The sequence below is a fragment of the Martes martes genome (assembly GCF_963455335.1).
Source record: "Martes martes genome assembly, chromosome: 8".
NCBI classification, from domain to species: Eukaryota; Metazoa; Chordata; class Mammalia; order Carnivora; family Mustelidae; genus Martes; species Martes martes.
Window position 1 is genome coordinate 4,272,853 of NC_137895.1, and position 283,614 is coordinate 4,556,466.

General features: G+C 51.0%; 6 protein-coding genes and 1 pseudogene across 16 annotated transcripts; 2 read left to right on the forward strand and 5 right to left on the reverse strand.

The window, feature by feature from the left end:
- Nucleotides 1–21,969: 21,969 nt before the first annotated feature.
- On the reverse strand, nucleotides 21,970–37,199 carry RIBC2 (RIB43A domain with coiled-coils 2; the record flags this gene model as incomplete). The annotated part of the gene is made up of 7 exons (XM_080811362.1): nucleotides 21,970–22,048; nucleotides 23,232–23,398; nucleotides 27,696–27,923; nucleotides 28,830–28,948; nucleotides 32,558–32,902; nucleotides 36,187–36,268; nucleotides 37,086–37,199. The coding sequence occupies 7 exons, from the start codon at nucleotides 37,197–37,199 to the stop codon at nucleotides 21,970–21,972; spliced, it is 1,134 nt and encodes a 377-aa protein (XP_080667488.1).
- A 326-nt stretch (nucleotides 37,200–37,525) lies between these two features.
- Nucleotides 37,526–113,610, forward strand: SMC1B (structural maintenance of chromosomes 1B; the record flags this gene model as incomplete). Its single annotated transcript, XM_080811769.1, has 25 exons — nucleotides 37,526–37,634; nucleotides 50,542–50,730; nucleotides 52,793–52,905; nucleotides 52,996–53,199; nucleotides 56,501–56,739; nucleotides 58,722–58,980; nucleotides 59,922–60,062; nucleotides 65,661–65,743; nucleotides 66,313–66,520; nucleotides 69,188–69,373; nucleotides 71,143–71,322; nucleotides 79,065–79,211; nucleotides 85,442–85,579; nucleotides 86,064–86,180; nucleotides 87,567–87,673; nucleotides 98,609–98,750; nucleotides 99,580–99,725; nucleotides 101,271–101,424; nucleotides 103,735–103,833; nucleotides 105,606–105,762; nucleotides 106,602–106,756; nucleotides 107,772–107,923; nucleotides 109,750–109,819; nucleotides 112,221–112,331; nucleotides 113,509–113,610. The coding sequence occupies 25 exons, from the start codon at nucleotides 37,526–37,528 to the stop codon at nucleotides 113,608–113,610; spliced, it is 3,708 nt and encodes a 1,235-aa protein (XP_080667895.1).
- Nucleotides 113,611–115,400: 1,790 nt separating this feature from the next.
- On the reverse strand, nucleotides 115,401–139,032 carry FAM118A (family with sequence similarity 118 member A). Of its 8 annotated transcripts, none has more exons than XM_080810413.1 (9): nucleotides 138,999–139,032; nucleotides 129,018–129,073; nucleotides 128,023–128,275; nucleotides 125,400–125,621; nucleotides 123,501–123,629; nucleotides 121,872–122,157; nucleotides 120,145–120,177; nucleotides 119,301–119,384; nucleotides 115,401–116,566 (listed from the first exon to the last, which is right to left on the reverse strand). In XM_080810413.1, exons 2-9 carry the CDS (start codon nucleotides 129,062–129,064, stop codon nucleotides 116,547–116,549), a joined length of 1,074 nt encoding a protein of 357 aa, XP_080666539.1. In that variant the 5' UTR covers nucleotides 129,065–129,073; nucleotides 138,999–139,032; the 3' UTR covers nucleotides 115,401–116,546. The 8 variants fall into 8 exon arrangements, with proteins under 8 accessions (XP_080666539.1, XP_080666541.1, XP_080666537.1 ...); XM_080810415.1 differs by having other exon boundaries at nucleotides 125,400–125,588; nucleotides 138,947–139,031; XM_080810411.1 differs by having other exon boundaries at nucleotides 138,947–139,031.
- A 9,335-nt stretch (nucleotides 139,033–148,367) lies between these two features.
- Nucleotides 148,368–155,458, reverse strand: UPK3A (uroplakin 3A; the record flags this gene model as incomplete). Of its 2 annotated transcripts, XM_080812425.1 has the most annotated exons (6): nucleotides 148,368–148,527; nucleotides 149,983–150,115; nucleotides 151,720–151,802; nucleotides 153,345–153,624; nucleotides 154,527–154,682; nucleotides 155,407–155,458. In XM_080812425.1, the coding sequence occupies 6 exons, from the start codon at nucleotides 155,456–155,458 to the stop codon at nucleotides 148,368–148,370; spliced, it is 864 nt and encodes a 287-aa protein (XP_080668551.1). The 2 variants fall into 2 exon arrangements, with proteins under 2 accessions (XP_080668551.1, XP_080668552.1); XM_080812426.1 differs by lacking the exons at nucleotides 151,720–151,802; nucleotides 153,345–153,624.
- Nucleotides 155,459–186,841: 31,383 nt separating this feature from the next.
- Nucleotides 186,842–219,502, forward strand: KIAA0930. Its single transcript, XM_080811968.1, has 10 exons — nucleotides 186,842–186,993; nucleotides 207,175–207,326; nucleotides 211,172–211,297; nucleotides 211,400–211,477; nucleotides 211,791–211,892; nucleotides 212,760–212,900; nucleotides 213,443–213,637; nucleotides 216,328–216,490; nucleotides 217,697–217,855; nucleotides 218,116–219,502. The coding sequence occupies exons 1-10, from the start codon at nucleotides 186,930–186,932 to the stop codon at nucleotides 218,154–218,156; spliced, it is 1,221 nt and encodes a 406-aa protein (XP_080668094.1). The 5' UTR covers nucleotides 186,842–186,929; the 3' UTR covers nucleotides 218,157–219,502.
- Nucleotides 219,503–225,206: 5,704 nt separating this feature from the next.
- On the reverse strand, nucleotides 225,207–244,538 carry NUP50 (nucleoporin 50). Of its 2 annotated transcripts, XM_080812284.1 has the most exons (9): nucleotides 244,200–244,538; nucleotides 239,879–239,957; nucleotides 237,722–237,805; nucleotides 234,834–235,020; nucleotides 232,982–233,623; nucleotides 231,149–231,230; nucleotides 229,283–229,401; nucleotides 228,899–229,004; nucleotides 225,213–228,601 (listed from the first exon to the last, which is right to left on the reverse strand). In XM_080812284.1, the coding sequence occupies exons 2-9, from the start codon at nucleotides 239,945–239,947 to the stop codon at nucleotides 228,499–228,501; spliced, it is 1,392 nt and encodes a 463-aa protein (XP_080668410.1). In that variant the 5' UTR covers nucleotides 239,948–239,957; nucleotides 244,200–244,538; the 3' UTR covers nucleotides 225,213–228,498. The 2 variants fall into 2 exon arrangements, with proteins under 2 accessions (XP_080668411.1, XP_080668410.1); XM_080812285.1 differs by lacking the exon at nucleotides 228,899–229,004 and having other exon boundaries at nucleotides 225,207–228,601.
- A 14,982-nt stretch (nucleotides 244,539–259,520) lies between these two features.
- LOC308348032 (MICOS complex subunit MIC19-like) lies at nucleotides 259,521–260,151 on the reverse strand (annotated as a pseudogene). The gene has a single exon. The product of its transcript is annotated as an MICOS complex subunit MIC19-like (transcript).
- Nucleotides 260,152–283,614: the final 23,463 nt, after the last annotated feature.

The window sequence follows — 283,614 nt, forward strand, 5'->3', positions numbered from 1 at the left end:
GATATTTGATCCTTCGATGTAATCCCATGGATCACTGGGGCTTTTTAATACCCCCTCCCAGTCTGTTCTCCCTCGCTGTCCAAATCAGATGATTTCTGCTCACAGATTCTTTCCTTTGTCTATTTCTGCTCACATGTCTTCCTCTTGTTTCTCCGCTGAGACTTTCTATTTTTCATTAGCTTTGAGCACGTTCATAATTGCTTTGCTGAAGCATTTTTATCATGGGTGCTTTGCAATCGTCACCAGATAACCTAACACCTAACTATCTCAGTGTTGGTTTCTATTTATTGTCCTTTTTCATTCTGTTTGGGACCTTTCTGGTTCTGAGGGATTTTTCAACTGAAACCTGGATATTCTCCTATTACGTATGCAGTTCTGGATCTTATTTAAACCTTCTGTTTCAGCTGGCTTTCTCTCATACCATTCTGACAGGGGAGGCGGGGGCCCTGCCTCGTTACTGCCAGGTGGGGATAGAAGCCCTGGTTTTCCACTCGGCCTTCATTGACCTCCAAGGTGGATGCTTCCTGTTCCCTCTGGGGGGTGGGCGGTTGGGTAGGAGTTCTGGCTCCCCACTGAGGCTCCACTGAAATCTCCCCAGCTGGGAGAGATAGAGATGCTTTGTTACGTCTTTCCACCTTGAGCCCTGGGTTGAGGGAGGGAGGAGGGTTGTGACTTTGTTACCGCTGGGCCACAGTGAAGGTCCTGGCTCTATCTGGCCTCCTCCGACAAAACCCCCATGGGGAAGGAGGAAGATGTCTTTGTCCCTGCTGGGTTGGGGGAGAAGTCAAGACTCCCCATGTGTCTGTACTGACACCACAGAGCGAGACCTCATCACCAGCTGGCTGGGATGACCACCCTGGCCCCCCACTCAGCCATCTCTGACACCAGCCCTGTGGGGAAGTTGGGGCCCCTCATTACAGCCTGGTTAGGGGTGTGTGGGTAAGGCTTTTTTTTTTTTTTTTCCTGTGTGTTTAGCTAAAGTAGGGCAGTTTTTGTCTAAAAGTTTTCTGTCTTGCTGGGCTGCCCTTTCTCCGTCCTTTGGCTGGAGAGAACAGGCTTTTGTTGGGCTTCTGGTTGTCTGCGCCTGCTGGCATTCCCAGATGGCAGCTGCCTTGGCTCCAAGTCCAGGTTACGTAGAGCAAAAGAGAACGGAACTCACCACCGTGTTGTTTCTTGGGTCTTGAGGCCCCTTCTCGGCCTTTCTCCTCTCCATCTTTCAGAATCTTCTTTTTTTTTTTTTTTTTTTTTTAAAGATTTTATTTATTTATTTGACAGAGATCACAAGTAGGCAGAGAGGCAGGCAGAGAGAGGAGGAAGCAGGCTCCCTGCAGAGCAGAGAGCCCGATGCGGGGCTCGATCCCAGGACCCTGAGATCATGACCTGAGCTGAAGGCAGAGGCTTTAACCCACTGAGCCACCCAGGCGCCCCAGAATCTTCTTATATTTATAATAAAATGCTCATTTTTGAGGTGTACTTGGTGAAAGGAATAAGGAAAAATGCATCTTCCCCGTCTTCCCAGAAGCAGAAAAGTCTCTGTGCTGTTTTTGCAACTTCCTATGAGTTTATGATTATTTCAAAATGAGAGGTTAAAGAGAAATTTTAACATAGGCGTCTCGCCAATTTTTTCATGGGTCAGAATCTAAGAAAGCTTCCTTACTCAAAAAGAGTAAAACAATCCATCGATTGAAGTCAGTGTGTGATAAAATCCAAAGGACGGCCGCTCAGAGGCAGGAGCAAGTGTGGGGCTGACTTCGGCAGGAGTGGGTTTACCAAGGCAATGGGACCGTGAACAGCACCGGCAGTGCCCAGGGAGAGGGGGTTGGGCCGGCAGCTCAGGACACACTTGTGGGGTGGTGTCTCTGAAGATTATGAAACACTTTTTGGGGCACCTGGGTGACTCAGTCGGTTGAGTGTCTGCCTTCGGCTCAGGTCATGATCCCAGGGTCCTGGGATCGAGCCCCACATTGGGCTCCCTGCTCAGCGAGGAGCCTGCTTCTCCCTCCCCCTGCTCTTGTGCTCTCTCTCTCTCTCTCTCTCAAAAATAATAAAATAATAATCTTTTAAAAAGAAAAGATTATGAAGCACTTTTCAAATAAAAGGTACCACTCCTACGAACCCTGTAGGGGTCCTTGAACGCCTGACTTTGATTCTGCGGTTGGTACCTGCCCAGGAGGGACACGACTGTAGAATGGGAGCTGGAGGGGCCGGCGGGTGCCACCTGCCTGACCTTCCTCTACAGCAGGGAGCGAGGTCACAGCCACAGCCACAGCGAGACGGATGGAAGAGGGGCCCAAGGGAGGCCGCCTGACTGCCCACGATGGGGGACTGAAGGAGAGGCCCACCGCGGGGGCCAGCTGGCCAGCCGGCCTCCAGGCTGGAGGAGATGGGAGCATCTGGAAAACATCACTCACTTTGACCAATCAGTGGTTAAAAGCCAAACAAAGCCACAGCGCGCGCAGCCGGGTCCCCCCCTCCCGAGTGGGACAGCACATCTGGGTGTCTCGTTTGCCCTCGCCGTTGTTTGCTGCCACGGCTTCCCTGGGGACGGCGGGAGCGTCTCGTGATCAAAGGACTCACCTACCCATCTTTAACTCCCACAAAGTGGCCTGATCACCCGAAAACCAATCCACGCCTGCTCAAGGAAAACCGGAAACGGTATCGTTCCCATTGTTACTCTATTCCCGCGGCAGCCCCTGGAGTGAGAGCTGGGAATGCGGATAAAGCAAAACTAAGCCCCAGCCCCAAGCTGTCCTCCGTCTTGTGGAAGACACAGAAGGACACAAGGGCGGGTAGAAGAAAGTGCCGCCTCTTCCTCGAGGCCGTTCGCGATGGCGGCCACTCGCTCTCCCTGGAAGCAGCCCCCTCCTGCTCCACCGTCACCTGGGTCTTCTCCTGTCCCCCCGGCCACAGCCTCTACCTGCTCTTCCCATGCTGGGTCCTGGATGTCCTCTCTCCTCTCCCCACTGTCTTTTTGTCCCGAGCCCATTCTCTTTCTCCCGCAGATCCAGTTACCGTCTTTGTCCCTCACCCCCAAATCCACAGCCCGGCCGAGCCTTTCCCTCTGAACCTAAACACACACAACCCGCATCGCCTCCGGGATGCCTCCGGGATCTCAGGACGCACCACTGGCTGCAGGGGGTGGACGGTGAAACCGGAGAAAGCACAGGATATTCCTTGAGGGCTGTGTGCGGCTGGAGCAGCAGAGCCCAGAGGAAGCAGGGAGAGAGCTGCTCTCGGAAGGAGATCAAACCCGCTGCGGCTCACGTGGGTACTGAAAGCCGAAGAAGAGGAATTTGCCAGGCGGACCAGGTGGGGAGGGGACGTCCGCGGGACAGACGGCCTGTGCAAAGGTCCAGAGGCATGACAGGGTTTTCTGAGGGCCGCTGCAGCAGAGTGGGCTGCGGGGCCCCCAGGAGACTCGGCTGCGCTGGTGCTCAGCAGGAGGGAGCAGACCGATGGAGTCAAGATTTGCGTTTTTGATAGAAGCTTGGCCGTGTGGTCCCCGTACTCTCACATGACAGCCTCAGTGCCCCCATCTGTTAAATGGGGATAATAATAGAACCTACCTCCTAGAGTGACGGTACAGATTAAACGAGAAAATGTGCCTGGTGCGTTGTAAGTGTAGAACAATATGGCCTATTTCTTTGTGTCTCTGTCGTTGTCATTTGTCAGGCCCTAAAGCTAAAGGGACGGTTCTGGAAAATGCGGCTGAGCTCTTGCGAGTGATAGCGTCCTTGCTGCGGGAAGTCAGTGTCGCAACGTGCGAAGCTGCCTACCCCACACAGACGCCAGGCCAAGGGCTGCATGGTGGCCCAGAGGCCACCTGACACAGGCTAGCAAGAGACGACGCCCATCCAGGAGGCAGGGGTTTTTCCAAACTCACCAAGCTCTGAGTTGGGAGAGGGACCTGAGGGCTTCTTCGAATTCAGACCTGCAGTCCCGGGGCTCCTGGGAACAGTGAAGGGGACTTCACTGTCGCTTCCATTCGGGGTGAGGGCTGGAAGCCAGGCAGACTTCTCACTGTGGTGTTGGGGGGGGGTACGGGACCCTTGGGAGGGCGGTCTCCTCCCCTGGAGCCCCAGGTCAGGGCCCCTTCCCCGGAGGACACCTTCCAGGAGCAGTTAGATGCCACGTGAAAATAAAGCCCACAGAATTTCGGAAGCATCTGTCACTCCTTGCTCTACCTGAGCGCGTGTTCAACACAGAAACTAGAGACAAATCAGCCTGGAGTCAGATCTCAGGGTCCCCACACCCCTGGAGCTGAGCCGTGACCCCCTAGGGCTTGGTTTTGTCATCTAGAACATGGTATGGGGACGACAGCTCCCACGACGCACAGCAGACGGGATCCCAGGGGACCAGAAGCGCAGACGGGAACCACCACAGTTCCTGGCACACAGCAGACGCCCCAGAAACTCGAGCGACACCTCTCCACCCGGGGCGGGGAAAACATACACCAGTTCTTTCCACTGACACCGCTAGGAGGTGGTGAACCGGCCAGAGGTTTATTTTAATTAGCGAACAGCAGGAAAAGTTGATTCAGGAATGTGAGCCCTTGATGATTTCCCCAGGTGGTAGCAGAAAATATCAAATGACAAAAACAAACTGACAAACATTCTTGAGGGGAAGAAAAGAGAGAGAGAGAGAGAGAGAGAGAGTCCAGTTCATGGCACTGCCTAAATATAGCAAAGTATATTTTTGTAGAAGGCAAAAGTGGTGCCCAAGCCGTGGAAGGAAATACAGCTCCTTCCCAAATTTTCCGCCCAGCTCTTTCTTGAATCGAGGCGGCGGCCGCTTCTGGAAGCGTCCAGCCGAGCTGCGACAGCCCCGTGAGCCTGGGTGCTTGGCGCCGGCCGGCAGGGGGACAGGGCTCGGCAAGCTGCCGTCCCCGCTCGTAAAATCCGACGGAGCGGCCCGGCTGCGAGCTCGCTCTCGCCTCCACGGGGCTTTTCTCCGTCTGCGGGTTAGAAAGGGGCCCGTGAACCCAGCTCCACAAAGGGCCTGCAAAGGCAGGTTTGGCCAAAGAGCTGCAAACGGCCGGGAGGCCCCGAGCACCCCCCCCACCCCCCTCCCCAGCCCCTAATTGGGACCAGGTGAGTGGAGGCGCCCACGGGGAGTCGGCCACGCCGTCTCTGACAGCAGCGTTCCCACCGAATTCCTTCGTCCTGATTTCGACATACACCAGCGCAGCCGCATGCAGAACCAATTACGCCGGCCCCGCAGGGGAGGCCGCGGCTCCGGGCGAGGTGGCCGGACACGGGCGCCTGCGGAGGCCGCCCTCCACCCCCCACCCACCCCGGTCAGCTCTGTGATCCGTCTGTGCCCAGAGCCCACGCCTGCCTTCCCGGAGGAAAACCACACATCGTCGATCATGAGTTTGCTGAGATGGGGGGACGTTTCCGTGGATGTTCGACAAATTGCCGACCGCAGAGCTGACTGCCCCCGGGAGCTGCCGTGGGGGCAGCCCTTGGGAAAGGGCGGCTGGGGCTGTTAGAGCAAGTGAGTGGAGAGGGAGGACTTCCTCTCACGGATATCAGTTTGCAGCTGTCCTCCGGCCTTTAGGACTGAATTCAGAAGAGGTGCTGGGTGGAGAGGGCGGCTTCGGGGCGGCTTCGGGGCCGTGGGAGCTGCAGGTAGGGGAGGCTGTTCAGCGTGGGATCAAAGGATGCATCCATACGCATTTCCTAGTGAACCTCCTTTGAGGGCCAGCGGTGACCCCACTTTGCTCCAGTCTCCACACCTGCGGCTCCCTTGGTCCCCGAGCTGTGGATGTTCACCAGCGCTGGCGGGGGGGGGGGGCGGCCAGCCAGGCTTTGCCAAGGGAGAGGGGACAGAGAGAGAGAAAGTTCCATGCACTGTGCTCTGCTAGATGGGCACAAAGGCCACGCCACCCTCACGTTGTTCACGACCCTCTGCGGGGTGACACGGCCTGGAGGCAGGTCCCGACTCCACTGCCAAGTGTGCGACCTTGGGCCAGTGACTCAGCCCCCCAGAGCCTCGGTTTCTCCTCCGCAAATGGGCGCACTCGTAGCAGACAGCGCACAAGGTTGTCGTCGGGATTACATGGAATGACCCAGGCCTAGGTCAGGGGAGGGACTCCGCGAGCACTAACCCTTCTCCGGTCCCGCTGGGGATACCACCAACCGGGCGAAATCCGCCCTGAACTCCTACTGGCTTTGCCTTCTGGGTCTCCGGGGGCAGAGCGGTAGGGGAGCTGTTTCAGGGAAAGAGGGTCCACGCATTCAGGGTCTCGCAGCAAATATTATTCCCTGGCTGCCTTCTAGGAACGAAGCAAAACAAAGCGAGTGATAGAAATCTGTTCTACATCAGAGCTCCTTGAGGGAGCAACGAGCGGGTCCCGCAGCACCGTGGACGTGCTGGCCCAGGCCCAGGAAGCCAGGCCCAGGGGAGAGGAGATGGGGCCCAGGGTTGTCTCTGTCCCCGCTCACGATTTGCAAGCGCAAAGCCCAAGGGAAATGTCTCTAATGTTTGGAAAGGGGGCGTGGGGGAGTTTGTGGTCGCCTTATGTGCCCAACGCCCAGCGCTGACCACCCACTGCCTTGCTAACACGCTCCCAGCTTCCGCAGCCCACGGGCACTGGTCCAATCTTTGGGCCTTCTCCAGGCTCAAGGTCCTTCTCAAGCTGGCTCTGCCTGTCTCGGGCCCCTCCTTCTAGAAACATTCCTTTCCGTCATTCCGAACTCCACATCCTTCAAGCCCCACCCAGCAGAGACTGCGTCTGAGTCACCTCCGCGTCCGGGGTCCTGCTCCGAGCAGGTGCCTGATTCCCACACCGGGCCGCTCCGTTCCATCATGTAGGACACAGCGAACGGGAGGAAGCGCATAGTCTCACCCGGGGTGTCCTGGTCTCAGGGCCGTTTCTGGAAGCTTCCCCCACCACACACTCCATCCTACGTAAGACTTCACGCTGTCCTTACTGACACCGTTCTCAGAAGGTGGAATTCAAGTGGAGACGCCCAAGGTTCGGATTTCAGCTCAGGTCTGGGAAAGAGCCACAGCCAAGTGGGATCTGAATTTTTCCAAAGATCACCTTGGCTGGAGGGGTGGGGAGCAGGCTGTCGGTCAGAGGCTGACTGCAGTGGTCCAGACTCTGGAGGAGGTCCCCAGACCAGGACAGGGGCCAGGCGGATGGAGAAGGGGCAACCAGAGCTTGATAGACGTGGGTGTGGCACGGGGGGTGGAGGGATAGTCCCCGATTTCCTGCCCGGGACCAGGACAAGGTGGAGCCTTTCGTCCCCGTGGGCTTTGCAGATAGACGAGCAGTTCTGGACACGCTGAGTCGAGATGCCCGTGGGACAGCCGGGTAGAGATTTCTAGTAGCAGAAAAAGAAGCTCAGAGAAGAGGTGGGGGCCAGAGGTTTTGTTTGCACTCTGGGACATTTCCTTCCAGATGGGGGACTCCTTCACCCAAAACACTTCACCCCAGCCTTCCTGATGCCCGGAGACGGGAGGGGGCGGGCGACCCGAGTGTTGCAACACCCCGAGGTGATTTATAGGGAAAACGTCTCTGTGTTTGTTTCTCGGTGCTGCCTTCCAAGAGGGAATCTAAAACCCCACATTCTGATCCTCAAGTGTAATTTCCAGTCATTCCCACCGACAACATTTGGTTCTTATTACCAAAAGATACTCACACAGATGTAGCATTAGAAACTTGGCTCTGGTGGGTAAAGAAAACAAGATAGCCAAGAGCATTGCAGCAACCCTCAGACATTTACGATTCCAAGAAACGGTTGTTGGATCACGCCCCCAGAATGGCCGTTTTCCGTGAGGTTCTGCGCGGAAGACAGCCAGCCCTCGGTCAATTTCAGCCGGTCCGTCTGAACTTGCACCCAGAGGCCCCTAGACCACAGTGAGCGCCTTAGGGACAAAGGCCTGGGCATTGTCTCCTGGCATCCCCACCCAGGCACACGGACCGTGCTCCCTAAGGGTTTGCTGACCGAAAAAAGGAATACCACAGGTCAGGACAAGCTAGTTTTTCTCTTTTGACATTTCCTTCCAAAGGTTTCAAGGGCTTATTACAGGGAGAGGTGGCTTCTCTGAGACGGAAATGGGAGAGGATTTATAGAGAAGTAATGTTTTGAAATTAGATGGAGAACTTTACCCTTGCCTCTGTCAGTCTAGGTCATGGTTTGGGTCTGTTCAGTGACATTACCGGTAGAGTGCTCACTTACGAACCCTGGGTGTCCCCAAGTGTCTGTTTAAATATTTGTGTATTTTTATTTTATTTTAAAGATTTTATTTATTTATTTGACACAAGTAGGCAGAGAGGCAGGCAGAGATAGAGAGAGGAGGAAGCAGGCTCCCTACCAAGCAGAGAGCCCGATATGGGGCTTGATCCCAGGACCCTGAGATCGTGACCTGAGCCGAAGGCAGAGGCTTAACCCACTGAGCCACCCAGGTGCCCTGTGTATTTTTATTTTAGACAGAGAGAGCAAGAGCGAACACCTGAGCTGGGGGAGGGGCAGCAGAAGAGAATCTTCAAGCAGACTCTCTCCTGAGCAAGGAGCCCAGTGCAGGGCTGGATCTCACGTCCCGGAGATCAAGATCCTTGAGCACAAATCAAGAGTCTGATATTTAACCAACTGAGCCACACAAGTACCAACCAAAGATTTATTTATATTTGAGAGAGAGAGAGAAAGATCCCGCCCACTTGAGTCAGTGTATTTTTACATAATAATAGCTAACATTAGGGTGCCTGGGTGGCTCAGTGTGTTGAAGCCTCTGCCTTCGGCTCAGGTCATGATCCCAGGGTCTTGGGATCGAGCCCTGCATCAGGCGCTCTGCTCAGGGGGGAGCCTGCTTCCCCCTCCCTCTCTGCCTACTTGTGATCTCTGTCTGTCAAATAAATAAATAAAATCTTAAAAAAAAATAGCTAACATTAATGACATCTATCCTATACAGTGAGCACTTTAGCGAGCCATGTCCTTTAATCCCCGTCATTCTGGGACGATGGTATGCTTCTTATCTCTGTTTTATAGATGCGGGAACGGGGCTTGGAAGGTCATTTTCCCTGGGGCACACAGCCTGTGAGAGGCAGAGCTGCTGCATAAGACCCGGGAATGGGGCTCCGCGGCCTACTTCCCCCCGGGTTCCGACTCCTCCTGCACACCAACAGGAGGCCACGGCGGCGGGATGCCTTTCACGGACTTTTTCATCCACTTACTCCTCTGGGTAACGCTGAGAGATAGGCCAGCGTTATGATCCCATTTTACAGCTGGGGAAACTGAACCTCATGGAGGGAAAGCTCCTTTGTCTTCCCAGAGCCCCCAGGACTCCACTCTTCCCTCTTCAGCACCTGTGTCCCGTCGCTGTGTGGGAACTACGAGGGTCCCATCAGACAACATGTCTCCGTCCGTCTCCCCCAGTGCGCACAGGCTGACAGGGGAGGGCCTCAGCCCCAGGAACTCCCAGGACCCTCCGGGTCTTAGGGCGATTGTGGATGAGCCAGGCATGGCTCGGGGAGCCCTGGAAGGAAGCAAAAGAAAACAGACTACTTGTAGCTATTTCTGCATGGAGGAAGCCCATTTCCGAACACCAGTGCCTTCCTGTAGACGCCTCCCCACCCCCGTCTTGTGCACACGGCCATATGGAAGGAATCAGGAGACCGGCGGACTTCTGGCCCTCTTCTGGGGCTTGCTTGCCTGGAGGGTCTGAGTCAAGGTCAGGAAAGCCTCTCTCTTCCTCCCTGCGTGGTGCTCCAGCGACCAGACAGCTCCCCGGCCCACCCACCCAGACCTACCATTCAACTTGCCACCTTGCAGCCCGCGAGAGAGAACTGGGCTGCCCCCCAAAGAGCCTCGAGTCATCCCGGAGGCGGCCCACTGGGAGGCAAGCCCCTCGAGCCCATCCTTGCCTGGTGCTCGACGGGCCCAGGAGCGGCACATGATGGAGACCCTGCCTGGACCGGGTCTCTGCGCATACGGCATGCTGGGTCTTCCCATCGGCCCGGCCAAGCAAGCAGGCTTACCTCCAGTTCAGGATGGAGAGCAGATCCAAAGTGGGCCGTGGGGCCACACAGCCCGGGTCCCCAGCCAGGCTCCGTGCTGTGTGGTTTCGATCCCTTTAGCTCTCTGAGCCTCGGGTGATGCATCCCAATAGCAAAATGGGCGCCACACGGGGCTTCTTCACCTGGCACCGTTGAATCCTGAGAGATCCGTGGAGAAGATTGAGGGAGGCATGAAAGAGGTTGGGGGAAATTGCCTCCTTATTTCAAACAACATAACTGAAATGCAGCGCTGCCTTCCATTACGAAGGTAGAGAGCCTTCCGGGGGAGTCATAGCAGCGCCTGGGACCCGGCATCAGTGGCCCTCGCTACTTCAGAGTTATAGCAGTCACTAGATCGCTCGCCTGGTCTCGCTACCCAGCGCACTAATTTCTCGATGCCCTTCCGACAGGTGTCCCAGGGGAGGAGAGGAGACTCGGCCGGACGGCAGGGGCTCTCTGAACTCGGCAACGGTGTGAGGTCTCTCCGTGCGCACAGCCCTCTCACCTCGCTGGCTAAGCCACTGGTCGCTCAGCATCTCCCACTCAGAGGAAAGGAACCAGAGGGTTTGAAAAAAGGCTGACTTTTTTTTTTTTTTTAAGAGACAGAGAGGTGGGGGGGAGTGGCAGAGGCAGAGGGAGAGAATCTTAAGCAGGTTCCACACACTCAGCACATAGCCTGACGCAGGGCTCGATCTCACCACCCTGAGATCATGACCTGAGATCAAGAGTCAGGTGCTTAACCGACTGAGCCCTCCAGGAGCCCCCTGGAGAAAGGCTGACGCTTCAATGCCCAGGGCAGGCCCTGTGGGACAGGCTCAGTGCAATGCATCATTCTGGGAGAAGATGTCAATTTTTGTAACAGAAATTCCTTTCGAACAGTTGCTAGGTCTCCAAATCTTGGGTCATCCTGGGCCCCTTCACATGGCGCCCCCCCCCCCACTGTATCGGCATGTCTGTTTGCTCCTTCTTAACATTTAACTGGAAACAGATCACCTCCCCCACTACTGCGGCTTCATCCGGCCCCAAGCCACCATCCCCCCTACTTGGATAACTCCTGTGGGGTACCCTTGGGTCCCCTGTTTCATCTCTGTTTCCATCCCACACACCAGTGTTGCCACAGCAGCCAGAGGAGTTGTCCCAAGTGCAAGTCAATTGTCCCTTGGCCAAAACCCTCCAAAGGCACCCATCTGACTGCCAGGGAACATTAAAACTTGCAAAGGCCGGTATAGCCCTCCCTGCTCCCCTTGCCCCGCTCTCACACTCAGCTCCAGCCACACCAGCCTCCTTGGACATGCAGGCATTGCCCCTCCCCAGGACCTTTGCACTTGCTGTTTGCTCTGTCTGGAAAGGCTTTTGCTTCAGCTGAGGAAGGCCACACCTCCTGCCAGGGGCAGCCTTATCCAACCGCTGACCAACACAGCACAGAAAGGCCTGATGTTAGATGTTTCTGAAAGCTCATCCATTTGCAGAGTTCCATGTGGGGCTGGCCGACGTCTTTGTCGGACCTTGTGACAGCTCAACTTCTCCCTCTGCCCAATTCCTGCCTTCCCCCCTCCCCCACACATGCTGATCCCAGCTGCCCTCCCTAATAAATGTCCCGTGCACTAATCTAACCAGTCTGCTTCCCAGGGAACTCAGTGACATCAGGCACCCTACCTGAAAGTGCAGAACACCTGCTCAAACGCATGCTCACTCGCCCCTTCCTTTCCTGCTCATTAGTGCCCATCCCTATCTTCACTCACAGATTGACCTGCTTATCTTGTTCATTGTCCTCCCACTGGAATGTGAGCCCTATAGGGACAGGAGTATGTTTTGTTTTGGTTTAACTTCATTGTGCAGAACAATACCTATCACTATCAGTACCCACTCAAAGTTTGTTGAATGAGTGACAGAACAGGCATGCTGTCCTTGATTTGTGGTCCAAATCCATTCTAGATGCCCTGTGCACTCTGACATCATGAGTTAGCGTAATTGGTTTGGGGAAACTGATTCCGGATCTTGACAACTTGCCACCCATGAATCCCATTTTGCCGTGCTCCATACTGCATAGGTCCTGATTCTGGCTCTACTCACCTGACCACATGAGGAATGGTTTTGGTTTTTTTGGTGTTTTTTAAGAGCTTCATCCACATTGCCATTAAAAATGTTGGATAGAACAAAGTAGCTCTCATGGCCATTTTCTTGGTGGTATTCAAGTTCGTTTGAGTTGATTTCGTCCACGTATCTGTTTGCTTGTGTCCTTCTGCCCCTCTTAGCTGCATGTCTTGTTAATTGCTGCAGCCCAGGACCTACCGCTGCTCCCGGCATGTTGTGGTGCTCTCATGGTTGGCTTCATCACCCCAGTAGGTGGGTGCCATGCTCTCCCCACTAAAGCTACCTGGTCATGCTGATGCCTTGTGACACCTCTCCAGTACCACTCAAGGTCATGCTGCCTGGTGTTCCCCATGCCCACAGGAACACCGGTCCTTGGACTCCTGGCACTCTCCCCTGTATCTCTAACAGGAGTCCCACGGAGTTCAGCCACAGCTCTCTCTATTGTCCGCCAAGCCATTATAATTAGGACACGCTGTGTGCCAGGATTATCCTCTCCCCCCTGGGTGAGTGTTTCCCCGGCAGCTCCTCGATCATCAGACATGTGGGTCCCCCAGTGGATTCATCCCCCTTGTTCTCTGAACACACCCTGAGCATGCCTGAATGCTGAGTGAACCGGCTTACGCTGTGAAACTCACACCGCGCAGTCCATCAATCCATGCAACAAATAAATATCAGATAGTATTCAGGGCTCTGGGCAGGGCAGTGATGAAAGCGAAGTCTCTTCCCTCAGGAAACTTACCTTCTAGGGGCAGGTGAAGGCCAACGACAAGCATGCATAGCAGGGATGGATGCCACGGAGAAAAACAGAGCAGGGCAGCCAGCGTGTTCTGGAGGAGGGGTGTTGTCATCGTACGTGGGGGTCAGGAAAGAGCCTCACCGAGAAGGTAACATTGACAATGAGTCCGTAAGGAGAGGCTAGAGTTGGCCACGTGGATATCCAGGGAAAGAACATTTTAAGGTAGGAGAACACCAAGCACCAAGCACCTGCGGCGGGAATGAGGCCGGCGTGCTCGGGGAACGGCAAGGAAGCAAGTGTGGCCAGAGCGGAACGAGCAAGGAGGGGGCAGTAGGAGAGGAGGTCAGGGAGACGCACGGCGGGGAACGAGGTCACGTGGCCTTGAAGGCAACTGGCCCTCCTCTGAGCGAGTTGGGAGCCACTGGAGGGTTTGAGCAGAGCGACCGCCTGACTTGCATTTTAACTTTGTCTCTGTGGCTTCTCTATTGAGAAAGAATGTGTGTGGACAAAGGGAGAGGCAGCGACAGCAGTGAGGACACTAATGCAATCAGCCCGCCGGGAGAGAAGAGGTTGGATGAAGAGCTGAGAAGGCAGTAAGAAGCGGTCAGATTTTTAAAATATTTGGAAGTCTAGCCAATAGAATCTGCTGATGAGGTGGATGTGGGATGTGAGAGAGAGAAAACCCAGGAATGAATCCAAACTCTCTGTCTTGAGCAATTGGGAAAGTGGGATTGCCATCGACGGAGACGGTGAAGGCTTGGAGGGTTTGGGCACAGTTCTGTCCGGACGCACTGACTCTGACTGTTGGACACCCAAATGGGGGGCTATCAGGTGGGTGTTTGATGCTGAGCCTGGAATCCAGGGCGAAGATCAAGCTAGAGACACACATGGGAGAGCGGTCACCCATCCTCTTGACCTGGGGCTCGGCCGACCGTGCCTTCTGGGTCCTCTGGGAGTCAGAGTCCGGCTCCCTCTTGGGAAAGTTAATGCTACGCTTTAAAATCTCTGTTCCTCACCTGGAAAATAGAAGTGGCCATAACGCATCAGATTCATGAAGGTTCGAGTCACGTGTTGGGTCTGTGCCATGCCGGTGTTGTGCTAGACGCCATGAGCATCAGCCGCAGACGGATTTAACGTTGCTGCAAGCCCACCACCACCCCCTTTGACCTCTGCTTACGCTCTGAGCGTCTCCCTCCCGGCCACAGAGAAGGGAGCGTCTTAACCTTCACCTATGGACTCCCCCTATTAAAGGACGACCAGGTCTTATTAGACTCCCCAGTCTTGAGTTTGAGCTGGGCATGAGAAGACTGGCCCCGTCTGTGGTGGCCCTGGAGCTGAAAGGCCAATCAGGGCCACTTTCCACGTGAGCACGACAAGGGCAGGGTCACGCTGCCGAGGGGCTTAATGGCGGTCGGCTGGTCCCCGTGCTCATCCTGGGGAGGCATCAGTCCTGTCCTCAGGCTCTGCGAGTCCCCACTGGACATCCGGTCAACAAAGGCACATTTGTTGAGCCCAAGAGCCCCAATGGGAACCTTATGGGGTGACGAGTTCAAGCCACATCTTTCTCCAATGGATTTTGGAATGTTCCATCCCCAACAACTGTGGACCATAGGGCTGAAGTCTCTTCTGGCACTCCATTGAGTGTGTTTGGAAACACTCTGGTAAGAAGAAAAGACCCGCTAAATCACAGGCATTCCATTTCCCCACATTCCCACCCGCGTCCACATTGGGACCATAACCAGCGCCAGCTAGGGATTGGCCCTGGGGCTTTGGACTCACTTCTTTGGCAAAAGAAGAAAAGGAGGGTGGACCTCCCAGACACAGAGTGGGCAAAACTGCCGGGGCTTGGCAGATGGGTGGCTAGGTTCCAGGATGGGGCAGCACGAATTTGGGGTGGTTGGGCAAGGATGTAGGGTGACATCCGGGCCTTCGCCGATTGGGAGGTGAGCACAGAGGAAGGCCACGTGGGTCCACACACCTCACGTCCTGCACTCACTTGGCTTCCTCGGGCTTCTTTCCATCATTGTTTTAGCATCATGTGGACCCATCAGAGGTCAAGAAGGTGCCTCTTTTGGAAAAGGTGCTCAGAAGGCCGTCTCACCAGACTCTCCCTGCCATGTGACCAGGCAAGAGGTGTGGGGCCCGGTCCCCCCTGCAGCACCACTCCAAGGTGGCTGTCACAGTGGGCTATACCCACAGCCCCCACACCAGCCTTGTCTGTCTGCCTAGAGAGACCAGAAGCCGGCCTAGAAACAAGATGGCCCTGCAAAGGGCAGTGACGTGCAAGACACGATGCCACCTGCTGGTGGAAATCAGCACGGCAGGCAGCCACCAAGCTCCTTCCACGGGAATCTGGTAGCAGGTGTGTTAGGGCCCCTGCCTTTGCTTCTTGATGGTGGGGCATAAAGTCTTGTTTTCTTTTTTTTTTTTTTTCTTTTTCTGTACATTTCCTTCACTCCAAAAATGTTGCCTCATGTGCTTTTCTGGCCATCTCCATCGCCTTGTCCCAGGCAAACACTGATAGAGTAGTTTTGCTGATTCTAGAACTTCACACATACAGAACTGGATTTATGCCCTTTTTTGGATCTGGTACGATGTTTCTGGTTATGGTTCCCGATTCGCCCATTTTGGGGGGCATGCTAGTTTTAATCGGGGAGTGGTAGAGGTGGCCTATATGTTTACCAGATCACTGTTTGGCAGGTATCCCGGGGGTTGATTCCAGGTGGAGGTTACCATGGATAAAGATGCTACAGACATTTCCGTAAAAGTCTTTTTGTGGATATGTGCTTTCTTTTCTCCAGGAATAGCTAGGTCACAGGGTAAATGCGTGGTCCATTTTGTTTCACGTTAAGTGCATAGTTAAATGTATAGTTAAGTACATGGTTAACTGTGTGAAAACTGCTTGTTTCCCACCAATGATGGATTAAGCCTCCGGTCGCCCTGTATCTCGGTCATTGCTGCGTATGGTCTGTCCTCTTAATATTAGCCATTCTAGTGGCCGTGTAGTGCCGTATCTTGTGGGCTTTTGAAAAATTGAGTTATAATTCATGTACTATAATAGTCACTCTTAAAACTATATAGTGGTTTTTATCATAGTCACAGAGTTGGGTGACGATCACTACCATATAATTTCAGAAAATTTTCACCACTCCAGAGCGAAACCCTGAATCTTTTAGTCCTTGGAAAAGACTAATGTACTCTCTGTTTCTATGGATTTGCCTATTCTGAACATTTCATACAGATGGAATCGTGGTATGTGGCCTTTCATATCTGGCTTCTTTCACTTCGCATCATTTTTTCCCAGGTTCATCTGGGTCGTAGCATTTATCAGAACTCCATTCACACGAGTCCACTGTGGGTATACACACACACACACTTCGGTTATCCATTCATCCGTTAATGGGTGTTTGGGTCATTTGCACCTTTTGGCTGTTGTGAATAATGTTGCTCTGAATCATGCTGTCACATAGTTTTGTGTGGACAGACGTCTTTAACTCCCATGGGCGGATAACCAGGAATTCCGTGGCGGGTCACGTGGTAACTCTGCTACAGAGGTTCCTGCCACCTCAGCTTCTCCGACTCTGAGTTCCTCCTCAGCCCAGTGAGACCAGCGTGCTCTGCTCGGACTCCCCCATCCTGCTGAGTCCAGTGATGCCTGCAGGAGGAAGTGCTGGGTGACGGTACAGCTCCCCTCCTTCCCCTTCTCTCGGAGATCACAGTCCTGCACCATCTCTGGTCCAGCGTCTGAAAACGGTCGTTCTATTTATTTTGTCCAGTGTTCTGCTGTCTGTAGCAGGAGAGGTAGCCCCGTACTAGTTACTCCATCAGGGCTTGATGCAGAAGACCAACATACTTAAAATAAAACATATTCCATAACTTCGTTATCTAAAGTTCTAGGGAGATCCGAATCTGAATGGTGGTCTCTACTGAGGTTTACTCATGGTGGCTTGTTTGCTGGCAAGTTTTGTATGTTTGTGTGAGTTTGTCTTCGGTTGAATTTAATCTGGGGGAATCCTGAGGGTCTAAATTAGGACTGCTTTTGTCCAGTGATTGTTTATGTTAGCCTCTAGTAGGTTCCGTGAAGGCAAAATTAATCTGAGAACACTGAGATTTAATTTTTCTGCTGGGGATTTCTCTCCCCTCTTTGAAAATCATGGAAACTCTGAGACTATATAAAAGTGAGCATCTGGGTGTGGATTCTCAAAGACCTCTATCATCAGCATCACCACCGTCCATCGACATCATCATCACCACCATCATCACCACCATCATCACCACTAACATAACCATCACCATCACCACCATCATCATCACCACCATCATCACCACCATCATCACCACTAACATAACCATCACCATCACCACCATCATCATCACCACCACCATCACCATCATCACCATCATCATGATCATCACCATCATCACCATCACCATCACCACCAACATAACCATCATCATCATAATCACCATCATCATCACCAACATAACCATCACCATCACCACCATTACCATCACCACCACCATCATCACTGCCATCACCATCACCACCAACATTACCATCATCACCACCACCATCACCATCACCATCATTACTATCCCACAGCCACAGTTAAGACTCATTGTTTTCCAGCAGTCTCTGCCCATCCCTCCCTTTCACTAAGGGTGTATTCACCTTCCAAGGTCCCAGATTAATGTAGAAATCTCAATTTTTGATACCCCCCCTTTATGAGGCCTCTTATTTTTCTCCTAATTATTAATCCCCCAAATTCTGGATTCCTGTTATCAACCTGGGCCACCAGGGCAACCCCAGCCTCTGTTTCTTATTAATGTTCACTATTTTGGTTTCAGTTCACTGTTGTTTCATGTGTATAAATAATATAACTTCCATGGTTTCATTTACTCCCTTGTGAGCTCGGCAATGCATATAAATTGCTTATTGTAATTAATCTGGGATCTGGTTGAGTGGTAGTGGATAAACTTTTTAGGATATTCATTCTGCCATATAGACCTTTCTCTTGGAAGCAGAAATCCTCCAACTCTGTGACTTCATCTGTGGAAAATGGGGACAGTGATTCTGGTTTGTGAGGATTCTTGCAAAGAATGTGTGGGAGGAATGCACTTAGCATAGCGCTTCACACGGGTAGAGGGTGCACGCAGCACCCTTAATGATACAGGAGGTGTGGCAAAAGCACTAACTAGAACACAATGAGCTATTTGCTCCTTCAGCAAACAAATATTGCTTGTGTAGGTCATCGTTGTACATTGTATGGGTTTGGACAAATGTATGATGACCTACATCCAACATTAGAGCATGATACCAAGTAGTTTCACTGCCCTAAAAGTCCTTGGTGTTCCCCCTGTTCGTTCCTGCCTCCCCCCAACTCCCTGGCAACCACTGATCATTTTACCATCTCCGGCAGTTTCGTGTTTTCCAGAAGGACGTAGAGTTAGAAGCACTCATTATGTAGCCTTTTCTGATTGGTTTCTTTTACCTAGTAATACACGTTGAAGTTTCCCCTGTGTCTTTTTGAGGCTGATAGCTCATTTCTGTTTATCGCTGATAATAGTATTCCCTTGTCTGGACATCTTGACTACGTGCAAGTATGAAGAAAGCTGCTGTAAACATTGGTGGACAGGTTTTTGGGTGGACATCAGTTTTCACTTATTTGGGTAAGTTCGAATAACTTCAGAATCCTATTATTTTTAGCTTTTCTATGCTGTTTTGGTTAAACGTGTCTTTGTTTCTTTAAAGATTTATTTATTTATTTGTTTATTTTAAAGAGAGAGAGCATGAGCAGGGGGAGGGGCAGAGGGGATCCGAGATAGGGAATCCTCAAGCAGACTCCCCAGTCATCGAAGAGCCTGACATGGGGCTCGATCTCAGGACCCTGAGATCACGACCCAAGTCGAAACCAGGAGTTGGTTGCTCAACCGACGGAGCCACCCAGGCGCCCCTTAACGTGTCTTTTGTAAGCGGCGTGTAAGCGGAATTTTTAAAGCTGGTCTGTGAAGGGATCAGCGAGGAAGCAAATACAGCAAAATATTAACTGAGGAATCTAGGTAGGAGTGCGTGCATCTATGTGGTACAATTCTTTCTGCTTGAAAATTTTCATAGTAAAATGTCGAGACAAAACGAAACAAAACAAACTCAGCCCCTCTGGAGAGAGAGAGAGAGAGAGAGAGAGAGAGAGAGAGAGAGAGAGAGAGTGTGTGTGTGTGTGTGTGTGTGTGTGTCTACCTGAGAACGAGCGGGATGTGTTGTGCTTCTGATCACCAGCAGAGGGCGCGCACGCGCCCAGTTTCCAAGCCAGCCCTTCTTGGAACATTTATTATAACGACGCGAAACTCAAGGGTTAGACCATGTCTCTCCACACGGCGCCCGGGGGGTTCCAGGCATATAAAGCATTATTGGCGGCCGCAGCGGCCTCCGAGCGCTATCTCCCTTCGGCCTGTGGCCACCAGCCCATGTGGCCACCACCCTGCCGTCCTTCACCAGGCAGGTGAAGTCCCCTTCATCTCCCGCCGGCCGCACGGTCTCCCCTCCGTCATCAGTGCCCTCCTCGTGGTGTGGCCTGCTCTGCCTGGCCACCAATGTTCTTAATGGGATTGTCCTGGGAGCTAATGGGACCAGATGTCCGCTGCATTCCGCCCGTTATGGGTTGAATTGTGTCCCCCCAGAAAGACATGTTGGAGTCCTGACCTCCAGTACCTCAGACGTGACCTTATTTGGAAATAAGGTCATTGTAGATGTAATCAGTTAGGATAGGGTCACGGGGGAGGGCCCTAATCCGGTATGGCCGGTTTCCTTATAAAAGGGGAATTTGGACAACGGCTCATCGGGAGAGAGCCATATAGAGACAAAGGCATAGGTCCACGAACAAGCCAAGGAACCCTAAAAGTCGCCAGTGAACGCCAGGGAGCTGCGGAGCCCTCCGAGGGAACCAGCCCTGCCAGCGCCTTGGTCTCTGGTGTCCGGACTGTGACGGAGTAGATGTCTGCCGCGTAAGCCCCCCAGTCTGCTGTACTTTGGTGTGGCAGCCCCAGGAAAGGAACACAGCCCAACCTGCGCCCCCAGAGCAGGGGGACCGTCATGTCAATCACTCGGGAGTACTCGCTCCATTCGGGTGGCCAGCCGCGGAGGCGAGGGGTGAATCACGGGGGGCGCATGGGATTTGGATGGATCTGGAGGTCTCCTCCCCCTGCGGGAGGCGCACAGTCAACGTGGGTCTGGTGGAACTGTCCCCCTGCCTAACGGGGACGTCCTAGGGGCGAGCTGAGCCTGCAGACCCGTCATTCCTTTGCCTGCCAAGGAGGTGAACACCTCGGCTCCAAGGACTTGTGAACAAGCCCATCCCCAGGAGCTGCTAGTGAGATCGGCATCCATGAGGCGCCAATAAATGGACTTTCGTGTTCCCCACTCCCTGGCGTAAGATGGCATCTCGTAGTTCCGCGGTGGCACCTGCAGCAGCCCCGCCCCCGCCTCGTCCCACCTCCCCCAGGGGTGGCAGCATTACCAGGCTAACTCTGGGCTTGAACTACGTCCCCGTGGGGCCATTCGCTCAAATGCTTTGCCATTCTGGGAGCCCATGTGAGCCTGGAGTGGCCGGGAGACGGTGACACGTGTCTTCAAAGTCAGCCTCTTTCTGGCGGCCCCGCCAGCTGCTGGAGCCCTCGGAAGCAGGCTCCCTAGACACGATTACTCTGTGGCCCACAGCGCCTCAGGAGCTCTCCCGGTTCAAGTCCACGGGATTCTCCCCTTCTGCCTCACCCCGTGCGCCCCCCAGTCTGTCGGCAAGCTGCGCTCCGCAGATAACGTGGCTGTGTGCGCGCCCGGCTAGGGAATTCTGCCACGGGGACCCAGCCAACGCTCAGGCTCGGTGCCCATCCGCCGCTGAAGGGCTTGGAGACGGGGCGGGACAAGTCGCCTTTAGGCAAGAGGGGGGATGAGCAAAGCATCAGCTGCCATGGGCGTACCTCGCTCTATCTCAGCTAATGGTGAAGTGCCGCCAAGAGCTTCCCCGTGTCACCGGTCCTGTGCACATGCCCCCTCCCCCCAAGAAACCTACATGGAGAAGGAAGAGGAACTCGGTAGGATCCTCTCATGCTGGGCCTGGGAGCTAGAGACCCCATTACGGCTAGACACAGTTCCCCTGCGCAGTATACAAGGCCTCCCTTCACCTCCCCTCTGGCAAGTTCCAAGTCACCCTTCAAGTCGGGGCCAGATGGCTGGTTGTCCCCCCACAATTCTTCTTCCACTCTTTACACCATTCTAGAAGCCCTGCCTGGTCACACGGTTAGCCAGCTCAGTGTCCCAGCCTCCTGTGCGGCTGGACGTGGTTACATGACCAGTTTCTGGCCAACAGGGGGTGAATGGAGGTGAAACGTCCCCTTTCTGCAGCTCGTCCTTGAGGGCGAGGAGCATGCATGGCCCCCTCTGTTCCCCTTCTCTCCTCCCTGCCGGCCCAGTGACAGGGTGATGGGGCCCGGAGCAGCGTCTCTGGACCACGAGATGGGAGACGGCAGAGCAGCTCGGCTTGGACGTCTCCGGAAGCAGGAGGTAAACGGCTTTGCTGAAGCCACTCTTGCTTCGGGGCCCTGCTACCAGAGCCAGGAGAGCGAGGCGTTTGAGAGCCGGACTCCTGGGGCTCAACCCCAGGCCCGTCGCTGCCTGTCAGCGTGACCTTGGGCAAGTCACTTAACGTGTCTGTGTCTCAGGCTCCTCTCCGGGACCAAGTGAGTCATAACAATACCCACCGCTGGCTGCCCTGAGGGTCAGATCGTTCTAAACGCCTTGCACATAGTGAGCGCTTGTGTTAACCTTTACAGCAGCAGGACCCGGGGGCTCAGGCAGACGCAGGCCCCTCAAACGCCACTCTCTCTGGGATGCTCCTTTGCAGGCCCACGTCTGCTCCATCCGTGCGCCCACGGCACCCACGGCCACTCCAGGAGCACTTTCCGGCGGGGCTGGACGGAAACTAACGCTCCTCGTGTGCGTACAAGGGAGGGGGCTTCCGTGCGTGTTTGTCCGCGGGACAAAAGTGAGAGGGGACTTCTGAAACACAGAGTGGATTTCTTTGTTTAATAAATGTGACTCTTCACAGCTACTGCATTTTAGGCATAAAGGGTGTCTCTCCTATTACCGACTTCTTGTATTAAATTGCGTGAAGTAATCTTTAGTGGGTTGATTTGTACAGACTTCCTCCATATATTTTTTCCTGATAATGAAGCAGGAGAAAAGACAATCAGCAAATGCCTGGTTTCCTAAATATCCTACTTTAGGATATCCTAAATATCCTGGTTTCCTAAATATCCTACTTTTTAAATATACACACATACACACACACACACACATATATACGTGTATATATACACGTATATATATACACATATATATACACACGGATATATATATCCGTATATATATACACACGCATATATATATACACGTATATATATGTGTGTGTGTATATACATACATACATATATACACGTGTATATATATATATGTATATGTGTGTGTATATGTGTATATACACACATATATACACACACATATATATACATGTATATGTGTGTGTGTGTGTGTGTATTTGTTCACCCCATCTGACTCCCCTCAGATCATCTCTAGTGCTCTTTTGGGGCCCCCAGTAAGCTGTGACTGGCCAACAGTGGATCCACCAGGAAACAGATGCCTGATTGCAGAATGTACCGGTGGGTCTCTGCCAAATTCAAGCCCAAAGCTTGATGAACAAGACAAGACAGATAAATAAGTAAATAATGTGTTTTTTAAACAAGTTCATCTATGGATCCGCATTTGGCATTTTCTGTAGGCAGAACTCGGAACGACTCTTGGGGTCTATTAGTGTGACAGAGAGACTCCAGCTCGCCCTTGGCAGCCTGGGAGGCTGCCACCGTCCTCCCACCATGTCTGAGCCAAATAGCCTCCTGGGAAAAGCCTTCTGACTCCCCCAGGCCCACCCAGTGCCCTCCCCTGGGGCTCCCAGTGCCCTCTGTGTTCTCCACCACCAGCCCCCACGTCTGAGCCGCTGGGGGTCGCTAGTGTCTCCATGAGCACCTCCCAGGGTGGGTCACCTGGTCATGTGAGGACCAGTGGTTTCTAAGCACTTAATTACTGGCCTGTGGCTCTCACACCTTCTCCCCTTCCTGTTTGAACTCTATAGCAGGAGTCCGTGCTGCCCAAGCCGCTGCTGCCAGGGGGCCTCCCGGAGTATCCACAGCCCCGGTGCTGGGCCTCCGGGTGGGAAAGACTCGGAGAGGGTGGGCCCGCGAGGCTGGCCCCGACCCTCCCCATGACTCAGCCGGGTCTCCGCTCCGACGCCGCACCTGCCCCCCCAACCCCAGACTCCCCTCCCCCCTCCCCTTCATCCCGGCCCTCACTGCACGCGCTGCTCCTTGGCCAGGCTGAGGTTGCTGCAGTCCAGAGCCCTGCGCAGGTCGCGCCGTTGGCGCTGCTGCTGGCGCTCCGAGAGCAGAGCGGCACGCGCCATCTGTACCCTCCGACGGTCCCAGTCCATGTCCCGCTGCCGCTCTTCCTCCTGAAGCCTCTGGAGGGAGGAGAGGTGACTCACCACCACCCGTCCCCAGACCCAGAAGAGATCCAGGGGATTATCTAGGAGACTCTTGGCCTCTCGCTTTACAGCTGGGGAAACTGAGGCTCGGGGGGACAGGTGGGTGAGCAACATCGTGCAGGAAATCAGAGCAGACCACCCCCACCCGCCGTCATTGCAGGTGGCCCAGCGGCTTCCCACACTTGGAAGGTGTTAGGTGGCCCTCTGAGGCCTGCAGGGACAGCAGAGACGGTCCCGACAGCAGCTGCCAGGACAGGGCTCCGAACGCAGGGCCTCTCACCCGGGACACTACTACTGGGACGTGCTTTCGAGCACTGGGATCACCTGGTCGCCTCTAGAACACACCGAAGGGATGGCCCTGCCCGACAATGGTCTCATGATCTTGGGGGTGAATTTCTGCATCTCAGCTCATCCCCATGGCCTTCCAGATCCCCTACAAAAACCACAGAGCCTTAGGAGGGGAAACCGGATTAATGCAGAGGGAACGGGTCACTTCCCGAACCCTGAGTAGTTTTATCAGCCGTCCTGAGTGAAAAGAAGCAAAAGCGGGTGGGGGCGGGGTCTGGGGACGAGCACGTGTCCTTCTGCCCACAGGTTTTAGGGCAGGGCTCCCAGCCACCCAGTGAACAGGGCTGGAGTGTCCAGTGGCCCCGCAGTCCCGGGTCCGCAGGCCACCAGGCACAGATAGGCTGGCAGAGGCCCCGCTCCCCCACCCAGGGACTGAGCCGAGACTGATGCCTGGTTTTGTCACCTACAGGACGAGTCATTTTACCTGTCTATACCTCCGTTTCCCTTCCTGTAAAATGAGGCTGCTCGCAGTTGCCCTGCGGCACAACACAAGATGCTTTCGGGAAGAACACAGGAGGCCACGGGGACGCACTTGCCTCGGACTTGGAGACACGCAACCTAACCACCCTGTGCGCATCTCAGTTTTCCAAACCGGCTCCCTCCGTGGAAGAGGGGATGGGGGGGGGAGGCTCCCAGTGGGGGGGCGACAAGGGTGGGGGCAGGGGAGTATTCATGAGGGGTGGGACCTATTGTACGCGTTTTCCCCCTTTGTGTTTCTCTGTCTTAATTTCCTACAAAATTGAAAATCAGATAAAAATGCTGCCCTCGGGACAGATGGTCGACCTTCCCTGCCCGACAGCCGGGCGGAATCGCAGGAGTGAAGGACAGAGCAGGGTTGCGAGGGGGACCAACACTCCCGCATCTGATGCCAACCTCGGGGCTCTTCCCACGTTGGGCTGCTCTCCTGCCTCAGCCTGGCTGCCCCCACTCTCGCTCCCACGGCCCGGCTGCCTCTCCCACGCACTTGACCTTCTGGGCCTGCAGGACAGCAGGCAGGGGAGCCATCCCACCCGCTCCTCATGCCCTGAGCCAGGCTGCTGTCCCTCCCTCTGTACTCACCTGACATGGCACCCGTCACCCCACCACAGGTGGTCGTCTGCTGCCCTGCCCATCCTGCAGGCCTGAGAACTTGCCTTTCCCTGGCTTCTCAGCCATTCCCCCTCCTAAAGACCAGGTGCTGACCTATCCGTTGTCACCCCGGGAACAGTTTACCATTGACCCTTGGACCTCAACGGGCATCAGAACCCCCGGGGGGGTTTTCTCAGCCGCAGACTCTGGCCCCCGCTCCAGGAGGTCTGGGGTGGGGCCCGAGAATCTGCATTTCTCCCAAGTTCCCGGGCCATGCTGATGCTGCTGGTCCAGAGACCCCACTCTGAGGACTTCTGCCTCCCTCATCATTACCAAGAATGCCAGCCTCCCTACTGTCCCCACCTCCAAGTGTCCTGATCCCCACCACTCTGACCTGCCTCTTCTGCCCTCTCTCCAGTTCCCTGATTGCAACAGTCATTCCGCCCCTCACCCCACGCCAGGCCCTCCCACCCATGGACCACACACTTTCCACTGTCCTGGTGTTCTTTGTGTCTTCACGTCCCTCCTTGCTCAGCCCAGTGTCCACGGCTGACGTCCCCTGGCAGACGCCCTCAGTGCCCTTGAAACTCTCGCTTAGTCAGACTTGGCAGGTAGGCCCTGAGCTTGGTCCCCTTACAGCTGGCCGTGGCCAGGAACAGCACTGACTGCACTCACTGGGGATACCTCAAGTTCATGACCTCCAGCCTCCAGGGGGGCCCCTGGCTCTGCCTGGCCATCCTGCCCTCTTACCATAGGCCGTTCCTTTCCGGCTTTCCTAAAGGACCATTAGCACTTGGTTCTCTGTCCTCAAAATCCCCAACTGGACCCCCCTCACCCTCCACTGCTGACCTCCCTTCCTGTTCCCCAGGAAAGAGGGTCTCCACAAGCTGCCCTGCCCCCACAGTCAAGGATGGTTGGCCTGGACTCCCACCCACCCCAAGCCTCAACTCGTGCTCCCACAGCCTTCCGCTCCTGCCACCCAGGACACAGGTTCCAGCAAGTTCGTGCTAGCATCAATTTCCCTCTCTCTACTGCGTCGTCCTCATGGAATGACAAGTATGTTGTTATTTCTATAATCAGAAAAACCAAACAGTCTTCTCTTGACCCAGTGTCCCCACCAGCTACCACTTTGAAAACACTTTGAAAGTGTTGTCTGCACCTGTGGTCTCCGCTTCCTTCCTGCCTGTGACCTTCGGTCACCCACACCCCTCCTCCAAGGATGCTCCCGATAGAGGCTCCAGGGACTGGCACGTGGGGATGGCATTCAGCCACAGCAGTCTAGTGGCAGTGTCTGACTCAGGGGCTCCCCTTCTGGACCCCTCCTCCCTCTCTGACTTTCCCTTCTCCAGCCCCTTCACTCTTCATAAACCATGGCAGGGGTGTGGCCTGTCCCATGACTCCTTAGGTCCCTTCTCTCTGCCTTCGCTCACTCCCTGCGTGACCTTAGCCGGGTTCACTGCTTTAAATGCTGTCTGTGTGGCCGCATCTCTATGCCTTTGCCTCCAGCTGGGACCTTGTTCTGAACTCCAGCTGCTGGCTTTTCTTGGAGGTTGTGGCAGACAGTAGTACTTGCCTCCCTGTAGCTTCTTTTTCTTTACTTGTTTAGTAAAACAACTGCCAGCACCTTACTGCCTAGAATAAACTCCACCTTTCCTGGTCTTCTTTACACTTTGGGGCAACCCTGTGACTAACTGTTATCTAAGGGAATTTGAGTGGAAGTGTCCCGTGAAATTTTGAGAAGTGTCCTTAGAGTGTTCTCCCTCACTCCTTCTTCCTGCTAGATGGGATATGCATGTGATGGCTGGAGCTCAAGCAGCCATCTTGTACCAGGAAATGGAAGTCAGTTGCCAAGGATGGCAAAACATTAGTCAGTGACCATGGGGCTGCCATACCAGCCCTGGACTATCTTCCTAAGGATTTGGTCTACATGCAAGAGGTAAGTTCTATTTTATTTAAGATGCTGTCAGGGTTTTCTGCCACGATCAGGCACAGAATTCTAACAGATACAGATAATCTAATCATTGCACATATAACATATCCAAAGTTGCACTTGTGACTTCGACTCCACCTGCCCCCCTGCTCCTCCCATCATCATCCTATCTCAGTAAATGTCAACTCCATCCTTCTCACTGCTCAGGCCTTCTGAGTAATCTTCCTCCTCTGGGTCTCAGATGCCACACCCAACCCTTCAGCCAATCCTGTTCGCTCGACTTTCAGAATAAATCCAGGGTCCAACCACTTCTCAGCACCCTTGCTGCCAGTGCCCTGGCCCCAGCCAGCACCATCACCTTGACCACTGCAACATCCTCCCCAATGATCTCTCTCCTCCCCCCACCCCAATCCAGTCCTTCCTCAACATTGCTGCGGGAGAGAACCTGCTAAGTGTAAGTCGGAGCATGTCACTCCTCTGCTCAAAACCCTACAGAGCTTCCCATCACAGTCACAGGAAAAGCCAAGTCTTCCCCGAGGACGGCCAAGACCTGGACCTTCCACCTCCCCGACGTCCTCCTGCCCCCGTCCTCACTCCACTCCAGCCACCCGGCTCCTCGCTCTTCCCGGAACAGGTCAAGCTGGTCCTGCCTCAAGGCCTTTGCCCTTGAATCTCACCCTGCCTCGTGGTCCCGCCCCAGATATTTGCATCCTCCGTTCCCTTGGCCGAGCCTTACTTCCCAAGCACATCGCCCATGGGTGGGGTTATTTGGCTGTCGTCTCCTCCCACCCACCCAGAACAGAAACTCCCCAAAGGGTTCTTCTAGGGACAAGTAGAGCCACAGCTACGACTAGATGCTGGAGGAAGGCGGCAGGGGGCCCAGGGCTATGTCTGCGGGCTCTGTGAGAAGGGGAGGGGGGCGCGCACCAGCTTCTCCTGGACTTGCTGCTTCTGGACCAGGCGGATCTGCTCCAGCTGCTGCTGGGTCATGCCCTTCCAGCGGTCGGGGACCACACGGTGGGGCCCGAAGGAGCTGGCTGCCTGCTGCGGGTTCTCCGAGAGCAGGTCTCCGCGCAGCAAGCTGGAGATCTCAGCCAGGTTGTCTTCTTGTTCCTGTTTCTTCTCTCGGATTTTCCTTTCCAGTGACTCGGTGGCCTGCATAGGGGAAGACAATAAGGAAGATGCCTTGAGTGACCCCGTGGGGATTGAGGTACAGGTGGGCACATCTCCCTGCAAGCCCTTGATGGAAGAAGAGTTTGCTACAGTGCACGTGGGACAGGCAGGGGCGGAGACTCCTCAGGCAGGGATGCAGGGGGGCCCTCGGACCCCAGAGGCCTGGATGCCAGCGGGCGCGTAGTCTAGGCTGAGGGACTCCCCACCTGTTGGTTGTGAATGTGAGAACCGCAGGTGTTTGCACTGATTTGCCAAAGCAGGGAGCTGCCTCCCGGGTTAGGCCCTCATCTCCCATCGTCTTGGCTTCACTCACCTCGGGGCAGGGCTCTGTGCCCCTCCCAGTGGCTGGTCACCCAGACAGAGTGATTCACAACAGTGGTGACTTTTTTTTTTTTTTTAAGATTTATTTATTTATTTTAGAGAGCGCGCACAGGCATAAGCAGGAAGCAGAGGGAGAGAGAATTTCAAGCAGACTCCCCGCTGAGCAGGGAGCCCCATGTGGAGCTCGATTCCAGGACCCTGAGGTCATGACCTGAGCGAAAACCAAAAGCTGGACACTCAACCGACCGAGCTACCAGGCTCCCCCAGACTGAGATTTGGGAAGTGTTTCCCACCCACCCTAGCGTGAGTTAGCCCACTCTGACCTGACATAGGTGGGTGTCATCATAACCCCCCCTCTACAGATGACAAGACTGAGACTTGGGTGGCTTTTCCCAGGCGGCAGACAAGAGTCTGGTCTTGTCCCCACACAGCTGGGCTCTAGGCCCTGCCCCCCGACGCTGAAACCACAACACCGGTGTAACAAAGGCCCACCCTCACCTCCCAGAGGGAAACTCCCCAGGGTGCTCTGGGCGTGTCCTCAGTCCCCAGTCGGAGCCTGGGACGTACCTGGCTCTTGTTGAATTCTTTCACCGCTGCGCAAACTGCCTTTCTGGTGGCGCTTTCCAGATTCTGCAAATGCTTGGCTGTTTCATCAAACTGCAGCCTTGTCTTCAAGCAGAGATCCTCTGCAAAGGAAGCAAAATGCGACCAAACCTTGATGCGCAGCCTGGCTCCTTCCCAGGTGTGCAGAGCAGAGCGTCTCTTCTCCTGTGCTTATGCACAGAGCAGGGGATTCAGGTAAAGCTCTTGGGTGCAGGCACGGGGTGTTAGCGTTCCTACCGGGGATCCCTGATGTCGGCTGTGGTCCATCACCCTCACAACGGGCAAGGGAGCTCTGCCGGGGCACCCAAGGGGGCTCCCCGGAGGAGGGGTGTCGGAGGTGGGGGAAATAGCCATGCAATCACAGGACTAAAGATGTAGTGTCAGACAGGAGCAGGCTGCCATCCCCGCCCAGACGCTTTCTAGCTCTGTGAACCTGAACCATGACCGGGCCTTTCGGAGCCTCCAGCCCTCTTTGGGGAGGCAGGACAACTCCTACACTGCACGCTGGTTACATCTTTTTAAGAAGTCACTGATCACAAGTTTCTTCACATGGTGTTGGTGGCCCGTGGTGTCCTCATTATCTCCAAAAACAAAGACCAAACTCTAGTGGCAAGTTAGTGGCCTCTGCTCCCCTTGAGCTTCGGCTGCCCCACGTCCTGGGTTTATGTGGCTTGGTTGGCCCAGGAGGCACATACGGACTGTGCGCTCTGCCGAGCACGTAGTGCACAGTGGTGGGTGAGACGTCCAAGGGCTCTTCCTGCCTTCTTGGAACTTACTGTCAGGAGACGGGCAAGGTCATAAACAAGTGGACCCCGAAATATACCTATGAAAGCACATTGCATCAGTGCAAAGGAGGGAAAGGGCGGAGAGCAGGTGCAAAGGGTCTGATGGGATTTGCCAGGATCCAGAAGGAAAAGGAAGCCAAGAGGCCGGAATGGAGGGAGTGAGGTAGGGGCCGTAAGGTGACACGGGGTGGGGCTGGGGGGATGCTGAGCAGGAGTCCAGCATGCAGGGCCCTGTAGGCTACAGAGGATTTTGCATTTTGTTCCATATGCGATGGGAAGCCACCGGAGGGTTTTAAGCTGGGATGGAGGGAGTGGCGGTGACATTGTCCAACTTGACATTGTTTAGAAAGTAGCACTCTGACTACTATGTCGAGAATAGACTGGAAAGGACAAGAAAGAAAATGAAGAATTAGAAAGCCCTTGGCATGGTCCCTCCAGGTGAAAAAAGGCGGTGGCTTGGGTCACCGTGGTGACAGCAGGGATGGGAGAAATGGACAATTCCAGATACACACATGAGGTAGAACCTGAGCGCGGCCTGGAGACAGGGGTGCTTCAAGGACGACTCCCAGGTTTGTGGCTTGACTAGGACAGAGGTGTCATGCAGTGAGGGGAGGAGAGTGGAGGAAGAACAGAGCCAGAGAGAAATTAGGATTACTTTCCTGAATGTTCTGAGGTGCCTGGGGCGATGTCCAGGGGTCAGTTCAAGGAGCAAGACCAAGGCTGAGACAGAAGCTCTCAGTCAGAGATGGAAAAGTGGGGCACCTGGGAAGGGGGTGAGATTCTTTTTAAAGGCCGATAAATGCATGTTTCAGTAGGTATCTATGTGCCAAGAACTAAAGAGAGAGCAGTGAATTAAACAGACAAAATCTCCTGCCTTCGCTGAGTTGGGGATAGGATCCTGGGGAGGGACAACAAATACGTAACCGTATAGTATGTCAGTAATGAGAGTTGTGGAGATGTGGATACAAGAGTGCGGCAATGGGGGAAGGTAGAGGGTTGACATTTAAAATGGTGGTCGGGGAGACTTATCTGGTAAGATGACATTTTGGCAAAGACCTGAAGGAGGATATGGGGCAGAATATGCAGGTATATAGGGAAATGTTTCCAGGCGGACAAAACAGTTGGTACAAAGGCCTTGAGGCAGAAATGAACCTGACACCCTTAACATTCTAAGCCAGGCAGCCAGTGTGGCAAGGGTGGGATGAATGAAAGGCAGTGTGTTGGGGGTTCAGTCCAGACTGGGAAAACTTTACTGGTCCTTGAAATGAATCTGGCTTTTATTCTGAGTGAAATGAGAAGCTATTGGAAGGTTTTGAGCCAAAGATCTGGCTTAATTTTTAGCAGGACCATTCTGTTCGCTGGATTGAGGAGAGATTACAGAGGGACAAGGGCAGAAGCAGGGGGACCTCTTCAAGGCTACTGATGTTGACAGCTTGGTCCAGAATGGTCATCGTGGGGGTGGAGGGCGGTAGTTGCCATATGAGATGATTTGCTGCTGGAGGTGGGTGTGACATTTGAGAGAAAGGAAGCAATCAAGATGCCTTGGGGTTGGGGCCTGACCAGCTAGAACCGTGAAGTTCCCATCGACAGAGGTGGACGGTCAGCTTTGGGGGGCAGGTGAGCGCATCTTGTACTGACATCGATAAGTTTATCAGACACCCGAGAGCAGACAGCTGCTGGGAGGTGCCTGGATGTGTGTGTCTGGATTCCGGGAAGAGTCCAGGCTGGAGATGTAAATTTGGGGAATGGTGGCCTATGGTGGGATTTAAACCCATGAGACGAGCTACGATCACCAAGGGGATAAGTGTGATTGGGAGAGGAGAGGTGCAGAGGGGCCCGGTGAGCAATGGCATGGGAGGTTTGGAAGGAGAGGAGAAACCAGCGAAGGGCCTGGGGAGGAGCCCCCCCAAGCCCGGGGCAGAGGGTGTGTCCTGGAAGCCAGTCAGAAGGGAGCCTTCCCAGGAGGAGGAAGCGATCCAGGACGGCACGGGCTACGGATGAAGGAGATGAAGGAGAGGTCCGAAAGCCCAGCTGGGGTGGGGCAGCATGGAGGTCCTGGTGACGGTTTGGGACAGGCCAGGCAGGTTCGGGCCAGGACGAGGGCAGAAGTGTGTGTGGGGGGGTGGGCCATCTGGGGAGACATCGCTCCTGGAGAGCAGAGCGGGAAGAGAAGGGGGTGTGGCTGGGAGGAGGGCGAGCTGCCCAGGAAGCCTGCAGGGAAACCACCAGCCAGGCAAGGCGGGGGCCTCGCTCCCTGTCACAGCTCCTGTTCGGTCTTCACCAAAGCACTTCTTAGTCCTGTCCACTCGCCGGCACGTGCACGAGAACAGTGACATTCTCCTCTGGGTTACCGCCTCTTCCTGGCACGAGAAGTCACCAGAGATCGGAAGCTGCTGGGAGCCACGCGCAGAGACTGGTAAAGCAGAAACCACCGGAGTGCTGGCAGGATGTCCTGGACCTACAGCGCCCTCCAGGAGAGAGGCTGTTTCCGGCCTTGGGGGCTCTTCCAGAGAGGATACCTGGGCCTGGAGGGTCCTGGGGAGGGCATGTGACCACGGCGCCCTTGGCTGCACCCCTCAGACCCTGTAGGGACGTCTAGAGCAGCCCTCATTAGTCCCAGCTGCATCGGTGTCTTCCCAGCAGACTATAAGCACGCCGAGGGTAGGGTGCATGGCACTCCGAGTTACTGGGACCCCAGCACCCAGCTGGAGCCCGGGCTCGGGGTCCAAGCTCAGAGCCACTTTTCTACATGACTGACATATGACCGAAGACATTTAAGTCCTGGAATGCCGGCTGACACTGGTCAACACAGCACAATGGTAGGACTTAAGAGACAAAGCGAAGCTGGGGAAAAGACCAGGGGTCTGGGAGGAAAGTTTTGAGAGCAATTTGTCCTCGTTGCATTACCTGCACTTCTGTGCTGGGCGCGGGCATCCTCCCACTCCCTCTGCTGCTGCAAGGACCATTCTCGGTTTTGTTCCTCCTGGAATTTCTTCCTCTCGAGGAAGTTTAAATCCTCTCCCATGAATCTCTGCATTCCTGATACCGTATTCCGGATATCGTTATCCGACTGCCTAGCCGGAAGATCTTTCCTAAGGGCTAGGGGGTCTGATAGGTCAAATTCACGGCGCATTTCTGGCCTCTGGAAGCGCTGCTGGAACTCACTGATGGCTTTACAGAGGCTTTTCTTATCCCTCCTTTCCCGGCCTTCTAATATGCATGTGATTTTGTCATTGTGCCTCATTTCAGCAGCTAGAGGAAATAGAACATATCCGTAAAATTAAGGTTTGGAGAAAAAAAAATTGAATCTGCTTTAAAAAATAATTTTTGGTGATTCTAAAAGTAATATAAGCCTCTGAAAAGGTAACACAAGCATCAAAGAATTAGTATTCTGAATATATAAAGGATACCTACAAATCAGTTTAAAAAAACAAACAGGGACGCCTGGGTGGCACAGTTGTTTAAGCAACCGACTCTTGATTTGGGCTCAGGTCATGACTGATCACGTCACGAGTTAGGATCTGTTCTCCATGAGAACCTGTTTAAGATTCTCCCCCTCCCTCTGCCCCTCCCCCTCCACGCCTGCACACACACTCTCTCTCTCAAAACAAACAAACACACCAAAAAATCAAAGCAAAAAGTTGGCCAAGAATAAGATCAGGCAAATCACTATAAAGAAACCCAAATGATCACTATGCTTCTGAAAAGATGGCTGGCCTTACAAGATGGGAACCATCTGATAAATTGGCAAAATATTTAAAATGCGAATAATAGTATATACTAGTAAGGACATTAGTAAGGATAGTAAGGAGACAAGATTTCTCATTCACGGCTTGGGAGAGTGCAACTTGGTACACTTATAACTTTGGAAAGCAATTTGTCGATATCCCATAAAACTGAAAACACGCACACCCAATGAGAGTTCTACTCCTGGGTATCTCTCGCCTATGTACATACTAGGGACACAATGCATGCATGGTCATTGCAGCATTGTTTGGAAAAAGTCTTAATCAGTCAGAAATAGTGGCTAATTCATACAACAAAATACCAAAGATAATTAAAATAAAATGAACATTTTACATGCGGATCACTGATTAATTTAAAAAAAATTTTTTTTTAAAGATTTTATGTATTTGTCAGAGAGAGAGAGAGAGAGAGAGAGAGAGCACGAGCACAAGCAGGCTCCCCATCGAGCAAGGAGCCCAACTCAGGGCTCGATCCCAGAACCTGGGGATCATGACCTGAGCTAAAGGCAGATGCTTAACCAACAGAGTCACCCAGGTGTCCCTAATTTTATTATTTTTTTAAGATTTTATTTATTTGAGAGAGGGAGAGACGGACTATGCAAGTGAGCAGGAGGGGCAAGTGAGAGGAAGAGAAGAAGATACACCGCTGAGCGAGGGGCCCGACGACAGGGGCTGATCTCAGGAACCTGAGATCTTGACCTGAGCCAAAATCAAGGGTCGGTCACTGAACTGACTGAGACACCCAGGCACCCCATGACTGATTAATTTAAAAAATATGTTGAATAAAAAAAATTCCAAAGGATCCATTCAATGTATTTGTTTAAGATTTAGGTGAAATTTTAAAACACCCACACAAAATTTTATATCTTAAAACACCCACAAAAAAATTTTTGTCATCATGAATATGTACATAAATAGTACAATATTACAAGAAACATGCATGGAAATTATATACCTGTCTGAGTAGGGAGGAAGAGGAAAGAGGAGGTGAGGGAGAGCTCTATCTATCTATCTACCTATAATTACACATACACATATGTAGGGCTTATACATATTTATGTATACATTTAAACATTTATACATTTTTATACACACATTATAGCATTTATTTATCTATAGCTATATACACACAGACATACATATATAACATTTAATTCTCAAAAAGAATTTTTTTTTAAGATTTTATTTATTTATTTGACAGAGAGAGATCACAAGTAGGCAGAGAGACAGGCAGAGCGAGAGAGGGGGAAGCAGGCTCCCTGCCAAGCAGAGAGCCCGATACAGGGCTCGATCCCAGGACCCTGAGATCATGACCTGAGCTGAAGGCAGAAGCTTAACCCACTGAGCCACCCATGCGCCCTCAAAAAGAATTCTTTTTTTTTTTAATATTTTATTTATTTATTTGACAGACAGAGATCACAAGCAGGCAGAGAGGCAGGCAGAGAGAGAGGGGGAAGCAGGCTCCCGCTGAGCAGAGAGCCCGATGTGGGGCTCGATTCCAGGACCCTGGGATCATGACCCGAGCTGAAGGCAGAGGCTTAACCCACTGAGCCACCCAGGCGCCCCTCAAAAAGAATTCTTAAAAATAAGATATCTAAAGCCAGTTTGGCAAAATATTAACATCTAATCTGGTAGGCGGGTATGTATGTGCCTGTCTTATTGTTCATGTAAGTCTGAATTATTTTTAAACATAACACAGAAAAGGTGAACTGTTCAGAAACTAGAGAAGAAAATAAACTTCACTCATATTCTATCACTCCAACATCACCACTGCTTACATTTTGGTGTATTTCCTTCTGTCTTTTTCTAAGCTTATTTTTAAAAATATATTCTAACATTTAGTTGATAGCCCATGGTATATACAATTTTGCATACTGCTTTTTTCTATTTAAAAAATCCTTATGGGGGCGCCTGGGTGGCTCAGTCAGTTGAGTGTCTCTTGATTTGGGCTTAGGTCATGATCTCATGGTCATGAGATCGAGCCCCATGTTGGGCTCCACAATGTGTGCGGAGTCTGCTTGAGATTCTCTCCCTCTGCCCCTCCCCCTGCCCTTGCTCTTACTCTCTGTCAGATAAGTGAAGAAATATTTTTTTTCTTCTCAAAGATTTTATTTATTTATTTGACAGAGATCACAAGTAGGCAGAGAGGCAGGCAGAGAGAGGGGGAAGCAGGCTCCCTGCCGAGCAGAGAGCCCGATGTGGGCCTCGATCCCAGGACCCTGAGACCATGACCAGAGCCGAAGGCAGTGGCTTAACCCACTGAGCCACCCAGGCGCCCCTGAAAAAATATTTAAAAAAAAAATAAAAAATCTTTATGGTACTTAAAAAAAAATAAGCTGGCATTGTTGCACCTGATGTGGGAAATGAATTCTATTTGAAATTTTTATCTCTGCTAGCACGCTCTCATATCCAGCTCTTAGTAGGTGCAAGGGCGTGAACTGAGAGTGTGCGCGTGTCATTTAGTGCAAGCAGCTGTCCCCAGGAGGAGGTCTGGAACTTTTGTGCAGAGAATGGTGTGTGTTTAGGGTTTTTCATATCCAGTTTTTAAAGAAAACCAATAAAAACGTACATTTGCCCTCAAAGTATATTTCCTACAGTCACATAGAATTCAATAGCTGTTTTCCTTTTAAGACAGAAAGAATCAGCACATTAATTGAGCACCGGCAACTGTGAAGTTTTAAGAGGAGAAGGAGTGTGAAAATGACAAGTTTTACGTATTTGAAGACATGAGGACTGGATTCTAGAGGTTCACGGCCCTAACCTGCTGGGGAGGCTCCAGGAAATGCTCACCAAAAGTTTCATGTTTAGCTTTTTCAGTTGCTTCTTTTATCTTCTGGTCACGAACCTGAACATCCCAGGCTTCTGTGTCTCCCTGGAAATGGAAAACAAGGGGAGACGAGTTACAGCCAGATCATTTTAGTCCGACGATGACCATCCTACTTACCTCTTAAAGCCTTGTTCCACTGTTAACTGGTCGTCTTAGGTACCCATCAGGTCTTTTCATACCTGGATGTCTTTGCTTATAGCTGGATCTTCAGCCTGTCCCCAGAGCTTCTTTCTCCCCTTGTCCTAGTTAATAGGTATCTTCAGAATACAGCTTAGGCAACACCTCCTCTGGGGAGCCCTCTCTGACTTCCTCTCCCAGCCCCAGTCTGGGCTCCCCTGTCACCCTCTGCGCCCCTCCCTCACAGCCCTGAGGCCCCGGCATAGTCATGTGACAAGGCCTGCCTCTCCTCCCCTCCGGGGGCCATGAACTCTGCAAGGCCAGGCAGGGATTGCCCTGTTCCCCGTTTCCTGGGACCGGCGTAGGCTTGCCACAAAGCAGGAAGGCCACCGGCATTTGCCCGATGGATAGACTGGAAGGAGCCCCCGACCACGTAGAAAATCTGGCCCAGAGAAAGGAGACCCGCGCGCTCCGGCCTCTGCGGAGCCGCCCCGGCCGGCAAGCCCTTCCCTGCTGCAGGGCTCCGGGCGCCTCTCCGGCCCGTGGGAGCGAGCGGCATCGGGTCTGCGAAGGCCCTTCCCGCCCTCGGCGGCCGGCACCACGAGCCAGTCTCCCCCAGCACCGGCGGCGCGGTTCGCGGCTGCGCCCGGATCAGCGGCCCCGCGGCGCGGGTTCGCCTCCGCCGTCCCGCCGCCCGCCTCCCTCGCCACCCCCCGCACGCGCCGCCCCGGCCCGGGGGCCTCACCCCGATGATCCTGCTCCTGGCGTCGAAGATCCGCTTCTGCCGGCACAGCTCGTTGTGCCTCCTCCTGCCCAGAGCCAAGGACTGCTCCAGGTCGCGGGGCTGCGCCAGCGCCATGACTGGAAGCGGCGAAGAGCCCCTAAGGGGCTGCTAAGGCGCGCGAGATGAAAAAGGGCCACAAATAAAACTAGCCGTAGCCCAAGCGAGGCTGGTCGGCGGCGACCCGCGCGGGCTTCCTCAGCTCTCCGCGCGGCTTTGCGCTACCTGGCGGGGCGCGCGGGCCGGTTTCCTCGGAGACGCCAACAACCCGGTTGCTTAGGAACTGCGCGGCGCGGCGCCCGCTGGGTTCTCGCCCTCCTCTCGCGAGACTCCGCGAAGCCCTTCCCGCGCTTTTCCTGCCGGCGGCGTGAGGGGAAGCCGCTTGAGGCGCGGAGGGCGCAGCCATGGGCCACCTGGAGGTGCTGCTCGTGGAGAACTTTAAGTCGTGGCGGGGCCGCCAGCTCATCGGCCCTTTCAGGAGGTTCACCTGCATCATCGGCCCCAACGGCTCCGGTAACTGGGACCCTGAACGCGTCCGCCCGCCCCGCCCGTCCAGGCCCCATTTTGCCCAAGGGGACGTGAGGGTGACCTCGCGTGTGGGACTCAGGCCGTTGCTGCCCACGGGCCTCGGCCAGCCTCACCCCTTCACCCCCACCCGCCCTCCGCCGCCGGACCGAGACCCTTCCCCTCCTCGGGACCGCGACCATGACCCTCCGCCCTCGCCGCCCGGGCCCTGCCTCGGCCCTCGGCCCCCGGGCCCACTCTCTCCTGGGCCACAGACCCCTCCTCTCTCCGCCGCTTGGACCCAACCTCCTCTCTCCAGCCCCCGGCCCTCCGCAGCCCGTACCCCAGACCCCGACCCTCCCCCTCTAGCCCCGACTCCAGCCTCTGCCTCGGCCGCCAGCTGCCCATCCTCGGCCGCCGCCCCCCGCGCCCCGGTCCCCATTCCTCTACCGCCCGACCCTCACCCTCGGCCACCGGCCCTCCCTCGCCGGCAGGTGCCTGCCCTCACCCTCTGCCCAGCTCCCAGAAGCCCACCTTCGCCTACTGACCCTCGACCTTCCCCCGCCCCCCCCCCTGCGCCGGCCCTCCGGGGCCCAGACCGAGACCCCGACCCTCACCCTCCAGCGCCCAGTGTTCGCCCCCAGGTGCCTGCCCTTGCCCTCTGCTCCCCGCCCCTCACCTTCAGCTGCCCGGCCCTTCGCCGCCAGGTGCCCACCCATGCCCTCTGCCCGACCCCCGGCCCTCTGGCACCTGGACCCTGGCCCTCGCCCTCCAACCCCCGTACTCAGCCCTCCCCCGCCAGGTGCCCACCCTTGCCCTCTGCGGCTGGGCCCGACCCTCCTCCCCACCCAACCCCAGGTCTGCCCAGGACCCTCCTCTCCTTTGCCCTGGTTCCCCGGGCTTTGCCGGTTTCTCCTCCCGCGCCGAGCCCTAGTCCCCTCTCGTCAGGGGCACGGTTGTCCTTATAAAGCAGGCTTAGGATTCCGAACCCAGTGACATTAGACCGCTTGTTTCCCTTGGCTTCTTACGCGGCACCAGGCAAAGCGCAAGCCACAAAGAACACGATCGAGCAGGAGGTAGGAAGTGACCCTGCCCATCCTGAAGCCAGGCTGCGAGTCCCCAGTTGAGATAAGGCCCCAGTGTGGGTCAGCGCCGGGCGCTTCCGGCTCACTACGTGCAGGCAGCGAGGGATCTCTGTTCCTTTGGAAGATCAGTCCCGCAGAGCCTTCCCGGCTTCCTCTTTGAAGTGGTCAGACACAGAGGGGCCGGTGTCTTAGGAGGCCGGCACTGCGGCAGAAATCCTCTTTGTAAAGGGATTTCATCAGTCTTGGGTCTTTGCAGACCTCCCGTGTTTCTGCCCACCATCGGTTCTGAGTGTGTCATGAGCTGGGGCAGGTCTAGGTGACATCTGGTCTCTGCGGGGATGCTCTTACGGGCTACCTCATTGCTTGACACAGGAGTGACTCCGTCTTGACGGCCGCACCTCTCATCTCCATCCCCTTCCTTTTCTCATCCAAAGATTGAGAGAGAGCTAAAGGAAATAATTGGTTTTAACGAGCCCGAACAACCGTTTGGAGTCAAGGAGACTTCTACATGGGAATACTGTAATAATAACAGCATTCGTGGAGCTTTTACCAAGCTCCTGGCACCCCTGTTTCAGTGCTCATAGTGCCTATTAGCTCACATTACAGTGTAGGAAACTGAGCTTCAGAGGGCCCAGATGACTCCCCACAGTCACCCAGGAAGGGCAGAGCCTGCACTTGAGTTCAGGCCAGGCCAGGCTCCCTACTGCACTGTGGTGAGAATCCACAGAGGTAATGACCCCAGCAGGCAGAGGGCCTAAAATGAGAGTTACTCTGAGATTTTTCCTAACTCAAATCTTTGTGGCTCTCTCAAGCCAGATTTCCTTGATTCTGTTATCAAAAATACATTGAGAAGATAAAGGTAAGAATACAGGAGTATTTATAATAATAATCACTCATTTCTCAGGTTAGTAGGCCCGCCGTCAGTAGATTTTCACCTTTGAACTGGTGGTTATGTGACATTATATTTTGTTCTTCCAACTGTGTGGTATTTTGAATGAGTATTTGAGTAAAGTCTTACACTGCAGTAAGCGTTATATTTTGTTCTTCCAACTGTGTGGTATTTTGAATGAGTATCTGAGTAAAGTCTTACACTGCAGTAAGCCTAGATTACTTGCTCACTGCTGTTTAAGATCCAGATAAAGTGGTGTTTTGAACTTTTTAAAACTAGTGCCAAACAGAAGTTTCAATCTTATTTCTTTTCTTAATTCAAGAATACATATTGTTCTTAACAATATATCTTAAGGTTATCGTGAAAATGCCTTTACAACTTCTTATCCCACATGCCCTGGAAGCTCCATTCCCCTCCTGAGAGTCACTGGTAACCCGGAGACTTTGCCTAGAACCATATAAAGCCAGTCATGGATTATTTCAACACTACCTTTAATATCTCTCCACAACAAAAATTTCTGGTTTACTTGTTGCTGAATTTTGCATGGGCTATTCACATTCTCCTATACGATAGCCAAAACTCAGTATAATACTAATCCATGACTAATTTAATATATTCATTTGAATACTTGCTAATAAATCTTTTTAAAAGACTTACAGAATTACTGGCACATTTAAGTAGATTTTATTAAACCAATTGATAATTTTCTGTTATACCCATTTTCTCTTAAACTTCAATTTAGCTAGTCATGGTCATTCTTTTTGTAGTAATTTCCTGTTGCTAACACCTGTTAAAATTTTATATGTTCTCTTGTTTTTAGGAAATCTAATGTTGGGGTTTTTTGTGGGTAGTGGAAAAATTTCATCTTTTAATCTTAACCTTGATGTTTTTCCACTCAAATTTAGCAAACTGTTTTTGTGTATATATAGTATTAGAAGCAGAAGAAAGATGTATACAGTGAGACAGCTTCTGCTCCCCAGACATTGGGAGTATAAGAAAATGACACACTTGTTGAAAGAGAAGGCCCGGGAACACTGTTTATGGAACTTTAAGCAAGGAAAATACTAGATCTGATATAGGGAGGTATGGACAGAAAGAGGTAAAGATAAGGAAAAATATTCTAGAGGAATTAGCATTTGAGCTTGCCCAAAGAATAAAGAGTTCTTTTCTAGAGATTTGTGAGTCTATTATGGGACAGTTATAGCCCAAATTGTCAAGAATGTAGTGCATGTGTAGAGGAGCAATGGTGTGTAGTGTTGGAATCCTACTGGGTAAGTCCTGGCCAGAGCGATATATTTAGCTTTATGAAAAAAATAGTAGACTTTTGAGCAGGAAAGTTCCACAAGTGCACCTGAGTCTAAGGCTGTCCTCTCCACTTGTGATTTATACCCTGCCCCCTACTCGGTTCTTCGCTTCTGTGATTTTCTTTCTCTTTTGGACTGTATCTTCCTCCCTTATTGGATAATTTTCATTGGCAATAATGCATGCCTTATTAACACTCTCATGACATAGAGGAGAGATAGCTATATGAAAAGAAAATACAGTACGAAGTTAATTGTAGAATTTAGTGGTAAACGTATGGATATTTACAGTGAAATTCTTTCAACTTTCTTGTGTGTTTGGAAGTTTTATAATGAAATGTTTGGGGGAACGCCCTTGAACTTCACTGTCTCTTTAGGCTGTTGCCCCATTTTATCAGTACAGGGAAACTCTCTGAACCATCCTCGGTGCTCTTGATTCAGTGTTCAGTCGCAAGCTCCACTGAAATGACACTTATCTAGGTCCCCGTTGACCTACACCTTGTAAGAGTCAGTAGCCAGTCTCCTTCCTCATCCTGTTTGACTTATCAGTGTTGTTTCATTCGTGTAAAAATAATGGCATGCCTGCTAAGTCCCATGCACTGTTCTCACCAGTGAACAGATAAAAATCCCTTCCCATGTAGAACTTGAATTCAAGTGCAGAGAGATAGACAACAAAATATGAGAAGTGTATAGAATGTTAATGTCAAGTATTAAGTAGAAAAATAGAAACAGGGGGGGAATTAGAAATGCTGGGGTTGTTTTTTAAAAAGTTGGTCAAGGGAAGGTCTTGCTCTCTTGGTGGCATGGCAGGTCACATTTCCTCTCTCCCTTGAGCCTCTGCTCTTCTGACTTTGTATACCAAGTAGGTTTTCTCCTGTGTCACTGGCAAGCCCTCAGTTATTGGCGGCTTCTCCCTTAGGTTTCTTAAGCACTGGAGTCCTCCCACCCCCTGGAAATACGTCCTCTGTCTGTGTATACCTTATGTTCTTTGCCCAGTTCCGTAGCTTCAAACACCATCCTTATGCTGCTGACTTTCAAAATTATATACCTAGGCTATAATATTCAGCTTTTTTTTTTTTTTTTTACTATTTCTAGTAGACATGTGAAATACTATAATCAGGGGTGCCTGGCTGACTCAGTCGAGTTCAAGTCCCACATTGAGCATAGAGATTACATAAGAACAAAATCTTTAAAAAATACTATAATGAGAAAGAGTAGCAGATTTCCTCTCCCCTACTTCCTCCAGACAAACTTGTTCCTTCTGAGGTCTTAGCTTCTCAGTAAGGGGCACCATTTACTCACTCAGACCAGATACCCAGAGTAATTCTTTATTCCTCCTTCTACACCCCACTTCCCTCGTCTAATCTTCTATAAATCCTAATAACTCCACCTCTGGAATGCATCCTGAATCCAGTTGTTTCTTGCCACGTTTCACTGCTGTTACTCAGCCAAAGCTGCTAGAACTCTCATTTGGACTATTTCTGTAACTTCCTAACATGTCCCTCTGCTTTCTTTTTGTCTCTCTGCAATTCATTCTCACAGCAGAGTGAGCGGTTAAAAAAAAACAGGCTAAAAAAATAAATCTATAAATCCGAGCACTGCCCAACTAAAACTCTCCAATGGCTTTCCCCCACACTTGGAATAAAATCCAGTATTTCTGGGGCGCCTGGGTGGCTCAGTGGGTTAAGCCTCTGCCTTCGGCTCAGGTCATGATCTCAGGGTCCTGGGATCGAGCCCTGCATTGGGCTCTCTGCTCAGTGGGGAGCCTGCTTCCCCCTCTCTCTACCTACTTGTGATCTCTCTCTCTCTCTCTCTGTCAAATAAATAAATAAAATCTTTTAAAAAAATAATAAAAGCCAGTATTTCCTACCATGATCCACAAAGCCTTTATGATCGGGCTCCTGTGTATTTCTCTTCTCTAATAGTCTCTTCCCCCATGTTTACTGTGCTCCAGGCAGAAGTGCTTTTCTTTTCCCCCTTCCTTACATAGACCAACCTTATTTCCATTTCAGGGTCTTAGCATTTGCTGTTCCTTGGACTTTAGAATGCTTTTCTCCCAGAGTTCCAAGTTCCGTATGGCTACCACCCAAATGAATTCTCTTTCATCCTTGTAAGTTCTCCCTGCCACACCCAGAACATTACCAGTCTGGGCCAATTCTACCATCTTAATAATCTTGTCCACTTACCTCTTCCCACTTCTATCACTGTTTCAGACTCTTACCATTTCTTCCTTGGATTAATATAGTAATCCTTTAGCTGAGCTCCCAAACTTTAGTCTTACCCTGCTTTAATCCATGTGCCACATTGTTACCTCAATAATCTTCATCTGTTCCCACGAGAAAGAAGATCCATTTTATTTCTTGATAGATGAAGAAAAGGCACTTGAAAAAAATTCAGTACCTAAAAGGTTGATAGGCTCAAATGAAACATTTTTGGTTAGACTCCATCATGGGTGGTGATGTTGTGTACTTCACGTTGTATTACATCACAATACCTCTTTGTTTTACCACCAGTGCTAAAATTGACCCCTGGATTAGGGTAGTGACAGTGATTACTCTGTTGTACAATTAGTTTTTCCCTTCTAACTAGTTAGTGTTCTAGTGTTACTAGTGTTAATTTGACATTAGAAAAATGTTCCGTATCCACCAATTACCCAAATTTTTTTTAATTTTAAGTTTTTAATTGTAATCCCAGTATAGTTAACACATTGTTATATTAGTTTCATGTGTACAGTATATCGATTCTGTTAGGGTCCATAATCAAAGGAGCGAGACTGATACAAAGCGAAGGTCAAGCAAAGCTTTATTTTGCGCCAAGCATCGAGAATCAAACTGACCGGTCAGGGCCATCTCTTGCAAAGAGGCGACCCCTCCTAGTCTCACAGACTAACTTTTATAGAGGTAGTTTAGCCTGGCTATACACAGGTGGCCAGTGAGATTGCAATACACAGAGAAAACTGCACAGTCACGTTAGGTCACATACGGCGGCCAGTTGAATTACAATTCACCCTAGTAGATATATGCGTGCCCCACTGATTGGCTGCCTCTACCTGGCCTGACCCGCCCTTGTATCTGGTCTTTGCAAGTAAGTTCCTCTGGGAGGGGCAGGGTCAATCTAAGTTTACTGCGTAAACAACAAAATGGCTCCCTCTGATTAAGTAGGCCCTTACAGATTCAACAATTCTGTACATTACTCAGTGTTCATCATGTTACGTGTATTCTTTAATCCCCATCACGTATTTCCTCCTTCCCCCACCCACCATCTTCCCTCTGGTAACCATTAATTTGTTCTCTATTCTTAAGAATCTCTTTCTTTTTCTTTTTCACTTTTTGAACTGTTTCTTGCTTTGCCTCTTTTTCCCCTCTGTGTTGTTTCTTAAATTCCACATGAGTGAAATCACAGTATTTGTTTTTCTCTGATTGATTTTGCTTAGCATTATACTCTCTAGTTCCACCCATGTTGTTGCAAATGGCAGGATTGCATTCTTTTTTTATGACAATACCCCACTGTATATACATACTCCGTCTTTTTTATCAGTTCATCGGTTCATGGACACTTGGGCTGCTTCCATATCTTGGCTATTATAAATAAGGTTACTATAAACATTGGGGTGCCTGTATCCTTTTGAATTAGTGTTTTTGTATCCTTTGGGTGAATACCCAGTAGTCTGATTACTGGATCACAGGCTAGTTCTATTTTTAACTTTTGGAGGAACCTCCATACTGTTTTCCACAGTGACTGTACCAGTTTGCATTCCCGCCAGCAGTGCTCGAGGGTTCCTTTTTCTCCACATCCTCACCAACACTGTTACTTCTTGTGTTTTTGATCTCAGCCATTGCGGCATGGGTGAGGTGATAGTTCATTATAGTTTGATTTGCATGTCCCTGATGATCAGTGATGTGGAGCATCTTTTCATGTGTCTGTTGACCATCTGTGTATCTTCTTTGGAGAAATATCTGTTCATGATGTCTGCTCATTTTTTAGTTGGATTATTTGTTTTTTGGGTGTTGGATTGTATAACTTCATTATGTATTTTAGATATTAATCCTTTATTGCATATGTCATTTACAAATATCTTCTATTTGGCAAGTTGTCTTTTAGTTTTGTTGATTATTTTCTTTGCCATGCAGAAACTTTTTATTTTGATGTAGTCCCAATGGTTTATTTTTGCTCTCGTTTCCCTTGCTTCAGGGAACCTATCTAGAAAAATATTGTTGCAGCCAATGTAGAAGTTACTGGATTTGCTGCCCAAATGTTTTTAATGCCAATTAATAATCCTGACTGAATTGGCATTTCATTAAGGTTTGCAAAATTGAGTTTATGTCATGCTTTTTCTACATTCACTGAGTGATAGTCCCCTGTTTTTGTTTTTGTTTTTTAAGAAATTGGTTATTTTATTTTATTTTATTTTTTTAAAGAATTTATTTATTTATTTGACAGACAGAGATCACAAGTAGGCAGAGAGGTAGGCACAGAGAGAGGAGGAAGCAGGCTCTCCGCTGAGCAGAGAGCCCGATGCGGGGCTCGATCCCAGGACCCTGAAATCATGACCTAAGCCGAAGGCAGAGACTTAACTCACTCAGCCACCCAGGTGCCCCGGTAGTCCCCCTGTTTTAAGAAAAGTTTTTTTTTTCATTGACTGGGATTATTAGAAACCTAAAATACATTTCACACTGGAAAAACATAATACATGCTTGTCTTATTTTTTTAAAGATTTTATTTATTTATTTGAGAGAGAGCAAGCAAAAGAGGGCACTTGTCACGGGGAGGGGCACAGGGAGCCTAACGCTCCCTGCCACGGGGCTCCATCCCAGGATCCGAGCTGAAGGCAGTTGCTTAATCAACTGAGCCATGCAGGCATCCCAAATTCTTGTCCTTTTTAATTAGTATTTTCAAAAATGAAAGTTAATAGTGTAAATGGTGAAAATGAGTTTTTCTCTTTTTTTGTTACTATCGTTATGGACCCATAGATTTTCATTGATGTGGTGTGTTTTAATCCACCAAAGCCATTACTTGTTTTTTTTTTTAAGATTTTATTTATTTAGTTGAGAGAAAGAGAAAGAGAGAGAGAGCGTAAGTGGGCTAGAGGGGCAGAGGAAGAAGGAGAAGCAGACTCCCCACTGAGCAGAGAGCCTTACACGGTGCTTGATACCAGGATCCCGGGATCATGACCTGAGCACAAGGCAGACGCCCATCTGACTGAACCACCCAGGTACCCCATAAACCATTATTGTTTTTGATGCTCACCCTGTTATACCTTTAGTCAGTAGGAACTCTTTCAAGCTTCCTCCTGTGTCCTTTGGTCATGACCTCATTAATATTTGAAATCTTCCTTACTTTCTGACATAAGATGCTCCAGTTCCCAGGCTATTCTTCAATTTTCCCAGCCTCAGACTTGGAAATAGCCAGTGCTCCAATTATTTCTGGTTTCTTTTTGAAGGAAAGTTACTAAAGACCACGATCTGAGAACAAGAGATACTCAGTGCATTTGACCAGTACATTTGGGTAATAATGGGTCTAGGCCTTTTCAGTGACTGGAGCTAGGAAATACACGAAGCACTTGTTCAGACTTGTTCTTTTGTTTATAGAAGCTTTATTGAGATATAATTTACATACTATCAAGTTTGTCCTCTTTAAGTGAACAATTCAGTGATGTTCACTGTATTCACAGGGTTGTATAACTGTCATCGCTAATTCCAAAACATTTTCATCAGCCCAGAAAGAAACCTTGTACCCATTAGCATCCCTCTCCATTATCTCTTTTCTATCCAGCCTCTGGCAACCACTAATCCACTTTCTGTCTCTATGGATTTACCTATTCTGGACACTTTATGTAAATGGAACCATGTAATATGTGGCCTTTTGTGTCTGGCTTCTTTCACTTAACCTAAGAGGTTCCTCTGTGTTATACTATGTATTAGTCCTTAATTCCTATTTATTGCTGAATAATATTTCATTGCAAGGTACACCACATTGTATTTATTCACCGGTTGAAGGACTTTTGGGTTGTTGCCATTTTATGGTTGTTTTGAATAATGCTGATCTCAACATTTGTGTACAAGTCTTTGTGTGGACATGTTTTCATATCTCTTGGGTGTATACCTAGGAGTGGAGTTGCTGAGTCATATGGTAACTGTCTCTAACATTCGAGGAACTGCCAGACTGTTTTCTGAAGGAAGCGCTCTATTTTGACATTCCTGTTGGCAATGAATGTTCAGATTTCTCCACATCTTCAACACTTGTTATTGTCTTCTCTCTTTTAGACATCCTAGTTAATGTGAATTTTATCTCATTGTGGTTTTGATATGCCTTTCCATGTTACAGTAATTTTTAAAAATCAAATTCATGGGGCGCCTGGGTGGCACAGTCTGTTAAGCCACCAGCTCTTGGTTTCTTGCCCAGGTCATGAACTCAGAGTCATGTGATCAAGCCCCCAGTCGGGCTATGTACTCAATGTGGAGTCAGCTTGAGATCCCCTCTCCCTCTCCCCTCCTACTTGTACTCTCTCTAAAATAAATAAATAAATCCTAATAAAATAAAAAATAAAAATTGAATTCATGTTGATATTTTCCATTCAGTATTTTTTAAAGATTTATTTATTTTCTTACTTATTTGAGAGACAGAGCAGGGGTAGGGGCAGAGGGAGAGGGAGGGAGAGTCTCAAATAGACTCCCCACTGAGCATAGAGCCCCATGCAGAGCTTGATCTCACAACCCCGAGAGCATGACCTGAGCCAAAATCAAGAGTTGGTCCTTTGGGGTGCCTGGGTGGCTCAGTGGGTTAAGGCCGCTGCCTTCGGCTTAGGTCATGATCCCAGCATCCTGGGATTGAGCCCCGCATCGGGCTCTCTGCTCAGCAGGGAGCCTGCTTCCTCCCTTCTCTCTCTGCCTGCCTCTCTGCCTACTTGTGATCTGTCAAATAAATAAATGAAATCTTTAAAAAAAAAAAAAAAAAGAGTTGGTCCTTTAACCAACTGAACCAGGCACCCCTGCATTGTTTTAATATAACTGTGTTTTCACTGTTTCCTGATTCTTGTCATTGCAAATATTTTTTATTACGCTGAAAATCATAGTTCCTAACATCACTCATATAATTATGTATTTGCTTTAATGTACAATATAAAGAAAACAATCTTAAAATTATCAATATCAGTAATATTTCAAACAATGAAGAAAATAAAGGAAATTTAGAATTCTTTTGTACTTCTTTTTGGTCCTTAAAACACATCCCATGAAGAATTTACATTCAGAATTTTGTAATCTGAAGTCCCTTGAAATAAAATATTTCTCAATATGACTATATTTAATATTCAGTCAAGTTTACTTGTTTCTGATTATTGTCATTTATAGAATTTTAAAATTTTAGGTTTTTTTTAAATGGGTAATAAATATATGTATTTCAAAGGTTAAAATTATAGAAAGGGATACACTGAGAAATCTTGCTTCTGCCCTTTACCCTCTATCAGTCAGGGTCCCAACAGGAGACAGGTGGCACATTCAAATGAGGACAATTTATTGAAGGTTTATTTACAAAGGGACTAATTACAAAGGTGTGGGAGGCTATAAAGGAATTCCAAGGACTAGAGGAATTATAGGGTTAGCACGGTGGATCTGTTACCACCCCAGGCAGAGAGAAGGAAATTTAAGTGCTGGAACCTATCAAAGAACACAGCTAGTTGGAAGCCACTTCACAGAGAGAGAAGTAGAGGAATAAATACCCTGACCCCATTTTTTTCCTTCCCTCCTGCCAGAGCTCCCCATTGACCAAATCCAGCTAGAAGCCAAAAGGCATGGGAGCCTATTGATACAGGGCAAAAAGCAGGGTGGAAAATGGACCAGGAGAGGCTAACATGTGTCCAACTCAGTTTCTGTGTCCTCCTCTCCACTTTGTATAAATGACCATTTCTTGATTATCTGTCAGTATCCCTTTTTGCAAATGCAAGTAAATAGATTTGTATTGCTATTTCTAACCCCTTAGTTCTCTTTATGCCAAAGTTTGTATTTAGTTTTTTACTATATATGCTGTTATAAACTTTTTTTTTCATTGACTACATCCTTTTCTCTTTCTGCTGTGTAATTCTCCTTGTGTGGCTGTTATACGGTTATTTCAGGTATTCCTTTAATTTTTAAACATTTGAGTTATTTCTGATATTTTTCTCTTAGAAAAAACCTATAATGAATTGCATAGCTGTGTATTTTCCATTGTATAGTTGTACCCATGTATGAGGGAGATAGATTTCTAGAAGTGGAATTGCTGGCTCAAAAGATGAATGGGTTTAGAAAAGGGTTAGTATCCAAAATATATAAAGAAGTTATACAGCTCAACACCCAAAAAACAATAATCCAGCTAAAAAATGAGCAGACAACATGAACAGATATTTCTCCAAAGAAGACACACAGATGGTCAACAGACACATGAAAAGATGCTCCACATCACTGATCATCAGGGACATGCAAATCAAACTATAATGAGCTATCACCTCACACATGCCGCAATGGCTGAGATCAAAAACACAAGAAGTAACAGTGTTGGTGAGGATGTGGAGAAAAAGGAACCCTCGAGCACTGTTGGTGGGAATGCAAACTGGTACAGCCACTGTGGAAAACAGTATGGAGGTTCCTCAAAAAGTTAAAAATAGAGGGGTACCTGGGTGGCTCAGTGGGTTAAAGCCTCTGCCTTTGGCTCAGGTCATGATCCCAGGGTCCTGGGATTGAGCCCCGCATCAGGCTCTCTGCTCAGTGGGGAGTCTGCTCCCCCCGCCGCCTGCCTCTCTGCCTACTTGTAATCTCTGTCAAATTAAAAAAAAAAAAAGTTAAAAATAGAACTAGCCTGTGACCCAGTAATTCTTTGGGTATTTACCCAAAGAATACAAAAACACTAATTCAAAAGGATACAGGCGCTCCCTCTGTCTTCTCCCACATTCCCTCCCTCACTGTGCATGCGCTCTCTCTCAAATAAATAAATAAAAATTTTAAAAAAAAGTAGGTTCAGGCTGCTGTACCACCAACTCCTACCAATCATAAGTATTTTAGCTAATGTAATACTTTAGCTAAGTATTTAGGACTTATTCTTGTCCATGGGACTATCTTGTATATATAGTTAGCCATTTTTAAAAGTATCTGATTGTTAATAGTCATAAAATGAAATAACTAAAATTCAGAGATGAGGGGCGCCTGGGTGGCTCAGTGGATTAAGCCTCTGTCTTCAGCTCAGGTCATGATCTCAGGGTCTTGGGATCGAGCCCCGCATCGGGCTCTCTGCTCAGCGGGGAGCCTGCTTCCCTCTCTCTCTCTGCCTCTTTGCCTACTTGTAATCTCTCTCTCTCTGTCAAATTTAAAAAAAATCTTTAAAATTCAGATATGATTTGCCATAGTATAGTATTTAATAATGGAAGAGAGTTGAGGTTTAGATCCCCTTATTTAGATCCTTAAATTTAGGCCACTTAATGCTGTACCATAGCTGCATAGAAGAAACCAGTGATCTACATAAAATTGTTCGGTCACATCCTAAATATAGACAAGACAGTATTACTGAGATGTGTATTGGCTCTATTTCTTTTCCAAGGGTGGCCTGGTTTGACTCTGGGAAGGTTTTTTATTAATAAGAAGGAATAACTTTTTCCTCTCTCTTTTCTTTCCCAGGAAAATCTAATGTAATGGATGCACTTAGTTTCGTAATGGGAGAGAAAATAGCTAATTTAAGAGTGAAAAATATTCAAGAACTCATTCACGGAGCACATATTGGAAGACCTGTCTCCTCTTCTGCAAGTGTGAAAATTGTGTATGTGGAGGAAAGTGGAGAAGAGAAAACATTTACAAGGATTATCCGAGGTACTTTTTTGGTAGATAATTGCTTATGAGTCATTTGATTTTTCAAAAGTTAAGTCAGATCATCTGTGTTTTCTTCTCTTTTTTTGAAGGGTGTGATTTGTTATTCCACTGGCATAGTAAACTAGAGATTTGGGGGGTTCTTCCTCTTAGATGGCAAATCTCAGAAGCAAGTAATAGAACCTGTTTGATTCTCCACTAAGAGTCTTCTTCAGATGGATTCATTCACATTTTCCTGGGATCAAATAGCATTTTTCTACCTGATTATTAGGTTAAAATGAAGGAGGTTCTCTACGTATGTGGTTTATGGTTTCCTTTGTGATAAACTGATTATTATGTATGTTTTTGGTTTGTATTGGAAGTTTTTCTATCACCAAATAACAACCCAAGTGAAATATTTGAATTTGTATTTTTGTCACTTATTCAGGAAACAGGGGTTTCATAAATAAACCCTTATTTCCTGAGTAAACAAGACTGAGAGTTGCTTATGTGTATCTTTTCTGTATGCTAAGAGTTTACAAAGTCTCTGTAACATAGGCATGTCTTGGTTTTGGTCTTTTTGCTTTTGGTATTTTGTTCTTGTGCACTAGAACATGGTCTTAATGTTCTAGTGTATAAATACTGTCTTACTAACTTTCCCCAGATTCAGCCACTGATAATTGTGGAAATACTTATACCTTAGTGTGTAACTTAAGTATTTCACCACATTACCACATAGATATCTTTATGGGTGAGTTTTCTCACTTCCTTTGGGTTTTTATTCAAAAGTCTCTGTTGCAGCAAAGATTACCTAGCCTGCTTTATTTATCTAAATATTCATCATAAATTTATATTTTCCCATCTTTATTGAGGTATAATTGACAGGTAAAAATTGCATATAACTGTCTAGGGTCTCCTGCTGGCCCAGTCAGAAGAGCATGTGACTCTTGATCTTGGGATCATGGTTCTAGCCCCACGTTGGGCCTAGAACTTACTTAAAAGAAAAAAAGAAAGAAAAAAATGCTAATTTTAAAAATTGCATGTATTTAAGGTGTACATCTATGTTTTTATATACATTGTGAAATGAATAACACAATCACAAATTAGAAGTATATAATATAGTATTGTTAGCTGTAGTCACATTGCTATACATTAGATCTCCAGAACTTACTGCCTTGCATAACTGAAACTTAGTAACCCTTGACCAACCTCTCCTCATTTTTTTCTCCCCTGGTGGCTAGCATGCACCATTCTATCTCTGTTTCTGTGAGTTTAACTATTTTAGATTCTGCATGTAGGTGAGATCATGCAGTATTTCTGGACTCTCTGTTCTGTTCCATTGGTCTCCATGCCTGTTTTTTTTTGCCAGTGCCATACTGTTTTGATTACAGCGGCCTTGTAACAAATAGCTTATAAACAATAAAAATGTATTTCTCACTGTTCTGGAGGCAGGAAGTCCAAGATAAGGTTGCCAGCATGGTCCAATGAAGCGCTTTCTTCTGGGTTGCAGACATCTCATTATGCTCTCACGTTGGTGGAAGGAACTAGGGAGCTCTGTGGCATCTCTTTTGTCCGTCCATTAATCCTGTCCCCGAGGGCACCACAGTCACAACTTAATCACCTCCCAAAGGCCCCACCTCCTAATACTATCACATTTCTACATATGAATTTAGAGGGACACAGACATTCAGACCGTAACATCCTATTCAAAACCGTAATGCCTGTTCCCCATACACAGAGACTTCCATGTCCCCTTCCCAGTTCTCTTCCTCCTTAGCACTTAACATTTTCTCCTGTGGTATTTGTTGTACTTACATAGCTCATTTTTTTGTCCGTCCGCATTGCAAGGTTTAAACTCCTTGAGATCCAGACTTTCGTTCGTTGTGTTCACTGCTGTAGAATACTCCTTGGCATATAGTGGTCATTCAATATTTGTTGACTGATTAAATGTATTTATTAACAACATGTATGTTATTGCATAACTGACCATTTCAATAAGAGAAATAATTTTACTAAACCTTGAATGGTTGTTGTTACATGTCTGGTGTCTATACTTCCAATAATAGCTTTTTTTCTTTTATTTTAGGGGGATGCTCAGAATTTCACTTTGATGATAATCCAGTGAGTCGTTCTGTGTACATAGCTGAGTTGGAAAAGATAGGCATAATAGTCAAAGCACGGAACTGTCTAGTGTTTCAGGTAAGGAGCTGTACTAGTTTGTTTTGTTCATGATTTTGAAAATACAGCCATATATTTTATATGTTGATGTGCTTTTACTGTTTTTAAAAGGGAACTGTAGAGTCGATTTCAATGAAAAAACCCAAAGAAAGAACCCAGTTTTTTGAGGAAATCAGCACTTCAGGAGAGCTTATAGGAGAATATGAGGAGAAGAAAAGAAAGTTACAGAAAGCTGAAGAGGATGCACAGTTTAATTTTAATAAGAAAAAAAATGTAGCCGCAGAACGCAAACATGCAAAGTTAGAGAAAGAAGAGGTAAGGTTGTGATGGTGGAACCAGTAAGTGTCAGACACAAAGACTTTCTGTTAGCATTGGCTTGGGGTTACTAACAACATATTAAAAATAATCTTAAGACAAAGAAAGTCCACTATTCGTTAAAAATAAACTTTTTGATGTAGTTTCTACTTTTTTTTGTTTTTTTTCTTAATAGGCCATACAACCTTAACCACAAAAATGTCTGATTTTACCTACTAAAGATAAGCTTGAGGGGTTTGTATCTCAGATGAAGCTTTCAACTTTTGGATCTTGTCCCCTTGCACTCTTAAAAATGTATAAGGTCCCCAAAGAGTTTGTGTTAATGTGGATTATATCTACCAATATTTATTATATTTGCAATTGAAACTGAGAAATTTTAAAAATATATTTTAACAAACTGAGGGTTTTGGAGGGGAGAGGGTGGGGGGTTGGGTGAGCCTGGTGGTGGGTATTAAGGAGGGCACGTATTGCATGGAGCACTGGGTGTGGTGCATAAACAATGAATCTTGGAACACTGAAAAAATTAAATTAAATTAAATTTTAAAAAATATATTTTTTTAATAGTCAATGTTAAAACAGTAGTAAACATTATACATTAACATAAATGACATATTTCTATGAAAAATAACTGCATTTTTGAAACTAGGAGGATGGCATTGTTTTACATGTTTATAATCTCCTTAATACATGGCTTAATAGAAGAATCTCTTATCTCCTGCATCAAATCTAATTTATGTGAAGGCCTAGCAGCTTTACCCACCATCGGTGCAGCTGTCAACACAATGAAAAAAGCAAATGAGGTCTCACTGTTGTTATAAGAAGAGTTTTGATCTCAGGAGCTCCCTCAAAGCGTACTGGAAACCTCTAGGAGGCCACAGACCCAATTTGCAGATGCCGTTCTGTGGTATTTCTTGTTGCCTTTCACAATGCCTAGTATAGTGTCTTATTTATGGTTGATAATTGTTTGCACTTAGAATGATCTTTGTCCAGTGGAAATCAGTCTGTCTTTCTCTTGCATAAATCCTCTATCAGTAGGCACCTGGGTGGCTCAGTTGGTTAAGCGACTGCCTTCAGCTCAGGTCATGATCCCGGGGTCCTGGGATCAAGTCCCACATCGGGCTCCCAGCTCCAAGGGGAGTCTGCTTCTCCCTCTGACCTTCTCCCCTCTCATGCTTTCTCCCTCTCTCAAATAAATAAAGAAAATCTTTAAAAACAACAACAAAACAAAACAAAACCTCTATCAGTGCAGTGCTTCCCTCTACTCTCCCTCCCCAGTATAATTATATGGCCCCTTACCCACCTCTCAAGCTTTAATTTCCTCTTCTCTCCCACCACACTGACCTTTACTGTTTATCAAACATGATGTGCTCAATTCTAGCTCTGAGCTTTTGCTGTTTCCCCTGCCAGACAACTGTGCGCCTGACAGTTTGCATGGCCAATACTCTCTCATTCAAGTTGTCATTAAAAAGCTATTTTCGGGGCACCTGGGTGGCTCAGTGGGTTAAAGCCTCTGCCTTCGGCTCAGGTCACAATCCCAGGGTCCTGGGGTTGAGCCCCGCATCAGGGCTCTCTGCGAAGCAGCGAGCCTGCTTCCCTTCCTCTTTAAAAAGGAAAAAAAAAAAGCTGTTTTCTCAGGCAAGCACTTGCTGTCCACTCGCCAGTCCAAGTTGGTGCCCCTCCCTAGTGCTATTGCATTACCTTTTTTCTTTTGCTGTATGAACTTTCCTTGTTTATTATGTTTGCTTGTTTACACTCTCATTTCTCCTCCCCCACCATTAGAACAACTAACTTATAAGTTGATATGAGCAGGGACTATTTTTTTTAAAGATTTTATTTATTTATTTGACAGACAGAGATCGCAAGTAGCCAGAGAGGTAGGCAGAAAGAGAGAGGGGGAAGCAGGCTCCCTGCCAAGCAGATAGCCTGACTCGGGGCTCGATCCCAGGACCCTGAGATCATGACCTGAACCAAAGGCAGAGGCTTAACCCACTGAGCCACCCAGGCGCCCCGCAGGGACTATTTCTATCTTCTTCTCTACTACATTCCCATCAACAAGGTCCAGGCACATAGTAGGCAGTCATTAATATTTGAAGAAATAAATGAAAGGTGGATATGTTTCTCATTGTGATGTTTCTCTGTTTCTTCATATTTTTACATATGTGTATTTGTCCTTGGTTTTGTTAGTGGAGAGGGGTGGTGTCAGTGAAAGACTCTGATATTCATAATATACTGAAACAGTTTATAGAAATGTAGAGTTGAAACTTCAAACTTTGTGACAGTTAGAATCATTGATTTGCCTAACTATTTATTACAATGTCATGGCAAATGGCTGTTTACATGTTACTTGGAATAAATTATTGATTAGGAGCTTTCCCTTCAAGGCAGTGCTTTATTCCTTTTTTTTTTTTTTAAGGTTTTATTTATTTATTTGACAGAGATCACAAGCAGGCAGAGAGGCAGGCAGAGAGAGAGAGAGAGAGGGAAGCATGCTCTCTGCTGAGCCGAGAGCCCAATGCGGGGCTCGATCCCAGGACCCTGAGATCATGACCTGAGCTGAAGGCAGAGGCTTTAACCCACTGAGCCACCCAGGCACCCCATTCCTTTATTAATAGTACAAATGCTAAGGAAATTCTTCCATTTTACTATCTTTTAGAATTTTATTATTGCTGCTAACAGAAAAAATTACATTTTATAGCAGGAATTTTACCTGGAATCCTTGAAGTTATCATGATCTCAGGGTTGAGAGACTGAGCCCCTCCTCAGGCTTGTATTCAGCTCGGCGTCTGCTTCTCTCCCTCTGCCCCTTCCCTTGCTTGTGTGCATGTGCGTGTGCACATGCACTCTCTCTCTCAAATGTCTTTAAAGAAAAAAAGAAGTTACCAGGGACCTTACAAGTCCTGTAACTTCCTTCAGTTTACATATTAGGAAGCTGATGTCAGAAGTGTTAATGGACTTGCCATACTCTGAGGTCAAGACAGAAATGGGACAAAGACCCAGGTTAGCAGGTGCCACTTCTTTGTTCTTATCACTGAGTAGATGAAAATAAAATCATTTACTGATGTATTATATAACTGTATCCAGAAACCTTCTCCAAATAATGCTACTTTTGAAAACAGTACTATTTCTTAGTGACATAAGTTAATTATTTCATAAATTTAATAACTTGTGAATAATAGATAATAGATAAATAATAAATAATTTGATTTCTTAGAGATCGTTTGTTGGTACTAATGCTGAGTGTACGAAAAGTCACCTTAAATATACTCCCTTTTAAAGGTTGTTGAATTGTACTGCTTTATAGGCAGAACGTTATCAGAGTCTCCTTGAAGAACTGAAAATGAACAAGATACAATTACAGCTTTTCCAGCTATATCATAATGAGAAGAAAATTCATTTCCTGAACACTGAGTTAGAGCACGTGAGTAGGGACTTGAGTGTCACAAAGGAGTCTCTTTCCCATCATGAAAACATAGTGAAAGCCAAGAAGAAGGAACATGGAATGTTAACCAGACAACTACAACAAACAGAAAAAGAATTAAAGTGAGTTTTAAAAAATAGTTATTAACAACTGGATTTTATGTACATTGATAGAAAAAATATAAGTGACACTTTTAAAGTAGGTTTTTTTTAAAAAATGTTTTACTTTGAAATACTTTTAGATGCACAGAAAAATTACAAAGATAGCAAGAGTTCCCCTATTCCCCACACTCAATTTCTCCTACTTCTCACATTATTAATTTGATAGATTATTTCTATTAATTTATTTTATTAATTTTATTAATATTAATATCATTAATTAACAGCCAGTGGTCATTATTTATTTGTCAGAATTCATGAACCATTGTTGAGACACTACTATTAACTAAAGTCCATACTTTACTCATATTTTCTGATTTTTCCCCAGTGTCCTATTTCTGATTGAGAATGCAACATTACATTTAGTCATTGTGTCTCCTTAGGCTCCTTGTGGCTATGACAGTTCCTCAGTCTTTCCTTGTTTTTGGTGACCTTGAGAGTTTTGAGGTGATTGGTCAGGTTTTTTTTGTAGAATGTCTGTCAATTTGTATTTGTCTGATAGTTTTCTCATAATTAGTGAAGGTTTATGGATTTTGAGGAGGAAGGCCACAGAAGTAAAATGGCATTCTCATCACATCACATCAGGAATGTCAACATACAATCTGTATGACATACCATCTGTCTAATACATGATAATATGAAACTGACGTCACTGTTGATGTTGGCCTTCTCCTGCCTATCTATAACCTCCATTCCAGCAGCGAGAAACCTGGCTTCCACAGTCTGCTTTTCATTTTATTTTTTATTTTTAACTTTTATTTTATTTTAATTCAATTAATTAACATATAGTGTATCATTAGTTTCAGATATAAAGTTCAGTTATTCATCAATTACGTATAACAGCCAATGCTCATTACATCACATGCTCTCCTTAATGCCCATCACGCAGTTACCCCATTTCCCCCCACCCATCTCCCCTCGTTTTGTTCCCATGATTAAGAGTCTCTTATGATTTGTCTCCCTCTCTGATTTTTGTCTTATTTTATTTTTCCCTCCTTTCCCCTATGATCCTTAGTTTTGTTTCTTAAATTCCACATATGAGTGAAACCATATGATAATTGTCTTTCTCTGACCAACTTATTTTGTTTAGCACGATACCCTCCAGTTCCATCCAGGCCAAGCTACCCTATGACCTAGCAATTGCACTACTAGGTATTTACCCGAAGGATACAAATGTAGTGAGCCAAAGGGGCACCTGCACCCCAGTGTTTGTAGCAGCAATGTCTGCAATAGCCAAACTATGGAAAGAAGCCCGGGTGTCCTTCAACAGATGAATGGATAAAGAAGATGTGGGCTGTATATACAATGGAATATTATTCAGCCATCAAAAGGGATGAAATCTTACCATTTGCTGTTCATTTTCAACTCCAGTAGTCACACATAGCAATCCCAGAATTGTTAACCCATGCACTCATGGGGAGCAGCCTTAGCAACTACAGTATAACGCTTATCTACAATTCCTTTTGTTTTAGTTTTTAGGCTTGAGTCATTTTCAAAGTTATTTAGGTTAACACCTTTCCCCTCACCCCCTTCCGTAAAGTAGTTTCATACCAAGATTGGTAATATAATAGATGTTTCGGTTATATCCCATCTAGGATCCCCTGACCTCCTAAGTGATCTTTTTTAATTTGCATACATTACATTAAGGTTCACTCTTGGTGCTATAAAGTTCTATAGATTTTGACAAATGCATGATGTCCTATGCTCACCATTATAGTATCATACGGAGTAGCTTACCGCCCAGAAAATTCCCCTGTGCTTCACCTATGCCCTAACGACCCCCACGCGGCCCCACCACCAGCCCTGGTGGGAAACCACTGATCTGCTTACAGTCTCTGAAAGTTAATTTTTAGAATTTATTTTTAAATGTATGGTTTGATCAAAAGATCTTCCTTAATATAGTATAGATTTAATTTACTTTAAAGCAAACTTTATTTTCTTTTTAGATCTCTTGAAGCACTTTTAAATCAGAAAAGGCCTCAATACATTAAAGCCAAAGAAAACACTTCTCACCACCTCAAGAAATTAGACGTGGCTAAGAAATCAATAAAGGACAGTGAGAAACAGTGTTCTAAACAGGAAGATGACATAAAAGCCCTGGAGACAGAGCTGGTTGATTTAGATGGTGCATGGAGGAGTTTTGAAAAGCAGGTTGAGGAAGAAATCTTACAAAAGGGACGAGACATTGAACTAGAAGCCAGTCAGGTGAACAAGTCAACAAATGAGAAAATTTTCATTTCTATTATCTCAGCTTCTTAGAAACAATTTAAAGAATATTCTCTGATATTTTAAGAGATTATCCTCAGACAATCCTCATCTAAATTAACGGGGGTTGAAAATTTTCAGCCTATATCCAGAGTCTAAACTTAATCTTTAGACTAGGCTATTTTTACTTTATAAGATTAGATGGCATAACCTTTGTGAGTTAATTACAGTTATAGAAAATACTTCAAAAAGACTATCTGGTATCATTTTGTAAAAAAATTAGGTAATTAAACTATGTTCTTATGTTTTTAAGGTAATCATTTTCTCCTTATAAATATTATAAAAACTTAAAAATAAGATATATGTGGGTTTAAAGAAACATGACCACTTAATTGGCAGGAGAAAAGTTCATTATTTGAGTTGGTTTAAATGTGGTGGTGAATTAATATCCAATTTGGTATGTAAGACTTAATTATAATAAATTGATAGTAGAGACCCCAAAATTTGTAATTCAGAGTTTTCAAAATTCTCTTAATTGAATTTTTTATCGTTTATCTTTCATTAATTTTATAATAATCTTACATCATAACATACAGACTAACTATAACTGTATAAATAAATAGAATTTTATCTGAATATCTGTAATTTTATCTGAACTCTTGCTTTTGGACCATTAATGAGTTTTAATCCCTTTTCTCTTCTAAAAATTTCTTACAGAAACATTATAAAGTTGGTTTTGAATACCTTATGTATTGTCTAAGCAGGTTTAAGTAAGAAGAAGTTCATTTTGTGTTCACATTATCTTACCTGGAGAACATGGCAAACTATCAACTCATTTTTATAAAACTTTTGATAGGATTATCTGCTAGTAAATGATATCTTAAAAATTTCCTCTCATGCCTCTTATGTGAATTAGTAATATTTATCTGTCCCTTCTGTAGCTGGATCGTTACAAAGAACTGAAGGAACAAGTAAGAAAGAAAGTGGCGATAATGACCCAACAGCTGGAAAAGCTGCAGTGGGAACAGAAGGCAGACAAAGAAAGACGGGCGTTTGAGAAGAGGAGGCATGGAGAAGTTCAGGTACCTTGGTTTGTGCAGTCATGACTGGGAATTATTTTCAATGAAATTGTATTCTGTTTTTGTATCCGCTTTTCAATATATAAATGGATTTGCCCAAGACATAAACAATTAATTTAAAAAACTCTGGATTCCCAGTTTTGCTGCTTAGTACCATGCAGGAGCTCTTTCCTTGTGGTCTAAGGTAGAAGTAGACCATGCCTTCGTTCATGTAATCAGTAAGTATTTTCCACACTTCTGTGTAGTGATGGGCCAGGGCAGACCATAGTTTTTGTTCTTACATGTATTTTAGTCCAGTAAGACAAGAGGAGGATAGATGAAGGGAAAAAACAAACAAGTATCATAATAGAGGTGAATGCAAAGTCCTGTGGGGACATTAAGGACACAGCCCAAGAGGAGCCTGATGCCCTACACAGGAAGTGACCGAGACAGCATGATCGTGTCCGCCCCCGCCCTGAGTAAGGCAGACCTGGCTTCCTGCCAGTCTTGTTCTGTCGCTGACCTCTTTAATCTTGAGAAATAACTAAATTATTCAACTTCTCTGAGCTTTGATTTCTTCATGTGTATGATGAGGACAGACTGTGTCTACCTCATAGAGAAGGGTAGGGTGAACGAGATGAAAGGGAGTGTGATGACATATGAAGTAGTTGGTCTTTCCCTCTATGCCTCCTGACCTCCTTTTCCAAAGACTGAGAATTGGCCTATAAAATTATTACTGCAGCATTCAACAGTAATAACAACTTGTGATACTTTATGGAGTCGGTGGGCCATCCTGAAAACAGGACCTTTTTTTTTCTTTAAGATTAAGATTTTTTTTTAAGAGCATGAGAGGTGGGGGGTGCCTGGGTGGCTCAGTTAATTACAGCCTCTGCCTTTGGCTCAGGTCATGATCCCAGGGTCTTGGGATTGAGCCCCACATTGGGCTCTCTGCTCAGCAGGTAGCCTGCTTCCCCCTCTCTCTCTGCCTGCCTCTCTGCCTACTTGTGATCTCTGTCTGTCAAATAAATAAATAAAATCTTTAAAAAAAAAAAAAGAGCATGAGAGGTGGGAGGGTTAGAGGGAGAAGCAGGCTCCCCACTGAGCAGGGACTCCATCCCTGGACTCTAGCATCATGGCCAGAGCTGAAAGCAGTCTCTTAAGCAGTTGAGCCACCCAGGCGCCCAAGCAGGACCATTTCTGATAAGAACTGTAAAGGGAAATGGTTCTGAATTATATATACACTTGATTTATATGCGGATATTTGGAATTTAGAGGAACAATGTTTATTGATTACTTTGCTAGGCACTTTGCGCTCATTAGCTCTTGTGTGTCTCACAATACTATAGAGCAGGTGTTTGCTCTAAGGTAGAGACGGGGAAGCTAATGATTGGGATTTCAAAGTGAAATATGTCTCTGGAAACAGGTCTGACATTCTCCAGACACAACAGCAGTAATATTGTAATATAGTGTGTATTTGTACGGGCTGTGTGTATACATGTTTACAGCCCTGCTATGAACCCAATTTATTTAATCCTCAAACAATTTCATGAGGTAGATATTAGTATTAGTATGTTCTCATCCTGGTTTTTCCTCCTTTGTGCATTCTCTGCCTTGGTGACCTATATTCTCATAGTTTACACACCATCTGCTGATGACTCCCAAATTGGTATTTCTTGCTCACAGCCTCATGTATCTGGCTGCTTTGTCAGCATCTCCATTCTGGATGTGGACTAGATATCTCGAATTTAAATCCCAAGCTGCCCTTTTGATCTTCGCACCCAAATGCTTCCTGCACGTGATCTGTCTCATTTTACGTGATGATAGTTCACTCTTACTCGTTGTTCAGAGAAGAAAACTTGGAGTTCATTTTTTACTCTTTTAGGAAATTCTGCTGGCTCCACCTTGAAAGTATACCAAAAATCATTTCCCTTCTCTCCACTGCTGTTGTTCCAAGTCACATCTTTTTGTTTGTTTGTTTAGACCACTGTGGTAGCCTGCTACGTTTCCCTGTTTCCACTCTTTTCTCCTCCACAACAGTCTCAGCATAGTACCAAAGAGAGGGTTTTAGTATCTAAGTCAGATCATGAAGCTTGCCTTTTTTAAGTCCTCCAGTGGCTCACCATCACACACAAAGTTTAAGTCAAGGTTCTTGAGTACACAGCCCTACCTGATTTGTTCACCTCTCCCACCCAAATTAGCCTTTCAAATCTCCTCTTTTTCTGTTCTCCCTCTTATTCCCTGTAATCTAGCTCTCCTGGCCTCTGGAACAGATCAGATATATTTCTGCCTTTGAGCCTTTGCACTGGTTATTCCTCTGCTTGGAACAAGCTTTTCCTGCATTTCATTTTTAACTCCCTCATGTCCTGCAAGTCTTTGCTCAAATGTTGCCTTCCATGGGCCTATTCTGATTTCCCTGTTTAAAATTATAGTCCCCATTACACTTCTGCTCCCCGTGCCCCAGCTCTATTTCTCCCACAGCAATTATCCTAGCACATGATTTAACTTATATTTGTCTGCCTTCCCCTCTAGAATGTAAACTCCACAAAGCAGGAATCTTTGTCTGTTTTGTTCACTGATGCATCCCAAGTGCCCGGAATAGTTCCTTATCTAGAGCAGATAATCAATAAATATTTGTTGACCTAATGAAATTCCAGATGAAGGAATCGAGACACCAGGTGGTTAACTTGACTACACTAGTAAGTGAGGAGCTGAGGTGTGGTTCCAAACACTTGTCTCATTTTCTCAGCCTCTCATTGTAGTCTTGCTGTGTGTTGGCAGATGAAAATGAGAACAAGTAGGAAAGGTGAAGTACTTGTTAATTGTGAGTAGAAGAGAGGACATTTTGTGGAGGGACAAAAACAGATATAGTACCAGAGCAGTAACTACTTTAAAAACACTTGTGTAATTAATGTCACATGATAAAATTTTATATGGATTTCAGCAAATACTCATTGTACATTTTTGCCTTTGTACATGTTAGTTTTGGAAAAACTCATTTTACCTGGTAAATTCTGTAGCTGCCCATATCACAAAGCCTTTTCTGGCCTGCTTTTTCTCCCCACCAAGAACCTGAATATAATTTCTTCCTCATCTAATCACCCATTGTGCTTAACCTATACCTAAGGGCTCTTATCAGATTGAAGAAAAAGCAGGTAATTGGTACAGTTCTAATAGACCAGAAGTATCTTGAAAGCAGGATTTATAACTGTCCATTGTGAACCTTGTACTTAGATGTCAGCAAGTGGTGGTTGAGTTGCAGTTGTCTTTTGAATATAAAAACATTCATAGAAGAAAAACAACACATCAGGCTGGAGAGAGATGGAGAAATCTGTTACCTGTACTCAGTTTCTCACAGGACTAGTGGCTCCCTTCCGTGACAGGAGGAGCTTAACTTTCCACAGAACCCGAGGTCACTAGGTTCTGGGCAGTGTTGGGTTTTCCCAGACAGCTGGCATCTCAAATCCAGAATGCCTGGTACCATGACAGTCTGATTGTCCCCCATTACGTGTCAAGCCAGACACGCAGGCCTTGACACACTTCTCTGTATCATGATGACCCTGGCCTTTTACATTTTCTTCAGCAAAGCCCATTTATTTATTTTATTTTGTTTTTTGAGAGAGAGAGAGAGCACGAGGGAGCCAGAATGCACACGTGTATGAGCAGGGGCGAGGGGCAGAGGGAGAAAGGGAATATTAAGGAGGCGGGCTCCACACCCAGCATAGAGCCCGACACCGGGCTCAACCTTACCATCTTGAGATCATGACCTGAGCGGAAATCAAGAGTCAGACTCTTAATCAACTGAGCCACGCAGGCGCCCCAGCAAAGCCCATTGTTTAACCTAAGCCATATCCAGAGTTTGTTCTGAGCTTATTGTGTAACAGATGGTGACCCCAAAGAGACCATCTGACCTAAGTAATGACCATGAAGGAACTCAACTGGCAGGATACAAACCCTAAGAGCGGCTGGAGTAAAGACAGAGGTCGGTGTTTCCAGTTGACTTAACTTGGTATTCCTCATTAATCTTGTTTTTGCTGCTTTGAATGGAATTCTTAAGGAAGATAGTAGAATTTCAATATGGAACTTTTGTTTCAAAATATGTGAGTCCTAGAGCAAAGGAACTGTGTGTTGCTTATTATAACTCTGGCATCTGGCAGAGGAAGTGTTCATTCAGTGAATTTTTATTACACATGAGTAAAATGACATAATTATCTTTATAGAATATGTTTGTCCTTTTCCACATGAAAATTGGCATTTCTTCTCTTTCCTGGTATTATACACTGAAAAAGAATTGTGTTTTTTACTTTGGTACACTCCTGGTTTTAGATCACTTAGTAACAGAGTAAGAAAGGTTCATCTTACTGTAGTACACAGGGTGAACAGGGGAAGGTTTGAGATGAAGGCAGCTGAAGGCTAGCACAGCACTTGTATTTAGTGATGAAGTGAATGGAGCAAGACTTTTGCGAAGTCTCAGTCCCACAGGCCCATTGTTGTGTTGCAGGTTCCTATGCTATTGTAACACCAAGTCACTGTCCTGGAATCATTGTATGATTGTCTGCCTCCCACCAGCCCTCAGTCTTTGAGAGCAAAGACTCTGTCCTGTTCATTATTATTTTTTTTTAATTTTTTATTTCTTTTCAGCATAACAGTATTCATTGTTTTTGCACCACACCCAGTGCTCCATGCAATCCGTGCCCTCCCTAATACCCACCACCTGGTTCCCCCGACCTCCCACCCCCCGCCCCTTCAAAACCCTCAGGTTGCTTTTCAGAGTCCATAGTCTCTCCTGGTTCACCTCCCGTTCCAATTTCCCTCAACTCCCTTCTCCTCTCCATCTCCCCGTGTCCTCCATGTTATTTGTTATGCTCCACAAATAAGTGAAACCATATGATAATTGACTCTCTCTGCTTGACTTATTTCACTCAGCATAATCTCTTCCAGTCCCGTCCATGTTGCTACAAAAGTTGGGTGTTCGTCCTTTCTGATGGAGGCGTAATACTCCATAGTGTATATGGACCACATCTTCCTTATCATTATTATTTTTTAACATTGATTTATTTATTTGAGAGAGAGAGAGCATACACACACAAGTGGGGGGAGGGGCAGAGTAAGAGGGACAGACGGCATCCCAAGCAAACTTCCCAACGAGCAGCTCTGTCCAAGACCTATTAGATCGTGACCTGAGCTGAAATCACGAGGCAGATGCTCAACCAACTGAGCCACCCAGGTGCCCCTTCTGTTTATTATTATATCTCTCATACCTAGTACAAGATAGCCAGAGAATAAATATTCATTGAATGAATTAGTTTGAGGAACACATATGAGATATGTGAGGTCTTTGAAAATCAACCCTTAGAAGTTACCAGAGTAAGCTTACTGGAGGTCAGCTATCTAGTAAATGGTGAAGCCAGGATTTGAACCTGGACTCTTAAAATCACAAAGCTCTATCCCTTACTGCCTTTTCAGAGTTAAACATTGCTCTTACGAGTGTTTTCATAAGGTTATATTTGATATGCTTCAAATTTGGAATACCTTACAATTCTACTGTAATTTCTAGCAATATAGTGAAAAATAATTTTGTTTGGAGTTGCCGATACTGATTTTAGGTTTTTTTCCCTATTTTAGGAAAATCTAAAACAAATAAAAGAACAGATAGAAGACCATAAAAAAAGAATAGAAAAGTTGGAGGAATATACAAAAACATGCATGTGGGTACAGTTCCTATGGCTTTCTCGTGTCTCAGGGGTCTCGTTTATTTATGGGATAGTCATGAAATGGAAGCTTCCACCGACTGTATCCTAAAGTTCTCACTTCTTTTTTTTTATTTCATTGTAGATAATTAAAAATTATACTTAACCATATAAGTAAATACAGTAAGTTTTAAAAATATAAACTTTCAAGTGGTGTAATTATGGTATTGATATTTTATAATAAAAGTTAGGTCATGAAAGCTAATTTAACCTAAGTATCCTACCACCAGAACTTTTATTTTTCGTTGGTGTTTACTTATTACTAAGCCCACAACGACTGTTCTGGTTATAGCAATCGATCCTTACTTCCTCAGTATTCAGAACTATGCATCTTCCGAATCAACAAAGAATGATCAAAATCTCTTTGACCATGTCTCGTGCTAGCCTTATTTTATTGTATTTTTCATCACTTAAAATTGATAAGCACTATTCTGTTCCCCTGCGATGCCAGACCACAGTGGAATGTATCTTGTAATTAAATTTTGTTTTTTCTTTTTGCTATGTAATTTACTGTTATTATTATGCAGGGATTGCTTGAAAGAGAAAAAACAGCAAGAGGAAACGCTAGTGGGTGAAATTGAAAACACGAAATCAAGAATGTCTGAAGTTAATGAGGAACTGAATCTTATTAGAAATGAACTGCAGAATGCTGGGATTGACAACCATGAGGGGAACCGTCAGCAAAAGAGAGCAGAGGTTCTGGAGCACCTTAAAAGACTTTACCCAGATTCTGTGGTAATTAGAGATGAGTAGTTAATTTTTTAAAAAGCCTAAGCTTTCTTATTTGGGATTAGGAATGTTATTAGAAAGCAGAATTATTTCTAATTATTATTAGAAATTATTAGCTTTTAGAAAGCAGAATTGTTTCAGAAATCTTTTAGTTTTGTGTTTGTTTATATTTAAAACATAATAGTAAATAATTGCAACAAAATTTAGATAACTTTCAGCAGTGTCTATAGATAAGTAATTATTGGAGAGAAACATTAGTGTGAACATATTACCCGGAAAATTTCTGAGTTATGACCAGTATCCTCAAAGGACATAGGTGCCATAAGATAGTCTGGCCCTCCCACCTCAGGCAGATAGCGTCAAACTGCATATTCTTCACGGTTTCAATTTTTAAAGAGTATTTTTTCAGTAGGCATCATTGGCATACTTTTGAAACAATGAATTTTTATTCTGTAAAGCTGATACGTGAATACACATACCCACTTTTGCTAATGAATTTCATTGCCCCAAATACAGCAAAAATACACTGTTGCTTGGTGTCAACTTCACAGAATTATTTCCTCTGGCATTAGGGTTGTGGCATCTGACTCTCATATCATTAACTCCGGTGTACACTGTGTAGTCCTTAGTTTATGAGGGCCTCCTTTTAGCTTTCAATACTGTTAGCCGCTTGAACTATTTTGAAACTGGTCTTGACTTCTGGATCATGATGAAGGAGTAAGGCTAGGTCACAGAATCCTTTCCCAATACCAAAGAAAATGGCAAAACTAGTTTTGAAAATGAGTTTAACAACCAAAAGAAATGACTGTTACATCTAATGCCAGAACTTCAGAAAATGGTGATAGTCCATGATTAAAAAGAAAAGATTGAACAATAACGTTTCTTGTTCCTAACTCTGCAGAAGGATAACTAACAAACTGATTACTTCCTGAGAATTCTCATCTAATATCCCTTAATCTAGCAAGAAGCAAACACACGTATTTGTTTCCTTTGGTTAAAAAACTGGTGAATCAAAGAACATGAACCTCTAATGTTCTTAGATGGAAGTGAAGGCCAATTCAAAGCCCTTTGGCAAAAATGGGATTTCCCTCTCCACCCCATGGTAGAGGCAGTAGGCATTTCCTTGGTAAGGGAAAACTCAAGAAAGAGTAAAACAGGTATTCAAACAAAAGACACATACAGCCTCAACTCAACTCTCACTTGTCCCTGTCTTCCAAGCCCTAAGATGCTAGGAAATCAGAAAATACTGAGGGGCTAGAACAGAAACTGCTTGGTCCATCACCTCAGAGGAGATTACCGTCTCAGCTCTAGATGAGGCAAGCAAAACAGTTAGCACAGCAACTTCAGGCTCTGCACAGAGCTGCCCACCTTAAATGTAAGCAAGGTGAAAACAGTCAATATGGTAGATACAGGTCCTTAGAACAATGAAGAGAAATGGTAATTTAAAAAGCACTTGGAAGTATAAGAGCGTAGTCTGGGAGAAGTTTACAGAACAAAATCCCCCATAAGAGCTTGAATTCACAAAACCAGATTCACATATGAGCTAAAGCAAAGAAAAGTAAAATGTAGAACCATGAGAACAAACCAAGAACAAACAGTATTACTGAACTAATAAATTGTCAAGTAGCAAGGAGAATGGGTTACACAGCTGGAAGTCAGATTACTGACCTAGCAGTAAGGTTTGAGTTAATCACAGGTGAATGGACAAGGAAAAATCAAAGAGCAGGATGATAAATATTAAAGTCAGTGATGGTCTATCAGAAAGAAATTGGTATTCCTGAAGTAGAACCTAACAAATGAAGAAAGAGTAGAAAGATGTAAAATTGAATTTTCAGGTATTCCCAGGACGATACAGGATGGTTGACATTCTGACATTTTCTAGTAAAGGGTTGATGTTCAGTCTAATTCTTGACCCGTCTTCAGACCTCAGATGACACTTCTTCATAGGAAGAGTCCCCCTGACTCTTCAAGGTGGCCTGGTCCCTATTATGTGTACTCTCAGAGCACACTGTGCTGGATCACAGTGTGGATTACTGCTGCATTTTGTATGTGCTCATAATTGCTATTTGTATCTTTCTTCCCTACTAGACAGAAAGCTTGGTGAGGCCAGAGTGTCTGTTTTATTCAGTAATGCTCACACAGTGTCTAGCTGAGTATCTGCATGTACTAGGTGCCTCACTGGTTCTTATTTAATGACTAAGAGAGTGGATGAATACTATTATCATAGCCTTGTAAAATATTCTAATACCTTTGTAAGGCTAATCTCTCCTCACTATTTTTTTTTTGAGATTTTATTTATTTGACAGAGAGAGACACAGCGAGAGAGGGAACACTGGTGGAGGGAATGGGAGAGGGAGAAGCAGACTCCCTGCTAAGCAGAGAGCCCGATGCGGGGCTCCATCCTGGGACCCTGGCATCATGACCTGAGCTGAAGGCAGACGCTTAACCACTGAGCCACCCAGTACTCACTACTCTTTTTTTTTCGTGAAGTGCTACATCCAAATGGATACTTCCTGATGAAATCTATGTCCATTTGAATAAGACTCTGTTCAAATATGTTTATAATTTTATAAAATTAATTTTGGGGCTCTTATGCTTTGTTACATAAGAAACAATGAATTATATGTTCCTCAATAATATGTTTGTTTTTCTCCTCTTTTGAAACCTGCTAAGTTTGGAAGACTACTTGACCTCTGTCATCCTATTCATAAGAAATACCAGTTGGCTGTTACTAAACTTTTTGGCCGGTACATGGTTGCCATTGTTGTAGCCTCTGAAAAGGTAGCAAAAGATTGTATTCGATTTCTGAAGGAAGAAAGAGCTGAACCGGAGACATTCCTTGCTCTAGATTACCTTGATGTAAGAAATTTGTAATGTTTATTAGCGCTTAGTAGTGATAAAATCTTATCTTTTGAAGTGTGTCTTTATTCCTTTAAACTATGGTAGTCATTCAAAAATATCATAGCTTGGATGTCAGTTAGTCATTCAAATGGCTGGTGTTAATATATTGGTAGGCGAAGAATCATTTTTTTGAAGATTTGTATTTATTTGAGAGAGAGAGCAAGAGCGCGTGAGCCGGGGGAGAGGCAGAGGAGAGGGAGAAGCAAGCTCCCTGCTGAGCAAGGAGCCCAGTGTGGAACTCATCCCAGGATCATGACCTAAGCCGAAGGGGCATGCTTAACTGACTGAGCCACCCAGGCGCCCCAAGAATAATAATTCTTTTTTTTTTTAAGATTTTATTTATTTATTTGACAGAGATCACAAGTAGGCAGAGAAGCAGGCAGAGAAGGGGGGGGGGTAGCAGGCTCCCCGCTGAGCAGAGAGCCCAACGTGGGGCTCGATCCCAGGACCCTGAGACCATGACCTGAGCCGAAGGCAGAGGCTTAACCCACTGAGCCACCCAGGTGCCCCAAGAATAATAATTCTTGATTTAATATCATTTCTTCCTAAATTAGTTTTGCTGTAATTCTACCTTGGTGATTTTGAGGACATTACTTTAGCCTACTTGCCAGCAATTTCTTTTGTTCCATAGCGAACTGTGGGAACAGTTAAGACATACAGTCTGTCCATGAAATGCCAAACCTGGGTCTCAGCTGTTAAATACGCAGTCCCAGAGTTACAGACATCGCAGTAAACACTCATCAGCCCTTGGTGGGACAGACTAAATTTTGGGCCCTTAAGTATGTATTGAGAGGCATTAGGGGATCCAGAGTAAATTCCTGGGGCAGTAACTTTGCTATCACCGTAGCTGACGTCCTTTCCTGGTTTTTTTATTGCTCACTGAGGAAAATGCCTACTTGTTCCAACTCTGAAGACGCTGAGCAGCAGGCGCTGTGCGCAGTGGTTAGAGCTCATGCCCTAGCCTGGGCTGCCCTGCCGCTCACTCCCAGCCCTGCTGCCATTACTTCTCAGTGGCTTCTCATAAAAACGAGGCCATTCTTGCTGTTCTTCAGTAATCATTGCAGACGCTTTTTTTTTTAAGATTTTATTTATTTATTTGACAGACAGAGATCACAAGTAGGCAGAGAGGCAGGCAGAGAGAGAGGAGGAAGCAGGCTCCCTGCTGAGCAGAGAGCCCGATTTGGGGCTCCATCCCAGGACCCTGAGATCATGACCCGAGCCAAAGGCGGAGGCTTTAACCCACTGAGCCACCCAGGCACCCCTGCAGACGCTTTTTTAAAAAATCTATTTACACACCCAGCTTAGAAGTCGTATCAAAGAAGGTCTGGAGGCTTTCCTGGTCATTTAAGCCTAAAATGGTTTTCTGAGTTCCATGATATGCCAGTCTTTTGACACCTATGTAAATGGGTATTATCTCCCACTAGACCCTAATTTTGAGAGTATGGAACATTTCTCATGCATTGTTTTGTCCTAACCGGTCAGTGGCAGAGTTGAATCTGGAAATGATGTCTTCTGGCTTTTGCTGAAGTGTATTTTCTTTAAATGTTACATGCCACTGTTGGAATATATAGTTCCTCAGGTTCTTGTCAAAATTTTATTACATGTAAGTATGTACTGTTATTTATTTTTTGTTGTTGTTGTTGTTGTTAGGCTTATTTATACCTTTTGAGGATGTAGTATTTGGCTTTTAGTGTATCTAATATATCAAATATTTTTTAACCTTTTAGATCAAGCCAATCAATGAAAGATTAAGGGAGATTAAAGGCTGTAAAATGGTGATTGATGTCATAAAGACTCAGTTTCCTCAGCTGAAGAAAGTAATTCAGTTTGTGTGTGGAAATGGCCTTGTCTGTGAGACTGTGGAAGAAGCAAGGCATATCGCATTTGGAGGACCTGAGAGACGGAAAGTAAGAGGCTTACATCATACTTTGGGATAACTTGAAGTAGTATTTATAAGACTAACATACTATATCCACATAAATATCTATGTATGTTTTCACAGGCTCTCTTTTAGGAGGAAAAGCAGTGTAAAACCGAAGACAGTTATGGCTTTAGTGGTTGTTATAATGCTCGGTTGAGTTTTCAAAAAATTAATTTCTATAGTATTCCCCATTATTATAAATTATATTTTGGAAATTAGATTTATCGTAATCATAGCCTAAATAAATGTCCTTGGTGAATCTCTGATTTTTCCTGGCATTCACACATGTAATGCATGTGTTTCTGAATACCAGGGGAAAGATTTTAGGTACTTATTTTATTCTTCCATAGCGTAATGCAGAAACTATCCTTTTACACGTTCAAGGTTTTAACACATTTAAAGTTATAGAAATAGCACAATTGAAATGAAGTTACTGAATCCTAATCTCAATGGAATGATTTTGATTTTGATTTAAAAATATTGTTTTACTCAGTTGAATCATTTGTATTTAGTTAAGTGATGTTAAATTCCTCAAATTACCTGTTTTTTTTAAACTATATTTGTGAAGTATGACCCCGTATCCAAGAGCCTAAGTTATGAATTAAGACCGGTGATGCTACTTAGTAATTAATTACGTGACTTCAGGCTAATCTCTGCACCTCTAATTTTCTCATCTAAAACTGGGGAAATAATAGCACTCATTTTGTAGGGCCAGAGGGTTAAATTCAGTAATAATGTGCACAGTTTCATTTGAGTGCCCAGCAAATAGCTCTCACAAAGTGCTAATCGTTGTTTTTAAACTTGGTAGTTAATTTACACATTAGATCTAGAATGTCCACAGTTGCAAATTAATGCAAAACAGGCTTTTCTTATTTTTTTCTTTTTTTTAGGCTATTGTTATTAAAACTAGGAATTTTCAGTATTAAACTTACTTATCTAACATGATTAATTTTTCAGACATTTTAGTACTTCTATCAGTAATCTTTCTGAGAATTCAATCACTGTTTTAGTAATCACTGTCATTGATTTCTACATACTAAATTTAAGGAGGCAAACTAAGTGAGCTACTAAGGGATCTTATTTGGCTATCTAATTATGCTATAATTGATTTCTTTATCTTTGTAAAATATGTTTTTAAAATTGACTTTTGAAGATGTGTGTGGTCAATTTAAAGAAGTTACATGAAGGCAAGACTGTTTAATCCTCTCCTCCATTCAACAAGTGTTTATGGCTTACTGCTTGTTCGCGGTAACTAATGCCTCAGTCCTCTAGACTGTATCTTGTTTTCTTTTCATTATTTCAGAATTTTAATCTGCTTCATTTGTCTTATTTGTATCTTAAATATAGTCTAGAGACTTTTATCTTCTTCCTATCATCATTATTCCATTTATAGAATTTTCTCTGTTTTAGGATGTGTAAAATGTTTAGATAGATGTCACATTTTCACAGGAATCATCTGATGTCTTCATTGTGCTTTTGGTTTTCCATGGACTTGATTATCTTTCTATAGACTTGATATCATGTTTTAGAATTTTTTTAATTCAAATACTGCAGGTGAAATCACAAAATGATATTTTATATATAAACTACATACAGTGTATACAAACTACATAATATAAGTCCAGCAGTTCTGCTAGCTGTAGTTTGGGCATCAGGATTTTTATGATAACTCAATTTTTAAATATTTTAAAAATTTACATGACAAAATTTTAAAATCTGGAACCTATTTAAACACGTGATTAGTCCACTTATTTGCTTCCTTTCCCATAGACTAGATGATTGTTACTCAAAAAAGTATATGGAAAGGTTTATGCTTTGCCTTCTTAATATGGTGGGGCAAAAAACAGACCCAGAAAAATGTCATTAACTAGTTAATAATTCACGAAAAGTCATTTTTCCAAAAATTACAACACTGAACAAAAGAATAAAATGCAGGGTACAGTAATTTGAAAAAAATGGTGCCATCTGGAACAGAATATGGCTGAATCTAAACTTCACACTTGATATCAGAATACATTTTGGATGGATTTGAAGTAATAAATGTAAGAAATGAAATTGTAGGTATGCTTGGAGAAAGCATAGAGAATTTATTCTTAATGTCAGAAAAAACAAGATCTTTTCAATATGACAAAAAAACCCAAGTCTATAAAGGTGAGCACATTTACATAAATCTAAAGAAATTCTGCATGGCAAAAAGCACCATAAACAAAATCAAAAGGCATGGCAAACCAGGGACAACATTTACAGCTCACGGGAAAGAGCAAATTTTCCTACAAATCAATGAGGAAAAGAACGCAAGGTAGAAAAATGGACAAAGGATATGAATAAACTTATTTTATAAAAGGAAATAAAATTTTCTTAAATATTTCTTAAATATGAAAACTCATCCTCCCTTAAAATAGGGAAATGCCCATTAAAATTACACCAAAATACTCTTTTCACCTGTCAGATTGATCAGTTTTAAAAAAGTTTGATTAACACTTCATGAGGAAAGAGGTCCTCCCACTTACTGTGTGGGAGTATAAATTTGTATCAGTTCCATGAACGGCAGTTCTGCCAGTTGTGGTTTTTAGGAACTTCACTTACAGATAAACTCACATGTATATGAAATGGTACATATACAAGATTTATTTATTAAACACTGTTACGTAACAGGAAAAATTGGAAACAATCCAGATAAGACTAGTTCAATAAATTATAGTGCTTTCATAGAAAGGAATATTATGCAACCTTAAATAAGAATAAAGTTCTCTATATACAAGTATGAGACAGTCTCCAAGATCTATTCAGTTTTTTTAAAAGTAATATGTAGACTAGTGTATAGTATGTGACCATCTGTGTAAAATAGTGAGGAAATAAGAGATATGCATATATCTGTTTATGAAAAGCATTTCTGGGAGAATCCATAAGAAATTCACAGCATTGATTATTTTTTGGGAGGAAGGCACATGGGTGGCAAGGGCCAGGGGAGTTTTTCACTCTACAGTCTCCTATCTTTTGAACTTTGAAATATGTGACTCTCTTGTCTGTTCAGAAATAAAATGTTAAAGTATATCATTTTTCATACCAATGAAAGGCAACTTTAAAAATATGTATAATCCAGGGTGCCTGGGTGGCTCAGTGGGTTAAAGCCTCTGCCTTTGGCTCAGGTCATGGTCCCGGGGTCCTGGAATCGAGCCCCGCATTGGGCTCTCTGCTCAGCGGGGAGCCTGCTTCCTCCTCTCTCTCTGCCTGCTGCTCTGCCTACTTGTGATCTCTGTCAAATAAATAAATAATTTAAAAATCTTTAAAAAAATAAAAAATAAAAATATGTATAATCCACATAACATAAAAATTATAGAATCTACCTTAGCTGTTTATAACACTGAAATTTTACTTCTTGAAACAGTTGAAGTTGATGCAGTAGAATGGTTGGTAATCCTGCCGAGAATACACTTTAATGCCAAAGAATTTTTTTTTCTACCCCATACCTCTTAAACGTTAATGTTATTTAAAAATTCCTCTAACTCCTTATTTTAAATGAAATCCCAGTTGTGTTAGCGAGGTTATTTTTCAGGAATGTAACCCCCCACGTAGGCATAGGACTACTGCTCAGGCCACCTAATATAAGCTATAAGTCAAGGAAATTACAGGCTGGAGATAAAAATTATAGTCCTTCTGGGATAGGAATTTGACTGTAAATCAAATGAAAATAGGTTATTGAGATTACACTTACCTTTAGAAGAAATGAATTGTTTTAATAAACCCAGGAACTATTAAAACCCCTAAGATCCATAAATACTATGAGTTGTTGCTCACTACGTTTTTGGAATTGAAGGAGGTATATAACGTGGTGGTTGAGAACATGGGCATAGATGTTTGGCCAACTTGGACTTGAGTCCCCACGTATGGCCTTAGGCAAGTTACCCGGTATCTGTTAGCCCCTATCTATAAAACGGAAATACTGTCTACCTCATGGGCTTGTGACCATGGAAGCAAATAGCATTCGTGCGCTCCATCGAGCACAGTGGAGGCATATAAATGGCTGCAGTAACAACAGCAACAGCCAACCGAGCAGTAAAGGAAGAACCTCCAAAAACCATTGTTTGTACCCCCAGCTCACAGCGGAGAGGTTGACTTGCCTGAGTTCGGCGACGGGGAAGAGGGTGCTGGCACTGTCGTCCCACACGCGGTGTGGCAGGTTCTTAGTCGTGCCGAGTTCTCGATACAGCTCTTTCTAAGCCAGCCCCCATGGAGCTCCTCTGTCAGTATTAGGTTTGGTTTTTATATATCAGAAATAGAAATTAATAAATGTGCAGTTTAGAAATTTTGGAAAAGAGAGCTCAAAAAGGAAAATGAAAACCATCCCTAACTTGTTTCCTAGAATACAGTTGCCAAAGAAGACATTCGGGCATACTTACATTCAAAAACTATTCATTGTTTATCTGAAATTCACATTTAACTGGGCATGCTGATTTCTGTTTGCTAAATCTGGCATCTGACTCTAGAAGGATCTAGTGTGGACTGTGGTATCTATGCTATATACTTAGAAACCAGTTTTATCCCTTAACTTTTATAAGCTTTGTTTTTACATGTATAATTGGGTCTTTACTATGAGATCAAGTATATATTTACTTAACTTTTCTTCACTTTTTTTGGTGGTATGACTTCTATATTTTAATTTTAATCCGGTATTTATTTTGATATGTTTTGTTTTGTTAGATGTAGGTATTAGCTATCCCCCCAACCTTTAGATGACACATTTCCCCCAACCATTAAATGATTAATTGCCTGCCCCAACATCATATATTGAAAATCTTTCTTTTTCTACCTGCTTAATTGAATTCAGTGATTTTTCATTGTAATAATATGGATTATTATACTTGGTTCTTTTTTCACATTCTGTAATTTATCTCTAGTATTTGTAGATATTTTATTGCGTATTTATATTTATTATAATCTTTATTTTAATTTATAAAATCTAATTTCTTTCAGAAAATAATCAGAATATACCTTTTGAATAAATAAGTAAAATATTAGCCTACAAGCATTGTAAAATCAGCATGTCTAAATTTATGTTCTTTCTGAATCTTGATCTCCTGCATTTAATTTTACTCTTCTAGCCAAATGAAGTTCTGGTTTTGCCTCAAGGATTTCCTTATAACTTCTATAATCCCCAGGCTTTTCTGATCATACCTCCTAAACATTTCTCAAATCTTTTTTTATTCATCCTATCTATTATTGGCTGATTTCTTACCATCGCCTCTAGTTCACTTGGACCAATCCATTTTCCAAATAGTTGGCAGAGTGGTCTATTTAAAGCTCCTGTCTGATCGTTTCTCTCTCCTGTGTGCTGTATCACCCCAGTCGGTGCTAATCCGACTCCATGCCCTCCGTAAACCCCATCAGTCCTCAACTGTAGTCAATCCCAAGTCTTCCTATGACAGTGCACAAAGAGCTCCACCATCTGCCCTGCCTGCTAGCCTCACCTCTAAGCTTTCCTCAACTCTCGCTTTACCTTCTAGGAATTCTAAACTCTTCATGTTCCCGCTTTCCCCACCCAACCCCATCACACATGCGCACACACTGTCTGCTCATGTGTCTGTGCTCTGTTGCCAGAGTTCCGCCACCACCCCGCTCCTGTCTGTGTCAGCGACAGCAGCTGCCTGCATGGAGTCTCTCTCTGTTCTATCCTTGCTAACAGAAACCTGATCTCAGTCTAGAAGGGGCCAGTGGAAGGAAATGGCACTTCATCAGTAGGCCTGCTGGAAACTTTCTTAGTAGAACACTCTCCCTTCTTTCTTGAAACACAGACCCAATAGCTAGAGCTGTAGGGTTCTCCTGGACTGCAAAATGGCTTGGAAAATTATGTGAGGGATACATGTCACTACTGACACATCATCACACAGTACAGTAAGCTTTATGGAGAACTTGAAAGCAGAGGAGCCTATGTGGGTCTTCACCTTTCATTCAAGAGAGGGTGGTTTGGCCCAGCAAAACCAGCACGAGCTAACAGTGTTCCAGGAGAGCGATGCTGCCTCCATACCGCTTTAGGTTTGTCTGGAGAAGCTAGAGGAGCCAGTGGAGTGTGTGGCAGTGGGCTTCCTGGTCAGGGGACTAACTGCTTCCCGTGAGGAGCTCGCTTTCCACGCCTCTGCTCTGGCCATCCAGTAAGATCTAGTGTTTTCCAAAGAGCCATTTCAGACCCAATGAGCAGACTCATCCAGGCTAACAGCTGGGAAGGAAGGGAGACCCTGAAGCCTTCCAGAAAAATCACAAGGCTACTACCTCCCTTGAAGAGTCGTCCAAATATTAAAGGTGACAGAGCAATATTCTATCAGGAGACCGGAGCCACCATACAAGCCTACAGTGCGCACCTCTGACTGCGAGAGAGAGAAACGGGGTTTCCTTGTGACTAACTTATAACTAGTTCCTCTGACATAATGAAAACCTTCCCTCTCCATGAAGCCTTCTGTGGAGAGGCTGGGTGGGACCCCCAGTTTTATGCTTCTGTATTACTCTGAGTATGATTCTAGCCTCTCCTCACTGTCTGTTGTAATGATCTGTTTCTTTCCCTACTAGCATGATTCCCCGGGGTCAGTGCCGTATGTCACTCCCTTCGGTCACTCCGGTGTCAGTACAGAATGTCTCAAACACATGGCACGAGGGGACAGTTTGAATGAAGGAATGAATGAGACTCCTGTTTGTTGGCTTTTTTTCCTAAGTTCACGTTGCTGGTTCCAGTCCTCCACCAGTGGTCCCCTCCTGCTTTCACTAAATAATCAGAAACATTGGCAAAACACTGAGAATCATTTATTCCATAAAGCATATACTTAATCACAGGGCTATAAACTTGAAGCTGTTTTATGCCTTTGACTCCATTTAAATTTTTTTCTTGGTCCTGGTTTCATATGTACCTTGGAGAATGTGCTCTGTTTAGATCCTAATGTTGCTAAGGCTAAGTCACATGCCACCGACATGTGATAACAAGTTCTTCAAAATATAGGATTATTCAATGCAAACTATTTGATATAAAATACAAATATCTTTGGTGCTTGCTTTTCAATATTGAATATGTTTGCAACTAATATACAATATATTTTTTTTAAGATTCTTTTTTTAAAAAAGATTTTATTTATTTATTTGACAGAGATCACAAGTAGGCAGAAAGGCAGGCAGAGAGAGAGGAAGGGAATCAGGCTCCCCGCTGAGCAGAGAGCCCGATGCGGGGCTCGATCCCAGGACCCTGGGATGATGACCTGAGCCGAAGGCAGAGGCTTTAACCCACTGAACCACCCAGGCGCTCCAAGAGTCTTCTTTTCTTTTTAAGATTTTATTCACTCATGACAGAGAAAGAGGAAGAGGGAGAAGCAGGCTCCCCACCGAGCAGGGAGCCCGATGCGGGACCCGATCCCAGGACCCTGGGATCACGACCTGAGCTGAAGGCAGGGTTAAGTTGGCTTAACAGACTGAGCCACCCAGGCACTCTAATAATACAATTTATTTTGAACCTTTTTAACTGCTACTAATTTGTTGTCTAGAATTGCTTTGGGCCTGAGCAAAACAGAATGTTGTGTTTGTGATTTGTATGTTGGCTAGTGTCATTCATAAACTAGGTATTTTATTAGTAAATTTCAGTAAGTGGTTTTCTCATCTACAAATTCTCAGCTGTAAAAATTGCCATATTATATCCTATTTTTATCTTCCTTATGTGCATTTCTCCAGGATAAAATATTTTTAATTTTACAGACAGTGGCTCTTGATGGAACATTATTTTTAAAATCTGGGGTGATCTCTGGAGGTTCTAGTGACTTAAGATACAAGGCTAGATGCTGGGATGAGAAGGAGATAAAGACCTTAAGAGACAGAAGAACCCAGCTGATCCAGGAATTAAAGGTAAGCCCACGCTGTAAAAGTTGTGGCATACTAAATTGTAGAATAATTGTGTTTTAAATTAATCTGTTGGTAATAAATGTTATCATGCCTATACTTTAAAAAAATTCAAGTAAAAAAATTTTCAAGTAAAGCAAAACAGAATAAAGTTATAGACAATATTTCTCTAACCTGTCCTTACATTTCAGTGATATTTGCTGAACACAGTTTGATATAGAGCCTCTGGAAATTTCCTCTGTATACGAAGTATATGTATTATTTTTCCTATTTGTTTTATGATGTGCTTTTGCTACAAATAGTTTTTGCAACAAGCTTTTTCATTTAACACTATAACATGGACATGCTTTTATCTTTTTTTACTATTTTTTTATTATTTTATTTTATTTATTTATTATTTTATTATTACTATTATTTTATTTTTTCAGTGTTCCTAGATTCATCATTTATGCACCACACCCAGTGCTCCATGCAATACGTGCCCTCCTTAATACCCACCACCAGGCTCACCTATCTTAACATACAGAAAACCATTTATTTTTAGTGAATCCTGCCTGGTATTTCATTGTATAGGTTGTGTTTACTTAACCAGTCTCCAATAATGGATATTTTGGATTTTGCTATTACAAACGAGGTGGCATTAAACATTCTTTAGAAAAGGAGAATAGCACAGTACCTAGGAGTATCAATTCTGTGGCTGCACTGCCCGAATTTGAATCGTGGCTCCGCCACTTGCTAGTGGTAGGATCTTGGGCAAGTTACCCAACCTCTTTGTACCCTAGTTTTCCCACCTGCAAAATGGGTATAATAACCCTTTTAGGGTTATTTTAAGGATCAAATCACATAATCCAGTTAAAATACTTAAGAACAGTGCCTGGCATGTGTGAGTGTTATATAAACTTTTGCTATTATTATGTAAAATATCTTTATTTGTATAAATATGTTTCTAAGATGAATTCCTGTATGTGGAATTTCTGGGTCTAAGGATATGTGCGTTTATACTACTGATGGGTGTTGCTAAGTTCCCATCAAAAGAACACTGGTAGTATTGTAAGACCCTGGATTGCAACATGAAATATTAGCAAATATTTCCATCTTTGCCAGTCTGGTTAAGAAAATATATGTATGATCCAATTGTTTTAGTATATATTTCTTAAATTATACCTGAGATTGAACATTTCCTCTTGTTTTATTGGTTCTTTGTAAATTTTTCTTCAAACTGCTTATTTCCTGTGCACATTTTTCTATAAGTTTGCCTATTATTTTATTGCCCACCCTAAGAATTATTTGTATAATGAATAAATAAGTTCTTAGTCATATATGTTGTAAATATAAATTGATTTTTCTTTGGGTTAATTGAGGTATAATTTATATGCAATAACTGCCACCCATTTTAAGCGTGTGATTCAGTAAGTTTGGACAAATGTATATAGTCCTGTAATTGCCCCCACAACCACAGAGCATTTCCATCATGCCCCCGTTTCTTACTGTAGTCAGCCTCCTCCCTGGACCCTGGACTGAGAGTGGAAAAAACAATAGCACCTCCTTCATCGCTGTTGAAAGGATTAAGTATTTTAATGAATGTAGACTTGATAGAACACTGGTAAGGGCTCAATAAATGTGAGATATTATTTAGAATATCTATGAAACACTTTAAAAAATGGATTATATGCTTGTCCATAATGGAAACTTCAGTAGCTTTCTAAAAGGTCATCTTGATTATAATTTAATGAAGTTAGAAGTAGTGACTAAAAAATTTTTGTTTGAATAGAAATTAAGAAAGGCACTTGTAGATAGTTTGGGGATCAAAGAAGTAATCAAAAGGCAAATTACAAAGTGTCTCAAAAGTGATAAATGGGAAGTCTTTGAGACACATATAAGTTACATCAAGAAGAAATACCTTCATTATTAAAGAAGAAAGATGAGACATCAGGACATTTATTACTTTAAGAAACTAGAACAACAACCACAATAAACAACAGAAACTTAACAATGGAATTTTTAAAGCTGAGATTAGAAAACAAACCAAGTAGAAAAGGGACCAGTGAATCTAAAAGCTGTTCTTTTGAAAGACTAATAATAATAAACTCATTGCAATTCTAATAAAGGAGGAAAAGTGAGAAGCAAAAATAGACTAGGAATGAAAAGGCTAAAATAATTTAAAGAGAATCTTATGAGCAAATAATTATATAATAAAAAAATTAAAAACCTGAAAGGGAAGATTTTCAAAAATATATAATTAAAAATAAACATATAAAAACAAATATATAAATAAAGATTGACCAAAAGATGTGGGACATTTGAAAAGTTAAGCAATGGCAGGCCGTGGTGTAGTCAGTCTGCTGGCCCAGTCCCTAACCACAATGTCTTCCTTTCTTTCTGGGCTCTATTAAAGAGTCCTAAAAACAAAACAAAACAACTTGATTTCCCAAGTTTCGTTGCAGCTGCCAGTGGCCATGTGACAGTTTTAGAGGTATAAATGAAAGTGTTGGTATTATCTCCTGCATTTTCTTCTTCCTTACTGGAATGCAGTCAGGCGGCCTGGAGATGCAGTAGCCATCTTGTACCAAGAGATGGCAAGCATGAGGATAAGACCATTGATCTAAGAAGTTAAAAGTTACATGCCGTTGTTGAGGAACTGCATTGCCCTAGACAGCTGTTGCATGAGAATCATAAACCCACATTTTTTTTTAAAGCCACAGTTAGTTGAGTGACCCACCATTGAAAAAACACACCAGGAAAATAAAATAGCAGCTATGGAAAATAGTAGAAAACTCAAAATAAAATTATCAAGTGATCCAGTAATTCCACTTCTGGATATATACTCCAAGGAATTTAAAGCAGGGTCTAGAAGATATAGGTGTACACCTATGGTCATAAGAGCATTATTCACAATAGACAAAACGTAGAAGCAACCCAAAGGGTGCATCAGATGAGTGGACAAATAAATGTGTTCTGTACATAAAATGAAATATTCAGCCTTAAGAAGGGAGGACATCCTAACTCATGCTCCACAATGGACGAACATTATGCTACATGAAAACAGCCAGTCACAAAAAGACAGGTATGGTGGATTCTATTTATATGAGGTCTTTAGAGTCATCAGATTCATGGAGACAGAGAGTAGAATGGTGGGTGCCAGGGACTGAGGGGAGAGGAGAATGAAGGCTTGTTCTGTGGGCACAGGGCTTCAGTTGTGCAAGACGAAAAGACTTCTGGCGATGGGCTGCACAACATCAATGATGCACAGCACATGTTGTGCATGTACTGTACTCTTAAAAATGGTAAAGATGGTAAATTTTATGTTGTGTATATTTTGCCACAGTTTAAACAAAGATTCTTGGTGTTTCCTGTGTTTACAGCTGAGTTCTAATATAATTCTAATCTTAAGCCACAAACTTGACAGTTTATTTTATAAAGTTAGTATAAATTTAATTATAAATATTATAAAGATACTACAAAAAATAAAACTGGAGAATGATTTCCCTTGTGCGTATAAGTGCATAATTCCTAAATTAAATATCAGTCTAGAGAATTCAGCAATGTAGTGAAAGGAAAATATATCTGCCTAAACACGATATGTTCCAAGAAAATAAGGATGCTCTAATATTAACTGATCATCAACATAGTCCATTACAATAACAAGTTGAAGACAGGAGAAAATTCATATGATTATATGTAAAAATGTATTTGATAAAGTTTAGGAGGTAGTCCTAATTAAAGTGCTAAGAATAGAGTAAATGTCGGGAATTATTTAAATAAATCACTTTTACCAAAGGCCAACAGATGTAATTGCTTAAATGGTGAAACATTAAAACCATTTTATTTATTTATTTACTTTATTTCAAAGATTTATTTGAGAGAGAGAGCATGGGAGTTGGGGGAGGGACTGAGAGAGAAGCTCAAGCAGACTCCCCGCTGAGCACAGCCTGACGGAGGGCTCCATCCCGTGACCCCGAGACCATGACCTGAGCCAGACTCATGAGTGGGCACTTAACCGACAGAGCTACCCAGGTGCCCCAACATTAAAACCACTTCATGTAAAATCAAGAAGTAGACAGAGATATCTGCTGTCACCATTATTAAATAATGTGGTCTTGAAAGTTATACTAAATACAGTTAGACACAAATAATTTGTATAAATCTTTGAAAGGAGAAATACTAACTTTTTGCTGATAAGATTATAGTTTTAAAACTACTAGATTAATAAGCTAATGTGAGGGCTACATAAATAAAACTCTGTGGTTTTTCTCCTTCAAGCATCTAAAAGTAGAAAATATTCTTTTTTTTTTTTTAGATTTTATTTATTTATTTGACAGAGATCACAAGCAGGCAGAGAGGCAGGGTGGGGGGGAGCAGGTTGCCCGCCTAGCAAAGTGCCCGATGAAGGGCTTAATCCCAGGACCCTGGGATCGTGACCCAAGCTGAAGGCAGAGGCTTTAACCCACTGAGCCACCCAGGCGCCCCTAAAAAATATTCTCATAGGAATAAATGTAAATCTAAAGGCACAGTAACTATTTTTAGAAAACTAAATCTTAATGAGAAACAAAACAACAAAGAGGAAAGACATACTATATTCTTGAGTTAGAAGTCCCCCAATTCATATAATACTAAATAAAATTTTAATTAAAATATTATTGAGGATTTTTTAGTTTGAGAAAATGATATTCTAGTTCTTACAAATGAAGAGTTCCCTGAGACTAGGAAAAAAATGTGATGAAAGAGGGTGGTAGAACATGTCTTACCAGCATACAGAATTCTATTAGAAGCTATTGCAATCAAGCTGCTGTAGTTTTGGAGTAAGAATGGACAGATTAATGAAACAGAATAGGACTTCCAGAAACAGAGCCCACTATATCTGACAATTTAGTATACAAAAAAGACAATGTTTTAATCTGGTAGGGAAAGGATGGATTATTTAGTAAAAGGTATTTGCATATCTAGAGATAGTAATGTTATGCCCCATATTGTAACACAAGTAAATTCCAGATGGATTAAAAACCTGAATGCAAAAAAAAATTTAAGTGAGGAAAAAAGCCATTATATATACATTTTTGAAGTTTAAAATGAAGACTAGTTTCTATACCATCGAAGATTTCTAAGTTGACATGAAAAAGGCCGTATGAGAGAACATCTGGGGAAAGAAGATCAGACCGTTTGCAGAAAAGTCCGTTGTCTAATCAACACGAAGAAGTGCTCAGTGGAATGTCAAGGGAATACAAATTAAATTCAGATTACTCCACACCTATCCGTAAATCTTGGGAAAAATATAAATGCTGGAGGCGATGTAAAGAAACAGTCATACATTATTTATAGAAACGTGACTTGTTAAAGCTTTTGAGAAAGCAGTGGAAAGCGGCTCTTAGACACATGAATACCTTTGACCCATCGATCTCACCCTGAGGAATCTACTGCATGGAAATAAACAGTATGTTGCTGACCCCTTGTTTGTCATGGCAGAAACCTGCAAACAAAGTGAAGGCCCTTCATTAAGAAAACCGTTGAATAATGGTACAGTCACACCCTGGAATAATATACAGTTGTGAGCAACTGAATGAGAAAAACAGGAGACAGAAAAGCACACTCGGGGCGCCTGGGTGACTCAGTGGGTTAAAGCCTCTGTCTTCGGCTCAGGTCCTGATCCCAGGGTCCAGGGATCGAGCCCCGCATCGGGCTCTCTGCTCAGTGGAGAGCCTGCTTCCCCCCCTCTCTCTGCCTGCCTCTCTGCCTACTTGTGATCTCTGTCTGTCAAATAAATAAATAAAATCTTAAAAAAAAAAAAACACATTCCATAGGACTCTAAATTTGTAAAACACAAGTGAAAACCATATATAGGTGACTGTGTACACATGTATTCATGTAAAGACTGGGAGTAAAAATACAGAAGAGCATACATACACTAGAGTTAATTTGGTTGAGTAATGGGGTGGGTGAGGGAGGAAGGGAATGCACTAAAAGCAAGGCTGATCCCATTTAGGTCATTCGTGTGCCTTGGGTGGAGCACACACTTCCCATTCCTCATTTCTCACTCCTGTTTCCTCCTAGAAAGTGTGTTAGTCTCGAGGGTGCTGTAGGGCATTGTGGTCCCCCCAGATAGCTTGTAGTACTTAATTGCCCATCTCTTATCAGAAGGGGGAGGATCCCCAGGGTGTGGGTGACTTATGACACATGGAAGCTCTTAAAAAAGTGAAAGTGCCTTTCTATTGTAAAATGTTCTATTTCTCTCTCTTTTTAAGGATTTAATGAAGATACTTCGCAAGGAAGCAGATTTGAAACAAATACAGACTCTAGTACAAGGAACTCATACACGACTGAAATATTCCCAAAGTGAACTAGAGATGATTAAAAAGAAGCACCTTGCTGCTTTTTTCCGGGTAATATGGGCTTACAGAAAACTGGGTGGAGATGAGAGCCAAAACAGAGAACTTCAGGAATTACATTTCTATAGCATCATGTAATTTTACACTTTACGCCATGATTGAGATTATATTCTAGTTTATTTTTATGGTTGTTAATCTTGACATTCAGCTGTGCCTCCATTTAACTTATCTCAGGGATTCCCTTTTTTAAAAAAAAGATTTTATTTATTCATTTGAGAAAGAGAAAGTGTAAGTAGAGGGGAGCAGCAGAGGGAGAGGGAGAAGCAGACTCCCCGCTGAGCAGGGAGCCCCACGCGGGGCTCAGTCTCAAGACTGTGGGATCATGACCTGAGCCAAAGGCAGACACTTAACCATCTGAGCCACCCACGTGTCCCATAGGATTCCCTTTTTATTCTAAAAGATATCTTCACATTTGTTTGCTTCATTGTATAAAGGTAAAATAGTTACGTTGAAAAGAATCTTTCTCTTTCCTCATTAGGAACAGTCTCAGCTACAAAGTGAACTACTGAATATTGAGTCTCAGTGTACTATGTTGAGTGAAGGAATCAAAGAGCGCCAACAAAGAATTGAAGAATTTCAAGGAAAAATAGACAAGGTCCTGAATGCTGTATTTATTACTGATGGACGTGTAAAATACAGTTCTAGACCAGATGCCAGACTTAGGGCTTCTTGAGTATACTCTAAAGCAGTTTGATAAGTCCTGAGTTTTACTGGTTTGCCAAAAGAGTTTCTCTGTGTCTTTGGAGAACCACTGTTGCCCCCCTCGAGAGATAATGACCAGTGCGTAGTTACTCTCTGCTCTCCAGCATCTCTTTGCCCATTGTAAGAATTACAGCCGCTTTCTTCTCCCACTGTCCTTAACAGCAGAAAGGAAGACCCTTTCTTTCAGATTATCTTTTAAAGTTACTCATTCCCTCAGTAGTTATTTCTTGAACATTTGTTACGTATACGGGGCTCAGTGCTTAGCTCTGAGGCAACAAAGATTTGGTCATCTAGCCTCTGCTTATAAAATGACAGGACCTTTCAGACTTAATTCATTCTGCTCTTGATCCTCTCTAATCCTTAGAAAGTTGTCTGTCCCACTGTCACTTAATAACTTCCACCCATTGCTTTGTTCTGCCTTGTATCACAAGATTTGAAACCACACTTCTCTTGCTCCTTAATTACCTCTTTTCCAGGTTAAATACTCCTAATGCTTTAATCATGGATTTAAAACCAGCTCCGGCAACCATCCTCTGGGTGCTCTGTTGTTTGTCAATGCCCAGAACAAAGCTTAATGTCAGAATACTGTCTGACCTGCACAGAGTACCATGGACTCAGCACATGGAACTGACACTTTCCATAGGTTTGATTACCAAGTTATGTACATTATAACTTGCCACTGCATCAATCATGTCCCATTCATATTTAATTTATATTCTGAAAGTTATTTTAACATGTCCTGCTATTTAAAACAGGTCTCTCTTATCCTATAATTGTATATAAATGCAAGGCTTTAAAACCATCGAGGTTAAATGTTTTGTTGGATTTGGCTCATTCTAGATCTTCCAAATCTTTCTGTCTTAATTCTATGCTCCAGTCCTTTTGGCTTCTATTGCCTGAGACTCTATAGTCATAAACACTCATATCTAAAGAATATTTTATTTATTTATGTAGAATGTTATACTGTGGTGTGGCTAATGTAAAGGAAATAGTTCTGATTTGGTTCCAACACTTCATAAAGCCAAAAGGGTTAATAAAGCCAATTATGAGCTTTTTAATTTAGTTTTTAGAGTAAGAAATTGGAAAATAGAGGGTGTAGTTTGAGGAGTTAAAGAAAAAAAAAAACACTGGTTCCTCAGAGTACAATAATGCTTTTCGGATTAGTTTTTGGCCTAATATAGGAAATTCTTGGTGGGAAGAATTTAGGTTTAAGTATTGTCTATATGTATACTTTCTTAAAATTAATTATTAAACCAGTTATTTTGAAATAATTTAAAAGGTGGAAGATGAGATTTTCAAACACTTCTGTGAAGAAATTGGTGTGGAAAATATTCGTGAATTTGAGAAGAAACATGTTAAACAGCAACAAGAAATTGATCAGAAAAGGTATTTTTATTAGAAAATGTTAGTAAGCAACTCACATATATATAAGTGTAACTGTTATTTTTGTTTTTAGAGATTTATTTATCCATTTTAGAGAGAGAGAGTGGGGTGGGGACAAGCAGACTCCCTACTGAGTGTGGAACCCAGTGTGGGGCTCGGTCTCATGATCCATGAGATCGTGATCTGAGCCAAAACTGAGCCATCCAGGCTCCCCTGTAACCATAATTTCTTAATTTAAGGGAATTATGACTGAGGGAGTCTTTATTTCAGTTCATCAAGAAATAGCTAGCAAACATTCATATTCTTATGAAGAGCTATAATTCTTTTATTCCATAATTTTTTAAAGATAAAAAACAGAAATATACAAAGTAAGAGAATGGGGACATAATTATACACATAGCAGTTATTTTTAAAATAGTAAGATAATTTAATTATTTTTCTGTAAATATCCATGTATATGGATAAAATTGATAATCTTCAAGAAATAACATTCCCAAGATAGAAAAATATAAGATCAGTTGCCGTAAGAAAAGAACATAAAAAGCCTCCTACCCAGCACCCTTTTCCCCAGATTCACCAGGCACATAAGGTTTCACAAAAGAATCATCCCAGTAAACTTTAAAGGCACAAGTAACTTGAACATTTAACATTTAAACAAATGTTTAGTATTTTAACTGCTTTATACTATAGAAGAGGAAGAAACATCCTTTTATGAAACGAACATAAAAATCCAAAAATTGTCATGTACACATCCCATAAGAAACTCTAAATCATTCTTACCTATAAATAATGAAATAAAATAAGGTTACCTAGAAACAAACAGTGCAACAACACAGCAAAACAATACACCATTATCTAGTGTAGACTTCATTCCAGAAATAAAAGGGTGGTTCAATATCAGAAATTATCGCTACAGTTTTTACCATATTAATGATCAAAGAAGAAAAATCACACAATCAACTCTAGAGAAGATGAAGTCACTTGACAGAATTTAGCATCCATTCTTGATTTAAAAATCTTAAATATACCTTAATCTTTTTAAAAAATTTTATCTAAATTCATTTAGCCAACATATAGTACATCATTAATTTCAGATGGAATACACCTTCTTCTAAATCAGCATCATGTTTTCATGGAGGAACACTAGGAGTGTTCCTAGTAAAGTGAGAAATGAGCAGAGTATTTGGTATCACCACCATCACCTAATGCTCTTCTAGAAATCCCAGTCCATAGAGTTAGACAAGAAATAAGGTATAAACATTTGCAAAGGAGGAAATAAAACTTCCACTATTTGCAGGTTATATGATATATATCTGGAAATTCCTGGAAAACAGAAACTTTTTTGTTAGAAACAAAAAAGAATTCAGTAATATGGCTGGATGTGAATATTAACATGAAACTTTAAATTGAAAATTAATACAAAAGTTAATTTTAAAAGTTTTAGACTTTCTATATAGAAACTACCAGGGAGACAATATGTAGGGAGAAAATACCTCAAATATTAAGAGATGAGAAAGGTAAAATACTTAGTACTTAGGAGTAAACTTACTAAATGCGAAAGTACATAAAGAAACTTTCAGGAGCGCCCAGCTGACTTGGTTGAGCATGCAATGCTTGATTTCGGGGTTGTGAGTTCAAGCCCCAAATTGGGGATAGACTTTACTTAATAAAAGAAATCTAATATTTTAAACAAGACAGAGAAATAATCTTGAATAAAAAGAAAAAACATACTAGTTTTTTTTTTTATAGGGAGACCCAATATTATAAAGAAGTTGGTTCTCCCTAACTTAATCTCTAATTTACGTATTCTCTCAATACATGTGTGGACAAGGGTTTTTTTAACCGGATAAGATGATTCTAGAGTTCACATTTCAGAACTAGCTAAGAAAAATCTGGGAAAGATAATGAGAAAAGACTAGAACTCCCAGACTTTGAAACATGTGTAAAGTTGGATTAATTAAAATATTGATGTGCTTGCTCACAAATGGAATCTAGAAATACACTCAGATCTCTAAGGGAAATTTGAGTTAATATAAAGCTGGCATTTCATATCAGTGGAGAAAAATATATATTTTTCAGCAATCATGTTGGGATACATGTGTTTGTAACCTGGAAAAAAACCTACTTGGATCCCTGTCTCATTCCTTAAACTCAGATTAATGCCAGCTGGATCAAAGATTTCAGTAAATAAATGAAAACATAGGAATCCTAGAATGTCATAAGAAAGTTTTTAAAAATAATCTCAGATCAAGGAAGGTCTTTCAGTATGACATAAATGCTGGAAGCTGTAAAAGAAAAGATAAAATGCAAATGGGTAGAAATAACATGTTCTGCATGGCAATAGCACCATGAAGAGAACTGAGACAAATGACATTCTGGGGGGAAAATATATATACACATGTGTTTAGAGATCGTTAAGAGTGGTTGCCTCTGAGGAGACTGAGAGTGTGGGCTTGAGATACTTAATTTTTGTGTATTCTTAAATCTTTCTAACTTCATACCACATCCATGTATTATGTTTTTGAATATAATTGCGTTGGCACTATGACTATAAATTCTGAATATAAGGGTACAATAGTGACAATGACTAGGTTGTATTGTAGGTTAGAGGACAGTCCCTTTGCTGGAGATATAGTCATCTTATATTTAAAAGGAGTCAAAATCATGCAGAAATAGGAAACAAAGCATTTATGACTGCAGGTTATTTAAGGTCTCTATACTGTACTTATCTAGGTGATTGGTTTCTTTTGTATTAGGTGCTTCTTTTTTTCAGTTTTATTGAGATGTAATTGACATACATCACTTTTTAAGGCATATAGCATAATGGTTTGACTTATATGTATTGTAAAATGATTACTGCCTAAGTTTTGTTAATATCTATCATCTCCTATAGATATAAAAATCAAATATAATTTTTATTTTTACTTATGTTTTTACTTTTTATTTTAGTTCCAATATAGTTAGCATACAGTGTTATATTAATTTCAGGTGTACAATATAGTGATTCTATATATATATATATTCAATATATTCAGTTTAAGTTCCATATATTACACCATGCTCATCAAGGTAACTATACTCTTAATCCCCTTTATCGATTTCATACATCCTCCACCCTCCTCCCCTTGTGATAACAATTTGTTCTCTATGGTTAAGAGTCTGTTTTTTGGTTTGTCTCTTTTTTTTCCTTTGTTCATTTGCTTTGTTTCTAAAATTCCACAGTGGAGTGAAATCATATGGTGTTTGTCTTTCTCTGCCTGGCTTATGTCACTCAGCATAATATTCCAGCTCCATCGGTGGTGTTGCGAATGGCCAGATTTCATTCTCTTTTATGGCTGAATGATATTCCATTCTGTATATATATCCCACATCTTCTTTATCCACTCATCAGTTGATGGACACTTGGGCTGCTTCCATAGTTTGGCTATTGTAAATAATGCTGCTATAAACGTAGGGATGCATGTATCCCTTTGAATTAGTGTTTTCCTGTTCTTTGGGTAAATACCCAGGAGTGTGGTTACTGAATTATACGATAGTTCTATTTTTAACTTTTTAAAGAGCCTCTATTCTGTTTTCCACAGTGGCCGCACCACCAAAGGTGCATAAGGGTTCCCTTTGTCCTACATCCTTGCCAATACCTGTTGTTTCTTACGTTTTGATTTTCACCATTCTGACAAGTGTGAGATAATATTTCACTGTTATTTATATTTTCCTGATGATGAGTGATGCCGAGCATCTTTTCATGTGTCTGTTAGCCATCTTTATGTCTTCTTTGGAAAAATGTCTGTTCATGTCTTCTGCCCTTTTATTTTGTTGTATTGTTTTAAGATTTTTTTTATTTATTTGAGAGAGAGTGAGCATGAGCAAGGGGGAGGGTCAGAGGGAGAGGGAGAAGCAGACTCCCCACTGAGCAGAGAGCCCGATACAGGGCTCAGTTCCAGGACCCTGAGATCATGACCTGAGCTGAAGGCAGAGGCTCAACCCACTGAACCACCCAGGCACCCCGGCCCATTTTTTAATTAGATTATTTGATTTGGGGGGCATTGAGTTGTATGAGTTCTTTATGTATTTTAGATATCTATCTATCTATATATATATGTATTTATATATATATATCTTTATTGGATAGATCATTTGCAAATATCCTCTCCCATTCAGTAGGTTGTCCTTTAGTTTTGCTGACCATTTCCTTTGCTGTACAGAAGGTTTTTTATTTTGATGTCCCAATAGTTTATTTTTGCCTTTGTTTCCCTTGCCTCAAGGGGCCTATCCAGAAGAAAAGTTGCTGTGAGCAGTGTCAGAGACATTACTGTCTGTGCTCTGGTCTAGGATTTTTATGGTTTCATGCCTAACATTTAGGTCCCTAATTCACTTTGAGTTTCTTCTTTGTATATGGAATAAGAAAATGGCCCTGTTTCATTCGTCTGCATGTAGTCGTCCAGTTTTCCCAACACCATTTGTTGAAGAGACTGTCTTTTTCCTACTGCATATTCATGCCTCCTTTGTTGAAGATTAATCGACAGTACAGTTGTGAGTTTATTTCTGGGCTTTCTGTCCTGTTCTATTGAACTGTGGGTCTGTTTTTATGCCAGTTATGTACTGTTTTAAGTACTATAACTTTGTAGTAATATAACCTGAAATCTGGAATTGTGATACCTCCAGTTTTGTTTTGCTTTCTCAAGATTTCTTTGGCTTTTAGGGGTCTTTTGTGGTTCCATACAAATTTTAGGATTGTTTGTTCTAGTTCTGTGAAAAATGCTATTGATATTTTGGTAAGATGCATTAAATCTGTAGACTGCTTTGGGTAGTATAAACATTTTGACAGTATTTGTTCTTCTAATCCATGAGCATGGAATATTTTTCCATTTCTTGGTGTCTTCTTCAATTTCTTTCATCAGTGTTTTATAATTTTCAGGGTACAGGTTTTTGAGCTCTTTGGTTAAGCTTACTCCTGGGTATTTTATTATTTTTGGTGTAATTATAAATGGGATTGTTTTCTTAATTTCTCTTTCTGCTGCTTCATTATTAGTGTATAGAAATGCAATGCATTTCTGTAGATTGATTTTGTATCCTGCAACTTTACTGAATTCATTTATCTGTCACTTCTAGTAGTTTTTTTTTTTGGAGTCCTCAGGGTTTTCTATATATAGTATCATGTCCTCTGCAAATAAAGCTTTACTCCTTCATTACCAATTTGGATGTATCTTATGTCTTTTTCTTATCTGGTTGCTATAGCTAGGACTTCCAGTACTATGTTGAATAAAAGTGGTGAGAGTAGACATCCTCGTCTTATTCCTGACCTTAGAGGATAAGCTCTCAGGTTTCCCCCCATTGAGTATAATCTTAACTATGGGCTTTTCTTTTTATTTATTTATAGAAAGGGGGGCTGTGGGTAGAGGGCCAGAGGGAGAGGGAGACAGAGAATCTCAAGCAGGCTCCATGCCCAGCATAGAGCCCAATGCGAGGCTGGATCTCTGACCCCGAGATCCTGATCTAAGCCGAAATTAAGAGTTGGATCCTTAACTGACTGAGCCACCCAGGAGCCCCACCTGTGGTTTTCATATAATCAAGTATAATTTTTTATTTTTTTAAGAATTTGAGAGAGAGAGCGCAAGGGGAGGGGCAGAGGGAGAGGGAGAAGCAGACTCCCTGCTGAGCAGGAAGCCTGAAGTGGGGCTCAATTTTGGGACTTTTGACCTGAGCCGGAGGCAGATGCTTAACCAACTGAGTTACCCAGGCGCCCTCAAGTAGAATTTTTAAATACAAAAGTAGTATGTGCCTCTTGGTGAACATAGAGAAGACTTTTTAAAAGATCAGTCATTATCCCATTGTCCAGAAATAAAAACCATCAATATTTTGGCCCATTTCCTTTAATTCTAATTCTCTCATGGTCCGTTCATTCATTCAACACCTATTTGCTGTAAGCATCCCATGAGCCAGGAACCATTCTAGGCACTTGAGAATATAGCAGTGAACAAGGAGGGTCAAGCCCTTGCCTCTTCTATGTCCTTTGCATTTCCATGTACATTTTAGGATCAGCTTTTCAATTGTTCTTAAAAGTCTGCTGGGATTTTGATTGGGACTGTGTTAAATCCATAAATCAATTTGGGAAGAATTGACATTTTAACAGTATTCATGAACACGGTGTCTGTCTTCACTTAATGTGGATCTTCCTTAATTTCTCTCATTAATGTTCTTTGGTGTTCAGTGTACAGGTCTTATGTTTTGTTCAGTTTATTGTAAGTACCTCATATCTTTACGCTATTATTTATAGAATTGTTTGTGATTATCAGTCACAAATAGATGTTGGTAGTATATTGAAATAAGATTGGTGTAAGTTTTTTTAGGATTTTATTTACTTTATGTATTTATTTATTTAGAGAGAACAGGGTGAGGGACAAGAGGAAGAGAGAGAATCTTGGACGCTGCGCTGAGCGCAGAACCCAACATGGGGCTTGATCTCAAGACCTTGAGATCATGACCTGAATTGAAATCAATCATCTAATGCTCAGCTGAGCCACCTGGGCTCCCCTAAACAGGATTAGTTGTTATAAATTGACTTTGTATCCTGTAATTTTACTGCACTTGTTAATTCTAGGAGCTCTTTTGTAGATTCCTTAGGATTTTTTACATAGGTGATCATATTTCATTGACGAAAAATTTTATTTCTTCCTTTCCAGTTAGTGTGCCTTTTATTTCTTTTTCTTGCCTTATTGCACTAACTAGGACTTCCAGTACGATGTTGAACAAATAGACGTGGTAGGAGCACATCCTGCCTTTCTTCCAGTCTTAGGGCCATAGCATTCACTTGTTCATGGTTAAGTGTGGTTTTAACATTAGGGTGCCCTTTAGCAGGTTGAGATAGTTCCTTTTTATTTCTAGTTTGCTGAAATGTTTTATGAATGAATATTGAATTCTGTCGAATACTTTTTCTGCCATTTTTTGAGTGAGTGCTTGGTTAGGGTTTCTGTTGTTACTTATTAATATGGTAAATTATATTGATTGATGTTAAACCAACTTTATATACATAGGAATAAGCACACTCAATCATATTTGTATTTTTGATTTTGATTTGCTAAAATCAAATATTTCTGGATTTGATTTGCTAAAATTTCAGTAAGATTTTTGCATCTACATTCATGAGCATACTAATATATAATTTTCTTTTCTTGTAATCTTTTTTTTTAATCTCTTTTCATCGTAACAGTATTCATTGTTTTTGCACCACACCCAGTGCTCCATGCAATCCGTGCCCTCCCTAATACCCACCACCTGGCTCCCCCAACCTCCCACCCCCCGCCCCTTCAAAACCCTCAGGTTGTTTTTCAGAGTCCATAGTCTCTCATGGTTCACCTCCCCTTCCGATTTCCCTCAACTCCCTTCTCCTCTCCATCTCCCCGTGTCCTCCATGTTATTTGTTATGCTCCACAAATAAGTGAAACCATATGATAATTGACTCTCTCTGCTTGACTTATTTCACTCAGCATAATCTCTTCCAGTCCCGTCCATGTTGCTACAAAAGTTGGGTGTTCATCCTTTCTGATGGAGGCATCATACTCCATAGTGTATATGGACCACATCTTCCTTATCCATTCGTCCATTGAAGGGCATCTTGGTTCTTTCCACAGTTTGGCGACCATGGCCTTTGCTGCTATAAACATTGGGGTACAGATGGCCCTTCTTTTCACTCCATCTGTATCTTTGGGGTAAATACCCAGTAGTGCAATTGCAGGGTCATAGGGAAGCTCTATTTTTAATTTCTTGAGGAATCTCCCCACTGTTCTCCAAAGTGGCTGCACCAACTTGCATTCCCACCAAGAGTGTAAGAGGGTTCCCCTTTCTCCACATCCTCTCCAACACACGTTGTTTCCTGTTTTTGTATCAGGGTAATGCCAGACCCATAAAATAAGTCAAGAATTGTTGTCTCCTCTTGTGTTTTCTGGAAGGGTTTTTGTAGAAGTTTCTATTATTTCTCTCATAGAAGTTTGGTAAAATTTTCCAGTAAAGCAACTGGGGCCACCCATCTTTCTTTATGGGAAGGTTTTTAGTTACAAATTCAGTTCTCTTAGTAGATATAGAGCTAGGGGCGCCTGGGTGGCTCAGTCGATTAAGCTTCTGCCTTTGGCTCAGGTCACGATCCCAGGGTCCTGGGATCGAGCCCCTCATCAGGCTCCCTGCTCAGTGGGGAGCCCACTTCTCCCTCTCCCCCTGACTCCACTCATGCTTTCTCTTGCTCTCTCTGTCTCAAATAAATAAATAAAATCTTTTCAAAAAATAGATATAGGGTTATTCATATCCTTTTTCTTTTCTTTTTTTTTTTAAGGATCTTATTTATTTATTTGACAGAGACAGGGAGAGAGGAAACACAAGCAGGGGGAATAGAAAAGGGAGAAGCAGGCTTCCCACCAAGCAGAGAGCCCAGGGCAGGGCTCAGTCCCAGGCATGACCTAAGCTGAAGGCAGGTGCTTAATGACGGAGCCACCCAGGTGCCCCCAGGATATCTTTTTTCTTGAGTGAGTTTCGGTAGTTTGTGTCTTTTGAGAGACTTTTGTGTTTCATCCAAGTTGTCAACTTTATTAACATAGTTATTAATAATATTTGCTTTTTAGCCTTTTTAATGTCTGTAGGATCTGTACTGGTGTCCTTTCTTTCATTTCTGATATTGGTGGTTTGTCTTCTTTTCTTCTTAATGCCTAGCTGGAAATGTATTAATTTATTTTTAATCCTTTCTAAGAGCAGCTCTTGGTTTCATTGATTTTCTGTGTAGTTTGTCTGTTTCTGTGTGGTTGATTTCTGCTCTTACCTTTATTTTTTCTTTCTTCTACTGATTTTGGATTAATTATTTTCTATTATAAGCATTCTATTTACTGATTTATTTTAAAGATTTTATTTATGTATTTGAGAGAGAGAGAGAACATAAGCAGGGAGAGGGGCAAAAGAAGAGAGAGAAGCAATTTTCCCACTAAGCAGGGAGCCCAATGTGGGGCTCAGTCTCAGGACTGTGGGATCACAACCTGAGCTGAAGGCAGATGCTTAACCAATTGAGCCACACAGGCGCCCCTCTGATATAAGCATTTTAAACTGTATTTCTTTGTAAATATTGCTTAAGCTACATCCCACTACTTCTGGTATGTTATATTTTCATTCCATTCAGAATATTTTCTAATATCTCTTATAATTTCTTTCAGTGACCCATGGGGCATTTAGCAGTGTGTTGTTTAATAGGTACCTGCTGGCGGGTGGAGTGTTCTTTGTGTGTCAGTTAAACCAAGTTGGTTGGTCTCACTCAAGTACTCTCTATACTTACTGGTCCTCTGGCTAGTTCAGCAAACACTGAGAGGAGTGTTGACATTTCCAAGTATACTTTTGGATCTGTCAGTTTCTTCCAGTTCTGTCAGTTTTTACTTCATGTGTTCTACAGCGTTGTGGTTAGGTCCGTACGTAATTTGGGAACATTATGTCTTTTTGGTGAATTCATCTCTTTATCACTGTGAAATGCCCCTTTTTAGTCCCTATCATATTCTTTTTTCTGAAGTCTACTTGAACTTTGGTAGATTTTCTTTAAAGAACTATGCCTATTTATGTTCATTGGGTTTCTCATAAAAATCCTACTGGAATTCTGATTGAGATTGCATCAGATTTATAGATTTATTTGGGGAGAAAATCTTCAAAATATCAAATCCTCTCACCTAAGAACATAATATGTCTGTTCATTTATTCTAATCATCCATACTCTATATTAGAATTTTAAAGGTTTTTTTTTCATACAGATCTTGTGTGATCTTAAGTTACTTCCCAGATATTTTATAGGTTTTTTTTTCCCTCTTATGAGTAGTATTTATTTTTATAATATTTTTCTAATTGGCTCCTACTGGTGTAGAAAAATGCTATCAAATTTTCGATTGTAACATGATTTTGCTAAAACCTCTTACTACTTTAGTAGCTTATCCATTATGTGTCCTGGGATGCCTTTGACATCTGACTGGAGATGCGGAGTAGGCAGTTGAGTATACAAGTTAGGAGTTCATGGGAGAGGTCCTGGCTGGAGGTGTAAATTCTGGGATTGTTTGTATGCGGGTGGTACTTAAAGCCACGTGCCTGGGTAAGATCACCAGAAACCATCAAAGGAGCAGCCAGTGAGGGAGCAGGAAAGCCAGAGCGGTATGGTGTTCCAGAGCCAAGTGAAGAAGTGTTTCCCATCGTCTGCCTGTCTGCCTCCTGCAGCAGGAAGAAATCCTTCAGGGATTTGTTCTGAGCCCCTCCTGCGGGCACTGTGCTCAGTTAAGGGCAGGGACTCGGAGTGTGTCACAGGCCGGGGCTCCCTCACTTCCTCATGGGGTAGCCTGGGGCAAGAAACTCAGTTCTGTGCCGTGTCTGCTCAGCTTCCTCATCAACAGTGAGAGTGGTATTAGCCACTCAGAGTCCTACAACTAGAGGGAGTTAATCCATGTAAAGGCAGTCTGGCACCCGGTGACCTCTCACTGAATATCACTCTGTATTTACCATTACTGTTCTTGTTGTGGTTCCTGATAACAGTTAGTGCTTGACAATCTGTCCGGATTGAATGATCCTGTTAACAGGGTATGTGAGGGAGAGAGGATGGGAAGGATGAGCTGCAGCTGGTCTTGGAGTTCTTCATGAGGAGTTCGTGAGGCTGTATCTACAGTAGCTTGTGGTTTTGTGTTAATGGTCACTTCACTTCCAGAGATGCAAACTAAAATATTTACTGATGAAGTTACATGATGTCTGATATGTGCCAGGGTTGGAGCAGTCACAAATCAGCCGTAGATAGAACAGGTTTGACCTTGACCTTGGGCTAAATACCTTATAATATTCCTTCTGCTTCTGTATTTTCTTAAAACTTTCCATAATAATAACTAAAAAATAAAGAATTAAGAGACTCCTTACCACGGGTAACGCTTGGCTCTATTACACTAGATTAGAATTTGAGAAACAAAAAACTCGGCTTAACGTTCAACTCGAGTACAGTCGCAATCAGCTGAAGAAGAGGCTGAGTAGGGTCAGCACGTTAAAAGAGACCGTCCAGAAAGGCAGAGAAGACATCGATAACCTAAAGCAGGTAACTAAGAACAGGTGGCTGAGGCGCCTGTCACTGAGACGACGACTTCCTCCACTGAGTAAACACGGGTCAAGCTCCTGAAGTGTCCTCTTGGGCACAGAAAGTGTGGAGGGCAGATTTGGGAGATACTGGAAGTCAAATCAGCAGTTTCATGAATTACTAGATGTTGAAGTGGGAGCCTAAGCCTAGGAGGGATGCCAGTGATGACTCCTGAGTCCTAGTTTGGGTGATGGGTGGATAGAGGAGCGAGTAAGAGGGAGAACATACCGGATGCTCGGAGCTTGAGTTGCCTGTGTGACACCTAGGCAGCGATCTCTGGCAAGTGAGGCACGCACAGATGGTGGGAGGAGCCCAGGCCGGTTTCTGGAAGTGAACTGAAACTGTAAGTGGTTGAGACCCCCGGGCAGAGCGGAGGACTGTGCGGAGCAGTGAGGCAAGGGTGGGACTCTGAAAGGAGTGGTCGCACGGCTCATGGAGGTAGAGCCAGAAACCCCACCACGCCGGGAGGAGGACGTGGGGACGGTTGTCAAGTTACCAATTAAGAGGTCCCAGCAGCAGGAACGTCTTCACTGGACAATGGGAACAGAAGTCAGATGGCATTAAGCTGAGGAATGAATCCAAAGTGAAGGACAAAGACAGGTAGTAATCGCCAATTTCCAAGAAGCGTAGAGCCAGAGTGGGTCACACAGAGTGGGATAGAGGTTTGTGCACCACACAGAACGGGGGTTTATCCCAGAATCACTGGGTTGGTTTCTTGACACTAAGGTGATCTGTTGGCCTTATTAACGTAAAAGACGGTGAGCCTACAGTGTAAATTGTCTTCATTCAGGCTGAAGAAAATTGTCTGCAGATTGTGGAAGATCTCATGGCAAAGCGGCAGCAACTTAAGGACGTATTTCTCACTCAGAACGCCAGCGCCGAGAAGGTCCAAGCTCAGCTGGAAGAAGAGCGGAAGAGATTTCTGGCTATTGATAGGTAATTAGTTTGAAGGACCACAACCAGGATTTTGATGACGTTTACTACGAATTTGAAATTTATCGTAGGAAGTTTTGTTATTTGAATATGTACCCTTGGTGCCTTTGGTCCCACATCACACCTTTCAGGTGTTCTCATCTGGGGGAAAACCAAAGAGGTGGTTAGTTGTTTAGAGTGAATAGTTCTCTTTGGCAGATGACAACGTGGGCCTGTGCCAAGAGCCCCTTGCCCTAAATCCCTGTGACACTGTTGTACTGGGCCCCTCTCTGGTCCGCTTGTGGGACAAAGCCTGCAGGGGGGCGTCTGGAGCCGATCTGCATGGTCACGTACCCCAGCCCTGCCACTTACACACTATGCCTTCGTTTCCTCCTCTAGTAAATAGTAACCTGGGGTTGCTCACCGCATAAATGAGGGACTGTTCATATGACACTTAGAACAGTACCTGGCACATGCTAAGCATATGTGTCTGTCATGAAAGGGATGATGACACTTGGAACCAGGCAGCCTGCTGCTCCACAGTGACCTCTGCTTGCCTGTATGATTGGCATGACTGTAAGCGATTAGATGAAATGTGCTCTGGTTTGGTCAACTCTTGGCATTTCATGATTTTGCTCACTGGTTAAAGACTTGCAGCATTTCAAGATAGAGCCAAGAAGTTCTTTGTCTATGATTTTTGAGTGGACTTAAAGTTCATTTACGCTTGCGTTTTTTTCACTCTTATAGTTAGTTTAAACAGAACTACATCTCTGTTCATCATATTTTTGAAAAGCACATATTTCTTATTTTATTTTTTGGTCCTGTTTCTAGATCCTCTTTAAAATCCCACATTGTTTTAACTAGTAAAATCCCCAAGCCCTCATTTAAAATAGAGAGCATTATACTAATAGTGGCTATAATAAAAAGAAAAGTTCAGATCATTAGATATGTAATGACTTAACTACTAAGACACTTTTCTTATTAAAAGGTTGTTTCTCGGGGCACCTGGGTGGCTCAGTGGGTTAAGCCTCTGCCTTCGGCTCAGGTCATGACCTCAGGGTCCTGGGATCGAGTCCCGCATCGGGCTCTCTGCTCGGCAGGGAGCCTGCTTCCTCCTCTCTCTCTCTCTCTGCTTGCCTCTCTGCCTACTTGTGTTCTCTCTCTGTCAAATAAATAAAAAATCTTAAAAAAAAAAATAAAAGGTTGTTTCTCTTGTTTTGAGGTTCTAAAGTGTGGAGCTTATATTGAAGAAATATAAGAAATATTGAAATTATATTGAGAAATTATACAGATTTTAAAACAAAGTAGGAAACAAAGCTAGTCTGATTAAAGTAATTATGTTTATTATTTTTTAAAATGCTCTCTTGGATTAACTAATTACAGTCGTGGCCTTTCTCAAGAGTGTTAAAGTTTTATTAGAAGCATCAGTGAGGTGACTCTCGAACTTATAGCACTCCGGAAAAGAATCTTTTTTCCATGTGAATTCATTTACAACACATTCATTTTTCTTCTTTGGTGCAACTTTACATAAGGAGTAAAATATCACTTTTCATGTCTGTGTATTTACAGGGAAGTGGGAAAATGGCAAAAAGAAGTTGTAATCATTCAAACTTCTTTGGAACAGAAACGGCTAGAGAAGCATAACCTGCTGCTTGATTGCAAAGTCCAAGACATTGAAATCATCCTCTTGCTGGGGTCACTGGATGACATCATTGAAGTGGAGGTATTCGCCCGCAGGACTGCAGAGTAACGTGGCCACGGGCAGCTGCACGCGATGCTCTTTGGCTGCTTCTCGAGGTCCCAGCCCCGCAGATCCTCCCTCGGCTGCTAAGGCTCCGTCGGGTGGAGAAGGCGTCCTCCTACCACCTCCTACCACGGTCCTCATTGCAGAGGACTGGGCATGTCACGCAGTTCTCTTGTGTCTCTCGCTGATCCATGTCCTTCTAGCCCCACAGGATGGGCCGCAGTTTCTTTCCTACACGTTAGATCCCGAGAGGAATCCGAGATCGAGAGCTGTTGGCAATCAGTGGCCTTTGGTGGGGTATTCGGGAAGCTGCTGCTGTGTTCGGAACGCACATGTTCCCATTACCCCCTCCACAGCCAGTGACAAGATGGGTTTGTCCTGCCTCACAGGTCATCTCTGAGCTCTGCCCTGGGGTCTCCCTTCCACATCCCCCTCCCCTCTCTGCTCTGCCGCACAGCCGGCCAGCTACTCCCTCCATCCACCCTCCGCCCCAGAAGAGGCCCTGAGTCCTTTGGAGTCGTCAGAGGGAAGCATCTTTCATATCAACACGTCTTCTCTTGCCAACATTGACCAGATCTCATAACCTTATACTCAAAAAGTCTTTGTCTTTTTTTCTCAATAGTAGCAGAGGTCACATTCCAGACAGGAGTTAAGGAAAGGAGAAAACCCTTTCCTGGCCACAAACTACAGAAACCCAGCTCAGGTGGCTTTAAAGGGTGGGTAGGGGGGCAGGATAGGGGGCGGTCTCATGCCTGACCCAGTCCAGGAATTTGAACACTGTCAAGAACTCTTTCTGGCTCAGTATATATATTGGCTTTGTTCTCCCAAATCGGCTTTCACCACATGGCTGCAGCTGTAACCACCAGCTCTGACCAGAGGGAAAGAGAACTCTCCCCTGTGCTGTTAGGAAAACCCTGGAGAAGAACTATGGATCGTGGGTCCACTTTTGTAGGTCCAGAGAGAGAAGGGATGGGCCTGTGAACAGCAGAAATAGATGGGGCAGGAAAACAGTAGTTACTATACTGCAGAAAGAAACAGAACATCTGTTGAAAAGGCAATGGAATTGTAGAAGAGGTTACAGAGAGGAGGAAGCAACTTTAACGGCTCACATCAAAGTGAGTGTTACTGGTCAAGGGTTCGTGCCACTGCTTTGTTCCTATTGCTTTCAGCTACTGAACCTTCAGCGTGGTTCTCCAGCCCACCTGAACGGAAAATGACTTCTTTATTGGCTTGAAAGAATTTCACACTCGTGGTGGGGTATTTCAGAGCAGGTATTAAAGGCCTTACGCTGGAATAATACTGAATCATTATCTAAAAAGAAAAAGTGATAGGGTTGCATTCACTTTTTAAGGTATGATGCTTCTTAAGAGTAAAGCGTTCAGGATAGTGAAAAGGCCCAGACCGTGTTGTGTTGGGAAGAGAAGGCTCAGGAACATGATCATTCTCCTCTATTAGAAGACGGTCTATCACAGGAGGAGGATCGTATTTGTTCTTTCTGGCCCCAAGGGCGATACAGGGTTGGGGAGTAGAGGCCATAGAGACAGATTTCCTCTCCTAGGGAACACTTTCTACCGGAAATACAGAGGGCCTTTTGTGGTGAGCTCCCTGATCGGAATTTTGTAGGCACATCTAGAAGTGGCTATGTAGCGGGGATGCTGTACAAGCTGTTCTCTGTAAAGCCTGAAATAGAAAATGCAGGAGGGCTAAAGTCTCTCTCTCCAGTGGGCTGAACGAGGATCACTGGGTAGAAGTGATTATAATAATTGTTACAGGGGTAATTGTCTTCCCATAATTGGGAGGTGGGACCTGAGATTTCCCTTCCACTGGAGGTGTTCAGATAGAGGGTGTGTGGGCACCTGGGGGGCTCAGTCAGTTAAGCGTCTGTCTTCGACTCAGGTCATGATCCCAGCTCCTGGGATCATGTCCCACATTGGGCTCCCTGCTCAGAGGGGAGCCTGCTTCTCCCTCTCCCTCTGCCTGCTGCTGTTCATGTGCTCTCTCTTTCTCTCTCTCTCTTTCACAAATAAATAAAATCTTAAAAAAAAAAGAGGGTACGTTACCTAGACCTACCAGGGCTCTTGCAGAAGATCCTTCTGTTGTGGGGGAGACCGCACTAGATCACTAGTTCGGAACTCCTACCGTGCAGGCAGAAGCACCTGGAGATCTTGTTGCCAGATCGGCATGGCCTTGGAGGCCCCAGTAAGGAGTGAGGTGGGCATCAACCGGAGGCCTTGGGCGGTTGGATGAGATCACCATTTCATATAACAAAGGGCCGCCTCTGTGTTTCAGTTGGGAACTGAAGCAGAAAGTACCCAGGCAACGGTCGACATCTATGAGAAAGAAGAAGCCCTCGAGATAGACTACAGCTCTCTGACGGATGATCTGAAGGTAATCAAAAGATTCCCATTAGGACTGACTCACTGTGACAATGAATGTTTAAATATGCTACAGGATACGCTTTGGACCATAGAGCCTGCATTCAGGGAAAAAAGTAGATTTCCTAACGGCTTCTGAAGAAATGGTGTTAAGTAGGTAGCTTTTTAAGAATGTGTAGATGAGCACTTCTCACTGTGTGTTCAGCAGAACATGAGTACTATGAAATTTTTTCCCAAAGAAGAAAACTTCTATGGTCTGCCAGTTTTTTGAAGGGCTGTCTCCTTGGAGATTCACAATGATTATTAGTCTCCAAGCAATTGTGCAAGAGACAGCAGTAGCCACTGTACTCTGGCATCCCACTCTAGTGGCCCCTGCAGTAGGGGACACCACCTTCACGGCTGTAGGGCACACACCTGGGATCCGGTTTCAAGGGCTTTTTAATTGGGCAGCTCTGGCTCTGTCACAGGCATCCCTATAAGCCATACTACAATGCTATGTTTCTTTCTGTTTTGACTCCATCCCGAGGCTGCCTTTCGTGGTGAGGGCAAAATGACGAGCCATTCTTGGCTTTCCAGCCAGAAAGTCATAACCTTCAGGGAAGAGACAGGCTGCCTTTATAGTGACATGTTCTTAAAAGCAGAGGAGGGCTTGTCCGACAGACCTCTAGGAACTGTGTCCGCATCTCAGTGTCCTGAACTGGACCACATGTTCATTCCCGACCAAAAGCTCTGGGCACGGGGTGGTCTAGGCTTACATCAAGCAGGGCCCCCCACCCCCAGCTACAGTGGGAGCCTGAGGGAGAAATGGTCAAACACAGGCTCCGTGAGAAAGGAGGGAGTAGAGTGTGGATAGCAAGTAGCAATACCCACATCTTTTAATTTCACGTTCTTAATATATGTTGTGCTCTTGGGTTAATATTGGTTATTCACTGGGCTCTTGGACTGTGTTTATGTTATTTTTAGGCAATCAGAAAAAAGCTTTGTCTTTTCTATATCTATTTTGTGCTTTCACTTTAGAAAATCCTTCCCCACATTATTACTGAGTAAATATTTATAAATATTCTTCCTGTTCATGGTTTTGCTCTTATTACCTATTTAATTCATCTGAAATTTATTTTGGCATATGGTAAAAGGTAAGAGTCTGCTTTTAAGAAGTTACCTACAGAGCCAGTTTATGCAACATTTTTCAAGGAATTCTCTTCTCAATGACTTAAAACATCACCTTTATCATATATAAATTAAAGATCCTGGGAGGGCAAGAAGGCTTTCCTGGAAAATCAGGCCAGCACTACTTTTCCCCTTCCCTCCTTACTCAGGCTCTATCCATTGTTCTGGTTTAGCTTCCTCGACCCGTCCTCGTGGGCTAGATCCCTTCTCCCTGCCTCGTGGTACCTGTGCTTTTGCCGGTCAGAACATCTCACGCGCTTGTCAATGCCCGTGTGTATGTCTGACCTCCCTGTGAGCTCTCTAAGGGCAAGGCCAGAGCAGTTTTCATCACTGAATGTCTCAGACATAGTAAATGGTCAGTATTTTGTAATGAGTGAGTAAGCGAAGGTACTATGTGAATTGTTGCCCTTTAGCCAGACCAGGAAGTGCGGAAGGGAAGCGTGGTCCGGGCGAGGGGCACCTTGAACTGCGAGCGCTAGTGCGGTTCAGACCCCGAGGGCTTCCAGCGAGGGAAGGCGTGGGTGTAGCGGGAGGGAGGCAGGGGCTGGATCCTGAAGGGCCCTAATTACTCAGCAGTTTGGAAGGGCAAGCTAATCCCTGTTCCTTGCCCGGTAACAGGCCTTACAAACTGATAAGGAGGTGGAGGCCCGCCTGAGGCTCCTGCTGCAGCAGGTGGCGTCCCAGGAAGACATCCTGCTGAAGACGGCGGCCCCAAACCTGCGAGCCCTGGAGAACCTGAAGACTGTCCGAGACAAGTTTCAGGAATCCACAGACGGTGAGCCTGAGCTATAGCTGGGTGTGATGGGTTTGGATCTCAGTAACACTTATAGCAACTGTAGCTTTATTTTTATCTAGCTTTATTTATTTGTATTGTATATCTTCCTCTGTTGTCTTATAGTAATGTACACTTGTAATATGCACTGCTTCCTTCTTGAAAGTGTTCTGCTTTAACTTAAAAACAAGTGTATTAGTTATTTTTTTAAAGATTTATTTATTCGAGATAGAGAATGCCCCCCCACCCCCATGCGGGCTCAAGCTCATGACCCTGAAATTAACCTGAGCCGAAACCAAGAGTCAGACGCTTAGCCAGCTGAGCTACCCAGGCACCTCAGGTGTATTGGTTATTTTAGAACAGGTATTTTTTTTTTATATGAGCAGGATGGTCATATTAGATACTGTTTCAGAATTTGTCATTATTATCTTAAAATTAGCCCTACCAGGAAAAGGGCTCATCAATTTTAAGAGCCATGTTCTTGGAATTAATAACAATTAGGGTATTTTAAAGGTAGATTTTACTCAAGACAACCAAATTCAAAATCCAGTTTTTAAAAATATTCTGTGCTTTCGGGATGCCTGGGTGGCTCAGTCTGTTAAGCACCTGCCTTCGGCTCAGGTCATGATCCCGGGGTCCTGGGATCAAGCCCCGCATCGGGCTCTCTGCTCAGCAAGGAGCCTGCTTCACCCTCTCCCCACTGTTCCCCCTGCTTGTGTGCTTTCTCTCAAAATCTTAAAAGAAAATTAACAATAATAGAATATTTTATGCTTTAAAATTGAACTAAGAGGAGCCAGCCCCTCAGTGGTCTTCAAAATAAAGAACATTGATTTTTCTCTTAGCTTTTGAGGCCAGCAGAAAGGAAGCCAGAATGTGTAGGCAAGAGTTTGAACAGGTGAAAAAAAGGAGATACGACCTTTTCAGCCAGTGTTTTGAGCACGTCTCGATCTCAATCGATCAAATCTACAAGAAGCTCTGCAGAAACGTCAGTGCCCAAGTATGTATTTTTCACCCACCGATGTTACTGGGAACTTTGTGTTGCTGGTGGTTTTTTTCTGGCGGGAAATAAATGTCTGTCACATCATCTGAGTGACCCACTTCCGGAGCAAAGTCAGCTCCAGAAGATCGGTTACCATAGTAACTGTGTGTGTTCTAGATCCCATTCGTTCTACCGCTGGCTAGCCTGGACAAGGCAGAATCTCTCCGGGCCCATCTCTGCATCTAAAAGAGGGCTTAGGTCGTTTAGTTTCCAGATTCTCTGCAGTTCTGCTGTCTGGTAACTTGATTTTATGGAACGGTCAGCGGTCTCTATAGTGAAGGGACATATAACATAGAGTGTCTTGGGAGACGGCTGACCTGCGGCCAGGAGAAGGAAAGAACCAAATGCAGGATTGTATCCATAGTCTCTTTGCTAGAACCCTTGCCCATTCCACGGTTGGTCCCGGGGCAGAGCCTGTGGCACTGAATGTGGACTCAGAGTGTCTACTGGGTCTGCCACACCTGCTTTTACCTTTCTCGGGGTGTTCTTCTATGGCTGAAAATTGATTCTGGATCATATATTTAGAATTTTAGCCAAAAATAGTTACTTATTTTCAGTAAAGCAAGACTGAAATAAACCCAATAACTCCTGGGTTCATCTCTGTAGCCACAGTACCTGGCCCACAGTAGGTGTTCAGTAAGTGGCTGGTGAACGGGCCCCAAGTGCACTGAATGAGACTGTTTTTGTCACATCGTGGCGCGTGCTGCTGAGGTCTGCGTGGCAGGCCTGTGGGGAGGCCTGATCCTTCATGTGTGTGAGCATGTTTTCCCTCTGCTCCCCACCCAGCAGCCCTGTTCCCTGTGACTACACTGTAGAGCCAGCTCCGTACACGAGCCGCAGGCACCGGGGTTTTGCCATCACAATGGAGGAAAACCGAACCAGCAGGATATTTTACAAACTCTGTTGCAGTTTCTGAAGTTGAAATTTACTAATGCCTTTTCTGATTTTGCTCAATAAATAACCTGTCTTTCAGGCATTTCTTAGCCCAGAGAACCCAGAAGAGCCTTACCTAGAGGGAATTAGCTATAACTGCGTGGCTCCGGGCAAACGGTTCATGCCAATGGACAATCTGTCAGGGGGAGAAAAGTGCGTGGCCGCGTTAGCCCTCCTGTTTGCCGTGCACAGGTAAGGTCCCAGTGACCTGATTCTGCATCAGGGCAGAAACAAAACGGACCCTTCTACGGAAGGTGTTTTAGCATATGTGATACAAAGCTGCTTCACTGAGCCAGACAACATTCAGGCTTGTTTTAGGCCTATAATAATTTAGACTGCAAATCAAACACACAATTCAGTCTTCGACAGAGTTTCATTAAATCTCTGTAATTACCAGTAGCTACTTATATTCCAGCTTTACAGAAAAGAAAGAAAAAAATACTGACAGCCAGATGTGACATCAGGATTGCCAACAGTTGACAACAAACCGAAAGGGAACAAAAACTCCCGACCTGTATATTGTTTTCCTAGCGCCTATTCAGAGACCTGTGTTTATGTGGAGCATGTTAAGTGAAGCATTTCCTCTGAAAACAATGTTTAACCTCCTCATTTCCACTAGTCGTGGTGGCAGTTGGTGAAGTAAATCAAAAGATTAGCTAAAATTAGGGCAACTGACTTGCAACATGCAAATCCTTAGATGAAGATCTAGGTGCCCGTGATGCCGCCTCTCTGCTTCCGTGACCAGGAAGATTAACCTAAGTTCTCCAGCTGCTCGTTACTGCTCCCAAGGATAAAGAAGAGGCCATTACAGGACGGGCACAGACAATAGCATTAAAGCCAGCAGACCCTGGGGAGAGCAGGCAGCAGGAATCAAACCATGAGCCTGTTCTGAGCAAGTCTCAGCAGAACAGAGCTAGTACCAGCTGTCACTGCCCTCTGTTTATTCAACAGATACTACATATCTACTGTGTGTCAAGTGCTGGTGTAGGCTTTGGAGAGACAGCAGTGAACAGAACAAAATCTTTGCCTCGCAGAGACTCCATTTTTATTGGGGAAGACAAATGAGGAGATAGATCAGTAAACTAATTCTCTAACACAGAGACTATTGGGAAGTAACAGATGCTACAGAGAAGAAACAAAGTAGGGAATGGAGGCCCTGAGTAGCAGTAGCAATGTAGGGTTTGCAGTATTAAAGAGTCACCTGGGAAGGCCGGTTTGAGAAGGCAATGCTGGTACAAAGACTTGAAGGAATGAAGGGAGCAAGTCTTGCAGATAGCTATGAGAAGAATGTTCTAGACATGAAGAACAGCAAGTGCAAATGTCCTGAGGCCAGAGAGAACCTGGCATCGGTAGCGAATAGACTGTGTACAGCAGTGGCAGGCACGGGGCTCGGAAGCTGCTGTAGCAGTCCAGGTGGAAGATGAGGGTAGGCCGCACCAGGGTGAGAGCAGAGGCGAGCAGACAAGGTGTGGGGTGTGAAGGACGCAGCAAGGATGACCCCTCATCAACTAGAGTGGGAAGACCCCGGGAGGAAGTAGGTCTGAAGGGCCAGGTGAGGAGCGGGGTTTGGGATGAGCTTGAGCTGTTTATTAGACATCCACACGGAGCTGTGGAGTAGGCCGCGGGCCGTGGGAGGCAGGCGTGGGAGCCGTCATACGTGGATGGTATCGATACCCTGAGAGGAGAGGAAGTCACCAGGGAAGCTAACCAGCAGGTAAACAGCCCAAGGGCACCGCACGGAGAGGAGTTGGCGGAAGAGATGGAAGGAGCAAGGGGTCATGTCAGGGGAGTAGACAGTCATCCTTGACGCCAGAGCCACGGACCGGGGGGGCAGCCCCAGATGCCACCGCGACAGTCACGGGAAAAGCGGACCGGGTGTTGCACATTCGATTTAGCATCGTCGGGGTCCTTGGTGACTGAGGCTAAAGCATCCAAGACAATGTTATCTTATTTTCTCTGAATACCACTAACCCTCATAGTAGGAAGCCATAGCTTACTGGGCGGTTCTCTCGTTGCAGTTTCCGGCCCGCTCCATTCTTTGTGTTAGACGAAGTAGATGCGGCTCTGGACAACACGAACATTGGCAAGGTCAGTTTCTTTCTGCTTTTAACTTCCAGTAGGTCATGTACCACTCGAGGATCACGGTCTGGTCAGAAAGACGGTTTACCCTGAACACACATGGTTTGTTGGATAATTGCTGATTAAAAATCAAATCTAAGTATCTAAAAATTGGGGGCAGTAGTTTTCATTCGAGGTTTAGGGGACCCTCAATGAATTATTGGGGAATCAAAATAGGGAGTCAGAGGAGGATTGTTATACTGAATCCACAGCATTGCAGTGGGTAACTTGTCCCCACATAGATATTGAGACCTAGAGGATCACCCAGAGGCCCTGTGACAAATAGGACCAAATCAGTTGTTTAACGAAGCCCAAAATTCTGTCCCCCCCTTGAATTTATTAAAACTTATCCAACTGTTGTACTCAGGATCCTGTTCTCAGTATTTGAGATGAGGGAACTAAGGAAACAGTTTAACTCTTCGGGGTTCAAGTGAAGGTCAGCCATCTTGAAGATGACCGCGTAGATCTAGAAAGACCCCCGAAAGAGGGCAACACCGAAGCCACCTGCCTCCACTGTGACTGACACGCGAACGGAGTCAGTCATGGAAGCCCAACCAAAGGCCAGAGTCGGTCGCTGGAAAGTGCCCAGTCCGTGGCTATCGAGTGACAGGATAGCTCCGGCCCGCAGACTCTGGTCTCATGGTCCTGCCTGGGCCGTCATTTTGGGGATGCGTCAGTTGGACTCTGGTTCTGAGTCCAGGCCCGGTGAAAGCTGGCGTCCTGCTGTATACCTTAGTCTTGTGAGCTTGGCTAAGGAGTCCTTCTCAGAACAGTGTCGAAGTGCCCGGGGCCACCCCGGGCACCCACGTGCTCTCTCCGTCTGCGGAGTCTGCCGGGAGGGGCCTGCCTTCCCCGGCGCCGCTCGGGCTGTCCTCCTCCGACCCGGATTTCTCCTGGCCCCTGCTTCCCACACGGGGCACTGAGCACCTGAGGATAGCCTGTCAGCTCCACAGTCACAAAATTTAGAAAACTGATCCCCAGTCCCTTGAACCTTGTAGAGGACACTACAGAGCCACCTTCTGGGACCCACGAGGCTTCAGGGTGACCAGGGAAGGGAGACATGGGGCAAGAGAAAATCTGTTTCTCTTGAATGCCAGCCAGTGTGCATAAGCTAATTGGAGTCAATGGCCTGACTCCTGTGGGAGAAATCTGCAAGAGGGCGCTCCAGGCACTTCGTACCCACACTGTGTGTGCTGGGGTGGGGATCTGTTTTTGTGGACTGCTTCTTTTAAGGTAGCTGCGTCTTCTAGCAAAATGGAGATGTTTGTATCACCGCCATCTCCAGGGACTCTTAAGGCTTTTCGGTTGGCAGCCATCCTCTGTATTAAAAACCTTTTAACTTTCAGTCTTCCCTTGAGGTTTACCCTCCTGGCCACTCTACTGCCCTGAGTATGAGCAGACGTAGGACGGGCAGACCGGAAGTAGCTCCCCCTCCTTCCCAGGGTCCGGGTGCCCCCGTTTACCGCAGGTAACTCTCCAGGCCAAACGTGTGCCTTCTGCCTCAACTTCCACTCGCGTCAGCATCCCGGGACGTCGCAGTCCCGCATCCTAGTTGCTCCCCTCGCCTCAAATGCCGGATGGAGTTCCTTCTGCCTTGTGGACCCAGCCTCTTAGCCAAGGGCGGTCTCCCCTCCCTCACTCACCTGGGCTAGTGACTCATTCCCTGCCCGGGGCTGCCGTGCCTGCTTCCAGGGCCGCGTCCTTACCGCCTTGGTGCAGTCAGGACTGACACAGACGGAGAAGAGCCCTTGTGGCCCTGCAGACACCTGCTGGAAGTTGGCAGACATCTGTGAAACTGTGGCCAAGTTCTTCCCCATCTTTCTCGGGGTTCTGAGTAGTTTGTTCAACAAGACATTTCCGTCCAGAGCCCGCTTTGTTCTTATTCTCGTGACTTGGATTCGAGCTTCCTGAAGGAGCCACTGAGTTCAACTCTAACCAAACAATTAGATTATGGTCATGAATACATATATAATTGCCATTTTTCCCACTCCTGGCTTTCCCGCCACAGGAAATTGGAAGTTTAAATACCAGTCCGTCCGCACCCACACAGAGCGTCTGGGCGGCAGTTTTAGTTAGGAACGCTAACTGCATTTTCACCGGATGGTCTCTTAAATTAGAGCTCTGTTCTTAAAAAATATTCTTGGTGTTTTAGATGATAGATTTAATAAGTTTTTAACTAACAAGATTTTTACTAACCTCTTACTTTAGAATCTGAATTATTTCCATAGTGGATTTTACTGAGTACCGGAAGGGCAAGTAGGTGCCTTGTCACCCCCCACGGGCCAAGCTGGAGATAGGCACAGTGACCGTCCGGGGGCCCAGCAACGAGGCCTTTCCCTGCTGGTGCAGTGTGGGCTTTTTGTTCCCTCAGGTCTCAAGTTACATCAAAGAGCAGAGTCAAGAACAGTTTCAGATGATCGTCATTTCCCTAAAGGAGGAGTTCTACTCCCAAGCCGATGCGCTCATCGGCGTCTATCCAGAGGTAAAGACCAGCAATGGGGAGAGGAGAGGCATCCCTCGGTGACTTCCCGACACCTCACCACGCATACCAGTGCAGTCTGGAGATACGGTTTGATTTCCACATTGCCACGGCTGATAAATAGCCTGGCTTAAGTGATTTTTTTAAACCAAATAAGATTTTTAAAACTCGGTTTTTTCTATGGCAGTACACAGATATTTTTAAGATAGGCTTCAAGTGAAAAGGCACATCCAAACTTGCAGAATAGTAGGATAGCTTTGTTAAGGTGCCCGCTAACATACCCAGCAAATACTAATACTCTGTTTCATGTTTCCCAATGTTTGAATGTTTCAGGCAAAACAAATGCATTGTGGGCAGCACTAAAGGACCCGTTTAGCTTTTAAAAGGACCAGAGGAAAGAACAAATTGATCAGACATTCCAGGTTGTCTAGTGACTCAGAATTCACCTTTCTTCACCTCCTCCCCGAACTGAGCTGCTCCGTCAGCTCGGGAAATTCAGATCGTTCGGTCTGGGGACACTTGACTTCCTGAGTTTTCATTTAAACGAAGATAAAAATTAACCTCCAAGACGTTAGGGGCGGCTGGAAATTCTCATACCAGCGCAGGAGAGCAAAAAGGGTCTTTTTCCTCTGCCCATCGTCGGTTCTCTGGGGCTGGGGCTCTGTAAATCAGACCGGCAAAGGCAGCTGAGCGAGGCCAAGCGCTTACTCCCATGGGCGCCGCGCGTGCACACGGCAGACGCTCCTGGTGAGGAGTCAGCCCCGGGCCGCTGGCTGGGACTGGGGCTTCCACACCATTCCAGGCTCAGAGAAGGGGTCTGGGGCATCTGGGTCAGGGAGGCAGGTGAGGGCAAGGTGTGCGGAAGTGTGGTGAGGTGGAGCGAGCGCCCGCCCCTGCAGCGGCGCGTGTCCTTAGCCAGTGGGACGCCTGTGCCCGCTGCCGGCGTCCCTCCTGAGCCGCTGTTTGTCCGCAGCCCCTCACTCACAGCACTCCGTGAGCCAGGGGCGTACCCTGGGCTGGCATGTGCACAGGCATGAAGCTCACGTAACTGGAGACCAGTGGCTCTAAAAGGGCCCCTCTTTAAGTGCAAATCCAGGCTCCCTAGTGGCCCTTCCTTGATGTTTGATGACACTTTGTCCCTGAGCAGAGAGCTGACTCTCCCCTGTCCTCTCTCATTCAGCACGATGACTGCATGTTCAGCAGAGTTTTGACCCTGGATCTTTCTCAGTATCCAGACACCGAAGGCCGGGAAAGCAGCAAAAGAAACCGAGAGTTGCTTTAAGACCGCAAGTGACCCTGAGCCAACAGGACAGTCTGGCAGGTCAGGGTCACCAGTGCTTCGTCCATGTGGGAGCAGTCGAGTGGCCTGTGTGCCACTGCAGCCTACGAGATGCCGGAGCTTGCTTCCATCCAAGTTCAGGGCCCTTCCCCGTGGGTCAAGTTTTTTAGGAGTTAGCATTGCATAGGTTTTAAAAAAAAGGTACAATTTTGTGCCATAATTTCAACTGCCATTTTGAAAGCCAGTCAGAAAAATGTTGAATTCTGCATTATTTTCGCTCAGGTCTTGCCTTGTATATTTAAGTAATCTTTAAGGCAAACTCTTGGTTCTCAAGTATACTAATTCTAGGGCATCGAGCCTGTGTTTTATAGAAGTTATTTCAGAGGATGTTATCAATATTGAAAATACCAATAAAGAATATTCTAATTTTAAACGTTTCCAATCTACAATTTCAGAAACAAAACTATTTTTTTAAAGATTTTTTATTTATTTATTTGACAGAGAGATCACAAGTAGGCAGAGTAGCAGGCAGGGGGTGGAGGGGGAAGAAGGCTCCCCGCTGAGCAGAGAGCCCGATGCGGGGCTTGATCCCAGGACCCTGAGATCATGACCTGAGCCAAAGGCAGAGGCTTTAACCCACTGAGACACCCAGGCGCCCCGAAACAAAACTATTTCAAGGTGAAACTAAATTATGTCTGCTTTAGTGAAATCTAAATTTCTCTGATTTCTCTTAACAAAATACTGAAGAACACAGGCTTTCCCCAGTAACTAACAACTGACTACTTACGTACGTTGTTATGGGGAGGAAACGAAGTTGCTGCATTTTCAATAACATTTCCATTTCAAAATGGAATAAAACTTAGTATCTAGCAGAGTAGCTCCCTCACTGCCATTTACTGAAAGTCACCCCTCGACACAAGAGTTTGTAAATATGTAAACATAAAAAGCAACACAAAATGGAATTAAAAAGAAATTCTGAGGTGCTGACAGGAGGCACCTGAAGAAATAAGGCCCTCACGTGGGAACACCACTCACTGCTTCACGCCAGCGAAGGGCACTCTGTGCCCAGCAAGCGGACCGAAGCCACAGAGATGCTTCCTGCCCTCCCCCTGCCCAGCTCTATCAGCTGCAGATAGCAGAAGCCGCTCCAGCTATCTTCTGTTCCTTTCTTAAGAAAACATCGGCAGCACCCTCGAAATCACGGACTTCCTCTGCCTTGGAAACATCAGCTTCGTGTTGAAATGTCCCTGTAGGGCCCCATGAGCTCAGGGCGGTCCCTTATCGCTGCCTGGGCCGTTCTCACGCTCAGTGATCCCTCTAGGTGCGGTCTGTTTTGTGGGAGGACCACGCACCCCCGTTCCTGCCAACCACTGGACGGCGGGGGCGGCGTGCGGCCGGGGCGCGGCTGTGACAGGGCCATCCTGTCATCACCCCCGACCCAGTGTTTCTCCCCAGCAAGATCACACACAAGCAAATGAGTGACACTCAAGCTGTTTCTAACAGATCGGTCATGCTGGAAGACACTGGCATTTTCACACGCGTGTCAGCAGACCTGCCCACGCAGCTCTTCCATGCTCGTCTACCCTGTGTCCAGCCGACTTTCAGATTCATTCATCCCTGGTTGCACTCTGTAGACGTGTATTTAAAAAGCCAACAACTTAAATATTTGCCTTTTAAAAAATTTAAACACATTCAAGTAGTCACTTGACTTCACAACCGGTAACTCAGGATAAACCTTCTCATCAACTACATCACGTCCCGCCTTGTCACAACTAAAATCGAGCACACAAAGTTGAAGTTAAAATTTTATTTATGACCAGAGTAACATAAGATTTTTCATGCTTCAAAAAGAAAAAAAAGTCTTAAGCGGGTCTCTGGCTTCTCTCCCACTCATGACACATCCCAACCTTGTGTTTCCTGTTCTTAACCTTCCCTCTACCTGGGGGAGCTCCAGCACCATCGATGAGAGTGTCGTGGGATCTGGCAAGAAACCACATCAAAAACAGCAGCCTCTGAAAGGGAAAGCAAGCAGGGTCCCCGCCAGGGTCAGAGTGGGAGCAGCGCCCAGCACGGCGCTTCGTGCCCAGCGGATCCCGACTGCCCGCACGGCCGCAGGCTCTGCCTGCCTCGCTGACAACTGGGCTGGAGGAGGAGACTCAGAAGAGACGGACAGAAAGGTTGGACCTTACCCCACAGAATAAAAACTCGGAAAACTCGGACTTGACCCTCTAACTAAAAGCTTCGATCTTGGTCTCGTGCTGCACTCGCCGGTTCTCAGCCGGCGGCTGGCAAGTGGACTCGGCCGGGAGGGAGCTGCCGTGCGGGGCCTCCGCCGAGCCCGGGCCTGCCGTTCTCGGGAGCCGAAGTCACCAAAATTAGGGAATTCCGGAGAAGCCCACCGAGCTGGTCTTTTTCAAACACAGCGTTCTCGGCAGCAGGTGCCGTGCCTCTGAGCACCGGCTCCGCTTCACTAGCCAACGACAAACACGTGGACGTTTCTCTACAGTAACAGACGTTTCCACAGGAAGATTAGAAAATGTAAGTGTCTAGTTTGTTGTGTTTTTTTTTTCTCTTTGGCAACTCCTGTTGCTTGGACAGTCCTCACCCTCCCCTTTTTTTTAGAAAAACCACCTTGACGATGGGGGCGTGTGGAGCGGGAGCCAGGAGGCCGGGCAGGCTGCCCGCCGCGCACGGTCCCTGAGGTAGGCGGCTGCACGACCGGCCCGCCGCGGCGCCTCACCTCCCGAGCAGCCGAAGCCCACGGTGGGATCGCACCGGCCTCCGAGGCCGCGAGGCCACACGGCTCGTCGGGGGGTAGGGTGGGTTCGGGGAAGAGAGCCCCCGCGGAGTTCTCCGAACATTCCTCATCGTTTGGGTTACGGCACTGCGGTTACAGAAGGCTGGTTTTCAAGTTGCAGGTTTTATTGGTTTTAAAGATTTCAAGACCCTCCAGCATCATCTGTTTCAACGAAAAAAAAAAAGGGATACGGAAATGTTAAACGGCTTAAAGGAGTACTTCCAAGAGGATCTAGTTCTGGAACAATCTACAGCTTTTCTTCCAGCTAAACGCTTTCAAAGTGACTCCGGACAGCAGCAGCAGCCGCTGCCTAGACGCGGCTCTGACTTGTACACGCCATCAGGGAATCCCGACCACGGGTGGGGTGCCCCTTCCCTTCCTAGAAGACTGCGGGGGTCAGCCCACGGTGGGGGCCATGTCACCATGCCGATGGCAGGAGCCCACCAAAGGGCAGGGAGGAGCGCACTGTGGTACAGCCGAGCAGATGACAGCCGGCCACACTCCTCCTTGCGCTCCGGCCCACGGGGACCCGGAAGGCTTTCTAGAAGGCGACGTGCCTGCCCGGGGAGAAGTGGCGGTGGCGGGGGGTGCTGGCACCGGGGGCTGCCCTGGAGCCCCACCGGCTCTCCGGCCACAGCGCCACACGCCCCGGGGACGGCCAGAGGACAGGCGCGGAGACACAGCAGCAGCACCGCGGGCTGAGAACAGACACGTCTGCCTGCTTCGCTCAGTGGCCGAGCGGTCCCATGCGGGACGAAAGCAAGGAGCAGGAGAGAGGCTGCCAGAAAAAGCCACCTGTCCTGGAGGAAGCCAACGCAAAGCTCATTTCACACAGACGTCCCTACTAGCTGAATTCCCACGCCAAATATCTGCCGAAGACTGGAAAGAACTTTACTTGAACTGCTGCTCCCACAGCATCCTCCCCCTACAGGGGTGTGTGCGGGAGGGTCTGCTGCAGGGGTGCCTCAGTGGCCTCCTGCCACCAGGCCTACCCGGGGGTGACACCGTGTGCAGCCGCTCCTAGAGCTGGCTCTCGGCGTCCCCCGCCCTCCTCGGTGATCTCTGTAGCCACAACAGACCATCTCAACAGCACAAGCTCCTTGTGCTGCCGCAGGAAAACGCTGTGTCCCAGGCGCTCAAACACGCCCCCGAGCATTCACTTAAACGGTGAGTGACAGGTCCCGACAGGTGCCATGCTTCACAGCCCTAGATGTTCTCAAGGCGCTATCAGAGAGCTGTTGGAGAGCGCTGTGCTGAGATTTTCTTAAAGGAATTAAAAATTAACTGTTATCTGAAAATTCTCAGTCCCAGTGTCTTCCGGAATGAAGTCAAGTCAGATACCCCGGGAAGCCCCTAGTGTCTCTACAGGTTTGAAAAGCTGTCACAGTCGCGGGGGCAGAAGATGCTATGACAGAAAATAAATGAAAACCCAGAGCTCCCGGAAACAGATGGAAACGCTCTCAAAATGGAAATTTAACCCAAAGCCTCTATAGAACAGAATTCTGAGCACCTCCCAGAAAGTTTTTGAAAAGATGAAGACGGAAAACGAACACACGGACATGAGAGAAAACGAGAGGCTGCAGGAATCACTCCGGGAGCTCCAAGCAGGACGAAATCAAGGAGGAAAGAGCAGAGGCCAAAGAACCAAGGAGACCACAGTTAACCCGGGGCCGGAGAAGCAGGCGGCGGAACTGAGCCAGGTGCAGAAGAAAGATGGCCGCCTAAACACGCCTTCGTGAAAGTTCCGAACATGAGAAAAGATGATCCTAAAAGCTTCCAGAACAGAAAACGGCAGGTCACCTACAGGTCACGAGACCTGGGTACGCAACAGACCCTCTCCCAGCAGGAACCCTGGACCCGGAGACCGCGGAGTCCCTCGGAAAGCAGGAAGCAGAACCCGCACCCCAACCGCGTGCGGAGGGGCAGGACCACAAGACGACGCCCGCAGGCCTCCCGGGCCCCGGGGAGCTGGCGCCCCGCACATGGGGCTGTGACAGCCCCCGAGGGGGGGGTCGGCGCAGGGGAGGAAGAGCCGGGCAGTGGCGCGGGAGGCCAGGAGGGCACTGGGACCCGGCTTCGCGCCCAGCCCCCAGCGGAGCAGAAGGTCAGGGTCTCAGGAAAGCGGGGCGGGCGGTGTGACCGAGAGAATGACACGTTAAAAACACTGTGAAACGTGAGTTTTGGGACAAGGCAAACAGAAATCTAGAAACTCCTCAAAAAGTAAAGAGCAACAGCAGCGACGCCAGCATACAGCGAGCAGAAAGACAGCCCGCCCGACGCTGGGGATGCCCCGCCAGCGACCCCAGCCCCGCCAGCGACCCCAGCCCCGCCACGCGCCGCGCACGTCGCTGAAGCAGGACGGGAAGGCGGGCGCCGTTACTAAGGTAAGCGCTTCTGTTCTCCAACCTGGCGACAACCCACAGGCAGGCCAGGAGGCTTGCTCCGGCCCGGGCTGTGACCACGTGCCCAGCGCTGCCCCCAGAGAAGAGGCTCGGGGCTGAGGTGCTGGGGGGGCCGGGGCAGAGCTGGGAGTCCCACCCGCGACGTGGCAGCGAGAGATGAGGCGCATGAGATGAGGCCAGGCCGGGTGAGCGCCACCAGAGCCCGTCCCGGAGGCCCCGGGCCTGATCCTCTCGGGTAACGGGTTTATGAACAGCTCAGTCCGGACGGAGGGAACAAGAAATAGTGACTCAAAGTGGCTTATTCTGGAGACTGAGGGGACGTGAGTCGGGACAGTGGGCAAGCCCTAGGTGCCCGACGACACTGCTCAGTGCACTGGCCGTGGTCGCATGGGCGACGCGCTCTGCGAAATCTGCGGGCCGACCTGAGACCGTGCCCGCCACCCCGTCACCCTGCCAGACCTCCCGACGACGTGGGGGCACCGACAGCACCATACCCGCGTCCGACTGCCGAGGCCGTTTGGAGACTTCCGTTCCGTTCTCCTCCAGCTTCCTCTTGGCGCAGTCCTGACACGCGTTCCCTGAAAGACCAAACCCTTTACTTGCAAGCCGATCTCTTCCAGAAGCCACCCCCCAAGTACCCACTTATAAATCTGACTGCACTGAGGCACCGGCCCGCGACCCTGCCGGACGCCCAGGGTGCGCTTTGTCCCAAAGGATGGACATGGGAGTCACGGGTGATGGGGTGACTCGACTACAGGCGTCCTTACGCAGGGCAACGAGCCAGAGATGGGAGGCGGAGCGCGACGCTTACAGGGTCCCTGCCACCCCCACCCCGCTGAGCTGAGAAGACAGCTAGGCACCAAGGCCCCCACAAGAGGCCACCGCGGCCACCAAGCGCGGTCCTAGCCTGTGGCTGTCACCAGCCAGAGCCAAGCAGCAGCACGCAGAAGACGCGTACGGACACTCAGAACCTTTGCGACGAAGGCTTCCGAGGGGGCCGGGAGGGTCTACTCCAATGCAGACCCGGGGCTAAAACACGACTTGAACCTGGTTCCGACTGCCCTGTGGCTCTTGCTTGCGGGACGGGAAAGGACTTCCAGGTGCCAGCACAGAAGCCGGGTTTATGCTGCGCCTCCCCGCTGGGGGGACACATCTGTAATCCCTGCACTGCCGCAGGGACCATCGTTAAGGCCCCACTGGCCCCCGTCTCCAACTGAATGCGGGTCACTACAGCCTAGGGATTTACTGCGAGAAACACTTTCATGGTTCTACGGTGGCAGGAAGACAACGGAACATGGAGGCAAAAACCCGGCTGGTAAAAATCAAAATCTGCTTTACCCAACAGTGTGGTGCTGTCCACCCGGTCGGCATCTGGAGAGAAAGGAAAACAGTCAGCGGAGCCAACACTCAGCGGCCTCCTCCTCCTCGGCCGGCGTCAGGGACGGCAGCCAGGCCTGCTCAGAAAGGCACGGCGACAGTGACTGGGACCCCGAATGCCAGCTCGAGCGTCCCGGGGGGGCGGGGGGGAATAGGGGAGCGAGCGCTTCTCCTCTCCTCCACCCAGTGTCGGCGTGAGGACCAAGGGGTGGGCATGTGGTTCCTGGCGCACACGGAGAAAGGGCATGGTACCCGCTGCCACTGTCAGGACTGCCAGTGCTGGGATACCATCCTCTCCAGTCAGGAGAGATCCTTCGTGAACGTGAAGTACAACATCCTTAAGGACCCGGTCATGGATTGTAAATCCAAAGATCTCTCGGCCCCGACAGCTCGTTAGACCCACGTAGCTGCCAGGGTCCGGGAATGTGGCCTCCACGGAGCAGAAAGGCACCCAGAAGCCCACGCTCCGTGGGTGTCTGTGAGGTCCTGGTCCCCCGGGGAGCCATGCACGCGGAGGCAGGAGAGGCCATGGGTCGGGGCAGGACGGGGAGCACCTCCGCCCCTCTCCAGAGCCGGGCCTGTGGGCCTGTTCGGGACACACTGGATTCCAGGCCCAGCTCCAAAATGTCTGGGCACGAGCTGGGCAAGTGACTCCCCTCTCTGAGCTGCTCTTACCGTCTGTCAGATCACCTTAGTGGCCACGGACACTGGGACCGGAAAGGAAGGTCGAGGAGGTGAAACACAGAGCAGAGTGTGGCCCAGCAAGCGTCCGCCTGGCTCCTTCTCTGCCTCAGAGACAGACCAGTGGCCTGACTCTGCTTTCCCCCGTGGACGGGCACCCGAAGCCACTGGCTAACCCTTGCGATTCTGACTGGCACTAGCGGGGACAGACAACGCTGCTGGACCCTGTGTGCGTCCAGTTACCCATGACCTTGGCACCCTCTAGTCTTTGAGGTCACAGCGGGCACAGGCAGTGGCTCAGCGGCTGACCCAATTCCCCCTGCCTGGGGCAGCGGGCCTGGCTTCTTGCTGTAATTAGATCCAGCCAGTCCAGACCTTTCCGAGTCTGCGTCATCCATGTTTAGTGCCCCAAACTCAAAGCCGTGAACTGCCCTAAGTTGGGACGACCAATTTAAAACCTGCTCTGTCATCTTGGTCATTCCTGGCAGTTCCCCAAGAGCTGGCCCGGGAGAATCACTTGAAAAGGTGTGTGGCTCGCAGGGGAACAGGGTCAAGCCGTTACGGTAAGAGCATTCTGTGCCTCTGCAGCCTGAACTTGGCAAACGCAGCAAGGGGATAAGGGTGCATGAGGGCTCTGCACCTTCCGGGCTTCCGCTCCCCCCCACCCCCCACCCCCGCAGCCGCTGGCGGGCGCCCTCTCCTGGTTGAGGTGACCAGGTGCGTAGCGAGTCCTCCGACAGACACCGGAAGAGCCGAGGACTGCGGTCGGCACAGCGCGATGCGCTCCCGTCCCATGCACAGATGTCACCATCGCGCCGACTACCCGACCTTCTATTTGACACACTCGCCTTTTTAAGGGTCACCGGAGGGCCCAGGAACTTAGTGGTATAAGAATCACGTCTCCGCTGCATTTTATGGCGTATAAAGTGTATCTCGAAACAAAAGGAAGAACCAGAAAGAACTCTCTCGGCCTCGCACCTGGAGAAGTCGAGAAGGAAAACCCCTACCTGGGCTGCGCTGCCTACAGATCTGCGTGGCGAGGTCCTGCACGTAGCCAGGAAAGTTGTCAAAACAGTCCCCGTAGGACACGACTTTAATCCCATGCAAGAGCATGTCCGCCTGGTGCTTGAAGAAGTGGTCTTCGTTCTCCTTGAGCACCACCATGTAGTGCTCCAGCTCCACCTTGTTGGGCACCGAGTACAGGAACAGGGCCTGGAAGATCTGGTCCCGGAGCGTCTCTCCGCAGCCCACGAACAGGAAGGACTTGGTGCGGTACAAGTTCTGGAGGACCTCCTAGAAGACCAGCGGGGAGACTGCAGTGCTCGCCCACAAGACCGCGGGACCCTCGGCCCGACCGCCAGCGACACGCCCACGCGTCAGAAGGGGCCCAGCGACGGGCCCTCCCCACCAGCCTCGCCGGGGACGCGGCGAGAGGGGCGCGCGCTCCAGACGTGCTGGTCACGTCCACCCAGCGCCGCGGGCAAGCCCACGGGCCCACGCTGAGCGCAGTCCCTGCTCGGCGCTCGTGGGAGCCCCCTCCTCCCCCAGGCGGGGTCACGGGCGCAGATCCCAGGCGTGACCACTCTAGATGTGCCTCAGAGTGCGGACAGCCTAGCGCCCGCCGCAGCCGCCAGCCATCTGGTGCTGCAGCCCTCAACCCAGCTCTCAGGGACTGGGCACAGTTTTAAATTCTCAAAACACAAAACAAGGACCTTCCATTTGTTTCTGTTCAGAACTGCACACATGCTCGGGAACTGATGTGTCTCCACGGATCACAGAGGGGAGCCAGGGGGCTGCTATAGGAGAAGGGGGTTTTCGGGAGTGAGGGCAGAAGAGCTGAGGAGGGAGGGGACCCGTGACAGTGACCCCAGGGAGCAGGGCAGAGAGAGTGGCAAAGGTTCAGGGGGTCGCTCAGGCAGGCAACGGGGAGTCACCGCTTCAGACACTCGACACCTTAGCGAGAGGCCTGTGTCCGCCTCGGCCTCTCACAGCCCCCAATGGTGACCAGTCACCCGTCGGGCCACACCTGTGCCATGGGCCACGGGCTGGCATCAGCATGAGGACCAGAGCGCCTGACCCCTGGATAACCAGGAACTCAGCGAAGACACCGTGGTTTCTAAGTGCGCTAATAAAAGACTTTACGGAAGCTGAAAAGCAGCTTTCCGCTCTTCATTTTTTCCAGGGTATCAAAAAGCTTCACAGAGAATGAAGCTATAAAATGAGGTTTTGAAAGCTCGCTTGCCAAGCAGAGACAGGAAAGGAGGTGCCTGAAAGTGTGTGCGCGCGCCCACACAAGCACACACGCACGTACGTGCACACACAAGAGCACGCGCACACACATAACCGCGTGCACACACAAGCACGCGCACACGCACACACAGAGGACACGGCAGGAGTGACCCGAGTGAGCGCACACAGAGGGCACAGGGCCCCGCAGGCCGCCCACAACATCGGGGCTCACCGCGTGAGCGCCAGCATCCGAGGCACCTGGAGAGACAGCTGAGAACGGGGCCAGGCGTGGGCACCATGGGGCAGGCAGGCCTGGAGGCCAAGAGACGACCCAGACGGCCACCAAGGAACTAGGGGCCACCACGGCCCAAGGGACGCAGCCAATGCCTAACGAGAGTGGGCCGTACCATTACTTCTGGGTCTTGCGTGACGTCTTTGTAGCCCGACGGATCCAGGACCATGCCGCAGGGGTCCGTGTACAAGCCGTGGATGTGGAGCACGCCGTACTTGATGTGCCCCCTCGCCCACTGAAGGACCTGCCGGAAGCGAGCCGAGACAAAGCGGGAAAGCGGGCATTACTTGACGCAGGCAGACGAGGAAAACCTCTCACGTGGACGCGTGCTCCTCCAGCCTACCCTGGAGAGAACGAGGGTCCCATCTCACTTTACGCTGCCACCCGCAAAGCCCAAGGGCGACCGGGCTGCTGGTGCTCCCACCCCGTCCCAAGAGGACGGCGGGATAGACAGACAGACAGCCATGCAGAAACCACCTCCAGCCCGAGACCGCAACACACTCTGAGACACATGACGCTTGGGAATTAAGAGGACGCTCCCTTCTAAGTGACACGTTGTATTTCAATTCCTGCCGTGTCTATGTGGTGTTTACACCCAGAAAAGATAGATATGAAAAAACATCAAATAGTTCTACACTGATTTCACCTCAAGACCTAAAACAAAAGTCCTTAAAAAGAGGCACATTCTGCAAACTGCTCGTTATCCTTGTGCTGGTGGCCCCTTCACAGCGGCAGGTGGTCCCGAGGGCGGAGGGCGCCAGACAAGTGGACAAACCCCCGTGGCTTGGCGGGTTGGACCCAGACAGAGGAGCCCGCCGGCAGCTCGGCCACAGCCCTCGGCAGTGTATTTCCACAGACGCTCTTCCCAACAGCAAGCAGGCCTCACAGTGGGGACAGGTGGCTCAGGCACGGAGAGTAGGTGTCCCCTCACGTGTCCCTAACAGCTGAGGAGAGGGTGTGACCCGTCCTCTTGGGCTGTCCCACAGGCACATGGCCGCCTGCCAGGCTTTTGCTGAGCTCTAGGGAAGGAACTGCAGAAGAGAAGCCCGGGGTCTGAGCGGGCCGCGGTCACACGCTTACTCAGGGCCTCACAAGGGCACCATCTCTAGGTCTTTGGTTCCTGCGCGGAGGGCCTGCAAGACCACCCTCAGGGCGGCCAGACGAGGAGGGGGGAGCCCAGTATCAGCAAGGACATCAAATCTTGAACAAATACACAACAGACACAAACACGTTGCTAAAGAAACACAAGCAATAACGTGAAACCGTGATCAATGTCAGCAAGGAGAGAAACAAAAATGTAAAATTTTCACCTCAGTGGGGGAAATGTGTTTTGTTTTCTGGTGACACCATGTGTTCGCAAGATGCAGGAAGCGGATACTCTCCTATGTGGCTGGGAGTATAAACTGGCTACTTTCTGGAAAGCAATTTGCTAATTCGTATCATCTGCCTAAAATACTCACGCCCTCTGACCTCACAACTCTTCTAGGAATTTACCCTAAAGAAGTAAACAGAAAGACACGCAAGCGTAAGGATTTTCACCAAAGCCTTCCTCATAATCACGGGAATTTGCTAATGAGAAGAGGACAACTGTGCTTTAACCGTGACGCTGCGGCTTACACTCGTGCTTTTGAACACAGCTGCGTGACAGACAAAGTCTCAAAGGCGAACAGTAAGGAACAAGGCCGAGATGAAAACGCTACATGTGGCATAACCCCGATGCGTGAGCAAGGGCGGGAGCACCCGCGCTCCGCAGCACGAGGACCGGGGGCGGTCGTGGCCCTTCCCGCCCCCGCTCCCCGTCCCCCACCCCCTGGCCTGTAAGGTGTCCATGCACGTGGGAAGCCTGCCAGACGGAAGGCACGAGAAAGACAAGGGCGGGTGGTGAGCAAAGTCCGGAAACAGGAAAGGCATCACCCATCAGCCTCACGGTCACTAACGCGCTGGAAAATGGAAGCTCGGGCCGCGCGCCCCGCAGCGCAGATCCCCCCAGCCCGCTCCCGCCCCCAGCCCGCACCTTGGTCTTGTCCTTCAGGTCCAGAGACTCCATGGGCTTGCTCTGCTGCTGCCCGAAGATCTCCAGCAGGTTGTCGTAGTTGGTGGTCAGCACCTTGGTGCCCCGCTCCATCAGGCTCAGGATGGACTGCAGCACCAGCGGGTTCTGGATGTGCTGCTCCAGGTTGTCGAAAATCTCCATCAGGCAGTCCTGGAAGAAGTTGGGCTTGGTGTCACCTGTACGCTACGAAGAGGCGGAACAGGAGTTACAAGGCATCCTCTCTCAAGCGCCGAGCCCCTGAGCAGCAGTACGCCGGGCGCTGGCTCAAAAGAAAAGAAACCCGGACTCGCCGAGTTTCCCGAAACCCTAGAGGAGGGACACTGACCACGGACAAACAGCCCGTGCCACGGGGAAGTAAAGCCACGTGCTGCTGGGGGCAGGGGCTGGTGGGCCAAAGGGCGCCAGCGAAGGCCTCTGATAAGGGGCGCTGGGGCAGAGAACTAAGGAAATAAAGGGCCTCTGAGAGCGCGTCCCACACAGAGGAAAGAGCAAGTGCAAAGGCACTGAGGTAGCGGCAGCACGGCTGGGTCCGGGGCGAGCAAGGGGCCCCCGTCCCAGGACAGGAGCAGGGGAAGGCCAGCAGGTGAGGTGACCCGGGGGCAGATGGTGGGAGGCTCTGAAGACCACAGGAGAGACTACAGATTCCCCAGAGAGTGCCGCACAAGCACGGCTGTACTTGTCACAGTCCCTGCTGCCTTCTCAGTCACTGAAATGACCGTCCCGTATCATGGCTTCTCCTCCACAGACCTTGTCCCATCTCAGTCATCCAGCCTCTGGTCACATCCCAAACCTATCGCTACCAAGAGCGGGACCCTTCCAGAACTCCTGGCCCGGGCTGCCGCCCTCTGACCCTGCAGCACCTTGGCTCCCAGGGCCGTCCCACCCCCATGAAGACCAGCACACCGCTGGCTCGGTGGCCACAGACCCGGGTCTCCACCCCGCCGGCCTAACTTGTCCCATTCAGCAGCTGACACCCCGTAATCCGTCACTGCAACCGCCGCCCCAGCCCCGCAAGCTTCCTAGCTCACCGCCCCCCTGCGCTTTGCTGGATTCCTCAGGAGCATGGATACAGCGCCCCCAGCCCGCCCAGTTCTCAGCCTGCTCAGCGGGGTGCGGGGAACCCGCCGTCCGGACAAGCCTCATGTAACTCGCGTTAGGAAGTTTCACAAAATACACAAAGTAAAGCGTAGTTATGCTCCACGCGGGCAGGAGCGCTAACCAGGCCAGACAAGTGTTGGCCTCACCGGCCTCTTCTCCAAGCGAACCTCACCCGAACGTGCCCCCCGCGCCACCCAGCACCCCCACACTTCTCTGTCCACGCCCGGCCTCTCCCCTCCGGGGACAGGCCTCAGGACCCCGTCTCTGAAGGACCAGGGAGCCACTGCTGGAGGCTGTGTGGGACCCCCGGGCGCAGTCACAGCTGCTCAACTCTGCGCCATGGCTGGAAAGCAGCACCAGATGCTGTGTGCACCTGTGTCCCCGGAGCCGTATTTACCAGATGGGCGGCCCTAGGTCGCAGGAGCCCCGTATTAACAGAATAGCCCCATGGGGGAGAGCTGTCTGGCTGAAAACCCTTTCCAGGCTCCAGAAAGCCAGGTATGGCCACGTGTAAAGTGGCCACGCGGCCGATATGCCTCCCGCATCGGGCCCTGGAGGGGAGGAGGCAGGAGCTGCCCCCGCGTCCCCCTGGCCGGACAGGCACACCGTCCCAGCTCCTGCGACCTCACAGCACGAGGCGGAGGCCACACCGGGAAGAGGGCAGAGCAGCAAGATGGGGCCCAGGGTCCCAACACTGGCAAGACACCTGCTCTCCCGCGGCTGCTGGCCCAGATGTTTACATGGAAGCCAACAGCTGGGTGTCGTTACAGCAGCTAAACCCTCCCAGGCTCCCCAGCGGCTCTACAGACTCCTTTTCCTGCTTTCTGTGCAGCGTCTCCAACACCGACCCCCCCCTGGACTCTCAGAGGATGGTTGTGCTTTAACGAGTCTGGAAGGAGCGAGCGGAAACCCGCCACGAGCCTCTACCACGTCCTGTGGCTTCCTGGCGGCTGACCGGGCCGAGCAGTTGCCCGAGGCGGACCCCCACAGCTGCACCAGCGCCCCTGCCTCGAGGGTACCCCTTGGCGACGTTCTCCCATCCGTCCTCTCTACTACATCTCCTCCACCTGCAGACAAGGCCGCTCTAACCTCTCCCATCCTCCAAAGTCTGCGGAGCCGCCGTCGTCATCTGAAGACCCGTGGCTGGCCTGCTTCCACCCAAAATGCACCTCGAGAACACCCCCTGCTCACAGCAGGAAACCCCACGGCGCGGCGACGTGGCAGACGCTGTCGCGGACGCCCCGCCCGGACTCAGGCTCCGGCTGGCAGAGGCCACTCGAGGAGCCCCCATGCGCCCGGCACGGCCACGGCCGTCGCAGGGACTGGTCTCCCGGACGTGAGACCCCCTGGCTCATCGGCCACCCTCTACAGAACGCGGGGCCCTACCAAGGCCTGTGGACGCGTCCGTGGTGGTCACGGGTCCACCGACCGGGTCCAGAAGCGCGTCCCCCGGGGAAGCTGGAAGCGCCTGTGTGGAAAGACTTACAGGCGACATCTTCCGGATCAGGTCGTGCGCCACCACCAGCAGGTCCCGGTCCTTCGTCACCTTGCGGCGGAACTCCGCCACGTCCCCGGGGTGCAGCACCTCCAGCTGCTCGGCCGCCTCAATGACCGCCTCGATGCAGCTCCTCCAGGAGCACAGGGCGGGGATCCCGGGGGCCACGGCGGCACTGACGCCCGTCCCGATGACCAGCAGCAGCTCCTGCGGCTGCTTCCGGATGAGGCTTTTCAGGAACTTTCTACTTGAAACAACGGAAGGGGAGAACAGAAGTCACCGTGGCGAGTATCGCCACCTCAAGGGAAGACGGCGTCCGGGAACACGTGCGAAGTGTGCAGACAGACACGGCCACGCACGCCCTCCGCTCCTGCACGCCCCCGGAGGATAAAGCCTGTGCTGTTCCCTTCCGCGTATCTCTTGTCCGCGCTCTGCCCTCGCCCCACAGAGACCTGGAGACAGGCGCGTCCTGCTCATCTTGAGGCCCCCGGGGTGTTAAGCATCCACTGAAGTGACATACACGGGAACAAAAAGCTAGCTTTTTAATTCCTCTAAAGCTGCCAAGAGCCTGTAAATACCAGGCATGATGACAAAATGATCCCTGCTTGCAGGGACAGGTAAGGAAATTCCTGGCGAAGCTGGTTTTCTGCCTCTTATGCCTGGAGCCCCGCTCGAGCTAATGCCTCCTTATCTAGCATCACTTTTATCAAGAACCACCCGCGGTTCCGGACGGTCACAGTGCTCTCCGGTGGCGCTGGCATGCCTCGTCTCAGACGGGGCCCCGGGACCACGTGTCACTTGGAGACCAGGTGACCGTCACTTCCCTGGGCAAAGAGAAGACTGCCTTCTGGCGGCAGAAGGCGCGAGCTTCCCTCCTGACACAAGTTCTCATCCCACACTCACCTCTGCAGGCGCTAAACGTAACGCCCGAGCAGAAGGCGACAGGGGCCATCTACCTGTGTGAAGGTGTAGCTGACTTTATTTACCTGGATTTTTGTTCACTTCTGTTTGTTGTCTTTTCCGCTGGATCCATCTGTAAATCCTAAAGAGAGAGAAATTAGTCAGAAGTGACTCCCATTTCCCAGACACGTTTTTTATTAGTACCACAAGGAGAGTTCAAGCTGGAATTAAAATCAAAGGTCCTGGATCTTTATTTAAATTACAAAACCTACAAAAATGTCAGCGACCAAACACACGCTTCCAGAATGCTTCCCAAGCCACGGCTCCCACCAACCAGGCCAGCCAAAGCCTCAGATGCAGGCGGTCAGGAGCTCTGCCCCAGAGGGGAGACGAGCGGAAGGGAAGGCACACCCCGCCCAGACGGTACAGGGGGCTCAGTGGTGGCTGTCCCCTCGCCGCCCCCTTTATGTCTCCACTCCAAAAGGGGTTCCAGTGGACATGAACACAAACAACTTTTCACAGAAGGAAAAGGAGCAGGTGGCCGGATGGAGCAGAGCCAGGAAGCAGCTTCTCAGGGGCGTCCGCGTGCCCCACGGGGTGCAGTGTCTGGCGGGGGCGGAGCCCGGCCCCACTCAGCAAGCCTTCCGGGGTGCCAGCCCCTTCGGCCGCGCAGAAATCCGGTCAGAAGAAACAGTCTAAGTAAAAGTTGATTCTTAGCTTATGTAAAACAAGAACTGTAAACCAGTTAGGTCTCTATTGCCAAGCTATCTCCACAGTCTACAAATTTTGCAGAATCACTTTCACCCAATTCCAGAATATTTACTGTAAACAAGGAAATACACAGAAAAATCAAGTTGGAAAAGCCCAGAACCCTACTGCCTATGAGCAAGGACTGTTACCAACATTTGTATATGGCCTCTAGATGCTTTACATTTTCCCCATCATTTGCATCCAAAGGTCACAGCCCACTTTTTTCCATGTGTTATATTAAAAGCATTTCCTGGGGCGCCTGGGTGGCTCAGTCAGTTGAGCGTCTGCCTTCAGCTTGGGTCGTGATTCCGGGGTCCTGGGATCGAGCCCCACATCAGGCTCCTTGCTCAGCGGGGAGTCTGCTTCTCCCTCTCCTGCATGCTGCTCCCCCTGCTTATGCAGTCTCTCGTGTGTGCACACACACACTCACTCTCTCTCTCTTTCTCTCTGCCAAATGAATAAATAAAATTTCTCTCTAAAAAAAAAATCTACATCTCTATCTATCTATCTATCTATACATATATATAAAGCATCTCCTGACAACCATCGTTGGGCACAAAGATTTTTCTCCATTTTGGAACTATTTTTTAAGGAGAGATTTCTGAGAAGTAGAACTGCTGAGTTCAGGAACCCCGTAAAATCCCTCAGCACATACCGGCAAACCCCCCGGAAGAGTACTCAGCAGAAGGTGTGGGCGCCCTGACGGAAAACCACCCTCCTGCACGTGAAGTCTGGTTGGTTTTTTTAAATCTCAGAATCAGGTCACCAGAAATAATTTCCTAGTAAGTAAACAACGCTTAATCACCCTATGGCATCATTAGATTTTAGAGCTACATGGAATCCTAAGAGTATCCCCTGACAATGTGCACACGACGGCATAGACGCCTAGATGCCTCCTCCCGCCCCGTCCCTGCCCCGTCCCACCCCTGCCCCGGGGAAGGGTTCAGAGCTTCCTTCAAACTCCCAATGGTGTCCCTGACCTTTCCCCACATGTTAAGCAGTCTCAGTCCAGAGGCAAGGAGAACACTGCTCCCAGAGGCCTGTCATCTGCCCAAAGGGAAAGGCCCGTGAAGTGAGGGCCGCTTCTGCGCCTTCACTCCATCCTCCTTCCTGCAGGGTAAAACCTCTCGTGTAACCTACTAGGTATTTTCTAAGGACAGTAACAAATACGGGGGCTTTCCAGGGGGCTTTCCACTGCGTTAAGGAGCCCTGGCTGCCAGCCCTGAGACTTCAGTGGCTGCCCTAACCATTCACCCAGTCCCGGTTCTAACAACTACAGAACACACGTTCTCGCCGACGGCTGGGTTCTGGAAGCCCGGCGGCTCCCACCGGTCTGGCGCCGGGGGGGCTCGCCGTGCTGAGGCGAACAGCTCCAGCGCTGAGCTGCCGGCGAGGCCGAGTTCCTAACCACCCTGTCCGGGCAGAAGGTGAGACCCATGCCCACGCGGTCCTGGCGGACGAGTTAGAGTGAGATGCTCATCAGCAGACGAATCCAACCGCCCCCCGGCCCTGCCCCCCGATCACGCACACCCCCAGTTACTCCTGCGAAGGGCCCTTTTCTCTCGGGCCCCTCTACCCAACACCGTGGGGGATTTTCTAAATGGTCACTGGTCCATGGAAGCCTTCAGAAACGCCCAGCACCAGTTCCACGGTAAAGACCTTTCAAAAAGTCTACCTGTGGTTCTTTCGATTCCTGTGCAACTCTGGGCTTGTGGGGGCCCACGCGGGACCCTCGTGCCAACCAGGAACCCAAACACTGCATTTACACACCTCGGCCGAAGGTATGAACAACTCAGACCCCTGCGGGCTACACGTAACTCCAAAACGACATGACCTCCAGTTTGCTGAGCGAACCTCACCCGGGGGGTACTGCACACGCACAAGCAGATCCCGGCGAGCCCTCGAGTGTGGCCTGGCGCTGGTGTAAAGGCTCAGACCTCTCTCTGCGCCCGAGCCTGAGGAAGACCACGAGCTGGCTCCTGGACGGCACTTCCAACCGAAGCCACATTTCCAACCGCCAACAGGCAGACAGGTCCCTAGACGTGCACACCGCTGTCGCCTTTAGGAAGCAAAGTCGCCAACGGGGGAGCCCCCAGCCAGAGAGAAGCCCGGCGCCCGCAGGGGATGAGTGTGCACACACGCGGGGCTCAGGCTGACACCGCGTGCTAAAGACACGACCTTACTTCCTGTTCTGTCCACAGAGTTGGCCTCTCAGCCAAAGCTCACCGGAACCTAGAAAGTTCCCCCACGAACCCCTTCTTCTGAAACCAAGGGCCAAACAGGAGATTTCCAAAGCGACCGCGGCCAGATCCCAGACGTTCCGGCAGGACGGCGAGCCCCTGCCCGGCGGCTCCCACACTCACCACCACTCTGCGAAGCCAATCAGACGCGCCACAACAGCAACAAAAGCCTTCCGAGACCGTCAGAAGCTGCATCTTCTGGTTTCCTTGGTGACCGTGCCGTCACCACAGCTTGCAGGCCCAGAGCCAAGTCATCATAGCAACCCGTTTTTTTTCAAAGACCTAACAGCACTTTCTGAAAGCAAACTCAGGCCCCAACACAGATCTGCAGAAGCAGTTCCTGTCGTTTTCATCTAAAGCCATGAATGAAAGTGTTCACGGATGTTTTCTTCAAACCTGAGATCCCGAGTGTTTCATGAGCTGGCCTGAGAGCAGCCAAACTCCCTTCATCCTCGAACCCCCAGCACCCAGCGCGAAATAAACGTTGATCCCACGACTCCAACACAAAAGAGAATCGACCACGAACACGCCCCCGCGCTTCACAGCTAGCAAAACAACTCCCTAACCCCACGACGCCAGACCCACGTGACCCTGCCCTGCCATCCCGCCTCCGGCTAACCACGCCCGTGCAGTCCCAACACTCCTAACTCTGGACCTCATCGTGTGACTTCTCCGGCCAAGGAGGGATGGCCCGGCAAGCAAGCGTTTGGTGAGTCTTTGACTCTGGGGCCAGCTGTCTTGGCACTCGGGCCCCGAAGAGCACGGTCTCGCCTCCCGGGAGGGTGAACGGCCTCCGGGGAGGTGCGCGGGGAGATGAGGCACACCGTCGGGCAGCCCGACACCTGACCCCCCAACACGTTAGGGGTTGCCTGGGGCTCGTCAGCACCAGTCCAGCAGCCAGGTCACACACAACCGCAGGAGATCCCAGGGAGGCCAGCCGAAGACCCACGGAACCAGGCCCAGACGCTGCCCACAGAACTGACCTCTGTCTGGGATGCCTACCACCCCCACTGTGCTCGGCTGCCAGCAAGAGCACAGGACGGAAAAGGAAGACGAGAAAAGCTCCAGAGAAGAATAAAAGGAATGAACTGCTCAGGGAGGGGCTCGAATCACACTGTAGAGGGGGAGGGAGAAAATGTTGGTCAAGAATAATCTTAGCACAGGAAAAAAGTTAAATTGAAAGTAACCACTTTCCATTACAAATTATACTTCCACTTTACAAGCACAAGCCACAAATGAGAATCTGTGGGGTCCTCAGAAGTATCTGGAGAAAAATCTCTCCATCTACATGGGTTCCATGCACTCTGAGCAGCGTGAGAGCAGGGACAGGAGCACTCTCCGTGTGGCACCCGAGGCCAGGGAAGAGGGCTGAACTCAGACGTACACACACAATACGTTCCTTGCACACAGCAGGGGAGGGGATGCTGCAAACATCTGTCGAAGCTTCCAGATGTTAGCTTTTACGTCACCTGTACTCAATCCCTAGAGTGATGGAATGGGACGCTACCAGAACACGTGGAAAAAGTCCAACACGGGTCCCTGTGACTCTTAAGTGACTGGCAGCAGGGCCTGCCTTTGTAGAACATACTAGCAAGCGTACCACGTGCTACTGTTACACAGTGACCCACGCTGAGAAATGACGCATCCGTGTGTTGCTCAAAGACAGGAGACTTGGAAACAGAGCGGACCCTTCACCAGGGGGGACAAGGGACAGGTGAGGGGCGGCCCGCAGGGTTGAAAATCTGCATCTAACTTTGGACTCCCCCAAAAACTGAACTACTAATAGCAAGAGGCACAAGGGATCACTTTTTATTGAGACACAAAATTTACGGAGAGATGACCCGTTTACGGGTAGATGTCTGCACATGGGTTTAGGCAGACAGGGCGGTCCTCGAACTCGCTGCACGCGCAACAGGAGGGAGCCACAAAATCAGGCCATCGTTCAGCATTACTGCACAGTTCATTTCAACAACGCCTCTCTACATCCGTTTACATTTTCTCTCCACTGAGAAGTCATGTACAGTCTAAATTTTGATGTTTAACTTTTTTTTTTAAGATTTTATTTATTTATTTGACAGAGAGAGATCACAAGTAGGCAGAGAGGCAGGCAGAGAGAGAGAGGAGGAAGCAGGCTCCCCGCTGAGCAGAGAGCCCGATGTGGGGCTCGATCCCAGGACCCTGAGATCATGACCTGAGCCGAAGGCAGCGGCTTAACCCACTGAGCCACCCAGGCGCCCCGATGTTTAACTTTTTTATGATAGATTTGTGTAGACTTTACAGTAGTAAATGCTAAGATAGGCAAGTATCTACAAATATGTTATGCATTCATGACATACCTAACTTCTCAATGTTTTAGTTCAAGGCTGTGCAGCTCATCCGTTTTTTTCAAATTGTCACAAATCTCAAACGTCCAGGAGATTTACTGGAAACGATCTGTAAGTGGACCCACACAGTCCAAACCCGTGTCGCTCAAGGCCAGCTGGAGTTAAGTGTAATCCACGGCCCCAGTGTGGTTCCTGAGGACTAGAATGTCCTACAAGGAGGCCAGGCCCCAGCTGCTGTACTCTTGCTCCCCCAAGCGGGCCTGGAAGCCTGGGAAGCACGAAGCAAGCCTTTCCTGGTGCGGCTCCCCGAGCTCCCGACACCGAACCCGGCGGTTAACACCATCCTCCCCTCTTAGTCTGACAGGATTCCCACAAACTGCCGCCTTCATAGCAACCTGGCTGCCCGTGTAGACTCGGGCACAGAAGCAGAAATCACTGGGTCATGGGAGTAGGTTTTCAAGGACAATGGACAGCCGCACTTCCGGCCACCAGGGAACCATCTGGAAGTGGTAACTGTTTCTGGTGTGTTTGGTTAGCATGCCTAGGTTCACCTGATCTGGAAACAAGGTACAAATGGGCAACAATGAAGCTTCCAGAACTGCAGGAGAGGCTTAGCCCTGAGACCACAGCAACTGCAACAGAGGCAGCGGGGCAGGGGGGGTGGGGCGGACACGACAACACGACAAGGAAAACACGAGATGTGGAGTCAAGACAACGCCACCCCTTCCCCAGCAGGGACATCGCTCTGAACCTGCTTCCAAACGGGTCAGCTGGGAATTCCACCACCCACGCCACTGACTGCTGTGCAAACTTCGGGTGCATCCACTATCCTGAAGGTTCCTAAACAGCTGTGAAACGTTTCCCGCTATGAACTACCGGGGCAGCGGCGGCCAGCCCTGACCATCAGGGGGCTTCCTGCTCGACCTCGCACTCGCTCAGCCCTGGTTCTGCTTAGAGCTCCTCCCAGCCAGTGCTAACCAGGCATCTTTAGGATGAACGAGTTTTCTTCAGTTTTCAGGAAACAGAAAACCTTCATTTGAACACGTGACATTGAACCAATCATTTTCTAAAGGCAGTCAAAAGAAGTCAAGACAGCAAAAAAAAAAAAAAGCTTAATTTTAACAGTTATAATGTATTCATTTGTTTCTTGCAACCAGTGTCTCCAGACTGACCTGGGCACGTATCCGTATCCCAAAGGAAGCAGACAACAAAACCCGCTGCTCATAGGAAATGTCAAAGTCACAGTCTCGTTCCAACTGCCACGTTCATTACTGACGTTTCCCGTACCCTTATTAGATTCAGGGGACAGTACTCGGCACTCTACATGCTTCACCTCACTTAATCCGGTCAACAATGCTGTGATCTTGACCAAGTGGTCATCACGACTGCCCCTCATCTGGCGAGGATGACAGCAAACCCTCTCAGAGGCCGGTCACCACGGTAAATACGGTCCTGCGCACCTTTTCCTGTCGTGAGTGCGGCTCAGAACGGCAAACAAACACACCTGACATTTCACCAGGAGCCCTGCCAACCTCGAGTGTCGTCTGCTCTACAGTTTGTCCATCGGATGTTCAATTAACTCAGACACGTTCCTCAATGATAAGGCAGTAAGGGTAAGACACACCCCCACGAAGGCCAAAGACAGGCTGAACCACCAGCATTTAGCCATCCCAAGAAAAAGATTTTCTAGAAAGTAAACCTCTAATGAGATGTAACACTACAGAATTCTAGAGCCGAAGGGATCCAAATGGTTAGGGGATGCCAGAGGCCCTAATTTTAGAGAAATGAAAATGGAGACTCTGTGAGGCAGTGACTTAGTCCCAGCCCCCCGAGGAGTTAGGGACAAGCTAGAAACTCGCTCCTCGCTCACGGCCCCTAACCTTGCACCATCCTGGGCACTCCCTGTTCCCCTGTGAGTCCAAAACTTCATCTAAAGCACTCATTACAACTAAGGCATCTCTTTTTCCCACCAAATCTTCACAAATAACAAGCCATGGTGTTTGGCTGACCTAGTTTCACTTGCTTTCTTATGGGGCTCCTTTTCCAGAAATGCTAAAAGCAACCGCCGCCTCGAGGAAGGCGAGCTCCCAGCAGGTTTCTGGTCTAGGCTGGCTCTCCACCCCACCATCCACCGTGACTTCAGCGGGGAGAGACCAGACCCGGAGGGCTGGGCGGGAACAACGCTGCCTCCCAAAAGGGCTTCACTCTCCCCCCAAGGAGAGGCTCCAGGCTCTAGCAGGTTCTCTAGGAAAAGGCCCAGCCGTAGGAGTTAAACAACCCCCGTGCTGGTTGTTCTACTCAACACGGGCGTAGGTTACTCACTCTGGGACTCTATTTCCTTTGTCTGTAAAAAAGAAATCTTACCTCTCGTCTCATAGGGTTGCTGGAAACAGTAAAAGCGTAACATCTGAAAGAACACAGCCTAGAACAGGATGCTTCCCACTACACCCTGCATGTGACTGCCTGTCCTTCCTGGATTTAATTAATTTAAAAATCTAACAAATTCAGTTCTTCAGTCCCACTAGCTTTCTCTTAAGCACCTGAGAGCTGCACGAGACTAGTGCCTCAGGAACGCAGACCCAGAACATTTTCACTACCACCCAAAATCCCATGCCCTCGGCCACAGCCTGTGTCCTCACAAACTTGTGTGGACACCGAGAACCACCACACGGTCTCAGGAGGGACATTTCTCCCAGGACCCACCTGAACTTGCCTCTCCTTCAGGGCCCCTAAGTCCAACCTCCACACCCTCTATGCTGTTCCATCTCTACAAACCCGCCCCTTCATGCTACCCCCGCCCCCGAGCCGCGGTGCATCTCCTGCATGGGGGTTGGGCTCTCGGTGACACACAGACATACAGTTACCCTGATGAAGCCCTCGGGACCACCCACCCTTTGGACAAAAGGACAAAACTTCTCCTACGGGGACTAGTAAGTTCCAAAGTCAATTTCCAGGCAGCAAAGTGTAGGCTCCGCCAGGAAAGGACTGAACGGCCGTCTCCGGGGTCCAGACTTGAGGAGGACCCCCACGCCTGAGGAAGCCACGGTCTCCACTGCCACGACCCCGGTCCAGAACCCCTCTCTCTCTCACCCAGCTTCCTCCAGACAACAGCCCCCACCCCGCCCCACCACCATGAACACAAAACCCATTTCCCTCCCCTCCTTAAACCCCTCCGTGGGCCCCGACTCCGTGCCTGCATCCTGACCCCCTCGCCCACCCCCTTCTTTGCCACTCTGCGTCCCAAACCCTGCCCTCTGCCAGACTTTTCCATTTCCCCATTCTGCTCTCCCTGGAATCTCCCTCAAACTTCCCCACGAACCAACTCCTACCTTCCTTCTGCCCTGAGCCGCATCGCCATCTCCTCAGGAGATGGCAGAAGCGGTGATCCAAGAAAGGACCGAGGGCACGAGCCTCGGGGAATGAAGCCGGACTCACCCCACTTAAGATTCCCTCTAATACTACCCTGAGGACCCTTTCATTAACGAAGCAATACATCTCCAGCTGTCCCCCAGGACGGTTTTGTGCTGTGGCCACACTTGTTTCCAAGATCCACTATGCTTTGTGGCAACACCTCTCTGCCTTTTCTCACACTCTCTCCCTCTCACAAACACACACACACACACACACCACCACCCCCTCCCTGGAATGGCTGTGGCAAACTTCTCAACCTCAACCTTGAAGACCAGTGCACCTGTTACCCGTCCGCTTTCCTCCCCTTCAAAAAGCCCTCCAGAAACTACTTCCTGGGAGCTGGGCTCCCACCCCAGCTGGGCTCAAGGCCACTACTCGGCTATTATCCCGGGGTGACAACTACCCACCTGCTTCACCCTCCCCAGTCCACCCCGCCCGCGTGGGCCCTGACAGCAAGGGCTTCGTCGTCTCCAGCTCCAGTGCCAATTCCTGGAAACTACTGGGCATTCAGAAAAAAGATGAGCTCCAAGAATGAAAAAATCAAGCCAAGAAGGCAGCCTCAGCGCCGGGTTCGCCCTGACCCCTCACCTGCGCAGTCCTCCCCCCACCAGCTCAGACGGGTTCTCGAGACTCCTCTGCGGGGCCGCTGGAGTCTCACCAAAGAGCATGAAAAGTTCAACCCTGTCCCTGCTCCGGCCTCAGGGCAACGGTGAACACACATGAAGCGTGGGGGCCGAGATCACACCCCTGCTCCGTTACAAAGGGTCAGCCGGTGACCGATGAGACGCCCCCACTTTTATATTATCATCAGCAATGTCCACCCCCAGGGAAGACTGTCGCTGATGCCCCTCGGGGGTCCTGGACCTCGGGTTTGAGAAACCAGCCTGGAGACGAGCCGACCCGGTCTGGCCGCTCAGAGCAGGAGGTGCAGAGGCAGGGGGAGCCCGGGGCGGGGGGGGGGCGGGGGGAGCGGGGGGGCAGCGGCCTGGGGCTCTGGGGGAGCGGGCGCTGGGGAGAGAGGGCCCCGAGGGCCTGCGCACCCGGACGGGGGAGCCGGGGCGGGCTCGGGGGTCCCGGGCAATCTCGGAGGCCCTCGGGGGGTCCGGGCGTCGAGGGGAAGCCCCGGAGGGCTTCGGGGCTCCGGAGCCCTCAAGCGGCGGGGGCAGACGGAGCCAGGGACTGCGACAGGGTCTCGGGGACCAGCGGTCCCGACGGGCGTCTCGGGGGGACCCCGGGGAAGGCGGGGAGGGGTCCCCGGGGCCGAAAGGGCTCTGGGCCCGGCCCCCTCACCTGCGGGGCCCGCTCCCGCCGCCGCCGCCGCCCGCTCAGCGGTCCACCTCACCTCCGGCTCTCGGGGCGGCCGCGCGCTCCCCGCGCTGGGCGGGGCCGGCGGAGGGCGGAGGGCTGCGCGCGCAGCCGGGGCGGGGGCCGGAGCCGGGGCCGGGGCCGGAGCCGGAGCGGACGCCGCGCGGCCCTCACCGCCGCGCTCCCCTGGGCCGTGGCCTCGGCGCCGCCGCAAAGCCTTCCCCCGCACGCCCGCCGCCGCCGCGCGGAGGTTCCGCCGCGAAACCAACGGCCCCGCCGAGACCGCGCCCCGCCCCCTCGGCCGCCGGCCCCGCCCCCAGGGAGCCCCGCCCCCTCGGGCTCTCCGGCGCAGACGCGGTGGAGGGCGCGCGGAGAGCTCGCGCCTTCGAACCGGCGGCGCTGCGCGTCCTCGCTCCTCGCGTCTGCAAAATGGGCGCAGGCGCACTTCGCAGGACGCGGCGAGCGTTTCCCGGAGGCCGGAAGCGCCGCTCGGCTGCCGGGCCCCGGGCTGCTGTCGGCGCCCGGGGCAGGCGCTGCTGGCCGGAGGCCTGCCCACCTGAAGTCGCCGGTCTCGTCCCCAGCCCCGCGCCCCGCTCTCTCGGAGCCCTTCGCACTCGGAAACGACGCGCGCCTCTCGTCCGTGTCCCTGTGCCCCGCGCGCGCCCCCGGGGCCGCAGAAGCCTGCGCGGAGCCCGGGGGCGCGGTGCCCGGGGCTTGGTGAACGCACGAGCGCCCCGCCCTTGCGCTCCCCACAGGCGGAGCGGCACCGGCTGCGGTTCGTCCCGAGGCCCTGGGGCCTGTCCGTCCGCGCCCCGGGGGCTGCGTCCGTTGACCGAGCGAACCCCAGGTCCCGCGCGCGTGGACGCGGCGCAGGAGCACGCGGCCATCGCCCCCCCCCCGAGGGGGCCCCTCCTCTCATCTGCGGCTGGAAGTCGGTTTTCCTGAAGAAGACCCGGTTGGGTGGAAAACCACTTCCTCCCCGCAGCCTTCCCGGATCCGCCCGCCCTGCCCTGCCGAGCCACCGGAGTTAATGATTATTTGTTCTCTTCTCATAGTTTTCCCGGCCCGGTCTCAGACTCGATGGTTACCCCCCGGCCCAGCCCACCCGGGAAGCTTCTGAGGTTCAGCGGCCTGTGAACTTTCGGGGCCCAGGGCACTGGGGGACGGACGGCGGCTTGGGAGTAAAGGGCGGAAGAGGGCGCCCCGTGCGGTGCGGGGCGCTCACCCGAGCCCTCGGCCCCTTCATTCAGCCCTCGGAGCTGCCCCCTTTGGAAAGCGCCATCGTGATGATGTCAAGAGAGACGCGGCTTCTCTCGGGTTGTGGAAAGTTACTGAGAGGTGGTGCCACCTGGCAGCCTTGAGCACTCTCGGGGCAGATAAGGGGCCGGCGTGGCGCTGGCATGGTGGTGTGCGTGTCCCATGGTGTAGTCGTCTGTGTCCTAGCCTCCACCCAGCGGGCGCGAGCGTGCCCTAGCGGATGTTGAACAAAAGAGTGAACAGGTGTGTCCGTGAAACACCGAGGCCCAGCACCCCCGGCCCAGGGACGGACTCCACTCGTTTCCGGAGGGGTGGTGCTCTGGTGGGCACGCAACAGGGGCTGCGCCCAGTGAAACGCTGCAGTTCTTGGAACGGACCTGCTGCTGTGTGCGTGTGCTCACTGCTCTTTACGGAGCACTTGCTACATGCACGTCCTATAAACTCTTCCTGCACATTTTCATCCTCCCAGTCACCGTACCCGGTAGCTATTATTCCCCTTGAACAGACTGGACAACAGGACTCAGTACGCAGGGCAAGTTGCAAAGTGGGGATCTGCTGGGAACCGCGGCCAGGGGCTGTCTGGCTACAGAGGGAGGCTGGCACTGGCAGACAGGAGAGAACACATAAAGTCCCAGACAGGGTCCCCGAGAGGGGCAAACAGAAAAGACCGCAAAGACCAGCCAACAGCCCTTCCATCCTGGAGAAGAAGCTGTTGCTTTACTGTGTGGGGAGGCCGACACCCCAGCACACAGACGCACAGCACTGGTGTAAGAAGCCCGACATCCAGGCGTCATACATCCTGGACCACGCCTGCCAAGGACAACATACATGGCACATACACACCCTCGCCCTGTGCATTTACGTCCCTGCATGACGCATGCGCGCTGTAGACGCTCCAGTGGAAAAGGAGCTGATTATGCCTTTTGGACACTCCCTCCCCGGTCAGTTTCCCGTAGAAGCTCACGCGGCTCCCGCCTGGCAGCAGGCAGGGCCGCGATGCCAGCGTTGGACAGAGGTGGGGTGTGTGTGGCTACTGGGATGGTTCTGTTGGCAGGAGAAGGGAGGAAGGGAGCTTCGCAAATGCACCTTGGAAAAGTCGGTCTGGCCTTTTCTCTGCCCGGTCGTCACTCATGCTCGTGCCCCAGCTAAGACCTCCTTGATGCTGACCTAAAAGTTCGCAACAACCTGCTGTAGGGTCTCCACTCAGCAATCCATGTCCCCCACCCCTGCAGCTGTGATATGGCCGGAGGACCAGCATGGCCACTGAACAAATAGATACTGCCTACCCACTGCGCTAGGAGCTGAGGACGTGGCCCGAGAACCATCCCCTGAGCTCATGGGGCTGACACCGTAGGAGGGGAAGCAGGCAGTAAACACGCCTGTCAGGGAGGGACGAGGCTATAAAGAAAAGGGAAGTTGGGTGAGGAACAGGGCCCACAACAACGATGAAAGGGCGATGCACAGACCAGGGAGAAACTTGCAAGACACATATCAGAGCAAGGACCCAATCTAGAATATAGAAAGAACGCATAATAAGACGAACAACCCAATTACCTAGAAACTTGAACACATGCTTCATCGGTGTAGCTTCGTGGATGGCAAATAAGAACATGAAAAGACGCAAATCAAACCCACAATGAGACAGCACCACGCGCCACTCAAACAGCCAAAATGAAAAACACCGACCTCCACCAAGTGTTGCTGAGGGTGTGGGGAAACCGGAACTCTCACGCATGGCCGCTGGGAACATGAAGTGTTACAACCAGAGCACACCTACTGAAAGGCTAAAATAAAAAATAGTGGTGGGGTGCCGGGGGCGGGCAGGGGCCTCAGTCGGTTAAGCATCTGCCTTCGGCTCAGGTCACGATCCCAGAGTCCCAGGATTGAGCCAAGCATTGGGCTCCCAGCTCAGCGGGGACTCTGTTTCTCCTTCTGACCCTCCCCCCCCATGCTCCCTCTCTCTTTCTCTCAAATAAATAAACAAAATATTTTTCAAAAATAGTGGTAACACCAAATGCCGGGAAGTATGCAGAAAAATTGGCTCATCCACCCACCTCTGGGGAAATGTAAGTGGTTTCCAGCGCCCCTGGAAAGCAGTTCGGTCGTTTCTTTAAGAAGTGACCACACACTTGCCCTGCGACCCAACAACTGCACCCTTGGCTGTCCATCCCAGAAGAAAATGAAAATCGCTCGCGTCAAAGCTCACACACATGTTCACAGCAGCTGTATCCCTAATAGCCCCGGGCTGGAAACACCCGAGTGTGCCTCGGCCGGGGAACGCTGCGGCGGGGGGAAGTGAGAGCAGCCGGCAGCCGGCGGGCACCACCGCTCCAGCAGTCCCACCGTCGTGGGAAGACTTGGCTTCTGCACGTGGTGAAACCTGGAGCAGACAGGCCGTGAGAGGACACGACATTCCAGGAGCACCGACTGCCGAATGGAGAACCGGATGAAGCAGGGAGACAAGCTGGTGGACAGGCCAGATGTATCTGCGTCCAGGATCTGGGCTGTCCTTCATGTTTTGACGGCGTGTCTGACTTGGGACAAACCTCCCCCACTGCCCCTTCGTGTTCTGGGGCCTGGGATTGTCTTACAGGGCACCGGAGTTCACTGGGGGTGGGAGGAGAGGGCAAGCTTTGGAGGACGAGGTGGGGGCCTTCCTGGGCAGGGGGAGGAGCCACAGGGGCCCCAGCAGGTGTTTCGGAGCTCCCAGGGGCAGCCACGTCCCCAGGGTCGCCCCACGGCTGGCATAAGGGAGGGACTGGGTGAGCAAGGCGCCCACGCTGCCCAGAACACCAGCCCTTGCCTCTGGGCAATTGCCAGGTCCTTCCTCGGATGGTCACGTGAGCCACAAAGGCAGGGCAATAGTGACGCCGGCCCCTCTCCAGCCAGGTAGAGGGCTCTGAGGAGGCGGCTAGAAGGAGACGAAATGAATGTGACCTCAGTACTCCAGAGGAGAGCACGGGACATGAGGCTGAGGCCTCACTCAAGGGCATTGTGGCCTCCTCTTCTGTTTTCTCAAGCAGCCCAATGTTGTGTTGTTTGTGAAATTTAAAATTATTAAAACTGGAGGAACAAGAAACACGACATCCCAGGAACTTGTCACTGTTTACTCAGCATCTGAGTAAACACCAGGGACAGGGCCATGGAATATGATCCCGGGCCTCAGGCGCTCTGGGTCTGGAAACGGTAGGAATCTGAGAAAAGTACCCCCTCCTCCAGGAAGCCCTCCTGACTATTCCAGCCCTGATTCCTGCAGTGCTTCTAGCCTGACCCGTGTGTTGAAGGCCAGGACTGTGCTCAGTGCAAGGCTCTGCTCGGACGACTCCTCCGTGCATTTCTGTCTTCTGCCGGGACGGGTGGCTCCAAGCTTTCCCGAGCCCAGGGTTTGGGGTTCGATTGGGTTGAACTGAATGGCCTCACTTTGTGATTGATCAGATCCCAGGGGAAAAATCACCCGCTTTAGAGCAGGCTACCACAGCGTTCTGACCCTCTTTGCACAGATGAGGTCAAGGGCTCTCAGAGAGGTTCCGCCTTTGCCCCAGGTCACACAGCATGTCTGTGTGATTAGCTCATTTCCGAGCCTTGACTGGGGTGGGCAGGAAGGTGAAGCAATACTTGTGCAGAGGCAGAAGGCTCAGCGGGAAAAGCCCCACCACCTCGGCCGTGGGACAGCAGCGAGAGGGGCTGCCTCAGAATCTGAGACATGAGCCAGGAAAAGTTCCCCTGCGGGCATGTAGAATTAGAAGTTTCTGTGAGGCATCGGTCTAGACCAGAACTCAGGAGCCCCACGCAGCGCGGTCCACCCGTCTCTGCCCACCTACTCGGGTTACCCTGCTCGGATTGGAGACCCCTGGCTGGCACCTAGCAAAGTCTTGGCCTGTGCCTTGAACTCACCCTCTGAAGGACGCTGGTTGACCTTCCCTCCCCTGCTGCTGCACTGGTGGGGGGGGGGGAGCGTGGGAGCCAAATTCCCCAGGGACCAATGAAAGGACACCAGACAGGCTGGTTTTTCCCCAGAAGTGTGTGTTGGCGCAACACGGTGAGCAACAGCATCACTGTCTCCGTGACAGGGAGGTTCTGGGGCTGAGCGGGAGAACGGAGGCCAGAGACAGTGCGGCGGTCACAGCGGGTAGGTAGGGTTCAGCTTTCCAGTGAGTTCTCTTCCTGCCCCTTGGGCATCCCTCCTTCCCGGTCCCCATGCTGAACGGGCTCTGTCCTTTGCCTTCTCTGTAGGCCCCTTTAGTGAGCCCAGCCCGTCCCACAGCGCCACATGTCATGTTTGCTCAGCGTAGCAGAAAGCCTGCTGTGGCTTATGCAGAGTGTCCAGGCCAGGCGGCCGGATTCGGCTGCTGACCAACACCCGGAATCCTTGCTAGATGTAGACAACAAAGGTGAGCCAAGGAAGACCCCAGCTCCCTGCGTTCCACGTGCCCCAGGTTGACCCTGAAGCAGAAGGGGCCAGGAGGCTGTCGCAGGAGTCATGGGACACCCTGGACCGACCTTTCCTGGGACAGCCTCACCCCCGGGAGGGGAGGAAGGTGAGGCAGGAAGCCTCAGACCTCATTGGAACCCGGGAATGGGACACCGGCTCCCGGCAGCCTCCCGGGAAGATGCGGAGGCGGGTGCCACTCATCATTGTGGCGACAACTCCCATGCCTGCCTCCTGGGCTCATCTGTCCAAGGGGGATTCCGGGGCGTTTGGCCAAGACTCAGAGCAGCCGTGGGGAAGTCTTTCCTCCAAGGCCTATGTGACAATGCGCAGGGGCCTCTGGGCAGAGGCTGGGAGCTGTTCCCCTCCAGGGACAGCCAGCCCTGAGGTCTCAGCCGTCTGCAACACAAGGTCTCGTTCCCGTGCGCGGCACCCGTGGACTGAGGCTGTGCTGCACGCACGCGCCTCCTTCCCTCATGCCTGGGCGGGCAGGGCAGCCCCGGGGCGCTGGGCCCCCTCGCTAGAGGGGAACCACCTGCTGGCTCTTGAGTTGCCACTCTGAAGTGGCCGCAGCACATCCCGAGTGGGGCCTGATGCTGGTGGGGAAGGCAAGTATAACCTTTTCAAAGCGTGGGGGGCGGGCGCGGGTGATCTCTGATACCTCCAACCCTGCTTTCACACTGATACGGAGCTCCCCCCAGATGTGCAGACCTGAGCACACTACCATCTCCACTCAGCTCCACCTGCTACATCCGAGGCAACTTCTAAATGACCCCAAAGTCCTGATACCCTCCAACCCAACCTGCTTGTCCCCTGTTTTGGTTGAGGGCACCACCAGGGACTCAGCAGCCCCAGCCCTAGGCCCAGAAGTCACACCCAAACTCCGTTTGGCCCTTCCTGCCCTTGCCATGTGCTGAGCTGGGCGACACGGGGTCACGGACATGAACCCTGCTCCCCAGCTCAGTGTAGACACCGCTGTAGACAGAGACAGCTGCGAGCAGGGGGCCTTCGTGGAGGGAGGCCCAGTAATGACAGCTGAAAGGCCCTGTTCCATTTCATCCTCATGAACGCACGGCAGGCGCATTCCGTACCCCACTCCTGGCACCTTGTTTATAAATGAGGACACAGAGCCTGCACAAGACACAGTGGGTCTCCTGGGGCCTCCTGGGGCCTCCTGGCTGACAGGTGAGTCAGATCTGTCTGATTCCAGGGAGGCCAGCAGCCTCTCCCGATAGAGTTTCCCCGGGGCCAGTAGCAGGACCACGTTAACACTCCCTGGGGAGAGGAGACTCATCACCAAGGGAGCCGGGTCCCGCCTGAGCAAGGGACACGCGATCGTTCCTTTGCTCACTTCCCCACGGCCCCAGGATGGGTCTGCCCATCTGCGTTCCAGCGGCTTGTCCCTCCAGCTTTTGTGTCATGAGCTAGTGCTGAGGTGTCCCAATGGGGGTCACCTTCCCTGGGCCCTCAGTCACCCAGGCCGGCGGTAAGAGGACTTGGCATCAAGGGACAGCGACAGACCCGCTGCTCCAGAGAGGTGGGAGTCTCTGCTAACAGAGAGGGGCTCGGGTTACCCAGGGGGGTCTTGCTTTTCAAACAGCGGGGTGGGGAATGGATCCAGACCCAAGTCCATAGAATAATTCCAGGGCCCTCTCCACAGCGGCCGAAGCACTCCAGCTGTTTTGACCCTAAGATAAACACAGGTGACGTCACTGGCAGGAATGCATAACGGTACGGCCACTTGGAAAACAATTTGGCGGTTCCCAGCACGTCAGACACAGACTGGCCGTGCAGCCCAACGGTTCCACTCCTAGGCGCAAGCCCAAGACGTCACCCAAGTCCATGGAGAGACACGCTCAGGGCCACGCCAGACGGCAGCGCGGTGACAAGTGCTGGAAATAAGCCGAGCGTCCACGGGTCAGTCGATGAACGAGACCCGCGCGATGCACTGCTTACTCCTCGGCCACAAAAATGAATGAAGTTCGGACGCCCGCCGCGATGAGGATAAACCTCAAAATTAGGAGAAAGTGAAAGCAGCCGGGCACAGAAGGTCACCGCACGCTGTCCGACTCCATCGATGTGAACTGTCCCAAGCGGGTGAATCCGTAGAGGCAGAAAGCAGATCCGTGTCTGTCAGGGGCACGGGGTGGGGGAGGAGGAAACGGGGAGTCCCTGCTTCATAGGTGCAGGGTTTCCTTTTGGGGTGATGAAAACATTCTGGAACTAGGTAGAAGTGATGATTGCATAACACCGAGAATGTACTAAATGGCATGGAATTGTTTGCTTTGAAACAGTTAATTTTATGTTATGCCGATCTCACCTCAATTAAAAATAAAATAAGATAAAGACAGACACGTTAGGAGCAGAATGCAAACTTGCATGAATTTCCAACAGCAGCGGACTTCCAGGGAGCTTTTCCGCCCCTCTGCGGCGGCTGGGCATTCTCCGAGAGACGCGCTGAGGGCCTGTCCTCATGGAGACGGGGTTGGGGAGGACACACAAGACGGGGGAGGTGGGAATTCCAGTGTCCTGGAAGACAGTCTGGAGGCATCGGGAGCTAGTCCGAGGCACACCTGGGCAGGGCGCCCCCTAGAGAGCGGCACCGTCACCCACTCCCATCCCCACTGCCCAGGGTCTGGGCTCCTCTCAGCTCCAGGGACCCTCAGGGGCTCTGGCTTCTCCAGACCCCTCCCTGCCTTTAGGCTTCTTCCCGTAGCTTCTGCCTCCTTCCTGCCTCCTCGGCCTTGGAACCCTCTGGCAGATCTGTGTGTGTCTCAGCGTCCGTGCCCCCAGAGGACGATCCGGGGCCCTCAGAGCACCCCATCCCGCCGCTGCTGCTGAAGGCCCGTGGGGAGCACGCCGCCGCTCAGGAACGCGGCCTCCTCAAGCCGGCGGGTAGTGTTCCTGCTTTACAACCCAGACCTGCTCTGACACGTCTCTTCTTTCAGGGAAAAGGGAAGTGGGACTGAGACTCCTTTTTGCTCATTCCCCAAAGGGAAGTGGTCTTCCTACCTGGCTCAGGAGAGGGAAGTGAGTCACCGAAGCCGAGAAGCAGGACTGGGAGCGTCCCTTCGTCCCCCAAGTGGACTTGGTACCCCTCTTCTGCGTCCCAAAGCCTCTTCTGCCTGCCTACCTTGGGCCTTCAGGGAAAGCTGAGAAGGAGCCTTGAAATTAGCCATTTATATCAGCCCATTTTACAGATGAGGAAGCTGAGTCCCAGAGGGAAGGAAACGGCCGCTGGGGGTGACAGGAGCTGCCAGCAGCTGCCCCCCGGGTGCCCACGTGAGCTTCTAGGACCTCACAGCCAGCAAACCCCAAACACCGTCTAATGGCTGCACGCAGAGCCCGTTTCTCAGGACCCATCGTCGAGATGTTCTGATAGCCTCAGTTTCCCTAACCCTCACCACCCCCACTCCGATGGAAAATCAGACCCCTGCCCCCACCCTCTACGAGAAATAACCCAACCCCTCCGTAGGACATCGACTCATTCACCCACCTTCTCACTCTTTCCTTCGGTACATCTCTATCGAACTCAGAATCTTGGGAAGATTTTATTAGAAGTGTTCCTGCAAGTTGGACTAACGTGCCCTGTTCCTCGGGTGGGGTGAGGGCGTGAGCACCTGCTGTGCGCAAATACCCCCCCTCCCCACCCCCACCCCCCACTGTCCCCAGGGTGAGGCCGGCCGGGACAGTGTGGCCGCCCGGGGGTGGAGCCCAGGTTCAGTCCTGGAGCTTGCTGGTGTACACCTCAGCCCGGTCCAGCGGCGGCCCCCGGTTCACAGACGTGTACGCAGCCTCCGAGGTCCCCAGGGACCTGGGGACGGCCTCCTGCGTGATCTGGGAGTCGTGTGTCGTTTCCCTGTCCGAGCTGCCCGTGTCCCTGACCAAGGGGACAAAGAGGGCGAGGGTTAGGGGCACCAAGCAAGTCTAAACCCCTCTAGCTGGCCGGGGAGTTTCTAATTAGACGCCGCTTTCCCAGATGCCGTCTTGGGCGTGCACAGCGGACAACGCCCAGACAGAATGGAGAAGTCCAGGTGGGAACCACGGGAAGGCTTCCTAGAGGAGGGGACAGTTACTCTGCCCTGAAGGAGGAGGGTGGGGGCTGGGAAAGGCATTCCAGGCCTGAGACAGGAAACGCTGAGAGTTCCCGGGCCACAGTGGGAAGCCGGTGGGGCCTGAGAGTTCCCGGGCCACAGTGGGAAGCCGGTGGGGCCGGAGCCGGATGGGGGCGGAGGAAGGATAAATGCAGGAGCCAGGCCACAGGCAGGTAATAGGAACTTTGGTGCCCGAAGGACGTGTTGTCCAAAAGGAGGGAGGGACAGAAGCGCGTCCTCACGGCTCCCAGGTCTGGCCAGACAAACCAGACTCTCGGTGGCTCATCTTATCTATGACTTGTGTTTTTATTACTTAAATGTCAGAGGGCAACCCGATTTGCAAGGTCACTGCCCCCTCCTCCACCCGCCCCCAGGCTTTCCCACCTCGCTGATTTCTGTGTGCACTCATTTCACCTCCTCCAGGAAGCTTTTCCATCCGCTCTCCCCATCCACGCTGGGATAGGTCCCCCTGCCGTCCTCAAAGCCTCCTGGGGGCTCCCTCCCTCTGGCTGAGAAGCACATGATTCATCCCCGTCCTGAAGAGACCTTGCTCCTGCTGCTGCTTCCTCCCGGAAGCCCACCCTGGTGCTCCAGGTGGGATCTTCCTCACCTTCCTCTGGATTCCCACAGCACCCGCTGGGGCCTTGATGCACCCCCTGTGCCAGCCTCCCAGCATCAGAGGATCGTGAGCGCACCTGACACCCACCAGGCGGCCTGTTAGCTGCTCCAGACACACACAGGAGACCTCGGGTCCCGACCCAAACACACACACGTCGGAGCCGATGGGAGCATCAAGAGACCGGGGCTCTGGTCCCGGCTCCATTTTAACTGGCTGTGTGACCCTGAGCCACCCTTAACCCCTCTGGCCTCAGTTTCCCCACCTGTCCAGCCAGTGGGTGAATCATGACTAAAAAAGCTAAGAGCTGTTCAGGGTCCAGATGCCGGCTAAGAACTCTGCAGGCATCATGTCACTTAACCGTCATGACAGGAAGGGAAAGATTTATTATTATCCCCATTTCCCAGATGAGGAAGTTGAGGCATAGAAGGAGAGGTGTTAGGGCTGAGCCCCTCCCTACCCAGCCGGACGACCCCAGGACACAGTCCCCCTCTCCGCGGACCCCCCGACACACACACCCAGGCCCTCCCTCGCCTTCTGGGGTCACCCCCACCTCGGAAGACCCTCTGGGTGGAGTGTGCCCAGGGTGGCCCGGAGTCTTGCCCTCCCGCCGGCAGGTACTCACAAAAAGCTGAGGACGACGGCACCGGCAAAGGCGACGAGCAGGAAGAAGGGCAGGGAGCCCAAGATGGACGTGATGACGATCATGCCTCCGCTTCTCCGGCCGGGCCACGTGTCGATCGCTGAGTATGGGGTGACTGAGGGGACACAGGCCCGCTTACCCCCCAGACGCTGCACCCCCAGCCTTCTCCCGGGGACACCCCCCACCCCGCACGGGCCTGGCAGCCACAGATCTCAGGATGAAGCGGGGACCCGGGTCAGAGTCTGTCTCCCCTGAGGTCCGCGGTGCAATTACCTTGCTTGCCGCATGCCCTCTTGCCAACTCCCTCGTCTCCTCCTCTTTTAACTGTCTTTCTGCATAATTTTAAACTCTAAACAGACTCAACTCTGGTGAAATGGATGGGACATGGCTCATAAGCAAGTATAGATGAGACAACGGGCCCTGGCCTAAGGGAGCCAGGTGCCCCACGACCCCCGCTTTGCTCCGGCCTGTGTCACCCTTCTGGAACGAAGTGGACAATTTACAGGTTGTCCCATGCGCCAGCTGCTTTCTGGCCACCATCCCATGCAGACCCGACGAGACCCGCATGCTCCAGGTGGCTCACTGCCGTGGAGGGAGTTCGAGTTCCTGTTCAAGGGCATTCGGACTCCAGACTCAAGCCTTACAGGTCCGTCGGGTCCCAGAGGGCACACTCTCCCCACAAGCCGACCTCAGGCCCTGCCCCAAAAGAGCCAGGCCAAGCGCTTTTGTCTGGATTACTCCAAGGAACCCTGCCGGGGAGGCAGAGCAAGGATTTTTCTTCCCATTTCTCAGATGTGGAGACTGAGGTCCTGAGGGGGTCACAGAGCAATGAGGCGCAGAGGCTGGGCTTGAACTCAGCACTCATGGTCCCAAGGCAGCCCTGTTGTAGGGGGACCACAACACACGGGCGTGCCACTGGAAGGGCGGGGTGGGGGCCGTCCCGGCCACACGCGCACACACGCCTGTCTGTCTACACCCCTCACTAGCTGTGTGACCTCAAGCAAGCTGTGAGAACTACTTCATGCCCCACAACCTTCCCGTGGTGCGGGGGGGGGGGAGTGCGCTACAGGTTAAATTCTCAGCTCTAGGCTGAGCCCATCCTGGCATGAAGTCTCATCTTGGGGGAGAAGGCGAAACTTAGGGTCGGGTGCTGTCAAGGTTGCCATCGGAAATCTCTTCCATTGCCCCTCAGGTTCAGCAGACACGGTTCTGGGTATAAACCTTGAATGTGTGTTGAGAACCTGGATGGAGGCTTGAGGAGGGGCAGGGCAGGGCCATAGGCAGGTGCCTGGGCCTCTGAGCCCCCTGCCTTTAGGAAGCCCACCCAGTGTCCAGAGAATGGGGTGGAGAGGTGGGCAGCACTCCTGCTCCCTTCCAGGCTCGCCCCTGCACTGAGTCCTAGCCTCGGGAACCCCCCAGAACCCTCTGGAGCCGTGTCACGTGGCTGTGAGGCCTCGACAAAGGGGCGGGTTAGGATGCAAAGGCGGGGTAGAGTCCACGCCCCTTGGAGGCAAACGCCTTGACCTCAGTCATGCCAGCCTGCCCTTCACCTGCCTCCGCCACAGCACCCGGTCCTCCGGGAACGGAGGGGGAGGGGCATTTCCGGTCACATCATTTTAAGATGCATTGTCCTCAAAACCCACTGGCCTGCCCGTGACTGGGGAGACTTGACTGAGTGACAGCCCGAGGGTCGCCCCCCAGCCCAGACCCACTACTTACGCCGGTTGGTGCGGATGGGGTCTGACCACAGGGTCTGGTCCTGTACCAAGCCCGTGGACGTGTTGACTAGGACGTACTTGAACCTGCAGGGAGATGGAGAGACGAGGACTTCTGTCTACCCTGTGTGCCCGGCCACAGGCAGGTAAAAGGATCGGGGGGATGGGTGTGGGGGGCAGAGAGGGTCCTTCTGGAAGATGGAAGCCATGGGGTGGGCTCTGGGCAGCACGACAGTCCTGGGCTTGGCCATGGCGCTGGTACCCCTATTCCTGCCCCTGGACACTTTCCATGAAGACGTCAGCAGCCCTCCTCTCAGCTCTCCCTCTGGGGCCCCCATTTCTCTATTATCTGCAGGACGAGTATAGCATATGTGCTGAATATCGACTCATTTATCCTCATAGCATTCTCGCCTTCCGCCATTCCCAGCCTGGTCCTTGGTATCACAAAAGGGACTTAAAAACAAAAAAAAAAAGGAATAATATTTATCCCCAACCCAACTGCCCCGGGACAGGACTACCCTTTTATATAGAAAACCCCAGTTGAGAGTCACTAATCATAAAGGAAGATCAGCACAGGATTCCCAGAGCCACCTAAAGCCTCAGATAAGGTCAGGTTAAAAAGACGGATGGTCTGAGAACTCGAAACCAAACTTGAAGCAAGTTTCAAGTTTCACACTTGAAAAACATGAAGACCCTTCGAATCTCGACAGCTTCCGGTGTGTTGCCTAATCTCCTATTTCTCTGGGTTTGAAGAGGAGAATTCCAGAAGCTGGGATATGTGCCTTGTGTCCCCCAGCCAGGAGGCTGGAGGGGGGAGGTGGAGGGGGAGCTTTCCCCACATTAAGAACAAGGTCAGAGGTCAGAGGTTGAGGGTGGGAAAGAGATACTAAGGTTTTCATCCTGCCCTGTGGCCGGGGCCAAAGGAGAGGCGAGTCTTCAGTCAGGATGGCAGGTGAGCGATGGTCTGGGCCCCAGGTGTGCCTAGCAGGTGCAGAGACTCAGCCTTAGGCGTTTCCATGGTAACGGGAGTGGGTGTACCGAGCCTTTGGCACCAAGCAAGACCCCCATGGCCACGGGACTCTGCACGAAGAAGAAACAAGTGTGGAAAGGAATCGGGGACCGGCTGGGGTCGGGGTGGGGTTGGCAGGAGGCACAAAAGCCTAGGCCAGAAGGAGGCAGGAAAAAGCAGAGGGTGATGTGGGAGCTGGAAAAGCCTTGAGCGAGGCTCGAGTTCGTGTGAGGCCGCTGCTTCTCACGCAGTGACCCCTTCCCTGTCTGGGCCGGCTGGTTTCCTCCCCTGGCGGATGACGCACATCGGGTAAGTGACCGCCACGCGGGGGATGAGCCGGGACCAGGCGCAGAATTTGTCGAGTCGTGCAAAATAGAAGCACAGGCCCCCTGTTTTTAAAAAAAAAATGCAGACCTCGAGGGGGCAGTGGCGGAGGATTCGGGCAAGCAGGGTCCTTCTGAGCGCCTGGGGCGGGTCGCACGGCCCGAAGCACGTCCCTTCAGGAGACCTGGGATGGTCCTGGCACAAGAAAGGAGGCCCCCCACGCCGCACCCCTCCTGGGTATTCCTGAGCAGGGGCTGGGGCACAGCGGCCCCTCCCCGACGGCCGCTCATACCCACCTGTATTCCGTGGCTGCTGACAGGGGCGGGTTGCAGAGGCCCCGGAAGTTGGGGTCTGACAGGCAGGTCCCGTTGGCACCCACCCTGACGAGGTACGCATTCAGGATTTCTGAGGCCCGGGCCACGTCCCCTAGGGCATCCAAGCTGGGCAAGTCGCTGCAGGGGGACAGCTCAAAGGCCACAGCTTTGTAGGGGCCTGTCCTCCCTCCCTCCGTCTGCTGGAACGTGGAGCTCAGGGGGGTCCTGCTGCCATCCTGCACGGAGGCGTTCCTGGAGCTCGCTGTAGGGGCGGTGTCAGCAGTGAGGCTCCTGGCCACCCCGAGCTCAACAGGACTCCCTCAGCCGGTCACCCAATCCCCGAACATCCTCTGAGTAGTGCGGTGCTGGGCCCCGGGGTCCCAGGCAGGGCCTGACCCTGCCTCAGGGGCTCCCCGTGCACTGGTGGAGACAGGCAGCAGCACCCCTGGGCTTCGGGCAAGAGGAAGGCTCCTCCTCCTGCGGGCCAGTAAGATCTTACAGGTCCTCCCACCCCAACAGACTTCCATCATTTCCCCCCCGAGAGCGCTGGCCCCGACTGTGAAATGGGACAGAAAGAGCCCGCGGTGTGCACACACTGGGCCCGGGCCCAGGGGATGGCCCCGAATGAGCTCCTGCACACGTCCAGCTACCAGAAATGCAAGAGGCTGTCACTGGGTTTCTTCTCCCAGAAGCCAGGATTGCTCCGGTGAACAGGCGGGACTGGCCCAGAGCACGCGGCTCCGAGCCCATGGTTCTCTTGACCAACACCAGCCATGCCCCAACTGGGGAAGCCTGGGGAAGGGCTGGGGCTGGAGGCACCACAGAGATCTGGGCTCACTTTCCAGCCTCTGTTGATTCCTGGCTCTGTGATGGGACAGATGTCTTGCAATGTTAGGGCTAAGGTATGCAAAGCACTGAGGGTCATGTATGTGCTCAGTGACCGGTGCTGTCTGCACTTCTCCGCTAGCCGGGACATCTCTCTGGGGCAAAGATGAACGTGTGGCTTCAGCACACAGCCAGGGCTGGCCCAGAGCAGGCACAGTGAGTTGCATGGGGGGAGCTGAACGACAGAGCGAGAGCATCCCACTACCTGCCTCCTTTCCTCCTCCCTGCAGACAGGCCAATCCCCCTTTCAGCGCAGCCCAAGCGAAGCAGAACCCTTACCCAGGTCGACAAGGACATAGAGGTAGATCTCATAGGTGCCGTCGAGGGCCGCTGAGCTGTCAAACATGCAGAGAGGCTTTTCCAAGGCCACAGTGGTGAGGGTGGGGTTGTTGGTGGCAAAGGTCATGCTGGCCAGTTGGGGCTGCAGGTTCACACCTAGAGGAGGCAGTGAGGACGGGAGCTGACCTCCAGTAGAACTGTCCACACCTGCAGGCACACTCTGTGCCACCCCCATGTCTGCATACCACGCTGGGCACCTAGGATGTGCCGGGCCCTGGGGTTCGACCTCCCCACCAGCCATCTCGGGAATCGGTCTCACACCCAGGCAGCTCCCCTGCCCTCACCAGCCATCCTCCCCGCCCAAACCAAGCAGTCCAGACCAACGGCTGCCCTCTCTCCCCACCCATAGACTGCCAGTTGCCAAGAACCCCACTGCCTCTCCAAAGCCTCTCCTCATCCAGTCAGCCCAGCCTGGGAGTTCTACTCTCTTCACTGGGACCCCAGAAACCAGCCTCCCCGCAACCCCAGTCTTTTGCTCTAACACGCCAAGTCTGACCCTGTCACTCTCCTGCTGGGCCCCTTCTGTGGCTGTGTCTGTCTCTCACAGCACCCATCCAGGGACCTGTGACCCATGAGCCCTGGAACCCCCACCCAAGGAAACGTATTAATCAGTGTTGTCTTTATCAGTAGTATCTGAATCCCCAGAGCCTGCGGCGTGGCGCAGAGCACCATCCTGCCTGTTCCTGGAGCGAACACGCCAAGTTCCCGTCCCCAAGGCCGCGCGCCACCCCGGCTCCTCGGAGCACTGCGGGAGGGTCAGGGTCCAGGACTCAGCCTCCCGCCCTCCCGGGGCACGACCCCTTCCCCCTTCCCCGCTCACCCACGCCAAGCCGCAGGCAGCCGAGGGCCAGCAGGGCCCAGAGCGGAGGCATTGCCCCGAACACAGCGCGGGAGCGCGGGCGCGTGGTGCGGGGGACCGGGAGCCCCGCGCCTTTCACGGTCAGCGCACCTGGCGGCCCGGGCCCACCCTCGGCGCGCCCGGCCCCGCCCGGCCCCGCCCACGCAGGCCAATCCCCGGGCCCCTCGCCCGCTATTTGCATACGCCCCGCCCCACGACGTGCCCGAGGGCCCCACCTGCGGGGTGGGACCTCTCCCCGCGCCCTTACCGTAGCGTCCCCTGTGCGCCGCTGGGGTGCGCTGGGGTGGCGCTGTCCGGCGTCTGGGATACACGGGGGGCGGGGGCGGGGGGCAAGACATCCCCTCTTTGAGCGGCCAGTTCCACCCTGGGTAGTGGGGGCGCTAATTCCTGCAGCTATTTATGGGGACCCCACTAAGCGCCAGGTGCGGGCTGGGCTCCGCTGAAGATGGACCGGGCTAATCGGAGAAGGTGCGTCGTGGAAACCCTCCAGTCCAGGGCCTGTGAGCCCTCCGGGGACCCCAGGGTGACCCTTTGGGTTCACAGGTGCGAGGCCGAGGCGGGAACGGACTCCCGGAAACGCCCAGATGGGGGGAGCGCCGTCGGGCCGCCCGGCCGCTGCTGGTCCAGAAGGCCTGCGCTCCGGGGAGCGCTTGAACACCGCGCGGGGGCTTCCCTCGCTCTAGAGAGTCCCTTCCGGCATCGGGGGCCGCGCTTTTTCTCCGGGAGCACCTTAAATACTACATTTTACATTTCAGACGTACGTCAGGGAGGATGGGAGGAAACTAAAACTGGAAACCAGGAGAAAGTAAGGCATCCAGGTATGACACGAAGGTCACAGCCCCATGTAGACACTCTGGAAGGCTCGTCGGACGGCGCCGCTAGTGGAGAGCGCTCTAGGGGCGAAGAGGACTCTAGCCGGACCCCGCTCCGCAGGAGGACGGACGGTTCTGCAGCAACGCGCTGTATCCTAGAACTGGGGTCAGGACCCAGGGCCTCCCTGCAGGATGAGGGAGATTTGGAAAGGAGGAGGAAGAACTTCGGGAGTTTTGAATTCGCAGTCTCCTTGTGACAAAATAACTCCCGAGCTCCTCCGTCTGCCCCAGTGAGTCCCACGTGGCAGGAGCCCCCACTCAGCACTCTGGGGCGTGAAACAGCAGTTCCCAGTAAGTGGCACCAGGGCCCCTTGGAGACACGGTGACTCCGGGGCTGGGACAGGGGATGTCAAGAGGAGCCTAGATGCTAAAGTGCTAGAAGGTGATGAGGGTATGTCCGAGGTACTGGCACAGAAGGGGCTTGAAGGTGCTCCCAGCGGCGCCGGGGAATTTGCACACAAAATAAATAGTGGAAGTAACATGTTTAGCCCATTGGATGAGACATGAATCCATGAGTCAATACTGGTACTTTTTTAAAAAGTTGTAAAAGAGAACATTTTTCTTCAAAGAATACCAACTAATAAATGTACAAGGAATGCCAGAACACAAATCAGCGTTCTGCAAACATGCTGGTAATAACGGATTTCAGGAAAGCGTCTTCTCAATCAGTGTGAAAACCACAGAGGAACGAATTTTAAGGACCAACAGGTGCAGGAATCGGGGTGTCAATTTCGTGAAGGAATCGAACCTCACGTGACCAGGAACGGGGTGGACTGACCTCATGAGCTTCCCGGGTCGTGCCTCTGAGAAGGCTCGGGACCATCTGGGTAATGCTCCCATCCAAAAACTTAACCCTGAATCCAAACAGAAGGAAACACCTGGACAAATCCAAATTGAGGTTCTTTCTGCAAGCCAGCTGGCCTGGATGCTTTGACATGTTCCTATCAGCAAAGGCAGAGGTAGACACGACACCAAAGGCTGAGAACCGTTGTAGATTGAAGAAGACAAGACAACTCACTGCCCCGCTGCAACCCTCGGATAGTTCTTACTAAAAACAACCTGTAGGGGCACCTGGGTGGCTCAGCCGGTTGAAGGGCTGACTCTTGGTTTCGGCTCAGGTCATGATCGCAGGGTCTTGGGAGAGAGTCCCGCATTGGGCTCCTTGCTCAGCGGGGAGCCTGCTTCTCCCCCCACCCCCTCAGCCCCCTCCCAAATATATGGATATTTATTGTATTGTTCTTGAAATGTGTCTATAGTTTGAAATTTGCCCAAGTAAAAATGTTTTTAAAAACCAAACGTGCTGGGGCTGGGGCGCCTGGGTGGTTCAGTGGGTTAAGCTGCTGTCTTCAGCTCAGGTCATGATCTCGGGGTCCTGGGATCGAGTCCCGCATCGGGCTCTCTGCTCAGCAGGGAGTCTGCTTCTCTCTCTCTCTCTCTCTATCTCTGCCTACTTGTGATCTCTCTCTGTCAAATAAATAAATAAAATCTTAAAAAAAAAAAATGTGCTTCTCCTGTCTCTGGGCCTCAGAGACATGGGGAGGGGTCCAACCGCCAGAGCCCTGACATGCGGAGTGGATGCTCAGATCCTTATCACCCGGGGACAGAATGTAACAGAAAGTCTCTGCCCCAGAGATAAGGATCTTTTGGGCAAAGCGGTGGGGGTTCCTCTAAGAATTTTTATGGGCTGACATTTCTCGTCCAACGATTGTTTGTGAACCTGGACTTGAATAGGGACTGGCCAAGCTGATCACGAAGGTTCAGCCCAAGGTCACCCACGATAGGGAGAAGACCCCAGGCACGTTGGTCTTCTCCCAGACCCTGCAGTTTCTCATGAAAAAACATACAAAAAGTCCTCTGGTCTCTTGTCTTGCCCAAATATGGCAAGAACATCTGGGGAAAAGAGTTAAAATAACAATCTGCTAAGGCCCCAAAACATTCTGGAAAAAAAAAAAAAAAAGCCTTGCATTTATAAACAAGTCTGCACTTCAAAGATGCTGACTTGTGCTTGGCCAGTTCTGAAGAGGGATGAGTGTAGGAGAAGAGAGTCGCTGTGGTCCCTTCACCAGGGGGACACCCAGGCTGGTGTGCGTGGAGGGAAACGGGGGACAGGAGGGACCCCCAAACCTATCTCCTGCTGTAGCCTCGCACCCCAGGTGCACATTCCAAGAACATTTTTGGCAAAAAAAAAAAACTTTTTAAAATTTTCCCTTTCAGATCAAGCAAATTCCAGGGCACCGAGCTTTGAGTCTGACTTTAAATCTGTTTTTCTACCTCAGTGCCTCAGACTGTCTCTGTGAACCCTGGCCCGGATGACACGCTTGTCAGGAGGCCACCAAGCAGGAAGTTCTGGGATGTGAAAGGTTATGCAAAGCCCAGCCCTGCACAGTCCTCCTTTGAATTCGAAACATGGGGAATTTATGGGTTGGAAATTTTTGACCCAGAAATGTTTCTCCCAGCACCAGAGAGGCCTGATCTGGTTTCTGCTACTCATTTTTTAAGGGGTCAGAGATGCTGTGGGTAACTTTTGCCCCCGGAGGCTCTCTCCGGCTTTTAGTGTTTGCTACATCCGAGAGGTTCTGAAAACCAAACTTTCCAATGTGCTCAGATTCGGTCCCCTTGACACCAAATGAAATGAAACGCAAGCAAAGCGCCCCAAGCCCCGGGCCTTGGGGGCTCAGGGGCTCACCCCCAGCTCCAGGTTGTTCTCAGCCTCCCCTCCCTCTCCCCCAGGCTCCAGACACCTGTCTTACTGAGCGTTCCCACCGAGCGTTCCCACCTTGGTAGTCCCGAAAGACCCTGCCCCTTTCCAAAGCCTTTGTTTCTTTTTCAGGGAATCTGGGCTAGCAGGTGCCCCCTTGCTGAACAGAGGCAGGAAATGCGGTCCGGGGGGTGAATGCTCTGGGACTGGGGCGCCGGACAAGGCCGGAGGTTCAATGTCTCCCACTGCATCCTGGCTGCCGCCCGCTGCGCAGCGAGGTTGGGCTTGTCCTGCCCTCTCCCGGCTGCTCCAGCCCCCCCTTTCTGGCCCCTCTCACGCTGAATCCAACCTTGTTCAACAGCTTTGTCCTGAGTGCCTGCTGTGTGCTGGGCACACCAGTCTCCCAAGCGACTCGAATCTGTCTCTCCCTTGCCCATCCTGCTACGCTGCCTGGTGCACCGTATTAGTTTGCTGGGGCACAGGCGGGGCCCGAGCCACAGACACTTGGTTTCTCAGAGCTCTGGAGGCCCGAAGTCTGAGATCAAAGTGTGGGTAGGGCTGGTTCCTCCCTCGGCCCCTCTCCTGGGCGTGCGGACGGCCGTCCTCACCCCGTGTCCTCACGTGATGTCCCTTTGTGCGTGTCTGTATCCTGACCTTCTCTTTTTCTGAGGACCCCAGTCAGGTTGGATTAGGGCTCATCCTAAGGACTGTATTTTACCTTAATTACCTACTCTAAGGCCTTGTCTACAAATACAGTCACGTTCTAAGGTCCTGGGGTTGAGGGCCTCAGCCTATGGATTTTGGGGGGGGGGGACGCAGTTGACTGGACAGATGGACATGTCCAATGACCCCCAGGTAGGAAATAGGGAAGTGAATTTTAAACTTAAGTCATGGGACCCCATGGGACCCTACACGGCCCTGCCTCTGCCTGGGTCTGTTCTCTCACCTGTTACCTCTCCAGAAGCCACAGTAGCATTTCTAAAGTATAAATCCGGTTGTCACCTCCCTTGTGTAAAGTCCCTCGGAGGCCCTCCCTGTCCTCAGGACACAGCCGCGCTTCTGACCCCAGCGTCCAAGGCCCTGCGTGGCGGCTCACTACAGCCAACCTGCCTGCCTCCCCTCTCACCCCTCACCACTGGCACCAGCCCCACTGGACACTGGCATGTCCCCAAGCTCCCCACGCTCTCTCTTGCCCTTTGTGGCTCCAAAAACAAGGGCTTTCTCTTTGGTCCCTGACTTTGGTGTCAACGACTAATGCTTTCTCAAGTCCCCTCCCCTGGACTGCTGCCCTGAGGCCCTTTTTGCACCTGCTGGACCACTGCCTGGGGGGCCCGGGTGGTGCTTCTGCATGGAAGCCTGTCCTCCAAGCCCAGCCCCAACCCATCCTCCTCCGGAAGTCTGCCTTACGTGGCTCTCCTGCACGTGACCTGTGGGGCTTTGATATCATTGTGCCTTTGGTGTATCTTCCTCCCCCAGGCCCCAGAAGAAGAGTCCCTCCCAGGCCATGATCGTGTCCTCTTCCCCACGATGGCTTCTGCGCCCTGCCCAGGGCACATGCCCACCAGTGTTGAATGAACAAGTGAAAGAAGTTTTAAATGAACATAAGTAGAAGAGAGGAAAGGCTTTCTAGGTGCCAAGGGTTTCTCGGTTCAGGGCGGACTCTTCTGGAAGGAGCTAGATCGTGGCACAGAGCAGGCTGAAGTCAGCATAGGCAGGAGGAATGTTCACAAAGTGGACACATCTTGCAGGATGGGCCACCAGGACTTGGGCTGATGATGGGATATGGAGAACAGGTGAGGGGAAGAGGAGGGTGGCCTCCGTTCTTGCCTGCGGGACTGGAAGGAGGGAGCTGCCCTTAACCGAGGTGGGCAAGACCATAGGAAGAGTGGGTCTGGAGGGCAGAGGGAATCAAGACACGGGCTTTAGAGGCCACCCACGGAATGGGAGAAGATATTCGCAAATGACACCACAGACAAAGGGCTGATATCCAAGATCTATAAAGAACTCCTCAAACTCAAGACACATGAAACAGATAAGCATGTCAAAAAATGGGCAGAAGACATGAACAGACCCTTCTCCAAAGAAGACATACAAATGGCCAACAGACACATGAAAAAATGTTCATCATCACTAGCCATCAGGGAGATTCGAATCAAAACCACACTGAGATACCACCTTACACCAGTTAGAATGGCCAAAATCAACAAGACCATAAACAACGTGTGTTGGAGAGGATGTGGAGAAAGGGGAACCCTCTTACACTGTTGGTGGGAATGCAAACTGGTGCAGCCACTTTGGAGAACAGTGTGGAGATTCCTTAAGAAATTAAAAATAGAGCTTCCCTATGACCCTGCAATTGCACTACTGGGTATTTACCCCAAAGATACAGATGGAGTGAAAAGAAGGGCCATCTGTACCCCAATGTTTATAGCAGCCATGGCCACGGTCGCCAAACTGTGGAAAGAACGAAGATATGGTCCATAGATACAATGGAATATTACGCAGCCAATGGACAAATGGATAAGGAAGATGTGGCCCATATACACTATGGAGTATGATGCCTCCATCAGAAAGGATGAATACCCAACTTTTGTAGCAACACGGACGGGACCAGAGGAGATTATGCTGAGTGAAATAAGTCAAGCAGAGAGAGTTAAGTATCATACGGTTTCACTTACTTGCGGAGCATAAGGAATAACACAACACGGAGGACGTTGGAGATGGAGAGGAGAAGGGAGTTGGGGGAAATCGGAGGGGGAGACAAACCATGAGAGACTGTGGACTCTGAGAAACAAACTGAGGGTTTTGGAGGGGAGGGAGGTGGGGGGTGGGGTGAGCCTGGTGGTGGGCATTCAGGAGGGCACGGATTGCATGGAGCACTGGGTGTGATGCATAAACAATGAATCTTGGAACACTGAAGAAAATAAAACTAAGTTAAAAAAAAAAAAAAGCCATGGGTTTTAGAGCTTTTCATTCCATATTTCCCAACTGAGGCTCTGGAGTCCAACAGTGGAAAGTAGCTTGGCAGGGCCACCCAGCCGCCCCGGGCCCTGGTCAAATTGCAGCGTTCTTATTGTTCCAATGGTGTCCACTCTGGGATCCGAGGGGCTGGTTCCCTGTCGGAGGACGCAGCAGCAGCTTCTCCCCCATCAACCCCCCCAGCGATACCTGAGGGTGGCAGGAGGTGGGAGGACTGATCTACAACCTGAATTTACCTTTCCCGAACGTCCCCAAGTTCTTGGAGCCCCGGAGTCAAGGCCAAGGGCTGTCCTTGAAGCAGAGGGCGTCAGCTGGATGCTCAGGTCCCCACCCCCTTGGCCTCGGGGGATGTGAGGCTTCTCTGGTTGAGCAGAGGCAAACTGCTTCGTCCATCTCTGGCCTGAAGCCGGCTGAGACGTTCATCTCCCTTTCTCGTGGGATCCGGAGGCTGCCAGGCCTGGGGGGGGGGGTCATTCCTGCCCGGCCACAGAGGTCTTGGTTGGTCAGAATTGCTCTCCCTCTGCCGCCTGGGGAGTCCCCACCGGCCCCCCACCCGGAGCCGACCTGGGTGGCTCCGAGCCAGGAGAATGAGTCCAGGCCCTGGAGCGAGGAGGGGGAGCACCTCCCCCTCCCTCGTGTCCCTTCATCCCTGCACCAGCTTGGGTGGGCCTTTGGTGTCTCCCCCTACCGCACCCCCCTCCCCTTTACAGAGGAGAAAACAGGACCCGTGGACCCCGGGGGATGGCGGAGCACTGGGAGCCCAGACTCCAGGCCTCGGGTCTGGTTTGGAGGCTGCTCAACCCTTCCCCAGCCCCATCCGTCCCAGCCACTGCCTGGCCAGCAGGAAGGGGCCCCCCTGAGCACCCAGATCCCCCGAGGCCCAGAAGGAAGAGCTGGGGACAGTCGCACAGCACAGCCCCAGCAGGCGGGCTCAGGAGCCCCTGCTCTTGCCCCCAGGTGTGCTCCTGCGTCCCCGCCGACATGCACGCGGGGGGCCTGGCCTCTGTCTGCTGCCTCTCGAGCTCAGGTACAGAGCAGTTCCTACTGGGTGTTCTCTGACCCTGCCCTTTGGGTGCTGGAGACACCCGGCCGGCAGCCGCACATCTAAAATGACTCTTCCGTGTCCTGTCCCCACCCTAAGTTAAGCCCCATCAGGGTACCTGAGATGCCCGACAAATGTCTTCTTGTGAATCCGTGAATGCCTCGGGCCTCCCTGGACACTTCCCTGGGGAGTCCCGGAGGCATCCAGGCTAAGCACAAGCGACTTAGCGCCAACCCCGCCGGCTGCAGCTTTGGGCCAGCAAAGTGCTTGCTGTGCAGTGTCCGCCTTTGGAAACAGTCATCATCTGTCCCCCATGGATCTGCTCGGAGGATGAAATAAACCCTTATAGACAGCAAAGGACTCGGCTGGGAGGATTCGCTGAGACAGTATGTGTAGAATGAAGGCACCCTGGGCGGTTGCTTGCTTAGCAGCGTCTTCCTAAACTAAAATAACTACAATAGCAAACTCAGCTCCCCGAGTGTACTCGCCACCTGGTCAGCGTGGGGTAGCCAGGCACGCGGCCGGCAGCTGCCATACAGGACCCGGCAGAGCTAGAACATTCCTGTCCCTGCAGAAGGTTCTGCTAGCACTGTCTGGAGGCCGGGAGGGCTGTCCGTGGGGCCTCCCATGGGGATTCCATTTATTGGTTAGAACGGGGACAGGCATAAGAAGTGAACACGGCAGAGCACCTGTGACAATGGCTGCTTGTAGGATAAGGCGCCTCCCTCATTCCTTCCCTCAAATGAATGTGCATTCAAGCAAACACATATCAATGGCCTGTGACCGTGCACTGGGGATACAATATCCTGATCGACCACCATGGGAGGAAAGACACCCCGAGCTCAGGATGCTTTACAGTAGGGAAAGGAGACATTCGTCAAATAATCAGACAAAACACATCCCTAAAAACCCACCCCCAGGCTAGGGAGAGGCTATTGGAATCTGGGCTGGGAATCCAGGCTGGCAGGACAGGCGCCCCGAGGGAGCGGCACCTCGGCTGGGCTCTGGGGGGTGAGGTCTGGCCAGGCAGAGGCTCCCAAGCCCGTGAGGGAGAGGACTGCACGTTGGCAGGACACATTTAGGACTGCACCCCGGCAGGGGGTGGGGTGGCCCCTCCTGCTGCCCGTGACCCCCAGGCCTCAAGGGGCAAGAAGAGAGTCTGCTGGAAGGCGGCAGACCCAGCTCCCGCCCGTGACCTCCACCTCTAGACCAGCTGTTGGGAAGATGAAAAGGGATCAGGAGGGGCAGATGGAGGGAGTCTGGTCTTTGGCCCTTCCAGGAGAGATGGCTGGAGGCCCCACGGGAAGTGACAAGCTAAGGGTCCCCTCCCCAGCTTTTGAGTTCAACTTTCAAACCTTAGATTCTAACGAATGGCTCCAGTAAATGTGAACACTTAGAAAAAAATGATTTTTAGGGGCACCTGGGTGGCTCAGTGGGTTAAGCCTCTGTCTTCGGCTCAGGTCATGATCTCAGGGTCCTGGGATTGAGCCCCGCATCGGGCTCTCCGCTCAGTGGGGAACCTGCTCCCCCTCTCCCTCTGCCTACTTGTGATCTCTCTCTCTCTGTCAAATAAATATAATAAAATCCGGGGCGCCTGGGTGGCTCAGTGGGTTAAAGCCTCTGCCTTCAGCTCAGGTCATGATCCCATGTTCCTGGGATCGAGCCCCACGTCGGGCTCTCTGCTCCGCGGGGAACCTGCTTCCTCCTCTCTCTCTGCCTGCCTCTCTGCCTACTTGTGATCTCTGTCAAATAAATAAATAAAATCTTATAAATAAATAAATAAATAAATAAATAAATAAATATCATCTTTAAAAGAAAAAAATGATTTTTGTTATGGAGAATTTAAAACACACACAGAAGTAGAGCTAATAAAATATGTACCTAGTGCACAGCCTCACCAATGACCAGCATTTGGCTAATTTTGTTGATTTAAAATTTTTTTTCATCATGGAGAATTATAAATATATACAAAGGTAGAGCGATTGCACAATGACTCTCGAGTACCCATCCCCCAGCGTTGACAATGATGGACGCCTATCAATCTTATTTTGCTCACGCCCATTTGCCCATCCCCTGAGGTGATTGTGAAACAAATCCTAATTTGCAACCATTGAAGTTACAGAATGCTGGATTATTCGAGGAGTCCTTGCCTTGAGCAAGAAAACATCTTCAAACAAATGTATTCTTTATTGATACAATAATGGAATGAGGGGTAAGACAGTGTAAGCACGTTCTAGTACGGCGCCCCTCCCAGGACATTACGGTAACTTTGTATCACTACGGGCGTGGTTCTTCATAAAGTCAGTCAGCTTTAATCGCAGGGTCAGTTTTCTTCCTTTGGTCTTCAAATTGTCAGAACCTTGGCCAATGGGAGCCCTTAAGCAAGCTCTGGCTTCCTCGCGACATGACCCCAATGATCCTTAACAGTCTTTCTTGCCCTGTGGTTCACCACAGCGTTCCGGGTGCAGCAGGTGGCTCCTAGCTCAGGGACGTGGGGACATGCCCATCATCAATGGTTGGCTACTGTAGTTATTTGAAACATGAGTTTGTGTCAATATTTCTGATGTAGTTCTAACATTCTTCTATTATTTGATTCTATAATTGTTCCTTATGTTCTCACCTGAAAATCTTGATGCCTAACCCATGAACATACGTACTTAGTTGCTTTTGTTTACAATATAATACACTAGTTCCAAAATAATTCTGCCAGTATAAAAACCCAAAGGCAGGCAGGAAGGAATGAAGAAGGAAAAAGTACCAAAGCAAGAACAAGATTTTCTTAGCAAGTTATTTTATGGGTAGCCTGCTTCACTTTGCAATGGTGAATTTTATGCATCAAATTGGCTGGACCACAGGGGCCAGATATTTAGTTAAACATCATTCTAGATGTTTCTGTGAAAGTGTTTTTTGGATGAGGTTATCATTTAAACCAGTGGGCTCCCAGTAAAGCAGTTTACCCTCCATGATGTGGGTGGGGCTCACCCAATCAGTTGAAGGCTGAAATAGAACAAAAGACTGACCTCCCCTGAGCGGGAGCGAGGTCTGTCTCCCGCTGGCTCCTGGACTTGAATGTCAGTGTCCCCAGGTCTCCAGCCCGATGGCTGCCCTGCAAATTTGGGACTTACCAAGCCTCTATCATCACATGAGCCAGTTTATTAAAATCTCTCTCCCTCCTCCCTCCCCTCCCCCCGGCACCCTGCTGCAGCCAGGTTTGTCTGCAGGCCCGTAAGACACCTTCTAAGGATGCTCTATCTAATGCCTTTCAATAAGTGATTATTCTGTCCCCGGGAGACACGTAGCAATGTCTGGAGGCACTGTTGGTTAACACCGCTGGGTGACGAGGAGGGGTGCCGCTGGCCTCTAGGGAGCGGAGCCCAAAATGTTTCTAAACATCCTACAGATCACAGGGCACGTGCACACAAGAATGCACGGTCGAAGTCTGAGCTTAGACTGGCGAGGCAAACCTCGGCTGAAAGTGTGGAGCAGGACCACAAAAGTGGAAATAGAGTCAACTGTGATTATAACTCCAGGAAAAACCAGTCCCGACAACGAACCATCCGGGGAAAGATAAAGTGGGTTAGGCTGGAGAGCAGCGTCCCAGAGATCTCTCCGCCCGAACCCATGGAACTCACCCATTTGAAGTGCACCATTCGGGGCACCCAGCTGGTTCAGCCAGTGAAGCATCCGCCTCTGGGTCTCAGGGTTGAGTTCGAGCCCCACGCTGGGTGTAGCGATTGGTCCCTTAAAAATAAAATCTTAAAAAAAAATAAATGAAATATAAAGTGCGTAATTCTGTGGTTCTTATTTGCAGGGCTGTGCAATTATCACCACTAGCAGACGTCTTCATCACACCCAAAGAAGTCCCATACCCATCAGCGGGTGCTCCCTCCCTGTTCCCGCTCTCCCTGGCAACCACGAGGCCAGTTCCCGTCTCTAAGGACTATTCTGGGAACTTCGTATAATTGGCATCACACAATATAAGGCTTTTTGCGGCTGTCTTCTTTCACCAAGCACAATGTTTTCAAGATTCATCCGTGAATTTTTTGGTAAGATTTATTTATTTATTTGACAGAGAGAGAACGAGCGAGCTGGGGGAGGAACAGAGGGAGTGAGAATCTGAAGCGGACTCTGCACTGAGCACAGAGCCTGACACGGGACTCGATCTCACGGCCTCGAGATCTTGACCCGAGCTGAAATCACGACTCAGGCACTTAACCGACCGAGCCACCTGGGCGCCCCCTGTCGTGGCACCTATCAGGACTCTGTCCCTTTGCATAGCCATATTCTGCGCTATGGCCAAGCCGCGTGGTCCTTCCCCATTCGTGCACTGATGGGCATTTGGGTTGTTCTCACTTCGAGGCCATTAAAATCCCTGCTGCCATGAACGTCCGTGCACACGTTCTCGTGTGGACAGGCGCGTTCTCTCGGGTAGACACCTGCCGCAAAATGGCTAGGCCGCGTGGTTACTGTCTAGTCAACCCTTCGAGGAGCTGCCGGACTGTTCTCCACGGCGGCCACACCAACTTGCATTCTCACCAGCCCGAGGGGTCGCTCCCCCCCATCCCACCCACGCTCGTTACCCGATGTCTGTCTTGTGTATCACAGACACCCTAGCGGGCGTGATGCAGAGAGGTTCGTAAGACCTGGGGATCGCACTGTTTGGTTTGGAATATCTCAACGGCTTCCTGTGTATCTCGGGAGAAAGTCCAGGATCCTCGCCTTGACCCTCCAAGCCCGGCGTGCGTGGCCTGTGCCACCGTGGACATGGCTCCCAGGCGCCCCTCCCACAGCAGCCTGGCCTCTGGGTCGAGCTCCAGCCACGCGAGCCTCCTCATCAGGCTGCTGCTGTCCTCTCTGCCTTCGAAGGCTCACCTGCTCCCGCCTGTCCCCTCCCCCTTTCTGTGCCAGACTCTCGTCTAGGTTTTGACGGCCTGAGTGGAAACGTCCCTCCCTCCCTCTGGGGACCGGTTCCCGACCCGCATCCCACAGGCTCTCAGCATCCCAGGCTGTTGCTTTGCTGCCTTCGGAAAACATCTCCCTGTTCCTCGGTCCATCCCCCCACACCCACCCCTGCCTGCCACAACAGCCATCTGTATTGGGCTCCCTATGTCCCCAGAGCCTGGGACGGTGCCTTAAATGAAGGAAGTACAGAGTACGGAGCTCTTAGCACAGGGCTGGAGCCAATGGGAGCACGAACAGGAGATGCTCGTTAGGGTAAGATCTTCCCCGCTCGCCTGCTCAGACCTTGTAGCCGGGCCCCGGCTGGCCCGTGCCCTCGCTAACCCCAGCGGGCAGAGGGGTGGTCCGGAAAGAGTCAAGGTCTCGTGTCCTCAGCACTTGCCAGGTGCTAGCGAGGGGTGGATCAAAGAATTTTCTACCTCCTCTCCGGTCCTGACCATAGCCTTTGTGGTCAGAGTTCTTGTTATGCCCACTTTGGAGGTGGGTATGTTCGATTTCCTGGGGCTGATGTAAAAAACCTCACCTCAAACGGGAGGCTTACGACAACAGAAATTCATTCCTGCACGGGTCTGGGGCCCACGGCTGCCATCGCGGTGTGGGCAGGCCCGTGCTCCCCCTGGAGGCTCCTGGAAGAATTTGTTCCTCGCGGCTGGTTTTCGGTTTCAGAGTTGGCTGGTGGCCGCCAGGCTCCAATCTCTGCTCTGTGGGTCACGTGGGCTCCTTCCCTGTCTCTGAACCCCCTCTGCTTCTGTCTGATAAGGAACATGTTATTGCATTTGGGACTCACACCGATACCCTCGTATAAAGTCCTTCAAGAAACATCCTTAATTAATCATCTTTGTCCTGGAAGGTTCAGTGCGCAGGTTCTGGGATCCGGAGATGGAAGTATCTTTTGGGAGGCCACCATTCAGCACACCACAGGCAACGGTGTTGGGGTGGCAGAGCGGGCCCAGGAGCACCACAGCGCGGCCCCTGAGCTCGGGTCTCCCTGGGGCCTGCTCACTCCCCGGGGACAAGACACCAAGCCTGCCCGAGGGACAGGGCGTCATGGCTGGTCTGCTGATACTGGAGAGGCGTGGGGGGCGAGTGTGCACTTCTGAGCTGGGAGCACCTGCATCGCAGAGGTCGGGAAACCCCGCCTCTTGGAGCCACAGATGCCCAGACAGGTGACCCCAGAGGGCACCATTGCAGCCACCACCCCCCTCCCCCCCGCCGGGTGCCACGCACACTGTGCTGGAGCTTTCCAGAACTGACCTGTTGAGGGCTATCCGAGGTGTATTTGTTTCTTGTCTGTGTCCCTGCGTTAAACATAATCTCCTCAAGGGCAGTCTTGGTGTCCCAGGAGCAGTGCCTGGCCCACAGGTGTTTAGAGAGGCAGGTTGTTAGTGGCTGACCCCAGAGCCTCTGGGGAAGGGGATCCCACCATCCAGTCTTCATAGGTGGACATTCTTCCCTAGGGAACGCTCAGGGGCCAGGGGCCCAGCTTCTAATCCGGGAGGGGTGGAAATGGTAGCTCGGGCCCCTTCTGCTGGTCCTAGGCAGGGGGCAGGGGGGAGGGGGAATGCTGGTGCCCTCCCAGCGGAGACAATGGAGCGGGGAAGCCCGGGGCCTGGTGCTCCGCCAGAGCCCAGCCCCAGCATTGTTCTAGAACCCAGACGTGCTGTGTACCACGGAGGACCGGCCGACCCCACTCCTGGTGGGGACTCTCCTCCTTCCGCAGACGCCAGCCTTCTCTCCGTGTCCTTGAACTTGACCATCCTCTCCTTCATGCACACGCGGAGGGATCCAGCTCTCTGGAGTCTCTTTTTATAAAGACACGAATCCTATGGGATCCTGGCCCGCCCTTCTGCCCTACTCTAACTGAACGACCTCCTGTAGGCCCCACCCTCCAATACGGCCACACCGCCACACCGCCACACCGGGGGGCTAGGGATGCGGGATTCCCGGGCACGTTCCTTCAGCACACGAGCGCGCCGTCCCTCTGAGAGGCTGGGCCCAGGGCCGGGCAGCTCAGGGGCGGACGCTGCAGCTCAGAGCTGGGGCTGCGCAACTGTCAGGTGAGGGGCCCGAAACTCCCATCCAAGGCCTCGGGAAGCCAACGGCCCTGCGTGCAGCCCGCTGCCACAGCCCAGGCTCATTCATTCATTCACTCATTGCTCATTCGTTCCTTCCTCCTCTCGGCACACACGGGAAACTCCCACTTCCTTAAATCTGGGACAAGGATGAAGAGTCCTCGCCCAGGAAAAGACAGGAACACCCCCCTCGTCCCCAGGGATCATGACTCTGCCAACCCCTGTCCTCCTGCAGGAACTGTCAGCGAAGGGGACAGGTGTGTTCCCATGTGCGGTCGGGGGTACGAGAGAAGGGCACGAGGAGACAGGTCCCGGGAGCCAAGGCGTGACTGCACAGACCTGCCAGGCCCCAGGGCGGGGCCTGCCTCTCCTCGGTCTCTCACGGCCCTGAGCCGGTGATGGGCAGACTCTCCGCTTAGGTCACAGCAATACTTCTACGAGACCCTTCTGAGCATTTCCTCTGTGCTGGGCCTTCTGCAGAGTGTTAGGCAGGCATTGTCTCATTACTCTTCCTGAGAATGGAGGTCAGGGCGGGGACTAGCTTTGATATCACCACCCCATTTGCCAAATGAAGAAATTGAAGCACAGAGAAGTTCAGTAACTCACCTAAGATCACACAGCAAGCTGGAGTCAGAGCAGGGACATGAACCCAGCGAGTGTCCCTCTGGTTTTTGTCACGCATCGCCTACACAGTGCCTGTGTGACCAGAGGCCGGCAGGGACCCTGGAGAGCGGAGGTCTGAGTGTTCTAGAATGTTCAGATCTGCTTTTGCAAAGCCGTCTTGCCCACCAGGCATACCACGTGTGTCAGCTGGCCACTCCCGTAGGCTCAGATCACACAGTGACACCCATCATTACACAGACCACTGGAACCCTCTCTGGTTGATTAATTGTGAGAAAATAGTTTTCAAGAGGTGTCTCAGTGACGATCCCCCACCCCAGCCGAACGCTCCTCGGAAGCAGGAGACCGCAGGCAGAGACGCCTGGTAGCCGGGAGGGCGTCTTGGGGGAGGGAGCAGCCAATGCAAAGGCCACCTCGCCTTTAGAGGTGGGGAAACTGAGGCAGGGGTCAGCCCACAGTCTAGGAGGGCACGTCCTCGGGGTTACAGACATGAGATGGGACGGGGGTGGGAGCCAGGGAGCCCATTCCTGAGCATTCCTAAGCAAGGAGGGGTGGGGGGGCCAGGACGTCCACCACTGATGACCCAGCAATGCTGCATGGGGCTCCCAGATTTATTCACCTGGACACCACTGTCAGAGTGGCCGTTCTGGGGTGATGGATGACCCAGGCCCAGCCCTGCCAGAGGGCTCACCGTCTTCTCTCCTGGGAGACGGGAGCAGTGACCGACAGTGTGAATGGGGTCCCAGCGGGCTGTGGGGGCCTCGGAGAAAAGCCTGGCCCAGCCTGAGGCCCAGGAAAGCTTCCTGGAGGCGGTGGTACCTTAACTGGGTCTTTAAGGGGGAAGGGAGGCGATGATGTGCACAGAGTGTGTTTCCTTTGCGGCAGGGACCGCAGGAGCCCAGCCGGCAGAGCAGGACCTGGCCCAGTGGGCAGCGCTCTGGTGTCGGGCGCCCCCTGGCGGCGGCCCCACGCGCGGTTCGGACGGGGAGGCTTGCAGGTGCCCTCAGGCCTGGGGCGGACTGGGGCTCTGCCTCCGCTTCCGGCAGGGCGCGGTCAGCCGGCGGGGGCTGGCCTGGGCGTTAGAAGGCCCTTTTGGCTGCGGGCTGGAGGACAGGCTGGCCTGAGAGTGAAAGCAGGGAGCCCAGCTAGGAAGCCATGCAGCCTCCCCCTGGGGTGTAGGTCCCCTTCCCTCTGTCCCCCTGCCTTGGGCCCTTCTCTCTCTCCTAGTCTACCCCATCAACTCCCACAGGTCCCCTGCTCCTGTGCCCCAATCCATGTGCGGGGGGGGGGACCACACGAGTGGACGTGTGTGTCCCAGCATCCCACCTCATCCTCCAGGCTCATGGGAAGCAAACCCTCCACCATTTCTAAAGTCAAGAAGTGCTTTTGAGCTTCCTGGAAACCAGAGCACAAAGGGAAACCCTCTGCTTATTTTATTCGCTCAGAGCTCGAGAACAGAGAGGAGTCAATGGGAGATTTCAGGAGACGCCCCCCTCCAGGTTTGGAGGAACCACAAGAGCCACAAAACTCGGGGCAAATTCCAGGTCCTGGGATGGACCCAGTTTCTGGAACCTCCAAATCTTGTGTTTCCTAACTGATGTTGGTCATTAGCAGCTCCGAAGACAGCCAGGCTGGAAGGAGGTGCGTCCTCAGAGAAGCAAGCCCACCTCCTCTTTAGAGGGGGGGCACTGAGGCAGCGGAGAGAAGGGGGGGTCGTGGCTAATGCCACATGGGTCGGTTCTGCAAATATTTACCACCGACTGCCCTGATTGGGGCGCTGGGCTACAGGTGTGGTAAAGCCAGGTCCCCTGCGTCTCAGCGAGACAGGGCGGAAGGGGCCTGTGGGCAGAGAGCTCCAGGCCAGCCACAGATTCAACAACCCAGCACAGAAATCATGTACAAGGGAGTCCTAGCACAATTTCTGTGGCCCTCCTCACCCCTTACCCATCAGACGGGCCCCTGTGGTCCTCTGTAGAAAGCACCAGTGGTCCTCCTTCTGACGGTCTGGTGTCGGTCGTGAACAGACTGAGCTCTCACTCTGCTCAGACTCAGCCCGAAGCCTGGGCTTACAGTGCTTCTCAGCCACCCCTGGCAACCCTTGGAGGCAGCCAGACAGAGAGGGGCTTTGTTGGGCCACGTGAAAAGGGTCCGCGGGTGCAAATCTGTGTCGCCCCCTGCTCAGAACCCAGCCCCAGCTGCCTTACCCCCGGGCCACAAGCTCATCTGCCTGGGGACCGAGATGCCGATGCCCGAGTGCAGAGACACCCAGGGAGTCGGGGTCCAGGCAAACCGGGGAGCCCGTGCAAGCAAGGGGAGGGACAGAGGGAGGGGGAGAGACCATCTCAAGCAGACTCCCCAGAGTGTGGAGCCCGACGCGGGGCTCGATCTCATGACCCTGAGACCATGACGTGAGCTGGAACCAAGAGTCGGACGCTCGACTGACTGAGCCACCCAGGGGCCCCGGCCAGTCACATTTTTTAAGTAAAATCGGCAATAAGAATTTTTTTTTTTTTAAATTGACATCGCCCCATTTTTTGGATGGGCAACTGATTTACAGATTTTTTGTGTAAATGACATGCAATGAAACATGCTTGTTCAAAATGTACGATGTGATGAGTTTTGACAGATACACGAATTTTGACAGGTATGCCCATAGATCCTTGAATCCATCATGGTAATCGGGGTAATGATTTCCATCACCCCCAAAAGTTTCCCGGTGCCTCTTCTGTAAGGGATTTGGTTGCATTTTTTAGAAGTTCATATACATGGAATTATATGACATGTTCTCTTTTTTTGACCTGGCTTCTTTCACTCAGTAGAACTATTTTGAGCTTTATTCAAGTGTGCTTATGTGTATTAAGAGTTCACTCCTTTTTAGTGCTGAGTGGTATTCCACTGTAGGGAGGTACAACTCGTCGATCCGTTCGCCTGTGGGGGACACTGGATTGTTTCCACTTCTTCCCCTTACCTACTACCAAGGAGCCACTGTGAACGCTCCAGTACAAGTCTCTGGGGGACCACGTCCTATCGTTTCTCTTGGGGAAATCCTAGGAGGGGAATGGCTGGTTCACATGGGAGGTGTATGCGTAACTACTACTACTACTACTACTTCTTCTTCTTCTTCTTCTTCTAAGATTTTATTTATTTATTTGACAGAGAGAGAGAGAGAGAGAGCACAGCAGAGGGAGAGGGAGAAGCAGACTCCCCGCCGAGCAGGGAGCCTGAAGCGGGGCTCGATCTCAGGACCCTGGGATCATGACCTGAGCTGAAGACAGATGCTCAACCGACCGGGCCACCCAGGTGCCTGGCCTATGCTTGACTTCTTAAGAAACTGCCAAATTGTCTTCCAAAGTGGGTGCGGGCGCACGTTTACTCCCAGCAGCAGGGTATGAGGGGTCTGGTTCTGCCACATCCCTGCTGATGCTTGGAACAGTCCGTCTTTTCAGTTTGGAACATTCTGGACATTCTGGTGTGTGGGTAGTGGTGTCTCGTATCTGATTCCCTAACGACTAATGACGTCATGTGCTTCTCATGGGTTTATCGGTCATCCCAATCTCTTCTTTGGTGAAAGGTTTGTTTATTTATTTATTTCTTTTTAAAAGATTTTATTTAATCTCTTACACACACACACACACACACACACACACACAGAGCACAATCAGGGGGAGCAGCAGGCAGAGGGAGAGGGAGAAGCAGGCTCCCCGCTGAGCAAGGAGCCGGATTCGGGGCTCGATCCCAGGACCCTGGGATCCTGACCTGAGCCAAAGGCAGACACTTAACCGACTGAGCCACCCAGGCGCCCCTTGAAAGGTTTATTTAAAAAAGAAAGTGGCGTTAGGGGAACACCTGGCTGGTTTAGTCAGTGGAGTGTGCAACTCTTGATCTCAGGGTTGTGGGTTCAAGACCCGTGTTGGGCTTGTAGAGGTTACTTAAAAATTAAAAAAAAAAATTTTTAAGTTGGGTTTTTTGTTTGCTTACTGCCTGGTTATAAGGGTTCTTTTCATGTTCTCCATTACTCGTTTTCCGTGTATGCGCCCACGGGGATGTAAGTTGTTCCTGGAGGAGGGGGGATGCTTCCTCTCTTTATGTGGAGGGCGCGGCGGTCCATACAGGACAGAAGCAGACATCTGTGGGACTGAACATTCATGGGGGTGATTAGGAGAGAAATGTCGAGAAGGGCTCCTTGAGGGATGAAAAAAGGCTGGAAATGGGGTTTCAGATATAGGTGCTTTGCTGGATATACACTTCACAAAGAGCAAAATGTTAAACTTGGACAAAGTCCAATGTATCAATCATGCCTCCTATGGCTTGTGCTTCTGTATACAGCTTCCCTGGGCCACTGAGATTTTCCTCTCATGTTTTCTTATAGATGTTTTCTATTTTAATGATTCCTTTTAGGTCTATGATCTGTTTCATAGATGCAAAAATTAGTTTTCGTATGCAGTGTGAGGTCAGAGTGAACATTTGTTTCTTGTTTTGGGGGGTTCTTTTTTTTTGGTCCTTTTTTTTGTTTGTTTGTTTGTTTGTTTTTGCATCCGGACATCAATTGATCCGATGATATTTGCTGAAATCCTTTTCTTTCCCCACTATGCCGTGTATGTGTGGATCTATTTCTAGACTGTCAGTTCTGTTCCAACCAAGTGTGAGTCTATTTCTAGACTGTCAGTTCTAACATGCCGTGCAGACCAAAGAGAAGACCATCTTTGAGCCACCTGCTCTGGGCCCTGATTGTCCAGGACTTGTCTCCCCAGAGACCTCCTGCCTCCAGGCCTTAGCTCCTGCCCAACCCCTCCACCCTGAGCTCACCTCCCATCAGCATCAACGTCTCCTCCTCCGGGAGGCCGGCCCCCTGCTCTCCGAGGCATCTCCCTATCGATTTGGTTCTGGGAGAGCTGGGTGAGATCGGCAGGTCCCGGATCCCATTGGGCCAGGTGGATGCAGGTGAGCGGGGTGAGGCGTCCCGGGAACCTTTCTGGGCTATTGGTGTCCTTTAATGACCACTGGGGCAGCAGCACTCTCATGGCGAGCCCTGTTCTTTTGGGGGCCACGTCCCTCTGTCACCGACTCCCCTCTGCCCAGCAGGGGTCCCAGGCTCCCTTGGGGATGGCACAGAGCTCAACTGAACCCCGGCTCACTCACTCAGTCACTGACTTGGGGGCTGTGGACAGGCGGTGGGGAAATGATGGTGAGCAAACAGACATGTTTGCGCTCAGGGATTGCAGGCTAGTCAGGCAGTGAGAGAGCGAGCAAGAAATCACGCCTATGAGTGGGTCATCATGGACAAAAGAGTGGGTTCAGGCTAAACACAGGGTTCCAAGAGATCAGAGGACATGGGAGTGGGACCTGGTTCAGGGATTCCTGGGTCCCCCCTGGGGGAAGGACAGCTGAACTGGAAGAGAAGGCACAAGGACCGTTCTGCAAGAAAGCACAGACACGAAGGTGCGGGAGGCTGGGAGGACAAGGTCCGCTGTGCCGCAGAAAGGAGGCCGGCAGGCAGGGGGGCAGGGGCGGGAGGGGACACCAGGTGGGGCGAGCGAGGGAAACCAGGAGGTGCTAAGTGGGGAAGTGATGAGCTCACACTGGATGTTGGATGTTGGATGTTGGAATGGCTCAGATCTTGGCTCAGAGCAGCTGGTGAAGAATGCTTGGGAGACCAGAAGAGAAATGTGAGTGCGACTGGGGTTTAGAAAGGGTTAATTTTGTTACGGGGCTGATGGAGCTGTGGTGATGGAGGAGAACATCCACTTAAAAAATTGGATGCACATCTTGAAGTATTGGGAAGTGAACACTCACCACGTCTGAAATTGACTTCAAAATACTCAGGAGAAAAGATACATGAAGAAAAGAAGTTAGGATATTAACAGTTGTTCAAAGCAAGGTGATAGGTTCTTGGAGGGTCTGTGATGTTATCCACCCTGGTTTGGGATTTATTTGAAATTTTCCATATTTAAGCTAAAAAAAAAGAATAACAAAGTAGGAAAGGTAGATCAATGATAGGTAGAAGCACAGATAGGCAGACAGACGGATAGGAAAGATCACCCTGCTTCTCCAGCAGAGGCTGGGCTGGAGGGGCCAGGGGTCTCAGGCTGTGGAGACCCCATGGAGAGGCTGTCTGTTGTAGGTGCCCACATGTAATCTTCTCCCCTTGAGTGTGAGCAAGACCTATAGCTACAAGGGGCTATCACTCCCATAACCCATTAAGTTAGAGGGCAAAAGGGAATTTGGCAGGTGTAAATCAGGTCCCTAATCAGTTGAGTTAATCCAAAGGGAGACCATCAGGGTGGGCCTGACCTAATCAGGTGAGCTTTTCCAAGAGGGAGTCTGAAAGAAGGGGCAGTCGGAGAGGTGTATTCCTGTGACCTTGAGGACATAGATTCCACGAGATCTACAGTTGCAGGGAAAGGACTCCTGCCCCTATCAGATGAGACTTCAGCTCCTGCTGGCACGAGGATTTCAGCCAGCCCGACTGAGCACGAACCCACCGGTGCTGGGCCTGCCCTTCTGGCCTACAGCCACCACAAGACGTTGAGCCACCAAGTGTGTGGTGGCTTGTCACACAGCAACAGAAAACAGATACGTGTCTGCAGAGTTGAGGCAGAAGAGCCAGCAGCGTGGGTCAGGGCAGTGACAGTAGGGAAGGGTGTGAACCAGAGGGACTCGAACAAGCTGGGAAGAGAAATCCCGGGATGGGTTAGAGATGAGAACGAGGTCGAGGGACGGCAGCAAAGCCTCCAGGATTTCTGGCCCGAGCGGCAGATGTGCAGAGCCTGTGAGAGAATGAGGCGGGCAGCTGGCGGAGTCTCAGGCGTCTGGGTGAACTCGTGCAGTCGGCTGGGCCCAGGGCAAGGTGAGGCACGCAAGGGCAGTTGCCCGCATGTAATGGAGGCTGGTGGGCGGGAGTCAGGAGGCGCACCCAGGTCGGAGCCCGGAGGACCAGACTCTGAATGTCTACAGGAGCTGGTCCGGGAAGTCAGGGGGTGGGGGTGTCCCGAAAGCCGGGAGGAGAGAGGCCTCAGGGTGGGGTGAAGGCAGTGGGGTTCAGGCTGCCCATCGTACGGGCCCCCAAGGCCTCCCACCATGACCTTCTCACTGCCTTTGGCCTGGTTCTCCCTCCCCATTCCTTCAGCGACTCTCCCAGCCCAGGACTCCGGGCCCTTCCCCTGACCCCAGGGAGCAGCCTCATTCCCCCCACGGACCTCCCTGACTCCAGTGCTCTGCGGTCATCCTTACACACTCAAATCTGAGATCATGTCCCCTCTTGGAGGCCATGGGGCTCCCTGGGCTCTTGGGGTGGCTCTGGGAGGACAAGACCCCCACCCCAGGCCCAGTGGCCGTCGCTGACAAAGCTGCAGATCCTACCGTGGTCGGTGACATTTCTATGGTCTGTAACCTGCGATCATAATGAACGAGGTGCTCAGTTTGAGCCAGAAGTGAGTGAAAATAAAGATGTGATGTTTTTCCCACCCAAGTTCACAGCCCTCCCGGATGCTCTCCACAGACCCCAGGATGAAGAGAGGAGTTCGGCCCACGCGAGGCACGAGTGAGCACACTTTGTCAGCAGAACAGCCTCACCAAGAAGGAAGAAAACCTTAGTAAACTGAGGCAGCAGAAGCAGGACGGATGGGGCAACAGCCAGCCCCCTGCAGGGCAGGGCGAGCCAGGTCGGGCTCTGAGGGCCAGGGGACATTCTAGGCAGCAGGGACCTCAGGGAGGTCCCACCACTCTGGGCCTCGGTCCCCCATCTGTGCAATGAGCAGGTTGGGCCCGAGGCCTCCTCAGCCCCTACCACACGCTCCCAGCTCACTGCCTGCCCCTCCCTTTCATCTCTGGCTAAGAGGACCCCGATGGCAAGAGTGACACCAAAATTCATCCCATGTTAAGTGAGGGCTTGTTCCTCGTGTACCTCTGTTCCAGTCATGAGCAAGGGACATAACCCCCTCTGAGTTGGCTTTAGCAGGAAGGGCAGTGTGTGGGCCCCTGGACGTGAAAGCCTGGGCCTCACATTCCAAATCTCAGCCCCGCTCTCCTCTCTGTGGTCTCCCCTCTTGCTATCAGAGTGGCTGCCAGCCCCTGCCCTCATAACACCATCCTCCGCCCCCCACAAAGACAACCAGAGTCCCAGACAGCTCCGGCCGGACCAGCCCTGGACCAGTCACCGTTGCCGGAGAGATGCTCTGCTGGGACGGGCCAGCCCTGGCTCAGCGTGCTCACCCTAGGTGGACTGAAATGGGAGCCAAGTGGGTCCCAGAGGAAATATCCAGACCCATGATCAGAAGACGGAATGCGTGCTGCACGTGCGAAGGTAGCAGGACCCCCTCCCCTGCCCCCCGCCCCCAGACAGGTCTACCTGGGGCCTGTGAAGGTGAGGGACCTTATTTGGAAAATAGCTTTGCAGACGTAATTAAGTTAAGGCTCTAGAGATGAGAACATCCGAGGCCACCGTCAAGTGTCCTTATATGAGAGAGGTAGTGGGGGACGGGAGCCGCATTGACAGAGAGGGGAGAGCACACGTGACAACAGAGGCAGAGACTGGGACGTGGCCAGGAGCCAAAGAGCCGCCGGAGCTGCCAGGAACCGGAGAGGCAGGAAGGGCCCCCCTCTAGAGCCTCTGGAGGGATCTCAGCCCTGCCAACACCTCGATTTCCTATTTCTGGCTTCTAGAACCGTGAGAGAACACGTTTCTGCTGCAAGCCCCCCAGCGTCCGCTCTTTCGCTAGGGCAGGCGCCAGGAACAAACACACCCGCCCTCGTCTCACTTACGAAGCCCCCTACATAGCGCCTCGGGGTGGTTCCCAAAGCTCGAGGGTCTGCCACTGCTGCCAACGCCTCCGCCAGGAAAGGACCGCGGCGGGTTCTAGACACTCGGCACCGAGCCTTCACAAAGTAGGTGCTAATACCTACACCCCTGCGACCGAAGGGAGAGCCCCGTCCCCGTGCAGCCGCTGCCTTCTGCTCCAGGCGGGCGGGCTCAAAGCCCGGTCGTGCTGCGCCCTGGCCGTATGATGCACCACTCGGCGTCTCCGAGCCCCCGTTTACTGTCCAATAAAACGGGGACGCTGTCAGTACAAGCGTCCAGCTACTGTGCGGATAAAATGAGCTGATGCAGTGATTTCAGCCCAGGGCCGGGTCTTTACGAAGTGCCGTGTCCATTCTCCGCTGCCCCCCACCCCCACAGCGGACAGCAAGCGGTCAGCGTTCTGTCTTTCTTCTTTTTTTTTAAGATTTTATTTATTTATTGAAGAGAGAAAGAGAGCAGAGAGAGAGCATGAATGGGGGGAGAAGCAGAGGGAGGGGGAGAAGCAGATGGAGAGGGAGAAGCAGACTCTCCCCTGAGCCGGGAGCTTGATGTGGGGCTCCATGCGGGCCCCCAGGATCGTGGCCTGATCTGAAGGCAGATGCTTCACCCACTGAGCCACACGCCCCCACCCCCACCCCGGTGTCTCTGAGCTTCGCCTTCCTGGTGCAGGCCTCATGCTGGGCCTCGGGGGACAGAGTCATTTTTCAGGCCTTCGGTGGCCTGAGGCACTCTTGCTTTTGGAGACTCTATGCCTACATCATCTCAAACATGAATGTACCTTTATCAAATTGTGCTTTTTCGCCAAGAAAAAAAAATCTGCAAGGATTTTTATAATTTTGCTCTTGAATTTACTTGGCCACCGGTTTCTGCCTTGGAGGACTGTGGACGAGTCACCTAACGTCTCTGGGCCCCAGCTGGCTCATCTGCGGAAGAGGGACGACGATGTCCCCAAGTCACAGAATTCAGTGCCAGCATTTGCAAAGTCAGAAAACGGTGTCCAGCCCACGGGGGCTCCTGCATCCATGTTTGCTAAGTAAGACAAAATATATCACTATCTTTAATTTCGGATTTCCCACCAACTCCCCAGTGTTCTCAGAGTCCTTGTGACCTGAGAAAAACCTAACCCACAGAGAATTCTCTAACATAGTGAAACTTTTTTTTTTTTTAAAGATTTTGTTTATTTATTTGACAGACAGAGATCACAAGTAGGCAGAGAGGCAGGCAGAGAGATAGGAGGAAGCAAGCTCCCCACAGAGCAGAGAGCCCGATGCGGGGCTCGATCCCAGGACTCCGAGATCATGACCTGAGCTGAAGGCAGAGGCTTTAACCCACTGAGCCACCCAGGCGCCCCCACATAGTGAAACTTTTATAAATATCAAATCAAACATAAAGATGAGGGGTGCGTGGGGGCTCAGTTAGTTGAGCGACTGACTCTTGATCTCAGCTCAGGTCGTGATCTGGAGGTTGTGAGATCGAGTCCCAGCTTGGGCTCTGCTCTGAGTGGAGAGTCTGATTGTGTCTGCACTCTCTCTCTCTAATAAAGACATAAATAAAATCTTTTAAGAAATAAAGATGATATGATGTTATATCTTATAGGTATTTAACGAAGCATCCCTTAATTTTAATTTTGCCATTTTATTTTTGGGTTTCGCAGTCGTGCACAACATTGGTTGTTAATATAGTGTCTACTGGCCCAAGCGGGAGAAGGCTGTGTGTTCACGCACAGGGCAAACAGGTTCTCGGCAGGAGCTCTGGGAGCAGGAGACTGGGGGAACCAGGAGAGAAGGGCAGGCTCTCTCGCTCTCTGCCCCAGCTTACCCGACCTGTCCTTCCGTAATGTCGGGGCTGGAAAGGCCCAAGGGGACATCTAGCTCAGCCTCCTCCCTGACAGACAGGAAGCCCAGGGCTCTGAAGCAGAAGGGACTAGACAAAGTCCAAACTGTCAGTCCCAGGTCTCCCTCCTGATGGTGAAATTCCTTTCCCTATTTCGTCCCTGCCGGCCCTTAGCACAGACCACGCCGTCATCCCCGGGCGGCCCGTAACTACACAATTGTTTTTCCCAGCAAACCCCCATCGCCTTGCATTTCCACGAAGCCGCTCTTCTCCCTTCAAAGCTCATCACCCCGTCTGTGTTCCTCCTCCGGGGGGGCTTCCGACTTAAAAGTAGAAAAGGGATGAGTGGATGCCGGAGGGTGTGTGCCGGGCTGTCTCCTCCTTCCTGGATCGCGAGGGTTCGAATCCTGGCTCCCGGTCTCACGTGCTGCGTGACTGTGAGCATCACTCAGCCTTTCTAGGTTACCCTTGTCTAACCTAACCCACAAAGACAACACTAGCTGCCTTCCAGGGCTCAGGGCTATACTTGTCCACGTTCAGGAAGCTTCCAGCATAAAGCAGTTCCTCAAGAAACGTGAGCCCGCCCCCACCCCCAGTCCCATCAGGCACGTTCTCTTTCAAAATCTCTGAGTCCTTTCTTCTCGATATGGTGCGGGTGCCTAAAATAGCTTTAAGGTTATCCCCTCCAGGGGAGTTTTAGCAGGGATCTATTTTTTAAAAAGTGGAGTGCTAAAGGTGGTATTTCTGACAACAGCGAGGATGAGAAAATATTTTGTGTGTGACGGGCGGATGGTGGAAAGAGGGCTGGAGGAGGAGAGGAGGGAGGCGGTGAACATTTCAGGGGGTGCCCCGACCTCCGTGGCAAGTGAGAAAAGCCGAGAAAAAACCCAGTGTTGCAGGAGATCTCCGTCTGGGAGTGGCTGGGTTTCATTTTCCAGAGCAGCAAAAGGCGGAGGACCAGGGACTGCGGCAAAGGAGAACCGCGAGTCATAAGGCGGGAGAAGTCAGGCGGGGAAACCCACATGACCGTGAGGAGTATTTCAGCAGATTCTCTGGAGCAATCCAAGAGCCCGTGAACCTGCCCTTTGCCATTCCTGTGCTCATTCACCCGAGGGGGCTGTGCTGACCTGACTCGGCCCCGGAGAACCGACTTTTCTTCTCGAGGAGAAAAGATGAGCCATCGGAGTCCAGTTCCAGATTCACGGAACACTAAGGGCAGGGGGGACCGTCTCAGCTCTCACCCCGCACCCGTGCACCATTGCACAGACGGTCAACAGAAGCGTGGAGAAGAGAAGGTTGGTGGCCAGGGGCTCTCTCTATCGCCGCCATGACTAACAAAATAAGTTCCCTAAACCCACATAAACGTATTATCTTACAGTTCCACAGAAGTACAACGGGGCTCTCACTTGGGGCTAAAACCAAGGTGCAGGCGGGGCTGTGTTCCCTTCTGGAGGCTCTAGCGGGAGGATCTGTTTCCTGACCTTTTCCAGCTTCTGGAAGCTTCCTGAATTCCTTGACTTGTCGCCCCTTCCTCCGCCTTCGAGGCTAGCGACCATGAGCTTATCTGATTTTCCTTCTGTCACATCTCTTTCTGACTGTAGCCAGGAAACCTCCAATTTTAAGCATCAATGTGATTAGAGTGAGCCTCCGTGGATAATCCAGGAGAATCCGTCCCTCTCAAAGCCCATGCCCTTAATGCCATCCGCAAAGTCCATTTTGCTATGTAACATATACACACAGACTCCAGGATTTACGGTTGGACATCTTTGGGGGGCATTATTCTGCCTACACACTCCCCCCCCCAAAGTAGTCTCTCTAAACGTGCAGTTCATTTATTTGCAGAAAAGAACGTTTTCATTGTCATAGGAAATAAGGCTAAACCAAATTCTTATCAGGGATTTTAAATCTTTTATTTATTTATTTATTTATTTTTAAAGATTTTATTTATTTGTCTGACAGACAAAGATCACAAGTAGGCAGAGAGACCCGCGGAGAGAGAGGAAGGGAAGCAGGCTCCCCGCCGAGCAGAGAGCCCGATGCGGGGCTCGATCCCAGGACTCTGAGATCATGACCTGAGCCGAAGGCAGAGGCTTTAACCCACTGAGCCCCTAAATCTTTTATTTTTAATTCTACTTTATATTCTGAATGTTTATATACAGAAAAGTACATAACTCACAAACTTACAGCTGGATTTTTGTACACTGACCGGGTAGTCCACACCCAGATCAAGAAACAGAATACACCCTATGGGCCAGGCTCATGCAAATGTGCACTAAACATTTGCTGACATTAAAAAGTTCCCTATGGGGGCGCCTGGGTGGTTCAGTGGGTTAAAGCCTCTGCCTTCGGCTCAGGTCATGATCTCAGGGTCCTGGGATCGAGCCCTGCATTGGGCTCTCTGCTCCGTGGGAGGCCTGCTTCCTCCTCTCTCTCTCTCTCTACCTGCCTTTCCACCTACTTGAGATCTCTGTCTGTCAAATAAATAAATAAAATCTTCAAAGAGAGGAGAGAATATCTACTCTCAAAAGAAAAAAAAAGTTCCCTATGTCGGGGCACCCGGGTGGCTCAGTTGTTTACGAGTCTGACTCTTGATTTCAGCTCAGGTCATAATCTCAGGGTCCTGGGACGGAGCCCCAAGTCTCTGTGCTCAGTGAGGAGTCTGTTCCAGGATGCTCGCTCTCTCTCCCTGTCCCTCTGCCCCTCCCCCTGCACCCTCTCTCTTTCTCTCTAAAATAAGTAGATAAATCTTTTTTTTAAAAGTGGACAATTACCAGGAGTATTATTGGAAAAAAAGCACAGAACCAAAGTGATATCCATTTTTTCATTCGACAAACATTTTTCTGCCACCTGTGCCATTCTAGACCCAGGGAGAACAGCAGCAGTTGACCCCGTGCTGGTCTTGTGGCACGGAGTCCAGGGAGGCGGCCGTGTGTGTGTGTGTGTGTGTGTGTGTGTGTGTGTGTAGTTTATGAAGCAGAAGAGAACACAAATGCATTGGCCAAGCCTAACCAGAACGGCTTCCCAGCAACAGCGGCCTCCAAGGCGAGCGTTTTGGAGAAGAGAGGATTTCAGGCACCGGGAACAGCATGAACAGAGGGGAGGCCAGGCAGGGGTTTTCGAGGAGTTTGGGGAGGCGGACAGGGATATGGCCATTGGGTTTGCCTGCCTCTGAGCCCCCAGCAAGTCTCATTCCCGTTCCTGCAACCCAAAGCCCCATTGTCCAGACTCAGAGCTGGAGGCCACAGCCCTCAGTCCAGTGACCTCATTGTACGGCTGGGGACACAAGCCTAAAGGCACCACACCAGCAGGGAGGCCTAGATGAGGGTCCAGACGACCCATTTCCTCCTCCAGGCTGTTCGCCGGCCCCACGGTCCCAGGGCTCCTTACTGCCTTGTCCAAGAGGCTTTCTTGCTTCCTATCAGGCCTGTCACCCATCCTTTGTCCGCTCATCCCACGCTCATTTACAAGGGGTCCACCATGTGCCCGGCAACGTGTTAGGCATCAGGAACACAGCCGTGAGCTGCGAGGAGTTCGGTGATACACAGCCTGCTAGCCGTGCCGTGTGATGTCGGAGGACGGGAGGGCCATGCTGGGCGGGGAAATAAAGCAGGGAAAGAGAGGGAAGGTAGGGGGGGTTCGGGTAGTTGGTCAGAAAAGGCCATTTGAGGAGAGGACACTGGGACCTGAGGGAAATCAGGGAACACATTTTACAAGAACAGGGGAGAAGAGCACAACTGACCCTTGAACCTGGTGGGGCTGGAGGGACGCCATCCCCGACACAGCTGAACTTTCGATGCCCCCAAACCTTAACTACCCTTAGTCTTTCGTTGACTAGGAGTCTTACCGGTAACACAGCTGATAAGTACTTATTTTGTGTTGGCTTGCGTATGTACTGCACATGTTTGCGTATCTATAATGTACTGTCTTCTTACAATAACGTAAGCTTGGGGCACCTGGGTGACTCGGTTAGGTGTCTGCCTTCAGCTCAGGTCACAATCCCAGGGTCCTGGGGCTCCCTGCTGAGCTGGGAGTCACCTGGTCCCTCTCCCTCTGCCCCTCCCACTGCTCGTGCTCTGTCTAATAAATAAAATCTTAAGAAAGAGAAAATCATAAGGAAAATACATTTATAGTACTATACTGTATTTCTTGAAAAAAATCTGCCTATAAGACCCTCGCAGTTCACATCAGGGATGTTGGGGGGTGAGGTGGGGCCTGGAGGCAGGACTGCTCCTGCGGGTCAGAGTTGAGACCCCCTCCCCAGCATGGACTGTCCATTTCCAGCTGCTCGCTCCAGAAGTGAGCTAGCAGGCGTGGGTCCTGGGAAGGCCTCTGGCTGCTTCTTGCCAGGGTCTTCGCCATCAGCAGAGGCCGGCACACGATGGATGCCTGGCTGGACCTTGGCCTTCATCAGGATCACATGCCCAGCTGACCTCGTACGTCCCTACGCCTCGAAGCCCTCCTACCTAGTCAGCAACAGGCTCAGAGCCCTTCTCCACACCCTGCCTGGCACCGGGCAAAGGACTGCGTGCGGGACACAGGGCTTTGCATCAGACTCCCTCTGACTTTATGGGGACGGGTGACCTCTCCCTGGGTTCTGCCGAGGATGTTCCTCGGCAACTGGACCGGGGGGAGAGTGGCAACGTGGGGAGCAGGTGACAAACTATTCTCGCACGGGACAGGTGCGGGTGAGAGGAGCGCAGAGGGGGCGGGCAAACCGCAGCACCGTGTTGGGGGGGGAGCGGGTCTCGGGGACGGCCGGGTGGGTAGCGCCTGGAGGAGGCGGGCGCAGGGGCCAAGGCCAGGGAAGATCAGGAGGCACCGCGTGGGAGGTCGAGGCTGGCTCCCCGCCGCCGTCGGAGGAAGAGCAAGGCCGGTGTCGAGGGGGGCGGGGCCGGAGCGTCCAGGTTTGGTGGGGGTGGGGAAGAGACCCCGCCCGCCCGGCTCCGGGCCTCCGAGGCCGGGCCCGGGGCGGGGCCTCGTCGCTCTGGAGCGGGCAGGAGGCGGGGCGATTAGCGTCGGAGGGCGGGGCCCGAGCCGGGGGCGCGGCGGGGCGGTCCAGGGGTGAGTCGGGACGCGGCCGGGCGGTGGCAAGGGCGGGGCGGGGCCCAGCAAAGCCGAAGGTGGGCGGGAGGGGCGGGGCCCGCGAGGCTGGGGAGGGGCCTGGAGGGCCGGGGCGGGGCGCGGGCGGGGCGCGGGCGGGGCGCGGGCGGGGCGGGGCGGGGTGGGCGGTGGCCTGGAGGCGCGCGGGCGGCCGCGGCGGCGCGGAGCTGCGCTCGTTTCCCTGGGCTCGGCAGCCGGGCGGCGGCGGCGGCGGCGGCTACAGCGACGGCGGCGGCGGCGACGCGCACAAAGGCGGATTGTGGCTTCACTGGTGCTCGCGGCGGGCGGCGCCGGGTCGGGGGCGGCGGGGCGCGCCGGGGGCCCCGGCGGGCGCGGCGCGGGCGATGAGCCGGGGCCCGGCATGGCCTCTGCGCGGCCGCCGGGCCGGGCCTGCGCCTCGGCGCCCGCGCCCGCGGGGCTCCGGGCCGGGCCGCCCGCCCTCCCCGCCGCTGCCGCCGCCTCCCCCGAGCCTGCGGGCGGCGCCGAGGCCGAGGAGCGCTCGCTGCAGCGCATGCTGCGCGCCATAGCCGAGGAGCGCGGCCGCCTCAGCCTGCGCCGTGAGGTCTGCGGCCTCGGTGAGTGAGTGGGGCGGGCCGGGGCGGCCGGCGCCGGGGCAGTGCGCGCCTCCGCGGGTCTCCGTCTCTGTGCGCGTCTCGGTCTCCATGTCTCGGTCTCTGCGTGCGTCTCCGTCTCTCTGTGTTTCCGTCTCTGCGTGCGTCTCCGTGTCCGTCTCTGTGTGCTTCCGTCTCTGCGTGTGTCTCTGTGCGTGTGTGTGTCTCTGTCTGTTTCTCTCCCTGCGTGTCCTGGCCTCCTCCGTGCGCCCCCGGCTCCCCACGTATAGGTTTTTCCTGCGTCCCTGTGTGTTGGTCTCTGATTTCGGTCCCAAGAGCGACTCCGCACTCTCGTGTTCCTGGGTCTCTTCCCCTTTCCCGGGTCTCTCGGTGTCTCCCTCTGTCTGTCCTTTCGAGTATGTCTGTTCACCCTTCTTCCTCGCCGTGGTTGTGGCAGGTCCCTCCCTTCCCTGGGAAGCCCTCCCCGGGGCTTCAGTTCCACTGCAGGGAGTGTGGGCGTGGGATCTGGGGAGACCAGGAGACCAGCATGGGGAGGGGGGGTGGCAGGGCCCAGTGGGGTCTAGGCACACCTCCCCGCAAGTGTGTCGTGGCCACCATCCCCAGCTTCCTGAAGCCTTTGTCTCCTGCACCTCTCCGCACTGCCTCGCCTGCTCCCCATCAGCTCCAAGTGGGAACCTGTTGGGCCTTGGCCCCCTGAAGCCACCCACTTAGCACGGAGAGCAGGACCTGCTGCCTCTCTGGGTGTGACCCTGCTCAGTTGAGGCCCTAGGTCATATGTCTGCTGTGGGGTGGGGTGGGGGTGCCTGGTATTGTTTGGAAGAACCTGGGACTGTTAGGTGTGGGTGGGGTCTCCCTGCCTGGCTGGGTGTGAGGTCATCGCTCGGGGTGGATCCTGCCCAGACTGAAGCTGAGAAGCCCCCTCCCCTGTAGGGTGGGCTTTTCATTTTCTCCGTGGAAAGACCCCTCCCTTCTTCATGTGGAAAGGATTTCACTCCACATTGTCAGCCACCCCCACCCCACCCCCACCCCCCCACCCCCCCACCCCCACCCCCCCACCCCCCCACCCCCACCCCCCCTCTGAGCTGGGGATTCCTGGGGAGGGATGGGGAGTGGGTGACAGCGTGGTGAAGCAGGGAATGGTCGGCTTTGGAGATTCTACCTGTCCCCTCGTCGTTCACCATCAGGGAGTCCCAGAGAGCCAACATAACCCCTCTGAGGTCACACAGCAGCGGGGTCACCGCTGCCCTAGGGTTCCAGGCCCCTCAGCAGGCCACGCCCTGGAAGGGAGAGAGAAGAGGAAATAACTTCCAGTCCTCCTTTTTTGTAGGAGGCGGGCTTCCCTTAGCACGAGACCTGTCCCCTCAGCCCAGCCTGCCCCAGGAACGACCTTTCCTGTGGGCCGGGATGGGAGTTGCGGGCGGGGCATTGGGGGTGCCTACCAAGTAAGGATGGACCAGGAAATGGGTTTCTCAGGTGTCTTTTCTGAAAAGGTGTCACGTCTTCATTTTGCGCAGATATTGAAGGATCCTTGTTTGTTCATTCAGCAAATGTTCACTGAGCACCTACTGTGTGCTGGGCCGTGCGCCAGGTGGCAGGCGCACCTGCCGCCTGGCCCAGGCTGTCTGCGATGGGAGGGGTCTGCGGAGCCATCTGCTGCCCCTCCGCCCTGCTTGCCTGGAGGCTCCACGCGGCCCCTCCCCCCTTCCGTGTCAGCACCCTCCCACCGTCCTCGACCACTGAGCACCTTGTCTCTCCCCTGTCAGGCCCTGTCCCAAGGAGCCCACAGGGCCATTCCTTAAGGACAGTAGTAATTAATTTTAGCACTTGGTGTTTACGGAGTTCTTACTATGTGCAAGGACGTTGTGTGTGCTCAGTTTGAGTCTGACTTTGCCAGATAGGAATAGCCTCTCCATGCCACAGAGAATCCAGAGGTTCAGAGAGGGGAGAGGCTTGTGCAGAGATGGTCAGCGAGGAAGCGGCACGGCGGGCATTGACCTTTGGCCAGTCTGACCCCAGAGCCAGCCCCCCCAGATGCCTCCAGCTAGGCCCCCCAGGGCCTGCTATGCTGCCTCTGGGGAGGAGAAATGCCTCAGGTCTCCTGTCCTGGCACCCAGGCCTCCCTCCCAAGCAGGGTCTCCTGTCTTGCCCCCATCCTCCCATCCCACCCGTCCCGTATTCCCCTGAACTCAGTCTGCAGTGCTCTGATGCCCTATGTTTTAGGCCTGCTGTTTTCTCTTCCTGGGCAGCCACCCCTTCTCACCTGCCCCACACACGCCTACAGGTGTCCCTTTAAGCGTCCACTCCAGCGCTGCCGCTTTCTGGGAACCCTTTCTCCTGTCATGTCCTGTCCCGCCGCCTGGGCTCTGCATACCGGGTGCGTGTCTGTGGGTTGATCAGGCCTGTTGTGGCTTTGTGAGAGTCTGTGTGACTGTTTCCCCAGCAAGTGAGCCCCTCGAGGGCATGGCCCAGTAGAGCAGGTGCCCAGGAAACATTTAGCAGGCAAATGAGAGACTCTCTGGGCTTGTAAATTAAGGATGAGCGTGTGTATAGAACGTGGGATCTTGGCCTCTTAGTAGGGCTCACTTTGACCATCTTTCATTTATCAGATGAGAGAGGGGAGGCTCAGAGAGGGCCAAGCCTAACAGTGACCTATTGCCAAAGTAGAGTTAGGACCCGGTGGTTGGCCTGTGCACCCAGACGGGAACCCAGGACTTGGACACGGCCCGCGGACCACTTCCCCCTTTCTTCCCTTTACAGCTGTGACAACCTGTTAGATGTAGGAATTTAAACCGCCCAGACCATCGTTGCTGTGTCATTAAAGCTGCGGTCATTCAGAAGCATGCCATGTTCCCTGAGGTTGTTTCAAAGGTGTCAGGGAGCCTCTGGTGGTGACGCTCGACCCCAGACACACTGTTGTCACTTCTGAGTCACAGCCTCTAAGATGGGAGAGTGCGACTGGAGCCCCCACACAGGGATTGTCACTCGGCTGTCATGATGAAAGGCACCTTGTGGATGCAAACGTGATGGTTGCATCTTTCCTTCAGCAGCATCTGTGTTGGAAGCATCTCGTGAGTGCCGGGTCGGGGGATCGGGCCTGACCCTGCCTTGTGGGAGGCCACAGCTGAGTAGGGGAGAGAAGCCAGGTGCACGGTGACAGCCGAAGCAAAGACTCTGCTGGCAGCAGCTGCTCCGAGCAGGACTGGGGGTGGTTTATATACAGGAAACGGCTTGGGATTCCAGGGAGCAGATGAACCAAGCTGGCTGGCTGCGCGAGCTTCTGTGGGGCTGCGGGTTCTCTGAGCTGGGAAGAGTCAGGAGGTCCAATGCCCAGATGTTGGGTGATGCAGACATCTGGACCAAAAGTGGATATAGCCTGATCCTTCCTCTGGGGCTTGGGCTCTCTCCTGGGCCTGGGACATCAGCTCCAGCACGCTGGGCAGGAAGGCTCCCTTTCAGCAGGGGCGGTGCGCCCGCCACTGACGTTTGGCAAGGCCCCGTGGACTTGACCTGGCCCCGGGACCTGGTGTCCACCAAGGACAGGCAGGTGCTGGGAGGGTGGGGCCCCCTCATGCTGCTTGTCTTCAGGGCCTGCCTAGGCCGTGCACTTTGTAGAGCTGCTGTTTGCCTGGCCTCTGGCCCCCTTCTAGGTGGCTGAGGGCATTCTCTCTCCGTGGGGCCAAAGGAGAGTTTCATGTTCAAGGTTTCCTTTTATTCTTGAAACAGTCCTATAAGGTAGGTGTTGTTGTACCCTTCTCTTTGTGCTGATGAGCAAAGGCAGGTTTAGAGGTGTAGTAACGTGTCCCTAGTCACGTGGCCGGGAAGGAGCCGAATCTGTCTAAACCTAAGCTCTTAGCAGAGGGGGACCCCAGCCTACACATGCCCTCAGGGTGCTGGCAGCCCAGTCATCACAGGTGTGCACTGCTCCCAGGCACAGGTGGGTTGAGGAAGGGCCCAAGTCGAAGGATGAGAGGTTCCCTCCGGAGGCACGGAGGAGGGAGTCCCCACGGCTGATGGGGGATGGTGCGAGGTGTGGCCTTTGAGAGGGGCTGCAGCGGGGCAGGGCTTGCCTGGGCTGAGGAGGAGAGGCCAGAAGCTGTGTGAGGGCTGGGGCTGCAGCAGCGGCTGAGCCCTTGGCCGGGCCTCGGTGAGTGTGGTGGCTGTTGACTTGTGGGGTGGCCTGCCTGGGACCCGGCACGCTCACTGTGCGCCAGGCGCCCACCCGGCAACCCTGCCAGTCTGTTAGTTCCCCATTTTGCAGATGAGAAAAGCCGCTTCAGAGAGCAAACTGACTCACCCAAGGTCATGTCGCTGGGAGGTGGCAGGACTGTGGTCTGTGTGAGACCTGTCAGAGGCCAAGAGCTGTCTTGCAGGGAGTTCACGGGATGAGCCAGAAGGCACTAAGGGGGACATTGCCTTCCGGTGAGCCTCTGCCCCAGCTAAACACCCACGTACATCAGACACCTGGGGCCAGTCTGAGAATCGGGAAGAGGACCGTACAGTCTTGGCCCAGCCCGTCCCCCTTCTGCCAGGGTCAGTGCGGCTGGACTTCGGTGGGGGGCGGGAGATTTTGGTGGGAGATGTAACTGGAAGGGAAGACTGGGGGCCTGTGACCCTGCAAAGAGGAGATGGCAGAGTCTGTAGGGTTGTGGGAATTGTATGAGAAGTGGAGCGGCTGAGACTTGGCGCAGGGTCAGACCCTATCCTCGCCATTGCCCTTGTCATTAGGAGGGACATGAAGCACCTGGCCCCGTGCCCCGGCGTGAACTTGGGGCTGAATGTGTGCTCTGGGGGGCAGCCTGCTGTGCACTCCCTGCAGACAGTTTCCCGGGGCTCCCTGGGGTCCCGGCCCTCCAGCCCAGCCAAGGCAGGCCAGGCTGGTCCTGGGCCCGTGCTCTGGGGAGGAAGTGTGACCGTTTGGAGTGGTGGCAGTGCCTCTTTCGGTTCCTGGGCCTATTTTTAAGGCCTGTGGGTTCCGGCCTCGGGCCGTGTGTGGGGCTGGAGGAGCCTGGAGGCTGTGGGGCGGTTCTCTCCCCAGGCAGAGACTCTGGGAGCTCCGAGGACGTTGGACATCCCACTTGAAAGAGCCCCAGGGTCCCGGCTGCAGGGGTGTCTCTGCCAGACCAGAGTGGGCTGAATTGTCCGGCGCCCCGGGCCTGCAGGTGAGGGCCACTCTGCCCCTGCTGTGTCCCCTCCTCGCAGCGGCTGCTGGCCTTCCCGATGTCTCCTTCACCGGCCGGGCGGGCTCTGGGAGAGCGGCGGAGCGGGAGGGCGTGGAGGGGGAGCCCCACGCTGGATGCTCGTGAGAAAACAGCCTCGGAATCCCCAAACACATGTTTTCCCAGTGAAAAAAAAAAGTTCCATGCACATTATAGAAACTGGAAAATTTAAGAAAATGGGAAAAAAATTACTCACAGTTGCAATCACCCAGAGACAACTATTAACTTTGCAAAGGCTTGCTTTCCGATATTTTTAAAGCCTTTTTATAAAGAATTCTTCGTTGTTCTCTATGTAGTTTCTTAGTCATGCTTTCTGACTTAAAATTTCTTAAACATTTTCCATGTTGTCCAGACTTGAAGTGGAAGTCCACCAGCCTAACCCTGTGGCGTCACAGACAGCGGGGCGAGGCTCAGAGGGGACCCTGACACTGGTGGGTCCCAAGGGCTGGAATGAATGCCTGATTTGACCCTCCCCCCACGCCCCAGCCCCTGCAGGGGGCACAGCTGGAGGCCAGTCGGGGGGGTGGGGGGGGGGCAAAGCTGGGGTGTGTCCTCGAGCACATCCCTCCCAGGTCCCATTGGCCACAGCTGGGGGCTGGGTTGTTGCTGCTGGTCCTGCAAATAGGGGGTCCGAGACATCGACCAGGGTTAGGGGCTAAAGTCAGGGAAAACCCAGCTTGGGGTGGAGCCTTTGCACAACCCAGGGCAGCAGAAGCCGCGGCTAAGTTTGAGGGGGACCCCCTCCTCCTAAAAAGGGAATCCTGGGACACGTGGGTGCCTCCATCTGTTAAGCGTCTGCCTTCAGCTCAGGTCGTGATCCCGGGGTCCTGGGATCGAGCCCCGCATCGGGCTCCCTGCTCAGTGGGGAGCCTGCTTCTCCCTCTGCCTGCCGCTCCCCCTGCTTGTGCTCTCTCTCTGTGTCGCTCTGACAAATAAATAAATAAATCTTCAAAATAAATAAATAAAAGGAAATCCTGTGTCTGACGTGACATGGCACAAGCGCCCAGCTAGCTTGAGTGTCTGTTCCTGACCAGTGACTAGCTGAAGGATGTCTGTTGACAGAAGTAGAAAAGGGGGCTTTGGTTTTAATTTATTCCCTTGTAGGTGGAGTTGTGGTTACTGTTGATTTTTTTTTTTTTTTTTTTAAGATTTATGTATCTGAGAGAGAGGGAATAAGGGGGCGGGGGAGGAGCCGAGGAAGAAGGGGAAGCAGACAAGGCCGCAGGGAGCGGGTGTGGTGGGGGCGGTGGGGGGCGTCGGCGGGCGGGTACCCGTGCGGTGAAGAGGTGATCGTTTCTTGGGGGGTGTCCCTTGAGTGGGCATTCCTCACAGAGGGCCTCCCTGGCAGAGACAGAGTGGGGAAGACGGGAGAGAACGTTCCAAGTTTAATTTTCCCCCAGTGCTGTGCCGCCTCGGGGGGGTCACTGCCGCTCTCTGGGCCTCTGCTCTCCCGGGGGGTAGGATGCCCACACGATGGCTGTTCTGCCTCCCCCGGGGGCAGAGGCCGGTCTCCAGACCTAGAGCATCAGAGAGTATCACGGAGGCTGCTGGGGACAGGTGACAGGGCCCGGGGCCAAATCCAGGGGGCCTGTGAGGGTGACCTTGAGCTAGGCTCTTCCCTCTGGCCCTCACTGTCCTCTGACATAAAGGGGGGGAAGGCAGACTGACCCGCAGCGCCGTTCTCAGCCCGAGGTGTGGCGCGTGAGTCCCAGCCACCTGTGACACGCAGGGCCGGTGACACCACGCCTCAGGGAGGTCCCTGCCACTCGGGCGCTTTGGCTCCGGCTGACGGAAGTGAAACGGGGAAGAGGCAGAACAGGAAGAAGCCGAATCCCGGCCCGCACAAGGGGGAGCGAGGACCCCGGCATCCCACAACCCCACGCCGTGGCCTCACCTTCAGGCTGCGGCCTGCACAGCCTCCGAGCCCCCCACCTGGGGGACCGAGCCTCCTGGGGTGACTTGGGATTTCTCCTGACCCGGGGCGGAGGGGAGTGACCCCCCCCACGGTGGGACTCCCGAGCCGTGGCTGCTTTCCGGGCCGCAGGGCGCGGGGATGCGGTCCTCTCGGGCCGGCAGCCTCCCCGGGGCTCCGGAAGAGGGCGGGAGCCAGAGCAGCCACCGCAGGCGGGGGTGCGCCCGGCACTGTGCCCTTCCCGTGGCGGCCCTGAGCGGAGGCTGCGTTCGCCCCGTTGGCAGATGGAACTGGCGAGGCCCGGAGCTGCCGGGGCCACGGTGTTCACGGGCCCAGAGCAGTCGGTGTGGGTTTGGGGCCCAGTCCTCCGGGACGCGAGGCTGTGGCCTGTGCAGTGTCACCCTCAGACGCGTCCGTCTCCCCGAGGAGAGGCATTTGGCACCTCCTCCCTCCCCGAGTGGCCTCACCCTGGTGTGGCCCGGAGCAGGAGCCCCGCCGCCCACCGCCCGTCTCCACCGTGAAGCGGGGAGGGGAGAGGGGGACGGGAGGCGGAGACGTACGTGGGAGTGGGCCCTTCTGAGGGGGAAGCTGCGTAGCAGAGGGCTGGGACCCCTGTCTCGGGGGAAAGGGCGCAGGCCCCGGGAGGAGGAACGCTGTGCAGGGGCCTGGCCAGTGACCAAGTGATCTCAAGCCCAGGTGGCGGGGCGGGGGTGGGGCGAGCCGGGAGGTCACAGGTCACAGGTCACAGCTCCTGTCCGGGATGGGGCGCCTTGCCTGGGTGTCTGTGGGAGCCTCGGAGGTTCCTCGGAGGACCTGCAGCCTGTCTTACAGGCCCCGTGTGTCATGAGTCAGAGCAGGGCAGTGAGTCAGGAGTTGGAATAAGGCCGCAGCCCCCAGGAGGAGGGCCGCGGACGGGGGAGCATCTCTTTGGGCCCCAAACTGCTGGGCAGGATGGAACCTAGAAAGGTTTAGGGGAGGGCGTTTAGTGGGAGGGATGGGGGAGCCCAGAGGATTGCTTCTGGAAACAGTGGGTAGGCGGTGGACCAGTTTGGGGGACGCCCCACCCCAAGAGAGGACCTTGAGGTCAGGGTCAAGGTCTATTTCCCACTGTGCTGGGGGCCTCCCACAGAGCAGCTCTGGGAGCCGGTGCCGGTCCACCCTGGCCTGGATCCCAGCCGCAGCTGCCATTGTGGTCCTTCTGGGTGACCTGAGTCAGGCTCTTGCTCTCCTCCCCCAGGAAGTCAGCTATTAGGGTGATCCTGGCCGTGACCTGAGGGCTGGAAATGCAACAGAGGGAGGAGGAAAGCCCTTGTCGGTGGAGGCTTTGGGTGAGTTTCAGAGCTGCTGGCTGTGCTGTGAGCTGGCGGGGGTTGTCACCCTCCCAGTTACGTGTTCAGCCCTCGCCCACCTGCTGTTGGGGGCCCTGCCCTGTGCGGGTGCTGGTCCCGCTGCCAGCAGTGGGGACTGGCTTGGCGGGGTGGGGTGGGGCGCTCAGGAGTTGGGAAGCCACGCGGAGGCTGTGGCTGGGAAGACAGCCCCGGACCGGAGATTTGCAGGGTGACATCAGACAGGTGACTCAAGCTGGGAGCCTCCATTTCCTCATCAGCTGAATGAAGATGGAGACTTCACCCCGCAGGGTGTCGGGGAGGGTGGAAAGAGGCGAGGTAGCATGAGGTGGGAGGCATCAGGGGCTTGGGCTGGGGGAGGTGACAGCTGAGGTGACACACTGGGGAGACGGCTCGGTCAGGGCGGAGACCTGTCAGCGAGGGGAGTGGCGGGCCGTGGCGGGCTGTGGATACACCGGCGTTTGGTCCGGGAAGAAGGGCGGGGGGACCACGCTGCAGACTGGGGGGCTGTCTGGACAGCCCGGCTCACCTGGAGAAGGAGCCCGGACTTCAAGAAGACAGGGAAGCAGACAGGGGTGTTGGGCTTCTCCTGACCCGGCCCCCTTGCCGCCCTGAGAGCCCTGCTCCCCTGAGGCCGGAGCAGAGCCCTGGCCGGGCCGTGGGGACCCCTCTGATCCGCACTTCTCCGTCTGAGTGCCTCGGCCCCGCAGCAAGGGTGCCCCGGCAGCGGCTTTGTCTCTTGCGCCCCGAGGGAGGGCTCGAGCCGGCGAGGAGCACTGAGAGGCACGAGTGGGTGAAAGGCCTATTGAGGGGACCACAGAGGCCCTTTTCATCATCGGGCCGCTGCAGGGGTGCGGGGGAGCGTCCGGGGGCTGAGGGCTGCCTTGGACTCGCCCCAGAGAGGCCACTTGACCCCCCCCCCCCGCCGCCTTTGAGAGGGGCCAGGCAGAGCAGAGGCTGCTGCCGAACCAGGCGTGCCCTTGGGGGGCACCTCCTCACAGCAGAGACACCCCAACTCCACCGCTCCCTGCCAGACCCCTAGCCCGGCCACACCAGGTGGCCCTGCCCCGGGCTCCGCCCACTTCGGTGTGACCTCTCAGACGGGGAGCCTCCCTAGTGCTTCTGACTCGTGTAGACTCGGGACGCGGCGGGCCGCACACACCTGTGTGATACATCAGGCCTCCCCCGAAGCTCCGGGGGGCCAGGGCCGCCCCCCACCCAGCTCCCGGCACCCGGCCTCAGAGGGTGGCCCTCGGTCGGTGTTGGCTCCAGATCAGGTGTGGATGGGGGTGGGGAGGGGTGCAGTGCCCGTGACCTCGGACGGTCCGTGACCTCACTGGTGAATAAAACCCACTTCCGAGTGTGGACTCAGGGAACGTAAGCCTTGAGCACAGCGTCCGGCACAGCCCGCAGTGGCATTTAAGTTCACGGGAGTCTCTGTAGTGCGTGGACAACAGGAGGGGCAACTCCAGCGCTCTGGGCCCTGACCCCGCGGCCTGACTCCCTCCGTCTCACGGTTTCTTTCACTGGGGCGTTTCTGTGCACTTTGGTGGCCTGCTTTTTTGTTTCTGTTTTTTAAACTTTCTAGCCTATGCATTTTTCCAAGTAACTGCACTATTATTAAAATAATTTGGGGGGAGAACAATATATTTTTGAGACTTTCTGAGTAGGTAAATCAAATCCAAAGGGTCTGAGGAGGTTCGCGGTGACAGTCTCCTTTGTGGCCTCTCGGGAGGCTGACACTGGTGGCAGAGCGGCGTGAGCAGTGCTTGTTAACCTGGGCGCCTGCCCAGGGCCCACCCTGCAGGAGGCCTCACATGTCCCCGCCTGCAAACTCCCAGCAGCTCAGGGAGGTGGATTCCCTTCTAACTACCCTTTTACAAGTGGGAAACAGGCCTCCAGGGGTTCGGGGCTCGCTGGCACCTGTTGGGACTGCCGGAGCCTGGAGAGAGCCCAGCCCCCACACTGCTTCCCATCTGCGCCCCCCCCCCCCCCCCCCGCCGCCCAGTCCTCACTCGGTCACGGCCAGCTCACGGCCAGCTGTTCGCCTCAGTAGTGAGATCCTCTTCTCGCGGTTCTGTGCTCCCTCGCCCCACTTCCTCTATCCCAGAGATCTTAGAGGACCGTTGCAGTATTTTGCAAACACCACTGTCATAATTACATAATTTGGAAAAAACCCGCGGGGGTGGACTTGCCGGCTGGAAGACGTGAGCAGGTGCGGGTCTTCGTGGCCTGCCATCTCGGTGGAGATTTTCATCAGCCAGACGTGGAGTCCTGTTTCTTGCCGTCCCCTTCCCCCTGGGAGTGTGGTCAGGTGTCCTGATTTTTACAAACCTGCCAGGTGAAAAGTAGAATTGGGTGGTTTTCAAAGAATATTCCTCTCACTGTATGAAGTTGAGCTGATTTTCATGTTCGGAAAGCTGTTTGTATCTCCTTTTGCTTTCCATTCTGTCTTATTTTATTTTTATTTATTTATTTGACAGAGATCACAAGTAGGTAGAGAGTCAGGCAGAGAGAGAGGGAGAGGGGAAGAAGCAGGCTCCCCGCCAGCAGAGAACCCGATGCAGGACTCTATCCCGGAACCCTGGGATCAAGACCCGAGCGGAAGGCAGAGGCTTTAACCCACTGAGCCACCCAGGCGCCCCTATTCTGTCTTATTTTATATGTGTTACATGAAGCTTATTATTTATTAGGGAAATTAGACACAAGATCAGAGTTCCAGTAGTTTTTCTGGTGCATTGTTTTCTTTTATGACGCGTGTGGGGCTTTTTCCCCATAGACATTTTTTTTATTTTTATGTTGTTCGATGAATCTTTTCCTTGAAAGCCTTGGTGTTCTACTTAGAAAGGCTTTTTCGTCTCTTGAGAGGATAAAAAAGTTCTCCCACCATTTTTTTTTCTTTCTATGATTTTACTTTTAACATTAAACATTTTGATCCCTTAGAATTTATGTTGGCACGAGCAGGGACCCAGGCTTATTCTTTTTCCCTCGCTAGCCCGTTGTCCCAAGGCCCGTGGCTGGAGGCTCATCGTCTTCATCCTGCGGGTTTGAAGGGCGACCTTGATGCACACGAAATCACAGCGCGTCTCCTGTTTCGGTACTTTCTGTGCTCGGCCACAGATCTGTGTGTTCATGCGCAGTACCGTCCTGGCTTCACCAGTCACGGAGTTCATGTCACTTACTTGTTCCGTTGGCCAAAATTTATTGCTTCCTCTGGGCCAGACGCTATTCTAGGACCTGAGTATGCAGCAGTGAACTGGATGACCAAAGCGCAAACACAGTCAGACCTTCACGGAGCGAACGTTCTCACGGGGCACCTCCGTGAAAACGCAGCCCAGTCCTAGGAGTGGAGGTGTTGGCAAACCATGGCCCCGGGCCAGCTCTGATGCCGCTGCCTGTTTTTGTAAATAAACGGGTTGGAACCTAGCCCTGCTCATTTCTTCACGCATTGCCCAGGGCAATGTCGTAGTTGAGACAGAACCTAAAATATTTTCTGTCTGGACCTTTGCAGGAAAAAGCATGTTGGCTCCCGTCCTAAGAAAAGGCTGAAAGCCAACAAAATAAACAGGTAAAGCGCAGACGACATTCTGTAGTGACAGGTGCGGGAAGTGGGATCGGGAACACGTGGGGTGGGGCTGGCGATTTTAAACCGGGTGGTTTGGGACGGCCTTTCGGAGAAGGTAGACACTTGAGTAAAGGGTGGGCGGGACGCAAGCGGGATTCTGAGCGGGGAAGCGACAGGAGCTGAGGGAGGCGTGAGGACCAGTTAGAAAGCTGCGCCAGTGAGGCGGGCGTGAGCTGGTGGCTGGGCTCTGGGTGGAAGGGTGGTTTGTGGGAGGTTGGGTGGTTGGCTTCCAGGTTTGTCTGAAGATAGAATCAATGAAATGGTACAGTTATGAAGTCACCGTTCTGCGGGGGGCGGGGAATGGTAGAAATTAACCAATGTGTACATTACCAAATCTGTCCAGGAAAATGATGGAGAAGTTTCTGTTGGAGTCAGCTTCTGGTTGGCTCTGTAGGGCCGAGGGCTGTTTTTCGGTTTGTATTTTTAGCGTCGGGTGAGACTCGGTGTTTTGTTTGCTAGGATCCTTTGGGTTACAGATCCCTGTTCTTCCCGCTGGCCGGTTTCTCCTGCAAGCCAGCCTTCTGCACGAGGCAGAGGCATCCCACAGTTCTAGGGGCTTTAGGTCTGCAACACCAAGGGGCGACAGGAGGCCCTAGCTCTCTGCTGTGGGTTTTTAACACTGATATGAACCCTGTCCCCACCTCGTTCTTTCCACATTGTCCTGGTTCTTCCCACTTATTCTGAAACACTCTCTTGGCATTTTCTATTGGCTCATGTTAAATTAACAAATTAGTGGAGTTTCTCCTTCAGTGATTTGAATATCCCTACCTAAGAACTCGCAAACCTTCAATCATTCAAGTCAGCTTTTTTTTTGTTTTTTAAAAATTCTGAATGAAATAATTCTTCCCATTATACTTTCTAACTGGAATGATGGTATATCTCAAAGCTGTTGGCTTCTGGATGTACTGGTGACTTTGTACGTATGACTTCTGTTGTTTTCAATTGAATTTTTTGCATCTTCCAGGTCAGGTACAATGTCATCTGTAAGAAATGTTAATTTTACCTTATCATCACAAATTCTGTTATTAACGTCTTCATTGTCTAACTGCAACGTGTCTAGTATCTTTAGAACAATGTTAACCATAGTGAATTGCGGTAATATTTAACTTGTTTCCTTTTCTCCTTGAGCTATAGATCATGTTTAAGGAAATACCCTCAATTCTCATTTTATGGAGAAATTTTTTTTTTTAATCAAGAAGGAGTATTGAATTTTACTGGAGTTTTCTCAGCATCATAGAGATGATCATATATTATTTTTCTTTTAATCTGTAAATATATAGTGAATATATGAATACATTTCATAATATTGGACCATATTTGTATTCCTAAATTAAATCTGGCTTGGAAATGAGATACATTTTTAGTGGATTGCTTGGTTCTTTTTAATATTGTATTTAAGATTTTTATGTTTCTTTCCATGTGTGAGATTAGCCTGTACTTCCCTTGTGTGTGTGTGTGTGTATGCATGCTGTATTTTTGGAATCAACATTATGCCTCCGTGTTTAAAAGAATGTGCAAATTTCTTAGGCTCTAAAAATGTGTGAGTAGCATTGGAGCTGTTGTTTCTTGAGGATCTGGTAGAATTGCCCTCTCAAAAACATCTCTTGGCGTGCTACTCCAACATAACCCTTTTTAGAAGTAGTTCTTGGACAGTTTTCTCTATTGTAATGCATGGTCCTCATTTTTAATGGCTGCAAACTGTCTGTTTGTTTTGTTTTAAAGTAGGCTCCCAGCATGGAGCCCCCCATGGGGCTCGTCAACAATGCTGAGCTCAAGACCCGAGCTGAGTTCCAGAGTAAGACGCCTAACCGACTGAGCCACCCAGGTGCCCTGGAAACTGCTCTAATGAGGGCGTTACTCTAGCTGGCTTAACCGTGTGGCTGAATGGTCTCGAAGAGTGCTGGGGTGGTTTCAAGGAATGCCTCCCCAAAATCTAATTCATGATTTTTCAAAGGTCTGGTTAATGGAAAATAATTAGCTTGAGGCAGGGGAGGCAGCTGGATCCTCGTGGCCCCTTGGAGCTGACGGATGCCAGTATTTCTGGGACAGTCCGTCCTCATTATTCATGGATTCCATTTTTGCAAATTCACGTGCTTGCTAAAATTTATTTGTAGCCCCCAACTCAGTACTTATGGCGCTTTCACAGTTAATTGCAGATATGCACAAAGCGGAAAACTCAGGGAGCTCAGTGTGTGCGCTCCCCCCTCCTCCCCCGAGGTCAAACGAGGTGACCCTCAGCCCCATTTCAGTCATGCTCTCCACAAGTGTCCGTTTGGGGACACTTTAGTGCCTGTATTTTGCATTTTGTGCTGTGTTGATGATTTTGCTGTTTAAAATGGTCCCTGAGCAGAATGCTAGAGTCTGCCCCAGGCATGAGAAGGCTGTGACTGGCCCTTATGGAAAAGATCACATGGTTTATTTGGGGTTTTTGTTGTTGCTGTTGTTTTTTTTTTAGATGACGTGTTTTAAATAACACGTGTTTATTCAGGCACGAGTTACAGTGCTGTTGGTCTTGTGTCCAGTGTTGACAAACCACCACTACATTAAATTACGTTTAGTCACAAAATGCTACATTAAGTCACAAAACAAACACACGTAAAGCAAGGTTATGTGCTGATCGATTGGCAGAAATGTTGTGTCCAGAGGCTTCGCGGGAACCGCTGCCCGAGTTCCCCCAGGAGCGCTGGTGCGATGCTGCTCGTCCGATGGCTACTCTAGAATGGAATGACCAAGAATCATGAGAAGGGGACCATTACGATGCTGCTGTAGGACCCCAGGCCAGCAGGGAAGCCGGGCCCTCAGGTGTGGAGGGTACTTGGTGTGGCCCAGGTGAGCGGCTCAGCATCAGGGGCTGCCCCTGTGCCACAGGTCTGTCCACTGGATCGGGATCCTGAAAACCTCCTGCCGTGGCGGCCAGATGGTGGGGAGACAGGGATGGAGGGAGTTGGGGCAGTTAGGGAGCTCTCTGCTGGACTGGCACCTGCCTGGAAAGGCCACATCGTGGACAGAGACAAGCAGAGTGGTGGTACAGGGTGTCCCCACGAACCCACACGTGGATGGGACTTGACAGAGGGTGTTCCTGTCGGCCTCTCACCTGGTCCTCACCGTGGATTCTGGGAGGGTGGGAGGTTAGACCCATCTCACGGATGGGGTCACTGAGATCCAGAGAGGGCGCATGGAGTGGCTGCCCGGCTAGTGCGGGGGTGACTTGGGACCTGACCTCAGGTGTGTGTGACTGCAGATCTGATCGCTGCTCTGTGCAGCTCGGAGCCTGAATTCTCACCCAGTCTGCCTCTGGCTTTGGACTGGGAGCGTCTCTCTGAAGACAGGAGTCCCCACTCCGTCCCCCTCCCTCCCTCTTTCATCAGCCTGTGGACACTGATCAGAGGTTGTACGTTCATGGGAAGAGGAGGTATCCTCGGACTCAGCAATACTGAGGGTCAGAGCAGGAGGAAGGGGAAGCTATTCCCCGTCGGGTTCGTAGCCCCGGTCACTCTGGTGTGTGCTGCCGGTGTTCCCTGTGGCCCGGGCAGCTGGGGCCCGCGTGTCGCCCTGTGTCTGCGCGTGTCTGCGGTTCAGGCTCTGCTCTGCCCCGAGCCTCGGACGACACACCGGCCACAGGTGCACCTGTGCTCTTCTCCGAGAGGGACGGAGATCTGGCTCAGCAGATGGGGCGTAACCCCCTAGAGCGAGGGTCAGCACAGCGTGCTGTTGTCTTTTCCCCTGTTGGGCTGTTACCTTGCTGGCCCTCATGCACAGTCGTAGGGAAGAGGCATGTGCACACGGCTGTTATTTTGCGTTTTTACTCCCTGCATAAAGCAGGTTCGGAGGAGTAGGAGAACGTCCGTCTGCTTTTCCCAGAGGCGAGGGGCTGTTTGTTCTTCAGCAGCGCATGAGCGTCCCCGGGCAGCACCCTTGCTGGCTTTGCCTCTTACGACTTCTCATCAGCGTTACCAGAGCGTGATCCACGTGAGACAGTGCATCCACGTGGCCACTCGGATGAGGTTTGCTGGCTGTAGTACCCGTGAAGCCACCAGCGTGAGAAACAGAACGCGTGGGGACAACCACTGCTCTGCTTTTTTAAAAAAAGTTTTATGTATTTATTTGAGAGAGAGAATGAGAGAGGGAGAGAGAGCACATGAGCAGAGGGAGAAGCAGGCTCCCCGCTGAGCAGAGAGCCCGACGCGGGGCTCGATCCCAGGACCCTGAGATCATGACCTGAGCCGAAGGCAGAGGCTTAACCCACTGAGCCACCCAGGCGCCCCCTAATGAATTTCTGATTACTCATGAGATTAGTGTTTTCCCACATTTTTGTTAACCGGTTACATTTCCTTTTTGGTATGTTCCCCGTTTTTAGGGTCTGTGGGCATTTCGCTTCATCCCTCGCTGTGGCCGGAGGTCCTCTGTGTCCCAGACACTGGTCACTGAACCGCGGCTTGCCTCCCCCGGGCTTCACGCTCCCTTTGATTTCAGTGATGCTTCTCTTGGACAGGAGGGCAGTTTGGAATGTTCGGGAAGGCAGCTCTTGACCGCTGTGACTTCTCTTCCTGCTTCCGACTTCGAGCGTCTCGGGCGTGGATGTGGTCTGTGGGCCTGTTCCCCGAGGTGATGCCCACAGCCCCCTCCTGGCACTTGTCCTGGCGGCTCTTTGCCTCGAACGCCTCTCCCGCCTCACGATGGGCCTTCTTGGCCTCGTGTTAGAGGAAGCTGTGCAGGAGTTGGAGTGTCTTCGCGCTGGGCTGGTCAGGCCGGTGCTGAAATCGTGACGCTCACGAATCTGTCCCCCAGTGGACGGCGAGTCTTCAAGCCCCTGGTTGCCTTCGGAGCTCCCTGGCACGGGGTCCCCTAACTTGCAGGTACCCTGGCAGCGGGGTGACGGTCGGCCCAGGCTGGACACCCTCTCCTCTCCTCTCCCGTTGCACCTTCTCAGTGCCCGCGGCAGGCCCCCCTGCCCCATGCGGCTCCCCACGGTGTGACCGTGGAGTTGTGGCCCCGGGCCCCGGAGAGCCCGGCGAGGGGGACTTCCGAGGCTTCTCCGGGACATCTTTGTTGAGTCAGGGCCTGTGGGCGATGGAAGGAGGCCTGGGCTCCCGGGAGACGGTTCTAGCTGGGCACCTCCGACTGGGCAGCTGGGCTAAGCCGTTTATGTAGCATTTAGGGAGCGCCTGCTGCATGCCTGGCACTTTGCTGGGCTCTGAGATCTGGTGGTGGCCAAGACAGAGTCCCGACTCCTGGGACGCTCTCCCGCTGGGGGGGACAGACAGCAGACGTGGAAACACCTGAGGGATAAGGTTGCGGCAGCCGTGAAACCAGGTGATGTGACAAGGAGAACCCAGGGGGCACGTCTGGTGTGGGGTCTGGAGAGGTTCTGTGAAGAGGCGACATCGAGGCTCTGAGTGGGATGCCGGGAGGGGCTGCCGCGGCCGGGGGTCCGGGGCAGGGGAGTGGAAGCCAAAGGGAAGCGGGGACAGCACCCGAGGTCCGTGTGCGCTGGACGCCGGTGACCGGGGACGGAGCCGGGTGAGAACTCTGGGTTTTATGCGGAATGCCGTGGGAAGGCTGCAAGCGGGGCAGGGAGAGGTGTTTAAATAAATGTCCTGTGGCTGTGGTGCGGAGGGTGGGCTGTCGGGGCGGCCGTGCACGTCCCCGCGGAGGTGGCCCTCACTCCTGCACCGGTGGCTGTGAGCGTGGGGAGGACTTGGCGTGTGGCTGCTGGGCGCTGGGTGGGGAGCGTTTGTGTGGCAGGACGGCACGGGCCTGGCGCTGCCCCCTCTGAGATCTTGTTTGGTGTGTGGCCCGGAGAGGGTGGGGGACCTGGGGGGGCGGCTGGGGTTTCCCACGAGGAGTCAGCCCTGGCCATCAGTGTGGTTCAGGCTCCTGGGGCCTGCAGACTGTCGTCGTGACCCCGGTAGGGGAGCTCTGGGGAAGGGGTGCTTAGCTCCACCAGGCAGGGAAATGGGACCCTCTCCTGGCCCCCGCTGGGCGCAGAGGCTAATAGCACAGGGTGCATATGTTGTGCCCCGTCCAGAACGTCCTCCTGAAGCTGGACCCCTCATCCCTCAGCCCGGGAGGCCATCCCGTGCACTGCGCTCCCAGGGCAGGACAGCTGCTCACCACGCCGTGGGTCTGGAGCCTCCCGGCCCTTCCTCTCACCGGGTTGCCGAGTGGAGCATCTTTCCGGAGCCTGAGCATGGGGTTGGCCAGGTCCAAGGGCCTCAGCAGTCTCTAATGCTGTGAACTTGAGCACGTCCTTGAACCTACCGAGGGCTGGTCTTTCCTGTGCCAGGGCAGTGGTGACAGGGCGTCGCGACCGCTGAAGGCGATAGCCTGTGTGGTGCACGTGGCCCGGGCCCACAGGTGGCAGGCGTGCTCATCGTCCATGCCGACCGGGCGCCCAGTTACCACCGGGCCACTATGGGTGACTTCTGTTAGCACCACGAGAGGGATCACCCCCGGAAGGCAGTGCCTGGCCCCAAGGATGGACACTGGTGGCGACCCTCTGTCTCTGTGGCAGGTGGAGGGGTTTGACCCCTGCTCATCACAGCCAGAGACGCTTCTTGGGGGCGTCCCAGGACCCGCAGGGAGGGCGCCTTTGCTCCCCTTTGCAGGGGGTCTGTAGGGGCGTTGCATGTCATCAGAATGTGTGGGAACCGCTAAGGAGTGACGCAGGAGGAACGCAGACGGGGGGCGGGGGGTCTCGGTTCCGCCCAGGGCCAACAGGCAGGCGCACTGACCCAGACCCCTGATCGGAAGACCCCCGTCTGCCCCCACCCGGGAGCCAAGCAGGTCATGGGAATGGGTGGGCCCCAGGCTGCGGGCAGCGGCCGGGCAGGGGGCTCGGGCTGGTTTGCAGCCCGGGTTCTCTGGTCACCATGTGGCTGGCGTGAAAACCGCCTGGGGTTTCTGCGAGCGACCCCGCCTTCTAGAACCTGATGGCTGAGCCCCCAGGAGTCTGGTCAGGCGACCTGACAGTCCTGGTGGGGCTGCCGAACTGCCTGGGGGGGCGGGGGTGGGGGTGGGGGGTCCAGCCGGGGGCGCTCAGCCTCCCCATCTCTCAGGGTGGGGGTTGGTCCTTCTGGCACCAGAGTACAAGGACTGGGTCACAGTGGTAAAGTACTTTCTGGAGAAGAGAGGAAGAAACCAGCAACAATCTAGCATTTCGATGATACGAAACGGCTCTGTCGCGTGTCCTGAAGCAGAGAGGGAGGAAGCCCACGTCGCCTGGGCTTGCTCTGGGCCAGGCGCGGGCTCTGTCTGCGCCGCTGCCCTGGCGGGTGTCCGGCAGCCGACATTCGCGGGGAGGAACCCGGGGACCAGAGAGGCCAAACGGCCTGTCGCCGTCACTTTGCAGGCTGCGCGAGGGCAGAAACCCGGGTCTTTCCCACCAGAGCCCAGGGGCTTTTTCTCCTCCTGCGAGAAGGGTGATGACAGAGATTTAGGGATCCTAAAGGAGCATGTATTTGTCGTAAAAGAAGACGCTCCACAAAGATCACGGGAGCGCAGATCTGGTTGATGACGGGCTCCGCTGCGTGCAGGGGTGGGGGTGGGGGGGCGCCTCCCCTGCTTTCTGCCGGCCGCCGAGGCTGGTTGGCCCAGGGCAGCTGTTCCTTTAAGTCGGGTTCTCCGTGGGAATTGCCGCAGCCTGGGGTGGGGGTGTGGGCTGCTGGCCGAGGGTGGTGCCAGCCTCCGGAGCTCCCTTCAGAGCCCGTCTGTCTGCTCCCAGCCCAGACAGCCAGTGACGCTGCCTCTCGCCTCTCAAAGGGCTTCCCTTCCCCACCGAAGCTGCTGATTCATGCACACGCTGCAGTCGCCTGGGCTATGGGGCCCGGGGCCGGGGCTCTTGGGCTCTGCTGGGTGGAGGGACTGGGCCTGGCGGGAGGTGTCCTTGAGCCCCTGTCCCCTGGCTGGGCGGAGGGGAGTCAGGGGGCGGTGGTGAGGGAGCAGGGGGCTCTGGACATCACAGACCAGAAATGTAGGTTGGGGGTTGGGGGAGGGGAGAAGGAGGGGAGACAGGGCTTGGCCAAGGTCCCCTGCAAGGGCCAGGCTGACCCGTCCTTTCTCACTCCTCTTCGCCTCCCTCGGCAGGGTGCTTCAAGGATGACCGCATCGTCTTCTGGACTTGGATGTTCTCTACCTACTTCATGGAAAAATGGGCGCCGCGGCAGGACGACATGCTTTTCTACGTGCGCCGGAAGCTGGCGTACCCAGGCAGCGAGGGCAGCGTGGACGGGAGGAAGGTGAGCGGCCCCCGCCGACCCCGGCCAAGCATCCTTGCGGGGTCTGCCCGTAGCCGCCCGGGTGGGCTTCCCTGCAGACCCCCAGCAGGTCCTAGGGGGGAAACGCAGTTGACGGAGCACGTACTGGGAGCCAGGAGCTGTGTGGGGACAGGGGCGGGCGTGGCTGTTCCCGCCGCCCTACACCAGGACCCTGAGAGGCAGTGATGACATCACTGTTGTCCCTTTGAGGGGACAGGTTTAGAGGCGAGGTGGTTTGACCAGCATACGATTAAGTCAATCAACAGGAGAGCAAAGATTTCAGCCCGGAGTCTAGGGTCCTCCCTGGCCAGGGGCAGGCTGAGCGGCCTCAAAGATGAGGAGGAGGCCCGGCGGTTCTGAGCCCTCGCCGTGCAGCAGACGCCGTGCTCGGCTCTTTCCTTCTCGAAGCTCTTATGTCCTCCCTGCAACTCAGCGAGGCAGGTGGGGAGCCCAGGGCCTCGGGGTGAAGGGACTCGGCTGAGCCATTTCGTCCACCACATTTAAGCATGTGGAGGAATTAATAAAACAGCCTTCATGCGTTCCCTTCTGTTTTTCAGAAACGCTACTAGCTTCTAGAACGTGTAAGCACCTTATGCCAAACAGGGGAATGCGCCGTTTTCCTTTAATCACAAAAACGGGAGGGCGAGGGAGGCGGGTCTGGAACTCAGAGCCACCGTGGCTCCAAGTCCAGAGCCCTCTGACCCCTGGGCCGCGGCTTGGGAGCTGCAGCCCGTGTGTCAAGGGTTGGAGCCCTTTCCCTGCTTGTCCCTGTTCGTGGAGCTTGACCCATAGGGCCCGGGTGTTCTGCAGACGGACAGGCCTGGTGCGTTCTGCAAAGGAGACACGGTGGCTTGTGTGCTGGCCGCCAGGGAGCTGGTCCGGCTGGCCAGTGGGACACGCAGGAAAGCCCAAGGTTGGCCTGGGCCCTGGGGTGTTCACGTGGTATGGCAGCCGCCGGCTGTGGGACCGAGCGTTGTCCCTGGGACCCAGGAGCGCGTCATAGAGCCAGTACTGAAGGGCAGATCCAGTGACTGGAAGGGACAGAGATGGTCAGCAGAGGCCACGTGGGTGAGGTGAGGCTTCAGGAAGGAAAGAGCTTTCCTAGGTGAAGGGACAGTAGCCCCAATCATGGGCCTGAAGCTTGTCAAAGCCCCTTCGTTCAGGTGGCCGGTGCTGGTACCACGTGGCCCCGTGTAGAAAGGTGGGAGCAGAGACGAGGTAGGCAGGGGTCCGATCGTGTGGATGCTGAAGGCCATGCCTCGGAGTTTGGGTCGATCCCTGGAGCTCTGATGAAGTGAGGAAGGGCGGACGCGGTCAGAGTTCCATTTAGCAAGCTCTTGGGCGGCAGGTGGAGGAAGGACACAGAGGTTGGAGCAGAAGCAAGGGTGGGGGTGGGGAGCAGGGGAGTGGTAGGCGGGCGGCACAAAGGCCAAGGGCATAGGCTGCACCAGCAGGGCTCCAGGTGACCGAATGGGGGCCTGAGGGAAGGCCCCACCTGACGGCCGGGTCTCTGCCGTGGGCTCAGGGTGGGTCCGGTGCTGTCAGAGGAGGACAGGGTTCGGTGTTGGACAGGCTGAGTCCTAGGCGCCTGTGGGCTAGCCAGATGGCGGTGTCCTCTGGCGGCGGGTCTCCTCTGTGAAGCTCAGCAGAGACTCAGGGACAGAGGCAGGGCTCCAGGATCAATGGCTCCAAGATGGTACCTGGGGCCGTGGGACTGTGTGGGAAGAGGAGGGAGACTTAGAGGCGGGACAGTCACAGAGGCCTAGGACAGAGCTCTGAGCCAGCCTGGCACTGGAGGGACTGGCAGGAGACCAAGCGGCCGGCCAGATGGGGGTGCCAGGAGGAGGGGGCGCGACCAGCAGGGAGGCGGGACCTGAGGAGCCAACTCCGGCAGGACGAGAAGGGGGCCAGGCCGATGGACCTGTGGCCAGAGGCTGGGGCGTCGTGGGCAGAGCAGCCTTGGTGGTGGGCGGGGGCTGCCCTCTGGAAGGGAGGAAGAGGAGGCCCCCGTGGGTGGGATCCGGCGGGGCGGGTGTTGGTGGAGAGCTCCATGAGCTGAGCACCTCCTCCGGAGCCTGGCCTGGAGCTCCGCTGTCCCTGCTCGCTGTGCCTGCTCTGTCTGGGGGTCTAGTGGACAGGCCAGCCTTTCCAGCTTTGTCTCCCCCGACTCGACTCGCCGTGTGACTCCGCGGCTCAGCCGGGCCTGGGACGGGGGCTGGGCCGTTGCTCAGTGAGGTTAAGGTCCTCCCGTTGCGCACACCTGGGAGGCCAGATGTGTGGGGTAGTGTGACCACAGGAGTCTCCTGGCAGAGGGTGGCGAGCCCCTAGAGGGCCCCACTGCTAGGGACACGCACTGTGGGTGTGCTGTCCTCCCTCAGCTCAGCCCAGGGACGCAGGCGTCTAGCGCCAGGGCTCACCTGCAGAACGGGAACAGGGAGCGCTCTGCCCGAGGGCGCGCAGCGAGTGCGTACCGAGGGTATGCCCGCACCCCGGCCCCTCGGCATCTGCTGGACTTCACGTTGTAGACGTTGGGTTTTGTTTGGGTTTTGCGGGGGCGCGGGGGGTTCGGTTTTTGTATTTTTTGCAAAATATTCGTCTTTTCCCAAAGGCAGCCTGCTAAGACCGGAGGCTCTAATAAGGATCTGAGACTCAGCCAGACCCTGAATTTTGGTGTGGGGAGAGGCCCTGGCTCCGGTTAGGGACGGTTTTCTCAGCCTTGAGTTCTCCAGGAGGCGGGCAGGGGAAGGGAGAGGCCAGGTGAAGAGGTCGCAAGAGAAGTTCCCCTGATCCTAACTGTGGCGCTTGGGGCTGGGGTCCCCGGACCGTGTGCAGGCTTCTTGGAAGGTTTGGGGGTGTTGAGGTCCGTCAGGGGAACATGTGGCAGTCCAGCTGTTGACATGCTAGAATGTTCCATCAAACACCGCAGTGAGCTGTACGCAGCTGCCCCTCCCCGCAGCACTGGGAGCCCAGGAATGACTCAGACCTGGCCCTGTGCTCGGGGAGCCCGCGTCTCCTGGGGCAGACAGACGGCATCACCAGTGATCACAGAGCGCTCAGTGCTACGGTGGTGGGAGAACGGGGGTGGGGGTGGGGACAGCCGGGAGCCCACACAGAGAAGGCTGTGACATCAGGCCTCGGTGTTATAGGACTGAGAAAGGGCGGCAGAGAGCAGCAAAGCGGTGCCTAAGGACATTCCCACTGGACGGACCAGCCCATGGGGTGCTGGTGGGGGGTGTGCCAGGCACACACGTGACTCGGCACCCACCCGAGGGGACCCTGTGCTATCTGTGGTGTTTGGAGGGCAGGGGCTTGGGCGGTGATGTGGGGAGACCCGAAGAGTGCAGGGTGGGCAGGGCGGGACAGAAGGGGAGACTGGACAAGCCGTTCCCGGCAGCCTCTCTGCCCCCACCACTCAAAAGAAGCGAGGCGGGAGAGCCCAGGGCAGGCGCCTGCGCACTGCGGCCTCTCTGCGGCAAGCCAGGGCCGCCTCCCGCCCCCTCCCCAGCCTGCAGCCGAGCCGGTACCCGGTTGCCATGGCAACCTGCGGGCTTCCTGCGCTAGGCCCAGGGTGGCGGTGGTGGGCGGATGGGTGGACGGTCGCCTCCAGGCAGATTGAACAGCAGCAGTGTGGGTGGGACAGGCGGCTGGGATCCCCACGCCGAGCTGCGGGGCTCTAGGGGCCACCTCAGAGGCTCCTTCTTAATGAACTTGGGGTCGCACAGCTGGAGACTGAGAAGCCAGGCGGGAGTCCGTGTCTGCCTTAGCGGCTGTCCCGGCAGTAGTCAGGGAGAGGGGGCCGGGACTCACCTGTGCCCTGTGCCCCTCAGCGGGCCGAGGCGGAGCCCGAGGTGGAGGTGGAGGTGTACCGGCGCGACTCCAAGAAGCTGCCGGGCCTTGGAGACCCTGACATTGACTGGGAGGAGAGCGTTTGCTTGAACCTCATCCTGCAGAAGGTACACGGCGCGGTGGGGGCGGGGCTCCGGGAGGAGGGCTGTGGGGGGGACCGAGGGATAGCAGACCCCTCCACGCGCGCTGTCCTGTGTGCTCCCTTCCAGCTGGACTACATGGTCACCTGTGCCGTGTGCACGCGTGCTGATGGGGGGGACATCCACATCCATAAGAAGAAATCCCAGGTAAGCCCCAGGCCTCCTAACTGGGAGCTCAGCCCGGAAATGGCAGCCTTGTGGCTGCTTAGCATTTGGGTGGGGGAGACAACCCCTACCCTTCCCTCCTCTTCCTCCTCTGTCTCCTCCTCCTCCTCCTCCCTTCCCCGCCTGGAGGGGCAGGTCTGACCAAAAACCCGTCCATCAGGTTTCTTGCAAAGCAGTTCCCTCTGGCTTTGGCCTGGCTCTGAGCCATGTGACCACAGGGACTTGTCCCTTGAGTGGCTGTGGACCTGGGTGCAAGGCAAGGCCTCATCAGTCCTTTAAAACCCCTCCCTTTCAGCAAGTGTTTGCGTCCCCCAGTAAACACCCCATGGACAGCAAGGGGGAAGAATCCAAGATCAGCTACCCCAACATCTTCTTCATGATCGACAGCTTCGAGGAGGTGAGCTCCTCGCGCCCAGCCACGTGTCCCCAAGGGCCCTGGTGAGGGCTGCGAGAAGCCGGCCTCCCTCCTGCCTCACAGCCGTGCGGCCCAGCAAGGGCGGTGGGCAGCGGGGGCGATCCCGACTCCTACCCCCTTGGCTCCCGCTGTTCCTGACGCTGGACTGGGGCCGGTGGGATTCACCTCCCTCTGAGCCCGTTTTCTCATCGGTAAAATAAGTGTCATGATCATATGTCCATGGGGGTCGAAGATCACACGAGCTCTTGAATGGGAGAATGCGTCATAAACACCTATAAAAAGGGCTGCCCGGACAGGAGGCGTCATTAGGATGGCCAGGAAACTCCAAACCAGTGCCTCCACGCTGCGGGATGCTAGGGTGTCAGAGGGGGGCGGGGCTGTGGACGCTTCTGGGTCAGGCTTCTGTTTTCAGGCTGGGAAAACTAGGACTCACGGCAGAAAGTGACTCACCCGGGCCGCACCCGGTGCCCTGCCCCTGCCCAGCTCCTGCTTTGCTGCTCTCTGCCGCCACCAAGGTCCCCATAGAGGTGCCTCTATTCCCCTAGGGGAGCTCAGGACCCCAGGGAGGACTCAGGAAGAAGGGAGCCCGTGTTTCAGGGTCTCTCCTCGATTGGCTGGTGCCTCGAAGCCCCTCAGGCTCGGGGGACTAAGTGCCGTCCCCAGGCTGGCACAGCCCATTTGTGACAGAGCCAAGATTTGAACCAGAGTCCGTGTGACCTTGAAGTTGGGTCCACGCCCCAGCCCCTGGAGCCACGATGCTGGTGGGCGAGCGGGCGGCAGGAGGTGGAGCCTGGGAGCCAGGCTGTGGGCTTCGTGATTGGCAGCTGTCTTCCTTGTGCCCCGTCCCAGGTGTTCAGCGACATGACCGTGGGGGAGGGAGAGATGGTCTGCGTGGAGCTGGTGGCCAGTGACAAAACCAACCTGTTCCAAGGGGTCATCTTTCAGGGCTCCATCCGCTACGAGGCACTCAAGAAGGTGTACGACAACCGAGTAAGTGCGAGGACGCCCCCCCCTCCCCGCTGGGCTCTCTGTCCTTGCCCAGCTCCTCAGAGCACCTACGGCCCCCGGGCCCCTCGTAGGTGGCTCAGGGCCTGCGTTCTGGTGTGTCGCTCCGCAGTCTGGGCACACTGGATCAGAGGGACAGTGGCCCCACCCTGCATGCAAACACTCCCGAAACAGAACCTGGCTGGTGGGGCAGGGGCGGAGTGTGGGTGGACGGGCCTCTCCCCTGCAGCTGGTCCCCCCAGGGCAGGCATGGGGGTGGTCTCGGGCTCCCCCAGGGCTGGCTGTGTGCCCAGCCTGGGGCTTGGCCTGCTGCGAGGCGTGGGTCGTCAGGTGGTGGGAGGAGCATCTGCCCGACCCTCAAGCATTCCTGCACTACCCTGCCTGCTGGGGGGGCCCCCGGCCCCCAGAGGAAAGCGGGTAGCCCTCAGGGGCCGCTCTTTGGGGGATGGTCATCCTCATGACTCCCTGTCCCCGGGAAGAAGCCACCCCTGTGGGCGCTGACTCGGGCCATGTCCCCATGTCTGCAGGTGAGCGTGGCTGCCCGGATGGCACAGAAGATGTCGTTCGGCTTCTACAAGTACAACAACATGGAGTTCGTGCGCATGAAGGGGCCACAGGGCAAGGGCCATGCGGAGATGGCCGTCAGCCGCGTGTCTACTGGGGACACGTCCCCCTGTGGGACTGAAGAGGACTCCAGCCCGGCCTCACCCATGCACGAGCGGGTAAGGGCTGCACAGCTCGGGGAGGGGCCTTCTGTCCCTCGGATCCGCTTCCCAACGCCTCCCTGATCCTTAAAGTCCCCTGGTGAGGTAGGTGTCATCACCCCACCCTCTGGGGAGCAGGCCGAGATGCAGAGAGGGCAGTGGCTTGCCCAAGGTCACCCAGCAGGTCAGGGCATGGTCTCTGCTTCCCTGAGCTGCTGCCACAGCTGGGCCCAGCTGAAGGGACCCCCAGGCTGGTCCCGGCCCCTGCCTCACCGGGCCCTGCTGGCCGAGCACGGGCCCACGACAGGCCCGTCCCGGGAGTGCCCTGGAATGCTGATGAGCCGACCTCTCCTCCTGCCCCATGAGGCGGCAAGAGAACACAGGGTCCCGGAGCCGCCCAGCCCCCCCTGTTCACGAGGTGTCATGCACCTTCAAGTGCTGGGGGTCCCCGCAGCAGCCCCGTGGGTAGACATGGAAACTCGGGCTTGCCGGGTGGACTGGTGCCACCCTAGGTCCCACGGCTCTTGCGTGATAGCACCGAGCCCTTGAGCCCTAGTCTTTCTAGGACACCGTCCTTCCCCAGGGGTGGGAAGCCGAGGTCAGTGGCAGCTTTGTTCCCCGGGGCCCCAGTGGGGCCAGAGCTTGGGCAGGAGAAAGTCTCGAGCCCCCTGGCTGCTCAGAGCCGTAGGTCTCCAAAGGGACAGGTAGGTGGGGGGGCGGCGGTCCGGGGAGCAGCCTTGGCCAGCCCGTCTGCAGGAAGGGACTTCGGGGTGAGACTGTGTGGGCTGGAGTCTGGGTGCTGCTGCCCCAGTGACTTGGGGCAGGTCTCGGCCTGTTTTCTCGTCCAGAAACGGGGAGCACTGGTGTTGGGAGGCTCGGGGAGCTGCTAACACAGTCAGCAGCTGACGCGGGTGGGACCCTGGGGTGCTTCCCTAGCCACTGGCTCCCCTTGGCTGTTGATCGGCTGGGGGAAGTGACGAGGGCGTAAAGCCCGCCGCCCTGCTGACGTGCCCGAGACGAGGAAGCGCGTGTTTGCTAGACTTTTCGCTCTGTCAAACTGTTACGTGCCGGTCTCCAGGTAGTCCCACAGCACGTTTCTTCCTCTTCTTTATGTCCTTTCTTGGTTTTTTTCTTCTGCAATGAATGTGATTGGAAAGCCGAATAAAACCAACCCGGGCTAGTTTTTGCAAAGACGTGGGTGAGGGTTCCGGGCGGGGGACCTCCCTCGTCTGCGAGTGGAGGCTGTTGATACGTTTCTGAGCTGATTTGGGAGAAATGGAGTCTGATTCTACTCCCTGGTCCTAAGTTGCCCACCGAGGGCCTGCAGAATGTAGAAATCCTGTGGCCTGGGCTCTGGGCTGGATCGGCTTGGGTGCCACTTCTGGCCACACGTTTGCTGAACGACCACAGATATGGTACCACACCTGCTGAGCCTGGCTCTTCCCATACACCAAATGGAAGTGATAATCGCTCCCTCCCAGGGTGGCAGTTGTGGGTGAAGGCCATGGTGCCTGGCTCAGGGGAACAGGGAGGCCCAGGATCAAGGGAGGGGACCTGCCAGGGTCACACAGCTGTGAGGGGCAGGGCCTGACCTCCTGGGGGCTGCTCAGGCCCCCGCCACCTCTGTGCTTACTGTCGTGTGTCCCCCTTTTCCGGAGGGGTCCTTTGTAACCAGCTCATGACAAATGCAGACTCTGTGTGTATTGTGGTTTCTGGTGTTTTGTTTTTTTTCTATCTTTGGAAAACCTTCCCTGGCTTATGGGAGGACCGTCTGGAGCCCAGCGGCCGCCGGGACTTTGGTGGATGTCGGAAGCCGTGACGAGGAGGCTGATGGGGCCTCCTGAAGCCTCAGTCCCAGCTCACCTTGCTCCTCAGAGTCTTGTTTGCATGGGGAGGAGGGAGGAGATGGGCCAAGTTCCCTCTGCCTGGAACGCCCTTCCCCCCCTTCTTCACCTGGCGAACTCCTACTCGTCCTTCAAGACCCATCTCCAGCAGCGTCTCCTCCAGGAAGCCTTTCCTGATTTCCCAGGCTGTGGACCCCTTTGGCTCGGTGCTCCCCTGTATCCTGTGCTTCCCTTTCTCTGTCTCAGCAAGCAGCCTTCGGTCTGTGGTTGTCACTTTCCGAGTCTGTCACCCCTCACCAGACTGTGAGCTCCTTGAGGGCAGGGAGCGGTGTTGTGTGCCTGTCTGTCTCCTGTGCTGCCCCCGCCTGACCCTGCGTGGCTGTGCAGAACGTTTGCTCAACAGTGTGGTTACAAGACGGGATGGAAGCCTGGGCCGCTTTGCCATTGCCCTCCACGAGAGGGTGCTGGGGCCGAGAGGGATGGGGTGGGGGGCGTCTTAGCCAAGGGGAAGGACTCGGGGTGAAGAGTATGGCCTTAGGAGGCAGAAGACCTGGGCCGAATCCTGGTTTTGCCCCTGTCCTGCTGGGTGACCCTGGGCAGGTCAAGGTCGCCGTCCCACCTTCATTTCCTCACTCGTCAGACGGGCTTCCTACCAATTCCCGTCTGGTGGATCAGCTGGGAGGCTCCCGTGGGGGGGCTGGAGCGGCATCCGCAGCCGGTCTGGCTTCGGGCCGGCCGGTGTTCGGGGCCCGCGGAGGGCACCCGGCTCGTGCTCAGCCCGGGGGGGCCGGCCCTCCGGCAGGTGGTGTCAGGGGCCCCAGCGGTGGTCGGGCTGCGCCCGTGACTATGGCTCTTTGTCTCCAGGTGACCTCCTTCAGCACGCCCCCTACCCCAGAGCGGAACAACCGGCCCGCTTTCTTCTCCCCGTCCCTCAAGAGGAAGGTGCCCCGGAACCGGATCGCGGAGATGAAGAAGTCTCACTCGGCCAACGACAGCGAGGAGTTCTTCCGCGAGGACAGCGGCGCGGGTGAGCGCCTTGCTTGTGACCGAGGGCCCGCTGCGGCCCTCCCCGGCCCTCCGGGTTCACCCGTGCGTTCGCGTCTTGGGGGCTGGTGGGTGCCAGGGGCCCCTCAGGGCTGGGGATGGAGCTGCAGACGGACAGACAGAAATCCCTGCCTCGAGGAACTCCCAGTCTGGGGTCAGAATAGGGGGCAGGACAGGAGGCTTGAGACTTTCCCCGATGTTGGTTGACTGCTCCACACAGAGGGTTCTAGAAGCCGGTGCCTAGTGAGATGAGCTCTCGGGCTCATTTCTGCCTTTGTGCCGTCAGCCTCCTGCTTTGGGTCCTCCTCGGTGCCCTCCCTCCCTCCAGAATGTGCCTCGGGGCGTCCCCCAGGCTCTCCTCCAGGCTCAGCCACCCTCTGGCAGCCTCCAGACCATCTGCCTGAAGCCCGTGGGGGTCCCTGCGACCCACGAGCCAGTGAGAGTGGGGGCCACCCTCATCTAAGCAGCAGGAAGCCACTAGAGGGTTTAAGCAGGGGACTGACAGCATCAGATTCGCTACTGAAATACTGCTCAGCCGTCCCCGTGGAGAAGGACTGTATGTAGGAGGGCAGGCTGCCGCCAGAGACAAGGTGTGGCGCCCCGCGTGTGTGCTCGGGGCTGAGGGGGTGGCCGACAGCACCGGGGGGCCCCTGGCCAGAGCTGGGGCTGTGACCTTGAACGGAAGAGACACCGGTCCTTATTTGGAGCACCGGGGCCCAGAGACAGACGGCCCTGGCCTTGACCTGCTCTTGTGTGCACTTGGGCAAGTGCCGTCCCCACCTCGGCTCCTTTCCCAATGAGTAGGGAAGGGCTGATAACCACCCAGCCTGCCTCCCTGGGTGACCCAGAAGATGGCTCCTCCCAGCCTTGCCCTGGGCGCTGAAGACTGCCATGTTGCAGTGACGGACGGGGTCACAGAGAAGCAGAGAAATGACACAATGAGGCGACAAGCCAGAACCCACAGGAGAGCCTCTCCAGGGCAGGGGAGGGGAGGGGAGGGCTGGAGAGGGATGGGGGAGTCGGGGGTCCCAGGCCAGGGCTGCAGCTCTGGGGCGGGTGTGGGCTGTGGAGGGGCTGGTGGCACAGGGCCCAGGCTGCGGCAGAAGTGGTTCCTGGGGTGGGAGGTGCTCTCCTGGTCCTGCAAGGGGGGCCTGTGGCCTGGGCCCTGACACAGCCCTCTCCCCACAAGCTGATCTACATAATGCCACCAACCTCCGGTCTCGGTCCCTGTCCGGCACGGGGCGGTCCCTGGTTGGGTCCTGGCTGAAGCTGAACAGAGCGGATGGCAATTTCCTTCTCTATGCACATTTGACCTACGTCACTTTGCCACTACATCGGATTTTAACAGGTAGCGCGGGCTGCAGCAGAAAACCATCGCTCTCTGGGGCGGGGGGTGGGGGGTGTCGGTAACCCTGACCCCCCGTTTCATGTCTGGGACCCGCCAGTGAGTGTCTGCATCGGGTCCCTCCCGTCCCCCCTTGAGTGGCTGCAGAGCCCCGGGGCGGGGGCAGTGTGACTGGCTTGGGGGAGGTGAGGCGGAGCTCTGGGGGCCTCACTGACCAGGACCCACACTTCCTTGTCTTGTCCGCCCGCCTCCCGCCGTCATAGACATCCTGGAAGTTCGGCAGAAGCCCATCCTGATGACCTAGCCGTGTGCAGAGCCTGCGCAGAGCCCCCCAGCCCTGCCCGGCCCTGGGGGTGCTGCCAAGTGCCTACCTGTCCACCGCCACCGGGGTCTTCTGTGACAGCCCAGCGCCGGAGCCGGAGCCAGGCGGGGCCGCTCGCCTCCTGGGGCCAGGGCCGACTCCACGAACACCAGCCCAAACTGAAGTGCCTCTTTCTCCCCCCGCCGGCTCGGCTCCTGCACCCCCGTGCCCGCCCGCCCATCCCCCTCCACCCCCCGGCCCATCTCTGCAGCGCCCTCTGCACCCCGAGAGGCCCAGAGATGCCAAGAGGCTGTGAGAGAGAGCAGAGGAGCAGCCGGCGTCCAGAGCGCGTCCAGACCGACGGACCCGACGTCTGCGCGCAGACCGCAGGTGGACAGGCCGCCCCGCTGGGGGCCCCCGAGTGTCCGCGCCTTCCCGAGAACTGGCTCACGGTTCCATCCTGCCGTACCCATGAACTTCCGCGTCTGAGTTAGGCCCGACTTGTCCGCCCTCCCTTGTTTACTGCTTGGTTACAAATGGGTTGCCTCGGGGAGAGGGGGCACGCGGCTGTCTGAGGGTTTTGCCCTGGGCTGGGAATACCTCACCCCACGCCCGGTTCCAGAAAGGCCCCGAGCTGAGCAGACAGGCCCCGATCCTGCCAGAATGGCCTTTGCTTCCAGCCAAAGAGCACCACCAACACACACACCTCCGCCTTGGAGATACCCCGCTCTGCGCCTCGGCTGGCGCGACCCACAGAATTTGGACTCTGAGAGCAGGTGGGACAGCCTGGTAGTCAGACAGGAGAGGAGTGTTGGGCGCGGGGGTTGGCCTCCTCCCAGGAAGGTTCTAGGTAGAACCTCCATCCTCGGGGGGCCGGGGAGGGGATAGGGTGTTTTCCTGGAGCTTTGACGGAGTGTGCTGGTCCCATTTCTCAGCCCAGCTTACTGAGGCAAAGAGGAGTTGACCTCCAGGCGGCTGGTCCAGTGGGTTTGTGCGAGCGGCCTTGTTGGGGCTGGAGGGATTCCCACCTGTGATGGATGACACGTTGTGCTCTTCTCAAAACCACGAGCCCTCCCGAGCGGAAGCGTTCCCCTGCCCCATTGGGAATAAACCGTCAGCTGGGTCTCTGTTGCGATGTTGTTTTGTTTGGAGTCCCCAGGAATATCGGAGGGTTTGCTGTTGTGCACGGAGACCCTCTCTGCGAGGAGAGGAGGGATTGGAGGGGCTCCTTCTCCCATCCGTTCTATTCTGCGCGCTCCAAGGGTTTGCGCTGGGCTCCGGGAACAGGGGCTCCCTTGGGGCTTTCTCTAGATTTTATACGCTGTTATTAAAGCAAGCTGTTGCATTTCATTCTGCCTCAGTTGGCCCACCTGTAAAATGGGGCTGATACCACCTACCTCATGAAGCGTCCAGGGTTCTGGTGCACGACTGGGTCAGGCAGCCTTCTTGCAGAGCTCGGGTCCGGGCAGACTCTCAGACGCTTCCCCCGGCCATCCTCTGTGTGGTGGGGCTGGGCTGGAACATTCTCGTCTTCTGTGGCAGTGCCCAGCTCCCGCTTAGCCGAATCCCAGCTGTCTGCACAATTTCACATTTCAGAGCAGTGTTTCAGGACAGCACAGAGTCAGGCCTCGCTGCCACGTGCTGGGGCAGAGCCTCCGATCCCTGAGCATGGCCCCGAGTTCCAGAAGTGTCCTCCAGGGGAGCCAAATGCTGCCGCCACGTTTGTGTGCAGGGAGGCAAAGATACAGCTTCGGGAGTTCTCTCTCCCCGGTCGTCCGGGGTCTGAAGACTCTGGGACTCAGGTCTTGGGGGAAATACGGCCCCGGTGTATCTTCCACGGAAGGATGAGGTAGTCGAACAGATGTGGGAGGACGGCGGCCCTCCCTCTGCTCTCAGGGTCCCCCGACTGGAACCAAGCCCTGAGGCTCAGCCCTCCGCTGCTGGCGGGGCCGCGGGCACGTCCGATGCCCCCTCTGTAAAGTGACAGATGCACATCACAGGGCACCCGAGGGCCAGTTGCAGTCATGCGCACAAGGGCTTTGCCGGTCGTAGAAACGGGCGCCACAGTGGCGTTCCAGAGATGACCCCTCGTTGGTAACGTGCCCGCGGCATACAGGGCGGCTTGGCTGTTTTCACTCCCACACCGGGGCAGCGCTCACACGCACAGGCTCGGTCGTCATCCCCAGCCTCAGGCCCGGCCAACGGCCCACCCGGGCATCCGCGACACCGCTGCCCCACGACAGACGGGCGCATGCGGGCGGCAGCGTCTGCCCTCCGCTGTCTTTCCCTCTTTCGGAGGTTTTGTCTGAAACTGAATTTTAATCACGCTTTTTTGAGAGGCACTTGGTCACTAGGCAGTAAGCTGTCACCCTGAGGTTCTTTTCAAAGTGACAAAGGACATCAGTGACAGAGTAATAGATAACAAGTGATGGGGCCAAGACCAGCCCCCCAGCGTCCTGGCGTGTCCGGCGGTCACTTCTCGTAAGGCCATCTTTCATGTTTCTGGAAACACGCCTGTCTCTTGTGTAGCGCGGGGAGGACCAAAGCGTGCGCACATTTCTTCAGTGGGAACTGGAATCAAAGTGTGGTTTTCCTGGGAAGACACCGCAGTGTCACTTTTTAGGACACGAATAAGAGCGCAAGCTCTCCTTTTAGAAGAAATGTCACGGTCCTGGCATCTGATGGGCGGCCTGTGGCCTCTCGTCCGCCTTCCAGCGCCCGCAGGCCGAGGGGGCGTTCGGTCTCACGCGCTGATGTCTCCCAGGAGCTTCCAGTTGCTTGTAGAAATAGCCGAGGCTCAGCATCTCAGAAAAATCTTATTTAAAATGTCAGCGACCGGGAAGTCATCCACAGGGAACAAAATCTTCCAGAGTCCGGTCGCCCTGCAGATGGCTGGGTTTTCCGACGAGTCCCGGTCCTGGGAATGTTGGACTCTTCTTCAAGGACGGTGCGCACGTGAGCCGGTCAGGTTTCTGTCCTCCGCGGAGCCCTGGCAGCTCGCGACGCGACGCCAGCCCGGTGAGACTGCCCTTCCAAGAATCCAGCTAGAAGGAAAGCAGGAGCTGCTGCTGCTGTTGGAATCGCAGACCGTCTAGACAGCAGACTCGAAGAGTGAAGTAAAAACTTGTCTTTTCCCCATCAGGAGACATTCCCGAAGGCAGGCCCCGTGCGGTTGGCAAATTCTGGTGACTTGACTTGAAGAACACATCTGATGCTGTCCCCACAGGGAGGCTCGACGTCGTTGGCCGAGAACCTGCAAAGATGTCACGTGTGAAAAAGCTGCCAGCGTTCCCGTGAGCCTCGAGAGGTCTCTGGCACGTGACTGGGCTAGAACTGAGTTTCCTATCTGGTCTCGAACGTCGAGCGTCTGTTGGCGTGACGGTGATTCTCCCTGTCCGGGCTTCTTCTCACCTTTGGATCAGAAAGCAGGTTTCTCTTAAAACACATCAGGCTCCGGGAGGGCAGCAAGCCCGTGCCGGCCGCCACCAGGCCCCCTGAGCGGGAGCGGAAGCAGGAGGCCCTGCAGGGTCCCATGGCCAGGGTGCCACCTGGCCTCTGAGGGGGTTGAGCCCTGGGAGGCGGTTTGGGGGGTGGTGCACGCAAGGCTGCTCTCCTCTGTTCCTTTCCACTGGCTGATGTGGCGTGGGCGTGGTCCTCGGGGGGAGGAGAAATCCTCCGGCCCTTTCTCTGGGCCTGTCTCCAATAGTCTGGAGAACTAGGACAGCCACCCGCAGAAGCCAAGTCACCGGGACACCAAGCGGCCCGGCCGGCCGTGGGTTCAGACCCCCGCGGCAGGGAAAGTTTGTGTTTACAGTTTTCTACCATCCCCAAGACAAGCAGGCACCTTGATTTTTCGCGGCCCGGAGCTCAAGAGACCGGAGGTCACGGCCTACCGGCTGGGGATATTCCGTCTTTCTTGAAGGCCGGGAGGGTTAGGTGTACACAGCGCGCACTCGCGGTTCCCAAGCAAACTCTCTCCCTGTGAGAAGAATCAAAACCTGCAAAGAAAACCTGGGGCAATTTTTCACGACTTTGAGGCTTAACTAAAATGATTTCTACAAAATATATTTTGGCAAAAGCACCAGGATGGTGTAATCAAACATGTTAGGATCTCGTGGTCAGTGGTATTGCCATAAACGAGCAGCTTCTCGGTTCACCGTCTTCCACGTACAGAAACCATCTCTGGGCAGCATTTGGTTGGCTGCGAGCTGTTATGTTTTTGCATTTCTGTTCAAAGTTGATTTGCATGTTGGATATTAAATTTGTTTTTCCTCAGTGTTTTCCTCCAATGAATCTGTACTTGGTTGTTTTTTCTTTCTTTAACGGGTATTTCAGATCAAATACAGACGTTACGGCAACGCATAAACTTAGTGACTGAACCTTAATTTGCCCCCAAAGATTTCTTCTTCGAGTGTTTTTGGAGCTTTCACATGAGTTCCTTTCTAGAAATGCTGGAGATGGACAGAAACCAGCCCGGGCTGTGGCTCTCGCCACGCTGGGTCAGCCACGGGGTCAGGGCGCCGGCGGACAGGGTTTGGTTCCAGGCAGTATTTGCAAAATCCAAACACAAGATATGCGTTTCAAGTTTAGCTCCCAGTCCCCACAAAGCAGTAGCTTTTTCTGGAGTACCTCTTAAAAAGGCCTCGTGCAATGGTAGAATGCCTAGATTCAGAGTCAGGAGTCCCTCCCGACAGACTGCCTGGACTGCGGGGAGAGTTTCCGGGCCGGGCGCGCTGTTGCACATTTCTGGAGCTGACTCCGCCTACCAGAGGCTGATGGAGGCTCGGCGGCAGTGGGCTCACTCGTCCCGGGAACAGACAAAGTCTAAGTTGTGTCTCAGGTGATGGGCAGGCGTCAGGCCTCCACCACGGCGGGAAGTTACAGGAGAGGAAGTGAGAGCACAGAAGGGGGATCTGAGAGGAACATGTACGCAAATCTAGAAATACAGTGCGAACTGTCACATCGAGGATGTCTCTTGCAAACATCCGTTGCACTAGAAACATCCGAACCGGGAGAATTTTCTGAGGCAGCATCACCAAGGGCAGATTGCGTGAGCGGTCATCAAGCAGGCAGTCTGGTAGTGAAACTTTTAAAAGACAATGTCTTTGTTGCCATCCAGGTCAAACCCCCTTCTCATTAAAGAGGTAGGAGGAGGCCCCTTTAAAACAGTCGCCTGAAAACTATTTACCAGCTCTTCCTGGAGAAAGCTGCACCAGAACCTCGTCCTAGGGGCTGCCTCGTCCTCGAGGCAAATGCTGCTGTCTCAGTCCTTCTAGTCCGTCCTCGAGGAACGTCTAGGAACCACCATCATGGCCGAGCTTTAGAAATGCGTGTTGGCTGGAAGAGAAAACCTTTGGGAATTTTCTATCGGGAGGAGGGGAAAATGTAAAATAAATTAATCCATACACTATCCTAGTTCATTGTATATATACATGCTGAATGGATAAGCCTGCTGTACTTCGTGACTGTTAAAATGACGGGAAGAACAACGGGGAAACTTATGTGCAAAGGGAAGATGTTTGTTTGGGGGATGACGAAACAAAGATTTCCTTTCTTTTGCCCACAGCTTTATTGTGTCCCTCCTGACTTGGCCTCTACCTAAGCCAACAGGGTTGACAAGATTATTTCTTTTCCTGTGTGTGGATTAAGGGTCTTTCATCTTGGAATCTGACTTTAATAAAACAATTAGATTGCTCAGTTTGAGAGAACCGTGGCTTTTAGTGAACTTTAATATTTTGAATAAACAATTTTGTTCTGAAGATTTTAGATCATTCTGGAAGCCAGTCAAGTTTAGTCCTTTCATGGGCACATGTGCACACCTTCGAGTACCACGCTGGGGATAGTCCGTGTGGGTCTGCGGCTCCCCCCGGGCACGTGGGACTCAGGCCTGGGTTTTCCCAGCCTTACCTCCTCCCTTCCTGGGTGCAGAGGTGGAGGTGAGACATGTGCCGAGGTTGGCACAGTTGTCCCCCTCCTGGAATGTGCCAGAAGGGCAAGACAGCAGAGCAGGGACATGGCCTGTGAGGGGTGGGGCCATTCTCAGACTTGAGCCTGTGTCAGAACCATCTGTTGAAACTCATTCACCCAGGAATGAATATATTCCGGAATTAACAGTGATGTTAGCCCAGTCCTGTGACTATACTAACAAGGACCGAACCCTACACTTTAAAAATGTGAATTTCCCAATAAAAACAAAACAAAAACCACGCTGTTCCCCTCCCCCGCAAGTCTGCATTTCTGGCAAGTTCCAAGGTGTGGCCACTGCCGCTGCCAGCTCCACACTTGGAGAACCCCGTTCTCAGCGGCCCATCCGCTCAGTGCCTACAAGGGACCGGTGCGTTCTGAGGACAAGCACCCTCTCCTGTCACTTAGTTCCCACGGGACGTTACTGGTTCGGGACTACCGACGCGATGAGTGAGTTTGTCTCCACAGTACCTTACTAGGACATACGTCTGAGCCACTCAGCACTTGACTCTAAAATCTATTGCAACTGTATTATAGTTGAGTCTGTGAATGCCTTAATAGTGATTTTCTGGATCACTGAAAATTTAAAGCTCTAGAATCACCATGTGTTTTTCCCTTGATCTTCTTCATCTTTATAGTTTTAAAATACCCTTGGAGGGGTTCACAGATTTTTGACTGAGACGGACCTGGACACAGATCCCAAACCCATGTGTGTACCGTAAGAAACGCACTCACCTGCCCCAGTGCCGAGCTCTGGGAAGCGCCCCCATGGAGCCCGTCTGGGAGTCTGCCCTGTCGGCTAAAGGAGCACTCGGCACCTGGCACAGTGCTCCGGTCGGGGCCCGTGATGCAGCTACCATGCCCATTCTCATTTGTAAGGACATGAATCCCACACGACAGACCCTCGAGTGGCTCGGAACGGGCTGCCGGCGCATGCAGGGGCTGAGAGGAAGCAGAGCCTCCGCTGCCTGGGGGTTTCTGGGCCGTCCCACTCCCTCCGGCCCGTCCCACTCCCTCCGGCCCATGGGACTTGTATCGACACCAGGAACATCACAGAGGAACATAAAAGTGTCAAACACTGATTTTGTTACTTTCCATTTATTCACATTTCATGGATTATTACACTTCCTCAAAAACTAATACAAACTGAGATTACATTGTCTGACAATTCAAGTATTTTAGTTTTAGAAAAACAGTTTCCTATGTAAAACAGAAAGCAAACATCTGATTGCTAAGAAGTCTTACATCTGTTACGATCGCGTCTGCGTCAAGCAGAGTCCGGGGTCCCAACCATGACTGCCTCTGGCAAAGAACTTCCCCGTGGCTCAGCGCGGGACTGGACAGGCTCCTCGCGGTCCCCCGTCAGCACTGCGGGACTCACCGGTTTCTACCACAGATTCTCACTTCCAGAATGAGAACGAACACCCAGGGGTTTGGGAGGGAGCCACTGGGTTTGCAAATCCTTCAAAATGCACTGTGCTTGCATTCTGACTTCGGAAATCAAGGAACAGACAGCTGTTCCAAAGACGTGTTTAACTTTAAAACGAAACCAAAAAGGCTTTCTCAGTGATAACTTGTTCTGCACTCAGAGAGTAAGATGGCAATTTTTTTTCCTCTACCCCAGAGCAGGTAGATTCTTTTTGGCATGCAGCATATCAAAAATATGATTTAGAACTGAAATTGTAAAACTATAATCCTTTTCAAGAAAATCCATACATGGTCAGACACAATCAAAACTGCTTTAAAAACTGGACACACACCTCCAGCCTGTAATTCTAAACATGAGGACAGCACAACGCTCATTTTTTTGCTTACTGGGGAACTCTCAAAAGGACACACACCAGTTAAAAAAGGCCACTGGGACACTCGGTATTTGTCAAGATGCAACACAACTGATTTCAGATTAAAGGTTAAAAACCCCTCCCTTCAGGCCACATAGATGGTATATGTCATTGATCCTCTAACTAAATACAAAAATTTCAGTCAGCGTTAAACATTTGAAAGCCTAATTTCTAATGTTTTTGTCAAAAAATAAATCTAACTAAACCCGTGGGGTGGAATTTAGCTACTAATACAGCAAGGGAAAGACGACCGGCCTTCTGTGGGCCAAAGGGGCCTCTTCCCCCAAGTAACATACAAATATTTAGGTTTTACAGGAAAATCCACACACACTCAGGCTCTTTTGTATGAATACACAATTGAGACCAGCAAGTTCCTAAAGGGGAAGCGACATGAAGGAAATACCGTGTGGGGACCTCACATGCGTCACACCTGTCCCTGTAATCGTCACTTTAACAGTGAGTCTTAGCAGCAACAATTTGCTGGGAATGTCAGGAGAGGAGAAAGCCACACATACCAACTAATGCAAAAAAGATTATCAACTCTTTTTCCGGGGTGGGGGTGAAAGGTGACCCGATCCTGATACCGTCGGGCCACGTTTGGGAAACGTCTCACTGGCCACGCAGAGGCTGTCGCCAGTGCGGTGCCCCCCTGAAAGTGCCCGAGTGGCCTCGCGGCTCCTGGGGACCACGGTTGGGCCGCACAGGACAGAAATCTGTGCCCTGCGTCCCCTCTACCTCTAGCAGCTGGATAACCTCACTCAAGGCCGGGTGGACCACGGCCGCTGGAACACCACCGACCACCACGTCCTAGAACTCACCTATAACGAACACTCAGGAGTATTCTCAATTCTACAAAGGAAATGAAAAAATGACTGCCTCTCCCTCCCTAGCTGTCCCAACATGAGAGCCTGACCACAGCCCCCACGCGTACGCACGCCTCGCCGCGTCTGTCCAGAGGCACACACGGGACCAGAGTCTTTCACCGGAATCCGAAAACCTCATGGTCAGCGGGTGGCCGGCGGCCACACGTCAGGTGTCACACCTGAGTTAACGTACTGGATCATAAAAATGGTTCCCCTGCCCCCTTTATAAATCTCTAAAAACTATAGCTTCTTTAAAAAAGCAACTGTACTATCTACAACTATTTCTACAGTTTTCTAAGTCAGAAGACATTACTTGCTGAAGATCGGAACATACGAGTGTGAGCCCACAGGCACGGCCCCTGAGCCTTGAAACAAGGTCACATGGTACCAGCATTCAATGATTAACGAGGAATGAGAGTGGACGTTTAAACATGAACATCTGTATCTAATTCGTGTGCCCAGGATCTTCCAAGAACACTAGGATCCGTTACCGGACAGCTGTGGGGAGGGCCACGGCTCCCTTCCACACGGACATACTGAGTATCTTACTTGTAAAAAAAAGTGGAAACTTCAGGTATCAAATGTAGAATATAGTTCTGTCTAAAGTTAAAGGCCACACTGACGCACACACTTTCAATTCCATTACCTTATTGCATGTTTCCTGGCTAACGCACACGAGCTCCGAGGACGCCTAGGGTTCGTCGTGGTATAAACAGCTGAGACGTCTTCTTTCTTCTGTACTAAGCTCTACATTCGACTTTCATTTCTGCAAGGGTTTGCTGTCCGTGGTCCATACACTATAAGCTACCAAATTTGTGCTTTTAAACCTCATTCCTGGCAAATCCCCCTCGATTCCCTTTATCTGCAGGGGGGTGGAGAGAAGAGCACCTCAAGAATGAAACTACAAAACCAAAGAACAAGCTACTTGATTCCTTTTCAAATGGAAGAGCAGTTCCTCAATCAGGTCAAGCAGGCCGCAGGGCTAAAAGGCCAAGTCTGCAAACAGAAGCTAAAGCCCTTCATGCCAAGGGGGAGCCGCCGACCTGGTTCAGCTGCTGCAAAAGACGGGCGCGAGAAAGCAAAGGAAAAACACCTCGGTGGTGGCGGCGGTGGCGGTGGCAGCGCCGTAGCATGATTCGTTTGCAAAGAGTGCCGTTCTCCGGGGAGAATGCTGCCGGCAAGCTTCCTCCGGGACACGGGGGGCTGCCGGAAAGCCTCGCCAGCGGGAGCAGCAGACCCCAAAACCCGTGGGTCGGAAGAGCCTTTGGGAAGTCTAATCGATACCCTGATTTCAGCCTATTAAGAAACCACTTGTGGTCGGTTTAATAAGTGAACATTAAAAATCTTCCAAAAAAATGTCATTCAAACGTATTTTACACATTAGACAGTTCTTAAGAAGGGAGGATACAGGTTCTTGACACTTAACATTTCAAGGTTTTATTGGCCGTATTAATCTTCCTCACAAAGTTTTAAGTTATCTCTAAGTTCTCAGAATGTCAAAGTAAGAAGGGAAACGGACTATGTCTAAGGGGCGGTGGGGGAGCAGCAACTTGGCGGCAATCCCAGTCCAAGTGGGTTCAGGCATCCTTTTTCTCCAGTAAAATTTTGTGCAACTCATCCGCGTCCTCGCCTGTTTTTACCCGGATCAACATGGTCACTGGGACGGTGGCGTTCTTCTCATCGACGGGTGGATTGGGAACGCACACGATCAGGACGTTGTTCTTCCCCGTTCGGGTACACGGCATGTTGGGCGGAATCACAACGTTCAGCAGGATGTTGCCTGCAAGTCAACAAGGGAGAAAAGGACATGACGGTCCCCCAGACCACACCACCGGTCCCCGAGACCACAGCCTCGGCATGCTAACCCCCGAGCACGGAAGCCCTCCTGGACCTAACAGATCTAGAACTGGGAGGCGTCGGGAAGGTCGGGGGAGAAGGGCCCGGCTTCCCCGATGCAGGTGCCAGCACGGTGTCCCGCAGACAGGCCCCCGGGCCCCACGGCGGAGACGCTGCCTCCCGCCCGTACCCCCGTGCACCGTCACAGCGGCCAGGCCTTCCGAGAGGGGCCCGTGCTCACGGCAGAGGGAGGACGCGCTGGCTCGACCCGGAGCCTTCACGAGGTCCTTCCAACGCAGGCAGAACGGTCAGCAAAGAAGCTCTCTGTGGCTCACCGGCTAAGAGCGCTACGACGGCGATGGCGTCACCCACGAGTCAAGCCCACGGGAAAGAAAAAGCCGCAGAGAAGTTTCTGCAACCCAGCCCGGCAGGGCCTAGCGGTACCCACCACTTCCTCACAGCCCAGCCCCGGCCCCCAGCCTGGGCCCCTTCCGGCGGTGGTTCTAAGTGGGAGGCTGGGGGTGCCGGCCGTGTGTTACTGGTTGTTTCCTACCCGGAGCACATTCCGTTAAACGGAGGACGCCCTTCTGCGGCCAGCAAGCCGCCCGAGACGCGAGATGCCCACCTAAATTGGTGTCTGCCCGCACCAACAGCTGCGTCTTCCGAGTGGCCGTAGGTTTTAAATGCAGCGTGCCCACTCCCTTCTCCTTGAATTCGTTGTCTTTCTTGTAAAACAGCTTACACCTGCGGAGAGAAAGCAGCGAGGCCGTCAGACACTCGGCAGACAAGCTTCCCAGCAGCCGCTGCTCACACTTGTGTGCAAAGACCAGGATGAATCTTGGATTGACTCAGCCTGGGTCTGGGTAAAACCCAAGTAAGAAAATCAGGTTAGAGAGTCTAGCGCCCTTCCCTGTTCTTCCCAATTATTAAAACTGCGGGTCACGTGGAACTTGCAAACAACACTTTCTGAAGCTCCCTCTCAGTTCAGCCACCACGGCAAACACGCTGCTCGTCTGCCGCACTCCTCTGGCCCCGAGCTCAAGGGGCCGATCTGGTCCTTCCAGGCACGGGAACAAACACACGACCCTCCCCCATCTCTCTTCCCCTTTCTCCTATTTATGTTTGAATTTTCTTCAGGACTCCTTCAATTTTTATTCTACCAAAATGCTGAAATTTTGGAAATCACTTTTTTTAAATAATTCATTTGAGAGACACAGAGAGAGAAAGAGCACAAGCAGGGGGAGAGGGAGAGGGAGAAGCAGACTCCCCGCTAAGCGAGGCGCCCCAATGCAGGGCTCGATCCCAGGACCATGACCTGAGCTGAAGGCAGAGCCCCCAGGCGCACCGGAAAACACTTTTTTTTTTTTTTAAAGATTTTATTTATTTATTTGACAGACAGAGATCACAAGTAGGCAGAGAGGCAGGCAGAGAGCGAGGGGGAAGCACGCTCCCTGCCGAGCAGAGAGCCCGATGCACAGCTGGATCCCAGAACCCTGGGATCATGACCTGAGCCAAAGGCAGAGGCTTCACCGGCTGAGCCACCCAGGCGCCCCATTAAGCAAGGGCTGACAGTAATGTAATCCAACAGCCTCCCCAGCCTGCCGCGTCATGCACCTCCTTGCGTCATGAACACGCACATCAAACCACTGCCCGCCCCTCTGATTCATTCCAATCAGGAAATAAATCACTCCTATAGAGATCATCCGTGAAATTAAATTTAAAAAACAAGAAAAAGGAACTGTTGGATTCTTAAAAGTTCTCAGAAATAATACTTGGGAATTCCACAGGCTACAGGGACTATTAACGAACACTGCGGACTCCGTCCGAAATTTCTGTATTTAAAAAGACACATCTAGCGAAGGTTCTAAAATGGCACCACTGACTTCTCTGTAAATATGTTAAAAGGTACTAATTTCATTTCATTGGCATGAGATGATTCAATACTTCTCCTTAGCTTTCTACTGAAAGCACCAGCTCTCCTGTAAAAACACAAGTGAACAAAAACCCGACGCTGCTCCCATCACTGGGGAAGAAATGAAGGGCTGGAGACTGCAGAGCTTTTGGCTGAGAAAACCCACAAGGGCCAACCAGGTCTCCAGGACGGGAGGCCCCTCCCGATGAAGAGCCGAAGACAGACCAAAGGTGACGTCAGGGACCCGCCGACTCTCTCTGTGCAGGAAGGTGGGGGGAGAGGAAGAAGGAGATGGGGGACAAAGAAAAGCCTGTTTCTAAAGCACTTTAGAAGCAAGAAAGAACAAAAATACTAGTAAAGAGTAGGAAACGCCCAGTAGGAAATTTCTAGAATCTGTTTGTTTTCCAAAGAACAGGTCAAGAATTCTCTCTGGTTCCCATTCAGAGACCAGGCACAGCCTGACCCCCGGACAGGATGCTCAGCAAATACTGAGAGGATCAGGTCACCCAAAGGCCGCCTTCCTTATCTTTCTATGTCTGACAATACGCCCAGCACATGGGCTCCCGGACTCTTACTTACTTTTTGGAGTAAAACGCATCTTCTTCCTTTACTTCAGTAACTACTACTTTGGGCGGCTCGTCATTCTCTTCTTCATCTCCGCCTTTTAGAAAAACAACACTAACTCAGTGAAATTCAAATCAAGAGCTTACAGACGTCACAACAGAGGTCACTCACCCCCCCAAACCTCAATCTACAAATTGCCCGTAAGCGGACGCAGAAACCGAAAGCACACATCGAACTGGGGCGGGGGCGGGGACGGGAACGACGACTCACTGAATTTTAATTATTTTGTGAAAAATTTGGGGAATTTTTAATGGAGCATGCTTCCCCCTTCCAAATGTTAATTTGGAAAAAGCCTTGGGGTGAAAAACCGTCCACGCTTATGACTCTGCAGCAATTTTAACAGAAAAATAAACACAGACTCCAGATCCCCCAAGGGAAAAGAAAACTCTCCGGCAGGCCTCTCACAGCCCCACCCCCGACGCTCCTGGGACTCCGTGTGCGTCACGCTAAGGAACAGTCGGTCTCAGCGATGGCCAAAGAAGAGGAGGACAATAAAGCTGGGTACGGGGCAGGCTGTCGGCGACACCGCCCCGAAGCGTGAGCAGGCTGCGTCTGTGCGGCCCCCCATCTAGAGGCTCGGGCCCCGGGCGGCCTCTCGGACTGAGCCCAGCCCCAGGGGAGATCCACAACACTCCGATGCAAAGAACGAGCCTCCGGAGAAAGATGGCCTCAGGACACACACTAAGTCAAACAGCAACTCTCAGAAAAACAATTCTGGTGCTCCAACAAGTCAAAGGGACAAGACTCAAACTCCCAAGAAGGCAGCCGTGAGTGAGGCTCTCCAGGGCAGGCCCCGGCAGTGAGACTCGAACAAGCTCTCGGTCCCTCTGGCTCGGGGAGCGGTGCAGCCACCAGACGAGCAGGAGGACTTTACCATCGGGCACCGTAGGGGGACTGAGCCTCATTCACGCCCCCGCAGAGGCGATCCGGGGACAGCCCGAGGAGCAGTCGTATTTAGAGCAGAGAAATAAAAGGGGAGATCTTTAGTCTGTGCTTTGCTCTGGAGGGCCCCTGCCTGAGGACGGGCTCGAAGGAATGGAAGTTTCGCTCCCAGGAGAAAACGGCTGGTCTCTTCCATTCTGGAGTATCGAGAAGTGAACACCTCCTGCGAGATGTACATTCTAACTGCTTACAAGTGAGTGACTTCACACGTGTTCGCAGCCACCAGGGACGAGGAGGGACTAGGCCACTAACTGCTCCTTCCAAAGGGCTAAGAACAGTGAGTGAAGGGCCGGTGACTCCAGACCAGTTTGGGGCACTGATGCCACCCAAGGCGGACGCTTCTGGAAAGGTGGCCGCAGTCCAGACACATCGAGGGAAGTCCCGCCCTGTGCGGCTGCGCACAGTCTCCCTTTTCTATTCACAGCAGAGTACTATTTTGCCAGGAGACTTCACCTACGACTAAATTTGCAAACACAGGACACGCTGCGGACACCGATGACCAGTTCTTTCTTTCAGTTAAGACCCAATTCTCAATCACCGCTAATTCACTGAATTTTCTGATGTGCAAAAACCATGCATTTGATACTTTTCCACGTCGCCGTGCCAGACACCGTTACGGCCGTCATTCTTACTCTTACACTCGTGATGCTTATGGCAGCGCCACGGAACAGCTCTGACCCTGCTTCATCAGGAGGGAAACGCCAGACTCGCGTGTCCAAGAGCATCTCCGGGCAGTGGCGAGTCCCACCGCGATTCCCGAGGCCCCCGAACCGCAAAGCCACGTTCGTGCCGCTAAACCCGAACTCGACTCCGAGACAGACTCAGGAGGGTAAACTCCGTTATTACCTTTGTAGTCGCTACTGCCGCCTTCGGCCTGTACCTCCAACGTTTTCGCGGAAAATGGTGAAGACGCTGGTTTATTGTGGGTCAGATCTTTGCCAAAGAAGCTGGAGTTTCCCGAAGAGAACGAAAACCCAGTCAGGGGGCCGGAGTTCAGGGAGCCCAGGACGGAACCGTCGATCTTCTTGCCGAAGTTGAACGAGGCACTTGCGGCTCCCGCGGGCGGCTCCGGCTTCCTCTCGGCGCTGTCCTCTGCCCTGCCGCCGGCGAACGGGAACGCCGAGTCCGGCTGCGGCTTCGCTGCCCCGAACAGGGAAGGGGACTGGGTGGCGAGCGGCACTCGATCAGCCTCGCTCTCGGAGCCCCGGCCGCCACCGCTCCCGTGCTGCTGCTCGATGCCCGCCAGGTGTCTCTCGTAGTCTCTGAAGATGGGCGTCAGGTCGCACAGCGGGTTGGTGTTCACGTGCTTCGCGATCCAGTCCCGCACGGAGCAGTTTAAGGCCGCCAGCTGCTTGTGGTAGGCGCTCCGGGGGCAGGCCGCGCTGGAGGGGGGGCCGGAAGAGGAGGGCTGCTGACTGTCCCCGTTGGTTTTGGGAGTTAAAACCTTCTTATCGACCAAGGAGGTAGGACCATTCGCAGCAACAGATCCTACAGGGAAATTAAAGGTTGAAGAGTTTACTGAGGCCCTGATTGGATTATATGACCTGGGTTTGCATGCTGTTCTGTCTTCCCATTTTCTGCTTTTACTGTGTCCCGTATTTCTGTGCCAGTTCAGGAAGTATGTGCACGGCAGGTATTTAGGAACTGGTGATCACAAAAATCAAGAACACGGTCTATGATGTGCTTGCATTAAACTTCTACCGTTTAAAATAATCTTTTCCTTGAAAAGGAGGCCAGCTTCCCCCAGAACTGTCACAATAGTTAGTATAAAACTTAACCCCCCAGGTTGTAGGCATGAACATACATTAATGCGGTTAAAATTTTAACAGAAAGTGCCAGCTTAATCACACTACATGCTCTGCCTCATTAAAACAAAACAGTAGAGGGGCGCCTGGGGGGCTCAGTGGGTTAAAGCCTTGGCCTTCGGCTCAGGTCATGGTCTCAGGGTCCTGGGATCGAGCCCCTCATTGGGCTCTCAGCTCAGCGGGGAGCCTGCTTCCCCCCCCCCTTCCTGCCTCTCTGCCTACTTGTGATCTCTCTCTGTCAAATAAATAAATAAAATTTAAAAAAAAAAAAAACAAAACAGTAAGCAGTTGAAATTACTAGCTAAGCACAACCCAACCAGCCAGGACCGCTTCGGAAAACCAGAGACAGGAGCCCACGAGTCCGTTCCCTGTTGTTGCTGATCCCAAGAGTTCCGGACCACGTCTCTCAACACAGGATCGGGCCGCCACACCCCAGGTGAAATCAGTCCAGGGGGAGGACCCGCAGGTTCCTCGCAGGTGTGGGCAAGTCCCTGGTACACAGAGAACGAGTGAGCACACGGGAGGCAGGTCTTTGTGGAGGGCGCACTGAGAGCCTCCTCTTCTCCTTTACCCCACAGGTCAGTTCTGAGGGTCATTCTCATTTCACAGTCCAAGGTTTGGAGGTTAAGAGGCTAAGGAACTCGACCAGGGCCGCAGGGCCAATGACCGGCAGAGCTGAGAGCAGAACCTGGGTCTGTTCCGGCTCGAAAGCCCGTGCTCCACTCACTCTGCAAAAAGTCAGCATCTCCCTAGTTTCCATCCCTTTCATTATCACGCTGTTTCTGCTCCTGTCATCCCAGGACCCAGATGAAATCCAAGGAAAACATCGTTGCCAAGTTACTTTCCCAACGATCTTTACACCGATGTGAGTGTGGGGAGGAGAACCTACTCACCGAAGGCCGCCTTGCTCTCCGTGGCTGGCCTGGCCCCGGAGAAGGGCGGGGCGCTGGTGACGCCGCTTCCGTTAGACAGCCCTTCCAAAGGCTTCCCTCCGGCACCATTGCCGAATCCAGAAAACCCGCCTCCTCCAGAAGGCACAACCAAACCTTTAAAGCCTTTAAAGGCCCCTCCACTATCGGACTGAAACAGAGAGAGAGCACACGTTAGATGACTCTGCGCTTCCCAGATAAATAAGCAAGTCCGTGACAGGACCGTGTCAGCTGAGCGGCACCCAGAACGCTCACGGGGCCAGCACCAAGGAAAGGGAGCAGCCGGCGCAGAGACAGGACCTGAGACCGGCTTGACTCACAGTGACAGCTCTGCAGCCCAAAGCTGCCTTCCTGACAGCCAGGAAGACAGGGGCTTGCAGCGAAACTTGCTTTTAAAAATATATTTAAGAAACAGAAGGCAAAAAAGACTAATGCAATCAATTTGTGTACACAGCCTCAGAATTAGGACTAAAAACATTCTAAAACGACTAAAGCCCAAATGAAGCATTTCTCTCGCACCACTCCATGCAAGACCGCTAGCCCAAGGGAGCTGTAGCAGCAGCAGGCCAGGCTGACTGATGAAGGTACCTTTACCCATCCTCCCAGCACTTCCTAGAGCATTCCTGGAGCTTTTAGCTTCTGGAAACGTGAGTTGACTCTCAAACCTAGACTTTCCCTTGGTTGAGAAATCCAGAGGCAGCATTTTTCTTCTCGATTTTCTCACTACTGCCATCAGCAAGGTCCTTCTAGTAGACCTTTCCCACTGCCGCTGGCTTCCTCGCGTCTCCAACCTGCGATTCTCTGGAAATGTCTGGCACTCCCTGTGAGCGTCTACACCCACTCTCTGCCCCTGCAAACTCTCGGAGGGATGTTCCCCAGTTTACATTGCTCTGCTGAAGTCACCTTCCCCACCCGCCCCCCCATTCAAGACTAGTGGTTACACCACAGTGCGCACAATCTGCTTCCTGGATCCAAGCTCTAAGGGAGGCTCTAGGAAATGTTCTTGGAAACACATCACAGAATCCGTGCTTCCAAACATCCGAGGGAGTGCACAAACCGTACATTTTTCACCCAAATGAATTATAATCAGAAGCTCACAAAAATATTACTTCAACCAGAAACACAAAAGTTTCAATCACATCCACAGGAATTTCAGATGGTTACTCACCAGATATAATTATGGCAATAAAATTAGGCAAAAAAGGCAAACACCTTAACTTGTACGAATTTTAACGTGTGTAATAAATACGCCTTAGGCCCTGACACTTCCATTTGATTTGACCGTTCAATATCCCGAAGACAGCAAACGTACAGCCACCATCCTGTAACGGCTTACCACTGGCAAAGCGGAAAGCTGTTGAGTGGCTCCTCAGAGCCTGCTATTCTGCGGGAGATTTAAAAGCCACGAGCTGGGTGCCTGGGTGGCTCAGTGGGTTAAGCCTCTGCCTTCGGCTCAGGTCATGGTCTCAGGGTCCTGGGATCGAGTCCCACATCGGGCACTCTGCTCAGCGGGGAGTCTGCTTCTCCCTCTCTCTCTGCCTGCCTCTGCCTAATTGTGATCTCTGTCAAATAAATAAATAAATAAAATCTTTTAAAAAATGAATAAATAAAAGCCACAGGCTATTTATAGTGATTTTAGAAATTGTTAACAGCAAACCGGCTTTAGGATCATCACAAAAATTCAAGAACCACTGATTTAAAAAAAAAAAAAGGAACAGGAATCACTCAGAAAAAGGACAGAAGTGAATGAGAAGGGACGCCTGGGTGGCTCAGTTGGTTAAGCCACTGCCTTCGGCTCAGGTCATGATCCTGGGGTCCCGGGATCAAGTCCCGCGTCGGGCTCCTTGCTCGGTGGGGAGCCTGCTTCCTCCTCTCTCTCTGCCTGCCTCTCTGCCTGCTTGTGTGTACTTTCTCTCTCTGACAAATAAATAAAATCTTAGGGAAAAAAAAAGAAGTGAATGAGAAGCCATCTGCTTGGGCCCATGGAACTGACGTGCTCCCGGGCCGCCAGTCTCCCTTGCTCATTTCCCTCCACGGCCCTTAGAGAAGAAAGACAAAACTACACACTCGGCGCGTCTCTTCTATCATTAGGATGGCTCCACAGGGCACGGATATTTCACTTACTCCTGTCTCTGTATCTCTAGCGCTTAGCAGGTCTGTTGAACCAATGGACAAAACCACAACAGGCTACCCCTGACTAATGTGGGGGGCAGGTGCGCCGACCCCCTCCCTTATTAACCACCCCTCACCCCCCACCCCCGTATAAATGGGCCCAGGCAATTCAAACCCATGTCGTTCAATAGTCAACTCTCTATGGGAAAAGGCACACTTCAGCACTGAAGCAGATGATATAACATTTAATTTCTTATTATACAAGTTCTAAAAGTTATAGCTGAAATGATCATGTAGATTTCAACTATCCATGTTCATTCGCTTTAACAGCCAGAGGGCTCCCCCACCCCCCTTCCCTTGGGGAGTCTGCTTCTCTCTCTGACTTCTCCTCTCTCATGCTCTCTCTCACTCATTCCCTCTCAAATAAATAAATAAAATCTTTAAAAAAAAAAAAAAAACACCCTGCGTTTCCCTCCGTCGTTCCACCTGTCACCCACTCCTCTTCTTACTGCCCCTCAGCTCGCACCTGCCTAGCTCTACACTTCACTTCTACAGCAGGATAAGGTGCGCGTCTCGTACTTATGGTTTCCTATCTCCCACGGTCCACCTCAAGGATTTTCACAAGTAGAGAAAGTATTTTAAGAGGCATTTATCGATCTGACTGCTCCCAGAGGTAGAAAGGCTCAGCAATTAGAAATCAAATTAGTGTTTAATACAGAAAGTGGTAAGAAAATACTCACTTCAAATCCAACATTTCTACGCTTTGCTTTCTTTATGGCTCTATTCTTCAAGACTTCCTCACTTGCCACTGAGAACGTTCCCACCTGCAGGCACACAAATTAAACAGCAGTAAGAGGAGGCCCAAAAGGAGAAGAAATGCTAACCAAAACGCCAGACCAAACTTACCTTAGTATCTGCCAGTTTTAAAGTACTGTGAATACTGTAACAGATTATGGAGCAGACACATGCGATAAAGTTGACGTCTGTTATCTATCTTGTGACTCCCGAAGCTACTTAGGTGAGTCCGAAACCTTACAGATCTATACAAACCCAGGCTTTGAATCACAATCCAGAGGAGGGCACACAGGAAAGTGCTGACAAGACTAAGACCGTCAAGTCTTTAGAGGGGCGCCTGGGGGCTCAGTCGGTTTAGCATCGGACTCTTGATTTTGACTCAGGTCATGATCTCGGGGTCACGGGATCGAGCCTGTGTTGGGCTCCGAGCTCTGTGTGGAGTCGGCCTGATATTGTCTCTCCCCCTCTGCACCCCTCCCCGATCTAAAAGTAAGTAAATAAGATGTTAACAAAAAAAACTTTGGTAGGAAACCATTCAGGACCAGTTCTTCAAATTTTAAATATATTCAAAGATATGAATAAAACTTAGAATAAAAATCCAGTTTTAAGAAGCAAAAATCTATTCTTCAAAAGCCAAGAAATACCTTAAAGACCATTACCAGTGGGTCACAGAGCCTGTTCTCAAACCCAGATGCCGAAATCTAGGATCTGATGAATGCAGTTTCCAAAAAAAAAAAGAGTCTGCATTTATCAACAGGCCCTTGATTTTTAAGAGAAGCCTCGCCCATTTGCCCGTCATCGCGGAGACACCGGCACACGCTGGGCTCGAAGCGACCCGTTGTGGCTACTGCTCTTCCCAGTAGCTGAAGGAACTATGCCCACCGTCGGGAATTCGCTGAAGATCTCTGGCCTAATTTCAACCCTTCTTTCACCCTCAGGGGCTGGCATAAAATACTTCTTGTAAGAAGCAGTCTCTCTGTAGCTACCTCAGTGTTAAACTTAGAGATCTCTGCTCTAAAGAGAAGGGGCCGTCTGGCTGTGCATGTCCTGAATTCAGGGTGAGGTCCTTTCAGACTCAACTTCACTCCTGCAATATGTTACGTCAAAGCAAATCACTAGTCGGTTATCATAAACCGTACAGGCACAGAACGTAACACTGTGCATAAGACCCGGAGAAAGTCTGACCTGGAAAAAGTTTCCAAGGAGTTGGTTAAAAAGCACCAAGTCCGTTAGGAATGTTAAAAACCTTGTCAAAGTATTAATATACTTGTGATTTGGGTTTCCCTAAACATACTAATACGTATATTTGTAAAGGGAAAGACAAGATTCGGAAAGAAGGAAGACGGTTTAGGAATAAGCTTGGAACACCCTTTTGCAGATTTCTTCTTCTTCTTCTTCTTCTTCTTTTCCCCCCTTAAACCTCGCGCTACTCTATTAACTCCAAAGGCTAACTTGGTTACAGATTTCCTCAGTGAACTGGCCAGGGAGGCTCAAACTGCTGATGAGGCACGAAAAAGGCAGCTGCGTTCTACAATTTGGAAGAGAAAAATTAAAATATTCCCTCAGGGAAGACCATTTTTATTTTGTTAGGAAAGAAACTAGGCCACTCTAAATTCCATCCCAATTACTGCAGTTTGGGGGACGGGGCGGTCTGAGATCCGTGCGAACGTGAAAGAAGACAGGCCTCCAAGAGGCACCTCGACCTAAGTCTCCAGCTGCGGGGACGACAGACTGAGATGCACGTGGTGGGGAACCACGGCTCGAGTGTGAGCACCGGCGCCTCGCGGCGCTCACGGCTAGATCGCTTACGCACTCTTCCGTCTTGACTGAAACGACGGGTTTAGAACGCAGGAAGTACGTGACGTCCAGGAAGGTGCTTCTGCGAAGCCGCAGAGTATTTCAGGGACAGGCACTAGCAGAGAAAGACCCCCCCGTGTAATTAACTCATTTCTAAACTAACAGGTCATAACAGACCAAACTACTTTCTGCTCAGGCTGTTCCTTAAAAGACTTTTTAATTTTACTACAAAATCTTCCTGAGGAATCCCAAAACGAATTTAAATTGAGAAGCGGAAGGAAATCTTTTTTGGGGAAAGATCTTACCTCTTCTGCTTCGTCTTCTTGATCCCAGTTCCTATCTGTCAACTCCTTCTCGGCAATTCTTTTGGCCATATTTTCAAACCTAAGTTAAAAGTAGAAAGAAGTGAAACGTGCTTTTCTAGACCAAGATGTAAGAACTTACAAAGAATTTTTTTTAAGACTTACTGACTTATCTGAGAGAGAGAAGGCGCACAGGCAGGAAGGGCAGAGGGAGAGGAAGAGAGAATCCCAAGCAAGCAGGAAGCCCGCTGAGGAACCTGACCCCACGACCCTGAGATCGTGACCTGAGATGACCCCGAAAGTCTGATGGCTTAACTGACTGCACCACCAGGTTTCCCAAGAATTTACAAAAAATTTTTACAAAGAATTTTAAAAATTCACTCTAGCCTGAAACAAGATGAAAAAACAAAAAACAAAAACAAAAAACCCAAACCCATTCCTGATCAGTGGGAGGTGCCTTCATGGACTTGACAGCAGGGTTGTTAGGCTCTCGGTGTACATAATGCAATGAAGGGTTACGGAAGGAGGCAGTGCAGGTCTTCTAAGAACACTGGCACTCTTTCTGCGCAACCCTAAACCAGCTCCGTTTGAAAAAAAAAATTAAAATAAAACACTGACTTTTTAAAATCTGAAATCTTAAGTACTGTATATATCATCAAGCAGCACTTACTTTATTCTATGCTGAGTAGCAATTACAGTCTCGCTACAGGCAAAACATTTTAAATACTTAAAATCCTCTTAAAGATGATCCAGTAAAGAAGTTCATCTTTAGATAAGAATGTTAACACGGCACTGGAAATATTTTCACAGCACAGTACTCTTCTTTAGGCTACAGACAGTCGACAGAAATAAATTTCCCAAGACTGAACATTTAATGACCCCAAATTGTACATTGTTAAGCTAGAATATCATTTAAAAGTTCAAAATGTAATTAATATAGGTATGTTAACAATCAAAATTTATTTAAGATCTTTAAGAATAAGACATCACTCAACTCCTCTAAAGCCGTGTCACGGGAAGGAGGAGGAGACGAGGACTGACAGTTTTCTCTCCCCAGTGGACACAAGCACCTAGCCAGAGAGGGGGCTACTGCCCATCCCTTACAATCCGCAATGTTTTCTGATCCTAATACATATTCTTTGCTATAAACAACAAAATTAGCACAACAACCAACAGAGACTCCATTTTGAGTGCTGGCCCGGCTGTTCTCTAACTCACCAGTCAGATGGACCAAAAAACCCCTCCATTTCCTCCGCTGCCCATCTTGTCCCGGGGCAAGTACCCAGTTCCTTCAGGGTTCCTAAAACCTGTCTGGACTCCTGATGGTCTCTGCCCACTCTCACTTGTCCCAACACCGCAAACCACCAGAGTCGGATCCTAGAATATCGTGGTCATTAAGATACACATTCACACATTGCCCATTTCTCTTTTGTATCTACAAAATTAAATTCAAATGCTGACATTCCAAAGTCCTTCAAAATCTAACCCCCAACAGAGTAATTGCATAGGGGATTGTCAGCTTTTTTTTTTAAGATTTTATTTATGTATTTGACAGAGAGAGAGAGATCACAAGTAGGCAGAGAGGCAGGCGGAGAGGGAGGGAAGCAGGCTCCCCATCGAGCAGAGAGCCTGAGGCAGCGCTTGATCCCAGGACCCTGAGATCAAGACCTGAGGCCAAGGCAGAGGCCTGACTCACGGGCCACCCAGGCACCCCGGAGTGTCCGCTTTTAATAATCTAATACCACCTGAACTTTTACTTTACAAGTATGTACAGGGTTTTTTTCCTAATTGTAAAATAAATGGCTTTAAAATCCAAAATGCTAAAAATGAAGTATGACACTCAGCCATTACCTGCAAATCCCCCTTTTTAAGGTCTCCCCCTCAAATACCGGGTCAAGTTTTGCCATTAATCTTGGTCACTCAAACAAAAGGAAACAAGGGACCTTCTGACATAGCTCCTTACTGAACTTCGACTGTTCAGAGGCGGGGTGGGGGGCGGGTGGGGACACGACTCTTTCCCCGGTCAGTAACGAACGTCTCCACCAGGGGGCGGAAGAGCCGGGAAGGTCCCGTTTCGCTACGATTGATAGTAAGTTACTAAGGCAAGAAGAGGGGGGAGCAGGAAGTGCAACGAGCGCAGTGACAGTGTAACATCTAACTGGGGCCCGCAAGTGAGATAACCGGCGGAGTAAAGCCACCAACGCTAAGGAGGCTGCTTCCCCAGGTCACCGTATTTATCTAAGGTGACCTGACCACAGGGCAGGATCTCTCTTGCTTACTGCCCCTCCAGGCGCCCCAAACCCGCCCGCTCTCAGCAGGTTCTCCAGCAGTCACCAAGCGGTGACCTGGGGCACTACTTATTTTAGAAAATGCTACAAGACGCCGGCCTCTCAGTTTCCCCATTTTCTTGCCAGACCTCCCGCAAGTTATCTGAGTGCTGTGCTCACTTTCTTCATCTGAGGCAGGTGCTGTGAAAATTAAGGAAGATAGAGAAAAACCTTAGTTCAGAACGGTGCCTGGAACACAGAAGGGCTTCACGACTATTATTAAAGAAACAAGTTTTGCTAGAAGCAAAGGCTATAAAATATTAGTTCTCCTCAAAATGGTAAAAAGCATAGGGTAGGAAAAGAGACTCAACTATGAGCTAGGCTTTAAAATACATTTTAGCATGTCCGTATTTTATTTCAAAGCATGATGCTCCAGACAATATATACATAGTTTTTTTAATGCAAGAGGAGGAAGGAAAAAAACCCAAAATCTCCACAAAGTACTCAGGACAAGGCCCGGCACCCAAAGAGTCTTAAGTCCTGGCTATTATTATTATTTTTTAAAAGATGTTATTTATTTATTTGAGAGAGAGAGAGTGAGAGCGAGCATGAGAGGGGAGAAGGTCAGAGGGGGAAGCAGGCTCCCCTAGAGCTGGGAGCCCAGTGCGGGACTCCATCCCCGGACTCCCGGATCATGGCCTGAGCGGAAGGCAGTTGCTTAACCAACTGAGCCACCCCGGCGCCCAGACCTGGCTGTCATTAAGAATTTGGGGGAGCCTGGCTAGCTGAGTGGGTGGAGCATGCGACTCCCCATCTGGGGGGTTGTGAGTTCGAGCCCCAGGATGGCTGTCCAGATTACGGTAAAAATAAAATCTTGAAAAACATTTTTTTTTAAAGTGAAGATTGTGGTTAAAAGGACAGTAAATTTTAAAATGATTCCTAAGTATGAAGCACTGATACGAAATTGAGAGTTTCCATAGTTGGAGAAAACTATTACTCGTGCCTGGCAGAGTTACGTGGTCTCCGCCACCAGGTACAGCCTCATCCTCCGGGATGATCCTCAGTCAACATCAGTTCACCCTAAGACGGAAACAGAAGCGACCGTACTCCACAGAGAGGAAAGAAGAGAACGAGGGGGCGGACCCCGGAGGCTGGAAGGCTAGGGAAGAAGGAAGTCTCAACATTTCTTAACCGAACGGAGGGAAGGGGCGATCAACAGCTCGACATGCAGTACCGGATGGGAAGCCACGCCGAAGAGGTAGTGTAGGGAGCGAGTGGGGCGAGGGGAGACAGCCAAGGAGAAAGCAGTACCGAGGGGAAGCGCTAGCAAGTAAACCGAGACGGCCAAGCCGGGATGGCCCCTGCCCAATCGGGCCTCTGCCTCCGCCGGGGCCGCGGGGGCCCCGCAGCCGGGAGAGCCTCACCCAAATTGGGCGCCGCAACCGCGACAGGTCGGCCCCGCGCCGGCTTCACAAACAGCACCCGACTACGGGCCGCTGCGGTCATCCCGCCCCACCCTGCCCACTGACCCCTAACACCCCGCGGCCCGGGCCCCTCACCCCTCTCCTCCAGCCCAGGTCCGAGTCCCGCATCCGGATCCCGGTTTCCTCCTCTCAGGCCCGGGCCCCTCACCCCTCTCCTCCAGCCCGGGGTCCCCCTTCCAGGTCCGAGTCCCGCACCCTGACCCCGGCTCCTCCAGCCCACGATCCCCCTTCCACGCCCAGGTACTGTACTTTGTCTGACCCCGGGTTCCACCTCCCCAAGCCCGGGCCGCGCAGCCCGGCTCCTCCAGCTCGGGGGTCCCCTTCCAGGTCCGAGTCCCGCGTCCTGACCCCGGCTTCCTCCTCTCCAGGCCCGGGTCCTTCACCCGACTCCTCCAGCCCAGGATCCCCCTCCCAGGCCCAGGCACTGTACTTTGTCTGACCCCGGGTTCCACCTCCCCAAGCCCGGGCCCCGCAGCCCGGCTCCCCCTTCCAGGCCCAACCTGGTGCCGGGACCCCGGCGCCCCTCCCCGGGATCGGCCCCTTCCCCTGCCACGCTGCCCGCCTGCCTCTCACCTCCCGGCCGGCCGCCGCGGCACTCGCGGGGCTGTGGCTGCGGCGAAAGCCGGGTGAACGACCGCGAGCGGGTGCGAGGTTGCAGCCGCGGGCGTCGGGTGTGAAGCGGCCGCTGCTCGCCCGGCTGAGCGCGCCTGGTCGCTTCCGGTGCGCCGAGATTCTCGAAGAACTTGGTGGTCAGCAAGCCTGGGGTCTCCAACACCATGTCCTCCAGGGGCCTCGCCTCTCTGTGCTCGGCAGGGAGGGAGAGCAGGAAGCTCAACCACAGACGGCTGGAAGAACAGCGCCCAACGCGCCCCAGGCCGCCATTTTATAACTCCAACCTACCCACCCACCCCCTCCCCCCGCCGCCCGAAACCAACTCTATAAAGAGGGAGAAAAGAAACGCCCGCGTCCAGCTACTGCGCAAGCGCGCCGGTGCCTCGGCGAGCAGTACCTCCCTCCGCGGGCTGCGGAGCGTCGCGCAGCGCAGGCGCTCAGCTGCCTGGAAACCGTTGCCGGGAGGCGCGCGGCCGTTTCGCGCATGCGCGCGCATGCGTGCACTGACGCACGCGCGGGCCTCTGCGGGGGAGCCGGCGCCCGGGGCGGGAGTGTACGCGCGGCGATCACGTGTCGGCGGCCGGATGCGTCTGCGGAGCGGCTTCCGCGCGTGTCGCTGGAGAGGACGAAGCGGGTTTAGAAGCGCTCGTGGTCAGCCGGTGAGCGTGGTCGGGGTTCGGCGTGTTCCGTGCGAGGTGCTGAGGAGAGGCCGGCGGTGCTCGGGAAACGTGAGTGACATTGGATGCTCGGCGTCGCCGTCCTGTCCCCGAGAGCTGGCCCCCGCGACCCCGCCTTGATGGCCCGCGACGTGCCGGGCCGCGGAGGGCAGGGCGGCCTGGGACTGCGGAGCGCCGAGGACCGGCCTCGGTGGTGGCGGAGGAGAAACGGACCCACTGGCCATCCCGCCGGTATTTGCCTTCCGCAGTGGCCGCCGTAGAGGCGGAGCAACGCGCTCAGAATCGCGCCGGGAGTTGGGATCCACGAAGAGGAGGTCGCGCCGCGGAACCGAAGCGTTGCCGGGCTCTTGTTGGGAAACTCCGGCGTAGCCGCAGGGGCTCGGGGCTCGGGCCGGGCGGTGGCCGGTTCCGCTGCGGAGCGACTCGGTGGCGCGACCTGCCCGCGGCCGGGGTGCGCGAGACTGTCCGCCGCGGGCGCTGGGGGCACCAGGCCCTGCGGGAACTAACCGGGAAACGTGCTTCAGAAGAGGAGCGTCCTTGGAGCAGCGGGAGAGGGAGGTTATGAAGGCTCGGGCTGTGGGAATCTCGCGGCGTGCGCGTCTCCCCTGTAGAAACCAGTTTGCACGCAGTCCCCTGTGCGACGGAGCCGCCCGGAGAGCGCGTCCCTGGGCCGCGGTGTCCGGACTCCGTACCGGCCGGACGGCGCGCGGAACGCTGGCGCCCGCGTTGGACGTTTGAAGTAAAGGCAGGTTTGTTGCCTGTCGCGATGGGGACTTCCGCGAAGAATCCAGAACGTAGATGAGGCCGGCTGTCTGGTTTTTTCCCCTGAGGATCGCTAGGAAAAGCGGCATCCTGCCGGGGACTGGCTGGCCGTTGTCTGTCGTCCGCACGGCGCGTGTGAACTGGGTGGACCGTGCGTGCAGCCAGTAGTCGTGTGAGCCGTGTGCTACTGCGTGGTCTCCGAAGGCGCGCGCTCTGGTGTTTCTGTTTCCCTCATCGAAAAGAGAATTCACCGTAGAGCCCCTTCGGGAGGATGTGGGACTCGCCAGAACCGTCCATCTGATCAGTGCCAAGGCCCGGGTCTCACTTCCAGCCCGGGGTCCCTTTGCACCACCACGGAATGCCTACTGTCGGGGACTCCACAGCTGTTTGGTGTCAAGCCCGAAGAGGCCACTCAGCTCTTCCAGCTACCCCAGGTCCCCGTCCCCCACTTCACAGTGACTGTTGTGAACGCTCCTCGCTTAAACCTTTCCAGCCACCTTCCTCCCTGTTCCACCTCCCGACCCCCGGTCTCACCTCTGCCTTTACCGTTCCTAGTGCATTGGAGGCGCCCTTCTCGGGAGATAAATGTTATCCCAGGCTTTGCCGAGCTCCTTTCTGACCAGTAGCTTGTGAATCTCCTTGTTTGGTTCTGTGTGTGTGAATCCCATACATTCCAAAATGGTTCTAGTGCCTTTTTATAAATTGAGCTGTAATTTTTTTTTTAACCACCAAGTATAAATTCTAGATTACTTGCAGTATAATATTTTGGTTGTTAACCATGGAAGGGGCACAGATAGGTACGTAGTGGTAGCCTTCCACGTATATACAGTTGACCTTTGAGCAACACCGGCTTGAACTGTGTGAGTCCACTTACATGTGTTTTTTTTTCTTTCCAGTAAATACAGTATAGTATTATAAAAGTATTTTCCTTATGATTTTCTTAACATTTTCTTTTCTGTAGCTTACTTTATTGTAAGTACGATGTACAATGCGCAATGCATGTAACATGCAAGGTACATGTTAACTGACTGTTTATGTTTTCAGTAAGACTTCTCATTAACAGGCTATTAGTCCTGAAGTTTGGGGCGAGTCAGAAGTTACACTTGGATTTTTGGCTGATGGGGTGGGCAGTGTCCGTGACCCTAACTCCCATGCTGTTCAAGGGTCACCACTATTTATCTTTGAAATGTGGCTAGCTAAAATTAAAATAACAACTTCTGTTCTTGCAGTAATGCAACATTTATCTTGTGAGCCTAAGGGAAATAGTACATTTACTTCTTAATTACATATTGTAGCATGAGGTGATTGATGCCTTTCTAATGCAAATAAAAGATTTATGTGTACAATAGCACTGTAGCCGACTTGCACATTATGTGGTAGAATTCAGTGCTTAACGAAATGATAGCTTTAAACTGTCTGTAACTCAGGAGAATAGAGGCGTTTTGCATGCTGAACCCTCTCCCTCCATTGAATTTGGCTATGTGGTTAGTGAAGCTCTTTGTAAAATCTACATAATAGTTCTCCAAAGGTGTGAGACCCTATCTCTGAAATCTGCCTTTCAAAAATCCCTTTCACTTTGCTTAACCTCCAAGGACTTTTATGGTTGCCCAAGCTGGATCATTTCCTTCCTTATGTTCAGTAAATCAGTATCCTGATTTCTCTCAACACTGGGCAGGGCCTGACCTGTTTTGTCCTAGAGATTCCACTGCATTGGGCACTCCCAACATTTCACATCTTATGTTTTTGTATTTTTCATATCTCAGGCATCAGTGCAGAAGGATGAAAACAAAGTGCTGAATTTTCTAGAGTTCTTCTTTGTTTTCTCTTGAGGCTTTACACTCACTGAGAAAACAGCATATAGTATGTTTAAAAGCCTCAAAACACTGAATTATATGAAGTAGCATATTGTATCATTTTTCTTTCCTTCTTTCTTTCTTTTTAATTTAAAGATCTTATTTATTTATTTGACAGACAGATCACAAGTAGAGAGGCAGGCAGAGAGAGGAAGGGAAGCAGGCTCCCTGCTGAGCAGGGAGCCCGATGTGGGGCTCCATTCCTGAACCCTGGTATCATGACCTGAGCCAAAGGCAGAGCCTTTAACCCACTGAGCCACCCAGGCGCCCCTGTATCATTTTTCTGAGAATGAAATTAGCTGACAAGAATTAACTAAAGAAAATCATCAGGAGGTGTCATGAGTTCCAAAGAAATTGTCATGAGTTCCAAAGCAAGTGATCCCCGCAGGCAGAAGCCGGAAAGGACACATTCACATCCTTGACTCAGCCTCAAGGATGTTGTGTGAGTGGAAAGGGGGTGGGGCTGGTGAAGGAGGGTGGGGGGGGGAGTAGTTAAGACATCTGGGTCTTCCAGATGAAGCCGGAGAGAAGGCACAGGAGCAGATCTACCATATCTTTGAAGAGACCCAACTGTCTTCCATCCCCCTCCACGTCTAAAGGGTTCACCGTGTGCGGGTGCGTTTCCCGATGCTGCTGAGGATCGTGTCCGGCCTGCCTCTGAGGACTCGGAATAACGTGATGCAAACGGTATTTGTGAGATTTCTCCTAAACCAGCCCACCGTCTTCCTGCAGCCGGTCTGACGCTGCTCCTCCCCGTCCACCTGCTTGCTGCTTTACCCTTGGATCCCTCAGCTGCTTTCGTGTCTGGACCTCTCTAATTCTTAGCCTACTTTCTGCCTGTCCACCCCTCACCTGCCACATACTTCTTCTCCAGGTCTGTGGCTTTAGGGGACTGTCTTGGTCAGGAAGAAGAGAGGGACGGGTGCACACACATTGAGCAATGTTCAAATGCCCGTACATGGTGTAATTGCCGTGTGATCTTCGGTTGCGTTACTTGGAGTATGATGTTTGAAACAGCGGAGGTGGTCTCTTCCGACTTGGAGTAGGCGCGGGGAGAGGCAGGACAGGGTGGAGGTTGAGAACGCAGGGCTCTGGAGACAGGCTGCCTGCATTTTAATAGCAGCCTTCATTTCCTAGCTCAGTGGCCTCGAGCAAGAAACTTACTTTCTGTGTCTTCTTTCCTCATTTCCAGAATGGGGAATAATAATGGTGATCAGTCTAATGGGGTGGTCAAACTTGCACTTAAGTCACATGATTGCAGTGCTGAGAACGGAGCCATTGGCACGTAAGCACCCCAGAAAGGTTAGTTCTTACCTGTCAGTTCTGGGGAGCCTTCTCTGAAGAAGCACGTGGACGTGATGAGACCGACTTAGAGGATACGACTGTAAGGGGAAGGGGACAGGCCCTGCGATCTAAGGGAAGACCAAAGGACTTAGATGCTCAGACAGAGAAGAGAGAAACTCAGGAGGACAGACAGTTTTTTTGACAGATTCGAGGCAAGTCTCATCGTGTGTCTGTTCCATTCTAGGCTGTATGGCTCTGAAGTGAGGGACTCTGAAATGGTCCTGGAGGAAATGGAGGAGGTGGTGGGATAGAGTTGAGAGGGTAGAGTTCCACGGTCACACCAGAGTCTGAATCCCAGTTCTGTCCTCACCATATGTGACCTGCAGCTGTACTCACACCTTTTGAAGCTCAGTTTATTTATCTGTAAAATGGAAATACTTTGATTGAAAGAGGTGACAGGGATGGTTCGGCATGACATGGAGAACAAAGGCAAAAGAAAAAGAATTAAACTTCCTGACAAGTTAATCGCTCATTGACAAGTCCTTGAGACAGGCAGAGTAACCTTCCTCTAAAAACTCAGCTGCCTCAATGTTAATAATTTGGCTAAGGGCAAAAGGCAACTTTACTTTAACCCAACCTCCCAATCTCCAGGATCCTGTAAGTCTGCTTGAGCAAATAAAATTTCATTTGGAAACTTCATCATCTCTATCCCCCCCCACCCCCACAAGATGCATGTTAGCAATAACCGCCAAGCATGTGACCCACCAGTAAACACCTGAAGGGTCTCACGACTAGGATTTTATTAGATGGTAGTAAATGACCTTTTCCTCACGATAGCTAGCCCCTCAAGGTCCTGGAAGCCTTGCTTCCAAAATTCCCTGGGGACTTGCGCTCTCCCTAACCCCCTCCCAACTTGAGAGCATATGAAGGTCTACCCCTTACGACCCCAGTGTAGCTCTTCCTAACCACAGGGCCAGTCCCCGTGCTTTAATAAAACCTCCTTTTTGCACCAAAGACGTCTCACGAATTCTTTCTTGACTGTTTGCTCCTGAACCCCAACATTTTCACATCAGGGCAGAAGGGTAGGTACCACCAGTGTCCAAGAGTTGGCCCTCAACTTGGCAGGTGGTTAGGGAGGGACGGCGGAGATTATAGGGGGAGAGAGAATCTCAGGTGGACTCCCCACTGAGCGTGGAGCCCAATGCAGGGCTTAGGGCTTGATCCCACAACACTGAGATCATGACACGAGCTGAAATCAGGAGTCAGACACCCCCTGAATGCCCCAGCTGTTGATCAGCCCCGCTCAGAATCCCACAGCACTGTCAACACCATATTCTGTGGTGTCTTTGTCTGCGGTGTGTTGGCATTTAAAGTGAGAGTGTGTATGGGGAGGAGGGGGTAGGAACATACGATCGTAGGGTTTTCCACGTACATTTAAGATCCTAGAGCAGTGGGTTCCAACTTGTGGTTTTGTGCTCCCCAGAGGCCTTAAAGAGGTGATAATGGGTTTAATCCATTTAAGACAATCGGGGGCATTGCTGAGGTGGTAAAATGAGTGAGACAGGGTCCCTGTTGGCAGGGATTCAGAAGCTAGAAGGCGATGCGGTCACATAGCCACAGAATGGCAATGCGCTATACTAAGTGCTATGGCAGAGGCACACTCGGCATCTGTGCGTGCAGGAGCGCACCCTTCAGCCCTCCTGACACTCCAGAAGGTCTGTCTCTAGCCACATGTGCATACCCCACAACAAGTCCCCGTAGGTTACGTAAGTGGCAAATTTCCCTCTTGGTTGAGATGTTATCAGCTCAGTATGGTAGTTCTCATTGTGGCCTGCCGATCCGATCTGACTGACACGCTGTCTTTGATTTTTATAAATGAAGAGTTTATAAGTTAATAAGTGTAGGTTGGCAGATGAAATCTTTCAGAACCTGGGAGTTCTCCGGGGGGAAAGTGAACAGATGGCATAAAAGGAATCTGTCCTCCAGCAGGCGATGTCCTGAACTCACTTGTGTTCTTCCTGTGCTGTTGTTCTGGGCTGATGTGCCCCCATTCATATGTTGAGGTAGTAACCCCCATAACTCAATGCGGCCACATTCAGACATAGCATCTTTAAAGGGGTAATTAAAATGAGGTCATGGGGGTGGGCCCCAATGCAGTATGATTGCCATCTTTACAAGAAGAGATTTGGACACAGATGCACATACAGAGGGATGACCGCATGAGGACACGGAGAAGGCAGCCATCCGCAAGCCACAGAGAGGGGCCTCGGAGGAAACCGACCTTGCTGACGCCTCGATTTCGGATTTCTCACCGCTAGAGTGGGAAAATACATTTCTGTTGCTAAGATGTCCAGTCTAGTATTTTATTCTGACAGCCCTCGTAGATGCGTGTGGTGATGAATAACCTCATGCTGAAAGGTAGGCTCTTTGGTCTTGGCACTCGGGACCGTCACATCCCGTCCCCAGTGCATCTGTTCCGTCTCCTCTCCCGACACTCCCTTCTGTGTCTTCTGCACCCTCTGGCCTCTCAGTGTTCACCAGCTGCATCTGCCTTTTCCAGTCACAGTCCTTGCTGGAGGTTCTCTCTTCCTGGGTCGCTCTTTCTTCTGGTCAGACCTCTGAAAACCTGGCTCAGATGTGTGCTTTGTGGAGCCTTTCAGAACTCCCAGGCTGAGTTAGAAGCACTGATCATGTTGTACTCTCATGAGAGGCTCTTCTGACCAGATGTTGTGCTCCTGAAGCCTAGGGCCTTGCCTGACTCACCGGCCTCTCTCTAGGGAGAAACATGGTATAGAACGGATCTGGTGGCTTAAACAACAGGTATTTATTTTCTCACTGTTTCAGAGGTGGAAGGACCCAGATCAAGCTCCAGCAGGGCCCGTGCCTGGCCAGTTGATGGCTGCCGTCTTGCTGAGTCCTCATGGCCTGTCCTCTGTGGGTGGTGTGTGCTGAGGGAGAATAATAAAAAAAATAATAATAAAATCTTAAATAATAAGATATCAAAGGTGGAAGCACTTTTGGAATGGTGGACTAAGGACCTCCAGACCAAAGTACCTGAAACAAAAAGTAACAGAATCGAAGAGAGAAATAGACAATTTGACAATCATAGTTACAGACTTCAATATCCCACTGTCGGGAATGGACAGAACACCTTGCCAGAAGATCCCCAAGGAACCAGACGGCTTAACCAGTACTCTAAGCCCGCTAAACCTAATAGGCATCTTTACACCACTTCACCCAGCAACAGCAGAATACACATCTTCTCAAGTGCACACCACACATTCTCCAGGATAGACCATATGTTAGGTCATAAAGCCTCCTAAAGTTAAAACGATTGAAATCATACAAAGTCTGTACTCAGACTACAATGGAATGAGATGAGAAGTCAATAAAGGAAGGAAATTTGGGGAATTTAAAATATGAGATTTAAATAGACAGTCATAAATAATGACTAGGCAAAGAAAAATCACCAGAGAAACTAGGAAATACGTAGAAATAAAAGAAAATGAGGCCAATATACCAGAACTCAAGGAAAACAGCGAATGCCATGCATAGAACAAAATTTATATGAGAAGATCTCAAATCGATGAACAAAACTTCTACTCTAAGAAATAAAAAAAAAGAGTGGGAATAAATGAAATAGAGAAAGGTCAAGAAAAACCCAAAATCAATTTTTTGACAAGATAAAATTAACAAAATTTTAGCTACACTGACCAAGAAGAGAAAATACTCAAACTGCTAAATCAGAAACGAAAGAGGAGACGTTACAACAGACTTTACGCAATAAAAAGGACTCTAAATAATATTATGGATAATTGTATGCTAAGAAGTTGTATGACCTGGATGAAATGGACAAATGTTTAGGTATGTAAATGTAATTGTTAAATCTTGTGGCTTCAAACCTTTTATTAATGTATAATGGCTTTCATTGTCTTTTGTATCCTCTTTTGATTTAAAGTTTATTTTCTCTGATATTAATAGAGCCACCCCTGCTTTCTTCTGGTTACATTTGTGTGGAGTATCTTTTCGCATCCTCTCGTTTTCAGTCTGTTTGTGTATTTGGATCTAAAGTGTATCTTGTAGACAGTGTATAGTTGGATCATGCACTTTTATTCATTGTGCCAATCTCAGTCTCCTGATTGGAGTGTTTCTCTCATTTACAGTTAATTACTGATAAGAAGGACTTTGGTCATTTTGGTCATTTTGCTATTTTTTTTCTGTATATCTTACAGCTTTTTTATTCCTCATTTCCATTACTACCTTTTGTGTTTAGTTGATTTTGGTTTTTTTTGCAGTGAAATGTTTAAATTCCTTTCTCATTTCCTTTTGTGTATATTCTGGGCTATTTTCCTTGTGGTTACTATGGAGATTACATTTCACATCCTAAAGTTATAACACTCTAATTTGAATTTATACCAGCTTAACTTAAATAACATACAAGAGCTCTGCTTCTTTTCTTTTCTTAAGATTTTTTTATTTATTTGAGAGAGAGTGAGCGAGAGAGCAGAAGAATGTGACCAAGAGAGTGAAGCAGGAGCAGCAGAGGGAGAGGGACAAGCAGACTCCTGGTGAGCAGGGAGCCTGATGAGGGGTTCAATCCCAGGACCCTAGGATCATGACCCAAGCCGAAGGCAGCCACTTAGCCAGCTGAGTCACCCAGGTGTCCCACAAGCTCTGCTTCTTTACAGCTCTGTCCTCACCCCTTTTGGTTGTTGATGTCCCTCAAATTATATCTTTATGCATTGTATGCCCAAACATAAATTAATAATTCTTATAAATGCATTCATCTCTTAAATTATCTAGAAAAAATGTGGAGTTATAAATCAAAGTGACAGTAATATTAGCTTTTAGGATGATAATTCTTTTAATGTATGTCTCTTAAATCATGGGGAAGAGAAAAAACAAACCCGCATTTATAAACCATTGCTACAATACTAGCTTTTAAACAACTGCCCATGTATTTACCTTTATTGAGATACTTATTTCTTTGTACAACTTTGTTACTGTCTGGTGTCCTATTATGTCACCTCTCAGGACTCTCCTGAGCATTTCTTGCAGGGCAGGTTTAGTGGTATGAACTCCATCAAATTTTATTTATCTGGGGTTTATTTTCTCCCTCATTTTTGAAGGATATAGGATTCTTTTTTTTTTTTTTCTTATAGCATTTTGAAAGTATTAGCCCCCTGTCTTACGGCCTTCAAAATTTCTGATAAGAAATCTGTTGATAGCCTTACTGAGGGTCCCTTGTGCTTGATGATTTGCTTATCTCTTACTACTTTAAAGATTTGCTCTTTATCTTTCACAAGTTTAATTATATTGTGTTGGTGTGAGTGTCTTTGGATTCATCTTGCTTGGACTTCATTGATCTTCTTGAATGTCTATATTTGTGTCTTTCATCAGGTTTAGGAAGTTTTCAGCCATTATTTCGTCAAATATTCTCTCTGCCCTTTTCTCCTATTGTGGGACTCCCACAATATGTATGTTGGGCTCCTTGATGGTGTCCTACAGGTCCATTAGGCTCTGCTAATTTTCTTTTTCAATCTTTTTTTCTTTCTGTTCCTGAGATTTGATCATTTCCACTGTCCTAGCTTCAAGGTCAGGGATGCTTTCTTCTGCTTGTTCAAATCTGTCATTGAATCGTTGTAGTGAATTTTGCATTTCGTAGATTTTTTAAAAAGATTTTATTTTTAAGTGACCTCTACACTGAACATGAGGCTCAAACTCACCCCTCCAAGATCAAGAGTTGAATCCTCCACTGACTGAGGCAGCCAGGTGCCCCGTGAATTTTCCACTTCAGTTATCTTACTTTTCAGTTCCAGAATTTCTTCTTGGTTTCTTTTTAGGGTTACTGTTCTTTTATTCATGTTTCCATTTTGTTCCTACATCATTTTCTTGACTTTCTTCACATCTTCTTTTAGTTCTTTGAACAGCTTACAGACCGTTGTTTTAAAGTCTTTGTCTAGTAGGTCTGCCATCAGGTCTTTTTCAGGGACAGTTTCTGTTTTGCTTTTTCCTTTTGAATGGGCCACACTTTACTGCTGCTGCTTCTTCTTCTTTTTTTAAAGATTTTATTTATTTATTTGATGGAAGACACAACCAGAGAGGGAACACAAGAAGGGGAAGTGGGAGAGGGAGAAGCAGGTTTCCCTCTGAGCAGGGAGCCCGATACAGGGCTCAATCCCAGGACTCTGGGATCATGACCTGAGCCTCAGGCAGATGCTTAATGACTGAGCCACCATGCCTTATGATTTTTGTTATTGTTGAAAACTGGACATTTGAATCTAATAATGTGGTAATGCTGGAAATCAAATTCTCCCTCTTTCCTGGGGTTTGGTGTTTTTTGTTATTATTATTTTTTAGTTGCAGGCTGACTCTATGCTGGAGGTCAACCTGAGATGTAAACTTAACATCTTCTCAGGTCCTTTCCAAGCCTTTCCTTGAGCATGTGTGAATCATTTCTAATTTTTCCCATGTATGCAAGTATTTTTGAATGTCTTAACCTTTAATATCTGGTTCCCAAGAGGGGAAAAATGAGAACAATGAAGGTGGGGGAGGAGAAAGGGACACTGGCCCTTTAGATCCCCAGAAGTCACTTGAGCCTTGGGGGGGGACTTCCAACTATGTCGAGGGGTGCAACAGCAATGGCTGTTCCCTTCTGTCTGCATCTCCAGTCAGAAGCCACAGTCAGTGACCAGAGCTGAGACCACCAGTTTTTGGATGGATTTGGAAAACAGGGTCCTGTTTGCCCTCCCTAGCTCTAACCAGCTGTGTGCAAGCTGCTGCAGGAGCCAACTATGTCAAGCCTCGTTTATTAAATCTTTTTCTTTTTGTAATACCAGCTCACTACGTATTGTGTTTCATATAGGCCTAAGTCTATTTCGGATGTCTGTATTTTGATTCACAATATGTCATCTCATACCAGTAACTTAATTATAATGACTTCATGGTAAGTCTTGATAACCAACAAAGTAAGTCTCCCTGCATCATTCAAAGCATTCTTGGTTATACTTGGCCTTTTGCACTTACACATACATTTTGGAATCAGTCTTCAAGTTCTTCCGAAAGCCCTGTTGAGATTTTTATGTGAAATTGCATTTAATATTAACATTTAATATTAGTTTGAGGAGCATTCTCATCTCTAAAATATCAAGTTTCCTCATCTGTTTCTTGCTCAGAAACTTTTACAATTTTACACATCTTTTTTTAAAAAATATTTTATTTACCCATTTGACAGAGAGATATCACAAGTAGGCAGAGAGGCAGGCAGAGGGAGAGGAGAAAACAGGCTCCCTGCTGAGCAGAGAGCCCGATGCGGGGCTCGATCCCAGGACCCTGGGATCATGACCTGAGCCGAAGGCGGAGGCTTTAACCCACTGAGCCACCCAGGTGCCCCTACACATCTTTTGTTTGATTTGCTCTTAGATACTTAAATACTTGTAGCTATTGTAAAACTAGTTTAAAAGTTAGTTTCTAGATATTCATTGTGGGCATATAGACAAATTAACTTTTGGATATTCATCTTATATCCTGCAATCTTACTGAACTGTGTCCTAGCAATGGCTTGTGCTTGATCCTCTTTGATTTTCAGTGTTGGAGCCTCTGCAGACAATGACGGTTTGGTTTCTTCATTTCCAACACAGAGTGTGTGTGTGTGTGTGTCTGTGTGTCTGTGTGTGTCTGTGTGTCTGTGTTGTCTTTGACAGCATTGGTCAAGATGGGGTGGAGGGGAACACTGGAGGGTAAGTGTAAAAATATTATTACTCAGCCCTAAATTATACTTGCTGAGTTCTTCTTTGACTCATGAATTATTTTGAAATTTATTTTCAAAAGTTGTAACTTATAGACATTTTTTGCTTATTTTTGTCACTGATTTCTATTTTTATGATAGTGAATTCAGGAATTGGTCTGTATTATATTGATTTTTTTGTATTTGTTGAGTCTCGCATTATAGTTTAGTACATGATCAATATTCATGAATGTTCAATATGCCCTTGGGAAGATGGTGTATTCTCCCACTTTGATTGTGGATTTGTTAATCTCTCCTTATAATTCTGTCAACTTGGGGTTTATATGTTTTGAGATTGTGTTGTTAGGTTCAGTAGAGGTTCAGAAGTTTTGTACCTTTGTGAGAAAAATGTTCCTTTCATCATAGCCTCTTAACTCTAATGATACTTTCTGTCTTTTTTTTTTTTTTCTGATACTGAAATAACTGCACTAGCTTTCTTTCCGGCAATATTTGCCTGGTAAACCATTCCTCTCCCTCTGGTCTCAATCTTTCAGGTGCTTCAGCTATGGTATGTTTCTTATAAATAAATAAATAAACAAAGGTGCACTTTCCTTACTTCTGCCTTGTCTGCGAGCTTGTCTTCCAGTGCTGACTTTACTCCGTGGGCAGTTATAGTGACTATAGATGCGAGTGCATTCATCTCTGCCACCTACTTTTGTACTTCCTACTTTTTATGTTTTTTTAATTTATCTGACTTTAAAAATCTCCTTTTTAAAAAAATATGTGTTTATTTGAGAGAAAACACAAGTGGTGAGGAGGGGCAGAGATAGGGCGAAGCAGAGTCCCCTCCGAGCAGAGAGCCCATCTGGAGGCTCCATCCCAAGATGCTGGGATCATGACCTGAGCTGAAGGCAGGCGCTTAACAGACTGAGCCACCAGGCGCCGCAAAAAACTCTTATCTTTGGCTCGATGGATTGAGTTTTCATTGTATCCCTTCCTCCATTTCCACCCCACCTTAAAGGTTTGAGGTTTTGTTCTCTTTCTATACTTAACATTTATTTTGACTTAATCTGAAATGAATTACTACCTCTCCTTTAGTTTTGAATAGTACCCAAACCTTAAAATGCTTTAGTCCAAGCACCCCTCCTGTCTTTATTCCATTGTTGTTCCTTGCTTCACTTCCATCTCATTTTTGTAGTCTTCAAATCACTTCCTAGTGCTATTGTTTTGTCTTGTTTTTTGGGGGGGGGTGGGAAGGGCAGAAGGAGAAGAGAGAATCTTAAGCAGGCTCCTCGCTCGGCACAGAGCCCGACATGGGGCTCAACCTCATGACCCCGAGACCATGACCTGAGCCGAAATCAAGAGTCCAATGCCCAAGCAACTGAGCCACTGCAGGCCCCTGTGTGCTATAGTTTTAAAATAGTGCCGGTTTAGATTTGCCACATGGTTGCCAATTACTTTATCCAACACTTTTTCTTAGATTTCTGTCTTCCAAGTGTTTTCTTTCTGAAATAAATCCTGTAGTATTTGTTTCAGTGACAATTTCTATAATGGTATTCTTTTAGTCTCGTAAGAAAAAAAACACACAAAACCCTGTTTTCTCACTCATCGTTGTATTGATATTTAGCTGGAAAGGGAATTCTAGATGGACCTGAATTTTCCCTCTGCAGGAAAATCATTCTGTGCCACAGCCAGTCAGTCGGTGGAGGACCTGAGCTTGAATTCCAGCCCACGTGGCACTAGAGCCTAGTTCTTAGCCAAGTCCTTTGTATCTGAAGTCACCAGATAATGTATCATTTTAAAAATAACAAACTGTATCTGTATCATGGTAACACATAGGCATGTTTTAAAATAAAATATCTGATCCAGTCCGCGTTTTTAGGAACTTCCCATATGCTAAGCGACATGGGGGTGCAAAAGGCTGTGGCTCTTTGGTGGAGAGAAGTGCGGTCCTGCTGGGGAAGCAGGTTTGCAGCAGCATTTATTCCGCTGTGTTCTAGCATCCCGGCCAGTGTTCTGGGCCTCCCGATACTTGGAAATGGAAAACACATAAGACTCTCTCTTTCGTTTCCCCGCTGGAAAACATTGATCGTGAGTGAAGTAAAGATGTCAGTATTCACGGTAGAGAAGAGGCTGTATAAGCCGAGACTGCCTTCATGTTGTTAAAACAAATGCCTTGTTCCACTTGTAATCATAAACGCTGCTCCAGTAAAAGAGTACGCTTCCCTCTCCTTCTGGTCTCCTTGCTTGCATGATCAGCCTCAGTTAAAATGAAGTGACTCCTTAGACCGTCAAGGAGAAAAGAGAGAGAGGAAACCAACACACCATAGCCTAGACAGCTCTATCTAGTACCTCTGGGTCGAGATCGAGGTCCCCTCCTCCCCCCGCCGCACCAGCCATGCATCCCGACCCCCAGCTTTGCTGGAGTGAGGATTCACCCCCCCCCCAACCATGGACTTGGTAAGAAGAGAAGGTTGAATAGGAAGTTAAAAAGGTAGAGGGGGCTGCCTCTCCCTTCCCGTTGTCATGAACAGGGTCAACTAACACTACAGTGTGTCCTTGCTGGCTGAAAACTGATGTGGGGCTCGGCTTTTCAAACCATAACTCATCAAACTGGGATACACCCCTGCTGGATCTGCTCCCTGGTGCCTCTCTCTTATCATCTTCTCTTTTTTTTTTAAATTTTTTTAAAGATTTTATTTATTTTACAGAGATCACAAGTAGGCAGACAGGCAGGCAGAGAGAGAAGGAGAGAGAGGGAAGCAGGCTCCCCACTGAGCAGAGAGCCCGATGTGGGGCTCGATCCCAGGACCCTGAGATCACAACCTGAGCCGAAGGCAGCGGCTTAGCCCGCTGAGCCACCCAGGCGCCCCTCATCTTCTCTTTAAAGAGGTTCCTTTCTTCCTAGGAAACAAAAATGTTCTGCCTCCAGAATTACCTTCGAGAGGTTTTGCTTGCTGTAGAAGTTGACACTCCCTGCTCAAGCATGCTCAGTGTGGCCTGATGTACACAGCGCACGTACTGGTTGGCCAACATAGCCGCCGAGCATCAGCTGCGTGTTCTGCAGAATCTGGGTCTGCAGATCAGCACAGACAGGATGAAACGCACATCGGTTCCACGTTGCTTCCCCCTCCCTAGCAGCTTTCCGATACTGTTTAGGGGTGACTTTGTGGAATTCTGAGCTCCTCTCCTTCCGTCCAGCCAGCTGCTCTCTGCAGAATGTGTCCTGCTTCTTTATCAGTCCATCTTTCTCTCCCAGCTGCTTAGCCAGGTGCTTTGCCTTGGCTCATGCCTCTTCCCTTGATACCCTCTCTCTCGAGGAGTAGCTCTGGTTAACTCCTCCCTCTGTCCAGCTCTTTGCCTTGGCTTTAGTCGTTCTGAATTCCAGAGTCTTCTTGGCTTGCTCCGATGAGACCCTCAGCTATTCGGGTCTTCACTTCACCAGAAACTGATGCACCAGGAGGACCAGAATACTACAGAGACTTTGAACCAGATGGGGAGCATCATGCAATCAATCACATTTTCCGAAAACTGGATGCCCTCACCATGGTGATGTTCTCATTCTCCTTGGCCTCAAAGGTGACCCAGCACGTGCTGGAGGTCCCACCCATGGCTCCTGCTTCTGCCCTCGTGGAGACCTGGCTTGCACCTATGAGCACTTCAGGCCCCATGGAGCCTCCCAGAGTCTTCCCTTGCACAGTGGAGCAAGGCCACGACTCCCCATGAGCCATCCATGCCCTGTATACTGATTGCCATACGCAGACTGGGTGGGGAACACCCAGAAGGCAAGCTAGAGATAAGGGTGTGCACATATCTTCCTGGTTTATTTTGAAAGTGAGGGATTCTAGAGACTGGGAGAGTGCAGCGGGAAAGGAGGAGAGCCAATACAAGTGTCATTCTCATGTTGATCACTGTGTCTCTGTATTACTCAGTTGTTCTCTAGAGAAGTAAGCAGAAGAGATCGATTTTAAGTAATTGGCTCATGATTATGGAAGCTAGGAAGTCCAAAATCTGCAGTGTGGGCTGGCAGGCTCAAGACTTGAGAGCAAAGTCCAAAGGCCGTTTGCTGGAGAATTCCTTCTTGCTCCAAGAGGTCAGTCTTTGTTCTATTTGGACCTTCAACTGATTGGATGAGGCCCACCCATATTATGGATGGGATTCTTCTTTACTTAAAGTTCACTGTTTTAATGTTAATCTCATCCAAAACACCCTCCACATTGACATGTAAAACTAACCATCACAGGCTCGGCCCCCTGGTACCTCCCAGCAGCATGTAGAGTGAACCTCAGACGGTACAAGTCTGGACAGAGAGGGAGCACTTGTGTGCTGGCTCTCCATGTCCCATGGCCAAGACTTGTCCTATGGGACGTGAACTCTCATTTCCTGGTTGTGGATGCATGAATGCCAGGCAGGTTCTCAGGTTCTCCACTTTCTGCTAGAGACTTCTAGACTTACTGTTTTTCCCACTCACAGGAAAAAGCATTTACCTTTTCGTCACCCCCCGGGAATCATCACTGTCTTCTCTGTGCCTTAAGGCCCCTTCTCTGTGCATTGCTGTCACTGTGCCCTGCAGGCCTGATGATCACACTGTCCTGAGATCCCTGTTGAACTCCCCGACTGCCACAAAGCCTCCGTGGTCAAGGGCCTGCCCTGTTCCTGTTTCCTTGATTCCTTAGTTCTTATTAATTGCTTTAATAAGTGTGGCTGGAGCAGGTGGAACAGGTTTTTGTCTTTTTGACTCTACCCGTGTTTTATCACCACTGGGGTCGTTCTCGCCGTGCACTTAATACTCCGTGGTTGGGCCCTGGCCCAGCCCCTTAACCCCTGTGGCCCTGTTTTCTCACATATGACATGAGAGAAATGTTACTACTCAAAGGCTTATCGCTGGGTGGAATGAAGCGGTAGGTGCAAAAGCACTCGTTACCTATAAAACAAAGCATAGGTTCAGGCTGTGACCGTGACCATGGCCGAGGGTGCCAGCTGGCCCCCAGGATCTGCTCTCTGCATCCTCCTCAGAAATCAACGTGCCGTGGAGCTCGGCAGGAAATGACACTTCCCATCTCCTTTGTTGCTGGGACGGCTTGGTGGCCACGTGCTGGGACGTGTGCAGACACTGTGGTCCAACTTCTGGGTTATTCCCGACATGGAAGGTGAGCTCGGGTCCCAGAATGGGGCTCCTCACCCTTCTGGTAAGCTGCAGCGTGAGTGTGCTCACCACCGCTGTTTTACCCTGGGAGGAAGACCGCGCACTTGCGATCCGGTCCACTCGTGAGCCAGAAAGGGACTGGGTCACCATCCTGGCCCTTGGGACTGTTTGGTGACCAGGAAAGAAGTAAGCCACCATAGCTGAGTCTCTCTGTTTCAGCAGCTGGGACTTCGTGCTCTTATTTTAAGTACAGTGTCGGCAGGAGCCTCAGCTACCCAGTGCCTCCGCCACTGTTGACGCCAGACTCCCGTGGCCTTCTTTCTTAATGAGGACACTAAGTTGGAGGGGCAGGAGAAGTGGAGGGCTGTATTATACCAGCGGGTGAGCTAGCCTTGCTTTTCCCTCTTTCATGTGGAATAATTCCAGACAGAAGCACTGATTTCATATCACACCGTGTGCTTCGTGAAGACTTGGGCAGAGGAGGTGGGAGTGATTAATGAAATCTTTGCCTCCTTGTCGAGGCCTCAGCCGGGTCTTCCTGCGACACAGCGTTCATTAATCTGAGCTGGTCTGTAAGTTGGGGCCGAAGAAATCGTCCCTCGGAGGAAAAGTCCCCGTGCTCTTAGTCTGACCGAGCTAAGCTCAATTCCAGGGTCATTATCACCCAGCAGTGCAGTTACTTCATCTTCCTGAGTCCCTGATTATGATGTTGATTATTAATTTCCATCTGTTAAATGAGGACACTGCTGTCCATCTCCCAAGTGCTGCCAGGTCGCCTGTCATTGAGATCAAAGGGTCTAGCATGTGCCTAGGCATTTCACACACTTCATAGATGCTAATTTCTGTCTTCCGCCTTCCTTGCTCAGAAGAAAATTAGGGGAAGCCTTTATTGAAAAATTTTCCTCGGGGCACCTGGGTGGCTCAGTGGGTTAAAGCCTCTGCCTTCGGCTCAGGTCATGATCTCAGGGTCCTGGGATCGAGCCCCGCATCGGACTCTCTGCTCAGCAGGGAGCCTGCTTCTCCTCCTCCCCTCTCTCTGCCTGCCTCTCTGCCTACTTGTGATATCTCTCTGTCTCTGTCGAATAAATAAATAAAATTTAAAAAAAATTTTATTTTCTCGAATTACCTTAGAATCCCACCTTCTCAGGAAGTACTTGAGGCTCCCTTCCAAATGGATGTAATTTCTAAAAAGGTTACAAAATGCTTTTGCAGGCCTTTCAGGGCACGTTATTTCTGATTCTGAGGTTTGCATATGTCGGGGGGATAGGGGAAATTTAATTCATTATGAAAGAGAAGGGGCTAAAGGATGCACTGTCTGGGAGACCTCGGCCCCAGAAGGGAGATCTGGGCCCCTGAGGCAGCTTCCAGAGTCAGATGTCTCTCCCGTGGAGTGTCCTTCCCACCGCACCCCCATCGTCCACTGCACCCCCGGCTCCCATCCGACAGTGACGGAGAGCACAGCCCCTCCCTCTCTGCTTTGCACAGTGCGGAGGCGTTGCAGGCCGGCAGCAGCCAAGCTCTGAGAACCCCCCGTTGTGCACGGGGACCGCCTTCCCTCATTCAGCACCTACCCAGTGGCCCAAGACTGACTGGTGGTGTCCTCTAGTCCTTGCCGACCACCCACCCCTCTACAAGCCTCTTACAAACATTGTTTGAACCCAGGGAACTCATTCCTTCAAACCTGGCCTGGCACCTGCTGTTCAGTCAGCATTGGACGTGTTTGAACCCAGTCTCATGACCTGGGTCAGCTCATTCCGTGTCCCCGGACTTCCTTCCATTGCCTCCTCTGCCGCAGGAGGGGCTTCGAACGAGGTGCTCTCTCCAAGGTGCCTTTCAGCTCTAAAGTTCTCATAGTCAATGTGTGATGTCACTTTCCGGTAGCTTCTACTCTACCCCTACTCCTTCCATCTCCCCCATCCCAACCTAAAGATAATTATCAGCATGGCCTAGGGTTTGGGGATAGAGATCTAGTCTTACCAGAAACTGAGATTACTCCCATTTCTTTCCTTTCTTTTACATCCAAGACTATGATCATGATTCTTAGCATTTGACCCCTCGTTGATGTGCTGGAGGTCCCCAGGACTACTCTCAGGTTCAGAATTTGCTCAAAGGAGTCACAGAACTCAGAAAAGTGCCTGTGCTCATGGTCACAGTTTGTTACCAGGAAAGGATACAGATTAAAATTGGCAAAGGTGGGGCACCTGCGTGGCTCAGTTGGTTGGGCAGCCAACTCTTGATCTGGGCTCTGGTCATGACCTTGGGGTCCCGGTGGAGTCCTGTGGACAGGGCTTCCTTCCCCCAGCAAGGACAGTGGAGGGAGGCGGGTGGGTTCAGCAGACATTTAATCTGATTTGAGGAGGTAGAATCGGTAGAATGTGAGGGTTGCCAGACGGGAAAGTCAGGAATGACCTCCAGTTTTCTGCTTTCCCTAAAGGCAACATTGGAGGAGGCCTGGGTCTGGGAGGGAGTGGAGGCAGTGAGTTCAGTTTTGAACATACTGGCGTGCGGTACCTCTGACAGACCCACGTGGGTCTGCAGTTCAAAGAGGAGGTTGGAGCTGGGAGTCCTAGGTGTCTGATGTGTAACCGAAGCCCTGGGGGGTTGAGTTGCCTTGGGTGGGGATTCGGGGTCAGAAGGCATGTTCTTGAGGAGCTCCAGTGGCGCTAAGAATCCTTGGTGAGCCAGCAAGGGAGACTGAGGGCTGCCAGCCTGGGATGCGGGCAGAAAGCTAGAAGGCGTCCAGTGTTCCAACAAAGGGCGTGGTTGGGGGTCTTGAGCGTGCAGAAGGATTACCTTAGACGACAATTGTACATCAGTTGGATCTAGCAAAATAATGGGCCCTGGGTGACGCTAAAGAAAAAAAAGAAGAAGAAGAAGAAGAAAAGAAAGAAAAAACCATTTTGGAAAAGGGAGGGTCGACTCTAGCACTTTGCAGTGGATTGAGAGATGAGCAGCAGAGAAGCTTTGGAAAGCGAGAGCTGGCGTAGATGACTTCACAGAGGTTTGGCCGAGAACAGGTGTGTAGGGATTGGGAAATTGCTGCAGGGCAGCACGTGCAGGAGTGGGGGGCTTTGGTGGTTGTGTTTTTGTTCTTCAAAGTGGAGGAGTGCTGAGCGTTAACAGAGAAGGTCTAAGGGGAGGCTGAGGATGCAGAAGGGAGCGCATGAATGGAATGCAGCCCTTGAGAAGGTGGGGGCTGGAACTGCACCAGGGGGGGCGCTTACCCCAGGAGAGCAGGAGGGAGGGAGGGAGGGATGCGTGCAGGTGAGGGAGAGTGAGTAGTACCGCTCCCTTCCTCGGAGCCATGGGAGGGAGCACGGGAGCCGTCTCCGTTAGTTCACAGCAACCTCCTGCTGTGCTATGAGCCGTGATGCGAGTGGGAGTGGATCTGAGGCTCTCGTGGGGTCACAGAGAAGTCGGGGAGACAAACCACCATGACCAGAGCTCACCTTTGTGCAGCACGGACTTGGGGCCAGGCGGTCGTAGCATTTCGTCCCACACAGGAACCCCGGGGAGTGGGCAGCCGCGTGCATCTATTTTAACAGATGTGGGGATGGAGGTGCAGAGACATTGACTTGCCGTCTGAGGCTGAAGGAAACGGTGGTCTGGAATGCCAGCCCAGGAAATCACTCTGCAGCCAGTGCTCCCCGTGACAACATCACGCGTGAGCTCCTGCTCCTGAACCACATCCCAGGAAAATGACCGGCCAGGATGCCACGCGTCTGGCTGTCACCACTTTTCTGGGGCAGTCGTGGTTTAGGTCATCCTCATCTTCTCCGTGAGGGGGGTTCGCTCACTTTCCTTCCAGAATCCCTTCCGTCGGCACGCTCCTGCTCACCCTTGGTAATCCAGCCCGCCAACCCCCTGCCTCCGCTGAAAGCTGGCCTCTGTTTTAATCCTCCTTGGTTTTTAGTTATAGTTATTTTCTGCATCCCAAACTGGGGCACAAAGGATTTGTTTTAATTTGGGCATCTGTGTGGGCTGTCTTAACAAAAGGCTCACGGAGAAGATGATGTGAGATTTTAATCTTCAGCCTGAACCTCTCCCCTGAACCCTGGTTGTGTACACAGCATCGGGATTTGGATGCCTAACAGGTGTCTCCGACTTCCAAGCTCAAAGCCCCAAAGCCTGAAATCACTGTTGGCCCCCCCTTCCCGGTCTGCTCTCTCCTACAGCCGTCCGCTCTCAGTTAACGGTACCTCTACAGTGCCCTGGGTCTCTCCGTAGTTATCTCCATAATGGTAACACTACTCAGCTGAGAACTGCCTCGTATTTTATGGAGAACATAGATACAGTTAAACGAGAACTACTTCATTCCCACCGCCCAAAGCTGCAAGGCTCAGCATCCTTTGCCACGGCTGACCACTCTGTCCTCGAAATACTTAATTCTGGGGGCGCCTGGCTGGCTCAGTCAGAAAAGCATGTGACTCTTGATTACAGATGAGTTTGAGCCCCATGCTGGGTGTAAAGATTACTTAAATAAGTGAAACTTCAAAAAAAAGAAAAAAGAAAAGAAATACTCCCTTCCGTAGGTACTGTGATACTCAGGGAATTTGTCTCGATTTCCATCTGCCTCAGCTCCTCCCAGACCTCTAGGTGTTGGCGTTCTCCAGGTCTCTCTTGTCTACTCTTTCCTCTTTTCTTGTCTGCCTTCTCCAAGGGTTCTCGTGTATTCTTGAAACTTCAACTTGAACTCAAAATGCATCTTCTGTCCTGAACTTTCTCATGAGCCCCAGACTCATGTCCAACTTCCTTCTCATCATTCCCATGTGGTCGTCTGAACGCATCTCAAACGAAATTCTGCCAACACCCAGCTGTGGATCTCCAGCCCCCATCTCTCTGAATGGCACCCCCATGGGCTGAGATCATCTCTGATTCTTCCTTTTCTCTCAAATCCCACATTGCAACAGGGGAGTTCTGGTTGACTCCACCTCCAAAACACAACCTGCTGTATGTATCCGGCCACCTCTTTCCATCACCTCTGCTTGAAGACTCCCTGACTTGCTTCCCCTCCCACCTACTCTCTCTCTCTGAATGTAACTTTTGTGTTTTTGGTGCACTGATGAACTTTTTCTCTGCCTTTCTTTGCCTTTTTGAACAGAAATCAACTGAGAGGGAATGTTTGTGCATTACCTTAAAGAAAAATAATAAGCAAATACAGGTACCGTTATCCTTTTTTTTTTTTTTTTTTGCTTCCAGCCCCTGTACCGTTATCTTTTTATCAGGTAACAGAGTGTTGGGACAGGGCTACATTGTACAGGTTGTGCACTGCACAACTCTAAGGGAGCAGATTGGCATGGTGTTTCAACAGGGCTGTGTCTGCAATTGGACTTACGCATTCCTTTTTAAACTGATTTTTTAAATTGCTTTAAAATGTATAAAACATAAAATTGATCATTTTATCCATTTCCAGAACTTTTTCATCTCCCCAAACAGAAACTCTGTATCATTAAACAATAACTTTCCACTTCTGCTCTCCCTAGGCTGTGGTAACCTGTATTAAGTACTTACCTAAGTGGAATCATACAGTATTTGTTCTTTTGTGTCTTTGTTATTTCTGTGCATTCTTTTATACTTTCTCATTTGGAAGTTAAAATTTTTAGGGGTGCCTGAATGGCTCAGTCGGCTGAGTGTCTGACTCTTGATTTCGGCTCAGGTCATAATCTCAGGCTCATGATACTGTCATGTGGGGCTCCGCATGGAGACTGCTTGAGATCCTCTCCCTCTCCCTCTGCCCCTCCCCACCCTGTGCTTGTGCGCACATGTTCTCTATCTCAAAAAAAGTCAAAATTAAAAAAAAAAATAAGTAGCACACAATATATTATACCTCTGAACAAATTTAGTTCAAGATGCTTTTGAAACTAGTTTATCTTTCTTGAATCACTTGTGGGTAACTTAGTTGTAGCATATCATTTGTCTCCTAAGGTCTCAATGTTACATTGCTTAAAAAGAAAACATTTTGTCATGACAAAGATGCTTTTAGTCAGCCTCCTGGAACTTCTCCGAGGCCCACCTGTAGGTGCACTTCCTTGTAAAGCCTGGTTTTAAGCAAGCACCCTGCTAAGTCGATTTAACCGGAGTCCCCCACCCCCGCACATCTGATCACCCTTGGGATCTGCTCGAGTTCTCATCCTCCACACCCCCCGCCCTGCCAAGGTGAGGTCTGGTCACAACCACCTGTCTTGAGCAAAGAACCCCGTCAGGTTGGTTTAGCTCTATCCCCCCCCCCCACTGCCACCCCTGATGTCCCCTCAGTAATTTTGCATCCACTGACCCCCACCTGCTCCTTGGCTGGAAGCCCCCACTTACCCGTGCTGTATTCCAAGTTGAGCCCAGCCTCCCTCCAGCGTGGCAGAAGCTCCTACGCTTCTGTGTAGGCCCTACGCACGATTACGGTGTGCTTTACTCTCTTTAACAAGTATTACTGAATATTTGTTTCTTTAACCATCTGAGCAAGTTGAATTGTGGCAGTCTTTAATAGAGAAAAAAATGCATTTGACTTTCACAAGCCATTTTTGCTTTCCTTTGGGACCAGAGCAGGGTTTCAGATTTTATTTCACAATGTTGTTCCCCATTCACACCACCACCAAATTTCCCTCCTTTTGTCTTTCTTTTCCATTGCTTTCCCATCTGAGCCAATCAGAGCTCAGACTTGCTGCCAGAAAAGTCCAGTCATCTCTCCCTCCTTTAAAGCCAGACCCTGCCAGCTGAGCTCTGGTGCACGGGTCAGTCACAGGCTGCGGGAGGGCAAAAGGCACCAGGAATAGAAGGCGGGAAAGTCGTCCTCGGTGGGCCTCTTAATTGCATGTGAAGAACCCTGTGTCCGTTCCTGAGCATCCCTCCCCCTGCCCCACCCCGCGGCCCCGCTCCTTCCACTGAAGACTGACGACCGCCAAGCTCCCGACTTTGCTATTTTCCAGATAAAGGAAGGAATAGTCCCACATACCTCCTCCAAAGGGTGCTGGGAAAGTATTAACCAGCCCTCATTTTAAAACCAGCTTGGACTTGGGGCACCTGGGGGACTCCGTCGGTTAAGCATCCAGCTCTTGGTTTCGGCTCAGGTCATGATCTCAGGATCTTGGGATCAAGCTCCGAGTTGGGCTCTGTGCTCAGTGCGGGGCGGGGGGGGGGGGTCTGCTTGTCCCTCTGCCCCTTCCCTGACTCGTGCTTGCTTTCACTCAAATCAATAAAAAATAAATAAAATCAGCTTGGACTCAGGTTGGCTGGGGTGGGATTCTCCCCTCCCTCTTGACCTGCCTAAAATCCCTCCTGCTGGGTGGAGTCAGGACAGAATTCGGTCACATGGTCTTGGGGAGGAGGAGGAGGAGGAGGAGGCTGGTAACTAGCTCATGTTACTCAACCCTCCCCACCTCTCCGTGTTTGCTCCTTTAATCCCCCCAACACCCTAAAAGGGTAAAGAGACCGAGGGCTGAGAGCCTAAGCAGTTGGGCCTGTCACAAAGCTGGTGAGCATCTGAGGCCGAGTCTGAGGCAGGAGCCCACAGCCCGAGCCACGCAGCTGGCTCTCCAGGGCCTGGCCCCAGCCTAGCCCTGAACTTGTGTTTCCTGGACGCCAGAACCAAAGTCCCTGCATGCCGCTCTCCCCCCTGAGGAAGAGAAGAGTCCCTTGAGGCCACCCGAGCATTGCCACGTTTGCGGCCACTTCAGGAAATTCTCCTCGTCACGGTGCAGCGATTTTTACATGATATGCCCACGGTATCTGCCCACCACACCCTTTGATCAGTGACACAGTGCGTATAAATCAGCAAAGACAATGTATTAGAATATGACGTAAACGGACACACGTGTGTGAATTGAGGAAGGCAAGGACAAAGGAAGCCTGGCCGGACCCTCACTGGTTCCCGAGGATTCTCTGGTTCCTACACTTCTGGTGGAAATCCCGGGAGGGAGGGAGTCAGCACAAAGCCTCTGTATTTCAGGTACTTCCACACTGGCCCAGTGCTCCCAAGGACTTTCTTGGAACTTCTTACGCCTCATGTCACTCTGTTGAATTATAGTTCCCCCTTTCCACCTACAAGAGCCCCACTTCCCCGGACGGTGTCCAGTGCCATACGTGACCCACTGTCAGGGCTCAGAACATATTTGTTGTATGAGTGCATGAGCTTCCCCCTCACTGAGACACTGCCTGATGGAAGAGGCTCCCGTGCACACACACCCCAAGCTTGTCTCTGTGGCCTACGTGAGGATCACTCAGGATTTCTCTGTCGAACCTTCATTATGTATCAGGAAGGGCTACAACACGAAGGCAAAGCAGTTACCCTCAGTAAAGTCCCAATGAGACCAGTGAAGTGGTATAAATATTTGAAAGAAGATACCGAATTCCAACAAGGATGGTCTAGCTCCCAACACCATCACCAGGATCACCCTCACTGGGTCACCGCAGGGTTCCCGACCCTCAGTGACCCTGAGGCTGTAGAGGACCCCACTGCCCTCCCTCCCCCATCTCTGATCACTCAGCTCTGAATGACCTGAGGCTCATGACCTTGATGTACAAGTGTCCACTCAGGGGGCAGAAGAGTGTCTTTTTTGCAGGAAGGAAATACATCTCAATGAAAGTAGCAACGATTTCTTAAGTAGCTTTATTGAAATCAGGACTCGATTCTAGACATGTGGGGGAGGGCTTGGTCTCTACCCTCATGTTCATAGTCTCATTGGGAATACTTAAAAAGTGACAGTAGAAGGCAGCCAGCAGTGTGAGTTCAGCATGATGGACAGCAGCGGGTCGAGCTGTGTGCTGGGTAGGATCCAATACACCCGTAAGTGACAGATATCAGAATTCTGAGACCAGAGAGGGGCTCTGGGCTGCGCCTGCTTGGGAAGACTTCCCCCAGAAGAGGATGGTCCCGTATGGCCCTGGCACCAGAGAGTGGCAGCCTGCCCAGGCCGCTGGCCAGCAGGCGGACCTCCCTTAAGCCCAACAGCCAGATGGCACAATTATGGTGGGACTCACGGAACGGGATGATTTCTGCTTTCCCTCCCCCAAGCTGATTTCTTTCTATTTCTTACCATTACTTGGTGAGTCTGTTTATGAGTTAATACCTGTTCCTTCATTCTTAGTAGCGCTACTTGCTGCTGAGAATTACAACAGAGCTAAAAACGAACGATTGCCAAGATGCCCTAATTGTGTCTCCGGGGAAGTGCCGAAGATTCTCCTCTCTCTTCCTTCCTGTCGCCTTCCCCTGGTGAGTACGTTGCACTAATCACTTTTGAAGGAAGCACGTTACACTGTCATTCCAGCACCTTGGGGTTTGTCAGCGTAAGAGCCAAGAGTCGGATCAGATCCGTTGGCAGAATGATCGGCCGCTGCTGAAAGGAGATGTGCCGAGACCGCGACCGTTTTCTGTCTCATACGCCAGGAAGGGAAAGGCCGACTGCATGTCTGCACGAAGGGTCAGATAAGGCAGGTGGCAGGACTGGTGTGCGATTTCCAACTCTTGACTTGGGGCTTTGGCTTCTTTCAACCCAAAGGGAAGAGGGTGAGGCGATAGAAACAGCCCGTAAGCCAGCAAACACTCTGGGGGCCTCCCCGGCAGGACGCGGTGGGCTCGCTTGCGTAGCAGGACCTCCCTGCGTCGGAATTTTCCGGCTTCCTTGTGAGTGTCCACATCTAGCATTTTGAGTTGACAGGTAAGGATTAAAGACCTCGGGTGGAACTGAAGTGGGTCAGATTTCTCATATTTTCGTTCTGATTTTCACTACATAGAATTAGACGAGTTGTTGGGGTTTGTGGCCGGCACAGCTGGCTCCCTCTCCTCCCCGCGGCCCTCATCTCTACACACTGAGAGCTACTTACCACAAGCACCGGAGACTCTTGTCTTGAGGACTTTTTTCTGGCTCTGGGACCCTAGGGGGCCGGGACATGGGGCAAACCAAGCCGGAAGTGTAGGAGAGTTCATGGAGGGTCAAAGCAGCCCTTGACTGATGTTGGATGGCGAAGAGGTGGAAAAGCGCAGCTGGGTTGAGCCCCAGGTACCCCGTGGGTACACTCTATGCTGATCCTTCTTCTCCCTCCCTCACATCCCAGCCCAGCCTATTGGAGTTCCCAGCTTTCTTTCCGTTAGCAAAAACAGGTACTAATATAGGCCTTCATAAAAGCAAGGTGATGTAACACAAACTTCCAAGACGCAGAAGATGCTGCATTATTCAGCGCTAAGAGAAATGCGCTCTGAAGCCTTGCGAGACACAGAGGAACCTTAAACACCAAGTGAGAGAAGCCAGCCTAGAAAGACCACATGCCTACCGCACGAGTCCAATCCTGTGGCATTCTGGGAAAGGCGAACCGTGGGGACACTGAAGAGATCTGTAACTGCCAAGGGTTGGAGGAGGGAGGGGTGAATAGGCAGAGCACGTCGGATTTTTAGGGCAGCGAGATTACTCTGGATAATCCTCTAAGGATGGATACGTGTCATGCTTTTGTCCAAGCCCATAGAATGTACGAGACTAGGACTGAACCCTCACGTCACCTGTGGACTTTGGGTGATAACGAGTCAGTGTCGGCTCATTCATTGTAAGTAGTTTGCCGCTCCGCCGCAGGGAGGCGGTGATGGGGGAGGCGGGGCCCGGGAGCGCTCTGTACTTTATGTTCGGCTTTACTGTGAACCTAAAACTACTTTTAAAATAAATAAAGTCTATTTAGAAAATGTTGTCTGTGGGGCAGGCACGGAGCGAGGCTTTCGGGCAGGCCCAGGGAGCACAGGGAGCGTGGTCCACCGCCAGCCTCCAAGTGTCGGCATCTGGGAGCCCCCTTGCCAAAGCCACGCCCTTTCCAAGCAGCTCACGTTCGGTGACCCAGTGAGCGGGGCACACGGGCCTGATAACAGGAGGCCTTGGCCTGACTGGGCGGGCACGGCGCTGCTTCTGTCTAGTGCTGCTCCTGCCCCTCCTTGCTTTCACAGTGTGGATCTTTTTTATTTTTTATTTTTTTTAAGTTTTATTTGTCTGTCTTAGAGAGAGAGAGCATGAGTGAAAGGGGCAGAAGGAGAGAGAGAGAGAATCTGAAGCAGACTCCGTGCTGAGCGTGGAGCCTGACGGGGGCTCGATCCCAGGACCCTGAGATCATGACCTGAGCGGAAGGCAGACAGGGGTGCCCCTCACAGAGTGGGTCCCTAAAGAAACATCTGGTACCCCAAATTCTGTCTCAGCGTCTGCTTCCAGAGAACCCAGGCTGGACGCCGTTCTTCACCACCAGCCTGGACTCGACCTCTCCGGCCAAGCCTGCCCAGGCCCTTATCTCCATCTCCTTCACGATGCAGCTGACTTCTAAGGCCAAGAGGTTATTTAATAAAGGATCCCCACGGCCCTATTCAGGCTTCCTACTGTTATATTAAGGAGCAATATTTCTCTTAGGTTTTTCAGGAGAATTATTCACCTTTTTTATTTTAAAAGTGTTTAATTTTGAAATTCTTAAAATGTATGGAAGAGCACCAGCCATAACAAAAGAGGCGCTGTTGGTTCTCGACCCTTTCGGGAGCTTCCTGGTGGAATCTGAAAGCGGCTCCTCGCACACAGAGGGCCAGGGGAGACAGAAGAAAGAGCCAGGCCCTTCCAGGTTGGCAGGCGGCAGTTTTCATAAGCAAAAGAACCTACTATCCGAGGCTTGCCTTGGGGGGAAGCAAGACAAGTCATCCCCACCGGCCAGATCTTTGAAGTTCAGACAGAGAGAGACACACGCGTCCTGTGCAGGTGTTCTCAACACCACGACCCTGCCTCAAGGCTGTGTCCTTGCAGCAGCCTCTGGGAGGGGGAAGGTCAAGCAGAACCCACATTCCAAGGATGGGGGAGGGGGTGTGATCGCCTGGGTCCAGCTCATGGCTTGACTGGCGGTCGCATCTTCTCGGTGCCCTTTCCCAACGGACACCGGGATAATCAGCACCAGGGCAGTTCCTTTGTTCTATCTCTAATCTCTCTGCTGTATTTTTAAGGACCTAAACCATTAGTGATACAACGAAGGTTCCACCCTTAGCCCCTTCCTCCTCCCGCCCACAGTACGCTCCCGTGCACGTTTTGGCGGCTCTCCTGCATGTGCAGGTGTCATAAACAGGACATGCCATTGATTCCGTGTTTTAGGTTGTGCAAAAATGGTGTTATATGGACTCCATTGTTCTGGAACCTGCTTTTGTTGCCCAGCCTGCTCAGAGGACTGGCCACGTGGATCCGTGCAGATGCGGTTCATGAGTTTAAGTCGCCGTCTAGAATCCCGTCACACGGTGGACGACCCCTCAGAGGCTCGGGTCTGTCTCATGCAAATGTGAAAACTGTGCTGCCGTGAACGTCCTTTCCATGTCTCCTCGGGAGTGTGGGCACGGTTCTGTCTGGCGGAGTCGCGAGCTGGAAGGGCACGAAGCCCCCAGTGATGTTAGTGAGGCCGCAGCGCACTCAGCCGGTCTCGTGCCTACGCCGAGGGGTAGCCTCCGTTCTCTGGTCTTTTCAGACTTCACTGTGACTCTGATTGTGTCACGCCTCTGAAGAGCTTCCGTTATCCGCGGAGCTGAGCATCTCGTATTTGTGGGCATTTGAGTTTCCTCTTCTGGGGACTGCTTTTTCATATTCTTTGCTCATTTTCTACTGGGTTGCTAGGTCCTTCCCTCCCCTCCCCTTCCCTCCCTTCCCCTCTCTTTCTTTCTCTTTCTCTTTTTATATCTTTGCTTTCTAATGCAACTTTTCATGTCTGTTTTGTCTCCCTGCCCTGATGGTGAGTTCTGGAGAACAAAGACGAAGTTTTCAGCATCAGTCGTGCCACAGGTGCTGAGTGGCTACTTAGGGATTGGGTCGGACCTTTTTGATTGAGACACAGAAGACCGAAGGTCACCAGCCAGTCTGGTATTTTCAACCTGTCGAGCAGTCGGGCGGGTTTCCTGCCTCGTGGAGCTGTTGACTCCGGAGTGGTTGGCTGCGGGATGGATCCAGCTAGACGCCAAGCCAAGCCGGCATGTACAGGAAGGCCTCAGAGGGGTCACCTGTGGCCATCAAGTTATTAAATAGGGAACGTTCTGGGCCAGTTGATTTCCACGGTGGCAGAGTTGGAGGGCAGGGTACATCTTCCTCACTCAGAGGGAGGCCGGGATTCTGACTCCAGGATGAGCCGTGGAGCTTCCACAACATCTCTTTGGAAGTATCTGGGTAGGACCTGGCACCAGGGGTCACCTAGCACCAGGTACCCAGGAAGTACCTGAATCCACGCAGGGACTGAAGACAGTGTGCTGGCACGGAGTGTGGCTTGAACCCACGTACCGTCGAGCAGAATGTACGGCACAGTAGGAGACCGGAGCCGGAGGAGTCTCCGAAGCCGGCTAGCGTAGCCGTCTCATTAGGCAGATGCTGCCTTTGGCCCAGAAGGACGAAATACTTGGTCCAAACCCACCGTGCAGGTTAACAAGAGGATTGTGTGCACCCCTGTGCACGTGTGTATAGGATCAACCACACCACAAAATGTGTTGAATTTTTGAACACTATCCAATATAAAAACATTTTTTTCAAGAATCGGTACAATGACAGAATTTGGTGCAATGACAGAATTTCATCAGCAGCCACACAACGTCCGGCATCGATTCACTAATGCGCTGCCCTGTGCCCGGCACTGCTCCGGGGGCTGGGGGTGCAGTGGGGGCCAAGCCGGAGAGGGTGCCGGCCTTTCTGGAGTTTCCGTTCCAGTGAGGGGAGAGCCCCGGCCAACCCGTAAACAAATAAATGAACAAGCTTAGACCAGACGGAGGTAGGCGCTGTGAAGATAACGAGACAGGATCTGTGTTTGGTTCTTTCATGCACTGGACAAATATTTATTGAGCTCCAGCTGTATGCCAGACGCTGCACTGGGCCCTAGGGAGATGGTGGGAGCAAGACAGAAGACGTTCCTGAACCCAGAGATTTGATTGTGGTTGGGAGAAGTGCCGTGATACACAACGAGACCTAAAACTGCAGGAAGCAGGTGATAAGAGGGAGCAACAGAAGGGGAGGCTTGGGAGAGGGACAACTTGGGAGTTCTTCCAGCAGCAAGTGCAAAGGCCCTGAGGTGGGCAAGGGCATGGTCCATAAAAAGCAACGAAGCCAGTGTGACTGTGATCTGGTGAGTCCCGGAGGGCGGGGAGAGGGGAGCTGGAGGCTGGGGAGGAGCCGTGATGCAGGAGGGGAGAGCAAGGGGCACGTCCGGCCTTGGGCTGGCTCCTCTCCGTTTTCCCTCTTGCTGGCTGATGGCACATGGGAACATTTAGTCTCTTTGCTGGTGGGGTGCCTGATCCCTGGAGCCCCCCCACCCCCTGCCTTACCATAAAAGGATTTTCGAAGACGGTTTCTGGGCGTTCGGTGATCTTCCAGAGGGACCACGGTGTGAGCCCTGAGCGATGGTTCTGGCTCATACTCAGCCCGTCTACGAAAGGCTGTTTATTCCACGGCGCTGAGTGGGTCCCAGGGGGCTATTTTCCTCCATTGTGTAAATCCCTGCTTAGAGAAGTTTAGCACACAGATTATGCACTCAGCCGGCTGAAATGATTCTCTGTTGCTATTACGGTCAATGGTGAAAATCACACACACCACTTTGTAAAGCAAATGATTTTTTCACCTGATAGATCATAATAGCTCTCCAGAGTTGTTAAGGTCTAAACAGTCCATTGAGAGCTTGTAGAGGGAGGGGGAGGGGCCCGGGGTGGAAGGGTGGGTGGGGGCGAGAAGGGAGTATCATCAGGCCATTCTTTCTAGAAATCTGGCACGACAAATATGGGCCCCCCTTTTCCTGAAACCCCAATCTGCGCTTAATGGGCTCATAAATATCACTGAGTCCTTTTCTGTATTTCCAACACAAGGTTCTGTGTGGCCGACACCCAACCCCCACCCTTTCTCGGTAACCCCTTTGTGCTGTGTGTAAAGGGCAGAGGGAGGGCCATATAAGTACTTATGGTATCATAAGCGTGCAGCCACGTCCCACTCTGCTGTGAGGTCTAAGTCAAGTCCCACCTCTCGAGAAAACACACCCACTCCCCGCTGCTCCGCCTTAGAGAATCCTGATGATGGAGACAGCCATTACCCCACCAAGCCCTCTCTGTGGGCCACGGACCACCCTGTCCTAAATCCTTCAGCTGCGTCAGTCAGTCTAACACAACGACGTGCCAAGACAGTTGATGTCAAGCATGTTACCTAGATCAGGAAACTGAAGCAGGACAGGTGAGTGGCCCACCCCCCCAGTCCCACGAGTAGTCACATAATGGGTGCTGGAGACTCACTGAACGAAAGCGTGAGCGGATGGGTGGGACAGAGCTGGGAGTCTTGCTTGTTGGCGCAAAGTCCTTCCATACCACCCTCCTCTTGGCACCCCTGCCACCGCCTGCTGCAGCGTGGGGACTGGTGGGCGCTCCAGGCAGGAAATCAACGCCTTTCTGCCTGTGACTCAGCCAGATGCCCAGAGCAGACCAGAGAGTCCACAAGGGACTTTCACTCTCAAGGAGTGACTTAGGGGCCAACCACATGGGAACGTTGGGAGGAGCCCAGGAATCTGCATTTAGACAAATTGTCGGTAATTTTTAAGCAGAAGATGAAGCTTGTGTCTATTCAGATGAGAAAAAATAAAAGCAGAGCTACCGTTCTGCTGAAGACGGTTTGGATCATTTTCTAATAATGCTTCCCGCCCGCCTTTATATTGTGATAAAAACACATAACATGAATGTCAACACTGTGACCATTTTTTCCCTAAGAAAATGTATGCAGCTTACCTATTACCGATAACAGAATGACGTGGTGCGGTCACACGGATGCGCTCTTGATATGAATATGGACGTGATTTTGGATATGGATATGGATATGATTTTGAGATCCTTAAGACCTCTCTTAACAGACCTCTCTTCCATTATGTATGTCCTTTTCTCGTTACTTGAAGTTTTTATCGAAGTAGAACGAACATACGGTGTGATATTCATTTCAGGTGTGCGATGAGTGAGTTAACGATTCTACGCAGTCCTGAGCCGTCATCGCCGTGAGTGTACTCCCAGTCCCCCTTATCTGCTTCACACACCCCCACCCCCAGCTTTCCCTGCATTTTCACCATTTTTAAGTCTACAATTCCAGGGCATTCACATTCCCCTGGGCTTGCAGCCATCACCACCCTCCGTCTCCAGAACTTTTTCATCCTCCCAAACTGAAACCCTGTCCCCGTGACACAACTTCCCGCCTCCCTTCCCCCAGCCCCTACTAAGCGCTGGTCTCCTCTCCGTCTCTATGAATTTGCCCATTTCAGAGACCTCATGTAAGTGAAGTCATACCAAATCTGTCCTTTTGTACCTGGCTTATTTCACTTAGCATGTGTTTCGAACTTCCGCCACGTTGTAGCATGTCAGGATTTTATTTCTTTTTAGGGCTGGATAATATTCCATTGTAGGCATAGACCGTATGTTGTCTGTGTGTTCAGTTGTTGGTGGACAGCTGGGATCATTCCGCCTTCTGATTATTAGGAACAGTGCTGCTGTGATTGTGGGTTACTGCTGTCTGTTCGAGTCCTTGCTTTCCGTTCGTTTGGGGCCATACCAGGGAGCGGAATGGCTGCGTCAGATGACCACGGTACGACACTTGTTTTGGCTTGTGGACCCTTATAAAGATTGTTGTTCTCAACCAATCGAAACCAATACCTCCTTTTAATAACATTTGGAAAAAAAAATAAGATTAGGAAACCCACAACGTAAAAATGACCATCTTTCAATGACATTTCAATAAAAATGATAAAATAAAAAATTACCATTTTAACCGTTTTTAAGTGCATAGCCCAATAGTACTAAATACGTTCACATTGTTGTGAAGCAGATCTCCAGAAGTTTTCAACCAGCAGAACTGAATCTCTGTACATTCAATGACTCCCATTTTCCGTCCCCATCCCCCACAGCCCCTGGGATCTACCACCTGCTATCTGTTTCTATGAATTTGACTACTTTAGGTGCTTAATGTAAGTGGGATCAGTCAGCTAATAAATATTTTGTCACACCCTTAGTGGTGTGCTGAAATGAAATTCATAGATAATTCCATTTTCTTATAACACAATTTTGAAGGGAAAAAAAGTATAATGCCCTAACTATAATATGAGGGAGAAATGAAAGTGATAATCAAATGCATTCTCCAGCATAGACACACTTAGGTCTGAGTCCACCGAAAGACATAACGGAGTAGCAGAAGCTCACGCCCGCACAGTGTTTGAAGAATTGTCAGGAATGGGACCGCGATGGACATGAACTGTTCTAGGCAGATGACAGTGATGGGTGCCACAGGCTCGCGGTAGGCAGCAGCAGGAACTTTCAGAACGGTCAACAAAACTCCCAGCAAGGGCACAGAAACAGTCTTCCTTCCAATTGCTTAGTGTCTTGTAATTAATATGTAAAAACCTTTGTGTGCATATGTGAACGTTTAGTCTCAGATAATTATAAACACTTTTTTCCCCACCTACGTTAATGTCCGCCAGGACATTTGGAAAAACACAGGAGACACAGGATCATTCTTTTTTGTGTGAGATTGTCCTTGTGCCTGGAGGGACATCTAGCAGACTTGGTCCCAGACACAAAAGGCCCGAGGTAACCCCGTCAAAGTGGCAACAAGAATACCCGTCGGGTTTCCAAAATGCCCAGTGCCCTTTCCAAAGAGGCTGTGTAGGAAGAGACACAGGACAATCGTGCACCTTCATAAGTCACAGCAGCAAGAAAACCCGACACCCTTTTAACCCCCACCCGGGGCAAGAAACAGAACATGGCCAGCACTCCCACAGAACCACCGAGTGCCCGTCCCAAGCCCCGTCCCCTCCCTTCCCCCTGGGGGGCTAGGGGTAGCTTAGCTCAACTTTTATCGTAATCACTTTCCCACATTTCTTGATCGTTTTATCATACGAGCGGGCATCCCTGAACGCTACAGTTTGCTTTTTGCCCAGCTAATTGTTTAAACATGTTTTTTACTTCTTTAAATAATCAGCAAACTTCCCCTCCGTGCTTTTTTTTTCCCCTTTACAATTGATCTGATAAGGACTGGGGCTGCTTGACCCGTGGAGTTTCCTGCCATCTAGATTTTGTGAAGTGCCCTCTTGTGCTGCTGTCCAGCACATTCCTCTGTCTGCTGTGTTTGCCGCACACACCAGACACCTGGTGTCCCTTCCTTTGGCAGGACTGTGTGTGCCGTTGTCTTTTGCCTGTTTGCTTGCTTCCTTCCTTCCTACTCTCCTTCCTCTCTCCCTCCCTCTACCTTCCTTCCCTCCCTCTACCTATCTTTCTTTCTTTCTTTCGATTGCCTGCTTGCTTTTCCATGTATCTCTTTTCTTCCTCACCAAAATCTTGGTTCTCAACAACGCAGGAATGACACAATTAGACCATCTTGACTCCAATCCCCATCTGTCAAGGTCTAACCCACTCATCAAGGTCAATGACCTCCATGTCACCAAGTCTAACGATCAGTCACCAGGTCCTCATCAACTTGACCCAACAGCAGCATTTGATTCAAAGCAACCACTCTCTCTGTGAAACATACTCTTTCTTCTCTTGGCTTCTAGGACATCCCACTCTCCTGCTGTCCTTCCGTTCCCCAATGCCCTTCCTAGGCTCCTTCGCGGAGTCTTTCCTTCTCTGCAGCGTCCGCATACCGGCTCATCCCTCTGCATCCACACTCATTCCCTATGTGATCTCATTGCGGATTCATCTGCCAGCCCATCACAGCCTGGACTTGTCCCCAAACACCTGACTCCCGTGTCTCCTCCACGCCCCCCATGGACATCATAAAACCATCTCAGACTCAGTATGTCCAAAGGGTATTTTTGATTCTTCTTTCCCCAAACCCTCACCTCTCTCTGCCTTTGCATCACAGTAAATGGACGGCCCCAAACTTCTAGACACTTAGGACAAAAGCCAAACACGTGGGAGTCACCTTTGACTCACGTCTTCCTCTCACCCAGACCCAAGGCCTCAGGAAATCCCTCGGCTCTGCCGACACAGATCCAGAATCAGAGCACTCCTCATTGGCCCATTTACCCGCCTCCTTCTTCACGCTCTCATTATCTCCTGCCTGGATTTCGAAGAGCCTCCCACCTGGTCTTTCTGCTCTACCTGCCCTCTCTGGTCTGCTCCCCCACAGCAGCCCGGTGATCCTGCTACATCCCAAGACCCTCCTCTGCCCACACTCGCCCACCCTGCGGCTCCCATCTCATTTATGGGGAAAGCCAGCGTCCTCACAGTGGTGAACAAGGCCTTGCATGATCTGACCCAAGGGCCTCCTCTCTGCCCCACTGCTCCCCCGCCCCCACTCCAGCCCTTTGCCTTGACCCCAGTCCCCTGACCCCTTGTACTCCTTCCCTGTCTTCAGGGCCCTTTTCCAAACGTCACTGTGTCTGAAAGGCCCTCCCTTCCCTCCCTAATAGGATAACAGCCCCGGCCTGGCTTCACTTTGTTTTTCTAAAGCAGCCTCCTCATTTCTCCCTCTGGCTTATTTACTGGCTGTTAATGGACTGTAGGCTCCACCCCGACAGGGCCTTGTGTATCTCTGGTTTTGACGCTGGAACTCCAGTGCCTAGAACAGTCTTTGGCCTGTGGTCATGTCACCGTGTGCTGATGACTGGGCACCCAAATGGATGGAGAAATGACTGTCATGTTCTGGGGAGTGATGCTCAACTCAGCCTGACTCAGCACTTCGGCTTTTACGCCCAACCCCGCCCCCCCCCCATTGTAGCAAAATACACATGACATAAAACCTCCCTTTTTTAACCATTTTAGGTACACAGTCCAGAGATACTAAGTGCACTCACAGCATTGTGCAACCACCCGTCTCCAGAACGTTTCTATCTTCCCAAACTGAACTCGGTCCCCAAGACACGCAAAGTCCCCATCCCCCTCTGCCAGCCCCTCACAGCCACCAGTCTACTCTCCCTCTCCATGAATTCGACTCTTGCCTGTACCACGGAAGCGGAATCCTGCAGCATTTCTGTGTGTGGGTCGCTGGCTCCTTTCACTGAGCACCACATCACGGTGGGTTCATCCGTCCTGTCGCCTGTGCACGTCTCCTTCCTTTTGAAGGCGGGAGCACATCTTGCCGTGTGTACATTTCATTCCGTTTCTCCGTCCATCCGGTGGTGGACACGCGGTCATTTCCTCCTTCAGGCTGTTAGGAACAGAGCTGCGACGAACACGTGTGTACAAATCCCTGTTCGAGTGTCCACTTTCAGTCCTCTGGGGCCTGTCCCCGCGGAAGCAGGATCGCTGGGCCAGACGGTAATTCTCTGTTTAATTTTTTTGAGGGACTTCCATTCCTAACTTTTTGTTTTCTCGGGAAAAAGTTGCGTTAATGTAATTCCCACCTTTCCTCAAGTCTCATCTCTTGAGTGACAATCCTGTGGCCACCTGCGTCCACGGGGCGTCTGGCCTGAGGACCTCCCCCTGTGTCCGGTGGACTGCAGGCCCGGTTCCCGGTGGACACTCCAGTGACGCTCAACCCATCAGCTTCGTCCTTCCCCACTACCTCTCAGTGCCACTAGATGGCGTGGGAGAGTAGATCAGTTTTGTTTCCTGGGGAGAAGGCCCTCTTTTGTTCCTCCTGCCAGGGTCGGGGTGGGCGTTGGGGGGGGGGTTGCTTTTCCGAGCTCCCTACCTGGGACCCCACTGCCTTGAAGCTTGGCGACATTTCTGAGTTTCTAACGTCTTTAGTTGGGGAAGCCCACACGATCCGTCCGTCTTCAGAGGGGTAATGGTGTTGGGAAGACATGGCACGTCAGAAAAAAACATCAGATCCCCCCCGGGGTGTCAGAAAATCCGACTCCGTGGGACCTGAACACCTCATCTGGGCTCCCCTGGCCTCAGTTTCCTTTTCTGTAAAGTCAAAGCGTTGGCCTGGCCAGTGGTTCTCAGTCCTGGGAGGGTGTGAAGACCCGCTGGGGGGAGCACACGGCGAAGAGAGTTGAATTAGAACTTCCGGGTGGGATGGCAGAGAGCCCCGGGTTAGCCCCCAGCTGCAAGGGGCTCTTACCACCCAAGACACCAGCTATGCTCCAAACATAGAGGATAGGGGCTTATCAACTCCCCCCCACCCAGGGAGTTGGTCAGAAGACATCGGCTACCCAGGGACCCCCCCCCCATCCCAAGCTTTGAATGACTGGGACAGGGTATGCCGGCTCTAAGCCCTTTGAAACAGCCTCCCCTCCCCACCCAGCACTGGGGCGCACTTTCGGGCACTCCCGAGATGCTCACGGAATGTTTGGTTAAACAGCCTCGTGTGATGAAGGAAACTTCCAGGAGATCGTGACCCCAGAGCTGAGTCTTGAAGACCAACCAGGAATTAGGACAATGAAGGGTGACCCCGGACAGCAGGAACTGTGTGGTCTTATGGGGTTTATGGGGTTGTGGAGCACAAGGGTGGAGAGAGAGAATTCCTGAGCTGTCGTACGATGACGCTTAGTGAGTTTATTGGAGTCGCGTGGGGCCAGGACCCGAGGGCAGAAAGAGCTGCACTTTGGCTGCATGAAGCTGGTGGTCGTACGCTTCGTCAGGCTCGGGGGCAGGGGACGCGCAGGGAGTATTAGGTCATAAATGTCTTTCTTCGACTTTCTGCTCGTGAAACCACTTTCCCGAGATTTCTCTGGTGCTTGTCATTCAGCTCAGTATGGGCGGTCGGTGAGTTGGACAAGACTCACGAGACCCTTAGGAATGTAGCGATCAGGGCGCATTTGATCCTTATCACAGCGCTGCGGGCTCTAGGTCAGCCTTCTGGGCGAAAGGTAAGCCTGCTTCTTTCCCTCCTGCGTGTGGGTGACGTGGAGCCCTGAGGGCCGGCTGAGAGCTCTAGGGTGGCTCGTCCGCTCTCCCGGGGGGGCCCTGCAGGACGGGACAGGGAGCGACGTGGACGTGTTCCCTGGCGGGGGGGCTGCGGTTGCTGCCACCGAGATGTCTGGGCTTTGCCCTCTGTGTTCTGGAAAACCC

Excerpts from the sequence above, each read along its gene's own strand:
- FAM118A (XM_080810409.1), bottom strand. The coding sequence starts at position 129,064 with ATGGATCCAGCGGAAAAGACAACAAACAGAAGTGAACAAAAATCCAG. Across the intron at positions 128,279-129,017 it reads AGAAGTGAACAAAAATCCAG|TAGAAAGTTCCTGAAAAGCC; the intron begins GTAAATAAAGTC and ends CGTTGTTTCAAG. Across the intron at positions 122,158-123,500 it reads CGCAAGACCCAGAAGTAATG|GAGGTCCTCCAGAACTTGTA; the intron begins GTACGGCCCACT and ends CTGGTCTTCTAG.
- KIAA0930 (XM_080811968.1), top strand. The coding sequence starts at position 186,930 with ATGCTGCGCGCCATAGCCGAGGAGCGCGGCCGCCTCAGCCTGCGCCGT. Across the intron at positions 211,478-211,790 it reads TCCATAAGAAGAAATCCCAG|CAAGTGTTTGCGTCCCCCAG; the intron begins GTAAGCCCCAGG and ends CCTCCCTTTCAG. Across the intron at positions 213,638-216,327 it reads CCTCACCCATGCACGAGCGG|GTGACCTCCTTCAGCACGCC; the intron begins GTAAGGGCTGCA and ends CTTTGTCTCCAG.
- NUP50 (XM_080812284.1), bottom strand. The coding sequence starts at position 239,947 with ATGGCCAAAAGAATTGCCGAGAAGGAGTTGACAGATAGGAACTGGGAT. Across the intron at positions 237,806-239,878 it reads AAGAAGACGAAGCAGAAGAG|GTGGGAACGTTCTCAGTGGC; the intron begins GTAAGATCTTTC and ends GTGTGCCTGCAG. Across the intron at positions 229,402-231,148 it reads GATGCGTTTTACTCCAAAAA|GTGTAAGCTGTTTTACAAGA; the intron begins GTAAGTAAGAGT and ends TTCTCTCCGCAG.